General features: G+C 41.4%; 3 protein-coding genes, 1 long non-coding RNA gene and 1 other non-coding gene across 9 annotated transcripts in view; 2 read left to right on the top strand and 3 right to left on the bottom strand.

Annotated features, from left to right (window-relative positions):
* MKRN2OS (MKRN2 opposite strand) overlaps positions 1-447 on the top strand; it is an 8659-nt gene extending 8212 nt beyond the window's left edge. Inside the window, exon 4 of the mRNA XM_004456121.5 lies at positions 58-447. Within this exon, the coding sequence (XP_004456178.1) occupies positions 58-280 (223 nt within the window). The 3' untranslated portion in view covers positions 281-447. The remainder of the gene's footprint in view (positions 1-57) is intronic.
* Positions 448-16171: 15724 nt separating this feature from the next.
* TSEN2 (tRNA splicing endonuclease subunit 2) lies at positions 16172-58938 on the bottom strand. Of its 2 annotated transcripts, none has more exons than XM_004456118.2 (12): positions 58807-58938; positions 55266-55472; positions 53630-53711; positions 43298-43334; positions 40897-41380; positions 39846-39923; positions 34574-34624; positions 31064-31202; positions 23800-23836; positions 22646-22757; positions 21229-21318; positions 16172-20248 (listed from the first exon to the last, which is right to left on the bottom strand). In XM_004456118.2, exons 2-12 carry the CDS (start codon positions 55452-55454, stop codon positions 20189-20191), a joined length of 1359 nt encoding a protein of 452 aa, XP_004456175.1. In that variant the 5' UTR covers positions 55455-55472; positions 58807-58938; the 3' UTR covers positions 16172-20188. The 2 variants fall into 2 exon arrangements, with proteins under 2 accessions (XP_004456175.1, XP_004456176.1); XM_004456119.2 differs by having other exon boundaries at positions 55266-55467.
* On the top strand, positions 30729-32775 carry LOC139437656 (uncharacterized). Its single transcript, XR_011647559.1, has 2 exons — positions 30729-30829; positions 32279-32775. It is a non-coding gene; the product is annotated as an uncharacterized lncRNA (long non-coding RNA).
* Positions 58939-94185: 35247 nt separating the features above from the next.
* Positions 94186-94292, bottom strand: LOC111763601 (U6 spliceosomal RNA). Its single transcript, XR_002796438.1, has one exon. It is a non-coding gene; the product is annotated as a U6 spliceosomal RNA (small nuclear RNA).
* Positions 94293-101019: 6727 nt separating this feature from the next.
* Positions 101020-236582, bottom strand: PPARG (peroxisome proliferator activated receptor gamma). Of its 4 annotated transcripts, none has more exons than XM_071212228.1 (8): positions 236564-236582; positions 213437-213513; positions 150987-151214; positions 149477-149646; positions 140983-141121; positions 129312-129511; positions 119056-119506; positions 101020-101472 (listed from the first exon to the last, which is right to left on the bottom strand). In XM_071212228.1, exons 3-8 carry the CDS (start codon positions 151204-151206, stop codon positions 101225-101227), a joined length of 1428 nt encoding a protein of 475 aa, XP_071068329.1. In that variant the 5' UTR covers positions 151207-151214; positions 213437-213513; positions 236564-236582; the 3' UTR covers positions 101020-101224. The 4 variants fall into 4 exon arrangements, with proteins under 4 accessions (XP_071068329.1, XP_058144740.1, XP_004456174.1 ...); XM_058288757.2 differs by lacking the exon at positions 236564-236582 and adding an exon at positions 236200-236346; XM_004456117.4 differs by lacking the exon at positions 236564-236582 and adding an exon at positions 235303-235468.
* Positions 236583-283806: the final 47224 nt, after the last annotated feature.

Genomic DNA, 283806 nt, shown 5'->3' with positions numbered 1-283806 from the left:
CTGTTCCTGAACAGTTTTCAAAGCCCAACCTTCTCTCTGCCTCTTTTGTCTTGAAAGGTATGAAGAAAATTACCACAACTGCTACAGTTTTACCCTCACGTTTATTAACTGTATCCTGACCACAGAAGGCAAGAAGCAACTAGACAAGGATGAATTCACAGAGAGATACGTGGTCCCGAGAACAAGGAAGGCGTCCAAGTATATCATGCTCTACCGGGCGATAGAAGAGCGCGGCTTCTATGTGGCTGACCCTCCCGATCCACAGGCAGACCCTCCTTAGGGAGGCGGTTTGCTAGGTTTGGGGTTATTGTCTTTGATAGAGATTTCCAAATGCACTAAAGTTCTGGGATTACTGAAAAAAACTCTCACGGTTGTCCTTTAAGCCTATTTCAGCTGACAATGGCATAAGAATTTACAAAATTAATAAAAATTTCCCTGTGTTTTAAATATCGTATGCGTTGCAACTAAATTATTTTCCTAGCAGTTTGGTTTTTAAATGGAGAACCTGTGACAGCACACATTTGCAGCATCTTTTAGTCCCAACTTATTCAGTTGTTTTATAGTGAAACAATTCCTATAAATTAATCTGAGCAGAATAAATTCACGTCACTGGGAATCCAGAAAACGAGGATTTGAAGATAGGAAGGTGAGTGAGGCACTTACAATTTATCAAGTAATGAGTGCCTATGCCACATTGTTTTTATTTAAAAAGTACATGATAACCTTCTTAATGATAAGAAGAAAAAAATGAAAAGACCTCATAATATAGGTTAGGAAATGAGTACTCCTTTTGAAAGGGCTTTTTTGAGTCTATAAGCACAAACTGGGCTGGTTGGTAAAATACCAGTCAGCTTTCTTTTCATTTTTCCTGCCCGATCAAGAAAGAGTTTGGGGCTGTTGGAAAGTGCTTCTTCTGTCCATTTTAAATGCAGAGTTTGGAAAGGAGACAAAGAAAGGGCTGTGTTCTATTTCTAATGCTTTATGGGGAAGAGGAAAACTGATGAGAAACTATAACAAAATTAGGTCATTTTTAACAAGCACGTTAAAATTAGTATACCTAAACATCAAACTTTAAAAGGTCAATGAACAAAATATTTCAAAATTCTTTTTTGGAAACTGCTCTGAGAACTCACTTTGTTTTTTTACCAAATGTGATAGACTATCATGCAATGTATAAAACTGTAATCTTATGCAATAATATAAAGGGGGAGGGGCTGAGATAAATAGGAACAGAAAATTTGCATATACCTAAAAATAGGCTGGTACTGGTTGAACTAAGTTGCTATTAGTTTAAGATGGTCATTGTAATCACAAAGGTAAGCACTAACGAAATAACTTTAAAAATAGAGAAAAGGACAGAAGGGAATCAAAATGATATATTACAAAAAAAAACACAACTAAATACAAAAAAAGGCAGTAATGGACTAATTGAGGAACAAAAAACATACGAGACATACAGAAAAAAATAACTATATGGCAGAAGTAAATTCTTCTCAGTTATTACCTAAATGTCAATTGATTAAACTCCCCTACTAAAAGACAGATTGGGAGACTGGAAGAAAAAGCATGATCCATCTCTATCTGTCTATAGGAGACTCACTTTAAATGCAAAGACACAAAGGGGTTGAAAGTCAAAGGGTAGAAAAGATATTCCATGCAAACAGTAATCAAAAGAGAACCAGGGGAAGCGGACGTGGCTCAACTGATAGAGCATCTATCTAGCATATGGAGGGTTCAGGGTTCGATCCCCAGGGCCTTCTGACCTCTGTGGTAAGCTGGCCCATGCACAGTGCTGCCACGCGCAAGGAGTGCCATGCCACGCAGGGGCACCCCCATGTAGGGGTGCCCCACATACAAGGAGTGTGCCCTGCAAGGAGAGCCACCCTGCATGGAAAAAGCGCAGCCTGTCCAGGAGTGGCGCCGCACACACTGAGAGCGGATGCAGCAAGATGACGCAACAAAAAAGAGACACAGTTTCCCAGTGCTGCCAGATAAAGCAAGCGGACACAGAAGAACACACAGGAAATGGACACAGACAGCAGACAATGGGGAGAAGGGGAGAGAAATAAATAAATCTTTAAAAAAAAAAAGAGAGAGAACCAGAGTGGCTATAATATTGTCAGGCAAAATAGAGTTTTAAGTAAAAAAAGATTATGAGAAATAAAGAAGGTTAATATATATTGAAAAAGCTTCTATATACCAAAAAGATATAATAATTATATAAACACATACACATCTTACAGTAGAGCCCCAAAGTAAATGAAGCAAACACTAACAGAATTGAAGGGAGAAATAAATAGTTCTAAAATAAGAGTTGGAGACTTCAAAATATACCTCTTTAAATAACTGAAAGAACATCTAAACAGAAGATCAATAAGGAAATAGAGGACTCAACGCTATTAACCAATTAAACCTAATGGCCACGTATAGAACTCTCCACCCAGCAACAGCAGAATACACATTCTTCTCAAGTGCACATGGACCATTTTGCAGGAGAGACCATATGTTGGGCCACAAATCAAATCTTAGTAATAATGAAATCATAAAAAGTATCTTCTCAGAACTCAGTAGGATACAGCTAGAAATCAATAACAGAAAGAAAATTGGAAATTTTACAAATTAAACAATACACTATTAAACAAAAATAGTTCAAAGAAGAAATCACAAGAGAAATTAGGAAATGTCTTGAGATAAACAAAAACACAACATACCAAAAACTTATGGGATGCAGTGAACACAGTGCTTAGGGGGAAATTTAGAGCTCTAAATGACCACCCAAAAGAAGGGGATTGAGAAAAAGGAGGAGGAGGAGGAGGAGGATCAAACAGAAAAGCTAACTTCACACCTAAAGAAAGTAGAACAAGAGGTGCAAACTAAACCCAAAGTAACTAGAAGGAAGGAAATAGTAAGGATTAAAGCAGAGGTAAACGAAATAGAGAAGAGAAAAATAAGAGATAATCAACAAAACCAAAAGTTGACTTTTTGAAAAGGTCAATAATTGACAAACTTTTATCCAGACTGACAAAGAATAAGAGAGAGGATACAAATACTAAAATCAGGAATGAAAGTGGGGACATTACTACTGACAGAAATAAAAAGAATTATAAAAGGATACTATGAACAATTAATTATATGTCAACAAATTAAAAAACCTGATGAAATGGACAAATGTCTTCAAACATATAAATTACCTAACCTAACACAAGAATAAAGAGAAAATCTCAACAGACTTATACCAAATAAAGACATTGAATCAATAATCAAATCTTCCCAACAAAGAAAAGTCCAGGACCAGATGGTTTCACTGCTGAATTCTACCAAACATTTAAAGAAGATTTAACACCAATCCTGCTCAAACTCTTCTAAAAAATAGAAGAGGAGGGATTACCTCCTAACTCATCCTATGAGGTCAGCATTATGCTGGTACCAGAGCCAGATAAAGAGAGCACAAGAAAAGAAAATTACAGACCAATATCCCTTATGAATATAGGTGCAAATGTCCTCAATAAAAGACTGGCAAACCAAACCCAATAGTATATTAGAAGGATTATACATCATGACCAAATGATTTTAATAAAGTGGGATTTATTCCAGGAATGCAAGAATGGTTCAATATAAGAAACTCAATCTATATAATATACCACATTAATAGAATGAAAGGGGAAAAACCACATGATCATTTTAATTGATACAGAAAATCTGACAAAATCCAGCACCCCTTCTTGATAAAAACATGAAGAAAACTAGGATTAGTCAGGAGCCTTCCCAACATGGTGAAGGGGATTTATGAAAAATCCACAGCAAATATCACACCAATGGTGAAAGACTGAAAGCTTTCTCCCTAAGATGAGTAACAAGTCAAAGATGCCCAGTGTCATCACTGTTATTCAACACTGTACTGGAAGTTCTAGCCAGAGCAATCAGGCAAGAGAGAGCAATAAAAGACATTCAAATTGGAAAGGAAGTAAGTTGAATTATCCCTATTTGCCGATGACATGATCCTGTCAGAAAAGCTCAAAGAACCCAACAGAAAGTTACTAAACAAATTCAGCAAAATTGCAGGATACAACACAAACACCCAAAGATCAGATGGATTTCTATATACTAATAATGAACAATCTGAAAAGGAAATCAAGAAAATAATTCCATTAACTATGCATCAAAAAGAATAAAACACCTAGAATACATTTAACCAGGGAGGTGAAATACTTGTAACTGAAAAGTATAATTAAAGAAGACCTGAATAAATGGAAAGACAGTCTGTGTTCATGAATTGGAAAACTTTATATTGTTAAGATGCCAATACTGCCTGAAGCACTCTACAAAGTCAATGCAATCCTTATGAAAATTCTAGCAGTTTTTTTTTTTTTTTTCAGAAATGGAAAAGCTGATCCTCAAATTCATACAGAATTGCAAGGGAACCCAAATAGCCAAAACAATCTTGAAAAAGAACAAAGTTGGAGGACTCACACCTCCTGATTTTAAAACTGACTACAAATCTACAGTAATTAAAAGTGAGGTACTGGTGTAAGAATAAGCATACAGACCAATGGAATATAATTGAGAATTCAGATATAAATCCACACATCTATGGCCAGTTGATTTTTGACAAGGGTGCCAAGTCCATTCAACGGGGTAAAGACTAGTCTCTTCATGGGAAGTGGACTTGGCCCAATGGATAGGGCATCCCCCTACCACATGGGAGGTCTGTGGTTCAAACCCTGGGCCTCCTTGACCCGTGTGGAGCTGGCCCATGCACAGAGGGGAGCCCCACACACAAGGAGCGGGCCCAGCGCGAAGGAAAGTGCAGCCTGCCCAGGAATGGCGCCACAAACACGGAGACCTGACACAACAAGATAACGCAACAAAAAGAAACACAGATTCCCGTGCCGCTGATAAGGATAGAAGTGGTCACAGAAGAACACACAGCAAATGGACAGAGAGAGCAGACAACTGGGTGGGAGAAGGAAAGAGAAATAAATAAAAAATAAATCTTTAAAAAAAAAAAAAGAATAGTCTCTTCAACACATGATATTGTGACAACTGGAAATTCACATGCAAAAGAATGAATGTGGACCTCTACCTCTCACCATATATAAAAATCAATTCAAAATGGATCATTGATGTAAATAAAACTCTTACAAGAAAACATAGGGAAATATCTTCAGGACCATGTAGTGGGCAATGGATTTTTAGACTTTAGACCAAAAGCACAAGCAGCAAAAGGAAAAAAAGAAGATAAAAATGGACTTCATCAAAACTAAAAATATCTGTGCATCAAAAGACATTCTTAAGTGAAAAGGCAAACTATACAATGGGAGAAAATATTTGGAAACCATATATCTGATAAAGGTTTAATATCCAGAATAAGGAAGCAGATGTGACTCAAGTGATTGGGGTACCATCTACCATATGGGGGGATCCTGAGTTCAATTCCTGGCGCCTCCTGGTGAAGGCAAGCTGGCCCATGCCATGGTGAGCTGGTCCACACTGCGGTGAGCTGACTCACACCGTGAGCTGATGCAACAAAAATAAGACACAGAAGAAAGACAAACCAGGGAGCTGAGGTGGCTCAAGTGATTGAATGCCTCTTTCCCCTGGTGGGGGTCCCAGGATCAGTTCTTAGTGCCTCCTAAAGAGAACAATGAGAAGACAAGCAGATACAGAAGAACACACAGCAAATGGACACAGAGAGCAGACAGCAAGTGCCAGCGGCAAGGGAGTGGGGGATAAAAAAAAATCCAGAATATATAAAGAACTGCAACTCAGCAACTAAAAACCAAACAACCCAATTTAAAAAGTGCACCAAGGATATACATCTTGGCGGTGGACTTGGCCGAGTGGTTGGGGCGTCCACCTACCACATGGGAGGTCCGCGGTTCAAACCCCGGGCCTCCTTGACCCGTGTGGAGCTGGCCCATGCTCAGTGCTGATGCGCGCAAGGAGTGCCCTGCCATGCAGGGGTGTCCCCCGCGTAGGGGAGCCCCACGCGCAAGGAGTGCGCCCCGTAAGGAGAGCCGCCCAGCGCGAAAGAAAGTGCAGGCTGCCCAGGAATGGCGCCGCCCACACGGAGAGCTGACGCAACAAGGTGACGCAACCAAAAGAAACACAGATTCCCGTGCCGCTGACAACAACAGAAGCAGAGAAAGAAGACGCAGCAAATAGACACAGAACAGACAACCAGGGTGGGGGGAGAAGGGGAGAGAAACAAATAAATAAATAAATCTTAAAAAAAAAAAAAAAAAAAAGGATATACATAGACAATTCCCCAGAGAAGATATTCAGGTGATCTCTAAATATATGAAAAGATGCTCACCATCATTAGCCATTAGAAAAATGCAAGTTTAGCCTACAATGAGATACCACTTCCTACCCACCTGGATAGCTATTATTGAAAAAACTGAAAATAACAAGTGTTGGCGAGGATGCCGAGAAATTGAAACCTTCATACACTACAGATGGGAATGTAAAATCGTGAAGCTGCTATGTAAACACGTTGGCTGTTCCACAGCAAGTTAAATATAGAATTACTCTATGACCTGGCAATTCCACTCTATCCACAAGAATTGGAAAGCAGAGACTTGGACAAATATTTTAACATCAGTGTTCACTGCAGCATTATAAACAAAAGCCACAAGGTGGATGCAACCCAGATGTCCACCAAAAGATGAATGGATAAATAAATGTGGTATATCCATATAATGGACTATTACTCAACCGTAAAAAAGAAAGTGCTGGTACATGGATGAAACTTGAAGACATCATGTTGAGTGAAGTAAGCCAGAAACAAAAGGACAAATATTGTGTGATTTCTCTTATGTGAAATACTTAGAATAAGCAAGTTCAGAGAGACAGAAAGCAGAAAAGTGGCTACCAGGGCTGGTGGGGGATGAAAATGGGGAGTTATTACTAAATGAATCTTTTTGGTCTTAGGGTGACTCAAATAGTCTGGGAAGAGTGATGAAAGTTACACAATATTCTCAAAGTGCTTAGTATCAGCTGTATAACACAGGGAATCCTGTGTGGAAAATGGACTGTGATTAATAGAATATGAAAACATTCTTTCATGAACTATAACAACTATAGAATACTAATACAAGGTGTTAATAATCAGGTAGGTTGGGGGAAAATACACCAAATATATGATATGAACTATAATTAGTAGTAAAAAACATATATTTTAAAGATTTATTTAACCCCCCGCCTTATTGTTTATGCTCGCTGCCTGCTCTGTGTCTGTTTGTTGTGTGCTCTGTGTCTGCTTGTCTTCTTTTTAGGGGACACTGGAAACCAAACCCAAGACTTCCCACGTGGGAACAAGGCGCCCAATTGCTTGAGCCACCTCCACTCCCTGCTTGTTGTGTCTCATTATGTCATCTCATTGTGCCTTGTTCATCTTCTTTATGAGGCACCAGAAACCGAACCTGGGACCATCCGTGTGGTAGGCAGGCACCCAACTGCTTGAGCCATATTCGCTTCCCAGTAGTAACATAATTTTTAAAAGTGGTATTACTTTATTTTCCCCCTTTCCCCTCCTCCTGCCCTGTTTTTGCTGTCTGTGTTGTCTTCTCATTTTCTCTCCTTTAGAATTCACTGGGATTTGATCCTGGAGACCTCTAATGTGGAGAGAGGTTCCCTGTCAATTGCACCACCTCGGTTCCTGGTCCCTGCTTCGTTTCACCTTGACTCTTCCCTCGTCTCTCTTTTGTTGCATCATCATCTTGCTGTGTGTCTCACTTGCACGGGGCATTGGCTCACCACACGGGCACTTGTGTGGTCATTGGCTTGCCACACAGGCACGCTTTCTCTTCTTTTTCACCAGGAGGCCCCAGAGATTGAACCCAGATCCTCCTGATGTGGGCTATGGGTGGGATGCTGTTGTTTCTTTGTAGGTAACCTGTCTGTGTCCTGACTTTGGGTGTGGGACAGTAAGAGGCTGCAGTCCTGCCCTTGGTGACCATGGCAACGACTCCAGTCCCAGGAAACAGTTTAGCAATGCAAACTCTATAAACTTTAAATATTCAGGGAAAATGCAAACCAAATGTGCTAAAAGCTTATCTAGAATGTATAAAGTCCATGCTAAAAGCTTACCTAGGATGTGGAAGATATATGCTAATTCAAGCCTATTGTATAAAAGGAACTCAAAGCTCTTGTTCCGGGCTGGGGTTTGAAACAGGAGACTCCTGAGTCTGGCCGGCCGTCAATAAATCATCTTTCCGTCTCAAAATCATTCCTGAGTCCAGGCCTTTCTATACGCAAATAACTGAACCTCTCCTGACTTCTACAACACTCCCATATGGTAGGTGGAAGCTCTATCACTTGAGCCACATTCGTTTCCCAAGAGTAATATTTTGAAGATGATCTTTCATAGTTTGTAACAGACATTTCACAATGCAAGGTGTGGGTGGTGGCGCGATCTATGGGAGCCCTGGATGATGGTATGCAAGTTTGTTTTATAAGTTCACAACTTTTCCTATACACTTATTGTTTATGCAGGTTCATGTATGAATGATATACTTGAATAAAATTTTATAAAAAACAAATTGTCCATATAAAATGGCTAAAATGATTTTCATGTTATATATATTTTACAATTAAAAATACTTAAAAACTTCAGAAAAAGAAGACATCATTGTTATTACGTGAAATGCTTTTCAGGCTCATTTCTCTCAGTGCTGCACCCCTTGCTTTTCAAACAAAACTTTTCCACAGTCCTCTATTTTAGGGGGTTGCTTTCCAGCCTGCAGGTGACACTGGCATTTATTGCTTCATATTTAGTCTCTTTGCCTTCAGCAGGCTATGAATCTGCCCCCCCACCTTTTTTTCTCTTATAAAGGGGATTTATTTTAGGTATAAGCTCACGTTGAGACACTGAAATGTCCAAACTAAGGCACTATCAGAGATGCTTTCTTACTGTTGATTCTGGAATCCTGGCGATATGGCCACTGATCTCTTGAGGTCCCTGCCTTCCCCCCAAGAATCTGCCATTTCCCGAGCACAGCTGTGAGCAACCAGGCATCGGGCTTGTTGTCTCTCACTGGGCCTCCTCTCTCATTCTTGCCTGCTCCACTTTCTTCCCAAGTGGAGCTTGTGAGCTTACGGCTGGCCTTACCTCTGTAGCCTGGAACTGCTCCATGGGTCCAGCCCCTAGGGCCTCTCTCCGTGCCTCTGGGCTCTCCTAGTTCCAGATTCTGGGACCTCTCAGCCTCTCTGGGCTTGTGTTTTTCTGTAGCCCTCTCCCTCAAATGGCAAGATCATTACAGTGGCTTCCTTTTCTCTGTGTGAATCTCCCTTTCCTGATAAAATCACAGTATTCACCCCATACTAATGGAATTATGTATCAGAATAGCACCCATAGATGGCGATGTTGCTCAGTATTGGAGAATCATGAACTGGGCCTGATTAGGTTTCCTTGGTCATGGGGCTAAATGCCGAACACAGGGGCAAGGTGATTCAGCGCTGGCACCGACGCTGTCACCCACACTGAGGTCTCAGCGGACCCTCCAGCCCCTGCCCACCCCCACCCCGCAATGTACTTTTTTTTTTTTAAAGAACATCAATATTTAACATAAAAAAAGAAATTACATGACATTTGCATTTAAACAGTAGTATGTACCTGTGCTCATTGCAGTTTACATTTGTACACAAACTACTAGATTTGAAAACCTGGTTATTGCTGTACATAACTATTCCAATGAAGTACAAGTCCAGTACTTCAGAATACCTACACTTTTAATTATTTTTAAGAAAAAGTAAGCAATAACATTTGTGTTTATGTTGACAAGAGTGTGGCAGTAACTACTGACGTTGTAATCTGACTGGGAAATAATTATAGCACAAAACGTGACATACTTCACTTAGCAATAATAAGATGGCAGGCACATTATGTGTATACACACACACACACAATTTTTATAGATCAAGTGTGAAACAGCAGTGCAGTAGCCAAAATGGGTAAGAAAAAAAGGGAAAAAAGTTTTCTTGGCAATAATAATAATAGCTAAATTTATGTACCAAGAGGCAGCCACCTCTGCCATTCCCCGGCAATGCACTTCTTTACATTGATTAGCCCTTCCCTGGGTACACATCTAGTACTCAATTAATGCTCATGAAATGACCACTGGGTCCCTTTCCACAGCAAGGTCACAGAGTTTGCCTCAGTGTTACCGATTTGAAAGACTAAAATGATGTACACGAAAGTATTTTTCCACAGTCTCTACAGGGTGCATGGATTATTTTCTAAGCAGGAAAACCCAATCAATGTCATGGCTCTCTGTCAGGCCACAATGCCATGTCTAGCTCCTTTTGCATGGGGAGCGCCTACTCGTCTTCCCCTACCAGCCCTTTCCCCGAGCTGCCTTCACTACTTGACCTCAACCCTATTTTTCTATCGCCTCCTTCTCCTCCACTGCCTTCTCCACTGTGGCGTGAAATGGGCCTCTCATCTCCAGGAGAGAAATAATGATGGCAATGCTTACACATTTGGTTCATCTGAAAGGGAAAACAGAATGCCTCCTACGTACCACTTTCTTTTTCTTTTTTTTTTTTAAAGATTTATTTATTCATTTAATTTCCCCCCCTCCCCTGGTTGTCTGTTCTCTGTGTCTATTTGCTGCGTCTTGTTTCTTTGTCCGCTTCTGTTGTCGTCAGCGGCACGGGAAGTGTGGGCGGCGCCATTCCTGGGCAGGCTGCTCTTTCTTTTCACGCTGGGCGGCTTTCCTCACGGGCGCATTCCTTGCGTGCGGGGCTCCCCCACGCGGGGGACACCCTTGTGTGGCACGGCACTCCTTGCGCGCATCAGCGCTGCGCATGGCCAGCTCCACAGGGGTCAAGGAGGCCCGGGGCTTGAACCGCGGGCCTCCCATGTGGTAGACGGACGCCCTAACCACTGGGCCAAAGTCCGTTTCCCCGTACCACTTTCATAGGCTGTCTTATTTCATCTGGCTGGCAAACTCTGGAGGTGGTGATTATCCCCATTTTACAGCTGAGGAAACAGGCTCAGCGTGAGCAAACACTGTCCTGCAAGTCATCACCCTGTTCTACCACCAGCCTGCAGTTTGGACCCAGGGTTTCTGATTCTACTCTTTCTGCTCTATCACAATGTGCCACTTAAAAGGTAGGAAGAAGAATATCTGCTTTGAAATACTGTTTCTGAAATGCTTCATATCGCTTAAAGGAAATCACAGAGGATTCTTTAGCAATAAAAATTTCACCACCTTAGTCTTACATATCATGTTTTTTCATATCATGAATTCTGAAGTGAGGCATCCCTACATTTCATAAAAGGGTAAACAAACTTAAAAAATTTCCAGTTTATATGTAAAAAATAAGGATTTACGATAAAATGGTGGCTTGAAAGATGCCATTCAATTTTGGAAATGGGCCTTGGTTAAAGTGTTAAGGAAGTTGGCATTCATGGGATGGTTATTCAAGTAAGCAGGTTTTTAAACATTCATTTGAGTCGGTAACATCATAAATGGAAGGTGGGCGGTAGAAAGGAGAGAAACTTTCATTTCTTCTTAAACAAAGTACTTCTCCCCTTGGGGAAAAACAAGTTAAGAACCATGTTTAAAGTAAATAGCAACTTAAAAAAAAAAGAACGATATCAAATATGCTTTAACAATAAAGTTAAAATAATTAAGACAAAATTAATAAAAACTTTACTCAATAAGAAACAATGGAATTTCACCTTTGTGTATTATGCTCAAGGGCGTGCTCCATCCAGCCTGCCGGGCCTGCTGACCCTCCGTAAACTCCTGCCCCATTGCCGTTGCTTGAATCGTTGCCAAGCGTTCCATATGAACAAATTACTTCAGATAAGTGAATCTCTTGAGGGAACTTCAGAGCAGGCAGTGCAAAGAGTTATTTCCCTAATAGTTTGGGGATGTGGTCAGAAAACGTGAGTCTCTAGAATCAACATAATCAACTGTACAAGTCACTGCTCCAGAGAAGGTAAATCATTAGAATACGGGCGTTTCCTCCTTCCCCCAAATGAAGAGTCATAGCTGCAAATTACTGACAGTCTATTATGCACCGGGCACTGTGCTATTAACAAGCAACCGAGGGGACAACCCGCCCAATCCCGGCGCCCTCTGAGGTCGAGAGCACTGACTTCGTTTTAGACTACAGGAACTTGCTCAAGGTCGCACGGCTCCTAAGGGGACAAGGTCTGCACACCTGGGGCTGGCTCCTAACCATCCTGTCTCCCTACCCAGTACCAAAGAGAGACCAAGAACCGCTGAAAACTATCACCCAAATCTGAGAACTCTAAGCTCTACCCACACTATCCAGAGGAAGCGGTGCTTTAGAGGGGAGCAGGTCTGCGGCTCCTAGCCACTTTCCTCCACGCCCCACTGCTCCCAGTGCTGTTCTGGCACGCTGCAAGGGCCACCGCTCTGGTTCCAGCCCTGGGCTCGCTAGAAGGCAGGGTGAAATAAGTCACCTCGCTCCCGCTGCTCCACACGACAGCCCCTCCGGCTAACAGAGAGCCCTCCGCAAATCTTCTCTGCCTCTCTCCACCTTCTTCTGGGCGTTTATCAGACAGGCCTACCTTCCCAAAGGGCGTTTCAGTTCTCCACCCAGATTCAGCTCTGAATCTAGATGAATATGCTGGCCTTGTACTGGGTTGCTTGCAGGTTGGGGGGTTTGAGTCACTCTTTCCTGGAAGGGAGGGGAAATGCCCTGTTAGGTATCAGGTGCTTTTCATTATCCTTCTAGCCACATAACCACGTGGTAAGAAAACTGAGGTTCTATAAAGGCAAGTAAACGGCCCACCAACACCACCGCTGAGTGGCTGAGACCTGAATGGTTTCTTCTTAAAAGTTTCAGTCCACGACCCAGCCTCCAATAGAATTTTCTGTGAGGAAATAAGCCAGACACAAAAGGACAAATATTGTATAATCTCACTAATATGAACTAATTACAATAGGCAAATTCAGGGAGTTAAATCTAGAGTATAGGTTGCTAGGAGATAGAATGAGGATGGTGGGGGGTTGATGCTTGATTTGTGCAGAATATTTAATTAGGTTGTGTTTGAAAATGGACAGAGATGATGGTAAAACATTACTGTGAGTGCAGTTAGCAGTGCTGAATTACGTGTATGACTGAGGTTGAAAGGGAAGTTTAGGGTTATGTCTGTATCTAGAAGGAAAGCTAAAGGATAGACCTGTGACTAACATAGTGAAACCTGTGGGTGATGACTGTGGTTAACAGTACAAATAAAAGGATGTTCTTGTAATAACTAGAACAAATGTATGTCACTAGTAAAAGGTGTTAATAGGATGGCATATGGGAAACAATATACCTAATGCAAACCATGGACTAGAGTTAACAGTAATATTTGAATATTCTTTCATCAATTGTATCAAAGGTACCATATGCTATGTGTCAATAATGGGGGGGTGGGGATAAGAGGTATAGGGTATTTCTTTTTGGAGCAATGAAAATGTTATAAAAATTGACTGTGGTGATGAATACACAATGCTGTGATACTAAAAGCCACTGATTGTACACTTTCGATGGATTGTTTGGTGGGTGAATATATCTCAATAAAACTGCAAAAAAAAAAAAAGGAAAGGACTTGAATGGACATTTCTACAAAGAAGATAATCAAATGGCACATGAAAAGATGCTCAATATCATTAGCTATTAGAGAAGTGAAAATCAAAACTACAATGAGATATCTCACACGCACTAGGGTGGCTGTCACTTTAAAAATGTGAAATAAGTGCTGATGAGGATGTGGAAAATGTATAATGGTAGCAATGTAAAATGATGTAGCCACCGTGGAAATCATTTGGTGGTTCTTCCAAAAGTTAAACATAGAATTACCATATGACCCACCATTTCCACTCCTTGGTATATGTCCAAATGAACTGAAAGCAGGGACTCAAATACCTGTACACCAATGTTCATAGCAGCATTACTCACAATATCCAAAAGGCAGAACAACCAAAGGGTCATCTGCAGATGAATGGCTAACCAAAGTGTGGTCTACCATACAAAGGAACAGCATTCAGCTGTCAAAAGGAACACAGTTCTGATACATGCTACAACATAGACGACTCTTGAAAACATTATGGTAAGTGAAAGAAGCCAGATAAAAAAGGACAAAGATTGTATGATCCCACTAATATGAAATTCCTGAAAGAAGCAAATTCATGGAGATAGAGGTTACCCAGGGGCTGGAAGGGAAGTAGGAGTTACTGCTTAATGGACAGTTTTAGGTGATGAAAAAGCTTTGGTAATGGATGGTGGTGAAGATAGCACAACATTGTAATGAATGACACTCAGAAATTGCTAAAATTGTTCTGTTGGGAAGCAGATGGCTCAACCAATTGGGCTCTGTCTACCATATGGGAGGTCCAGGGTTCGATTCCCAGGGCCTCCTGGTGAAGGCAAGCTGGCCTGCACAGCAAGCTGACTTGAGCAGAAAGCTGGCACAGCAAGGTGGTGCAACAAAAAGTGACACAGGAGGTGGCAGACTTGGCCCAATGGTCAGGGCATCCATCTACCACATGGGAGGTCCTCGGTTCAAACCCCAGGCCTCCTTGACCCATGTGGAGCTGGCCCATGCGCAGTGCTGATGTGCACGAGTGCCGAGCCCCATGCGCAAGGAGTGCGCCCTGTAAGGAGAGCCGCCCAGTGCAAAAGAAAGTGCAGCCTGCCCAGGAATGGTGCCGCGCATAGGGAGAGCTGACACAACAAGATGACGCAACAAAAAGAAACACAGATTCCCGTGCCACTGACAATAACAGAAGCGGACAAAGAAGATACAGCAAATAGACACAGAAAACAGACAACCAGGGTGGGGGGGGAAGAGGAGAGAAATAAATAAATAAATAAATCTTTAAAAAAAAAAGACAGAGAGACAGTAAGAGATGCAGCAGAGCAGAGAGCTGAGGTGGTGCAAGAGATTGAGCACCTCTCTCCCACTCCATAAGGTCCCAGGATTGGTTCCTGGTGCCACCTAAAGAGAAGACAAGCAGACACAAAAGAACACACAATGAATGGATAGAGAGAGCAGACAATGGGGTATGTTGGGGGAGGATAAAGAAATCTATTAAAAAATTTTTTTTTTTAAATTCATGTTAACCACACGAACAAAAATTTATATACCTGAGCATGCTCCTGGGGAGTGGGGCCTGTCTCCTCCCCAGCCTTGAGGTGACGCACCCCTGCCCAGCTCTGCACTGTGCCATCCCACTGAGCGGGTTCTGCCGTGCTGCTGGGTGGCCTTCCTCTTTACAGTTTACAGCACTTGACAAGCCTCTACCAGGGCCGTATTTCTGCCTTCCCACAATTTTCTAGAATAGTGCCATTTTGGTGGTGGTGATTTAGCCATGGCATTGAGGGCAGGACTGAAAGCCCTGGGTTCAAGACCCCCCTTGCCCTTACCTGTGGTGATGTGCAGCAGCTGTTTCTGAGCCTCAAAACCTTCAGCCTTGCGTCCCACCCACCTGAACTCAAAAGGCTGCTGGGATCAACAAAAACGCCCACTGGAGAGTGGATATAGCTCAAGTGGTTTAGCACCTGCTTCCCATGTATAAGGTCCCAGGTTTGACCCCCCGGTACCTACTAAAAAACAAACAGGCAAACAAACGAAAAAACCAACTCAGCGGGGAGTGGATGTAGCCCAGTTGTTGAGCGCCTGCTTCCCATTCATGCAGTCCTGGGTTCAATCTCTGGTACCTCCAAAACAAAAAACAAAAACAAAAACACGCCCATGTATCTGTCCCTGTCTGAACTCTCAATGAGTTTTAATATTTGCTAAAATGATTTGCAACAGATGTTACCCCATATTGGCTATCCAAATCAACTATAACAAATATAAAAGAGCCGGCGGCAAAATCGTTAAAAGTTGTGTCTGGACCAAAGATAGGGCATGCACTGCCGTCTTAGCTGATAATGCAAAGCTTGTGTTGTTTAGATGTAGCTGGTGTTACATCATCATATTCCCTTCTTTATTAAGTGAAAACATCTCCTACAGAAGTGGAAAAACCCATGAAGAAAGTGGGTGAGCTTTAGAGGCCTTGGAAATCCATGTTAAAAAAAGTTGTGTGTGTATTAAGAAAGGTGAACACATAAACGATATCATCCTGGCCATGTGTATGTTCCTTTTTTATGGAGGTGGCCTTTTGCCTTGGGTAACAAAATACATGTAGCAGTACTGCTGGTTCCAGAAAGCTCTGTGGTGTTTATTTTTCCATTGTTGTTGTTTTTGCTTTTACAATGGGGACTTAATAAGAGTTACAGTTTCGAGGCTGAGAAAAATGTCCAAATCATGGCTTCATCAGGAGGCCAGCTGCTGGTGACCCTGGCAGCCTCGCTCACAGGGCACGTGGCGGTGCATGCTGGGGCTCTCTTCCTCTCGCAGCAAGCACATGGCAGCACCCACTGGCCTCTTCCCTCTCCTCTGGGCCTCCCTGCTTTCAGCTTCCGGCTCCGAGGGCCTTCTCTCTCAACCTTGGGGAGGTTTCCGTTTCTCTGCAGTTTCCTGAGTGTGGCATGCTATTTTTAGGAAGCTCCTGAAGTTTGCATGCTACAGAAGCTGCTGTTGGCAGGACACCATGGACCACTGTGCTGAGAAGGCCTCTGAAGAGAGGAAAAGTGCCAATGGAAGGGAGTGGTGATTTGATGAAACACTCCACTTTTAAAGCAAACTTGGATGGTTTGAGAGTTAAAACCACGTGGGCCCGAGGCTTTGAGGCATATGGGCAGAATATGCTCTAAGTGCATATTCCCAGCACACTGAAGGAAGATCCTCATGCAGGTGGTTAATTGCAGAGCAAATTTCTAATCTTGAGGAGCCTGGGCTTTCTTTTGAAAACAAGTGCAGTCTTGTACATTCATTTCAGAAGACGAGAAAAAAGGGCCAGGACATAAAGCTCCCAAAGATTAGCTAATACTACTTTTGGCTAGAAACTGTGAGGGTGATGAGAAGCCAAAACTTGTGCTGGTGTACTGTTCTGGAAACCCAGGGCCCATGGGTAATGCTGAGGTGTGCAACGCCTGTTAACTGGCACTCAAATCATATTTAAGAATGAAAAATTTTTTCATCTTTCAGACAAGGCTTTTTTGACTAAAAATAACGCTTCTGGACATCACTGTAGTTTCTGGTTACAAATAATGTCTGTGGTCTTTCGGCCTTTCAACACTACATCATTGTAGCCTATATACCAAGGAGTCATTGTGACCTTATGGCATGTTAGTAAATGATAAAGTATCTGATGCAGATGATGGTACTCTGATGAAGGATTTGCAGAAGAGTTTTTATCATGAAGGCATCTGATGCATTCATCAGGCTTGGTAAAGTGTCAACAGAAATGATGAAAGAAATAGGCAAGAAGTGGCACCTGCAATTTTTTGCTTACTTTCAAGGTTTAGAGTGATTGATTCAAAGCAAAACATCTTTTACTTTGCTAAGGAGCCCAGATTAAGCAAAGTGGACAGTAAAAAATGCTAAAGGACTATTAGCATCTCTACTGAAGAGCAAGGACTTGGTACTTTGCTCTTAGTAAGATGCATTCATAAGAGCAAAGAAATTTAGAACCGGAGAGTCATAACTGATCTGAGGCAGGAGAGGAAGAGGAGTTCCATTACTTGAACACTGACTTTTCAAGTCTAGATCAAGCAGATACGATGATTTTGTTACAAGGGAGAAGCCTCCTGACATGAATAGAAGCACTCAGTTAAAACCTAAAATTACGAGCAGGGTCTCATGTTGTCAAGAGCTACAAGGTTTCTAGTAATAACATTTTACATGTGTATGGTACATTTGTTACAGCTGATGTAGAAAAACTGAAGCACTGCTACTAACCATGGTCACTGGTTTACTATAATGTAAGCTATAGTCCAAGGTCAGTAGCAATGCTTCAGTATGTGTTCATCATTGTAACAAAGGTACCACCCTAATGAAGGATGTTAATGGGGGGAAATGTGGGAGGAAGAGAGGGTGGAGTATATGGGAATCCCCTATATTTTCCATGTAACATTTATGTAATCTAAAGCTTCCGGGAAACGGACTTTGGCCCAGTGGTTAGGGCGTCCGTCTACCATATGGGAGGTCCGCGGTTCAAACCCCGGGCCTCCTTGACCCGTGTGGAGCTGGCCATGCGCAGCGCTGATGCGTGCAAGGAGTGCCGTGCCACGCAAGGGTGTCCCCTGCGTGGGGGAGCCCCACGCGCAAGGAGTGCGCCCGTGAGGAAAGCCGCCCAGCGTGAAAAGAAAGAGCAGCCTGCCCAGGAATGGTGCCGCCCACACTTCCCATGCTGCTGATGACAACAAAAGCAGACAAAGAAACAAGACGCAGCAAATAGACACCAAGAACAGACAACCAGGGGAGGGGGGGAAATTAAAATAAATAAATCTTTAAAAAAAATAAAAAATAAAAAATAAAGCTTCCTTAAAAAAAGAGCTACAAGGCCACAGGTCTAGGGAATGTCAACAGATGTCCTCTCTCACAGCTTCCACAGATGGCTCATAGCTGTCCACTTCTGAAGTCCTGAGTGCTGAGGATCAGACTATCTTAAATTTGTACACTGGACAAATCTCATTTGTTAGCTCGTGTGTGCTCATCCTCCCCCACCATCAGACAGCAACAATTCTCTCTGTCCACCTCCTTCCTCCTGCCACCAAATGCCCCTCCAGCAACTCTTCATTGGTATGTACCCAATAAAAAAGGCTTTGTATATTTGCATTTTACTGAATGTTGACTGCATTCATTATGTATCATCGAGCATATTATTTCATTGCTTATTTTTATTTTATAAAAACCTCATCGAAAGGTGAGCTGATGCAACAAGATGACACAACAAAAAAGAGACAAAGAGGGAAACGGACTTTGGCCCAGTGGTTAGGGCGTCCGTCTACCATATGGGAGGTCCGCGGTTCAAACCCCAGGCCTCCTTGACCCATGTGGAGCTGGCCATGTGCAGTGCTGATGCGCGCAAGGAGTGCCGTGCCACGCAAGGGTGTCCCCCGCGTGGGGGAGCCCCACGCGCAAGGAGTGCAACCGTGAGGAAAAGCCGCCCAGCGTGAAAAGAAAGAGCAGCCTGCCCAGGAATGGCGCCGCCCACACTTCCCGTGCTGCTGACGACAACAGAAGCGGACAAAGAAACAAGACGCAGCAAATAGACACCAAGAACAGACAACCAGGGGAGGGGGGGAAATTAAATAAATAAATAAATCTTTAAAAAAAAAAAAAAAAAAGAGACAAAGAGGAAAGACAATGAGAGACACAGCAAACCAGGGAGCTGAGGTGGCTCAAGTGACTGAATGCCTCTCCCCCATGCTGAAGGTCCCAGGATCGGTTCCCGGTGCCTCCTAAAGAGAAAGACAAGAAGAGAAGACAAGCAGATACAGAAGAACGCACAGCGAATGGACAGAGAGAGCAGACAGCGAGTGCAGGTGGCAAGAAGGGGGGAGGAAATAAAATCTTTAAAAAAAACAAAAAACCCACAAAACCTCGCTGATACAAGATGTAATTTTCACTTGATACTGTACTGTATACAAACATGCCCACCAATGAGTTCATTCAGAGTTAAACAATTTGGTAATTGATGTCTTCCATGTTTTCGATGATACAGAAATTCTTGGTAGACGTTAAATGGATTTTTAAACGTTTGAGTGCTTGGCTGGCATTTGGGGCAAGCTAAGACATTATTTTTTCCGTTTAAAGCAATGGCATATAGGGTCTTGCAATCCAAAACTCCGCTAGCCCACATGCTTTCAGGACATGTAACAAGAGATGCCTGTTGGAAAGTGCTTTGTAAATTGTAGAGTGCTGCCTAAAACAATTATTGTTTTCAAGTAAGAGAGAGAACAGCAGAATTTCTTTGTTGCTGGACATGTCCTCTTGGGAATCAAGTCCAACATTCTCATCTGATGGATGAGGACACAGACCAAGGCCCAGAAATGTGAAGCTCAGGATCAGGTGGCGAGTCACTGCTTGATTCAAGGACAGGATCTGAGGTCCTGGCACAGGGCTCTTTTTCTCTCGCCTAATGTCAGTTTGATCTTTTAAAACACTAAAAATTGTTTCGTGCTGGGAGCACTTTTACTAGGCCCTTTTAAACTTTTAATTCATGAGCAATTTTAAGAAAAGGACTTTTTACCTAGTCCTGAATTTGGCATATCATAAAAGACTCAAAACATTTACTGGTGAACTGAGAAACGTGCGGTTGAATTGTTAAAGCTCGTCTTGGTCACTCCTCTCTCTTGAAGAAACCCAACGACTTAGAATCACCTCCTGAAACGAGTCAAACCAAAAGGGCAAGTGAATTTCAGACAGAAGTGGAAAGAACACCCCCCGCCTCTGACATCACGGCTACGTCTCGCTGAGAGCTGTCTAGAACGATGATGGCTATTTACATTCCTTGTGACCGAAACATTTGGGGACAACGTGAATGCAGCAACATGAACTGTTAAGTGCAACAGTGCCAGTCCTGGAATCATGCAAAGGTCTGAAAAGCTAAACTTGCCCCAGCTGTGGAAGTCCATGGCACACTTCAGGGAGAGGAGTGTGAGGAAGGAAGCTGGCATTTAATATTAGAACCAAGTCTAGGATGGCACTGGCAGATCTGCACCAGCCCTGAGAAAGGATAAGTGAATTTTGACTGGCATTTTATGAAATGCAAACATGAAATGACAAGCAGGACAAACTGGAAGGGAGAGGCGCTGTGGCCATGGGACAGTGGTAGAGTGAAAAAGGAGGAAAGGGAGGGGTCAAAGACAACATCAAGACTTTAAACACACAGGGGGAGACAAGCAGGACAGAAACAAGAAGGAACACTTGATTATGCGAATCCTGTATTTTATGCCTGGCTGTTTTGTAAACCCGCAACTTCTCTAAACAAACAAACAAAAAGCACTTGATGAGTGGACAATGGATTTGTCAGCCCTGGTACAGAAAAACCAGCCAGGAAGGCAGAGGGAGACTCGGCTCCATACAGAGCCCTGAAAGCCAGGTGAGAATTCTTTGGGGGGAGCGAGTCTTCAGGGTATGAGACACATGAAGGGTTCGGGCCTGACCGGGTCACAGGAGAGTGGTTCCAGCTGAGTGAGGGGACAGAGACCTGACTGCGCTGTGATCGGGGTGGGGGGAACAGGGGGAGGTCAGTGGAGAAAAGGTACAAGAATGACTCTCACTTCTCTTCTTGGGTCATGTTCCAGATAATATCATGTACAGAATCTTTGGGATGACATTAATTTGCCTCCAACTCTACCCACCTGAACTTGAATGTTTTTCATACATTCTGGTGACTCCATTTCTTCATCAGTCATGGTTGAAGGTTTAATCAAATAGCACAGCATAAGTTCCTATTGAGAAACGAGAAGAAAATTCCATATACCAAGTAATAATAGTGCAAATTTGGGTGCATCAACAGGAAGTGCAGGCAGTCTCCATTCCCTCTCACTGTGAGCTCATGGAAGTATCATCAAGTAGAAACCCAAAGAGCACACTGGTTTCCCCCTAGGGAAATTATAACTTAGGTTTGTGTTCTCAATGGAGAAGACAGAGCATGTAAACAAAACAGATATACTGATTATAAATATAGTATTTAAAATATTAAATATATGCTACAATCCCCATAAAATGGGCATACAGATACCAGAAACAGCATAGACGCACTGTTTTGTTTAGGGTAAAGTTATCTTGAACAGGCTGAAGCCTAAGCAACTTACCCTGTGCTCGACACCAGGCACTGCCTGCCCCTGCCAGCCTTTCCGGCTCTACCTGTTTACTCCGCCAGCAGCAATGGGGGGAAAGTTGGAGGGAACCCATCATTTGTTTACAGTTAGCAAAGTGCTGAATAATGGAACACACCAAGCTTCTTTTTGAGGTACCGGGGCCAGGGATTGAACCCAGGACCTCGGATGTGGGAAGCTGGTGCTCAACCACTGAGCCACATCAGCTCCCCTGGGTTGGTTTTTTTGTTTGTTTGCCTGTTGTTTCTTTTTGTTTTTAGGAGGCGCTGGGGAACTGAACCCAGGACCCTCCATGTGGGAAGCAGGCACTCAACTGCTTGAGACACATCTGCTCCCTTGTTCTTACTAGTCCTGGTATTAGAGGAAATTCCCCTCCCCTCCTTGGGGGCAGCAGAGGTGGCAGAACACAAGGCAGGAAGGTAGGTGGGTGTGGGTGGGAATCCCAGCTCTGTACGTGAGCTGCACGACTTGGGTCTGGCACTCAACACCGCTAAAACGTGAGGTATTTAGGAATAAGTGCTCCTTCCCTTCCTTTCTCTTCAAGAGACCTGCAAACTCCGAAAAGAAGTGTGTGAATGTGTGCTGAGTGGATGCTTGAGCATGTGAAGGCTGTGCTTACAAAGTGCAAAAGAAAATAGCACACGCAGCAGCGGCACCCTGGGAAGGCAACACCCACCATGCCAGACCCCCGGGGAAACTTAAAGCCACACAAGTGGAGCTCAGCACCAGCTGGGGGCTGGAAGGTCAGGCTAAAATGCAGCGTGCCAGGAGGCCAACTTCCAGCCCAATTAAAGGAGGGACGCAAAGGATCCCAATTCCCCTGCAACTTCAACGGCAGGAATGCTGTGAAATTTCTACAAATGACTTTTCTGATTCTACTACATTAAAAAAAAAATCATTCAATGACGCCTGAATGCCAAAGCTGATGCTTTGTTACCTTAGAAACATTAGCTGAAACTCTGCTTAAGGCTGCCAGTGACTTCCAACTGAAAGGTCTGCGAAGAGATCCTTCAAAATGGTCGTCAACTAACTCAATAATGACGGAGTAACTGGAAAACACACAAAGGGGCATTTTAAAAATAGAAAGCATGAAATAAGCCTGTTTAGAAAGAATATTTTGTCCTACCCTGAATGAAGATATAGAAAAGAAAATTTAGATCATCTGATCCTAAATTTCCTTAGACTGCCGGTGGGAATACATTAATGAAAAATTCCCACTTTAAAAAGTTGCAAACTTGCAGCTGATTTCAACATTTACTTATAGGAAAGGCACAGAAATGTTTTTCCCAACATGAAAGCTGTAAATTTGTGCAACTAGTCCTCACCAGTATTAAGATGAACAGTTACTATGTAGATTACCTTGACTTTAAAACATACGTTATCATAACCTCTATATTATTTTATACATAGTAGAACAATGTCAGTGTATGAGGCAGAGATATTTAGTATCTATTTCTCCAGGTCAAGAGGAACAAAACTTTGTTTCTATGGCATTGAATATTAAATAGGAGTACTACATATTGAATGACTCCATTTATATAAAATGTAAATATACATCAATTTATAAAGATGAAATTAGATTAGTGGTTATGTAGGGCTGGGGAAGGATGCTAAGGGGTGTGGAGTTTTTCTTTTTGGAGTACTGAAATTGTTCTAAATTTTTATGGTGATGAATGCTCAACATTGTGATTTAAATTAAAAGCCAATGATTACATATTTGGGATAGATCGTATGGTACGTGAATATGTCTCAATAAAACTGTTTACTAAATAAATAAATGTGCAAGAATAGCCACAAATAGCAGCTATGTATGGCAGGGGAAACACAGATATTGAGAGGTGAAGGATCTCCTTTTGTTTGTTTTTTCATTATTATTACTGTAATAATGAAAATGTTCTAATAATAATTGAAGTGATGAATGCACAAATACGTGATTATACTAAATACCACTGATAGTACACTCTGGATGAATTGTGTGCTTTATTATTATATATCAATAAAATTGATTTGTTTTTTTAAAAAATTAAATTGGAGACCCCAAATTTTCTTCCCATCCCTTTAAGCCATTAACACTGAAAAATCACTCCAAACCTTGCATGGTAAAACGGAGGGCCTTTCCGATATAGCACTGCAAAGAGAAAAAAAAAAAGTCTAATCACGCAAAATCAAGAGTTTGCTTTATTTCTTTATTTTTTCCTTCTCCAATGGGACACAAACACCCAATTATCTGTAAGTGGGTAATCTGCAATATGCCCTGTAGTCTATTTTTAAAACCCAAGCTCTTTTTCCCTGATAGTAAAAGAAATCTGTGGCCAAGACCATAACACTCACTCCCCACTTCTACCCCAACAAGTATGGGTGCGTCTTGCCTTGCTTCTTGTCATATACTCTCCAGGTAAGAGGGTGAAATCATTTCAAGTGTTTGACTTTCATATACTATGGATCAACTGTGGAAATCTGCCCACCAATCAGAGCACCTGTTTTGGACTTCCTACATACAAATATGAACTCTTGCTAAGCCTCTGAGATTTGGGAGTTTATATGTAACTACTGCTAGCATTACCTGGCCTAACACACAGTCTAATCTGTAAGCTCTGAACTGTCCCCTATGCTAAGACACGGGCAGGATAGGTCAAGGGAAAGCTTTGTGTCTCTTGAGGAGATGAGAGAACCTTTTCTTTTTGGACCTATCAATGCTGCAGCTAATCACATTTTCCTTTTGGCTCAGGAAGCTCACAGCCCAACTTGTAGCATGACTTAGGACTCAAAGGACCATGAAAAGGCCCACTGCCCTGTCTTGCTTTTCTAGTCTTTGTTTTCCACAGCTATAATTCCTTTTTATAATTATATTTCTTAATTAAATTGCATTTAAAGTATTTGGCAAGGGAGCTCAAACTCACTGTATAAGGGCAAAAATGTAAATAAATATCTAAAATATTGAAAAGAAACGGAAGCATGGGTCTTCATTTCCTGTCCACTCTCTGCTACTCCTCATTGTGAGACTTTATTTTTATTTTTTGAGGTACTGGAGGCCAGGGAATCAACCTGGGACCTCATATGTGGGAAGCTGGCACTCAACCACTGAGCCACATCGGCTTCCCTGGGTTGTTTTTCAGGAGGCACGGGGAAGCAAACCTTGGACCTCCCATGCAGGAGGCAGGTGCTCAACTGCTTGAGCCACATCTGCTCCCTCACTGTGTGACTTTAGGCACATTAGCAATTTTTCTGAGTCCCAGTTTCCAAAATAACAAAACAAAGACATCAGAGGAAATGAACATCTTTTCTAGCCCTAAAATACCATTTAATCCATGATCAAAAACACAACTTTAATCTAGTATGCATCTGGAATATCACACAGCTTGAAAGCAGCTTACACCCACAAGGTTAGGTCATTTCTGATGACTAATTACAATGGTGGAAAAGCTCAGAAGGTAAGAGCTTGTATGTTGGTATCAGATAGACCCAAGTTCAAGCCTAACCAGTGCCAAGACCATGTGATCATTCTGTGCCTCTATTTCCTTGCTATGAAAAATGGGATAATAATGGATGTGGAAGTCTCGGCACAGTGTCTGGCATATGGTAAGTGCCCAAAAAGAGTTACCTATAATGATAGGGTCTTTGATGATGGCTGTGTGCCCTGAGGAAAAAACGGAAAATATCCCCCAAGCAGCAAGATGAAAGCTTCAGAAGTCTGAGAAATAATGGGCATTAAAAAAAACATTAAGTTTGTTGACAACTGCACTTAAAAGTGCTTACAGGGAAGCAGATGTGGCTCAACCACTTAAGCACCTGCCTACCACATGGGAAGTCCTGGGTTTGGGTCCCAGTGCCTCCTAAAGATGAACAGATGCTGCCTCCCATCACAACGAGCTAGACTCCACCCCCACTGCAACAATCAGAGGTCACAAGCCAGCTGACCAAGGATCCTGCAAGGAATAGATGTGGCTGAGTCTGCTGGGCACTCCCTTCTCAAGAAGGAGGTCCCGGGTTCGGTTCCCAGTCTCTACTGGAGAAGGCGAACAAACAATGAACAGACAGAGGAGAGAACAATTTGGCATTGGGGGCGGGGGGCGGTAAAATAAAAAGAAAAGAGAAAAAAAATAAATCTTAAAAGTCCTTACATGGCTGAGTGTCCTTGTACTCAGGAAATGTAGCTGGAAGTGTCAAGTGTTAGAAGCATGATGCCTGCAACCCATGCTCAAATGTTTAGATAATAGAGAGACAGATACAAAGAATGATATAATAAATATTGCAAAATGCCAAAAGTTGGTAAATCTGGGTATCTGGGTGAGGAGGTATGTTGGAGTTCTATGTTCTGTTTTTGTATTATTTTTGCAACTTTCTTGTTAGTTTGCAGTTACTTCAAAATAAAAATAGAGTTTGAAAGAATGGGAGGTCAGGGTAACACTTCCTTTCAGATGAAAGCCAGATAAGAGATGCAGAAAGAATGACAGAATTAGGAAATGACAGTGTAATAATTCAGTCAATAGGTGTCACTGTTGGGGAAGCAGATATTTACACAGTTTGATAGTATCACTGTACAGATTAAATTGTTAATAACAAAAGGAAAAATGTAATTTTACTACTGACATCTGATGAAGACCATTGCCAAATGATCAAATTTAGTATCACCAATTGCGGGACAACTACCATTACGTACCCCCAATGTGGTACAAGTATACAAGTCACCTCTGAGTTTCCACAAAATGCTGAACTTGAATCTAATCATGAGGCAACAGACCTCTCCACAATGTGGGACATCCAATGACACTCTTCAAAAAAAGTCAATGTCATGAAAAACAAACAAAAGGTAGGATGCTGTTTTAGATAAAAGAGACCAAAGAGACATAAATGATGTGATAAATGAACCATGGCTGGAACCTGTATCAAAATAAGTCAAAACACAAAAGAACTACAAAAGACATTTTTGGGATATGATATTTAGGTGATACTACTGATTAATGTTAATTTTGTGGCATTTTCACTATGCAGGAGAATGCTCCTATTTTTAGAAGCTGCGTGTAGTTGTATTTAAGGATTAGGTGTTGCATGTTTGCAGATGTGAAATACGCTTTTTTTTTTTAAGTTTGACTAGAAAAATAAGCCAAGAAGTGGTTTAGGAGAAAAACCAAAGAGGGAGATGGAAAGAAGACCCATCCCATGTATTCTGTGATGAGCCTGGTGCCACACTGATGACCCTCCCTCGCAGTCTGAACTAGCTCTGGGCTGGACATGACAATGGACAATGAATGTTCCTTTCAGCTCTGGAAATTCTGTGGCTCTTCTGATTTGCACAGAGCTGAGAGATCACACAACCAGACTTAGTCAATGGAAATACAACACTGGAGTGGGGTGGGAAGGAGGCTTAGGAGTAACTAGATCTTTGAGCGGAACCAAATCACATCAACCAAATAAGACAAAAATATAAATCTCAGGCTGGTTTTTAGCTTTTGGCTAGCAACATTAGTTAGGTGTAGTGACACAGTGCATGGGCATACCGCACTGTTCTAACCCTCAGTTTCCTCGGTTATCCAATGAGGCTAATACAACCAGCCTGATAGGGTGTGAGGATGAAATGAGACAAGGGAAGACAAGAACCCAGGCGAGGTACCTGGCTTACCACGCGAGCCGGGCAGCTGCAAAGAATCTGAGTGAGGAGTGTAAGGGAAGCCCCGCCCCCAGCTTCTAATCTGACTTTCAACAGCGGCTGATCAAGATCAACCGGCCTGGCATTGCACTTGATTTGAGAGCCACATCGCTTTTTCCAAGCACTGCCCTGCGATGATATGTGACTGACAAGATCTAGTCAAGGGAAGAGTTTTCTTGATAAGATATGAATTTCATAACAGCCCTTTATCATGGTCATTACCGTTGACAGGAAAAGCGATTGTTAGGGAGACTGTCCTGGGTTTAACCTGTGTTGCCAGTTCTGGGGCACAAGGTGATTAGGTCACTGGCCTCCAAAACAGAAATAATATTTTGAAAAATCAGCAGGCACCACACAGTCACGCCCAGAGGAGAGCTAGCCCTGCTTGTGGACCCGGGCCGAAGCAGGAGAGGTGAAGACTCCTTAGTGCTGCAGCCGGGCCAGCCTCACTCCAGGCTTGAGTCGGAGACCTGGGTCTCCTGTGAATTAATTTAACAAGTGGCCAAAAAGGGATGATATGCCCCAGTGGGGCAGATGCTCTAGGCAGCTGTGAAATAGAAGTTTATTTCTTTCTCTGTTCATCTGTCCATCCGTCCATCCATCCATCCATCTATCCTTAATAAAGCAGTTTAAATTAGAAAAGTTCTCTCTGCTTATCATCCAAAAACATGGCTTGACCACTGAAAACAAAATGTTGCAAGGAAAAGGGGTTTTTGTTGAGTGCCTTCTAGGCGTTCATGATCTCATTTATTTCTCACAGCTGTTTTAAAATGAAGGCCCACGTTATATGATGAGCAAACAGAGAGATTAAGGAACTGGTCTAGGTCACACTGGTAGTAAGAGGTAGAGCCGGCCATGAACCTGAAGAGCCCTCTTTCCATCACCCCCTGCCACCTCTTACTGCATCATGATAGTCTTGTCAACTGGAAAACTTTACTCAAATTTCACCCATCGAATGAGAAAGTTGGGGAAGACCTGCCAAGCATTTACAGGAAGCGGCTGTTCTTATAGGAGCATGGAAAGGAGGACAGGGAGGGAAGCCAACGAAGAAAAACGAAGCAGGCACATCATTTATTTAAATCAGATGGCTTGTGGCCAATACAATTATCTGGAAATCTGGCAAACTCATCTCCAGCTAATTCTGATCACTGGTGTGGTAACTCTAGATTATGCTATCTGTACCTAAAGTCCAGGCATGAAAGGAAACAAAAGAAGCCATTTATTCTGGAGGAACTGTGGTCCTGAACACCTTTCTTTTGTATTGCTGAGCCCATCTGGAGCTTTAACGAGAGCTACAGACTCTTGGCCCAGAAGAATGCACAAATGAACAATCATGACATTTTGTATAATATTTTAGGAGGCTCTGAGGCCCCTTAAAAGGCCACCCTTGATTCCAGGTTGACATCACTGTTTTAGAGGACTTAAAGATTTTAAAGACTGAACTGACTCCCCTTTGGTATTTAAAAAGGCTCAAAACACATCGATTATGGGACAAAGCTTAAAAAACCTCAAACGCCACTGCTTCTTAGGAGGCCTTCTCAAATATCTTGAGTTCTTTGCTGGAGCCTCACAAACAATTCTGAAAAACACCCAGGAAGTGCCCTCACTTGACAGACGTGGACTATCAAAGGAATAATCCTAGTGCTGGAAAGGCGCCCGGAGATCTGTGCCCATGCCCATGCTACTCCCCAGGAGGTGCCTAAATGCCACTTACACAAAGACAACTCCCAGAGCTTTGTTACAGGTCAAGGCTCTCCTGTGCTCTAGCACTGTTTGCCTTTCTCAACATCTCCACTTGACTTGCTTACTATGTCCCAAAGATGAAGCCAAATATTTAGGAATTATCCCTGCTTCCTCTCTTACTCTCGAATCCCAAATCCAAACCTGTCAGTCCATCTTCAAAACATCTTCAGAGTGCCGTCACGTCTCACCACCCCACCGCTGCCATTTCCTGCAACGACGGCTCCCCCACCAGCTTCCCAACTGGCCTCTCTGCTTCCGCCTTTGCCCCATTCAGTCTATTAGCAAGACAGCACGCAGGGGCCCGTTAAATTATGCATCTGAAGCCACGCCTCTGCTCACAACTGTCCCAAGACTCCCATCACAAGAACAGAACCCAAAGTTTTTGCCAGGCCCTACGTGGTCTGGTCCAACTCTCAGACCTCACTTCTATCGCTGACTGCTGGGGCCGCTAAGTTCTAGCTAGCCATGCTGGAACTTGTTGAGCTCGCTCCCACGGGGGGCCTTTGTTCTTGCTGATTGTTTGTCCTGTTCTGCTGCAAACTCTCAGGTGACTTGGCCCCTCACTGTCTTCACATCTGAGCTACAATGTCACCCTAGAGTCTTTTCCACATATTTGTTTGCTTGCCAGTACTGCCCCCTGCCACTCCCTTGTCCAGTCAGCTTTTTTGTGCCTTGTTCACCTCTGTATTCTTGGTACCTAAAACATGCCTGGCCCTTGGAAAACCCCAGCCACGGGCTGCTGAATGAATAGCTCATCTGGTCCAGACTCCTCACTCTAAGCTAGGAAGATTCGGGAGGCACGACTGTGTAGATGTTTCTAAGAGCCTGGGCTTGGGGATTCAAAGCCCAGCTCTGCAAGTTACTGGCCCTGGAAACTGTCACAGACTAATGAGCCATTCTATCCAAACTATAATGTACGTATTAGAATGATGCAGATAGTAAGAGTACCCGTCACAGGAAGCAGGTGTAGCTCAGTGGTTGAGTGTCTGCTTTACATGTATGAGGTCCTGGGTTCAATTCCCAGTACCTCTTAAATACAAACAGACAAACAAACACAGTACTCATCCTGTTACCAGGACTGAGATAATGCCTGTATGACACTTAGTACAATGCTTGGCATATAGTAAGTGCTCAATAAATGACAGCTGTGATTATGACAATTATATGATTCTCTCACTGGTCAGAGGAGGCAACTGAGGCCTTAATCACATGGCTAATGGGACAGCAGGGGGGTTATAACAGCAAGAGAGGAAAAGGCTGATTTGTGGCTGCAAGCTTCTACCCACAGGCTGTTCCCCTAGATTGCCTTTTCTCTTTCTAGAGTCCCCGTCCCACTGCAATGTGGGTTGCATTATGTCCTTCAAAAGGATATGCTGAGGTCCTAACCCCCAATCCTCAGAATGCAGCCCTGTCTGGAAGGAGGGTCACTGCAGATGGAATTAGTCAAATAAAGATGAGGCCATACTGGAGCAGGGCAGTCTCCTAGTCTAGCACGAGAGGAGTCCTCTTGAGAAGAAGGAAATGTGGACACAGGCATGGACAGACCCAGTGGAGAGTACCACGTCACACTGGAGGCGGAGACTCAAGTGCTGCAGCTGCAGGCCAAGGACCGCCAAGGGCTTGTGGTCAATACCAGAAGCTAAGAGGCAGCAAGGAAGGGCTCTCCCCTCCAGCTCAGAGGGAGCACGGCCCTGCCAACACCTGGATTTTGAACTTCCAGCCTTCAGAACCGTGAGACGATACATTCCCATTGTCTTAAGCTGCCACATTTGGGGTACTCTGTTACTGAAGTCTCTAGGAAGCCAAGATACCTCCCCTCCCCTCCCCAAATATCCGACACTCTTATCTAAGTCAGAAGGAAGACATCTTGGAAAAGCCTGGCAACAGCAGAGATAACCAGTTCAGTCTTCACCAGGGGATCTAGCGCAAACCCTGGCTGTCACGCCCCCCAAGCCAGTTACTCACATAAATCTGTTCCGTACTTGAGTCCTACTTTGGGCACCCAGCCCTTGCTTCGAAAGTAATGGTACGCCATGTATGTAGTCCTGAATGTGGGCTGAATGGCAGTGAAAGCTTTCCAGAGTTTCACTATCGTTAAAGGCTCCTAAAGTTGTTAAAAAAGAAGAAAAGGTATTATTATATATTTACTCACTCATCAGTCAATCACTGTAAGTGTGGAGCTGCAGAAGTGAAAAAAACAAGCATGGTATCCGGGGTAGAGGAATTTACTAGAATATTTAACCCATATAGTTAAATACTTAAATATTCAGACTATTTCATTAATGTGGCAGCCACCAGCCACACATGGCTAGTCCAAACTGAGACGTGCTGGAGGTGTCAAATATACAATGAACTGCAGGACTCAGTATGGGGAAAAAACATAAAACATCTTAATAATTTAAAATATGTTGGGTTAAATAAAATACGTAACATATTATTAACACTTTTTTCACAATTCTTTTTTTCGTGTGGCTACCAGAAGACTAAAAATTACACATGTGGCTTACATTTGTTATATTTCTATTGGAAGGCACTGTTCCAGAAGATGCAGAAAAGGCTCACCCAAGAAAGAAATATCTGAGAATGAGAAGGGAGTAGCTAAGGGAAAGGAGAGGGGGAGACCATCGGAGAGGGGGTGCTGGCGGCCCGGGAGATCACTCCAGGCAGGCGCCTGGTGCATGCCGGGCTGTTCCGGTCAGAAGTCCACCCTGGAGGGCAGAGTCTTCCAAACACCTCACAGATCTTGAATAGGTTGCTGCTAAATCAGGCCACATTGAGAGAAGCCAAAGTAAATTTGTGAAAGCTAAAAAATAAAACAAAAACAAAAGGTGCTCTAACTGGCCTTTGAAACTAGAGAATTTGTTATCAGGTGGCAGAAATTAATAGTCCAACTGCTTAAAAGAGAATTTTGTTTCTAAAGCAGGCTTGAAGAAATGGGAATGGTTTGGTTCAGAAAACATTCTGACCTCTCAATACAATGCTTTAAGAAAAAACACAAAACCAACTAGGCCAGATTAGAAAGCCTTTCGCTTTATTTCAGAGCTTAAGAAAAGAATTCTTCAGCTCATTAAGGGTTCAGTCACTCAGTGAGATTTGCTAAGTTTGGCTCTGCCTAAGATTTTAACACCATAAACATAAACTGGAGTTGTTTCTTTGTGTTTTCTTTTCGTTTTTTTGCAGTTGCACTCAAAGCAGGTCTTAAGTGTGGAACAGATTTACATAACTCTGGCTTGGTGGATGTGACAATCAGGGTTTGCATTAGATCCCATGGTGAAGTTTGAACTGGTTACCTCTGCTGTTGCCCAAGAAGGAAACTCCATATATGTGCAGCTTTCTTCAAACCTCCACAAGTAAACACTCAATTCCCCCTCTAACAAGAAGGCAGTATTTCCAAACTGGATAATCCACGTTTTTCAGATGTTGGGTTTTCTATGTCGCAGCTAGAAGGCTTCCAGAATATTCTGACAAATTTGAGCCAAGACCCAGGAGAGGCAGGGTGGGACTCTGAAAGGCCACCATCTGGGAAAATGAGTCATCTGTCAGCCAGACACCCATTCTCAACAACTGGAAGACTCGTGAAAAAGATTGTGATTAGATTTTGACAGATGACAGAATTAGAGACTCCTAAGAACAGAAGAAATAAAGTACACTTTCTCTTCTTTTTTTTTTTTCCTTAAGATTTATTTATTTATTTAATTCCTCCCCTCCCCCGGTTGTCTGTTCTGTGTGTGTTTGCTGCGTCTTGTGTCTTTGTCCACTTCTGCTGCCGTCAGCGGCAAGGGAAGTGTGGGTGGCGCCATTGCTGGGCAGGCTGCGCTTTCTTTCGCGCTGGGCGGCTCTCCTTATGGGTGCACTCCTTGCGCATGGGGCTCCCCTACGCGGGGGACACCCCTGCGTGGCAGGGCACTCCTTGCGCGCATCAGCACTGCGCATGGGCCAGCTCCACACGGGTCAAGGAGGCCCGGGGTTTGAACCGCGGACCTCCCATGTGGTAGACGGACGCCCTAACCACTCGGCCAAGTACCTTCCTCATTTCAGTTTTTTACTATTTGAATTATTTTTGAACAGGTATTATATTACAGGTATATTATATTATACAGGTATTATGTTCACAAGGCTTCAAAAAGCACAAAAAGTGAACAGGTAAAAGCCTCCCTCTCACCTGTGTGCCCAGCTTCTCAGTTCGCCTACCTGGAGGTAAACACTGCTGTCAACTTCTTGTGCCATTTTCTTCTACAGGCAGTGGCTACAGGACATAAGCGTGGGCTTTGGCACCCTGGCAGAGATTCAAATATTAATTCTAACCATACTAGCTGTGTGATCTTGGGCAAGTTACTTAATTTCTCTGAGCCTCAGTTACCTTATCTGCAAAAATCTTACCTGGATGAGGCATACTGCATATAAAGCACCTGTCACACAGACTTTCCTCTAATAGGTGCTAAAGACTGATTGCTCTTATCTTTGTTGTTAATGTTCAGTGCTGTTCTGATGCAGATTTCTTGATTGTTACATATAATAAGAGAGTGCTCTTCTCTTAGTCTCTGGGAATGAAATTCAATCTAAAAGGATCAAAGATGGCTTTTTCCTAAAGAGTCTCAATTCTGGACCTAAAGATAAAACTTTTAGAGAAATCATTCCATTTCTGTTTTATTCAGTGGAAGTAGACAGATTTGTATTAAAGCTGTGTAGGGATCAATACAAGATTACTTTGTTTTTTTAAAAAGATTTTACTAATTCCGGCTCCCTGTACCTCATGTTTGCACTCACCGTCTGGTCTGTATCTATTCGTTGTATACTCATCTTCTTTTTTAGGAGGTACAGGGAACAGAATCTGGGACCTCCCACATGGCAGGCAGGAGCCCAATTGCTTGAGCCACATCTGCTTCCCAATATTACCTTTTTTTAAAAAAAGACTTATTTATTTCCCCCTCACCCCCACGTTATTTTTGTGCTCGCTATCTGCTCTCTGTGCCCATTTGCTGTGTGTTCTTCTGTGTCTGCTTGTCTTTTCTTTAGGCAGCACTGGGAACCGATCCTGGGACCTTCCAGAGTGGAAAAGAGGCACTTGATCTCTTGTACCACTCCAGCTCCCTGGTCTGTTGCATCTCTTATTGTCTCTCCTCTGTGTCCCTTTTTGTTGCGTCATCTTGCTGCGCCAGCTTTCTGTGCGGGTCAGCACTCCTGAGTGGGTCAGCACTCCTCTGTGTCTCTTTTTGTTGCGTCATCTTGCTGCGCCAGCTTTCTGTGCGGGTCAGCACTCCTGAGCGGGCCAGCACTCAGTGTGGGCCACCTATCTGCTCAGGTCAACTTGCCACGCAGGCCAGCTTGCCCTCACCAGGGGGCCCCGGGAATCGAACCCTGGACCTCCTATGTGGTAGACAGGAGCCCAATCGTTTGATCCACATCCACTTCCCCAAGATTACCTTTAACATCAGGAGAATGCTAAATGGATTGTGTCTAGATAAAACTGCTTACCTCCTCATAATAAATACTCAGACATCCCAGAGCATAGACCAGGAAGAATGCCTAAAAACAGAGAAAGGAGAAATGCTCATCAGAAACAGTTGCACATTCTTGAGCAATTATTTTACAGACTGATCTCTTTTCACCTGAAATACAGAAATCATCAAAATGGTCACATATTTTTAACATTCAAATCTTAAGGATTTAAAAAAAAATCTCAGAAAAACTAAGTATCACAAACTGCTTTAAATCAGTGAAAAAGACAGCAAACATATATCTGTATGGATTTTTTTCCATAATGTATTTCTCTTTCCTTAAAAAGCCACACAGCTTAACTGAAGAATGCCATAAATAACAGCAACAACAAAAACCTCTGCTCACTGGATTTTCCTGTAATTCAGCTGAGGATTAATTAATTGAGAAAAATATACGTAGAAAGGGATGGGTGAAAAGCAGTGTGGATTTTGCTTGCGTAACAAAATGTGAGTTTCTCAGTTATCCGTAATTTTATAGTCAGCAACTCCTACATTGACGACTTTATACAGTGAAATGTTTTGCTTGTATGGGGAGAGGCAGGAGGAATGGCAAAGAAAGTTGCCCTCGTTGAATAATAGCGTGCTTAAACAGAAGAGCTTTCTTTTTTTTTTTTTTTTAAGATTTATTTATTTATTTAATTTCCCCCCCTCCCCTTGTTGTCTGTTCTTGGTGTCTATTTGCCGCGTCTTGTTTCTTTGTCCGCTTCTGTTGTCGTCAGCGGCACAGGAAGTGTGGGCGGTGCCATTCCTCGGCAGGCTGCACTTTCTTTCACGCTGGGCGGCTCTCCTCACGGGCGCACTGCTTGCGCGTGGGGCTTCCCCACGCCGGGGACACCCTTGCGTGGCACGGCACTCCTTGCGCGTATCAGCACTGCGCATGGCCAGCTCTACACGGGTCAAGGAGGCCCGGGGTTTGAACCGCGGGCCTCCCATGTGGTAGACGGATGCCCTAACCACTGGGCCAAAGTCCGTTTCCCAAACAGAAGAGCTTTCTGACAACGCTCTAACACCAAGCTCAGAGCCACTTATTTGCAACACCTGTATGGGGTTGCTCGGAACCTCTGCACACACCCAAATGTTCGCCACATGCCTGGTCTTGAGGGGGGAGGGACTGAATGGTAGCTGCTAGTGACACCGGGCTACTTTCCTTTTCAAAAGCAGCTATTCTGTTCTTGCTATCACTTCTGCTGCCACCAAGCACAGCGGAGGAGGTATCCTTTGTGCAATGTGGCAACAGAAACGCAGTCCCCTCCCGATGGCGGAGTGCTGACTGACAGAACCTGCTCAGGCTTGCTTCCTCGCCTCACCCTGCCTGCATCGCTGCACAAGGGGGACCCGAGGACGGGAGGATGCACGAGAGCATGAGCTCTACAGGAGCTGGGGACTTCCAGTAGCTACAAGGTCCTGTGAAGGAGACATCTTGGCCATCTCTCAGGAATCACCCAAATCCTCCCCAGGATCGCTCTCTGCCTGGCTAGCTCACGAGGGTTCTCTGGAGAGCAGTTTTCCCAAGTGTGATCCGGGGTCCCCCGGAGCCCCCAAGTCTGCTGCAGGAGGCCTCAAGGTCAAAACTGCCTTTTTCAGGCTCATTCTCTCCAGAGGAAATAGGATGTATGCTGTCACAACAGAATGAATACAGCAGCAGATGGGAGAGGTCAGCTGACTCCTCTAAAGCCAGACTTGACTTTAAAAGAGATTTGCAAAAATGGAAAACAATGCCACTCTCCTCACTGATTTTTTGTTTTGAAAACTATAGTTTCATAAAAACATTTATGTTAATGCATAATGGGACTTAGCATTGTTATTTTTAAACGAGTTAATATTTAAAATTTTCTCAGTTATATTTATAATATAGGAAGTATCAATAGATATAATCCATACAAAAATGCTCTTTGGGGCTCCCAATAATTTTCAAGACAGTAACAGGGTCCTGAGATCAAAATGTTTGACCACCATGACTTTAGTTTTACCTGACTCGCAGTCTAGAGTTTCTGTGAAGATGCAGGCGGTTGGTCAGCCGCCGGCCCCACTGCTCACCGCCTCCACCCCAGGCCAAGCCGCTCGTCCCGCCTGGACTTCTGCAAAGGCCTCGCTGCTCCGCGCCCTCCACAGTGCAGAGCACGAGAGCCATCAGCTTAACATGGTAAGAGCAAGCTGCTCCCTGGCTCAACTCCTCCCAAGTGCTTTCACTGCTTAGAATAAAGTCCAAATTGCCCATAGGCCCCTGTGTGGTCAGACCTTCACTCTGTCATTCTGGCTGCCCTTGTGTACCTTGAACACACTAGGTGGGCTCCTACCTTTGCCCCTGCAACTGCTACCCCCACAATCTGGAAGCTCTGCCCCAGAACCAAAGGTCCGTCCTCAGAGAGCGCTTCCCTGGCCACCCAGCTAAGGAAACCCCCGTCCTAATCATCTTCTTCAGAGCACTTAGCTCTGTCTGAAAATATCATCCTTACTCGTGTCTCTCCAACTACCATGTAAATTCTGTGAGAGCACAAACTTTGTGTCTGCCTGTTCTCTCGGCCTGGAAGGGGGTCGAGCACAGGTGGGCACACAAATCCTGAGATGAAGCAATAGTGGAACCAGCCCCCTGCTCCTGCCCGAGGCTGAGCCACCCTCGGGCGGGTCTGTGCACCTAGTGCTTCCAGTTCATTTCTCCTAGGTTTGGACACCTGTGCCCTACTTCCCCTGTCAGCTAGTGTGGACAGCCCTGCCCGGTGCCCTACCACTTTGTTTTCACCTTTCCTCTTCCTGTCACCTTCTACTTATTAATACAGAATCCCATTGGTTTTTGGATGGACTATAGACAGTACCCAAAAGGGGCAGTGGAAAAGACAAAGTTGTTTCCTTAAGTGGTCAAGCCCTTCTCTGCCTTCTCTTTCTCACATTTGGCACTCCTTTGTTCAGACAGTACAGGACAAAGAAGGAGTGCTGGGATCGACAGTCCTAGGTGCAAATCTTCCTTCTTAGCCAGGGCCTTGGAAGATCACTTAAACTCTCTGTGCCTTGCGTATAAAATGAGGATGATAATGCCTTCTTGGATACTTTGAAGATTTAATGAGATATGTTCTGCAAAGCACCTGGATGCTCTATTTTAAACTTTAGTTTCCCTCCCTTTCTAAGAGTCATTTATATAGATACTGCAGCCTGGAAAAGTTCAACCCTGGCCTAGCAAGAGATTCCTTGCTGATATCTGATAAGATACAAGTTCTTCGGAGAATGACCAACTCCTTTCCATCATCAGCAAATATACATTTTCCTCTAAGAACTAAAGAAACCAATGCCTCATTTTTATTCACTTTCACTATGATGAACTTTATGAATTAAAGCAAACATCCTTTAGGCATTTATCACAGATGGCTAGGATCTTAATTCAATGGAGTTGGTTTTACTTAGAATTAAATAACCAGTAGATTGAGGAGGTCTGTGGAGGTTGGTAATTATGTCCCCTGAGGTTTCATTCATAAATTTTACTTTTATAGTTCTAATAAGATGGAAGAGAAGTTTAATGATTTTTTTTAATGTCAACTCTCTAAATCTAGTTAGGAAACAGAGCATTATAATGGAAAAACAGGGTTCAGTAACAAATCTCCAAGACACAATGGAGCAAATTAGCTCACTGGCACCGTAATCTAATTATCCCCAAGATGAACACTGACAGAGCGTAAACATTAGATTATCATTGAGTCTGATTTACAAAGGGTATGGGTTTGAATGTCACTGACTAAAAGGAGAGGTAATGAAGATGTAGAATGTGGAAGGTGATATCTGGTAAGCCTGAATAAAAGCTCCTGGTGCCCAAGCAGAGGAAAAAAAAAGTACATCTGCATATGTTTGAGCTAGTCACTGGGGATGAACACAAGATTCTACTGTTCAAGTAGAAGATATATTTTATGATCATTATAAACAATTTGGAGAAAGACTGTCCATGTGTTACTAGGGAGTGAATTAAGGTGGAATTGAGCACCTATTATATGTGCCAGGAACTGTGCTGGATGCTGTATGATTACACGTTACTGTTTATATTAAGGCAATTGTAACATCTGATAAAAAAACTGTGGGCTTTCACTGTACCTGGAATAAAGTCCAATTTGCTACAAGCTTCCCATCACCCACTACTTGGTAATACAAAATATAGACCATCGATATTAAATTAAAGCAAAAATGCAGAATTCTTTCCCAAAAGTGGTTTTCTGTGAACATTAGTCCTCTCTTAGCATAATCATACCTTTCTGCAAACTACCCACAAACCAAATTCCATTGAAGGTCATTTTAAAATTACAGGAGATGTGTCCATTTGAAGACATCTGCCATTTTGTTTCAAGGAAGCACGCAGAACCACAGTGGGAAGTAAAGCTATGCTTTGATTCCATTCAGGAAAACAACCACACTTCTAGGTATTTACCCAAAAGAATAGAAAGCAGGAATCGAACAGATATTTGCACACTGAGGTTCACAGAGGCATTATTCACAACTGCCCAAAGATGGAAGCAACCCAAGTGTCCATCAATGGAAGAATGGACCCAAAAAATGCGGTATATGCACACAATAGAATATTATTCAGTTGTAAAAAGAAATGAAGCTATGATACATGCTACAACATATGACATGGATGAAACCTAAGGACATCATGTTGAGTCAAATAAGCCAGACACACAAGGACAAATATTGTAAGAGCTCATTGATACGTGAAATAATTAGAATATGCAAATATATAGAATCAGAAATTAGGATACAGGTCACTAGGGACTGGGGTGGAGAATGGGGAGTTAATGCTTAATGGGTACAGAATTTGTTTGGGATGATGGAAAAGTTTTGATAATGGATAGTGGTGATGGAAGCATAACACTGTGATTGTGATTTAATAGCACTGAATTATATATCTGAAAGTAGTTAAAATAATTTTAGGTTGTATATATGTTACCAGAATATAACTGTACAGCACAAAGAGTGAACCCTAATGTAAACTATGGACTATAGTTAATAAGATTATAATGAAAAAAAAAAACCTTTTAAATAAAGGAGGATAAAAATATATACACAGCTTAGAATTAGTGAAATAAAAACTGAGGAGTGAGATTTAGGCACGTCTACCTTGGAAGCTGCCTAAGGCGACTGTGATATGGTGGGGATCACCCAACAAATGCAAGAGGCGGCAGCTCCATATACGGTGCCACCCCGGCCTTTGGAGAACAGGACAGCGAGGGCCCCGAGATCGAGAGCTGAATGTTCATGTGGCACAAACATACCTCTTCCAGGCTGAGCTGCAAATACTCAAAGATCCTATACGGATTTCTTCTGCAAGTCAGTCTCTTCCTTTCAACCAACTAAAGAGAAGGAAATAAAATCATACATGCTCAGAACACACGGAAATATTATGTCATAAGGCAGAGACAGCATTTTTAAATGTCTTGGGAAGCGGACTTGGCCCAGTGGTTAGGGCGTCTGTCTACCACATGGGAGGTCCGCAGTTCAAACCCCAGGCCTCCTTGACCCGTGTGCAGCTGGCCCATGGGCAGTGCTGACGCGCACAAGGAGTGCTGTGCCACGGTAGGGGAGCCCCACGCACAAGGAGGGCACCTCATAAGGAGAGCCGCCCAGCGCGAAAGAAAGTGCAGCCTGCCCAAGAATGGCGCCGCACACACGGAGAATTGATGCAGCAAGATGATGCAGCAAAAAAAAGAAACAGATTCCCGAGTTGCTGACAAAAACAGAAGTGGACAAAAAGAACACGCAGCAAATGGACAAAGAGAACAGACAACTGGGGCGGGGGGAAGAGGAGAGAAATAAATAAAAATAAAATCTTAAAAAAATAAAATAAAATGAATGTCTGCTTTATAAATTTGAAGATCTGCATGCTGTTGGATGAATATTGTACAAAAAATGAATTTTAAATATCTAGAAAGAAAAGGGAGTTTTGCTTTGCCTTACTCTTAACTACTACTTGGATCCTCCCACACGGGCATACTCAAGATTATGTGTAATTACACTGCATTTCCTTTTCTCCCAAACATGGGAGATAGCATTATTGAACCTGCCTTTCTTAATATCTTTTTCAAAATAAGTCATTCACTGAGGTTTTGGTTGGAAGAGTCTTTGTGACAGATGTGCCTCCAGGCTGCACGGGGCCTAGGGCCTCCAGGCTCCCTGGAGCTTGTGCAGTGCGGTGGTCCCCACGGCTGCCAACACACCCTGGGGGCCGGCTACCGGCCCCTACGAAAGAACATCCCGGCTCACCAACATCTCAGTGGGGCCTGGAAGAGATGGTTTTGGAGGAAATGACTGTTTTCTTGAACTTACTTCCTCCCCTGGTGCCTCTTCTGTCCTGCTCCCGCTGCTAACTTCTTCCTCCACGAGCACACACTCGTGGTCGAGACCTCTCTCTCTGGCAGCAATGAGACCCGCTCGGTGGCTACTGTCCTCCGGCTGGGTCCCATCACGGTGGCCGCACTGGCCGTGGAGTGGAGGGGCGGTGTCCCCTGCCACGTGCTCATCGAAGCCCTCTGTGGCTGGTGGCTCACTCCCGGAGCTCTCCTGTGGGCAGGTCGACTGCTTGCATACGTCCTCCGCATCCTCTGACTTTCCTGGGTCTCCGTTCGGCTTAGAAAGCCTCTCTTCCATTTTGGGATCCATCTCAGAGTTCAGCACGCGGGCCCCTTCATTCCCTTTCAGACAAGGGTGCTCCAGGGGTTTTGTGTAGTCCTCGAGGATTCTGTGCACGGCGCTTTCATCCTGACCCTGTCGGCACATGAGCTTTGCAGCCCATTCTACGCCGCGCTGATATCTGAGGAAGGGAGATACTTTTAGTAACGACACAAGTATTTCAAAATTTCAAAGATAATGGACAGCAAAAACTAAGCATGTGAGAAAGACTGAAGGGAATATGCCAAATAGTCACAATGCCAAGTCTGTGCCACTTTGTTATAGGAAATGAAATTCAATGAAAATCGATGTAAAATTAAAGACAGGAATCTTGCGAAAGCTGGAGGATTGACAAAGTTGATGAAAGTAATCAAATTACATGCAAAGCAACTAAAAAATAAGAACCTGGCAGAGTTAGACTAGCAAAGAATTGAAGAGAAAACCAACTAAGGAGATGGTAATAGAAGGCTCTTCAAAAGTGTTGAGGAAGCAGATGTGGCTCAAGTGGTTGAGCTCCCACCTCCCACATGGGAGGTCCCGGGTTCAGTTCCCGGTGCCTCCTGAGAATGAAAACGAACAACAAGTGAAACAAATGAAAAACCAACTCAGGGAAGTGGTTCAGTGGTTGAGTGCTAGCTTCCCACTTATAAGGTCCTGGGTTCAATCCCCAACCCCCAGTACCTCAAAAAAAAAAAAAGTGTTGAGAAAGGAGGAAGCAAGAATGTTTGGCTGGAAATGGAATTTATTTTACAATGTCTGTTCACTACTGAATATTTCATATTAAAACGTTTGCTTTTCAACATAACCCTGTAATGAATACTCGGATAACAAAGACTGCCAGTATTAGGTTTGATAAATAATGCATAAGAGTATCCATCAAAAACTGTTAAAGTGTAACACCTGAGTGCTTCAGCTAGTTGGACACCTCTCTTATCCAGAGCCTCTCATAGACACACTGGCTTGACGGCAATTTGTCTTCACTCCTGGCTTGATCGGATGCATTTCTGACCAGCGGCTTTTGCTCAGTTTCTGAATCCTAGTTTCTGTTGCAGCAACCTGCCTATCCTGGAATTGGGGCTCTGTCCCCCCCACAGGCTAGAATCCTGGGGCTGCCCCGCTGTGTAGGGTCTAGAGCTGGAGCAGCCCTTGAGCGCTCCCTGGCCGCTGTCCACCAGCTCCTCCTCTGGTGGTAATCGGGCTCTATCTAAGAGGGAGCTGTTGGATTCTGCCAGTAAGCGCCTGCAGCAAGACAAAAAATCACTGTGGACTTGAGTGTTGTAGAAGGCTTCAGGGAAGAGTGGAGACTTGGGCCGCAGCTCAGGGACAAGGGGGATCTGGACGGCTGAACATCGAGTCAACAAAACCTTCCCGAGGGGCCACTCAGTGTTGGGTGCAGAGGTGAGCAAGGCGGGCGCTGGCTCTCAAAAAGGAAGACCAAAGGTGTGGCAGGTGTCAGCGCAGGGGCAGTGGGGGTTGAGGAGCAACAGCACGGAAGGAGGTGGCGAGGGCGAGGACCCTAGAAGAGCTGACGCTAGAGCGGGAATCAGCCAGCGTGTGTGTGAGTTTCAGGAAAAGGGAACAGCATCGAGAAAAGCCGGGAGGAAGGGATCATCACTGCCCCGAGGGGAGGGGGGGTGTGTAGCGAGGATTTCTTTCCCTGGGCCTCTGCGAAAGCCTCTTTCTCTGAACCTGGAGAGCGGGAGAAGGGGGCAGGGCCACTGAGAGACTCAGAGACCAGCACGCCAGTTGTAATTCTAAGTTTAAACATCCCAGGACTTACAAACATACATAGTACAGGACCATTATTCGTATTTTGGAAGGAATTAAGTTGGCAAAGGATTTAGTTCAGGAGTATTTTTTTTAAATATAAGCTCAGTTGCATTTAAAATATGATCTGATCCACATTAAATTCAGATATAATTTTCAAGGACACTTCTATAGTCCAAAAAAAGGAAAAAACAAAACTGCAACTGATGAGGACTGTCCCATGGGAAAACGCCACCTAAAAACAGGTTTGTAAACCAGAATTTTCATCAAAGCTCAAGTTTATCAGACTTACTTCTTTGAAGTGATTATAGGCATGTTTGTCTTCACATCTGTAACAACAAAGAAGTTCTATTAGCTGAGACAAATTTTCCTTAAGGGGTGATAAACACTGAACATCTAGAGAAGGCCAAAGGAATTTCAAGTCACAAAACCATGCATCTAGAAGGCTCATTTTATGGAAGGGCTTGTTTTGGATGCGGGCTGGGAGCTCTGGGTTCTGGTTCTGGCTCTGGGCACCCAGTGGGAAGTCTTTCCACACACAGTGTTGACTGGGTCATCCAAAGGTTAGAGTTTTAGTCCTGATCCTTTCTAACTCTGCCTCTGGGCAGGACATTTCTCCATTCCCAAACTCAGTCTCTCTGATGGTTCAAAATTTTAACAGATGATGTTCCAGCCTTAAAACCCTACAATCTCCTCAGGAACTTATCATGTTTTCCCAGTGTCACGACCTTCTTCCTGTATGTGCCACACAGGCAAAATCCCTGGAGGTACTCATTCATTATAGTTCATTATAGCCTAGCTGGGGAGACAGACCAGAAACAAATGATTCTAACCCACGATGATCTATGACCAACTACAGTATTATAAAGGGATTGGTTAACTCTACCTGGAAAGGTTAGGGAAAAAACACAAAGAAGGGAAATTGAGTTGGGCTTTGAGGAATGAATAGGAGTTCACTGGGTAGACAAGGGGGAAATGGGCAACCTGTGCAGTAGAAATCATGTGCAGAGGCAGAGGGACAACAAATGCATGGCACATTTACAGAATGGCAAGTAGCGCCAGGTGGCTAAAGCAGAGAGGGAGAAGAGAGTGGTTAGAAATGACGGTGGAAGAGTAGCTGAAGCCAGATTTTGAAGAACCTCTAGAAAGGGACACTTGAAATTTAGTTCTTTAAGGCAGCCCACAACCTTGATTTCTGATTCTTTTCCTTCAAATCTTTAGTGACTTTTAAATTGCGTTATGATATAGATCAGGAAAGATTCTCAGTTGTTAAGATTATTACACTATTTGAAAAATTCCTTATTTTTTGGCAAAATATTATTAAAGCTGGGTAATGTGTACAGACAGGTAGGTTCATTACATGATTTGTTCTTCCTCCCCCACCCCCTCGTCTTTTAAAATGTTTTACTATGGAAAATTTCAAACATACATAGAAGTAGAGAGAATGGTATAATAAAACCTCACATACCCATTGCTTGGCTTCAACAATTAAGTTGAATCCTGCTTTACCTCTAATTCCACTCTTTCCCATGGGCCCCAAATTATTTTGAAACAGACCTCTGATATCCTATCATTTCATGTCTAAATATTTTGGTTTGTATGTCTATAAGAACTTTTTAAATTATAAACTGTTCTTATTAGACAAGCTGTTTAGAGAAAAATCATGCAGAGACAGAGTTCCCATATACTGTACCACATCCATTATTAACACTGTGCATTAACATGGCACTTTTGTTACAACTGATGAAAGAATGTTAATTATAATTGTATTATTAACTATAGTTCACAGTTTTCATTAGGAAGCCATTAGGTTCCCCACTCCCCTCCAGATAGTTCCCTCATCTGTTTTGTTCATTTGTTCTCAGTCTACTTATTATTTTTTTGCTCCTTGTCTATCTGTTTTTTCTCTTTTAGGAGGAACCAGGAATGGAACACAGAACCTCCCATGTGGGAGGCAGGAGCTCAACTGCTTGAGCCACACACGCTCCCTCCTTGTTTTTTATTTATGTTCATTGTCTGCTTGTTGCTCGCTCTATTAGTCAGCCAAAGGGGGTGCTGATAAAAAATATCAGAAATTGGTTGGTTTTTATAAAGGGTATTTATTTGGGGTGGGAACTTACAGATACCAGGCCACAGAGCATAAGTTACTTCCCTCACCAAAGTCTATTTGGAGCAAGATGGCTGCCGATGTCTGTGAGGTTTCAGGCTTCCTGGGTTCCTATGTTCCTGGGGCTTGCTTTTCTCTGGGTTCCAGATTCCTTTCTTTCTGAGGCTGGCTTCTCTTTCCTCTGTGAGCTTACTTCCCAGGACTCCAGCTTAAGTCTTCACCATCAAACTCCAACATCAAAAATCCTCAACTCTGTCCTTTGCCATGCCTTTTATCTATGAGTCCCCATCCACCAAGGGAGTGGTGAGTCAATGCCCTAATCATAACTCAATCATATCCACATAGAGATCAGATTATAAACATAATCCAGTATCTATTTTTGGAATTCATAACCATATCAAACTGCTGCACTTGCCCATTGTCTTGCTCATTGTTTTTTTCTCACCTGCTCATTGCCTGCTCATTTGTTTTCTTTAGGAGGCACCAGAAACCAAACCTGGGACCTCCTATGTGGGAGACAGGCGCTCAACTGCTTGAGCCACATCTACTCCCCCCCATGGTTTTATTAAAAAAAGAAAAATAACCACAATACCATTATCATACTTTTTAAAATTAATATTCCTTAGCATCATCCAAAATCTAAGCATTATCTTATTTTTTTTCCCCCTTAAAAAGTTTAACTCATGATCCAAATAAGGCCCATCCACAGCAACTGACTGGTAAGTCTTAAAATTGATTTTATTCTATGGGTCCCCCCCTCATGATTTCTTCCCTGCAATTTATTTTTTGAAGAATGGTCATCTGCTGTATAGGCTGCCTGCCCCTGCCCCACCCCAGGCTGATCTCAGATGATGACATCCCCATTGTGCTCCTTGAAGTGTGGTCACAGTCCAGATGCTGGTCCTCGAACTGCGTGCAGACAGCCCAAGAAGAGAGGAGAGCGCACATCATTTGTCTCACTCGGCACGCTTCTTCTTAGTTCCACTGCCCTTTTTTTCACAGCCAGACTTTGACAGAGATGGAAGCTGTATGTTGATTTCCATTCTGGTGCAGAGTTCTTTTCTCACTGTTTAGTTCCAGTACTTTGAACAGCACTGTGATCCTCTATCTCTGTGTTTCTTATGAACTGGCGGATCTAGAGGCTTGATCAGATTTAGGCTCAGTTTCTGGGAAGACTACTTGGCTGGTAGTGCTTCCATTAGAAGCCGCATGTCTCGTCTCTTATGATGTAAGCGCTGCTGTTGCTGTGAGGTTGCAAACAGCCCTATTATTCCTTTGTTTGTTAGCAGGGTTTGTTCTATAAAGAGAAACTTTCTCTCCTGAACTGTTTGGTTAGCTTGAGGAAAGGTCCAGATAGAAAAAGCAGAATAAATGCTTGATTCTTTGCTTTTCTTTCTCAGTTTTCAAAATGATGAACTGGTTCCTTAATGTTCTCCATAGGTAAACAATGAATTTCTTTTGGAGGGCTTGGGGTGGGGTTCTATTATAAACTAAAGGATTTAAACATTTTAAAAATATCATTATGAGTGAATGGACTTTAAAATAAACTGCAGTTACTATTTTCATCGATGCTTAAATGTTTCCATCTTTGACCAATGAAAGCCTCTTCAATTTGGTGCCTGGATCCTTTCAAAACAAGCCAAGTAGTCCTTGACAGTTTCCTTGCTTTCGGGTACAAGACATTCCATGTCAAAAATCCTGGTCTTCAACTACACATAATTACTCACTTGCTTTATCACACAATATACACATAACAGTCTCAGAATAACAATACCAACACTCCTGCAAATAAAATCATTGTTGAAAACAATTCTTTTTCCCAGCTCTTTCTTTTCTTTAGAGTGTAGGGTAGGCTGATTGCATTGATGGCCTCATTTCTTCATCAGGTTTCCCACTGGGCCCACCATTGACACTGGACCAGGGAATATTAGGAAATGGTATGCAAGGGCAGGTATGCAAGGGCAGGTCTGCAGGGGGCCGGCACACTGGGCTGGCTCTGACTCCTCCACCATAACCATGAGAACATGCCTGGGACGGCCTGCTAGGGCAGGAGCCAAATGGTGCCATTCTGCCCTCCTCTCAGCTGAGGCCACCCTGGAGCAGCCAACTCATCCACGACTGACCACAAAGATCCGCACAGCCCACCTAGCCAAGCTGCGGACTCGTGGGCAACACTGCTGCTATTTAAGGCCACTGAATTTTGGGGTGGTTTATTATGAGCCACTATTGTAGCAAGAGACAACTGACACCAAGTCTATCCCATTAGGGTTGAACACTCAAATTACCATGTTTTAAAGTCAATCAGAATAATTCCTCTCTGTGCAGTTATACCACCAAATGATATATAGTTAAGTTCAGTTGTTTCTTTTTTTTTTTTTAAAGAATTACTTTTTAAATTTAAGTTTTGTTTTTAAATTATGTGATACATTTACAAGGTTCCACCAAAGTCATACCCATGATGTCCCCCCGCCCCACCATATCCAGTTCCTTTCCTCTCTCTATAGGCATTAAAAGAAAAAACATTGGTTTATCTCAATTTTTAAAGTATAGGAGCAAAAATGCATTTGTATCTCCCCCTCCTTTTTATATCAAACCATGGCATGCTATGCACTTTCTTCCACCTTGCTTTCTTCACTTAGCAATATATCCTGGTGATCACTCATTCCTATTTACAGCTCCACAGTACTTCATTCCATCAATGCACTATTGTTTATTCAACCCACTCCTGTTACCAAGGTTTATTAGTCAAGGTTCTCTAGAGAAACAGAATCAACATATTTGTAAATAGCATGAGATTTTATAAAATTCTCTCACATGACCCTGGGGATGCACAAGTCCAGATTCCACAGGCAGGCTGCAACCAAGGGCTCTGACGAAGGTCTGGGGAGCTGGCAATTCTCTCTGAATGCTGAAATCACTTTCCCTTTTAAGGCATTCAACTGATTGGATACAATGTCAATCTCCCTGGTTGATCGTAGATGTAATACAGCCATCGATGCAGTAAACTCACGGATGACTAAAGTCCATAAATGTCCTTGTATCACAATTAGCCCCATGCCTGCTTGACCAAACAACTGGGCACAGTTACCCAGTTACCTGGCAAAGTTGACAGGTTAGCCTGGCCATCACAACCCACTAGTTGTTTAACTTCCACATATTTGTGATTTTTCCAGTTCTCCTTTTATTGATTTCTAGCTTCATTCCACAGTGTTCAGAGAAGATACATGGTATGATTTCAATATTTTTTAATTCATTGAGACTTGTTTTGAGATCTAAGGTCTGTCTTTCCTCAAGATCATTCCATTTGCACTTGAGAAGAACACATGTTCTGTTGATGCTAGGTGAAACGCTCTATATATGTCTGTTAGAAGTAACTGGTTTAGAGTATTATTTATGTTTTCCATTTCCTTATTGATCTTCTGTCTAGATTTTCTATCCATTAATGAAAATGGTTGTGGCAGTTTGAGATTATTTTACGAATCACCAAAAAAAGAATTATGTTGGTAAACTAATCTATTCCTCTGGATGTGATACTCTTTGACTGTATTAAATTCAGAGGAGGGCCTTTGATTAGATTACCTGTTAAGAGTGCTATAGGTCTTCTCCCCCTCCCATCTGTTTGCTCATTATCTGCTCACTGTTTTTTGCTAGTTGTCTGTTTTTCTTCAGGAGGCATGGGGAACCAAACCCGGATATCCCATGAGGGAAAGTAGGTGCAATTTGCTTGAGCCACTTCTGCTCCCTCTAGTTGGTTTTGATCACTTAATTAAGTACAAAGAACCTGCTCGCTTTATTTTTTGTTTTGCTCATCGTCTGCTCATTGTTTGTCTTCTTTAGGAGGCACCAGGAATTGAACCTGGGACCTCCCATGTGGCAGGCAGGCACTAAACTACTTGAGCCACAGCCACTCTCCTGTAGGACTTTTCATTGGACTACGTCAGTGAGGTGGGACTCAACGTCAAGTCCCAAAGAGCTCTGTTATTTTGAGGTCCTGGGAGAGACTACTTATTTACCTAATAGCTTACAGCTGAAACTGGGAAGAGAGAAGAACAGCCTAGACTGAGATAGGTAGTCCAGAAAGAAACCAGCCCTATGCTGAGACAGAGGACTACAGAATCACTTAAGCACGAAGCCTCAAGAGGCTGGGCCCACAGAGCTCAAGAGGAAAGGGTGAGCTCAGAGGGGAAGGCTGAAACCTGGGGAGAGATCTGCAGCCATCTTGCTTCACCAAGTGGCAACACGCCAGGATCAACAGTAGCTGGCTTTGGTGAGAAAGCTTCTCTGATGGTGCCTCAGTTTGGACTTTTCATGGTCTTAGAACTTTAAGCCTTTACCCCAAATAAATCACTTTATAAAAGCCAACAGACTTCTGGTGCTTTGCATTGGTAGCCCTTTGGCAAACAAAAATAATAGTGTATTAAAGTCTCCTACTATTAATGCAGAACCTCTATTTCTTCCTTAAGTCTGCCAATATTTGCTTCACATTTGTAGGGCTCTGCCATTAAGTACATATATATTTATAATTGTTACGTCTTCTTGTTAAACAGACACAAATTCTTGCCTCCTTCTGAATTTAACAGTATATAGTGGCCTTCTTTACCCTCATAACAGTTTTTGACTCAAAGTCTATTTTATCTGATATTAGCAGCGCTCCTCCAGCTCGGTTGGTTACTATTTGCACGATGCAGTGCTTTTCAAGCCTTTCACTTTCAACCTACTTGTGTCTTTGAGTTTCAAGTGAGTCTTATATGTAGCATAGTCATGCTTTTTTATCCATTCTGCCAATTTATGCCTTTTGAGGGGAGAGTTTAATCTATTTCTATTTAAAGTAACTACTGATAATGCAGGACTTTTTTCTGCCATTTTGGTAGTCTGTCTTTGTAAGTCTTATGTCTTTTTTAACCCATAATTCTTCCATTACTATTTTTGTATTTATTTGAATTTTTGTATTGTATCATTTTGAGCCCCTTCTCATTTCTTTTTCATACATTTTCATACATTTCATATTTTTCATACATTTTCTTTGTGGTTAACATGCAGTTAAAATTTAACATCTTAAATCTGTAACAACCATGTTTTATTTGATACCTAATTAACCTCTATAGCATAATATAAACTTTCCCACCCTTTTGTTGTACTTGTTACAGATTATGTATTGTACACTGCATGCCCAGAACAATTGATGTATCATTACGTTTTATGTATATGCATTTTAGAACCTGTAAGAACTAAAAAGTAGGGTTATATTCCAAAAAATACAATAGTACAGGCATTTATAATATCTGTATGGACCTTTACTTCGAAACATTGTCTAGTGTCCTTTCCTTTCAGTTTGAAGAATTCCCTTTAGAACTGTTTGTAGGGCAGGTGTAGTGGTAATGAACTCTCTCAGCCTTTGTCTTCCTGGGAATGTCTTAATCTCTCCCTCATTTGAGATATAAAATTCTTGGTTTCCAATTGTTTTCTTTCAGCACTTTAAATATTTTGTCTAACTGCCTTCTTGCCTGCATGGTTTCCAGTGAGAAAGTGGCACTTAATCTTATTGGGATTCCCTCGTACAATAACTAATTGCTTTTTTCTTACAGCTCCTAGAACTCTCTTCCTGTCCTTGGCATTGAACACTTTGATTACTATGTGCCTAGGTATGGCTCTCTGAGTTCATCCTATTTGGGGTCTATCGGGCTTCTTGAGTGTGTATATTCATATCTCTCATTAAATGTGGGAACTTTTCTGCCGTTTTTCCTTTGAATATTCCTTCTTCCCCTTTTCCTCTTTCTTCTCCTTCTGGGATTCCCAAAATGAGTATATTGGTATGCTTGATGGTGTCCCACAGGTTTCTTAGGCTCTGCTTGTTTTTTTCCTAATTTTTCTTTCTGCTTCTCAGTGTGAATCATTTCAATTGTCTTGTTTTTGAGAAACTGGTTCTTTTTTCTGCCAGCTCCAATATGCTGCTGAAACCCTCTAGGGAATTTTTCATTTCTGTTATTGTGGTCTTCAACTCCAGTAACTGGTTCCTTTTTAAAAATTTCAATTTTTTTTTTTTAAGATTAATTTTTTATTTATTCCCCCCCCCCCCCCCCCCGCACTGTTTGCTCTCTCTGTCCACTCACCATGTGTTCTTTTGCGTCTGCTTGCATTCTTGTCAGCAGCATCAGGAATCTGTGTCTCTTTTTGCTGAATCACCTTGCTGCGTCAGCTCTGTGCGTGTGTGGTGCCACTCCTGGGCAGACTCCGCTTTTTTCGTGTGTGGGGCTTCTTGTGGGATGCACTCCTTATGTGAGGGCGTCCCTTACGCGGGGAACACCTCTGCGTGGCAGGGCACTCCTTGTATGTATCAGCACTGTGCATGGGCCAGCTCACCACATGGGTCAGGAGGCCCTGGGTTTGAACCCTGGACCTCTCATATGGTAGCTGCCTACCATTAGTTGAGCCAAATCCACTTCTCTCAATCTCTTTCTTGATATTCTCATATTTTTCCCTTACTGTTTTCCTGATATCCTTTAGTTCTTTTTCTATATTTTCCTTTATCTCCTTGAGTATACCAAGGATGATTTTTTAAAAAATCTTAGTCTGGTATGTCCAAAGTCTAGTCCCCTTTATTGATGGTTCTGGATTTTTTATCTTGTTCCTTTGGATGGGCCATCATTTCCTGTTTGTCTTGTAATCATTAGTTGCACACTGAAATTTTAGTATTTTAAAGTGTTAACTCAGGGATTTAGTCCTTGAGCTGTCTGATCTTTAAGTTTGTATCCAGCTAGTGATACAACAGAGATTTCCTTGAATACCAGCAGCCAACAAAACACAATATCTCTCATGGTCTTTTCAAATTTGTTCTCTTTTGGTTTATAGTCTTCTTCAGAGCTTAGCCCTCCTATCAAGAAGATCTGCTTGAGGCAAATGCAAAGTACAGGGTCTTCTATGTTTGTACCTGAGCCTGCCTGGAGGCTCTTCTTGCCCTGGGCTTGTATTTACTGGTGGCCTTGGGAATTCAACTATATGGGAATTCAAATGCTGCCTCTACTCCTTTGAAAGAGTTCCACCCCCTCCTGGGTGCTCTGCTGTATGTCTTAATGCAGACAGTCCTTTGTCCCAGGCTGCTTCAACTTAATTATTTCTTTCATAGCTTTAGCTGTCTATAAGCTGTTTCTCTGCCTTTAGGACAAACTCTGAGAGGGTGAGCCTCAGACACATTTCCTAGTTTAATCTTTCATGCTTCTTCCTGACTGACTGGCACTATCCTGATAGAAAGCATCTGAAACTGTGAATATAGGCACCAAAGTGCTAGCAGAGGGTTACTCAGCTTTCTCTGGGACAGGGCCAGGGACCCATAATGGAAGCAGAGGCCAGCGCCACAGTGCTCTGTGGAAGGTGTGGGGAAGGGCTAGCAGGGGCACCAGGAGCTTTGCCTACTGTTTTTCAAGCCACTTTTTCTTGATCTGGCACTTTACAAGTTATGGCAACCCGTTAACTGTTTCCCGGAGTTCTGAGTAAGATTCTGTGAGGGACAGTACTGTGGACCGTCTTACGCTGCCACCTTGGTTAACCGCAGGACCTGTTTCACGTGTTCAATTCATTGGCTTTCAGTACCTTCACAATTCTGTGCTATCATCATTATCGCACTCCAGAACATTTTTATCATCAGCGCAGTTTTAATTTGCATTTTTTTCTTACAATAAAAACCTTAATGTGGGAGGAGTGGGGAGTGTGGGGCGTGGGGTATATGGGAACCTCTTATATTTTTTAATGTAAAATAAATAAATAATTTTTTAGCAAAAAATACAAAATAAAAAGTAAAATAAAATATTTTTTAAAATGTGAAAAAAACGCTTAAAAATGTCTATTGTTTTAGCTGTTGGTATTGGTTCTTAAGTAATTCAGTAAGACTTCTTTAGAGAAATACACTAAGATAAAAGACTTGTAACTTAAAAAAGGAACAGCAAGTGAGAGAACTACACACCTTAGTGTGTTTTAACATATATATTAATGTCATGGTTATTGTTGTAAATTCTATTTCTGGAAATAAAAAGGAAAATTCATTTCGGGGGGAGTAGACATGGCTCAAGCAGTTGAGTATCCACCTCCCACACAGGAGGTACCAGGTTCAGGTTGTGGTGCTTCTTAAAGAAAACAATGAGTAACCTGTCAAGGGAGTAACTCAGGGAAGCCAATGTGGCTCAGTGGTTTATGCACCAGCCTCAAAAAAAAATTTAATTTCACACAGTACTAGAGGTAAGCAGGTATAGTATTCTGCTACACAAAGCTTAATGACAGAAAAGCCTAAGTAATACTTTTGATCATTCCAGAAATTAAAAACGACAACAACAGCACAACATTTTCACTATCTATAAGGACACTTTTGTTGTGATTAGATTTCTTCTACTTCCTATTTTTGTCAGTAACCCTGCCAGTGAGTACAGTACTTCTCCTTTGGAAGTAAACTATATACCCTGAGGGATAAGATAAAAAATGAAAGAAAATGGTAATTTGCCAAAAGAACCAAATGATACACAAAGTTACCTTTCCATTTAGCAACCAGCTTAGGATCTGAAATTGTGAAGTTCGGACGGCTTCTTGACAGAATACCTTTTCCAAAATAACCCTTCCAAGAAGAAAGAAAAAGTAGTTAGCTCATGTTTGTCGATTTTTTTAGCTGATACAGAATAACTTTAACAACAGGTTCACTCCATTTTTCATAGTTTTACATTTTACCTCTGATTATTGAGTGATTTCCAAGAAAGAGCTTAGTATTTTCTCCATCAGAGTGCTTAAAGAGTACAACTAAGCTTCTAGCCCACCTCATTTATCTCACGACTGGTGTTACAGTCTATGCCTGATAGGCTAAAGGCAACAGGGCAGGCAGAGGCAGAATTTCTTCTTTACATGTGGTTAAGGAACACAATTCACCTGAAAACGAGTCACATCTCCATAGGTACAAAAAACTCCTTGAATCCTATTGTGCCCTAGAATTGAACTATTCTCCTCCCTGCAGATTCCAAAAACAATATATATACAGTTTATATGAAAAGGCAAATTTAGAGAGATAGAAAAAGAATCAGGGAATGCCTCAGGCTGGGAGCAGGAACAGTGAGTAAGTGCAAATGGGCAAGAGGGATCTTACTGGGGTGATGGAAATGTCCTAAAACTCGACTGTGGTAATGGCTGCACCCTCAACAAATTTACCCCAATTATTGACTTGTACACTTACAGTGGGGTGAATTGCATACTATGTAAATTACACCTCAATAAAGGTGTTAAAATTTGCCCCAACAATGATTGGGCTCTGGGGGAGAAGGGGAGAGAGGAGGGGGGGAGGAGAGATGGGGGAGGGGGGAAGGGGGGAGAGAGAGAGAGAGAGAGGGAGACAGAGAGACAGAGAGACAGAGAGACACGAAGGAAGGGAGGGAGGGAGGGAGGAACGAGTAGGGAAGCAAGAAAGGAAGGATGCCACCAGTCTCACTCGAAACCTACTGTTGCTGCTGGAAACTAGTAAAGACTAGAACTTGTCCTTACCTAAGAGACCTCCACCTAGGAGTGCAAGCGGACAGGAGCCACAGTGTATTCTGAAGACTCATCTGATTTTTCTGTAAGCCGTGCAATGACCCCTTTCCACCCAGGACGACCTGCCCCAGTCCCAGGTAAGGGAGAGCAGGCACAGCCAGGAACAGCGCTACTGTTTGGACATTCCCTCACCACCAGCATGCCCCAATCCCAATTCTTTATCTTAGGGGGAGGGAGAGGTTGTTCTTCCAGGAGATCAGGGGATTCTTGCTCTGAACCACTGATCTGAAATCAGTTTATGGAAAAAGAAAACTGGAACTGATAAACTCAGTTACTTCTGGGAGTAACTCACTCCGTTTCTGTAAATAGCTTGGATTTCTTCTTTTTTTTTTACACTGAACGTCTATTGCTTTTACAATTAAAAAAGAGGAAAAAAGGTGAGTCCACTGGCTCCACTTCAGTGTTGAACTGTGGGACCATGGGGACAACCCACCTGTCATTTCATTATCCTCATAATGGGTGACTTTGCGTACCAATTCAAATTGTACTATTTCTACACTCTATCAAACCACAAGGGAAAATCTGTTTGGGGGGTGGGTGGGCAAAGGGATGAGGGCGGCCAGGAACTAAGCACACCCAGGTGGCCTGCACTTACCTTCCCATACAGCTGCTTGATGTCTTCTGCGTTCCTCACGATGACGTTGTTGTTCATCATTTCTGCACGGTATATTCTGAATTCTTTCTCAAGAACATGGTCCTGACCAAAAGGGATGGGCAGCGGAGACTCATAATTCTCATACACTCTTCTCTTCCTCTTTGGTGCATGAAAAACCGCTTCTGCCATTTTTCAAGGACAACTGTTCTTTAAAGGGTAGACAAGGAAAAAGAAACAGTCAATCAATGACTATACTGGTCAAAAACATGGAAATGTTTTCATGTGCAGGGCTCAGAAAACATTGCGATCTTTGGGGAAAAAGAGTATTCATAAAGCAGTATATGTATTACTATACAGGATTTATAACAAAACCATGTATACTGTATGTTAATGGACAATTTAAGAGATTTGTTTTCAAGGGTATTTTGTCTAGTCTTTCATCTTACTTGCTAACTTTATCTCTCAATCCAACTACTGCATCTGATACTCAACTGAAGAAACAGCAATTTATTCTAAAACTGAAAATAAACAATCTCGTTAGATTTTTTCAGGTAGTATGTTGGTCTCTATCATGACATCTTCTAGAGATTTCCAGGAACAATCTGGACTTTTATAAGATTTTCACTTTTATGCTTGACTTGTATATATTATATCTGAAATGTCAAAAAAAGGGAAAAAGTTTAATGGCTAACTTTAAGTTCTCTCACACAAGAGAAAATGAAAAGTTTCATTTTACTCTGGTTTGTTTAGGGTTTTCCCTTTGGAATTGCTGTTACACTCTAAACAAAGCAAGATGGAGCTATGAAGCTTGGGTTGGGTACTCCAACCCAAGTTTGTGTGATCAAATCGTATCTGCCATAAAACACTCCCTGTTAACTTCATAATCCAGGGTCACCTCTGCCATGTGACAGTAGGTGCATCAAGAATTGGTTCATAGTAGGCCTTTCATCCATGCAAAACTGCCATTGTTAGTGTGTCATTTTGAACACTCCCTGAGTCATGTCTTCAATTCACATGTAAGAGGACTGGACAGCAATTTTGGCAGTTTCTCAAAATGTTAAAACAGATTAACCCAGCAATTCCACTCTGCGGACTGCAAACATGTTCACACAAAAATCTGTATGCAAATGTTCACAACAGCCCCAAAGTAGAAACAAGCAAAATGTCTGTAGATGGATGAATGGAAAAATGTGGTCTATTCATATAATTAAAGATTATTTGGCCAAAAAAAGGAATGAAATACTGATACGTTACAATATTCATGAACCTTGAAAACATTATGCTAACTGAAAAAAATCCAGACACAAAAGATCCCATATAGTATAACTTAATTTATATGAAACATTCAGAATAGGAAACTCTATAGAGACCAGAAGTAGATTAGTAGTTGCTAGGGGCTGAGGGAAGGAAGGAGACAATGGGGAATGACTGCTAATGGGTAGAGGGTCTCCTTTTGGGATGATAAAAACATTTTTTAAAAATTAGAAGATAGTGGTGATGGTAACACCTCTGTGAACAAAAAGTACTGAAATTTATATTTTAAGAGAGTAAATTGTATGATATGTGAATTATATCTCAATAAAGTTAATAATTTTAAAAAATCAAATAGGACAAACCAGATGATCTGCAGTGTTTAGTTTTGTGGAGTTAAATCTTGTGCTGAGCTCTGAAGACAAAGCAGGGGAGAAAGGATAGCATCTGCCACAGGTATTAAAGAAACGTTTCTTCAGTGCTGTACTAGTCAGCCAAAGGGGTGCTGATGCAAAATAACAGAAATCAGTTGGTTTTTATAGAGGGTATTTATTTGGGGTAGAAGCTTACAGTTACCAGGCCATAAAGCATAAGTTACTTCCCTCACCAAAGTCTTTTGCCACATGTTGGAGTAGGATGGCTGCCAACATCTGCCAGGGCTCAGGCTTCCCGGGTTCCTCTCTTCCCCGGGCTTGACTCTCTCCAGGCTCAGGGTTCCTCTCTCCCCAGGTCTGCTTCTCTTTCCTCACAACCAAGCTCCTCTGTGTGCTTACTTCCCAGGGCTCCAGCTCAAGACTCCAGCATCAAAACTCCAACATCAAAAAACTCCAATTCTGTCCTTTGCCATGTCTTTTATTTGTGAGTCCCCACCCACCAAGAGGCAGGGACTCAACACCCTACTGATGTGGCCCAATCAAAGCCTTAATCATAATTTAATCACATTCAGGTACAGGCCAGTTTAAAAACATAATCCAATATCAATTTTTGGAATTCAGAAACATATCAAAGTGCTACAAGTACCTTGCTAGAACAGCAGGAATTGAATAGGTGGGCTTTGAGTAAAATTAGAAGAGGTTAACAATCATTGTTACAATAAGCCAGACACTGCTACATGTGTGGGGTCTGTTATATTCATTTCACAGACAAGGAAAATAGGCTCAGAGTGGATAAATGATTTGCCCAAAATCCCACTGCTAGGGAAGATACAAGAGGCTGGTAAGGCAAGGAACAAGAACATGGTAAGAAGACTGGCCTAATAGAGGAAATGTGTCCAAAACACACACAGATGTATAGGAAAGACCAAGCCAATTGTCAGACAGTTTGGAATGCAAAGCCTGGTTTAGACTTGGAGCCACACTGCAGGTTCTTAAGCAGGGAATGATAGACTGAAAAGAGCAGAGTGCACATATAGGGGGTTGTTAGTTTTTCTTCCTCAGAACCTGGGCTTGCCTGACTCCAGAGTACCTGTAGAGCTAACTGCATTTATTACTCAAAAGCAGGGTCTGTTCCTTATTCTTCCCTTAAACAAACTAACATTTTTTGGGGGTACTCCACAAACGTTAATTTAAAAAAACAAATAAGGGGAAAGGTGACTCCATTTAATTTTCCAGTCCTCTTGGATCAGGTGCCAAAAAAGCCTGGTTAAAACCCACCAGCAAACCTGACCTTCTCACAACTGAAAAATACGTTTGAGGATCCAACTTGCACTTTGTGAGCTCAGGCAATCCGAGTGAAAGGCATATAAACAAACGAAGGTTTATTGAATGTTGTCGCGAGGCTTAAATGGGATCACTGTGCGAAGGTGCCTTGTCCAGGACCCACCACATGGGAAGAGCTCGCCAGGAGGTGCCTACAACTGAAATAAACGATTGTGCACAAGACAGAATGTGTTCAGGGCCAGGCAAGTTAGTAACTCCCTGTCTTTACTTATCCTTTTGCTTGTTTCCTTGAGTGTCACACCACTAGAGGTTAAAGTTACTGGCGTGCAGAGACGGTGTCGACTGCACCTTGGCGTCCCTGGAGTCCAACAGGAGACAGGGTTTCCAAAATGAACAAAGAGAGAAGTACGACGGACTACGGGTACTAATTCTCAGAACTAGGAATCTTGGCTTCTCCTTCCGGTCCCATTTCTGGGGAACCCCAGGAAAGTCTCTGGACTCTTTCCGCTCTAGCCCTGAAAAGCCTTCAGGGGAGGTGGTGTATACCCCACAGCGAAATCCCCCGTGTCGCCCTGACTTCCCATGTTCCGGTACCCCGGGACGTAACTCGCCACTCTAGGAAGATGCCTTACCTCTTCCAGACCGACGCGTTACCCCGGCAATGCGGGCGGGGAAGCGGACGCGGCTACCGTCAAGCAGCACCGCCGCAAAGCCGGGCGAGTGCGCAGCCGCAGAGCCCGCGGGAGCGCCCGCCGGGTCTTTTCAGAGTGCGCTTGCGCATGACGGGAGGGCGGGGCTTCTATGAGTCCCTCGCGCTCCCCCTAGAGTCTGAGGCGGAGGTTGCACGGCGTCTAACCTTAACCTGCACGGAGTTGTAGGGACAAAACCCCTGCACAGGTGCTGTTCTCGTTTAATCTTCACAAATAGTTCAGCATGATCCATTTTACAGATGAGATGCGAAGTGACTCGCATCTTACTGGGAAGTAGTGGGGGGTAGACTTGAACCCAGGCCTCAAGACCTAGCGTCCTTACTCCTCGAGGGAAGGGTTGTCCGAGGTGGCAGGACTTTATTATTAAGTGGACGCCACCTTGAAGCAGATCAGCTTTCCCAATGTCAGATGGGGGCTAATGAGAGCTTATTAAATCCCCAACTCAAAAATGGGATTTATTGTGAGAGAGGAGCAAAATGAGTGCGATATAAATTGTCAAAGTTTTTCCTGACCCGAGGTCAACAGGTGTTGACCGAGGAGTGATTATTTTAAAGAAGGCCGGGTGTGTGTGTGTGTCCAATATATAGCATGTCACTAAAGGTGGGTTTTTGGGGGACTATTTCTCTCCAGACAGGGTCTCCAGCGCACAGGCCTGGCAGGGGTAAAGCAGGTGACAGGGAAGAGTGACAAATAATGCTAGAGAGGTACACGGGGCTCTCTGTGACTGACTGCTAGGCCTTTTCTGGCTTTCCCTTGCCTCTTCCTGGAACATTCCTCTCCCTTTTCTTTGCAGCAGGAATTGTGGTCATTCTTGAGGTCTCAGCTCAGATGAGAGGTTCGATTATTTGCATATAGAAAGGCCAGACTCAGGAATAATTTTGGGAAGGAAAAATGATTTATTTACTGCCCGTTGGACTCGTGAGCTTTCTGTTTCAAACACGAGTCTTGAACAAGATTTTCAAGTTTCTTTTATACAGGGTGGGGAGTCAAATGGTGCTTTTATGAAAGAAAATGACTTTGTTAGTTGTTTGTTTGAGTACCAGATAGGTTTTAAATTAACTTATCGCCCACATTCCATCTGGATGCAACCTTGAATACATGGTCCTTTCTGAACATTTGAAGTTTAAAGGGTCTATATTACTTAAATGGATTTCTAGGCACACTTGGACACAGAATTAGATAATTTTGAATTCATGCATAGGCTATATTATATTTCCCTATTCAAGGCCAAGACCAAGTCTACTTAAGCTTCGGCATCACCACCATCAAGTGTCCCTGGACTGACTGGTATGTATATAGAGTTTGCACTGCTAAATTGCCTCCCAGGACTGGAGTCATTGCCATGGTCACGAAGGGCAGGGCTGCAGCCTCTCACTGTCCCACACCCACAGCTCAGGACACCTACAGCTTAGGTTATTTACGAAGAGCCCAACAGCCTCCCACCCATAGCCCACATCACTAGGAGACTTCTTGCCCCCTCAGGCCTGCCTGGGTGACTTTGGGCTGTGTTCCTGTCATAGTCTGGGCAATCCTTTCTTATTCCGGCAGCTTCTTGGTATTGATAGAAAGAGCTCAAGGCTAGGCATTCGGTGGATGCTTTGCCTATCTGGGTCTTAACTGCTAGACTAAGGAGATTCTTTAGAATCTGAAGTTTAGATAAGCAAACTGCGAACAGCTTCATATTTAGTGTTGGAAAAAAGGGAGAACTTTGGGAAGAGTCGGGCAATAGTGCTATCAGGATGGATTGGGCAGGGAAGAGACATGCTGGAGGGTAGCTGTCCTAGCACAATAGGTGAATTTTGGAACTATTAGTTTTAGAATTATAGGGTTTTAATAATGAAAGGGAATTCAGGAGTAGTCAAGTTCAACTTCCTTATTTAACTGAGAAGAAAACAGGTCCAGAAAGGCACTGCTATCTGAGTTAACAGCAATTTTGAGGTACGGTTTAGACTAGAGCCCAGATCTCTGGAATCCCAGCCCAATTCTCTGCCCTGAAGGGTTTTGGGATTTGTTGATGGGATCTCAGGTGTTACCAGCTGAGAATTCTGGCCTCACTGGGAGTCCAGGGTGAAAGCTGCTAAATAAGGAACTTTCCCCTCAAGATTTCCCTTCAATGTGCATTTTAAACCTTTTGTTGTGATCATTTCCAAACATAACCAAAAGTAGAGAGAATAGTATAATGAATCACTGCTTCCACATTGTTCGACCTTTGGCATCTTGTTTCTTTACATTTTCCATACACATACTTTTACCTCCATGCTGGAGTGTTTCAAAGTGATCCCAGATAGCATAAAATTTCATCTATAATATTTCAGTAGACATCTTTAATAAATAGGACTAAAATCTTATTAGGATATATCTCCTCGATATCATTAGCCACTTAAAATTAATAATAAATCTTTCCATCACTTATCTGTGAGATGTGACACAGACCCCCATGTAATATTTGGGGTATACTTATACCAAAAAAAGTATTCAGTTATCTGAAATTCAAATCCAACTGCATGCCCTCTATTTTATCTGAAATCGGGTATTTTCTATGCGCTAGCCACTTCGAATCCATGCTCTTTTAGTTCTCGCAACAGCCCCGTGAGACAGGTGTTATTATCTCCATTTCACTTGAGGTTCCCTTACCTGCTCAAGTTCTCATAGCAAGGTAGTAGTGGAGGCTGAGCAAGGATCAGATTTGTGGGGTCAACAGGCATCTATACGTTTTAATCCACCATGTTGGGTTCGTGAGGGGATTTGAGTGACAAAACACAGCATTTGAAACTGAAATGTGAAATGAGTGGCAGCCCCAGGAAGTGTTGGTGGGAGGGCAGGGAAGGCCAGCAGGGCCTGGGAGGCTTCTGGGAAGAGGTGAACCCCTAAGGAGGGATGGCATTGGGAGAGGTGGAGAGAAGAAGGGCAGAGGGCGGTCTGGCTACACAGGGTAGGCCCACGTGAGACTCAGGAATGGGCTTTTAGGTTCCAGAGCCTGGGAGGAGCTGGGTCTGGCGAGGCAGGAGGTCTGAGCTGGGCGAAGCCAGCGATAAGGTCTGATAGGTAGGGAGGGGCGCGATTGTGAAGGCGCTTGAATTCCAGGCTTGGCTTTTGGACTTTACCCTGTAGACAATGGGGAGCCGCCGGCGTTTCTGAGCAGGGCAGGGCAGCCCCAGCTGTCGCCCCATTGTTTTTCTGAGACCGGGCCCAAACCCTGCAGGACTTCTGGAGGTCCACTAGATGGAGATATTTCAGCAAATTTAAACCACGCCGTTTCTCTAGGACGCTGCCCTTCTTGTGATTGAAACGAGAACAAGTACAAGGACCCCACTGAGCCTCCACATGGTTATTCCCAGCGTTCTCAACATAAAATGCATGGACCGTGAAACAAAAATCAAATCCGGAGCAGGGCCCTGCTTAACTCCACTGGTGGGACGAAACCTCAGATGGTTTCACAGCTTTTAAGGAGAAAGGATCCAGGGGGAGCAGGGGAAAAGGGCAAATCATTTTTAACTAGTGCTCTGCGTACATTATCGAGCTTTTAAGCCTAACAACAGCCTTTTGAGGTAGGTATTATTATCCCATTTTACAGGGGAGGAAACTGAGGCTAGGCTGTGGGGTGAAGAGTAGACCTTTCCATTCTAAGGAGGGAGAAACTGGTGTAGGGCATTGGGGAGGGTGGGTTCTGAGCTGAGTGGCAGTGGGCCCCTTTGCAGATGCTGAGAACCTATGACTGGCTGCCACTTGAGGCCCTGATGGATAAATCATGGAAAAGAAAAGTCATTCCATACTACCATGGGTGGTTGGTGCGGTAGAAGCAATCTTTACAATTGGAGAGCAAAATAACAAAGGAGCTGCAGTCATTCCTTTCTGGTACAAAGCCGGGCGTGAATACAGAGAGAGGACCTAGGATAAGGAGGTTGGGAACCACAGAAGAAGCTCTGTAACTTCTTTGGTCCTTGAAATGAGTTTGGCCTAGAGACAGTACAGGACTGAAGAGACTGATCAGTGATGGGCAAGCCCCTGAAGCAATTGTTTTGCTGTTTGGGACCCCAATCATTGTGCAAATGGTTGGTTATTGTCTGTAGCTCTTCCTTTGGTTGCCAGATACAGGAGAAGAGCTGATCAAGATACCTGTCATCTGCATAATTCCAAGTGCTTTTTAGAGATAGCCTCACTTAATTCTGACAGCAACCCTAGTAGGTTAGGAATTAGCACATCCATTTTATAGGTAAGAAGGCAAATTCAGAGAGTTGAGGTGACGTGCTCAAGGTCACAAAGGGCATGAGTGCCAGAGAGGGGACTGGGCCCCAGGTTCACCCCACCCTGTCATGCTGCCTTCCAATGAACTTGCAAACATATTCTATTTCTGGGAAAATTTCTTAGAGATCCTCAGATATATATGACTAAGGAGACATGTGCAAAGATTTTTATCAAAGCATGGTGGTTTTTAAATTAAAAAGAAAAAAAAGGAAATAACCTAAATGTCCAGCCCTAGAGGAAAGAGTACATAAAATGTGATATATGTTCATACAGTAGAATACTATGCAGCAGTTAAAAGGAATAAACCAGATCTTAAATACCTATCAATATGGATAGATTTCAAAAACAATATTTGGTGAAAAAGGTAAGAGGCAGAACAATATGAGTGTTGTAATACATTTATGTAAATGAAAACACACAGAATATCAAATAGTAATGCATATATAGGTTGAATGCATATGTTTTTAAATGCCAAACTATTAAAAATTAGTAGGAAGGATATGCACCAAATTCATTATCTTGACTCTGTGGGAGTCGGGCAGTCGATCAAGAGGGAGGTAGCTTATCTCTAATGTTTTATTTCTTAATTTAAAAACACACACACGAAAGGAAACATGGTTGGTGGGTAACATAGGTGCTTGCTAAATTATTTGTGTTTATATATTTCAATTTCTGCACAAAAAATGCTCCAGGCAAATGGATGAATACAAAATGAGAAAACTACGGAACGAAAATCCTTTCCCTGTTTAGGATTAGCTCTTTGGAAATGGAGGCTGCGGGGACTCCAGGCCAGCGGGAAAGGAACGCAGGACAAGGGGGTTAGAGGACGTGGAAGGCAGCTTCTGGCCTTGCAAGTGCAGGCCTGGGATTTGCTATTACAGCAGCAGGGGGTGATAAGGGCTGAATTCAAGAGCATTGCCCAGGAAGGGCCTGGCATCCCACGAATGCGAAGGCTCTCTCTGCCAGGGAGAAGCAAGCTCCAGGGAAGTCCCTGGGACGCCTTGGAGGAGGAGACAGAGGTCCCGGGATGTGGGAAGAAGTGGTTCCAGTGTGGGAGGGAAGAGGCTGGCAGTGGCCACACATACCCTCTGGCCTTGTTTCCTTTCTCCTTTTCCTTGGATCACTTTTTCTGAGTCAGGCCAGATAGACCACTTCTTAATGTGCATCCTTAAGGGAACCATGCTGGCTTTCAAACACTAGGTGCTTCAACCGGAAAATAAGGGCAATTCTCAACTCTGCCTTCTGCCAAGGCTGCAGTGGCCAGCATGTGAAATCACAAATGCGGATGTTCTTTATGAACTTAATATTAAGCACACGAGAAATAAAGGATTATCTCTTGTCCCCTTTTTTCCTCTTAATATCTTTTTTCTTCCCCTTTACATTTGCCATACTATACAAAATAATATGATATATATTGAGCCTAACACTTTACTTGCAAGTGACCCATTTTTTCACTTGTTTAGTTCTCACAATAGTTCTGTTAGTAGCTAATTTCATTATCCTCCTTTTAAAGATGAAGAAGGTGAGAGTCAGAGAAGTTATTTGCCCAAGGTAACCCTGCTAATGAGTGGCAGAGGTAGGATTCGAACCCAGGTTCACCTAACTATAGGGCACGTTTGCTTAACACCTAAGCTATATTGCTACAGTATGTTCTGTGGTCTCATATCTTATCCTGAAGAGGTGGGGCAAAGAACCTCTCTCTCCTCCTATGCCCCCCCCCCAAAAAAAACCACATAAAATTCTTCTTTGTTGCAAGTTACTTTTGTCTTGTGTTAGATCCCCTGCAGGTCCTCTGAGCTCAACATCGTCATGTCTTGAGTGAACTCTGGCCTGCATATAGGGGAGAGAAGGCCCGCCATGGCTAAAACCTGCCTTTCCTGCTCGCCTGGGCACATCTGCCTCCGATGTTAAAAGGCCTGGATTCCAAGCAAACCAGGAATAATGCCCCAGTCATCAAATTCGAAACCAAAATTCAGCAAAGACATGTATTTGCTGCCAGAAACTAAATAGCTTTTTCTTTTCTTTCTCATTTTTTTTTCTTTCGCCCAAACAAAACATCCTCTTATGAAATATGTCCAATTTGCAATATTTACTTTCCCTTTATTTAATAACAGGAAAGGCTTTGCTGGACTTTTGTTGATTTTTGCATTTCTTATTAAAATTCTTAAGGGGGTTTTGGGGGAACTTAATCAGCAAAAAGGAGGAGGAAAAAAATCTCATCTACATTCCACAGGCCTTATTAATGGAGGAAACTTGCTGTTTGTTTAAGACTGTTTTCTGATGGGAGAAGGCAAATCGTCACATGCTCCAGAGCCTTCCTCTGCCTCTTTTTCTTTATTGTGCTTCCTTCTTGGCTGCCTCTAGAGCGGCCCTGAGTCCCTGTTCTAAGCTTTTTGTTCAAGAAGATGAAGTTGGAATTTATGTCGCATCACCAGGTTGGGAAGGAACATCATATTCACTGAGAACCCCAGCATATTTCTCTGTACCCATGATCTCAATTCACCTCAAACCAGCCCTCCAGGATGGCTCCTTTGCATGCATTTGGCAATTGAGGAAACTGAGGCAATCAGGGGTAAGTCCCTTGTCCAAACTCCTCTCCTTGTAGCTTATATTCCTTGGGATTAAAAGGAAAATATTCCTAGTATTCAGAGGCCTTCATCCATCTGAGTCCTCACAGCAACTCTCTGAGACAACTAGATTATCTCTAGTTTCCAAGGTTCAGAGAGGTAAAGTGACTTGCCAAAGGTCACACAGCAGGAGGTTGACAGCTAGGATCTGAGCTGGGCTCTGCCTGATTCTCACATCCATGTTTCACTTCACCTCACCTTGTTGCTAGGGCCAAGAGCAGCAGAACATTTCTCGTCATGATATACCATCTCCCCCAACCCCCCAAAGTTTAAAACTCTTTCCTTCTATGAGGTCTTGGTCCTGCCTTCCTTGGTTCTGGAACAAGATGGTGTATGTTTCAAGGACTTCATTTTTATATTTCCATTCTGCCAGGAATATTTATATACATCATATTTATTATGATGATTATAAGCATGCATATTTCTAATATAGTACCTGATACCAAGCAAGTGCTTGATAAATAGCATCCCGATGCTTTCCTTTTATGGATGAGGAAACTGAAGTCTGGAGAGAACAAGGAATTTTCCCAATGTCCCAGGGGACCAGAACTAGAGGGCAGCTTCCTACTTCTTTCCCCGGGCTGCTTCCCTCTCGACCGTCTGTCACGGCCCCGCTCTTGTTCCTTCAGTTCCTGCCACCGCTGGCACAGCGCGGGAGGTCAGGGACACCCCGATAAACCAAGGACAAGGTCTGCTGCCGAGGTGCTTACCGCCTAGCAGTGGAGGAGGCCCTGGGAAAGAGAAGCTCCCGTGCAGCGTGGCAGGCGTAATGAGAGAGGGGTTCCGGGGAGGGAGAGGCCCGGGGGAGACTTCCCGGAGAAGTGGGCATTTGAGCTGGGTCTTAGAGAGCGAGGAGGAACTGGCCAAGCCTGGGAGGGAAGGACTGCCTGAGCAAGGGCACAGAGGTGGGAAAATGCATTCAGGGGTCCTTAGGAAGCTTGATGAGAAAGAGAATCCAGCCCAGCAGGGAAGGCTGGAGGCCTGGAATGCCAGCCTCGGGAGCTGAGGTTCTATCCCAAGGGTGGGAGAGGCACGGGGAAGGTTGAAGTGACGTAGACTGGTTTTGGGAGATCACTCTAGGAGCCTGGGACAGATGAAGATAAAGAGGGGCTCCTCCACTGGGGAGGAGGCTGATGTGTATTCCAGGCAAGAGATAGCCCTGTCTCAGCCCATCTAAGATCCTCTTTCTCCTCCCCATCCTTGAATGAAATCTTTCCTGTCCTTCAAGGCTCTGCCTCCTCCTCCAGGAAGCCTCCCAGACCACTCACCTACCTGGACCCCCTCTTTATGATTGCTCTCATCCTTACTCTTATTCTCACCATTTGCGCCTTCCTCTCCATTCTCAAAGTCCTCTTTAGTAATGGATCATAACCTTCTGGAGATCACAGACGCCCTGAGAGTCCAAAGAAAGCACTAGATCCTCACCCCAGAAAAATGCACAATTACATTAATGCTCCAAATGTGGAAAACAATCTCCTGAGTTCTGCAGACCCCATGATGCTGCTTTCACTTGGGGAAGGTGATGGTTCGGAGAAAATGAGGCAGGCAGACATCCCACCTGGTGTCGGCTGCACGTTGTAAGGCCCTGAGAAATGGGTAGGCAGTTAAGGGGGCCCAAGGAATTAGGAATTGAGATTTCGCTCTGGGAGTTCAAACATAAAATCAAGAAGGGATCCTAGGCCAGAGAGAGCCCTAAGTAACAGAATAATGTTTCTAAAGAAAGAACGTGCCCAACCGAAGAAGGCATTTTAGGGAGACAGGAAAGCAAAAGGGCAGTGATGCTGCAGGCTGAGGATTTGGGGGGATCCCAGCGGTGGGTCTGTCTTGCCCTGATGTCGTTAAACACTTGAATCCTATCACCAAGCCCTCCCTTTTCTCATTCTGTGCTCACCAAGCAATGTTCTGATTAGAAATTGGCTTTCCATGGAACGTGCCTACAGGGAGCTGATGTCTTGGCTGCAGGACACGTGTATCCGGTCCCTTTGGCAGTTATAGTTCTCGCTGTAAATTAGTAAATTGGGAACAGACAATTCACAGAAGAAGCAATGCAGATGACTAATAAGCATATGAAAAAAATGTTCATCCTCACCAGTATTCAAAGAAATGTAAATTCAAACCAAAACTGAAATTGTTTTCTATTAAATTAGGAAGGTTGTTGTTTTTTTTTAAGTTAATGCACATTGTTGGCAAAGGTGTGGTGAAAGGGGCACCCCATCACCCTTTGTGTGCTATTGATGGGAGTGCGACGCGTTGTTTGGATGGCCATCTCTTGGTCTTGTTGTGTTCTCTTAAGTTCCTGCAGAAGAGATGGATGCAATCTCATCTGCCAGGAAGGAATGGCTGGTATGCTCTCTTCATTCATTTGCCCAGCAAATGTTTACTGAGCATCTGTTATGTGCCAAGGCAATACAAGGCACCCCCGGGGTAGGGGACCATACGGAAATCCTAATCCCAAATGCCACATAGTCTCAGACCAAGGTAGTCCCTGGGTGGGCTGGAAAGGGGAGAACAGACAGAAGGGCAGATAAGAAAAGATCTCTATTTCCTGCTGCTATGTTCCCTTTCGTTCCAGGGCTTCTCAGACTCAACCCACCAGGGTCATGTGCTCTGGATGGAAAGCCACCAGCCCGTGCCACAGCCGAGGTCTTCAGCCCGGGTCTCACGCCGGGAGTCAGATTTAATTGGTCTGTTCAACGGGCCTACGCGTAGGTACTTTTGAAAAGCACCCCAGGTGTTTCAAGTGCGTCGAACCACTCGAGAAAATGGAAAATAGGAAAATCAGCACCAGGGAGCGGTTAAGATCACCATGTTAGGGGCTCGCAGACCCACATCAAGGGCTGGTCCACCACTTACTAACCGAGTCACCCCAAACAGGACACGTCCCCTCCTGGAGCCGCTTTGGTTTGTCTTCTCTGTAAAACAAGAACCAAATGCTGTCCCATATTGTCGCGGTGAGGATTAAATGAGGCAGTGCTTGCAGAATGCCCAGTGACATTCTAATTACCATTATCACTGGCCAGCCAGATAGCATCGTCCACTAAGTCCTGACAGGAACAGAGGGCCCCGGGCTCCGAAGGTTCCTGGAAACTGCCTGGGAGAAAAACTTTACATCGAAACAGCCCTTGCATTTTTTCTGTGAATTGGTAGAATATCCCATGGTTTTACTTGAGCTCCAGAAAGCAGAATTTCTGTGCGGATGGAGAAACAACTCGTGATTCTATCCCAAGCACCCTAATGTAGGAAGCGATGGATGGGACGGAATCAGACCTGAGCTGCGTTTTCAAGGTGCGGCTTTCCTGGCCCTGTGTCTGTAAAGACAGTGGTTGGAAGTCCAGGCTCTGGAGTCCCTCGGACCTAATTCTATTGGATTCCACCCGTTAGTACCCATGTGACCTGGGGTGAGTGACTGCATCTCTCTGAGCCTCAGCTGCCTCATCTCTAAAATGGGAATGATACTGGTTCCAACCTCAAACGGCACTGGGCAGGACTCGGGGGTGACGGCTGCTGAATTCTTAGCACAGGATCTGGAGGATGTTAAAGTCGCAATGAATGGCTGCCATATGGGCCTCTCCCCAGACAGGAAGGGCCCTTCCCACAGCCCTGTTGGATTCCCTAGTGGCACCTACCCCCCACACACGGGCTTTGGGGGTGTAATTGCTTATGCGTGTGTCTAATCCAGGGCCTGGATCGGATTCACCAGTTTCCTTACAGCACTCGGTTTAGGGTGTTGCCACTGCTCAGTGAGCACTCGCGGAACTGAGCTGATCCCCCTCCTTTCACAGATAAGAGAACTAAGCTCCCAGCCGGAAATGATGGCCTGAGCCCAGGTCCCACTCAGAGCTGCTATTAGAACCTTGGCCTCCTGGCTCCGGGGCTAGGCAGGTTTCTCCAGCCCAGGGGCAGGGTCTGGGACTCGTGGTGCTGGGAAGGCATCCCAGAAGGGGCTCCCAGCCGGGGCTCACGGGGCCATACCTTCAACTGCCTTCTTGGGGGGGACTTCTCTTGGGCAGTTGGCAGGGTTGGCGAGGAGGAAAAGAAGACTGTGGTGACCCCTGGGGCCTCGCGCCACGCATTGGGGGAGGCTCGCAGGTGGCTGGAGGACCAGGGTGAGCGAGGGGAGGAGGAGGGCTCAGAGCAAGTGAGAGTCAACATGTTACCGGTAAGGTGACTCATCTGTGCCAACAGGCTGGTGAGACATAGAGAAACTCTGGGTACAGAAAGATCTAATGGGATAACGTTTCTGAAAGTTCTTTGAAAACGTTAAATCAACCTAAGAGCAGAGGGGCTCTGGCTTCAGGCAGACCTGGGTTCAAGTCCTGCTTCCGGAACTTACCGCGGTGGGACCTTGTGCAAAAGTCTAACCACGTGGTGCTTCCATCCGCCCATCTGAGAAATGGCGCAGCGGCAATAGCAGCTCGGGGGCTGCTCTGAGGATGACATGATGGAAATCTTGTGGACAGCCCAGAGCCTGGGCATCCTCCTTCCCTGCAACAATGACAAAGGAACTGGGTGTCGACTCGGCGTGCCCCTCCTCGCTGTGACTTCACAAATGCTTCCTACCCACCCTTCCAAAGCCACCCCCTGGAAAGCCTTCCTCGGCTCCCTGGGATGGGCATGTCCTCTCCGTTCTCCATGCTCTTTATCTGTACCTTCCCGGGGCTCTTATTACTCCAGGTCTGGCTTTACTGGTTAGTAAGGAGCGTCCCTTATCGCTCTGGTGGCCTGGGGCTCTGCAGGGCAGAGCGGGGTCTTTTTCATCTCTGTTCCTTTGCCATCGGTGATGAGCATCTGCCAAATGGCCAGAAAACATGAACCACAGCTGGGTGGTAGCTTTCTTGGTCTTGGTACCAGCAAAGAACATGTCATATGCCCTCACGAAGAGGGAAAGAAATTTGTAAATACATTTTTAAAAATTCTACAGCATTCTTCTGATGGACGTGATTTAATTCATATATATATATATATATATATATATATATATATATATAAATGAATGTGGTTTCCTTCCTTGTTTGTTTTGTTTTTAGACTGTGATAAGGACTAAAAAAAAACCAAAAAACCAGTCCTAGGAACGAGAACTTCGCATACAACCCACAGGATGATAAGTTCACCTGGAATGTTTGTTAAAGAGCTAGGCAGGGAAAGTCGAGCCACTCAGAGAGAGCCCCGTGGCCAGCCATCAGCGAAGGCCCGAAGGGAGAAGAAGAAAAAACAGCCCCTCTGAAAATTGGAGAATTTGAGAGCTTGCCACTTACGTGATAGCCTCCCAAGTGACAGGCCACTCATCTCTTAAGTAGGAGACTAGGAGGGGCAGAGCCTCCCTTGCAAGGACACCGAGGTATTTAACCATCTTGTGGGGAGGTCCTAGCGAGCGGGCGCAGGTGCTCAGTCCCCGTAGCTGCTGTTGTCGTTCCCGCTTGGCAAGAACGAGGGCTTCGTGTTTGGACTCGGTACGTGCAGTTTAAGATGAGTTACACCTAAGAAAACGACCTGTCTCCAAGAGTGAGCCCCAACACAAGCTCTCTGAAATGGCTAACGCCTTTGAAATCAAGATTTTGAACCCAAATGGCTATTATAACATGGGCGGCCGAGAGGAGTCAAAGGATTAGAGGGGCTGCAGTCTCAGGCCCATGCGCAGTGCTGATGTGCGCAAGGAGTGCCGTGCCACGCAGGGGTGTCCCCATGTAGGGGAACCCCACGCGCAGGGAGTGCGCCCCATAAGGAGAGCCGCCCAGCACAAAAGAAAGTGCAGCCTGCCCAGGAATGGCGCCACCCACATGGAGAACTGACACAACAAGATGACGCAACAAAAAGAAACACAGATTCCCATGCCGCTGACAACGACAGAAGTGGACAAAGAAGAACACACAGCAAATAGACACAGAGAACAGACAACTGGGGTGATGGGGGGAAGGGGAAATAAATAAATAAATAAAAATAAATAAAAAAGAAAGTTCAGGGAACTGCTTTAAGGAGGATGTCGAACCTAGGTTTTGCCCATTATTGATACCCTGGAAAAATAAGCAGACAATGAAGAAATAAAACCCCACATTTTCTAAATTTCCTTTGATCTGCAAAGAGTTATTCCTTCCCTCCCTCCCTCATTCCTCTCCTCCCTCCCGTTCTCTTGCCCCTCTCCCCTTCCAATCAGTGTAAATTGCTCTTTGGAAGACCCCTTTCTGCCTGGTACTTCTTTAAATCTAATTTTTTCCTGGCGCATTGACGGCGGCGCCCGTGGCCTTTGGGGGCCCGTCGCGCCTGCGGGAGGCCCCGCGTTTTGCGGCTCCATGTGTGGTTTGCAGGTTAAACACACTGCGCCTCTGTGCTCCTTATCTGGACACAGCGGGGCTGAAAGAGCACCGGTTGGCAAGTCCCGGGACTGGATACTCTGGTTCTGGCTGGGCTGCCCGGCCCGCGGGCAAGCTCTGTTTTGTCGCGGCCCTCGCCTCCTCCTGGATCGCTAGAAGCAGAGGACACCTCAGGCGCCCTGGGACCGCTGGCGCTTCCAATCCCGGCCGCACCCTGGACCAGCTCCGTGGGCCTTGGGCAAGGCACACGCCTCTCTGTGCAGTTCCCTCCTCATCAGGGTGGGGCTCATCCTTGACCCTCCCGTGGAGGGCTGTGACAGTGTACAGATTGAGGGCTGACCCTGCTGCAAGTTTCCTGTGATTGCGATTATGCACAACAGCGTGCAACGGGCACTTCAGACTCTGAACACGGCCTACCCCCAGGCCCATCTCTGCGGACGCAGAGACGAGCCAGGCCCGTACGCAGGGACTGTGCCATGTCATCACTTGACATCCTTGAGAGCGCCAGGGCCAGCGGCTTCTAGAAGGAGCTCAGGGCGGCTCAGCTTGGTTCTTCCCACCCTGCGCTTCTGGGCGAACGTCTCCGCCTGAGCACAGGGTGGACAAGCCCAGCCGGCCGTGTAAATGAGTCAATTCCAGGGGCTGTAGGGCCGTGTGGGAGAGGGCAAGAGGAGCGGTGAGTACCTACTCAGCCGAACGGCAAGGAGATCGGGTAACTCTGAAAACGCTGCCAGCTGGTCAAAATACTGCCTTCCAATTCAGCCAGAGATTGCTAAACAAGGGGCTTCTCCAGCTGCCTGAGTCGAGCCGGGCTTGAGTAAAGATCCTTGCCACCAACACTTATTTTATTTATTTAATTTGTAAAAAGCTTTATTGAGATATGATTCCATGGCCTCGAATTTGCTCTTTTTAAAGTGTACATTTCAGTGGTTTTTTTAGTTCATTCACAGAGATGTGCAACCATCACCACAACTGCTTTTAGAACATTTGAATCACCCCAGAGAGAAACCCAGTACCCACTAAGCAGTCACTCTCCCTTCTTCCCTCCCTCCAGCCTCTGACAACCACAAATCTATTTTCTGTCTTTATAGATTTGTCTATTCTGGGCATTTCATATAAATGGAATTGCACAGTACATGGCCTTTTGTGTCTGGCTTTGTTGACATAGCAAAACGTTTTCAGGGTTCTCCCATGTTTTAGCATGTCTTGGAATTTCATTCCTTTTTATGGTGAGTAATATTCCATTGCATGGATACACCACGTTTTATTTCTCTAGTCACCGGCCGATGGACAATTGGGTTGTTTCCACTTTGGGGCCACCTGAAGATGACTGTCAGGAACTCTCGTGGACCAGTCTTTGTGCGCACGTATGTTTTCATTTCACTTGTGAAAGTACCTAGGAGTGGATGGCTGAGTCATATGGGAAAGTGTGTGTTTAACTTTTTATTTTATTTCTCTTTTGTCAAGTTTGAGAGTTTAACTTTATAACAAAGTGTCTAAGTGGTTTCCAAGGTGGCTGCTCCCATTTTGCATTCCCATTAGCAGTGCCTGAGCGTTCTAGTGCCTCCACGTCCTCACCAGCGCTTGCTATGATCAGCCTTCTTGGTTTTAGCTGTTCTGATAGAGATACAGGGCTGTCTAGTAGCTTTGGTTTGCATTTAGCTGCTGTATTTACCTGTCCACACTCTGAACCCCACCCTCTGCTACTGGAGCCTGCACTGGACACGGGATGAGGAAGAGACAGCGGCAGCCCCCGAGGGTCTCACGGTTGGCATCTGGGGGCCCTCAGTTATTGTATTAGCCTCGGTTTGAATGACGCTTTCCCTGAGCCCACAGGTTAAACCGAGAAGAGTAGTGGGAAATCAGGCTGAAAAAGCAAGTGTTCTGGGTAGGGGCTGAGAAGCTGAGCAGGGACAAAGCAGAGCGCTTACTTAGCGATTTGCACGTTGATTGCCTTTGTGTTTTAGCGCACTGGAATCTCCTGGCTGCTAGTTCTTCACTTCCTCTAATTAGCCCTTCCCCACTTATGGCGACCTGTCAAGATTTCTCGGAAGTGCCCCAGACGACTCTGTCTGAAATATATGCATCGCATGAAATTCATTTGTTAGGGCTCAACTGCAGCCTGTTTCCTATCAGTGGACCTGACTTAGGGGATGGCAAAACAATTTTACTCCCGGAGCTTTGACTTTTCGTTCCCGGATATACATCCACCACCAAATAAGTATATTATTTACAAAATATCTCTATCACCTAGAAATTATCTCCCTGAGAAGAATGAAACAGTTACACATTAAAACCTTTTAAAAATGCAGGCATGGATCATTTGGCACTAAGGCCCTGGCAGCTTCGACCTGTTGAGGGTCTTTTTGTTACAAAAACAAGTTACTGACACTTAAAGGCAAAGTTTGCTCCCTTGATTGTAAATCCAGGCACCGTCAGAGATTCCTTAAGCAGTAACTCACAGAGTGCCATTTTGAGGAAGGAAATTTCCTAAAGTTCCAAACAAATGACTTCGCAATCGATCAGCTACAAAGATCAGAGATGGGGACAGCACGTTTGCCAGCGTTCACAGGTTAACAGGGTCTCTCGCCACCCATGGCCTCCTCGAGAGTCAGTTATATTTCCACTTTTACAGAGGAGGAAGCCGAGCCTGGGAGAGGTGCAAGGACCTGCCCACGGCAGCACAGACATCGAGAGAGATGCCGAAATGTGGGCTTCCCACTCCCCATCTGGGCCTCTTTCCCTTGCCTGGGTTTTGAAAGAAATTCTGGCCACAAAATAATTTTTGTTACTAAGGAAGACTTGAATGGAAAAAACTGGACAAACTCCACCATTGCCACAGAGCTTAGTTAATGCTAGGTGAAGAAACACTCTCCAAAGCTGTCCTAGAATTAATTACCCAGTTAATTAAGCTAATGTACATTCACTTTCTGGTCCTGGGCTGGGCACTGGGAATCTTATGATACATCAGACACAATTCCTAAACTATGAGGCTTATGGTCTAGGATAGGAGACAGATATATAAAGAAGTAAGTTATAAGATGGCATGATAAGTGCTGTGACAGAGAGATGGACCAGGGACTAAGGAGGCACAGCAGAAAAAGCAACTGTTTGGAGGATGGTTTAGGGCTGTTTTCGCAGAAAGGGGGACATTTGAGCTGGGCTTCGAAGGATGAATAGAAGTTCCTTGGAAGCCAATAGAAGAAATGACCCCACCTGTCAGAAGAGCACATATAAGGCACCAACACATGAATCCTTGGCCAGATCAGGAAGCTGCATGTCCTTGAGTGAGTCTGGAGCATAGGGTGGTGGGAGAAATTGTGAAGGGAAAGGTGGCAAGCTCAGCTGAGAACTTGCCCTCAAAGGGCCAGGTGAAAAAGTGTGGCCCTAACCACTGAAGGGTTTCAAGTGGGCGAGGGACCTGTCAGAGTATGTTCTTGAGGGAGCACACTGGCCGCCGCCTGGGGAAATGGATGGAGCAGGCAAGGCTGGGAGTGATTTCTGGGATGGCATGGAGTCAGCGCCAGGCACTGCCCAGGGACCTGTGATGTCACAGCACCATGCCAGCGACCTGGGACGGTAAGCCTGTGGCAGCATGGCCAGGGGGAGCAGGGGTGCTCCAGGGAGAGATGCTCCAGGCACCACCGAGGAGGCCTTCCCTGCACTCCCACAGCTCAATCCCAGTGACCGGGGACACCGACCCTCTTCCCCTTTCAGGGCAGATCCCCGGACACCGCACACTACTCTAACTCCAGGATGGGAGAATGGAGGTGCTCAGGCAGGACTGAGCCACCCCATTCCCTAATGCTTCCCGCACCATCTCCTTTACACAGGAATCTTCACAGCGGGGGTCCTAAGCCTGAGTCCTGGTTTACACCCCAGCGCCCTCAGAGCCACACAAGCTCTGGGAGGCAGGCAGGGAGGGCTGGTCAGCCTGGGTTCTTTTCCAGAAAAGGAAACTGAAATTCAGAGAGGCCCCAGGATTAATCAAGAGTAGAGTCAAAACTCAGATGAATGCCTTTGGATGTGAAATCACTTTTCGAGGCTGCTTCTCAAAATGGATCAGGAGGGAGCAGATGTGGCTCAAGCTATTCAGCACCTGCTGCCCACATGAGAGGTCCCAGGTTCAATGCCCCTACCTCAAAAAAAAAAAAAAAAAAAAGGTCAGGAAAATGAACACTCCGCCCTGTGCTATATATACACTTTCTTCCTTTAATTCTCTTGACTATCTCATTCGGCAGATGAGGAAACTGAGGCTCTGAATAAGTGAATTCTGTGTGGTAAGAGGCACATCCATCTGCTGCCTAGCAGATACTCCAAGCTGCCTCCCAAACCCGAAAACAGACGGGGAAGCAAAATCTCTTTTCTGCATTGGCAATAGTCAAGCCTGCTTTGCTGAGCAAGGGCTGATGGAGACACAGGCCTCTGGAGACGGTCATATTTTCTGCGTAGACGTGGCAGATGACTTGCAAAACACCATGGTACAGAGAGGGGTTTTTGCAACAGTGTTGTTGTGACAAGGCAACGAGACCACAATTTTCTGATGCTTCGGGATTTATTTATTTTTTAAACTTTTTTTTTTTTCCCCTTTTGGCTTTCTGATAAGTAATTCAGATCCCCTGGCCAGTGTCAGCCAAGGGAAGTTACCCGCTCCCAACACGCCCCATTCTCCCTCCCCCAGCCCCACCCCAGCGGCACCCACTTCCTCCCGGGCTCAGGCGCAGAGCAGGGACCTGGCTTGCTATCTCCCCGGCCGCGCTGCTCCCTGGGCCGGCCCCAGGTACCTCGCAGTTTGTTTTACGGATGGGTCTGTCATGAGTCAATATGATAATATTTCCTGTGAGAACTTTATTTCCCTGCATTGTTTGCACAGTCTGCGTGTGTCTGAGCACGTACACCCAATCGCCGTGGAGTGTACTGTGCCCCCGTGTCCAGGACACTGCTGGGGACGTGGGGCAGGGGCGCAGTGAGCCCAGTCAGGGGTTGTCCCTGTGCTCTCTGGTGGCAGGGAGAGAACGGGGTGACTCAGCTGCAGCGGGACTGGCTCTCCCCACTCCCAGGTATCTCTCTGAGCACACCTTAGATCAATCCTGCTCAGCCGGGGAGGGCTCCCCTCGCCTCTCCCACCGACTGCACCCACCCAAGCTTCTATTCAGTCTACTTAGAGCTGGAAAGGTTCCTCACCCTTAGTGATTTGATTTGCACCTGAGGAACCCAGAAAGTTTCCACAGCTAGCCAGGTGGGAGGCAGCACGGTAAGGCAGAAAAGCAGGGTCTTTGGAGCTAGCTGGGACTGGGTTCAAATCCTGCCTTTGCCACTTGACCCTGGGCAAGTCTCAGTCGCTGCACCTGCTAAGTGGTTCATAATACGCACCTCAGAGAAACCTGCTGTGACTTCCAACACTTGCCACAGAAGGCGTTTGGTGAGCGTGAGTTCTTTCCCCCATTTTCTCTTTTCCCCCAACTCTAGTTGGAGCTGGAACGTCTAGGCAAGGGCTGCACAACAAATGCCTCTGGTTTTGGCCCATAGGGACTGCAGCTCCGTAAACACCCTGTAAACACCCTTCTCGCAGCAAAACCTCCTCAGGGACCATTTAATCAAAGCCACGGGGCTCAAAGTTTCCAGAACAGAGAGGAAATGGCCCTGGTGCTAAGAGATGGCTATCAGTATTAGTCATTAGCTTAGCCAAGAGTTTTAAAAGAAGAAGAAAGGAAAAAAAAAAAAAAAAAAAGAAGAAACTATAAGTTACCCCAGTTCTCCTTAGCGTCTCACCCACAGGGCTCACTTCCTTCTCTGACACCCCCGCCTCCATGGCACTCAGGGATAGCTCACATCGTGGTTCCGAGCTTACCTGCCATGAACATCTGCTCGTTCGTTCAACTCTCATTTACATCTTTTGCTGTTATGGAACTTTCCAGTGGGTACTGGACAGCGGTTATTTTTACCAGCCCGGCATTTGTCTCCCCTTCGTCTAGAAACAGCACCCAATTTCGGTTTTGAGACCCCTCTCCTTATTCAATGCAATCTTTAGAAAACTGTCAGTGGGAGCACCTGACTAATTTTGGCCAAGGGAGAGCATCTGAGCTAAGGTAAACCAATTATATGCCCTTAGCCTGGGAATCTGAATCTCCAGGGAAATACATGACCAAAAAAGGCTAGAGACAATTATCCTCACTGAGGCTTCTTAAAGAGATGAGCCATTACTTCCTGCTGCCTAGACCCTGGGAGCTACTTTTGACCCATCCTTTGCATGACATGAGCTGGGGGCCCTCTCCCCTGTGTCTTTTCAGCGGACTTTGTTTGCCCTAATGTTACGGTTGGTTTCTGCTGCTTGCAACGAAGGCATCCTAATGAATACACAGTGTGTGTATATATACATGTAGACATCTTGCTTCTTCAACTTGTCTCAAGGGCAGGGACTGAGCCATTTGTTCATTTACTCATTTATTTATTCAACAAACTGTTACCCAGTACCTACCATCAAGTAAAGGTAGTACCTGAAAACACAGTGCCTGCCTCCAAGCAGCCCAAGGTCAGGTATACATTTGTAAAAGTGCCCCCGTCATTCTTTCAGCATTCATTCACTCATTCGACAAACGCTGAGTGGGCACCTACTGTAAGCCAGATGCTTAGCTGGTGCTGGACTCACAGTTTTCCAGTGTGAAGACAGATTCCTTGTCCATATATAATCCGAAGCAATTTACACAAAGTAGGTACTAAAACTATGCTCAGAATTCCAGAAAGTCACAGTCTGAAGGTCATCCAGAATTCTTCCAGCCCACTGACTCTGTGGAGTCCTAAGCACTGAATAGTGGTGTTATACGAAACATTTTTTTTACAGTTTTATTGAAGTATAACTTACATACTATAAAATTCACCCATTGTAAGTGTACAATTCAATTATTTTTAGTAAATTTATGGAGTTGTGCAACATGACCAGCCAGTTTTAGAATATTTCCGTCACCCAACAAAGTTCCCTCGTGACCACTGGCAGCTGATTTCCGCTTCAAGCATTCTATTTTTCTTTAGAATGTTTAAATGTATTTTTTTTATTGAGGTGAAATTCACATAACATAAAACTAACCATTGTAAAGCGAACTATTCAGAACATTCACAGTGTTGTGCAACCAGCATCTCCAGCGAATTCCAAAACATTTTCAACAACCCCCAAAGAGAACCCCATACCCGTCAAGTAGTTACTCCCCATTCCCCTTTCCCCACTGCTCCTGGAAACCACTAACTTGCTTTCTATCTCCAAAGCACTCTAATTTTTCTTAAAAGCTGAAACAAAGTTTGAGAACCAGTGATCTATTCCAACCCACTGACTCTACAGGTGGGGAAACCGAGGCCCAGAGAGAAGAAAGGACCTGCTTCTGAGACGTAGGGAGCCAGTGGCATTTCAACTCCAAAGCTGCCCGATTCCAAAGCCTGGGTGTTTCTCACCCACGGGAGGCAGAACTGAACATGGTTAAGAGTGTAGGTGCTGGACTCCCACAGTGCGAGTTCAAATCCTGGCTCCGCCACCCATACGCTGATTAACTGTGGGCAAACTGCATGATCTCCTTGTGCCTCAGTTTCTTCATCCAGTCCATGTGAAGAAGAAGAATACCTACCGCAGAGGGCCGTTGTGTGGCTTCGACGAGATCACCTCCATAAGGCACTTAGCCCAATGCATGGCACAAAAGCAAGTTCACCGGGAAAGTTGGCTAATAAATGATCGTTTCGCCATATCCCTCTCCCCCAGTTTGCCCTCAGAAATTGGAAGTGAAAAAGACAGTGATTAAATGACACCAGCCCAGGCCCTGGAAGGGAATGCATGTATAGAAGCAGCTTTCTAAGAAAGTGGTGCAACATACCGCCCTGGGCTCTCATCTCCCGTGTGCAGGATGGAGCAACTGTGGGGCTTGCTCCCGCACGGGGTTTGCTCAAGTTGCCTTGGACACGGCTGTCCTTCCTCCCCAGTCCCAGCATTTCCCAACAGGCCCACAAGAGACACATTTCATCAGCGTCCAGGGGAGCCTGGCTCCCTGCCCACCCCCCACCCACGGGGTCGGATGGCATGAGGCTGGCTTTGGGTTTCTGGAGAGCAATCAGCCGGGGTAGACCAGGCCCTGCCCTCCTGCCTTTGCCCAGCCAGCATTTCTCAGGTCTTCTGAGACCCGGGCTCCCCGGAGAGGGCAGGGCACCCAGGAAGGAAGAGGTGATGACTTATCACAATGCCACATGCCGTCTAGGTGTTATCTCTTTCAGCCTCACAAAGGGAGGTGTTACTATCAGGTCTTTCTGACAGTACAGGAAGCCAAATTTCAGGGAAAGGAAGCAATTTGCCCTGGTCGGGAGGCTCCAGAAAACATGCTGGTCTCAAGAGGGGAGGGATGGGAACAGGTCTGGGTGGTGCCATTTCTACGAAGCAGAGTGGGGTCTTTTTTTTTTTTTAATATAAGCACACGCACATTAGACACACGTAAGGTACCCCGGAAAGAGTTCTGCCTTTGAAATGAAACAGACATGAACTTGGGTAAGTTACTTAACCTGAGACAGTGTGGAGGAAGGAATGCAGTTTGCTGGGTTGTCACAGTGACAAGAGATGCTGCAGGCAAACAGCACCTAGCTCCCTGACTGGACATTTACTGAGCTCCTACTGAGTGCAGGGCATTGAGGATACAGCTGTTTTTTTTAAACAAAAATCTCCCCAAACCCCAAAACACCCCTAACCCCAAGATGTTCGCAGTCTATGGAAATGGACAGACAAAAATTCTACGGTAATTTTAAGTTTAAATTTGGTGATGAGTAGAATACGAGTGCTTCAGGAGAACTCAGGAGCGGGGAGCTAGGAGAGATTCTGGGTTGGGCGTGAAAAACGAACTGATTGTTGACAGCTGGAAAAGGTTTTGGGGCACTGTAGCCAGAACACAAGGCGTGTGAAGAGTTGCTTCTGCTCAGCCACCAGCGAAGGCCAGGCTGCGGGCAAGGTGGAAGAGGCCAGCTGGAGTCAGACTGTGAGGTTCTTGAATGATGGGAAATTTCAGTTTCATCATGTAGGCCCTGGGGAGCCACTGAAGGTAGTTGAGAAAGGGAATGTCACAACCAGAGGGGCCTTTTGAGAAAGATCGTTCTGATGACAGTTACACGTGATTCAACAGGGGAGATGGGAGAGATTCGTTTAAGTGTCCCCAAACTCCCTGATGGCATGAAAAAGCAAACTCTAACTGGGTACCTGGTATGTCTCAGGCACTCGTTGAATTTAGAAACGATTTAAGTCGACTTGCCACTGCAAGGTTGATTGCCCGTGTAGTGGGTAGAACTGTATCCCACAAAAAGACATGTGCAGGTCCTGACCCTCTGGCCCATGGATTTGGAAAGCGGGTCTGAAGGAGGTGATTTGTTGAGACGAGGCCATACTGAATTAGGGTAGGGCCCTAATGGAATAGGACTGGAGGCCTTATATGAAAAGAGAAACTGGAACACGCAGACACCGGGGAGAGTGGACGGCAGAGGAAGAGACTGGAGTGATGCATCCACAAACCAAGGGACACCGAGAATTGCCCGCTGTGAAGGCTGCAAGGTGGCATTCTCCCCGAGAGCCGTCAGAGAGAGCGCTTTGGTTTGGGCTTCCGGCCTCCAGAATAGTGAGACGACACATTTCTGTTGTGTTAAGTTGCCCCGTACGTGGTGCTTTGTTCCCGCAGCACCAAGGCCACCCAAGGCCCGCTCAGGCAGCAGTGGCGGAGCTACTCCTCTCCAGGGCCTTGGAGATCCACCATCCTGCGCTCCCAGAGGGCGAGGCCCCAGGGCTGGGCGCGCCATGGGAGGGAACCGAGGAGGAAGAGGAGAGCTTCAGCAGGACAGAAAATATTGAGAGGGAATGGGAAAAAAATAAAGGTTACGAAACAGGGTGGCCCCATCTTTGTTTCATGAAGGTGTGATTTGGGCGGGATACTTCGGGTTGGCATATACATTTCTGACTTGTTCTTGCTGGTGTGAAGATCCTCAGAAGGTGCAAAACCCTCTCCCACCCCACATCGCTTTCTCCCAGAGAATTTACCAGTTTTTTGCTTCCGAAAGTCTGTGCTCCCGGAGTTGGATGGTTCTGGATGAGGAGGGGGGCCAAGGGCGAGAGGGAACAGAAACGGCCCAGTCTGGGAAAGAAAGGGTAGTGTTCACTCCCGGGGCCGTGGGAGGTGGCCCGGGAGGAAGCCAAGCTGCTGGTGTGCACGCAGGTACGGAGGCCGGGGGACCTCGAGAGGGACCTCAGCTCGGAGGGACGGAGCCCCCGTCTTTGCTGGGCCAGCGAGGACCGCAGAAGCAGCCGTGCGAGGCAGGAGGCCAGGGGCAGGCCTTTCCTCCGCTTGCTGGATTGCCCCTTCCCTGAAAGCATCTGTATCTGCTTTAGAAAGAAAACACATTTATTTTTATGCTCAACTGTTGCAAAATAATTTCGTACCCTGTTCGACATGCCTAGAAAACTCCGCTATGGAAGGAAAGCCCCGCCGAGTATCAGCCGCGGTGGTTCTGCTGGTTTCTGTCCTTGTGTTGTCCATGGTTTTCACTTTTTCTAGAATGGACGTGAATTAGTTTTGTCACGAAAAATGTTTTTAAAGATGACAAAGCAGGTGTCCAAACAGCCTTTTGGTAAAAATGGCTGTAAATGTAGTTCCTCCCTTAGACGGAATGTGTGGAAGACGGAAATGACAGTTACCAGGGAGCCGCTGCTTATTTCTCACTTTCAGTTGTCTCTACTGACTCATTTTTTTCCCCCTACAATGAACATGGATTGTATAATAAAGAAACAAAAATGAGCTATTTAGAAAAGGTGAGGTAAGGAACGAGTAGCTCACGCCCCACCCTGAGCTGCTCCTGGGTAAATGGCAGGAGGAAGGCCTTTCGGGTGGGGGTGCTGGAAGGCACGTCCTGGAGGTGATCACGAGCCAGGGGTGAGCTGCGGGCGTCCCCGTGGGAGCCTGTAAGGAGCAATAAGCCTGGCTGGGCAGGGAGGGCGGGACCTGGTTCCAAAGGCTGCCCGTCAAATCCTCCGCCATCCCAGCATCAGCGCTGGCATCAGAGTCGTGTGCAAGCGCCCTTATCTGCCTCTGCAAGTTATCTAGCCCCAAGGCGGAGCGGGCCTCTCAGGCACCCCTCAGTGAAAGGGCGGCCTGATTATGAGTATTCATTCAACAGGCATTTATCGGGCCCCTGGTATACAAATGGCCGCAGCGATGAACGGGATGGGTTTGGTGGAAGGAGCCTGAGCTGCTTCAGACAGACCCGAGGCCAGAGTCTGGTTCTGCATCTTCCTGGTTGTGCAGCCTTCGGCGAGTTACTTCACCTCTGAGAGCACCGAGCACGTCTTCACATGACTGAGGACGGTGTGACCTTCCCGGAAGGGTGCTGTCCCCAGGGCTAAATGGGGTAATGGCGCTCGTGAGGACCCCAGCAAGGAGGCCGCACAACAGAGGCACCAACCGGGGGTCACGTTCCTGGGTCCTTCTCTTGGGTGCAGATTTCCCAGGCTCAGAGCCAGAGAGTCAGACGTGAAAAAGAATATTGACCCGACAACTGTAATAAAGATTGGAAGAATTAGAACGATGCTACCACTTACTAAGCATCTATTTCCTGTCCGTCCTGGTGCCAAGAGCTTTAGCAGCATTTCATTCTCATAACCGCCCTGTGAGGAAGGGATTATCATTCTTATTTTACAGATAAGGAAGGATTTTGAGGTTCAAAGAGGTCAAGCAGTTTGTCCAAGACCACACAGCTAGCAAGTGGCAGAGGAGGGCCTCAATTCCAGATCTTTCTGTGTCATAAAATGATATTCTTCTCCAATATGATAAAAGCCCAAACACTGTCTTGTCCGGGGTGTTGAGGAAACACAGAAGCGGAAACAACCAGCTCTGCTTTGGTGGTGGCGGGGAGCAGAATCAAAGGCGGCTTCCCGGAGACGTGACATTTGAGCTGGGCCTTGAACCACGTGTTGGCGTATGCCAGGCTCTGCCTTAGGCAGATGCAACGATTAAGAAGACTCGGACTTTACCAGTAAAGGGTTCCCAGGCTCATGTGGAACTCAAGTTCCCAGTAACAGAGCCCTTGATCCCCCACCCATCTTTCGGAATGGAGGCATAAATCAGTTAAAAAATGTCCGTCTGGTCAACGAGAGTTTACTGAGTGCTTCTGATGTGCCAAGACATCCAGGGTCAGCAACTCCTTGAATTCTCATTGCAACTCTGCAACTTTAGTCCCTATGCTAGGTATGAGGAAACTGAGACTTGCAAAGGCCAAGTGACTTGCCGGAACCCTTAGAACTAGCAAGTGGCAGAGCAGGGGTTGAATTCAGGTCTGTCAAGCACCTAACACCGCAGGTTTAACCCCTGGGCTACAGTAGCGCAACTCTGCAGGTGACTGAAAGGGGATCCTGCTAGAAACCAAGGAAATGGTCTCCTGCCCCAACCAAGCATCCTGGGCCCAGAGCCCCACCCTTAGAACAGAGGGCAGGTCTGCGGTGAAGAGCCCCAGAGCCATGGAGGTCTGGGTTCGAATTCCGACGCTGGCACTTAATAGCTCTGTGACCTTGGGTGTGTCCTTTCCTCTCCCTGGGCCTCAGTTTCCTCATCTGTAAAAGGGGTTATTGACCTCCTCCATTTCAGGGCTGTTGTGAAGATACAAAATAATGCATATCTGATGTCCTGTCCTGTAGACTCAGAGGGCACCCAACAAAAGCTTGTTGTCTTTGTATCTAAGGAGCCCGGCATTGTTTATTAAGGCCTCTGACTGGCAAACCCTTGCCCCAAACCATTGCACAACGTTGGTCCCGATCGCGTGGGCCTTTGCCCCAGAGCTCAGTCCCTGGAGTCCTCCCTCATGGCCTTATCTTAAGATCCTCAGCCCCACGCATGTGGCAATAATTGCCTCACATGGCGGCAGCTTGTCTTGCAATGGGAGTATGGAGGCAGCCAAGAGCTTGGTGGTGTCACCATCTTGTGCTCTGTCCCAGACGGGCTTGCTCTGCTCGGGGATTGCTAAATGTAGCCTTGTGTCCCTGGCACCAGGCAGGGAGCTTACGCCAGGGCTGGAGAGGACCAGAAATTCACGGTCTCCTTCAGAAGGGGCTCTGACATGTGGCCTGACTGTCTCTTCCGTGTGTCCACCTTCTGTGCTGTCACAGCAAGGGCTGTGCAGGTCAGAGATCTGGGTTCGAATCTAGGCTCCCCTACTACGAGCCCCAGGACAGCTCACTTCTTTGAGCCTTAGGCTCCTCATCTGTGAAATGGGTTTTGTCATTCCTATGGCTCAGGGGACTATAAGGGATTAGAGGACATGATGAGTTTGAAAGTTCCAGCACAAACCTGGCCCAGAGTGGGGACTGCATACACACGAATTTCCTGGGTGACCTTAGATAATCCCCTTTTCTCACTGGACTTGAGTTTCTTCACATGAAACATGAGGCCTCATGGCCTCCAGGGGCCTTTCCAGCTCTCAGTGTCTCCAGGCTTGTCCCAAACTAGAGCAGCAAGCTTGGGTGGTACCAGGAAATGAGGGGGCAGATCCAGTTCACTGTCACTTGGCCACTCAGCTAGAGTCTCAGGGCAAGCCACAGAGGGGTCTAGGCTTCCTGCCCCTGACTTCAACCACTAAGAACTTCCCCTGGCAGGGTCAGAGAAGAGGCCTATTTAATGTATCGTTCCCTTGTGTACTAGCTTGTACACATCTCTCCAGAGTCCATCTATATCTTAACTCTCCCCGCTCCCCCACCCCCAAATATAAGATCTTAGGAGAAGGGGCTGTGGCTTGGGCCTTGTACAGTACCAGGGCACAGTTAACCCTATCCAGTTTTTTTTTTAAGATTTATTTATTTCTCTCTCCCCCCCGCAATTGTCTGCGCTCTGTGTCCATTTGCTGTATGTTCTTCTGTGTCTGCTTGTATTCTCATTAGGCGGCTCTGGGAACCGATCCTGGGACCTTCCGGAGTGGGAGAGAGGCACTCATTCTCATGTGCCACCTCAGGTCCCTGATTTGCGGCATCTCTTATTAGCTCTCCTCTGTGTCTCTTTTTGTTGCATCATCTTGCTGTGCCAGCTCTCCATGTGGGCTAGCACTCCTGTGCGGGGCAGTACTCTGCGCAAGCCAGCCCTCCGCATGGGCCAGCTCGCCACATGGGACAGCTTACCTTCACCAGGAGGCCCTGGGCATTGAACCCAGGACCTCCTATATGGTAGACAGGAGCCCAATTGTTTGCGTCACATTTGCTACCCAACCCTGCCCATTTTCAAATACTAAGTGAGTTCCTTTACCTGCGAGTCTCTGTGCTAATAATGGGTATAGCTATCAGCCTCCAAGAGGGCCCCCAATGATTCTTGCCTCCTGAGATTCAGGTCTTTGTGCAGGCTCTGCCCAGTGACTTTGGCTGTCCTATGTGAACAACAGGATATGGGGGGAAATGACAACACGTAACTCCCATGGCTAGGTCATAAAAGACATTAGGGATTCTGCCTTGTTGTCTTATGGATGACTCACTCTGGGGGAAGCCAGCCACCGTGGTGTGAGGACACTCAAGCAGGGAGGTCTATGTGATCAGGAACCGAGGCCTCCTGCCGAGAGCCACATGAGAGAGCTATCTTAGATCCTGCAGCCACAGTTGAGCCGACGGATGACTGCGGCTGCAGCCAAGAGGTTGATGTGACCTCATGAGACACCCTGAGCCAAAACCTCCCAACTAAGCCATCTCTAAATTACTGAGCCACACAATATGAGATAATAAGAGATTATCATTGTTTTAGGCCACCAGATGTTGGGGGTAATTTGCTGTGCAGCAGTACACAACTGACACAGTGGGGGTTCAAAATAAAAGTATATTTGACGTAGGACAGTGGGATGAAGCACTCGATCCATCTTCTGAGGGACTATGACTCACTCACAGTCCTTGGTGCCTGAAACACGACGTTTTATCCTGCATGGAAGATGTTTGCCTAAAATGTAGACCATTGGGCTCCCCACTTCTCTTGAGTGAGGACCCTGGGGGGTTCAGTCACAAATGTCGTGGCTCCTGTTGGGCTGTCAGAACTACCCTGGGCAAGTGCGTCATATCTTCTCACATTCTGCCTCAGAACTTTCTCTAGGACACCCTGTGGGAATTCTTGACAATGGGGATGTTTTTTGTTTTATTTTTCAAAATCTTGATTGAATTTATTGTAGAGAAAGATAAGAGAAAATGGGTTGGGGAAAGAAAAAAAAAGAGTTGGAGACACGAACTGGATGAGGATTTTCATACTGGACCTCCTATCCAGAGGCCTCAGCAACCCTGCCACGGATCCGCCAGATTCTTTCGCATCAAGAAGTTGATCTTGCAAGTCATTTCCATGTTGCAGACTCGCTGACAGGTTTAATAGCTTTCCCGCTGTCGCCGGTGGCATGGCTTCTCATAGTACCACCGTCTCTGAATATCCTCAGTGAGCCTGTCCATGGTAAGGATTCTACTTAGGGTCTTATATGCACCTTCCACGTTCACGTTCCCTTCCTGAACCATCACAGTCCTAGCAATGAACTTCAGGTGTCTTGCCAGGACCTTGTATTTAGAATTCTTCACTCGCACGCCCTCAAGCCCCTGTCCAGCGGAAACAGGCTCACAACCGGAAGCGGAAACTACGGAATCATCTGCGCCCGCATGGAGAAGCCGAAGCGTGTTTCTACTGAGAGAGCAGCAACCTCAGAGACATATTCTCACATTGACTTTTCCTCTTTCCTTATCTCATTCTCCTCCCTCTGTCACTACTGCTTCCTGAAATCACCTTCCCAAAACACTGCTTGCCTCCAAGTCCCTGCCTCAGGGTCTGCTTTCAGCTGAGCCCATTCAAAGACACACTGGCTCAGAAACTGTAATGCTGGCCACAGCAAACCAGGTTTGCCAGAGTTCCCTCAACCTCTAGAGCACTGCTTTCAGTAGGGTTTCCCAGCTGTGGACTAGGAACCTGCTGCCAGGGATGGCTGAAGCATCTTCAGTTGGCTATCTTCCACTTTTCCTCTCCAGCTCCATTGCCCCCATTCTTGAAGGCTCTGCACCCTGTGAGGCTTTCTGGTTTACACTCAGTGGGCATCCGTGCCCTCTGGGTTCCGGCTGGCTTCCGTCAGTGGGACACACACATGGGGAAAGGGAGGATCTGATCCTCATTTCCTCTGGTTCCTGCCCTGTGGGGTCCGCATGGGCTGCTACCACAGATTCTGCCAGACTCCCACAGCTGGCCCTCTCTTTCTAGATTCTGATGACTACTTCCTCTCCTTGCCAGTTACTCGCGCTGGGCACTGAGCTATCCGTTGTGGCTTCCCTATACCATGCCTTCCCCTTTGTAAAAAAAAAAAAAAAAAAAAAATCCTTTCTTGAACTCACTTCCAATTACCCAGTTTGAGCTTGCTATCTGTTTCCTGTTGGCACCTTGACTGAGAGACAGAGTCATACACAATTCTATATATGCCACGCCCAGTTAAAGATTGAGTAAATCACGTGATTATAGTGGACACAGGCCATTTGCTTCTCGTTTCCTTTTCCTTTGGCAAAAGCCCCTGAGTTTTGTTTGGGGAAGTTCTCCCCTCCCTGCTGGGATCTAGGTGGAGCTCCACCCCCTGCACATATCACATGACACAGAATGCGCCCTGTTTTTTTTTGCATCCCCCAGTGATTGGTTTAGCCATGTATCATATGACCTTGGCTGGTCCAATCATTGAAGCTCAGGATGTTTGCTAGCGCTACCTAAAAAGACCAGCGGTTTCTTTTGACTTGACCATGCCTCCATCTTGCTAGACCTTGTACTTGCTTTGCTGGGGGCTTTCAGTGATTGCTCTGGGCTTCTTGGGTTGTCAAAGCTTCATGTTGGGCTGAGGTGCAATGTGGGCAAATGACTCACTCCCTTCTCAGTCAACTTAAAACCTGTGTACCTTTGGGGAATTACTTAGCAATTTTGTGCCTCAACATTACCTAGGAAGGGAATTCATAATAACAAGCACCTCAATGGATTCTTCTAAGGTTGAATGAGATACTTCATGATGAGGCCTTGAACAAAGATTTTCCCCAGGTGGCTCCCTTGTCTGTTTGCTCTTTGTTTTTGCTCTTTGTCTACTTATCTGTTTGTTTTTTCTTTAGGAGGCACTGGGAACTGAACCTGGGACCGTCTGTGTGGGAGGCAGGTGCTCAACTGCTTAAGCCACATCTGTTCCCTGCTTATTTGTTTTTGCTTGTTGTCTGCTCATTGGTCTTTTTTCTCGTTCACTCGTTATTTTTGCTTGATGTCTGCTTGTTGTCTGCTGATTATCTTTAGAAAGGCACCAGAAACTGGACCTGGGACTTCCCATGTGGGAGGCGGGCACATAACTGCTTGAGCCACACCCACTCCTGGAACAGATATTTTATTAAAATGGCTCTTTTAGGCTGTACCTAGAGGGCTCTTCTTTCCTAGAATCAGATGTAAGCCAATGGAGCTGGACCTGGAAGAGATTTAAACCACCATGCACTCTTAGAACGGCACCTCCCACCAATAAAGGCTTTTTATGGAATCAAGCTCCTCACACCCAGTTCCCTCTTCACTCTTTCAGAGGCTCATGGGGACTGGCTTTTGGTGGCTCCATCCCACTGGCTCACCAGTAGTGGTGGGTCATGCCTGCATCACCCCTTCCCCATTCACACAAATTATAACCAAAACCTGATTTTTATCAAATTTCAAATTGGGGTTTGTGAGCTTTCAGACAGCCCTGAGAGCTCTCCGGGATCCCTAAAAAGGAACGGGAGTGCAGTCCTTGGAAGGGTCACCCCAGGGAGGCGCAGCCTTCTGCCTCGTGGAGACAGGGAGGCTGAAGGTGCCCGGCATGGTGGCCTCTAGTCTAACTCTTTCTTCCAAAGTCTTGTGAGTCATTGCTGCAGAGATGGCTCCCAGGATCCTTTGCAAACAACCATGTATTTAGTCATAGGCAGGCCTGGACAGTCAATGAAATGGCGCATGAAAAAGTGAAGGACTCTCAATCTGAAATGTACTCCCATTAGGGCTCCATTGTTTAAGGATGAGCATTGCTCTGTTCAGATTTTCCCTTAAAAAATGCAAATACTGGCCTTATTTCCCATTGTTCTTTCAGATGACCCCAGAGACCATCCCCAGTGGACAGCTTAGTGTTTCTAGTACAGGGCCGTGCTTGGACTACCTCTGTGCCTTTGCATATAGCATTCCTTCTACCTGGAACACCCTTCGTCATGTTCTCCACTTGACTAACTCCTACTGGACTTTTTTTTTTAAAGGAAGTACTGGAGATTGAACTCAGGGCCTTGTACATGGGAGGCAGGCCCTCAACCACTGAGATACATCTGCTCCTCCAATACTCTTGGACTTAAAAAAAAAAAGATTTATTTATTTATTTATTTCCCCTTCACCCGCCCCCCCACCCTGGTTGTCTGTTCTCTGTGTCTATTTGCTGCGTCTTCTTTGTCCGCTTTTATTCTTGTCAGCGGCACGGGAATCTGTGTTTCTTTTTGTTGCGTCATCTTGTTGTGTTAGCTCTCCGTGTGTGCGGCACCATTCCTGGGCAGGCTGCACTTTCTTTCGCACTGGGCGGCTCTCCTTACGGGGTGCACTTTTTGCGCATGGGGCTCCCCTATGCAGGGGACACCCCTGCGTGGCAGGGCACTCCTTGCACGCATCAGCACTGCACATGGGCCAGCTCCACACAGGTCAAGGAGGCCCGGGACTTGAACCGCGGACCCCCCATGTGGTAGACGGACGCCCTATCCACTGGGCCAAGTCTGCCGCCCTCTTGGGCTTTTAAGACTCAGCTTGCTTGTTGCCTCCTCCATCGACCAGGTTGAGTAGGGGCCTCTCCTCTGTGAGGCAGCCTGCACTCGGTTCTGTCATCTGACTTCTAAGTCTTGGTTTACTTGTCTCCTTCTCTCCCTAGATGGGACATTTCCTGAAGGCAGGGACGGTGACTGACTCACCCCGGTGTCCCCAGCATCCAGGGTCTGGTACCAGCAGGTCCCCAGGGTGTTCCCACTGCCCGTCAGGATGCCTGAGTGAAAGCCACTGCCCTCACCCTGTCCCCCGGTACTGCCAACCTGGTATCTCAGTTTGGGCTCCTTGCAGCAGACCCTGGGTGAGGCAGTGAAGTGTAAGCGGTTTATTGGGAAGGTGAAGGGTCCATCTGTGGGACAGTGAGGAAGTGAGACCCAGGGGAAGGCAGCCCCCAAGGCGTGCTTCCCAGCAGGTCAGGGCTGAGGATGCCCCGTTCCTAATGGCCTTGTGGAAAAACTGGGAGTGGGCCCAGAACTGTCACCCTCCTGTAGGAGTGAGGCAGGGGGTAGGAAGATCCCAACGTCCACCCGTCCTTGATGGCGCCACTCCTGGGGAGAACTGAGACCCTGGCACACTGCCGCCTGGGAGGGCAGAGCGGACTGTGGCTGGACAAGGCCTTCGGGCCAAGGCCAGCAGGTGGAAGGAGGCCCGCGGCGCGCACCTGCGCAGGGCAAGCCAGGTGTGTTCCTGCAACAGCCCCGGCCCTGCTCTGGCTCCTCAGTCTCCCCATGGCCTTGGCTGTACAGGCCTCGAGCGCCCGGACTGTCCTGCTGACCTTGAGGGAGAAGATGCCTGCTGAATCCTGAAGGGATGCATGAATGATTGGACAGAGTGGCCTTCAGGATAGCAAATGTCTTCCTCCCGGACAGGAGCAATTGGGGGTCTGGAGACCCTGGGAGCGGGAACCCCGGGAGGGCGCGCACGGTGGGGGGCGGCGCGCAGGTGGCAGTGCCCACGAAGGAGGCGGGCGGCGGCCTTGGCGGCGGCGGGTGGGGGGCCAGGCGCCCTTGCCCTCGGGCACGGGGCACGCCTCGCGGTGGCGGGACCCGCTTCCGCCCGGGCCTGTGCGGATTGCGTGACTGCGGGAGCGCCGGGCCCAGGGCGTGGAGGCGAGCAAACGCCATTAGCCCTATCAGCGATCTGCCGGCGCAGATATGGAAGTTTGAGGAGGCCCAGCCGGCTCTGCCCGACTGTAAAGGGCCGTGATTGAGGCGGGTCACGGGGAGGTGGTGGTGATTAGGAGGGGGAGTGCTGCTCACTTCCTGCCCGGCAGGTAGTGGTGGCCCGGCCGTGCGGGGATGGGGCATTAGTCACAGCAGAAGCCCTGCACAGAGCTCGGAGAGCCCGGCCCAAGGGTTTGCTCGGGAGCCCCCAGCTGCTCCCGGGGGAAACTGATTCCCTAGGGGTGGAACTGCTGCCCCCCAGCCTCCCTTCCTAGCCTAGGACCCTGGCCCGGCGCCTGGGGGGGTGGGCAGGGATAGTGGCAACAGCTCTAAGAGGACGAGTGACACCTCAGTGACTCCAGGGCTTCTGGTTTCTAGTGTTTGCAAAGACACGTTCATCTCCTGTGATTCTCAGAACATCCTTCCTGCGTCTGATATCCGGCCGTCACCTCCATTTCACCGATGAGGAAACCCAAGTGCCTCGTCTGAAAAAGTGGGATGCAAAGGAAGGATACTTGGGAAATAGATCTTAGGACTGAATTTCAGCTACAGCAAGCAGAGCTGGGTCTCGGGTTTCGACCCAGGGACGTGGTGGGGTGAGGCAAGGGGCTGGACGTGCAGACAGGAGCCCGCCAGAGCAGGGATCTTAGAAGTGAAGGACTCTGCCCTCTGGCCCCACCGTCTGCCTGAGTCACTGCTTCCTGATAATAAAACTCTCTCTGAAAGGAGAGAGAGGCGCTCGGGGGAGTTTTCTCTAGGGTGACGGGAGAGAATAAAGTCCTAGAGGAGCCAGTGCAAGGCTCTTCAGTGGTGTGTGTGTCTGTGTGTAGACTGGATTGAACAACCATGGGAAGACCCTTTCATGGAGGCCTCAAACACCCAACTCCTGGAGAACTTTTGTTCTGCCAATTTGAGGACATCAAAGTATAGGATAGTCACGTATTTGAATTCAGAAGGTGTGAGTTTGCTTACTAGCCTCAGTTTACCCACCTAAGAAATGGAGTCACACTGTTTATCTCAGATGGTTATTGTGTAGGAGAAATGAGATGACGTATGTCCGTGTCTCTGAAAGGCTCTTATGGACTGGTAGTTGAATTGGAATCCTATTTCTCCAAGGCCCCTAAGCACTAGAAAACACTCAATAAATATTTAGGGAATCAGTGAAGAAAAAGAAACTGAGAAACTGAGAAAGCCAAACCTCCTGTTGACCTCAGTGGGAAAATGGGGCTTAGAGAGTCAAAATGATTCACCCAGGGTCCTAGAGGGGTTCCGGCAGGAATACTTGTTGGTCTTTCACTCACTGTCACTGCTCCCGGGGCTGCTGTCACCCTCTTCGTGGCTCCACATTTGCTCCCCAGCCCAGCCTGCACCTCTAAGCTCCAGACACCCATTTGTTGTCTAACAGCCAGCTGGACCCCTCCACCTGGGTGTCCGAGAGGTACCTCACCCTCAATATTGCTAAAATAGAACTTAGCATCTTGCCCTCCACCAGCACTCTACCTCAACGCAGAGAATGCCCCTAACCTGCAATTCTTTGGCACCCAGGTCAAAACCCGGTGTCACCCTTGAATGCTTCCTCTCACTCACCCCACATCCAGGAGACTCTGGACTGTCCCCCAGTCTGCCTGCTCCTTCCGACCTTGTTGCCAATGTCCTCCCCTTCTCATGCCCGTTTCTCTCTCTTTTTTTTAATTTGTGGTAACATGTACACAACCTAAAGTGTCCCCTTTTAATCACATTCCAATATGCCGTTCAGTGGGGTTAATTACATTGACAAGGTGCTACCATCACCTCCACCCAGTACCAAAACTTTTCCTGCACCCCAAAGAGAAATGCCGCGCCTGTTAAGCATCCCCTTTCTCTCCCCTGCCCCCGCATTGTCTCTTGTCTGCTTGACTGTGACAGCCTTGCAGAGGTCTTCCCACCTTTCCATCAAATCCCCTCTCCTCACTGGCAGGCGGGGATTGCTAGAGTGCATGTCTGGTTTGTCACTTCCCTGCTTGAAATCACCCATGGCTCTCCCATCTCCCTAGGATAAAGCCCAGACACCTTGGTCCATTAGTCCAGGCCGGGCCTGATTTTGATTCTTTTGTTTGTTTATTTACTTGTATTAGAAAGTTGTGCATTTACAGAGCAAGCATGCGAAAATAGGGAGCGATTCACGAGTTTTCGTGTCATCCTAGCTCAGGAGCCATGCTAGACTTCTCTGTGTCGTTCCAAATTTAGTGATGTGTTGCCACAGCGAGCAGCCTAATTAGATTCTAACCTGCTGTATCAGCCGTCTGTCTGTCCTCCCCTCAACCCTCGACAACACCAAAATACTCATCCCCGTCAACATGCCCCATGGTTGGTGCATGCCGAGCTCTTTGCCTGGCATTTCTTTGCTGTCTATTTGGACCACTCTTATACATCCTTCTAGTCTCGTTTCAAATGTCACCTCCTTTGTGGAGCCTTCTCTTACTTCCCCATGCAGAGCGAAGGCTCTTCTGCACTGCCATAACAACGGAAACCAGAGAACTCTGATTACCTGGGAAATTGAAAATACTCTCTTCCAATGTTGGGTCACAAGTGGAATTGTTGGTTGGAAAAATGTGACTTTCTTACTTAGTCATGGCTTATATGCCACCCTCTCTCCTAGCACTTTTACGGCAATGAGATGGCAACTAAGTACCACCAGCTGAGCTGAAGCCCTGACTTTTTGTGGAAGGTGTGAGTGTGCCCAGTGATGATAGGTTAACAGCCAAGGATGGCAGAGTTGGGGAGGTGGACCCATCTGCCTGCCTCTGAAGCCTTCTTCAGGTTTGTCATGTGTTGTTATCACCAAGAGATACGCCCCTCTCCCCTGGGAGCATTCCTTGATGAACTGGACGATTCTGGGCTGATTTGGGTATCCCTAGAGCAAGGGGAGAGCTGGGGACAGTGCATGCCAGTGAACATTTACTGCCATTCAACTCCAGTCTTTCCTTCTCACCCTTCTCAGGCTGACCACTGGTGACCTTTTTCTCTTTTGAGCCTCTCCCTTGGGCTCTATTCTGGCCAGATCTTCTCTGTCTCCACCATGCAGGGAGCAAGGTCATGGGACTCAAAGTTTAATTAGAAGCTGGGCAAGTAACTTCTTTCCCTAAGGAATAATAGTTCCTCTGCTTCTCGAAGGGTCGGGGGGGGGCAGGCAATACACAGCCCCACCTATGTTAGGGATGCTTGAAGCCATAGAAAAATGTCACACTCCTTCATGGAGAGTCATTTGTCCTTGAAGTTTTGGAGAGAGAGAAATTAAGTACTTGAACTTCTAAGTGATAGTTTAAACATTCATTTGAAATACAAAAAAAAAAAAAAAAAAGGTTTTTCAGTCAACTTTTGTAGAAGTACATGAAAGTTTAGGATAAAACATGCCTGCGCTGCTGTGGGGCACACTCCTCACGTTTGCAGGGAATAGAAAGGAACCCTGCAGGAAGCATCCAAGAAGACTGGCCCTGGTTTCCAGCCACCAGGGCCCAGCCTGGCTGGGGACGGGAGGAGATGATGAACGCATCGACCCCCTGCTTCTCGTCTTGTCCCCTGGGGCTTCTCCTACAGCTGGCCCGCCATGGAGAGGGCCGTGGCCTTAGAGCCACAGTGACCTGGGTTTGAATCCCAGAATGGACAGTGCTGTGACCTCAGACTTAGGTTTCTCGAAGTTTCCTCTTTGGTATCCCCGGCTTTAACAGTACTATCCAGCAGTACTGAATATTCTCTGTTTGCCCCTTTCTGATGTGCCGCCGCCCTTCTCTGTCCTGCTCTGGGCCCCAGAGGCTTCACTGTATCAACTGGTTCCACCTTTGGAGCGTGCACTGGTTTCCTGCTGAGATGTCCAGCCACCAACAACCTCACTGGGTTTCTGGAAGGCCCAGACATGCGGAACAGTTTATAAACCGAGCTTGCCCTTAGGGGACTGCGTGGGGAAAGAGGAATGGGTGAAAGTCAGCCCTGGCTCAGAGTCGTACCAGTAGGAGGCAGCTCCTAGAAATGTCCTCCTTCACCCGGGACCGCCCCCCTGCCCCCGCCAGCCAGCCTGGCCCGGGAGAGGCTTATTCGGGTCCCGTTTCCCGCTGCGGCAGCCGCGGCAGCATCACTGATAATCTGCCTGCTCCTCCGAGGCCTTCCTGGCTCTGTCCCATCTGGCAGCCCCAGGCGGCCGGGGAGCCCCAGGCCGGCAGCGGCCAACGCGCTGAGTCAGCGCAACGCCCCTCTCTCAGCAGCTCGGCCCTGGGTGGGAACCCGCCGGCCATCCGGTGTCCCCTCCCCTTGGAGGCGGCCAGCCCCAGCCCTTGAAGGAGGCCTGGTCCAGGCTGAGGTGGCTCGGAGGCGAGGTCGCCAGCCCCGGCGGCAGAGGACACAGGCCTCTGATGTCCCGCCAGAGGGATTTCTGACTTCCTTCCAGCCTCCCCTGGGCAGCCTCCCCACCCCGCCCCTCGAGGTCTTGGGATGTCAGGGCTGGAAGGGTACAACAGCCCTGTGTGGATGGGGAAACTGAGGCTTGGAGAAAGCAAATTTCCTGAGGGCCACTGCCAATCACTGTGAGAATCCAGGCCACCACGGACCACTCCTGGCAGGGTGGAGGCTCATTGTTTTCCCCATTTGAGGAGGCTGGTCACAAAAGTCCCCTGGTCAGGACCAGCTCCTGGTGGCATGTGCCCAGCGGGAGGTGTGTGCCTGTAGAAGATTCTAATCATTTATGGGGCTCTAGGCATGTTGCCTCTATATGATCTATAAACCGCACAGCAATCCTGTAATCAGAAATTGGGATCTTCAGGCACTAGAAGAAGAACCCAGCCCAGAGAGAGGCAGTAACTTGCCTGAGGTCACACAGCTATAAGGGGCAGAACCAACATTCAAACTTAGGTCTAAAGCCCTAGAGGTTGTGCTCTGCCAATAAGGTAATACTGCCATTCTTCCTGAGAGCATACCGTGGTAGGAGAGCCCTACCCAGGAAGCCTGAGTTCCAGCCTCCAACTACCTCTGCCTTTCTCTTGTCTAACCTTGGGCTGGCTAGTTCCTTGGCTCTCGCCGGGGAACTTTCTTCTCTGTGACTAGTGGAGATTGGGCCCGCGCAGCTTCCTTCATGTGACATCCCACAAGACATGCAGTTAGCACTGGCATTCCCATTTTATGGCTGGGGGTGCCTAGACCCATTCTTTATTCAGACCTCTAATTTGCGAGGGACCTATAGGCCAGGCGCTGCCATGTCTCCTGAAAGAAAGGTAACTTGCCCAAGGTCACAGTGGCTAAGCCCTGAGCTGATGACGGATTAATGGCAGACGCCACACGACCCGAGGACCACCGTGCTCAAGCTCCTGCACCAAGGCCCTTGGAGTCTCCCCGCGCCCAGCCCGTTTTTGGCACACAGTAGATCCCAGGAATGACCTTCTCTGGGGAGCTTTTGGCCTGGAACATATTTATAAAACTCTGGAGGGGGTGGGACTATCCCAGCCCACTCCCTACAGATCCAAAGGAGCAATTTTTAAATTCTTTTAACCCCTCTGGAAATACAAAATATGTAATATTAGCCTAAAATTAGGAGCGTAAGTCACAAGAGAGAAGTCCCACCACTTTTGGAGAAGATGTTTTCCTAGCTTCAGCTTAAGCATTCGTTCCAAGTCGGAACACAGCAGTTGTCTTTCAAAATTTATTTTTTCCTGATACATATGGATCGGGGGCAAAAGGCTTTTGAGAGGACGTATTTGTACGGGGCTGCCAAATGCTAACATTCAAGCCTTTTACCTGGCTTTGAATCCACAGGATAGTCAGGAAAGTTGCTGAACACTTGAACAGGAAGAGCCTGTTCCAGGGCCTGGGCTGCCTCCCTAGGCGAAGGGCACCTCAGCAGTAAGAGCGGCAGTAGGCTGCAAAGCAGTATCGACTGCTTCAGATGTGCCAAGAGCCTGGCCAAGTCCTTAACAACCGTGATTCTACTTAATCCTCACCATAACCCTATACGATGGGAGTTATTACTCTGTTTTACATATCAGGGCAGTAACGGCCTTAAGAGGTTAAGAGATTTGCCAAAAGCCCTATGTTTGCCCAATTAGTTAAGTTGTGGAGTTAGAATTTTAAACCACATCAGTCTAACTCTTAAAACGTGTATGCCAGGATATTGCTTGTGATAACAGGTGCTGTTTATTGAGCATATACTATGTGCCAGACACACCTAAGTGTTTAATGTAATGATCTCCCATCTTCACAATGATCCCTTCCAGAGCTTTGTTCCCAATGCAGTACCCCATCTGCCATACTGTCTTCAGGCTGGTTGACTCTAAAGTTGGGCCAAGAACTGGGACAGGGTGAGGAAAGAGAAAACTCTGGAGGTGGCGACCCAGGGAAGAATGGGTGTCTTAGGCCTTGAATCTCCACCCCCACCACTGCTCCAGGAAGAGTGTGGAAAATGAGGAGGAAAGGAAGAACAGCGGGGATGGTCATGGTGGAGGGGAACTTTGGTTCTTTTTCTTAAGATTTAGAACTGAAATAGGCTTTTTAGGAACCCCCACCCCAATTCTCCAGAAGACCCATTTCCAACTCCTCTCATCCCTAGTCTGTTTTCTCAGTACCACACAGTTGAGCAGTGGATGCCATACAGGGCCTGCCCGCAGAAAAGGATTCGCTCTTGGTAGCCTCAGGGGGAGCCAAGGAAAGCTTATTGGAATCCAATAGCAACTAACTAAGCTTCCCATAGCAGCCCAATCTCTCCCCATCCAATAGCAACTAGCTAAGCCTATCTCGGTAGCCTAATTTCCCCCTGGACCCCATTTTTTTTTCATCTGGGGAGGTGACTGTCCCTCTGGCTCCTGCCCCTTCGTCCATAAATGAGAAGTTGTGATGGGTCGCCAGGGAGAGGAGCTTCCTGCTTCTACTGAAGAGCCCCAGTCTCCTTGCTCCTCACCCACATTTTGAATAGAAGCCAGAAACTCAGTTCAGCTCAATTTTTGATTGTGGTTAGAGAAGCAGGCTGCACAGACATGGCTTCTTCCATGAGTACCCCGTTGTTCCTGGGCCCCATAAACAGCAGAAAGAGAAAAGGGAGCCAGGCCATATTCAAAGAAGGGCTCTTGTGGGAACCTGGAAACCCTTTTTGACTCCTGACCAAAGTTCCTTTTCTTCCTATTTTTATTAACACAAATCCCTAAGTGTGTTTGCTTCCAGAGAAAGTGCTATGAATAACTGATGGTACATTTGTTGATTAACTCATGAACCATCCTGGGGGAGAAGGAGATGGGGGTGGGGGGGAAGGAGCAGGAGCTCTGGGGGCTGTATATAATGTGTTGTAAAATATTTAGCAAATGATCATCCAAACCACAGGGAAAAAGCCAGAGCAATGGGAATTTGAAAGCTGCCAGGATTTAAAAGCTATTTAATGCTAACCATCAGTGCCAAAGAACTGGGAGCGTCTCCCTTCCTCCCTCCGTTGGCAACGACAGCTCCGATAATGTGGAAAGGGCTTGGACGGGCTACAGGGTGCTGGTCGGAGCCGAGCTCAGGGCAGTGAGCTGAAAGACTTTTTGTTTGAGAAGTCCGTAAACAAGTGGTCTCCTCTGAGGTGGAGTGCTTACCTTGTCCACTGTTCAACGTCTTGATGTTTGACATCAAGGAAGAAAAAAGAACCCATATGACTGACTGAATTAGACCTTTCCTCCCAAGTGTTTTGAAGTCACTTAGGCATCAGCTTTGGTCCCTGGTTCCCAAAGGACTTGTTTCTATCTGTCATCCTGAAAAATTGAGCTCAAAGTGGTTGATCCTGAAGGGCTAGGGATGTTAGGATTTTAGGGTTGGGGTCTGGCTCACTTTTTTGCCCTGACTCTTGGAGTTCTGTTTATTCTTAGGTAAAGAAGAGGTCTTTCCTGATATTTTGGCTTTAATGTCTTAAAATTAAAGTTACATCCTCCATCCTCCTAAGGATAAATACTATAAGGGAAGATAATATAAGGGAGAAATCGGAGGGAAAGAATCACCCTGGAGAGCAGAGACTTCGAGAGAGTTTGGTTATAAGGCATTCTTCAAAGACACAGTGGGAAGAGTTCATGGGTAGCCCATTCTAGTGACTTTGGTGGCTTCCAATCAACTATTAATCGTGCAAGAAGTCGCTGCCTTTGGGGAACTTAAAATCTATTTGCGGGGGAGGCATACATTACACAAATATTATGGACAATTTGCCTTTGAGTTCAGAAAAGTACAAGATCTTTGGGTAAGGTGGAAAGCAAGGAGGAAAATTACTCTGCATAACTAGAAACCAGAAAGTGGCTTTCCTGCCCTCATTTGGTTTTTTTGTTCCTGCTTTTTAACTTTCTAGAGGGTCTTCTCTCTTACTCTCTACCTATCCCAAATCCAACACAACCTTTGAGACCCACTTCAAGTCCATCTCTCTACAGGTTTGTGCTTGACTATTCCTTTGAACTCTGACAGCACTTAGAGTCTGAGCCATTCCTTTGGCACATGATCACTACTGTGTATTAAACTTTTTTTCTCCTCAATTCGTTTTTTTTTTTTTTCCTAGTAGTGCTCAGTGGGAATCAGGGTATGCATTTGTATCCCGCTAATAGCCAGTTTATTTTATAGGCTGCTGTGGGTGAGTGAAAACCTTGGTTGGGGTTATGGAAGAAGACTGAATTCTTGGTAAATCTAGAGATATAAGCCAACCAGCATTTCTGGGTTAAGAAGCACATTTGGAGAACTTTTTGGTCTTGCACTTCCCCTTCCCTTCTCAGCAGTGATTGCTAAAGCAGATGTGGGGTTCGGAAAAGTTGTAAATTGAACAAAAATTAACTTACTGAAAGTAAAGATTCATTGGCAGTATCATTCACATTTTTTAAAATGTGTAAGAAAGAAGAGGGAGGGAGAGCAAGGAAGGAGGAAGGACAAAGGAAAGAAAAGTAGACTGAGAAGGAAATAAAATGGTGGGGTGGGGGGAGGAGACGTACCGGACTCAGTCTTCAAATACAACCGGCCGTTTCATGATACAGTAATTTTTAATATTAAAAGTAAATTGTAAATGTATCTTTATAAACAATACGCATAAAATAGATCTATTATTCTAAAACCTTTTCTTTTTAAAATGCTTTTTCACAGTAAATTTCTTAGGTGTTGGATTTTCCCTCAAAATAATAGTGCAACTGGGAGGAGGAAAATTGTGTCAGTGACTCAGGACTTCTTTGCTAATACAAGTCCTTGTATATTTCTTGAAGGAGTGGGTGAAGACTCATGTCTGTCTCTGTTTTCTTTATGACTTGCAATAGCTGCACGTGCTCTGTCACAATCTGCCTGAGGTCTGTCATTTTCTGGAGCAGCTTGGCGAACAGCTGGGAGGACTCGGGGTGGTTGAGCTTGAGCTGGAGCTCCAGGGCCTGCAGCAAGTTGTCCTGGATGTCCTCAATGGGCTTCACATTCAGCAAACCTGGGCGGTCTGGGGAACAGAAATGAAAAACGTGACAGGATGTGCAGGCAAAAACCGTTCTGGGTCCCACAGGTTGAGGCACAATCGGCTCTAGTAGACGGTGCCAAACGACTCATCCGTTTGTTTGTTTGGCTTTGGTTTTAAAACAGAGTGGGAAATTATATCTTTGATGTGGAGACAGTGACCACAGGAGTTGCTGAAGGCCGGGAGAGGGAAAAATAGGTGTGATATTGGGAGTTGGGAGTTGTCCTCAATGATATTGCAGGGACAGTTGCAGAACATTATATATCCTGCCATAACCCACTGAATGGACTGGGAGAGAATATGTGCTCCAACATAAACTATAAACATGCCATATATCAGTGATCCAAAATGTATTCATCAAATGCAATGAATGTTCCACACTAATGAAAGAAGTTGTAGATGTGGGAGGAGTAGGGCGTGTGGGGAGTGGGGTATATGAGAACCTCTTATATATATATATTTTTTTAATCTCCCCACCCCCACCCCATTGTCTGTTCTCTGTGTCCATTTGCTGTGTGTTGTTCTTCTGTGTCCGCTTGCATTCTTGTCAGCAGCACTGGGAATCTGAATCTCTTTTTGCTGCATCAGCTCTCTGTGTGTGTGGTGCCACTTATGGGCAGGCTGTGTTTTTTTTGCACGGGGCGGCTCTCCTTGCGGGGCACACTCCTTGCACGTGGGGCTCCCCTAGGCGGGGGACATCCCTGTGTGGCACAGCACTCCTTGCGCGCATCAGCACTGTGAGTGGGCCAGCTCACCACAAGGGTCAGGAGGCCGTGGATTTGAACCTGGACCTCCTATATGGTAGGCAGATGCTCTTACCATTTGAGCCAAATCTGCTTCTCTTATATTTTTTAATGTAACATTTTGTGTGATCTACGTATCTTTAAAGAAAAAAGACAATAAAAATATTTAAAAAAAAAATAAGAGTTGGGAGGAAGGGTTAGCAGATAGTGGGCAAGAAGTGCATACAGGGAAGCAGACTTGGCCCAGTGGTTAGGGCGTCCATCTACCACGTGGGAGGTCCGCAGTTCAAACCCCGGGCCTCCGTGACCCATGTGGCGCTGGCCCATGCGCAGCGCTGATGCGCGCAAGGAGTGCCCTGCCATGCAGGGGTACCCCCGCGTAGGGGAACCCCACGCACAAGGAGTGTGCCCCATAAGGAGAGCCGCCCAGCGCGAAAGAAAGTGCAGCCTGCCCAGAAATGGCGCCGCATACACGGAGAGCTGATGCAGCAAGATGACGCAACTAAAAGAAACACAGATTCCCGTGCCGCTGACGACAACAGAAGCAGACAAAGAACATGCAGCAAAGGACACAGAGAACAGACAACTGGGGAGGGGAGGAAGGGGAGAGAAATTTTAAAAAAAGAAGAAAAAAAAAAGAAGTGCATCCAAGAAGGATGGAATTAAACCAAAAGTATGAAAGTGTTCTCCAGGGGCTTTCTTTTCCTGGCCAGGACTAAAATCTGTTGTGGTCAGTCAACATAATACGGCACCAAGGCAATTTTGTCCTCAAATTGAGGCTTCTTTCACCAACATGTTCCTACTCACTCAGAAATCTCATTTTTAACTTCTGCTCCTTCCTGATGAATGTGTTTTAGAACCTCTATTTACTTTCTTACAACAGCTTTAAAGATGCTTTGGTGAAAAAGCTTTGTCTTCTTTTTGCTTAATATGTCATGTACCTTTTCAAAGGGACAGAAAATAGTTTTTAAATACCATTCAAGTTTGGAAGGATAGCTCTCAAAATTTTAATAGAAATTTTGAATGGTGAGACTTCAGGTAATTTTCACTTCCTCCTTTATACTTTTCTTACTTGAATTTTAAAATAGGAGCTTAAATTACTTTAAACTTTTTATACTTTTACTCATGAAGATCTTGTTAGATTTATCCTCAAATACTTTGTAGTTTCTATTGTGAATAGGCTCTTCTTTTTCATTAAATTTCTAATATATATCTGCTCAGGTTTAGAACTGTTGATTTTAGTTTATTAAATCCCATTTTCTCAATTCTTGTCAATTCCAACAGTTTTAGTATAGACTTAACATTTTTTAAAGATAGATATTCCATCTACAAATAATGTTACCTATTTCTTCTGTTCCAGTGTTTACACTTCTCATTTCTTTTTCTTGTTATACTTCATTGGCTAACATCGCTAAAACTCTATTAAATAACAGTAGTGACAGGCACATTCTTGGTTTATTCCTTACTTTAAATGAAATGCTTCTAATGGTTTACTACCAAATATGATGCTTGCTGTAGATTATGGTATTATCTGTTTTACTCCTAGATTTCTGAAAGTTTAAAATTTTAAGTTTGTTTCAGTCAGAAAATTTGCATTTTGTCAAATACTTTTAAACACATATCTAAATAGATGACTGTATGTTTTTCTCTTAATCTAGTATAATCAGTTAAATTAATAAATTCCCTTATACCCTTGTCTCATTTGCTAATATTTTATTTACCGTTTTTGTATCTGTAAGCAATATTGGTCTAGGGTTTTGTTGTTTTTTGGTGCCATCCTTTTCCTGATTTGGTAATTGATTGCTGTTTTAGGTAGAACCGTGTTCCCCAAACGGTATGTTAAAAGTCCTAGCCCTCACTGCTGTGAATGTGACCTTATTTGGAAAAAAGGTCTTTGCAGAGGTAATCGGGTTAAGATGAGGTTATTATAGATTTGAGTGGGCCCTAAATCCAATGGCTGGTGTCTTCATACAACAAAGGAGAGGGAGATTTGGACACACAGACCCAAAGGAAAAGGCCAAGTGAAGATGGAGGCAGAGATTGAGTGAAGCTGCCACAAGCCAAGAACACGTGGGACCACCAGCAGTCTCAGGAGGCAAGGATGTGATGCTCCCCTAGAAGCTTTGGAGTGGCCACAGCCCTGTGGACAATGTGGCTTCAGGCTTTAGCCTTCAGAACTGTGAGACAATGCATTTCTGTTCTTTTAAACCACGAAGTTTTTGATAATTGTCAAAGCAGCCCTAGGAAATTGATACAAGGGTTAATTAACTAGCCTGATAGAATGAGTCGAGACTTTTCCTTCTGTTTTTATGTTGAAATGATCTGTTCTTTGATGGTTTCTTGGAATTCATTTGCAGAACCATCTGAGCTTAGTGTTATATCTTTGATTACCTCTAATTTTTCTCCCATGTCTTTAATCTAGTCAGGCTTTCTACTATCCATAAAGTAAAATTTTAGTGATTTATATTTTCATTGAAAATCTTTCCTTTCACATTTTCAAATTTATGAAATAAAATTGTACATAATTTTTCAGAATCTGTTACTTTCATTATTTTATTTATGACCCCTTAAGTTGATGTTCTTTATTTGTGTATTCTCTCATTAAAATATCTCATTTGCCAAAGCTATGCTTATTTTTGGCTTTAAAAACCACCAGCTTTTGGTTTTACTCATCAACTCTTTTTATTAAAATTGCATTTGTTTTCAATGGAACTAATTCCTTCTTTCCACTTTCTTTAGTTTTTTTTTTCCCTCTTTTTATAGTTTGAGTTGAATGCTTACATCATTTGATTTTTGTATTTTTGTTTACTAATAAATGCATTTTATTTTTTAAATAGACTTTATTTTTTTTAAGATTTCTCTCTACCCCTTCCTCCCCCAGTTGTCTGTTCTCTGTGTCCATTTGCTGTGTGTTCTTCTGTGACTGCTTCTATCCTTATCAGCGGGACTGGGAATCTGTATTTCTTTTTGTTGTGTCATCTTGCTGCGTCAGCTCTCCGCGTGTGCGGTGCCATTCCTGGGCAGGCTGCACTTTCGCACTGGGCGGCTCTCCTTACGGGGCGCACACCTTGCGCGTGGGGCTCCCCTATGCGGGGGACACCCCTGCGTGGCAGGGCACTCCTTGCGCGCATCAGCACTGTGCATGGACCAGCTCCACACGGATCAAGGAGGCCTGGGGTTTGAACTGCGGACCTCCCATGTGGTAGACGGACGCCCTATCCATTGCGCCAAGTCCGCTTCCCTCTAATAAATGCATTTAAGGCTCTAATTTTTTCTCTCCATGTCACTTCAGTTTCATCCCAATAGCTTGGATAAACAGTTCTCTCATTTTCAAAATCTCAAGACAGACTTGAGATTTTGATTTTCTTTTTAACCCAAGAGTTATATATATAAGTGTATTTAAAAATTTCCAAGGACAAAGTTTTTGTTTTGTTTTTTCCCTTTCTAATAAATACCTAAGTTTGTGGCATTGTGGTTAGACTATAAGGTCTTCTCATTAAGGCACACTAGAGGAAAAAACAGGGTTTTTGGATAACATTCAGGACTCTCACTTGATCAGTTTTATCAATTTAAAATTTTAGTTCTTGAAGGCTATTCACCCTCTTTATCTAATACTATCTTCTCCTCACCACAAGCTAAATTGCACCATATGAGTTTCTGCTTACCTTTTAATATCCTTCATGATCTTCTCCTGGTCATCCTCTAGCCTTGTCTCTGTAATTATCACTTTGCTCCATTTAGATTAAACCACTTCACACCAAATCTCTCCAACATGTTATGTTCTCTCATGACTACGCTAACGCAGATTTCTTTTCTTCCTACCTGGCACATTCTTACTTTGTCATCATCCCTCTCACTGACTTAAATCTATTCGTCAAAATGTAGCCCATGCCACGATGTCCTGGAACTTTCCTTGACACTACCCCGTTCTCTCCCCTGTTCTTCCCAATCCCTTTCTCTGGGCCCCCGTGGTTCCCTCACCTCAATCACTAATATATTAGTGCTTATTATTTTCCAAACATTGTCCTAAGGGCTTTAAATACAATATATCACTGAATCATTCCAATAATCCAATGAATTCAGCGTTTTATGGAAGAGAAAATAAAGAGTTAGAGAAAGAAGTTAAATCTTGCCAGGAAGTAGTAGAGCTGAAATTCCAACATTAAGTCTGATTCCAAACTCTATACTCTTAACCTTTATTACCTTGTGTTATAACTACTGATTTTCTTGTTTCTCTTCCTTATTAGACCATGAGGTATTAGAGGGCAGAGACTAATCTTGATCATCTCTGGATCTCCAGGGGAGACACAGGAAGCTCTTGGTTTGCTGTGATAATGAGTGAGAAAGTTGTTCTGGCTAAGAGTACTGGGTTGAAAAATACAATTCTCCTGGTTGATGAACAAGCCTAAGGGCAGAATCACCACACAATGAAGTAGTCTGTCAACAGTATTTTCCTGTATTTAATAAACTCCAGTACCTTTTATAGGCTGCGGTAGAGCTCAGGAGAGAAATGGCAGAACCTCGAGTGTTCTCTGTGGGATTTTCAGAACTCTGAACATTCTCCTAAATTGAGTTTCTATTTCTTCTTTCATTACAGAAGGAAGCTTGCCTTCAGTGTTTTTTTTTCCTCCCCCTTTAGCTTCTCCAACATATCCCATTGATGGGAATAAATATCTATTTTATTAATTTCAGCATTTAATTTTGGAACCATCAGCAAAAATCTCAGATGCTGAGAATGAAACAAATGAGGATAGGAGGACAGAGATGAATGCTTCTGGCAAAGCTGTGCCTTTCTCACGGTTGCTGTATAATAGTGAAAAGCATCCATACAGTAAGGAAAAGTAGGGCCTAGATCGGTGCCTTTGGTTTAATTATTGCCGACCCTCCTCCCCTAACGAATGTTCAAGGTTTGAAAGGCCAGTGGCAGTGCAAAGGCTTGTGAGCCCTCGGGGGCAGCCGTCTATGTAAAGACAGGTGTTGAACATGGCTGCTCCTCGGGCTGTGGTCCCCCTGCCTCCTGTAGGACCATCTGGTCATGGGTTCAGTAGAAACAAGGGTATTTTTTCCTTTGTCTTTCCTCTTGAGCAGCATGAGAAGCTCAGTGAGGTCAAAACTTCTGCTGAAGACATTACATTACTGTAGTAGGTTTCACATATCAGCACAGTCCAAACAACCAACCCCCAATATGCAACTCATCAGGCTTGCTGGAAACCCTGGCGTTCATGCAATGGGATGGAACTGGCCTCTCCAGGAGTGGAGAAGGATCTGGTTTGGATTTTCAAACTCCTCTTTGGCAAGTAATTCTTTACGATGTGTCAGATGAAGCCTGGCTGAAGGCCTTAAGTTTTGTGGCCACTGATTAAGTATATTTTCTCTGATGGCAAGTTCGATCATTTACAGATCTCTCTCCTTGTTCCCCCCTAGTGAGCCTCAGTCAAGTGAAAGCAATGCAGTAGAGCGGAAAAGTACGATATTCTACTTCTGGGTCTCTCACTAGCCAGCTATGGGCAAAGTGACTGAGTTCACTGGGCCTTGATTTTCTCCTCTGTAAAGGACTGGACTAGATAGACAATCTCTAAGACTCTTAATTCAAAAGTTCAAAGATTTATTCTCATTGGCAATTCCCTTTACGTGATTTACATAATAAAACTGGAGGAATAAATTAAAAAATGTAATTGGCAAAGTATATTAACACTCTTATAAATTAAACACTTAGAACATCTGGCTTATTAAAAAATAATAAAGTTTTCAAAAGCTTCCTCTGGCCTTAAGCAATCCCTAGGATCAAGGGGCAACAGAGATTTGTCAAGGTTGCTCGCCACCCTCCCCCCCCAATCAGTGAGGCCTCCCCAGCCGCCTCTCCTGTCTTCCTCCCTCCAGTTTCCAGTCCTCTCACACTCAGATACTTCCGGAGCGGAGCACCGCCAAGGAAGGCGCTATGGAGACCTGTCTCAACACTCCAAGCACATCCTACACCTGGATCTGGCCTGGTCACTTCTCTTCACCCTCCCCTCCGTGTCAGACCAGCCTCTGCGGAGACACTGCTCCTAGAAGGACCACTTGAGATTCAGCCCCTGCACCCTGCTAAGGGCTGGAGATGAGACCTAGAAAAGGATCAGCGTCTGGCCCTCCTGACAGGTCTAGGCTGCCTAGACATTTTGGGGGACAAGCCTGTTGTCTCCCAGACTCCAGGACATCACACTTGAGGAAGCTGGAGTCAATTACTGGGGTTCCTACTCCCCAGACCGCAAAGGATTGGGAAAAAAAACCTTTCTGGTCTCTATTCACACAGCTCTGGAACTGATTAGACAGCACAGTTGATACTGGGCAAATCTACAAAGTGCCTCTCTTGTCCAGATCAGGTTAAGCAGAGAGCTTATCTGAAGCAGATTCAAATTCCCTGACCTGGGGAGCAGATGTGGCTCAAGCAGTTGGGTGCCCACCTACCACATGGGAGGTCCTGGGTTCGGTTCCCAGTGCCTCCTAAAGATGAGCAAGACAGCGGGCTGGTGCGGCGAGCTGATGCAATGAAGGGACACAGTGAGAAAACACAATGAGAGACACAACAAGCAGGGAGATGTGGCTCAAGCCATTGAGTGCCTCCCTCCCACATGGGAGATTCTGGGTTTGGTTGCCAGTGCCTTCTAAAAGAAGATGAACAGAAAGCAGACAGTGGGCAGAAACAATGGGGAGTGGGGGGAAATAAATCTTAAAAAAAAAAAAGTCCCCCGATCTTCTTGGCCTCTGCCCACCTGGGCCACACATTCCCCTAGCACAGATTTTTTTCTTAGGAGGTGCCTCTTTAAGGGACCAGATGGCCTAGTCTCCTCAAGGAGAGGCAAAAACAACCAAACTGGACAGTTTTGTCTATTCTAGAAAAGCTGCTCTTGTGGCTTTTCACGTCTTCTCCTTTTGAGCCTTCTGAAAGATATTAATCTGAAATGGACTGTACCTATATAGCACTTAGAAAAAAGAAGCCCAATAGCAGAGCGGCTGTAAATGGACCCAAGGATAACAAAAGACCTTAGTTCAGGTGTGGGATGAAAACTGAAGGGGAGGCAGGATTATCTAAGGAATTCAGTCCTTTGCAAAAATTAACTTCCCTTTAGACTTCTTCTCTAATTTCCTTAATATCATTTGCTTACTAAATTCACACGTTATAAAGAGCAATGGATTTGGAACCTCTAGACTTGATTTGCATCCTCTCTTCCACTTAGCTTCTATGAGACTTTGGTAAAGTCACCTAATCTTTCTGAGTTTCAGCTTAATTTTTAAGATGGCAATATTTCTTTCATAAGGTCATGGTGAGAATGAAATAGGTAAAGAAACTTTTATATACAAGATACTATTATTCTTGGTGTCTATTCAAATCAGGGCAATTTCCACAGGTCAGCAGTTTGAGTAGGATAGACTGGCATATAAACAGTTGGGAAATGAAAGTCTTTTAGCTGTTCTTGGCAAGAAAAGAAATTCGGGAGAGCAAGAAAATAATTCCAGGGAAACAGACTTTGGCCCAGTGGTTAGGGCGTCCGTCTACCATATGGGAGGTCCGCGGTTCAAACCCCGGGTCTCCTTGACCCGTGTGGAGCTGGCCATGTGCAGCGCTGATGCGCGCAAGGAGTGCCGTGCCACGCAAGGGTGTCCCCCGCGTGGGGGAGCCCCACGCGCAAGGAGTGCGCCCGTGAGGAAAGCCGCCCAGCGTGAAAAGAAAGAGCAGCCTGCCCAGGAATGGCGCCGCCCACACTTCCCGTGCCGCTGACGACAACAGAAGCGGACAAAGAAACAAGACGCAGCAAATAGACACCAAGAACAGACAACCAGGGGAGGGGGGGAAATTAAATAAATAAATAAATCTTTAAAAAAATAAAAAAATAAAAGAAAATAATTCCTGATGCAGACATGTTTGGGGGTTCTGGCAAGTTCTTGTTCTTATAGTTGAATATACAAATGCAAGATAGTTTAAGAACAATGACAAAACAAAAAAGCATGGTACCCAAAATCACTAATTCTTTGAAGATATAATGCTAGTGATTCCGAGGCACTTTTCTGATCTAATCATCAGAATCATAGAGGGCATTAGGCAAAACTGTGAATTCAGCGAAGTTTCTTTAGGAAACCTTCCCACCACTCTACCTTTAGGAAACATTAGTGGAAGAAGGTTTCACATGTGGTCTTCTTTTTGGATTTAAATTCGAATTAAAGCTTGCTCTAGTGCAGTGATTTTCAACCCTGGCTATACACTGAAACCATGTGGGGAGATTCAAAATCAACTAAAGCCTGGATCCCATCCTTGGGATTCAGATTTACTTGGCCTGGGGTGTGACCTGGGCTTCAGGCTCCTTAAAAGCTCTCAGGTGAAGAAGCAGATGAAGCTCAAGTGGTTGAGCACCTGCTTCCCATATATGAAGTCCTGGGTTCGATCCCTTACACCTCCTAAAAACACAACAAAACCAGCTCATTGGGGAGCAGATCTAGCTCGGTGGTTGAGTGCCTGCTTTCCATGTATGAGGTCCTGGGTTCAATCTCCAGTACCTCCTTTAAAAAACAAACAAACAAACAAAAATTCCCAGTTGATTCCAATGTGCAGCCAAAGGCAAGCACTACTGGTTTACTGAGAAGCAACTGGAACCCTAATTTGCAATTTACTTGCTGGGCAACCTTGCAAGTTACTTAACCTCTCTGTACCTTAGTTTCCTCATTTGGAAAAATGGAGCTTTAAAGGCAATCTACCTCAGAGTGTTTCTTGAGAGGAGTAAATAAATCACCTTACTGGAGAATGCTTAGAGCAGTGTTTGACACAGAGTAAGGGCTTAGTAAGTTAGCTCTTACTGAGTGCTTTAAAGTAGCCTCTTCCTTCTCCCTAACCTTTCTTCTCCTCTCTTACCTCTGATTTTCCTGGGTCCTTTCTATAACTTTCCCTTTCTCCCTCTCCTAATTACTCCCTTCTTCCCACCATTTTCTTTTTCCTTCCAGATTTCTCTTTCCACTCCCGGGACTGCAGCTGCACCCTGCTGGGGACTTGGTATCAGGAATCTTAGCATCAGCGTCACTCAACCAGAAGTCTGAGCAATGGGTTATTTTAGGAGAAATGTAGTGGGCTGTTGCCTTCAGGGAAAGAAGACAACATAAATCTGAGATCTTGTAAATGCTTTGGCGACCAACAGATGAAGCTCATCTGTAATAAGCACCCTGGGCAGTCGGGGCGCATGCTGCTTGCGTCCTCCACTCTCAAGTGGGTTAACATTTGAACACTTCCCCGTTAAACAATTATTTAATAAAGGCTTTCTCTGCCTAAGTCTGACTGACAGTGCTCTTCATAACAATAATATCTAGAAGTTGCCTGGAATGGCGGGGCGGGATAACCACAACAAAGAAACCCAACCTACCAATATTTTATCGGCCACTGAAGCAATTACATTTCCATTTGCCTCATCGCAAACACTCAACTCCCACCTCCCCAAAGCCAGCCAGCTCCCCGGGCACAAATCGGACCACACAGAAAACCGACCAACAAGCTGGGTACCGCTTTCGCCTTCTCTGAGTTTCACTTAGCTCCGCCCCCAGAGAACTCCGCCTGCGCCCGGCTTCGCTTCCGGCTTCCGGACCGGAAGTGGGGCTGGAGGGGCCTGTCCCGCCCGGGGCAGGCCTCGCCTCTCCATCTCCGTCCGCCCTGGGGTTAGGGCCCCTTGCTCTCGTCATTGGGGCCACTCGGTTTCAGCCATCCCCACGGGTGGCGCCCCTCCTTTGTCAGGTGGCCGTCGTCCCTCAGGCCCGGGGACGCGGGGCCGTCTCCGCCGCGTCTGGCCCGCGCTGGGCTCTGACCAGGCCTAGAAACGGGGCTGGACAGGGCGGGAGGGGCGCGGGGGCTCAGGGGGTGAGTTCTCTGCTCAGGGCGAACCCGACATGCTCACGCCCCTAATCCGCTTGGGGAGGGGTCCTGGGAAGGAGAGAGTATAAAGAAGAGAGGAGAGAGGAGGAAAGGAGCTCTTCCTTACTTCCTCCACCTCCAGAAATGCCGAAAGCCACCGAGAGCTAGTCGGCACGAGAGAGTGGCGAGCGGTAGTCCTCCGCGCCCCCTCTCCATTTCTTTCCAGCGTCTCCGAGAAATTTCGAGAAGAACCTGTGATGTCAAACACAGGTCTGATCTCTAAATAAGACTTCAACACACAGAATGGCCGCAAAGAGGTGATCAGAACTCGGGGAGCGTGGACATTTGCCACCCTCCGGCATTTCCATCTCCTGCAGGGGTAGCAGGGCTTCGAGTGGCCCGCCTTCCCCCCATCCCCAGTATCTCTTTCCCTTTGGGTTTAGTTCTCAATCTACAACTAATCCCCTTAAAGTGATAGCTGATAAAGGGATTAGCTGATACCTCCCTGGGGTGTTTATATTGTAATAAGGGAGTATAAGAGTCACTGCTGGTGGAATTTCAAGCAATTTGACTGGCAGGATTGAATGGAGCTCCTTCAAATTATATCACGCAGGGGGAAAGGGGAAAAGAGCATTTATTGTGTGCTTAACATGGTCCAGGCACTGCGCCAGGGGCTTCACATGATGTTATTTCACTTACTTAGGGCCCAGCGAGGACTTTAAGGCCCAGGAAGGTTAATAATTGCCTGAGTGGTGGCCCCGGGGCTTCTGAGCTCCTGTCCATGCAAGGCCAAAGAATTCAACTATTCTGTTTCACCTCTTCTGGCCTACCTATTTCGTTGGAAAGCTGCGATAAGGAAGGTTTCCCTAGGACTCAGTGCTTCCTTAACTACCTGCACTTGGCCTCTCCGGTTTGAGGGACCTCTGGCAGTCCAGGTTTCATTCTTCCTCACTCCCAGATGATGTGTCTGAATGTCTTGGTGAACTGTGCCAGTCTGGAAACCTGCCTGGGGTCACCCAGAGTTTAAACACACATTGTGAGAACCCAAAATGATAAAGTACTCCCAAAAGCGGCCCACTGACTGACAGGCTGAACCTTTTCCAAGGCTGTCAGTGCGGTGACAGGAATGACTCAGCAGTTTGGCTTTCAATCCCCTGCCTGTCTCTGAGGTCAAGTACAATCGTTTGCTCGCTCATTCAAATGATCCCAACCTACCACGCCAGGGTTAAGAAGGGAATTTTATTTCTGAGGCAGCCACAGATAATGATGCTTTCTATAGTCTACAAAATCAAAAGCCTGTATGCATTCCTTAAAATTTCTCAGATGATTCTAGCCTGTTCCATCTTCTCCCTGTCACCCCATCGCCCACCTCCAGCTCTCTGGTTTTCCAAATTTGGGCACCAGTTGAGAACTCATAAATATAACACCCCTGTGTCTAAACCCAGCCCACGAGGTTATGAAAATAGCAAATGAATGGGACATTTCTAGATAACTCAAATTGAATCATGATTCAGAGCCAACCTGCCAGCTGGACAGGGTTTCCCACTAGTTGAGTTGTGGCAGCATGGTGGGAAGAGGAGCTCTTTCAGAGAAGACTGCCACAGACTACACAGGGCACGGAGCAGTGCCCACTGAATATTTTTTCAATTAAATAAATATGATTGAGTGTGACTGAGTGTGACACAATCACAGCCCAGATGGGGACATGACCATACAATAACACTCTGTCGGCTCTCCTGCTCAAGGCTTAGTCATGTGACAATTCAAATGATGTCCTTGTTGCTTCTCTTCAAGAGAAAAGCCAGAAAAACTACTGTCATCACTTAGGCACAAGCCTGAGGCTTGTCCAAAAAAAAAAACCAAAAAAACTATGGACAAGGTAAATATTTAGCTGGTGTATGGGAGGTAGAGGAAGGCTGGACTGCTCTTGTTTGTAACATTTTGTGTTTGTGTTAACATATATATAACAAACTTTGCCATTTTAATCATTTTTAAGTGCACAATTCAGTGGCATCAGTTACTTTTATAATGTTCTGACCATCTCCCATCACTAAAATTTTTTTATCATCCCCCACAAAAACTCTTTACCCTTTAAGAACAACTCCCCCTAGTTTTAATGTTAACATTTTTAAGTAATTCGGGTTTTGCCTCCTCCCCAGTTAACCTGTTAACCTGTATGGAAGATGCTACTGGACAAAAAGGACGTGAGGGGCCCTCGGCTGTCTCCCTAAGTTGGGGTTTCCTCCAGGAAAACTTAGGCCTTTCAGGCTTGCTCTGGAGAAGAGTTATTATCCACATAACATGCAGAAAGAATAATTCTGAAGTAAAATTGAAAGATTATACGAGCTAGAAATACTTTCAAGATTCTGAAGAACAATTTGGGGACAAGAGAGATGGAACCCTCACAAATCCAGTGGCCCTCAAACTCTGTCCATGGAACACCTGGGTTCTTTAAGCTGGAATGAAGTATTCCACTAATCTGAACTGAATGAGTGCTTTTTGTTGGTCTGTTCCCCACCGGCAGGAAGAAATTCAGTTATGGATGCTATTTTAACAAAATTTCTCTCCCCAAATTGTCTGCTACCACTTGTCTATATTAGAACCTAGTATGAAATGACATCCAAGTACAAAGGTGTTTATTTAATAAAGTTTAGAGTCCTGCAAACAGCACCATTATTTCCAGGTGTCCCACTATTTGAACAGTCTTTGGTCTTATCACTGGGGTGGCCTTATTCCTTCCCCACTTTTAGGATGTAGTTTTGTTTCATAGTTAGGTTAAGATGGTGTCTTAAGAATAGCTGTGGGGAGCAGGTGCAGCTCAGTGGTTAAGCACCTGCTTCGCATGTACGAGGTCCTGGGTTCAATCCCAGGGACCTCCTTAAAAAAAAAAAAAGAGTAGCTTGGGATATTAATAAGTAATATCTTAATTAGAAGCTCTGGAGGCAATATGGAATAGGTAATTTTTGCTAACTACCAAAGAGCTCCAAGACCAAGGTAATTAGTCGAGGTGCTTCCACCGCTCAGTACACAAGAGGCAGTAGAGCCTAATGGTTACATGCACCGGCATTAATTATAATCAGAGACCTGAGCTTGAGCCCTGGTCTCACCAGAGAGCAGCTCTGTAACCTTAGGCAAGTTGCTTGATCTCACTAAACTTCGGTTTTCTCTACTTGTAAAATGATAACAGTGTGATAACAGACATTGTAGAGCCAGAATAAAGATTAAACGAATATTTCCATGGGTGTAAAGAGCTTAGCATATAGTCTGGCACACAGTAGGTATTCAGTAATTGACATTTATTATTATTTCAGATTATTATCCACTCAATGAGCATTTACTGAGTACCTACTCTGAGCCAGGCACTGTTCTTTGGTTCTGTTTTAGTTGCAATAAGTTTGTACATATTCGTGACCCATGGGTAAGCCACAGGGCCCCATGCTCTTGACCTGTTAGGTCAATTCAATTGTCATAGAATACCAACTTTTCCTTTATCTGCAAATGTACAGCTATGAGAACAACGGCCCTTTCTTGTATCCTATTCTCCCTGCCCACTCAACAGCAGAAATGTAATGAACGCTCCAAGAACAGCTGTTCAAAGCTGCCGACCAGGGAACGCTGCTGGGACAGCTGGAAAAGGAAGGCGCTGCTTCCTAGGTGGCTTGCATAACCAAGCCGGACTCAGGGGGGCGAAGGAGGAGGTTGGATTACTTGCCATCTGTGGCCGTTGCAGCAAAGTTTTTAGTTTCTCTGTCATTAGGACAGTGATGGCAATTTGCCTTGAAAATATATTGTAAAAACCCAGCGAATTTCCTCCCCCATATCTTGGAAGTTGAGGAAGAGCCTGTAATGGATTCCAAACTGTTTTAAATTAACAGAAAGCTTTTTCCTGTTGCGGAGTTCCAGCTGGAAGCCCCCTATGTTTTTCTTCACCAAACAGCAAACACTCTACCACTCAAGGGGGCAAAGCGTCGAGTAGAGTGTCGTGGGGCGTGTCAGTCTTACTGAGCGTTATGCTTGGCTTTGGTTGCCGGGTAGGGTTTGGGAGTTTGCTAGGGTGGCTGGCATGGGGCTGCGGCGCCAGCTACAACCATGCCCCGGCTGGAGGAAGTTTCATTGCCGCCGACGCCGCCCGTCCTGTCTGTGAGGCTCCAGGGTGCACGGGAAGCACCATGGCCACCAAGGCCTGGCCACTCTGGGTTCTAGGCCCTCCCACTAGGGGCCAGGAGAGGGGAGTGCAGGTTGCAGGCAGGGACACCATAAGTGGCGGGAGCTGACCCTGACCCTCCGGCCCCAGAAGCGGGTGGGGAGGGGGGCAGGGGTGCACACAGGTGGCAATTAAGAGACCAGGGTTAAGTCTAGCCCTGGTGCTCGCTAGTTGTAAGAGCTTCGTCTTTGACCTTCACTTTTCTTTCCATGAAATGAGAATTAAAATACACGACATCTGTCAGGCTCTAATGACATAATGTATATGAAAGGTACAGACTGTAGTTCTTTTTATTAGTTAAATTATTGCCCCAAGCTCAGGAGAGAAAAAGAGGAGAGCATCTTGAGAAGAACTAGGTCACCTTTCTCAGCAGGCTTGGTTTGAGAGCTGAGTGAACAGTAGAGATGCTAAGTACCAGGCAAATCTACGACCCACATCTATTGGTATCAGCAGTTTTTAGGGTTGAAGTCGAAAGACAGTGATCTTAGACTACCCACTCCGGTTTCCCAGCAAATACTTGGTTAGGTCAAATCAGTTACTTCCACCAAAAGTCCCCCTCTTTGGGTCCTCTAGGGGCATCCCCTTTATCTCCCCAGTTCCTTACCACCTCACTGTTAGATGGTGGCCATCTCCCTCATTCTTCCCTCCAGGGCCATGCATGCCTTCACCAGAAAGAAGCCCTCTTGTGATTCTAAGACTAGCTCAGAATGAGGTCAACTGGATCCCTGCCAAAAACTCTTCTCTCTAAAATCACTAAAGCAATCTATAGACTTCAGAATAAACTGCAGAGGATCTGAAATTTGTTTAATGGATTAAAGCCTCTTGCTGACATAGATGTTTTCCCTTTCTGGGAAATCCAGAATAGAAAAAAAACAAACAAAAGAATTAACTGAGATATTAAATGTTTTACTCTGATAAATTACAGCAACCTGGGCTATTGATCTATAGATGATTAGAATGCTGCTCCTAGCTGGAATCCAGTCTCTGGACTGGGGATGACTCTTGAGCATCCCCAGTACCTAATCAGCCTCTCTGAATAAAGAAGAGAATCAATTTCATGTGGCTGAACAAACCATGGTCCAGCTTATTTCCTCTTTGCTTAATCTTATTTTATTCTGAGAACCAAGGCCTTTATTTTTCACATACACCTTTCTGTACTTTTTAAAATTTTCAAATGATTAAGTATTACTTGCATTATAAAAGCTAACTGATGAAAAATATTAGCAAAGGATATACAATGATATGGAATAATGATTATGAGAAAAGAGAGAAGCAAAAAGATTATAGAGTATGGTATTAGAGAGGAATATATCAAATGTTAACAGTTATATTTCTTTTTTATTAAAAAGTATGCCTTAAAATATTAGCTAGTAAAAATATTCACTTATTTTTCAAAATTTAATATTTTTCCCCAATAAACTTCAAATAAATCAGAATCTCATTCATTTTTGCTGAATTAATCAAAGATCTCAGAGGGCTAAGAATTAATTCATTTTCTAAACTGCTGTTTTGAAATATTCTGAAGAGGATGAACTTGTTTGAAATAGATGTCGTCAAAATGATAATACATTTGGATAGTATATTATTATGTAAACACAACACTGAAAAGCATTTTTCAATGAGTGCAGCCCCAGCCATATCATTATCCATCTGTACCTTAGTCAGTGAAGTGCTTCGAACACTGCCTGGCACATAGTAAGTACTTAAGAAGTGTTGGCTATTATGATTATTATCACTACTAGTACTACTTACACTATGCAGATGATTTCCAAAGCATTCTGCTCTTAAGTAATTGGACAACCAAGGACTACAGAGTGGATCCTGCTCTTTATCAAATACTGTATAATTATATACAATTTACATCTAGAGGACCTCTATCCTCCCACATACCAGTTTTCATGGACAAAGGATATTCTATAGAGTACCCATTAAAAGCTCACCTTAAGTCCATTTCCATAATGGAAACTCAACATTTAAAAACAATTTCTACAGAGAAAGAGGCAAGTAAAACTTTCTTCTACTCAAGTTGGAAATATGTAAGAAGTTAATGGAAGTAGCATTTGGTATAAAACTGGCTTTCAGAATTGGTTAGTTAGATCACGTACTTTCAAGGCCCAACATAGTCAGTTGCTAAGTAACTCTATTCTTAATCATAGTCAACCACCTCCCAAAGGTCCTTTAGGGAAAGCTATCAGAGGCAATGTCATGAGAGAGGGTAGAGGTCAGGATATATATAATACATTCATTGATTCCTCATATTGGGAAAGTAATGCAAAGTAATATCTTGTTCATGGTAGGACACATGCATAATTTTACCAAAAGCAGAGAGTAGTCCTTCTATAAGCCAAGTAAGCACATCTTAAGCAAATTTATATCTTTACTAAATGAAATGACGATTGGGTTGACCTTCTAGAAAGGAAAGGAAAAGGCAAGGAAAAATGAAAAGAAAAGAGAGAAGAGGGCATTTGTCTTTTACGTATGAATTTGAGTGGAAAAATAATGTGAGGGGTAAAAGAAGAGCCCAGGTCACCCTCAGTCTTCCTACAGCAAACCTCTGATATTTTTTATTTTGGTATTCTGCATGTGCAGTAAGACTGTCAGGACCTTATGCCATTGGCTTTTTCCATTTGAAATCTGCAATATCTATAGAATGATGGGGGAATAAATACCAAGACTAAGGAAAGTCAAAATTCTTTTGGTCATCCCACCACCATCCCACCCTCTTTCATGAAAGAGCACAAGATGAATCTTACCTCCACTGAGAATAATGACGGCTATAAATATTGCCAAGTCGCTGTCATCTAATTCCAGTGCATTGAACTTCACAGCAAACTCAAACTTGGGCTCCATAAAGTCACCAAAGGGCTTTCTCAGGCTCTTTAGAAACTCCCTTGTCATGAATCCTTGGCCTTCCGATATGAGAACTCCATCTTTATTCATCAAGGAGGCCAGCATTGTGTATATGATTTCATGGACACCATATTTTAGGAGAGTTACTTGGTCATTCAAGTCAAGGTTTACAAAACCAGGGATGCTTTTGGCATACTCGGTGATCTCTTGTACAGCTTCCACTGAGCGAAACTGACAACCCTGGAAGATGCGGATGGCGACCTCTTTGCTCTGCTCCTGCAGGGGGGTGATGTGTTTGAACTTGATTTTATCTTCTCCCATCATTAAGGAATTCATGTCATAAATAACAAAGGGCTGCAAATGAAAAGGGAGGAAAGAGGCTGAGCAGGAGGTTTCTAAGTAGAAGTCTGTGCTTTACAGCAAATGCCAACCCGGTTTGGAAATCTATTTCTGGGGAGCAGGTGTAGCTCAAGCGGTTGAGCGCCTGCTTCCCAAGGTCCGGGGTTTGATCCCCAGTACCTTCTGAAAACAAAACAAACAAAAAAAACCAACTTGGGGGAGCTGGAGTAGCTCAGTGGTTGAGTGCCAGCTTTCCACAAACAAGGTCCTGGGTTCAATCCCTGGCCCTGGTACCTCAAAAAAAAAAAAAATCTATTTCTTTATGTACATTTTCTTTGCTACTAAGGGACTTAATAATGAGGAAATACTCTTGGTACTATCCATCTTACTTATCTGCTGGCACCAAACATATTTCACCAATTTTGGCCTTCTTTCCCTTCAATTTGTACTGCCATACTTTATCTATGACTGGCTAATAGTTCCAATTTCTAGTTGTTTGCAGCATATTTGTTGTTGATTTTGAAAATGAAACAAAGTCCACTGTTTATCTTGGCTTTCAATGTAATGCTTTTTTTTTTTTTTTTTTTTTTTTTGCGGTACTGGGGGCTGGGGATTTAACCTGGGACCTTGTATGTGGGAAGCCGGTGTTCAACCACTGAGCCACACTGGCTTCCCTGAGTTGTTTTCATTTTTTTGCTTGTTGTTTGTTTGTTGGTTTGTCTTTGTTTTTTCAGGAGTTGCCAGGAACCAAACCCAGGACCTCCCAAGTGGGAGGCAGGAGCTCAACTGCATGAGCCACACCCACTCCCTGTAGTTCTGACCTTTCAATAAAAAATCATATCATCAACTCAAGGTTGAAAATACCCACTTGAACATAAAATAATCTTTCATTTTAAGATTAAATCTATGCTGATCCCAAATGCAACGAAGTTTGCATATGTCATATACTTAACTGTAATAAATCAGTCTGAAAGCAGATTAGTAATACTGGGCCAAAAAAATGTCTATTTCTTTTTTTAATGCTCTGGAAGTGATTGGTTTCAGAAAGAACAGATGTAAGGACTGTGGGTAAGTGCTGCAAAAAGTGGTGAAATAAAAGGGTTTTTGTACTTATTTTTTTTACTATCTATCCTTAAGGCTCCAATAATCAATAAAATACATGTGTCATTTACTCAGGTTTGCTGTATATTATGTTCAAAAGCAAGTTGTGTTAGTCATAAATTTATCTGTCTCTTTCATTTCCTTTCACAGAACCAAAGATCTGTGGTCACTGAAATTCTCAAGGGTACTCTGAGAAGAAACACTTTATATATATATATAAATATACCATATAGTCTGAATATATAAGGAGTTAACCCCCAAATCCTATTCAAATAAGCCTATACCTAAAAGCACTGGAATAAGAGTTGAGAATATCTGGATTCTAGCTTTTGGGGGTGTTTGGGTGTTTGTGTGTGTCCAAGTGGACTGAACACGAAGTCTTTGATGTACTAAAAGTAAAGTTTGAGGAGGGGTGCTGAATTGCAAGGGGGATGGTGGTGGTGCAGTGAGTGGCAGCTGTTGCCAGCTTCAAGATCCGTGAGTTTGGAGATTCTAGACTACTGATCTCTACACAAGTCCATGGTTTAAGTCTGCTCTGCTCTACAGGAAATACCATTAATATTAAGGATTATTAGATGTTGGATAGATTTCCAAACTTGTATATTATTCTGATACCATTTGCCAGCATGATTCTACAAATTCTCACTTTTGTTACCAAAAAATTAACTTCTACTGAATTGTCTAGCAAACCCCAAAAAGTAAAGATGTGAAGACACAAGAGTAAGTTTGAATGACTGTTCTAATTCTTCAAGAATCCAGGAGCACAGAGACACAATGTTTTCTTTAACCAACAGTACTTATGGTATATATTAGAAATTTGTGTGTTTTTTTTTTTCCCCCTTCAAAACGTATTATTAATGGAAGAGAAAGAGGGCTGAGGGCATAGTCAATCCCGTCAATTAAATTACCAAGTTTCCACAGGATGTTAGGCTTAATTTGGATAATGATGCTTTTACAGAACCTGGGGAAGAAGTGGTTTTTGTCCTCAAGGAATTTTTACAGTATGTTGTAACTGATGTTAATGAAATATCGGCTCTCTTTGCTGCCATAAGAATGGGGGCATGGGTACCCAAAAACCCCACCTGTATGTGCCCAAGTTCAAATAACATGAATGTAAAGTTGTCTACTCACATGTGGAAAGACTACACACAAAACTGCCCACTTGAAATTTTGGATGAGCTTGTGCTCAACCATTTGGCCTCTTGGCACACAATGTTCACATCAAATTCTTTCACCTCCACGTAAGCATTTTATCTGGAACTGTGCCCTGATAAATCACCCTCGTGACTCTTCCCCTTTACTTCCCCTGTCCTCTCATATAAAGCCCCTGGTTCCTGTTTTTGAAACTCTGTGATAGCTGAACACAGGGCACAAAATCCTGCTAATTTTCTATCCCAATTTAACAACAATGTGACTTTAACCCCTTGGCAATCAATGTTGGTCAGGATTTCCTGGCAGTAAACACTCAAGGACAGAGAGAGCAATCAGCACCCCCACCATCATGCCAAACCACTGCAGTGGTGGTAGTGGTTTGTTTTTTAAATCCCCTAGCATTCTGAAGAAGTGGCAACTGGCAGAGAATTCTGGGTATTGACATGCAAAGGAATACCTGGAATTCTTTGATTTTCCTACTCATATCTGACTATGCTGTTTTCACTGCAGTTGCAGTTTGACACCTGCAGAGATTCTTTCAGCCTCCATGTGGACCTGTCAAACTGCAGGAGTGATCACGGGGCATGATCTGCTTTGAGACCAGCTCTTTGCCACCAGTTCACCGATTCTTGGACGGCCTGCAGTGAACGTGCACTTGATGTCCACGTTTCATACTGGTCCTCATCCTCAAACCTAGTGAGAAGACAGCGGCCCACCTGCTGGTCTGAGAGCTGACCTAAAACCCTAGGTGGAATTTGGCCTGCGGACCTGATCTTGGTTGCACTTTTGGTAAAACGTTCCACATAAAATGCACATCACTTCTGTGTATATGTTTGTACTTCTTACAAAGCAAAGTAAAGCTCTTGCACTTTCAGTTTATATTGATGAAACTGCTTCCGTCGGTATCCTCGGTTGGTCTGCCATTACAGGAGGAACCAAAACGCCTTCACACTTTGTCTGAATGGCTTTACACTTATAGTTTGGGGCGCACAATGCATTTATTGTCAGACTCCACATCGAATGGCTTAAATAGACATCCTTTCTCAGCAGGAAAGAAAGCCCAATAACATCCAGGCTATTATCAGGAGTGGATCCAGGTCTTGTGGAGCCTGCAATGCACACAATCGTGGGCACTTTCTTTAAGAAAAAGCCTACAAATTATAAGCACGAAATTGGTTGGCCCTTCCCAGAGCCTTGGGAGGGGCTCTGTGCTCTTGCAGTTCAAGGTTTGTTAGCATCATGATAAATCTACCTTTAGATTCTTGTACTTTTCATGTATTGCATAGACTAGAAAAAGGTTTTCACCAAAAAAACGTAACTTGAACCCAACCTTTTTCCAGGAAGGGAAATAGTTTCTGTAAGGGGAAATCAGTTTTCTTTGGAGAGAGACATCAAATGCAATTTATTTTGACATATTTAAAAAAAAAAAAACGGTGCCACCTATCAAAGCCAGAATAGGATTAAGAATACTGTTTTATGGGGAAATGGATGTGGCTTAACCAACTGGGCTCCCATCTACCATGTAGAAGGCCCAGGGTTAAATAAAAATAAATTAAAAAAATAATAAATCTTAAAATACTGTTTTATGTAGATAATTACATTTGGTTAGAGATCTACTGCATGCCCCTCTGTATAATGCAAAGATGATGGGGAGACCGGTTTAAAGATGGAAACAAAGGAGAGGATTAAATGCTTGCTATTTTGAATTTACAGCTCCTTTTGAGTAATAAAATGGCAGGCTAAAGATGATCAATGAGAAAATCAACTAATAAAGGATAGGAAAATCTGGATGATTTCTCCAATTTGGGAAACTGAAATTAATAGACAAGTATACCCTCTCACGAATAACCACTTGTGATCCTGTCAGAGTTGAAATGCTGACCAGGGAAAACGTGGGCCTAATTTAGGAAAGCTATCCTGGTATTATAACTATTCTCTGACAGATTAGAGGGAAGATCCCAGCAAGAAAATTAGGATTTTTCAGGCCTATCTTCTTCACTTTTTTCCTTCTTCCTTTTTATGCTTTTGACTGATTTTCATCCTTTTAGACCTGGGTAGTTCTAGGTTAGCACAATGGGTGAATGTCAATCCAAAAATGCGTTGGTTTGGTTTCCTCAACCTCTTTCTGATTTCTACTCCTGTTCTTGTTTTCCTTTTGCTGAGAAACAGGGATTTATAGAGCTAAAGGGGTCTTTAGAAATAATCTCAACATCATTCTTTGCCTAAGAGAGGTAAAATGACTTTCCAAAGTAAAATAAGTATTTATGGCAAACCTTGACCTAGAAACAGATTTCCTAACTACTTGCTGAGTTTTTCTCTTCCTATTGTTTTTCTACATAACTTCCCCACTTCTATATTTTTCTTCTTTCATATCTCTCTTTTATTCTTTCTCTCTTTCTCCTCTTCCTTCCTTCTCTCTTTCCTTTTTATCTTTCTAACAAAATGACTATTATGAGGGGAACTGGAACAATTAAACTGTTGTTTCTGTATCCTGGAACTGTTGGAAGCAGTAGCTTTTGAACTATTATTTCCTAGAGGTGCCAGTTAAACGTTTTATGTGATAAAAGTTTGAAAGTCTTATATGTAGTTCTGTTTTCCTGGATGGCTTAGCAATTTAAGACAAACAAATAAAAACTTAGTAAGAATTATTCATGCTCTAATGATGTAGCATATAAGCACAGCTCTTAAAAATGATCTTTTTCCAGCCAAAAAGTTACTCAGCTGGCAAACAAGGGTATTGGCCAACTGAGTCCAATCATTAAAAATATAAAACCAAAACCAAAGCGAAACGAAACAAAAAAACTCAAGTACTTTTCTTCTTAACTATATACAATATTATCTTTTTATTTATTCTCTGAAAAAAGACTATTATTTTAGATCTGTTATATCTTTAGCTATTCCTGACAGTCCTGGCAAAGAAAGAATTCATTTTATACATTATATTGTTAATCATAATATGTGATTGTATTATTAATCACAATTTCAGGAGCCTAGTTTCTTCAGTGACCATCCTACATAACTACCCTGCTCTTTTATTTCTACTGGGGTTCTAAGGCTGCTTTTTTTCTCTGAGGGCTTGCCTGGTAGCCTTCTCCTCAGGGAAGCATATCCAGCTCAGTTAGGCTTTTCCATAGTCAGAGGAAGAAGAGACCACACTTTGTTCAGCTGTAGGTGCAGGATTTCAAAGGACAGATATCTCTCCAATAGTTTCAATCACTAGATTTGATTAACCATTGGAAATTTCAAAATGCAAAAATTTAAGTGGGTACAGAAATTGTTTTCATGAATGTTTACATTTCTATATTAGCTTTATTATTCAGTAGCTTCATATTTCACACACTAGAGTAATTTTTTTTCCTTTCTGACAGCATCAGTTTGCTCTTGTAATTATAAAAACAGTGACGCCACATGTACCCGTTGTAGACAAGGTGATGTTTTGGGACCCAAAGTCCAATAGAGTATAAATAAAAAGTTTTATTTCTTATTTGTAGACAGAGCAGCCAGAGCCTCTCCATTTCTTAGATACGGTGTGAAAAGTTGGCAGGCACACTAAGGGCTTTTCTATTTATCATTTTATGGCAAACCATGGCACTGGAAATGGTTTTTGAGAACCACTCTCTGTTTATTTTAGTCTACAAACATGGGATCATGCGACAGTGATACACCCTGCGTGATCATCCCGCCAGGGTAATAGTCAAACATCGCCAGCTTCCAAAGTCCACTTGGCTACCGAACTGCCTCATGAAACAGAGCGCCCTAGCTCCAGCAATTCCACCGTTTCCAGAGTTCACTAGGGTCACCTAAAGAAAGGGTTCTGGCTGGAACAAGCCCCTGAAAGGCAAACGGGTGGGGGGGGGGGGGACTCAGTTCTTTTTCTAGCTGAGAGCGACTGAAAGGCCTACTGCTCCTAAAATTTCTTTTTCAGGGATTTTCCATTCCACATCCCATCTCTTCATAACCCTGAGCCTAAAATTCCCCCAGCATTATTCTTTTAGGGAGGACAAACATATTCCCAAAGATACAGTTAAGAAGCTAGGAAGGGAGCAGGAGCGTCAGTTCATCTGTTTGGAAAGAAACAGGTGGCCCCAGGAATAAAATATAGGAGAAGGAAATTTCTGTCAGGGAGGGAGAAGCCCTGGTGAGCTTAGAGGCAAACTTGGTGCCAGGCCTGAGAGAGAAGATTAGCAGGCATTCTATGACAGGGCAGACCAGGCAATGGTTAAATCACACGGTAAAGTAAATGGAGAGGATGGCTAATAGAGTAATTTCCTTTTCTAATGGTTCTAGATAACTGGTCATCCACTGTGCTGAGCAGCCTCCCCCAGACTTGGCCGAACTACCAAAAAGTGACTTCAGAAACTCAAATTACTCTAATGCACCAGCCATAACCACTTTTTTAATATCCTCACCCTCTCAAGAGTCCATTACTTCTGCAAAACTTTTTCTACCAATGCAGAAATCTTAACTTTCATAAACGTTGGCCAAGATATAATGTAACATCCCCCAAGAGAGATGCTATCAAATGAATAATGGGACCATGAAGATAAAGGACAGCGCTCCAGTCTCATTGGAAATCACATTTTGGATTTCCCTGCCCCTATTCCTCTCTCTGAACTACTTCCTTCCAAGAGTGCTTGATTTGATTTTGCACGATAAGGAGAAAGGAGAGTGCCGAACAACAAATTCTATTTCAGTTTTGTGTAATCAGGGAATGGATGATTTTAATTTGACCCAATGTGTATTTCCTTTTCCTATTTCTGCTCCTATCCAGACCATGAATGATATCCAGTTTGGTGAGCAAATACTGGGCCAGCTGGAGGCCCTGTGTTGAAAGTCCAGCGTTTCAAAGGGCATGGGTGAGTTTTTAATTCAATTAAGCAAATACAGTCTGAGTAACTACTATGGGCATATCAGTTCTAGTTACTACAGGAAAAAAAAAATGAAGACAAACACTTGGCCTGTGGAGGCCTATAATCAGGTATTTTGCAGCCTTTTCCTTTAAAATAGTTCATTAGTGCCTACTTATCCCATAAAAAATCTCCAGTGATTTATTTTTCACTGAAAGATTGAAAGGCAAGGAGTCAATTGGAATGAGTTGTGTTTTTTTTTTTTCTCCAGGAGGCACCAAGGATTGAATGTAAGACCTCTTACATGGGAAGCAGGCGCTCAGCCACTGAGCTATATCCACTCCCCTAGAATGAAGTCTGGTGTTCTCTTTTCTTTTTTAGTTGCTTACCATTTCTTTGTATTTTTATTGAACATTTCCAATATTTTGTTTTCTTAAATTTCTGCTCAGCTACAACAACTAAAAGGGAAACCACAATTATGATTCACAAACTGTGGCATGAAAAATAACATGGAATGAAATTTTAAAGTGATTTATGGCAGGCTGGGCTCTGTGCCCTTCAGAAATATAGATAAGAGCATGCTGGCCCATCGGTAGGGTAAATTTAAATTCTTGACCACTGGGGAAATTTTTAAAAAATGCCTTCCTCCTATCTTCTAGGTACTATTAGATTGATAGGTTTTCCAGCATGGATTGCAGGTCTGGATTGGGAGATAAAGAGAAGGATAGGATGTAGTTCCTGGAAACTAAATTGGGAAAACTGCTTCAGGGCTCTCTTCCTTTGCTCACTCCTGCCTCGAGTCCCTGCTCCCAGTCCTGACTCTCAGTTGGCCACTAAAATGTGCCTTAAAGCGTTAACCCTCTTTAGCCATGTCGCCTACTTTTTCCTTTATCACTCCACCTTTCGGTGAACACAGTTTACTTTCCTTAGTTTAATCGCTTGCTCTTGATTGGCCATGCCTCCAGTTTTATAAAACTTAATGAATGCAGAGACCCAGCCTTGCTCTCACCTACAGTATGCAGTCCTGCATGTGCACAGCTCTGTAATTCAAGAACAGAACAGTGCTAGAAAAGTTTCCTGACCGTGAAGATAGTGGGAGAGCAGAATGAGGTGAAAAATTCCTGCTGTTCTAAAAACAGATGAAACTCAGTCATGCTCACAGGGTTTTCTGAAGGTGAAACTTTCCAGTAGTCTGGCTCTCCTGGGCTCATTGCTAGCCAATGGGAAAGGCAAGTGAATGATGCTAGCTTCGAAAAGCATTGCGGCACTGAGGGATTAGTGTTCTAAGACTGCACTGGACGAGAAGTCAGAAGACCCGCCTTATAGTCCTGGACCTTGCACAGGCTGGCAAATTGTTTAGCCTCTCTGGATGGTTCCTCATCTTTAAAAAGAGGGTAACGATAGCAGTCATAGGATAGTTGTGTGGCACAGACTTCTTAAATGGGCAAGACTGAAATTGTCAAAAACTGGATAGAGATATACTATTATTAAGATATCAGCAACCTCTCCTGCAGTCCAAAAACTCATTGCCCATTGGAGTTTTCTTTTCTCTTGGCTGTTTTTAATCTCATGGTTTAGCTAAAAAAAAAAGAAGAAAAAAACTTCTTGAGAGAATAATCAAAATACATTAAAGGGTAAGGAAATTTCCCCCAAAATACATGTGAGCCGGGGAGAAAGTTACACATATCTATCAAGTAACCTCATTCCTCTCCTGCAGGTGTTCTTTTAAAGATAAATGATTGCATAAAAGGGCTTTCAGGGATGGGTTCTCCTGAATGTGCTCTGTGGCTCCTACTGCCCTAGGAGCATTCTGCAGATATTATACTCCAAGCCAGTCTCAGCCTGTAAAACCTGAGGTCCAGCTATGCGAGCCAGGTCACACTGCATCCTGATGGCAGAACTGGGACTCAAATCCAGGTATTGTTTTGTTTTAATATAATTCCATGTGGCTTTTTCAGCTTCCACCAGGGAAGAGCTCTGCTTCTTGGAAAACTCGATTCAATACAAATATTTTCTCTTTATTAAGGCATCCCATTCTGAGTTTTCTAAAGAGTGGTAATCAATGGGTGTGCAGACATTTGAGAATCCACTGGAGCAGCCAGGCAGCTAAGAGCCTGGCAGAAGATAAAATTCATATACATAATACATAATTAAGAGTTTTCCAGTTGCCCAGGAATAATCACTAGAGTGCTACAATGAAAAAACAGAAGGTAACAATATCTGGAAAGTATTTTTTATGCTCCATGTTGAACTTCATCAGAGGTAACTAGTAGTTCTCCTGAAAAGTAAAATTGGTGGGACTGACAATGAATACTTTTCCCAAATTACTAGATCGGGCCCTTTCCAGAGAAAAGGAGTGTTGCTTGAATGACTGTGTTGCAGGTGATTATTTTGACACCAAGGAAAAAGATGGCTCCTGAAAGTGGACTGTACGCTATAGGCACTTGAATTAATTTTGTTACCATGTAGATGACATCTTCATTCTTGTACTATCCTCAACAATTTTATTAGAAGAACTCAGAGGGCTTTTCCCCTTTTTGAAATATGGTTTACTTACCCATCTGGAAACATTTCCTTTGTTTCAGACTCCGCCTGCAGCACATAAGAGCTAGCAGCTGAACAGTATTCTGTATTTGTGGGGTGTACATAACAGGGGGAATCATTTACTCAAAGGGGGGGAACCCAACCACCCCAAATGAAGACAACAGAAGAGAACTAACTGATTTGTCCGTTGTCTTTCCTGTCAAGATCGCTCTCGCCTTGGCTTTGGTCAGTGGGAAGGACTTTATGTATGAGTCATACAAATGCTTTGCCAGGGCCCGGAGATCAGCAGATTCTGGGTTCAGCTGGTCGATATCACTGGAGATCTCCGCCAACAGCTTCTCCTTCTCGGCCTGTGGCATCCGCCCAAACCTGATCGCTAGAGAGGAAGAGGAGTGAGAGAATGAATCACGGAATGACCGGGGCTTGGAACGCACATTGTTCGCTCCCCACCCCTAGTTTCCACAAGCAGGAGTCCCTCCTCCCCTCCACTAACCTCAAGTTCTGTTTTCTATCTACAACTTTGCTCATGTTTTTATTTCACAGGAATAGCACATGCTATCAATAAAAATTAAAGCTCTTTTTTTAACTAAGAAAAAAAAAAAGCAATGCTTAATCCTGCCAGGAAGGAGAAAAAATTGAAGAGGTTAGCAGAGAAAGAAAAGTATATTTACTTAAACATGAAAAAACTGAGAGTCAGCTCCTACTCATCCCTCAAAACCCAATTCAGGGAGCAGGTATAGCTCAGTAGTTGAGCACCTGCTTCCCCTGTATGAGTTGCTGGGTTCAATCTCTGGTAACTACCCCCCCCCCCAAAAAAAAAATCCAAGAAAAACCCAATTCAAATGTCATCTTTGTGAGGCTTTTCTTGATTTCTTCAAGAAGAGTTAATTGTTCCCCTGTACTCCCACAACCCTTAGTACATACTTCATTTATAGAAATTTTCACATTGTACTGTAGTTTATTTTACAGGCCTGTTTATCCCACTACAGGACACATGTCTTTAAGGCTGGGGACAATGTCTTCTTCATCTTTGATCCCCCCCAGGAGGGTCACATATGTGATGCATTAAAATAAGGAATTATGCAGAATTCTAAGTTGTATGAGCTATAGGCTTTGTTCTGAGGGAGCTTTGTGGGATCGTTTTGTCCGTGTTGTGAGGAAATGTGGAAGGTACTCTGTTCCATGTTATAAGGTCAGAGGGTATATTTACATTTAGTAGAGAGAAGCTATAATTATCCCCAGGGACTCCTCAGGAGTACCACGAAGGATGTCTGTCAAAAAAGACAATTTCCTTCACAGTCGAATTCTTTCAGGGTGAGGGAGTGTGAAAGAAGAAGAAAACTAAAGAAAGAAAGCCAAAGAACCAAGAGGTTAGATAAGACTAAAAATTAATTTATTTGTAACTCTTTCAACTCATGTTTTCCTTCTTCCCTATGAATACTATGTGCAAAACATTATTCTGAATAATGCTTCTTTGGGGGCACATTTTGGACTAGCTGCCTTTTCCCTTCTCTAGAACCACCCTGTGCACAGCCCTATTATTATACTTATCACATGGAATCACAGCAATGTGTTTTTATGATCGTCTCCTGCACCAGATTAAGTTCCTTAAAGGCAGAGATTGTATCACATTCACTGATATCACTTGTATCTCTAGAACCTAGTGGTGCTCAGTAAATGATTACTGAATACAGGAGTGAACAGATAGATAGCTCCTTGTTAGATGTAAACATGCTGCCATATGACATAAAAGTACATGAAGACGTTTCCATCCAAATATTTCATGAAAGATCTACCTGCACTTTTGAGTCTCTAATCCATCATTTCTCCTCAGTTGACCCTAAATAAGCTTTATCACCAACCAATAAAACTACTGTGTTGTAGAGGCCTCCTGAGGGGCCTGTGAACTTAAAAAAAGAGGAAAGCTAAAGGGGAAGGAAATCTGACTTCTCAGGATTCATTTAAATTAAATTAGCTGTTATTTAGACCCATTTGGTGGACACGTCCTCTGCACCCAACCCCTTCAAATAGAAATCTTTGAACAGTTGCAATTTTGATGTCAAACCTCTTACATTCCTACTCACTCTGCCCCATTCTCTTGCTTTTCAGTTCTACAGGAATGGAAAATGGTCACTCACCTTCTCTACGGATGAGGTCTTACTCCTTCCTGCCATCCCCTGGCCCTGAGGTGTGTTTAGGTCCCTTATTGTATTTTCTGTCACAAGCACTGATCAGAGTAATTATATGTAATTTTTTTTTCTTTTCTCCCTTCTATATAATCTCCATGAAGGCAAGAATCTTGTTCATTAGTATATCCTCAGCACTTAGCATAACTTCTAGCAACTTCTGGCACATAGTCCTTGTGTACTATATATTTGAAATCAAATCAAAATAAAACAAAACCATTCCAAACCAAGTTGCAGAATTCTTCAAAATCTTTCTCCGTGGAGCCTTTGCTGACCACTGTGTTCAGACAGAAGCAATAATTTCCTTCCCTGTACTACATTTACTTCTTGTTACCAGTAGTTCTCAGTTGGGGAGCGGAGGTTATAATAGAGGCAGAGTATAGTAGGATGACTTGGTAACTTTTAAAATACATGTATCCTTCATGGGAGATTTTGATACGCTAGCTCCATACCCAATTAGGGGTGTATCGGAAACTGGGGGTTTGGGAAAATTTACAAAATGCTCCCTATGTGATAAGCTCTCTTGTATGTACCCATTAATTCACATATCAAGCTCTTACCATATTACTTTACTGGTTTATATTGGTTATTTTCTAGACTCCAAACTATATGAGGTGGCTACCCTTTTCTAATCTGAACTCCTGTGTGCAACAAAATATACATAGTAGGTACACAATAAACAGCTGATGAATTAAATTTCAAAATACCAAGTTTAAAAACAGAAAATGAGACTTTATATTGGGAAGTTTGGGAAAGTAATGATGACAGAAAGTTCAGAGTAAGAATTACGGCATATGAAATTTTGTTGGTAAACCTTGGAAAGTATCAGAGTTATCATATAAAAAATGAGAAGTGGCTAGAACCACCAACTATCTGCTGCTTCTGGACTTGAGTTATTAACAGACCGTACAATATGGTCTCATCACCCAATAAACAATTACTCAGTGTCTATCCTGTGCCAGAAATCGTTCTAGGCTCTGGATACATGTTTACAGGGAAGAAACTATAAAAAGATACAAGAGTTTACATGCCTAGAAAAGCATTTTTTCCCCCTAATGGGTGAGCAAAGAAGTAAATTTAAAATAAATAAATAAAGCTAGCAGCTTGTTATATGACATTCACTGACTCTGCTTCTCCATAACCTAACATAAACAGCCACAAAGTAAGTTAAAAAATCATTTCAGTGTCCAGAGATATTAAAGTGAAAGCCTTCTCCTAGAATCTACATAAAATGTGAAATTTTATAAGTTGAAGCTCGCCTGAAAGGCAAAATAATAAATTTTCGGCATTGTTAAATGGCCATGGTAAAACTGGGTTCAATGACCTATCAGGACAACAAAATACATAGGAGATTTTAACATTTTTATACACAGAAGCTCGAAAAAGGGAAGAAAAATACATCCCTTTTGGTGGGACTAACTTTGCATAAAACAGAATTCTGAAGTTGTAGGGGAAATAGACATTTTTATTTGTATGCATTTTTAATTTTTTTAATTAATTTTTTTAAAAAGAAGCTTTAGATTACATAAATATTACATAAAGAAATATAAGGGATTCCCATATGCCACACTCCTTACCCCTCCCACACTTCCCCACATTAACAACATCCTTCATTAGTGTGGTACATTTGTATGCCTTTTTTAAAGGGGGAAGAGTGAATTTTTATTTTGTTGCTTTTGAGTCCCATGTAAAAATACCCATCTGCTTCCTTGTGATTAAATGAGAGGAGAGACGGGACGTCTTTAGCACAGTTCTTGGCACACAGTAGGGCTGCATGAACAGCTTTTACTACGTGGGGCCATGGCAGTCCAGGACAAGCACGGCTGTACTAGCTGTGGGTCAGAGACCAAGACTGCAAAGCAGCAACGGCACAGAGTGAACCCTGAAAGCCTCATCTGTCTGTCTCTATCTCTCTATCTTTAAGTTGTTGAGGAAATGGCATTTTTTAAAATTATGTAATTCTTCAACCAAGTTTCCACCCATTTGGGTGGAGAGTCTAGACCCAAGAGGAGGGAGGTGTTCTCCCTCTGAAGGTTGTGGAGGCTGAATCGTTTCCTATAAGACCGAAAGTCAGAGCTTTGAAAGAGAAGAATGTTCTGGATTGGGGATCAGAAACATAAAGGCTACCAGTGTGCCTACTTACAAGTATAATTTCCTAAAACTTCTGCCACTGCTGATTAATCTAAAATGTCAGAAGAAAAATGATCCATGTATTTGCTGAGTCATTGAGTGAAAATTTTTTACTTCTCTGGAAGGCAGAGGAAAGAACAATGCACTTGAAAGTAGCCAGGAAGTCTAGTTTCTAGTTTCAGCTCAGTGACAGATTAGCTATGTGGCTTTAAGAAAATTACTTAATTTCTCTGGTCCTCAGCTGCTTTACCTAAGAAGGGACTTGAAAAAGAAGATCTCTAAAGGTTTCTTCCATTAGCTCTGAATTCAGCTCTAAAATGCTACATATAGTACTGGGGTTCATGTTATGATTTTTTTTCCCCCAAAAAAAAAAAGCAGTATTTGTCTAGTTTTGAGGCCCTCAAAAAGACACACTGTCTGTTCTACAGCTCTTCCACCTGTGTCACAGAGCAAATGCCAGAACACTGGTATTGGAATAATGTCATATTTGGGATAATTAATCAACTACAGAGAATTCATGTATCTTGGTTAAAAAAAGAGTAAGTATGCATCCTTCAGGAAGAATAGGTTTGATAGAGAATCATTAATTTCGGGTAAAAGTATATTAGCATACTTTTATACCAGACACTTTTACTGAACAGAATCCAGCTCACTTCTAGCATGTGACAGATTCAGCACGGTTTATTTAGTACTGATATTACTGAACACACAAAATCTGAGAACATGAAATATTTAGCTGTGTTGCATTTGGGTGTGGGTATATAGCACAGCACTAAGAAACCATGAATTGACATGTTTAAAAACATCTTCACAACTGTAGGGTTATTAAGGATAAATACGGCTTAATTACAGAGATTCATTAAAGCAGATGTGAAAAATAATAAATCACTAGCAAATAGAATGAAAAAAAAGTTGAGTCTTCCAAAAAAAAATTTTTGTCTTTCATCATCTAAGGTCTGCATTCACAAACATATCAGACTTCTGACAATTAGTTACACTATGTCTCCTGTTCAGTTTTTCCATTTTACATGTTTATTTTGCTATAGCTTTATCATGTAAACTAGACGTGGACAAAACTGTCACTTTTCATAAAACTGTTGCCCCCAAATTATGTTTTCCCACTTCTCTTTCTTGAGAAAGCAAATTGTACATTTTGAGGTATTGCAGGATTTGGCAACCTGATAACTATCATCTTTTATGTCCTCTAAAGTAAAACAAGGAACACTCTTAGCACCAACATTAAATTAGTTTTATGTGGGGGTAACATTTTTCAAAGTATTCCCAAAGATGATTGAACAAATGCTGGGTTTCTTCTCAAGAGTCGAGGGAGCAGACGCAGTACTGCCTCAGCTTCTGACTCGATTTGATTCCTGAAGCCATCCCTGACATCAGTAAATTAATTCCTTGAGCAGCCTGGGATGGGGGATACGAGGGTGAAAGGGACACGCAGGAGAGAGCAGACACACACACACCACGCCCTCTCCCAGGTGCGTCTCTCACCGGCGCCTTCGCTTCCACGAGCCGAGGCCAGGGCTCCAGCGCTCAGGTCGCCGCCCTGCCCTCCTTCAGGTTTTCCTTCCTCCACCACAGAACTTCCTGAAAGGGCAGCCTTCACTCTCTGTCTGTGCTTATCACTTCCTATTCACACCCAACCCACTGCAATCTAGCTTTTGCCTCATTTAAATTTACCAAAACTTTGCTCTTGAAAGTCCCTAAGCCTTTTCCTCACACCCGCGCAGGGGCCTCTTCTTCGTTCTCAATCCACAGGAGCTCTCCAGCATTACATCCTGCTCACCACCCTCGCCCTCTCCTTAGTTAACGTTTTCATCCCCGCTCCGTATCTTCCTGTTTTCCACATCTCTTCCTCAGCTTATGTTCTTTCGTTCCGAGATGCATCTTTCCTCGAACACCACAATGTATGCAGGTGACTCCTGCTCTCTCTTTTCTGAGCTTTGGATCTGTATTTTTCACTTCTTTCTACCTTTCACTAGACAAGGATGTTGGATTTTCCATGTGCTCCTCAACCGATCTCCTATTTCTCCTCCAAACTGGATCCACTTCCTGTTTTCCTTTTTGGTGAATTCTTCCAATTACCCAAACCAGATTCTCTGAACAACTCTCCCTGCTCAGAAGATCTCAATGTCATTTCTTCTCTCCCTACTGCACGATCTTCTAATTCAGGGGTTCTTCACCTTCTTTGTTCCGTAGACCTCTTTGCCCGTCTGGTAAAAACCACGGACCTCTTGCTAAGTCCACACTATACTATGTATTATTTAATAAATATATTACACTTGCACCAACATGTCCCCACAAGAATAATGTTTTTTTGACTTTTGATTCAAACTCACGGACCCCTTCTTAAGAACCCCTGGTCTAATTGCTTTCCCTGGCTCTTGTCTTTTCCTCTCTAATTTATCCTTTTTTTTTTTTTTGAGGTACCGGGGCCGGGGATTGAACCTGGGTGCCTTGTCTGGGGAAGCCAGTGCTCAATTGCTTGAGCCACATAAGCTCCCCTCTAATTTATCCTCTTTAACTGCTTCAGGCAACATGTTTGACTCCTTTTTTTTTTTTAAAGGCAAAATGAGCTGTTACAGGAAAGGTATAAATCACACAGAAGGGGAAGAGCAGGAAGTCAGAAAGGTCTTCTGGCAAGGCAGGAAAGGAACTGGCCCTTGAACGTTTGGTAGAATTTCGACAGGGACTAGAAAGACAGAATAAACAGAGGTCTGGAGGTAGTCAAGCATAGGGCATTTTCCAGGTTTGCCCGTAGTGGAAGAGGGAAAAGGGAACAAGGGAAAAAGGACCTAGGGCTGGGACTGTGGACAATCATGCATGACAGGGGCTCTGAGTGGCCCTGCGCTCATGTGCACTAGAAATCTGAAAGTTAACATTTGGTTAATTTTCCTCTATATCGCGAAGATGACTACTAAGACAATAAGAAGGAACATGTCAAAATTTAAATTTCTTCGACATCAGGTTTTTTTCACCCCAGTTATTTGCTAGAGCTTCTGTTTGCAAGGCAAGGAGGAACTGGCATTAAGAAAATGCTGAGTGCCACAAAAAATTGGTGGAATCATTTTTCTGGATTTTTATGAGCCTATGAGAAATTATTTTTAGAGTTGTCAGCTTTTTTTTTAAATAAAAGAGAACATATCATTTATATAATAAGACATCCTAATCAACAAAGCTAAGGCTACACTAATTATAATACTAATGAAAAATATAACTTTTATTCAAATCCCAGTGCTGGAGGGAAAACCTAAGTGAATTACCCATAAGTAACATAACTCAATCTTCTCTAGTTCAGATTACTTTTTTAAATGCATTTAGGCTAAACTTATTTTTTTGTTTAATTCATACATGAAAAGCATTTCTGAATTTGAAATACTGATCAGTTAAAATCTGAATGATTAAATTATTAGAAATAAAGGGGGGTGAATTCTAAAAATATGATTAATCTCAAGGACCTTGACAGCAGGACTTTCAAAGAATTACAACTTTTCAGAACTATGAAAAAATGAGTGCCCATTTTGACTGAAGCATCATTAATCCATGACAGTAATTTTATCAAAGTTCTGTAGAAACCAGCTTCACTAATTCAAAATGAAAAACAAAAGTAGACGGTATAATGACCCCTTAGTAAGTTACCTGCATCTCTGGGTAGTGTAGATAGTTGGCCCTTAATTCCTGCTTTACTTTCATTTTGAGCTTTCCCCTAAAGGTGGTGTCTAGACTTCTGAGCAATCAGCAAGATGGACTCATGGTCTAGAATTTACGTATGGTTAAGTGACCAAAATAATTGGAATATATGTTTATCTTGATTACTACAGGAAAAAAATTTTTTTTTGCTTCAAACACACATAGCTAGGTGCATTTTCTACTTGATGTGGAAACATGGATTTTGGGAAATAACTATGTTTCCAACAAGAAGAAATCTGAAATTAGGTTCTCCTATGATATTTAGGCTATGTGCCACGAACAAAATGGAAGTACTAGCTGAAGAGAAAAAACACATGTATCTTATCATACCATTTATACTTTCTTTAGCCCGGACTGCTTTGGATTTGGACTCTGAGGCTACATGATGAACTGACTTTATTTTTTATTTCTCTCCCCCGCATCTCCTCCCGCCAGTTGTCTGCTTTCTGTGTCCATTTGCTATGTGTTCTTCTGTGTCTGCTTGTATTCTTGTCGGCAGCATGCGGAATCTGTCTCTCTTTTCATTGCGTCATCTTGCTGCGTAAGCTCTCCATGTGTGCAGCACCACTCCTGGGCAGGATGCATTTTTTCCACACTGGGCGGCTCTCCTCACAGGGCACACTCCTTGCACGTGGGGCTTCCCCATGCGGGGACACCCCTGCGTGGCAGGGCACTCCTTGCGCGCATCAGCACTGCGCATGGGCCAGCTCATCACACGGGTCAGGGGCCCCTGGGTTTGAACCCTGGACCTCCCATGTAGCAGGTGGACACTCTATCCCTTGAGCCAAATCCACTTCCCCTAACTGGCTTTAAACTGCTGAACAATTGATCAGAATATACAGAAAATCAGATTCAGGCATCTAAATTATATTTGTATAGTTACATATAACCAAAACATATAGATTAACAATTTTTAACTCAGCCTAGATTGCTGGGAATTCGTGAAGACTGTGACATTGTCTACAAGATATGGAATAGCTGGTTGAAAAATGAAAAAATTCAGTGAGATTGTTTGATTTATATAGATTTACATAGAATCACAGAAGATCAATAATGTTTGAAGATCAGAATTCCCCACGACCTGAGGGTTCCTTGAAGGCTCTCAAGAGCCTCCTTCAAAGCTGTGTATACAGCTGGCCAAAGAGGAAGGTAAACGCTTGAATGGATTAAATAGAGACCAAAGCGGAGAATGAAAGTCAGAGAGAGGAGCAATTTGGGGGGATTTTGATTTCTTCCTGTGACATCTGGAAGCAGCTGGGCACTGATTTTGGTATACCACCAGAAGCTTCCTTTGATAATTTGATGGGTTACTGCATTGAGATCTACTCACATCAAAAGCTGTTCTATCTGAATGGAAGCTTCACATTGGTCAAAGCTATGAATTTTAAATGATTACTAAAACCTCCGCAAAACTCCTTATTTTGGAAAAGCTCCCTTCATCAGGATAAGAGGCAAAAATAACCAAAACCCAGTTGCTGAGCTTTATTTCTCATGTAGAGATCACAGGGATGTTTCCTATTCTGTGCAGCAAACATCCTCCTACAGAAACCTCTGAGAAGGGATTGTCTTAGTCATGTTTGCAGTCCTTTAAGGGCTCAACTGTATAGGTCTTTAATATTATGACATTTAATTTCTATTTTTTCTTGCCTTTGCAAGAAGAACTGACTGAAACTCCCTATCAAGTTTGCTCATCTCTCTGTATATAGTAAGTTAACTGTCACATGAAGCCAAAAGACTATTATGAAGTTTATGAGTGTTCTTTGACTTTTCTGGGAAGAGAAAATTATACCATCCATACTACATAGGTAGGGCTTTAAATAACCTTTGCCTACAAACGATAGGAGGTATATTTTACATGAATGTGTGCAGTGCCTCTAAGCAACAGGAAATATATTTTATGTGAATGTGTAAAGTGACACTTTTTAACAGGAAAATAAAAGCATTAAAAGCAGAACTGGCAAGCTTTCATAGGCCGTTTCAGTGATGCAGACTTCAAAGTCAGTTCTTCAGAGGTGAAATAAACTTATTACAGCTTGATTGCATCACCTGGAATAGAACTCTTGACTTGAAAAAATGGCTGTACGTTTTATGAGGTCTGAAATACAAAGGAAATTGATGGCCTTAAACCAGCAAACGATTTCGCCATCAGTGCCTGCTGTTTGTATACTGCTGCACAGCAGATCAACAGTCAGTTGTCGGGGAAAGCTGGACCAAGCTTCTGTGCTGCCCAGTATTGTTGATAGCTCTGTTCCGAAACACATTCTTGCCTTTAGAAGGAATTGGCCCCGTATTAATGATAAAAATATAATTGTCAACTATGTTTGAAGGGGTAGGGTCTCAACCAATTCATGATCCTTACTGTCTTAGATGGTTTTTCCATTGCGAAAACCAAACACCTGCATGATGGAACAAAAATTTAATTTTCACAGATGTTTTAAAGTCCTTATAGATGAAGAATGACTTCAAAGATTATCTTCTTATCAGAACAGTTTTGAGAGAGGGTGCATACCAAAGACAGCAAAAACAAGATATCAAATGAAATGAGACTTTGGCATTTTAAAAATATTTGCTGGAACCCGTGAGGATTTCTGAAAGAACTGACTATGTTCTTGAAATGTGCTTTGTGAGCCAGTCAAAAGTTAGAAACAAATGGTGATCTAGATTTTTTTTTCTTCCAACAGGCCTATCTTGTATGATTTTACAAGTTAGTTCTACAGTTCATAAAAACACACGGATCTTTGCAGGTCCTTTCTCTTAAGTCGACTCCTAAAGTCATAAACTTGAGTTTAGACGAAGCTTTAAAAAGTAGGAAGGGCGGCGGACTTGGCCCAGTGGTTAGGGCGTCCGTCTACCACATGGGAGGTCTGCGGTTCAAACCCCGGGCCTCCTTGACCCGTGTGGAGCTGGCCCACGTGCAGCGCTGATGTGCGCAAGGAGTGCCCTGCCACGCAGGGGTGTCTCCCGCATAGGGGAGCGCCACGCGCAAGGAGTGCACCCCGTAAGGAGAGCTGCCCAGCGCCCAAAAAAGTGCAGCCTGCCTAAGAATGGCACTGCCCACACGGAAAGCTGACACAACAAGATGACACAACAAACAGAAACACAGATTCCTGTGCTGCTGACAACAACAGAAGTGGACAAAGAAGATGTAGCAAACAGACACAGAAAACAGACAACTGTGGTGGGGTGGGGGAAGGGGAGAGAAATAAATAAATAAATCTTTAAAAAAAATAAAAATAAAGAGTAGGAAGTTTAATTCTCTTATGTTTCTATAGACACTGAAGCTGTGGTTTTGTGGAACTTTTAAATGTTTGCTTTATCCATCCAAGAGTTTATATGCTGGACTGTGCTGTATGCATCTTTGCAAAGTAAAGAGAAGGAAAAAAAAAAAAGAGGAGAAAGATCGATCTAAATTCTGCCATGCCACCTGAAGTTCCACTGCAAGATTTCCTTATATTTAAAGTAGAAAGAAACTACTGATATACGTAAGAAAATTACAATTCTGTTTTTCATGCTATTCAAGCAACATAAGAAATAAATCACAATGATCACTGTATTTGTTTTAAAATACTACAGCTGTTTCCTTAATCCCCTAGATCTTTAATCTTTTTTTCTCTTCCTCCCTCCCCCCCCATCATGGCAGGCACCCAACCACAGAAAGGAATGGAAAGTTTAAAAATACTCCCCTAAATGAGAAATGTCTTGTCAACACGCAATATTTGGAAATCTGGCATTTGGTGGATAAATTGTTCACATTTCCAACAATGACCCTAGTGTCCACCGACCTGGCAGCTAGAATGAGAATAATAAAGTATCTGGTGATATGTTCACTTACCATTATGAGACATCCCCACAGCCAGGCATTTCTGAAACCGACAGTACTGACATTTATTTCTACTTTTTTTGTGGATCCGACAGTTAAGATCACACCTATCATAAATAAGCTTCAACCTGATTGTCCTCCGGAAGAAACCCTGCAGAGGGATAGGAAAGAAGCAAATTTTACGTCCCTGTGATACGAGGAAGCAGCCACATGGGGCCTAAAGGAGCTTTGGCCTGGGACAGGGCAGAGTCTTGACCAGTTCTGACATGGGAGACTTGAGACAAGTCACTTAATCTCTCTGGAACTCAATTTTCTTTGCTATACAAAAGAAAGGTTCTTCAGGGTCCTTCCTTAGCTCTCAGACACTGACCACATTCAACTGATGTCATTCAGTGTATTCTGGCTCTGTATTTTTTTTGGTATGTTCTAAGAATTGCTCTGGATTTAATGTAAGGCAAATAAAATACCATGTAATCAGTTCAGTCTCTCTGAAAACCATTCCAATGGCATGCCCTGAGCCTTTTCAATTGTGCTAAGCAGTTTGGCAAAGTTATAATCATTTCATTCTAAACCACAAGCAGGGCCAATAAAAATCCATATGTGGATAATTTTTTTTTTTTAGATTTCTCTATGTTGCATAATTTCCTGAAGCATTCATTTTATTTATTTATGCAGTTGAAAGAGAGCCCCATAATCACTATAACCTACAGACAAAATGAGATCATAGAAAATAACATGAGAAGTAATAAATTATTTCTCAGGAAATCTACTGCTATCTCAAAATGGCAAATAGGTCGATTTGAGGCTATAAATGAATTCTGCTATCTGGTATCTTTTAGAAGGAACTGGAAAAAACCTCATGAAAAATGTGTTCTAACTCCATTTTTTCCCCTGTTTATAATATTTCTATTCATTTCTCTTGTGTTTTTCTTCATGAAACTCCATTCACAATTCTTTTGAATTTACCTGGCCCTGGTTGGTATAAAAAGTCCCTCAACTACTAATGGGTCTATGACAAACATACTTTTTGACTTTCTCCAGCTTTCTGTCCTGAACTGTAAACTTGTTGTCCCACTGGTTACCTGACATCTCCGCTTAGAAACCTAATAACCATTTCAAACCCAGCGTGTCCAAAAGCAAACTCTTGAGTATCCCCTACAAACTTCCTTCACTCGCGGCTTTCTCCATCTCAGTTGCTACAGCTCCATCCTTCTAGCTTCTCAGGATGAAATGCTCAGCGTCATCCTTGACGTCTTTCTTTCCCTTACTTGGGAAGCGCTTTCTCTAAATACACACTTGCCTATTTCCTAGATGGCCTTCAAGTTTGGCTCACACTCACCTAGTCAATGAGCCTCTTCCGACCTATTACTACAGTGGCCTGTCCCTGCCCCACCCCGACTGGGAAAACCCTTGACCCTCCTTACTCAGCGCTAGTTGTTTTTTTTCCAGTAGCACTTATCACTTTCTAATATGTCAGATAATTTATTTATCCTATCTGCTTATTTTCCACCCCTTTCCCACAAGCCAATTAACACTGAGCTCCATGCGGGCAGGGGATGTCTCTTTTGCCCCTGGATGTTAACTCAAATGCCTACAACAGTGCACAATTAGAACTGCTTGGATAAACATGTGGGAATCGCTTAACTTCCTTTCTGGGCCTCACTTTTGCCACATGTAAAATGGGGAAGCACTCTTTCTGATATTTTGATTCTGAACTGTCACTGAACATTTAAAAGACCTTGGCATACTCTTTTTCTTTTATATTTCACTGTTATCTTTTCAAATGTAATATTAGTTACCAACAGAAAATACATGCAACTATAAAGCATAATAAGAAAATAATCAAATGCGAACCCATTTTCCAACCCAAGATCTAAAACCATGACGAGCAACTTGCATTTACTTATATACTCTTCCCTTATCCAGTTCCTTCCCCCAGGAGGCCCCACTCTTAACAAAGTAATCCTTGTTCTCAAGTTTGGGTTTATTTTCTTGCCTTTTAAGAAAATATAGTTTTATCATGTAAGGATGTATAACTAAATAATATACTGTTTCATTTTGCTTATTAAACAGTATATTACTTTTGCTTCATTAAATGGTATCATACTATATGTAGTTTTTTGGTGGCTCTCATTTTTAAAATTTTGGTTTTAGGTCTCTGAAATTCATCCACTTTCCTGTCAGAAGCTATGCTTTGTTCATTTTCACCACTAGATAATATTCCATTATATTATTCTACCACAATTTATTGATCTATTCTCATGTTGATGGACGCTTGAACTGTTCCAGGTTTTTTGCTACTATGACTATTAATTCTAAAAATATTCTTGTAAATGTTTTATGATGCACATGTTACAAGAGTTACCTAGGAGTAGAGTTTCTGGATTGTGTGATATGTGAATGCTAAATTCTATGAGATATTACCAAATTTTTGTTTTCCAAAATGGTTTTAACAATTTAGACTCCCTCTAGTAGTTTATGAAAATTACTATTAATTCACATTCTCCCTACTTGGTATTGTCAGACTTCCTAATTTTTGACAATCTAGCATGTGTAAAATAGAATCTATGTATGATCTTAATTTGCATTTTCCTGATTTTTCAGTTCCATTTTTATAATGGATTGTCTTTTCCTTAAAATTGAGTTTTATATATTCTTTATATATTCTATTGTTCATTACAGGTGTTGTAAATATCTTCTCCCCTTTTTGGCTTAATACCCTTGGAATTAAATATACATACACCCAGACTGTTAGCTTTACAAAGTCTAAAGTTAAAATTATCTTTCCTCCTCCCCCAAGGACCTTAGAACATTTTAACACAAATTATTATTTTTTTAAACCTGTACATATCTTCATGTCACCCACATTCTTGGAAGTTAGCTTCACAAGGTACTTAGTTATTTTTCTTAACACTTTGAGTTCCACTAGCTTTAAATTTCTTTTGTTACTGTGAAAAAGCTGCTGTCAGTCAACTCTGAAGGTGATCTTTCTTTTTTCTTTGGTTGCTTTTAGATATTCTTTTTGTCTTTAGTATTCTGCAGTTTTATTATAATGTGTTTTGGTACAGATTTCTTTTAACTTATCTTCTTGGACTTTGATTAGGTATGTGTTAGACTTTCTAATTTTAGCCTTCATGTTTCTGAACTTTTCTTTTATATTTTCCATCTTCTTGTCACTAAATACTCACTACTATTGATTGTAACAGTAAAAATCAATTCGAACCGCAGTCAAGCAAGATCACAAATCATCCGTAGTTACAATGACAAAAGTAAAAAAAGAAATGTTTTTCAACAAAGTTGACCAGTAAGAACAGTCCTGTACATTACTCTTCTTTTGATCAGTAAAGAAGACATGTATTTTTAATATTCAAAGATCCTCCCAACACTTAAAGAATTAAAACCTTCAAATTCTAGCAGATCCTGGATAAGCTTTATTCTTTGAGACATCAGTGGTCTCATTTTGGGTAATTTCCTTGCATATCTTCCAGTTCAATAATCCTTTCTTCTGCTGTATGCAGTGTTCTGCTTAGTCCTTCCCATCAACTTTTTATTTCAATAATTATATTTTTCACATTTATAAATTTCACTGTTTTGTCTGTTTTTTCAAATCTACCTGGTCTTTCCTGTGTGTTAAAGACTTTTGCCACTTGCTCACTGTTGTGATCCTGCCTTCTTTCTTTTAATAGTTCATACACAGTTTTTCAGTAGTCTGCAACAGGTAATTCCAACATATGCTTTCTTAGGGTAAGGGTGGAGGGGGAATTTAATTCCATTGTTTTTTTTTTGTTTCTGATGAATGCCATTCAATGCACTTTGTTTTTTTATGTGCTTGTTTTTTTATTTGAGCTCACTGTCTAATCTTAAATTGTGGAAATCCTATAGGATCTAAATTGGGAATTCTCTCCTCCAAAGATAATTAGCTGGAAGCCAGGGTTACCAGTGACTTATGAGTATTTCAAACCCCCTTGAGAATCCTAACTAAATTCTGGTTCAACTCCTCTTCACTTATGGCTGAAGACTACTGCTCACTTTCATTTAGTACTTTTATGGTGTCCACCACGTGGGAAATCCTGCTCCTCTAAATCTGCCTGCAGCTCACAGCGAAAGACCTAGGACTTTTTTGTTTTATCTTGATTTTGATGGTGTGTTTTTGAAAGTTTATTTCTTGTGAGATAAAAAATGTCTCAATGAAATTGTCGTATGTAAGATCTGCTGGAAGCTGAAGCTTTTTTTTTTCCAGGCCTTTATTGTACTTTTTAAGAAATATATTTTTTTATTATTTTTTAAAAAGATATTTAGATTACATAAATGTTACATAAAAAATATAGGGGATTTCCATAAGACCTGCTCCTTACACCTCCCACATTTTCCCTCATTAACATCTTTCATTAGTGTGGTATATTGGGTAAAATTGAGGAACACATTTTGGAGCACTGCTACTAAGCACAGATTATAGTTTACACTGTAGTTTACACTCTCTTTAGTTCTCAAAGGGTATTAAAAAGTTATGTTTTCTTCACTTATTAATCAAATGCCAATGTACAAAATTATTCTGATAAATGCTGGTGAGAAATTTTGTTTGATTTCTGCCATTATGTCCATATATATCTTGTGATATTCCTTGGATGATTTTCTGATATTTACTTTTAAAAACTATTACTAGTGGTTGACAATGCTGCTTGGCTAAGGTGACAATGGGGTAGACCACAGAGTACTCAGTTATTTGACATGGTTGAGAGGAAAGTTTTCTGTTAATAAAATTATGCTCTTTAAGTTTAATCCTTTCAGAGTAATTTTTTAGACTTATGATAAATCTTTCAAAAGTGGAGTACATTCTTTTTGTGATGATTCAGAGTCTGTCAATATTAAAGAATAATCATTATGAATATAATTTATGTACTGCATCTATACATAAAATCTTGAATTGAATATATACAGACCCCAGCACACACACCCTGGACCTTGCTTTTTTTTTTTTTTTTTTTTAACACTAAGTTCATAATAGCCAATATTTTTTCTTATCACTTGACACTTTCTAAAGATGATGATGTAAATATAGTATTACTGAGTGATTTTCTGCAAAATTATTTAGTGATTTGAAGAATGAAGCAGACTTCTTCAAAGTTTCTTTATATTACTCATAAATAAACACTTTAACAATACTCTTCTGTATTCTTTCAGAGAACAAAAAAACAATGTGCAATTTCGACAACTTATTCTTCTGCTAATCATGAAGTCTGAGGCCGGTGTGACAAAGATGCATCAGTCACCATTACAAAAAATGGTTTTATATATGTTATTGTGAAGTCTTAACATTTTTTTTCTGTGAAAGATAGTGTCTCTTTTTAAAATTGTATTTTCTCCAACCTTTCCTTGAACGCTCCACTTTTAACAAAATTTCAGGTACAATGAAATCTAAGAATGGTATTGCTAATTTTACAGTGAGCTGAAAAGTCCTCTGCTGGGCCTGCAGTCAGCTTTCCCATGAAATGCTATGGTCAAAAGAGGCCAAATCATTGAGGGTATCACTGGCATGTGGGAATATACTACAAACTCTTCCTGAGGTAGGATCTTACATAGAAATACAAAAGTAGATACCATTGTTTTGCATGGAAGACTGCATTTACTTATATCTCTAGATAAGTCTCTGGGTCTAAAATGATCTTTCACTAAAGAAACAAAACATGATGAAATCTACTGAAGAAAAATGTGTCCAAATTGCAAGCAATACAGCTTTGCAAGCTCTAAAGTATTCATTTCTTTTGGTGTCTAAGGTTTTCTTTTACATAAGTCTGCAATATTAACACACTTGAGAATCTGTCACTATTTCACTTAAATCAAAACCAATTTTTTTCATTCCCATCTGTTTAATCGGCCTTTTGACAAGTATCATTAATATAAACCTGTTCCACTGGCACTGTAAAATTGTTGAAGATCTAGCGATAGCTATTTTAAGCAATTTAATTATTCTTTTCAATCCATAAGTTAATGTGCAGTTTTGTGGTCAACTGTATTTTAATTTATGGGTATAGCTCATCTACTGAAAAGGCAAATGTTTAACTGCCAAAGGACCTTTCAGAAAACATATATGGATGAATCCATTTGCCCATTTCATTTTCCTGGCTTTTCAATGAGGGTTGATGATAAACTAAGGAGATGTCTTTGATTATTAAGAGTCACTAATCTAATTTAGCTGTATTCAGAGGGTGGCAGCAATTTTATTTAGTTCCAAAGCAGCAATGAATGAGTAATTGTACAGCTTCATTCTCAGTGCCTGGTAAGAGTGGTTCTCAAACATTTTGGTCTCAGGATTCCTTTACTTTCTTAAAAATTACTGAGGCCTCCAAAGAGCTTTTGATTATGTGGGTTATATCTACTGATATTGATTAGATTAGAAATTATAAGAATACATAGTCAAAAAAAAAAAAAGAATACACAGTCATTCTACTCCATCAGAGTTCTGTCATCATCACATGTCATATCAAGAACACTCCACTTATACTCTTGAGAGAATGAGAGTGAAAAAGGTAAATAACAATTTAGGATTATTATGAAAATACTTTCAGTCTCATATGCTCTAAAGGGGTCTTAGGGATCCCTTGGGGTCCCTGGACCACACTTTGAGAACTGCTGATTTATAACTTGGAGAAACCAAATTATATGGTTTTACTAACATTTTTCTTATCCTTGTCTTTTAATGTGTAGATGTCTATTTCTCCTTCTAAGGCTAGCATTAACTTCTTAACTTCTTAACATTTTAGTCTAGAAACTCTATGATCCATATGTTGGATGGTTTGCAAGTTACTGCAGATTAGTAGAGAGTACTTTTAGTTTTTTTTTTTTTAATTCAATCTAAGTTAAGGACTCCACTGTATTCTTCAGGTTTTATTCATGTTTATTTTCCATCTCTGCCTTCCAATCTTTCAGCTTCAAACCTGAAGGCATTCAGATTTTCTCCTCCTCTTTTTTCTTTTGTTGTTGCTGCTTTTATCATTATAGCCAATCACTGACAACGTTGCCTTCTTTAAATTTTCAGTTGCTTTCAGTAGTGTTACCTCTCCACAAATCTGTGCCTAATAGAATCATGGTGGAACTATTTGCTTAAATTTTTAGTTTTTCTAAGTATTTTACTAGACCATTAAAAAACAGAAGTTTATTGTGGAAATATCACAAACCACATATTTTTATGAAGGTATTTATCAAGATAGCCAAAAGAGAATGATTTCTTCAGATAAACATTGCTCAGATTTTAGTAGCCATGTATTCACATGAAAATTGTATAAATTTAACTCAGTAAAATGACATGCTGGTATTGCTCAATGAGATTTGAGATTATGGTTTCATATAATATCATAGACATTTTAATTTGTTTTAATCACAGAGTGAGTGGGATTTTGTGTTTTACATGAAAGCATCTCTTGTCAGAAATATTTCAAGGAGTCATTTTGAAATTATAATCTTTGAGATGAATAAGAATGGGGAGCTCTAATCTAGCCAAATCATTTTACACATGAGGAACCTTAGAGAGCATCTCATTTGACTCTATCATTTGCTTGGTGAGGAAACAGGCTGAAGGAGCACAGAGTAAATCACTCATAAATATTTACCTTATAAAAGAAATACTGTTTTTATAGAATAAGATCTGATTCAATCCTCATTTGGGCTTTTTATTCAGAATAAAAACACAGAACAGCAATTAGGTAGGAGTTAAGATTCTTATGTGGGTTCCTGGTCTCAGCTTTCTCACTGACTGGATCAATTTCAGACCAAAAAAAAGGAAACTAGTATTTACTGAACTCCTACCATGCACCTGCTCTTGCCGAGGTGGTTTTGCACACATCATTGTTTAACTCCTTCAGCCTAAGTTTACATTTCTGAACTTTCTAAAGACTCTTTTCCAAAGAAAGGAGGAAAAACAGTATCTACTTTCCAAAATAGTTGTATTATCTATTTGTCCATAACACAATTTCAAAAAGATGCTAGACTAAGAAAACACAGAGTCCAGGTTTGGGAGGCACAATAAACATGGTCTAGTCCTGTCTAATGGATATGGGCAATTTCCTCTAATCCATACTTTCTACAGCTGTAAAGTGACCATAAATAAGCTGCACCTTACAGGAGTGCTTTAAGTAAGACTCAAATGAAGATACACACACCCATGCACACACAGATAATCTGGGTTCTGGTGCCAGCCTGTTACTGTCTTGCTGTGGCATCTTGGACAAGTCACTTTTTTTTTAATCTCCAAGATGCCAAGGGTTGAATTAAATTAGTGCCTCAAAGGGCCAATTTGGGGAAAAGGAAGTGTGACAAAGCTGTCATGATACTTTTATTAGTTTTCTGAGGTTTCCAAATATTATATTGTTTGAAGAATGGGTTCTGCCACACACACAAAAAGTTTGACAATTTTATCTTAATTCCTTGTAATGTGTTTGCAACAGGAAATGAAATAACAGGTATATTTTCAGCAAATCCTTTGAAGAACGAATTTAGCTGTTTTTTTTACCTTGCATCCCTCACAAGCATGCACTCCGTAGTGGAACCCGGAGGCTTTATCGCCACACACCCGGCACTCGATTGCCATGAGGGAGCTGGAACAGTCTTCATGGGGCTTATTGTAGAGCTGGGTCTTTTCAGAATAATAAGGAGGGGATGCAGGCTCCACTTTGATTGCACCTGTAGTTAGAAAAATGGGAAACAACAGTTATCGAATGAAAAACAATGCTAAAAAGACAATAGGGCGAGTACCATAATCCCCCACACTGACATATTATTATTACTTAAATGCTGGGGCACCATGAGACAGTGAAACAACACTGGAGTTTAAGTCAGGAAAAAGTAGGCTTGGTAATCACAGGCTAATCAAAACATCTCTGAGCCTCACCTGCAAAAATGAAAGGGGTAAGGGATTTCAGTCTATGGCTCCATAGCCCTTCAATACCCTGCAACAGTGAAGTCCTAACAGAGAATACGTGGTGTTTGGCCAGTTCTGCAATGCAATGCTCTGTATTCGCCATTCCTCACCAGAGTAAAATGTATATTTTATTTAAATGGTGCCTTTTAGAAAGTGTCTCTAAATCATTCTTGCAAAAGAAACGCAGAAGGAACCAGGCTGTGATGAGGTAAGAGAATGCCCGGCTGGAAGGTACATGAAAAAGAAGAGACCAAGCTACCATCCAAGCTGAATCAGAAGAGGTAGTATGTAAAATGATCTTTGAACCTATGGAAAATAAGCACTGTATTTTTACTGGTTTGGATCAGGTCTATTAAATTTCCATATTAGGCTATAACTGAAAACCACACAGATAAATATAACCAAGCATATTATTTATCTTTTTAAAAAACTAGAAATACAGGAAGTTCTTATTTATTGTCAAGTAATGGCTGCCAATTACATAGTGGTGGCTTTGGAAAACTAGTATATCAGCACACAAAAAGATAAAAATCAAGGAAACAGCATCACAGAAACATTTTATCTTGAAAAGTGCAGGTTTAGTTTTTCTTCGGTCTGATGTTTTGATGTGAATTTGATGGAATGAAGATTTATCAATAGCCAACTGTCAAAATTTAAATTTGTGCTGAAAAATAGGTTTCAATAAAAGCTTTTCAATTTGCAGGATTAGAAAAAAAAAGGGTACAGCAATAGTAATTTTGTTATGATCTGTTATAAGGTAACTTGGAACTGTTACTCATTAACTTATGAGTGGTCAAAAGATTTCAAAGTTTGGATGATGGACTCAGTCTGGGGTACAACTGGCAATGCAAACATGCTAGAAAATGCACTTAAGAAGGAAGGAAGGAAGAAGGAAGGGAAGGAAAAAATGAGCTGAAGCATTTATACATCACATTCCTTTTCGGCATATAGTAAGTACCTAACATTCCATGGATAAATAGATGAATAAAGGAATGGTAAAATGCCTTCTCTATAGAGGTGTCTGGAGTAGCGATTCCAAAGTTACTGAGAGATTAGTGCGATTCCATTTTAGTAATCTGAAAACTGAACATAAACATCATACTTTGGTACTCTTGGAGCTTCAGGTCATACTTATAATCAGCAACCATTGGGTCCGCTCTTGTGAATGGAATGTCTTCATAGTGTGGAGTAGAAAGAGTGGAGAAGTCAACTGTGGTGAAGGGCTTGATGTCAAAGGAGTGGGCGTGCTCATCCATTACAGAAAGGTCCACGGAGCTGATTCCAAAGTTGGTGGGCCAAAACGGCATCTCTGTGTCAACCATGGTAATTCCTGAAATGGAAAAAAGAAGAGCCACCATGTTAATCCTAGAGACACATAGAGAGGGAAGTGAAAATGTCTCTGGGGGAGCCTCGTCCCGCTCAAAATGGCAGGGTGAGACACTTAGGGGCTTCGCCCCTCCTGGAAGCTTTGCGCGGCCAGCAGGAACTGGCTTTCTCAATGCTTTAGAGAGCAGCTAAAGTTCTGCACCAACAGGGCGGGTGCCGAAGGAAGAAAGAGGCCACTTAAAAGGGGAAGGACTCCGCGGCACCCCGGCTGGCCCCTCTGTCACCCTCTCACCGCAAGCACTCCCAGTGTGGGTCCCTGAATTCTCCTCCTGGCAGGGGCAGAGTCACCCTGGTACACAAGCTGGGAGCATGGACACCTGGCCCAATCGCTGGTGGCGGGCTGAGGGACTCGCTGTCCCAGAACCCGGCCTGTGTGTAAAAGGCAGGTCACTGAGCTCTCCTAAAGGACGCTGTGGGTAAGCCGTCAAGAGACTGCCTGGGCCAAGGGATTGTTGGCATAAGAAATACAGTACAGTGCCCAGGTCTGTGAAGAAACATCTTCCTAAGGAAGGAGGGACATTAGACTTTGTAAACGGGGAATTCCCAGGTCCACATGCGCATGGCAAAGACAAGTCACAGGTGCAGAAAGGATCAGGAGGGTCCTTTAACTTTGGCCTCGAGCTAGTCTCTAAGCTCAATGGAGGATAAGCCCTGAAGCAAAGCACTCCCACAGGTTCCCACAAGTTCGATACCATTAGACCAGCGCTAGAGAGATGGCTAAACAGAGTTCTTCAGATTGGAAGGAAAGGCCACTAGACAACAGATCATAGCCTCATGCAGACATAAAAATCTCCAATGAGAATATTTATATGGGTAAGTATAAATGCCAGTGCCATTGTGCTTTTGGTTTGTAACTCCATTTTTTACTTCCTACAGGATTTACAATGCGGATGCATAAAATGTAATGATTAATTAGTGGTTTTGGAATCATGATGTATAATAATAATAATTTGTGACAAGGACTTCATAAATATGTGGGCTACAGGAACACAGTCTATATAAAGATCTATTTTTATTTATTTCTCTCCCCTTTCCCCCTCGTTGTCTGCTCTCTGTGACCCTTTGCTGTGTGTTCTTCTGTGTCTGCTTGCATTCTTGTCAGCAGCACCGGGAATCTGCGTCTCTTTTTGTTGCATCATCTTGCTGCGTCAGCTCTCTGTGTGTGTGGCACCACTCCTGGGCAGTCTGAGCTTTTTTTGCATGGGGTGGCTCTCTTTGCGGTGGTGCACTCCTTGTGCATGGGGCTCCCCTACGTGGGGGACACCCCTGCGTGGCATGGCACTCCTTGCATGCATCAGCACTGTGCATGGGCCAGCTCACCACATAGGTCAGGAGGCCCTGGGTTTGAACCCTGGGCCTCCCATATGGTAGGCAGATGCTCTGTTGAGCCAAATCTGCTTCCCTGTATATACTTTTGAAGTTAAGTTGGTATCAAAGCAAAGGAGATTGTTACAGAATTAGGATGTTACATTTAAGCCCCATGGTAACCACAAAGAAAATACTAGAGAATATCCAAATTTACAAAGACAGAAATTAAGAGTACAAGTTGTAGAGACGGGGATGGGGACTTAATGCATAAGAGTGTAGGGTTTGTATTTGGGGAGATAGGAAAGTTTAGGAATAGAAGGTGATGAGGGTACCACAACATAGTGAATGTGTTTAATCCCACTGAATATGTTTAGGAGTGGTTGAGATGGAAAAGTTTATGTTGTATATCTGTTTCTAAAATTTAAAAAAAAAAGAAAGAAAGAAGACAGAGCAACTAAAGAGACAATGATAATTAAATGCAATATATGATCCTGGATGTGACACAGCAAGGGAAGAGAAAAGGCACAAAGGGATATTATTGGGACATATGAAAAAACTGGAATATAGACTGTTAAGTGTTATATCTATGTTAAATCATTTGAACTTGATAACTGGGCTGAAGGTGGTTAGAGAAGAGAAAACCTTTGTTCTTAGGAAATGTACATGCCCAGTTCTAAGTGTTCAAGGAGCATGATGTATTCAACCTATATTCAAGTGTTCAGAAAGTGGATTCATAATGGATAGACTGATGGGTAGGTAGATAGAATGATACGGCAAATGTGGCAAAATGTTAAAATTGGTGGATCTGGGTATTTGGGGGTAGGGGTATGTTGAAGTTCTCTCTATTGAGCTTGTTTTATTTCTCTAACTGTCCTGTAAGTTTGAAAGTATTTTAAAATAAAATGTTGTAAAGAAAAGTCTTTGGTAAAGTGATTAATCTCATCTAGATTATCACAATGAGGGAAGAGAACATAATCATCTTCTCAAGACCATCTGGAGCATTTTAAACAGGGAAGAAGTTACACCTTATTCGGTTATCACAGCAGAGAATTTTGTGTTAGAACAAACATATGTAGTGTTGCCATCAAATGTCCTGAAAACATTTTTACTTTCATTATGTTCTATAGAAAAGATCATTAACTGGGTCTAATAATGACTGTTTTTAAAGCACAGGGTTCTAGGATAATTTCGTTTTCTTGAAATTGGAGAATCTAAATATTTTTCTCTTTTGGCTGGAACTTTTGCTACTCTATTAGTTTATAATGCTTTTTTGTAACAGAAAAATTGTATGTTTATTAAATTTAGGTAAATTAACTTATTCTTTAACTGCATAATAAAATTATTTTGTTCTTTAAGTAATACTAAAATGGATATATATTTTTTAAAGTGAAAATTCCTTCTGTATATGAGAAATTAGTCAAATTGTTTTTTCTGTGAATACAACTTTTCTTAAAAAGAGAAGGAAGTTTTGGAAATATTTGCTAGCAGTGTGATTAGAGATACATGGATACATATTAGCTGTAATTAAGAGAATGTCACAATTAGAATCTAGTCCAGTAAAAAGACTTGAATAGACATTTCTCCAAAGATGATATACAAATGGGCCAAAAAACAAAGGAAAAGATGCTCAACATCATTAGGCCAGAAGGGAAATACAAATGAAAACCACAATGAGATACCATTTCACACCAACTGGTATGGCTATTTTTGAAAAAACAGAAAATGACTAGTGTTGGAGAGGATGTGGAGAAATAGGAACACTCATTCTTTGGTGGTGGCAATGTAAAATGGTACAGCTGCTGTGGAAGACAGTTTGGCGGTTCCTCAGAAAGTGAGGCATAGAATTACCATATTACCCAGCAGTCCCACTTCCAGGTATATAGCCAAAAGGATTGAGAGCATAACTATGCTGTGGTACCCTCACCACCTTCCATTGCTAAACGCTGACAGATATTTGCATACTAATGTTCATAGCGGCATTATTCACAAGTGCCAAAAGATGGAAGCAACCCAAATTCATCAACTGATGAATGGATAAATAAAATGTGATATATACACAAAATAGCATATTATTCAGCTGTAAAAAAGAATGACGTCTTGATGACTGCAACAACATGGATGAGCCTTGAAGACATTACGTTGAGTGAAATAAGCCAGATAAAAAAAGGACAAATATTGTGTGATTTCACTGATATGCAATAATTAGAATAAGCAAATTCACAGAGTCAGAAACTAGAGTATAGGTTTCCAAGGTATGGGTAGGGAATGGGGAATTAATGCTTAAATTGTACAGAGTTTCTACTAGGTGATGGAAGTTTTAGTAATGGATGATGGTGATGACAGCACAGGACTGTGAACGTACTTAACAGCATTGAAGTATATATCTGAACGTGGTTAAAAGGGAAAATTTTAGCTAGTATAAATGTTACTAGAACAAAAAATTTAAAAAAAATCATAGGACTGGACAACACAGTGAACTCTAATGTAAACCATGGACTAAATAGTAAAATTATAAAAATGTTCTTTCATGAATTGTAACAAATGTACTACACAGATGCAAGGTGTTAATAAGAGTGTTAAATGGGAACATCTGTATTTTATGCATGATTTTTCTATAAATCCACAATTTCTCTAATTCAAAAAAAATCTAGTCCATCATTACTTCCCGCCCCCCCAACAGGAACAAAAAATCCAATCATCAAATTTATCTGGAAGGGTAAAGGGCAACAAACAGACAAAGCCATCTTGAAAATAAAGAAAAAAGTTGGAGGACTCATACTTCCTGGTCTTTAACCCTCTATAGTGGTTAAAACAGCATGGTACTGGCACCAGGATAGACATATAGACGATGAAATTGAATTGAGAGTTCATAAACTGATCCTTACATATATGGCCAATTGATTTTTTTAACAAATCAATTTTATTGATACATAGTAATAAAGCACACAATTCATCCAGTGTCCAATCGATGGTATTTGGTATAATAATATAGTTGTGTATTCATCACCTCAATCATCATTACAGCATTTTCATTATTTCAATAAAAATAATAATAATAAGCAAAAAAAAACAAGTAAACAAACATAACAAGAAAATTTTTCACCCCTTGATCTCTCTATGCTTCCCCTGCTGTACGTAGCTGTTATTTCTGGCTATTCCTGCACAATTACTTATTTATTTATTGAGCAGCTTTATAGAGGTATATTCATATACCATATGATCTTTCCAAAGCATATAATCAATGGCTTTTAGTATAATCACAGTGTTTTCCATTCATCACCACAAAAAATTTTTAGAACAATTTCATTACTCTAAGAAGAAAAACTCCACACCCAGTATTACTATTAAACTGCCCCTGAAACATAAACAAAACAAAACAAAAATGGAAACAAGAAAACATAAAAAAAGACGAAGGGGAAAAAACCTCATTAAGTATATTCTCAGGCCACAGCATCATGAGTTTCATGAATTGCCTGTTCAAGATGGAAAATGTCACATGCATTTTTCTAAATATAATCTGTGGCCACAATATGTAAAATAAAGCCCTGAGAGGTTTGGGGTTGAAGTCTCTAATCTGGACTTGTGACCCACTGGAGTGTGAAGCCCTTAAACCTTTCAGTAAAGAGACGCTGTCCGACTTGGTTTACCTAAAACCGGTTCACTGTTCAAACGGGTGCCATAAGAGCAGTTGCTAAATCTGTAAAATGTCAACTCTGTGGCCAAACAGCACTAGTGGAGAGCTGTGTGCATTCAGGATTGCTGGTGCTGGAGACAAGTGAATTGCTCGCAGGGCCCTGGGCCCTGGAATCACAGGCTTAGCTATCTTTCAGAGCAGTCATATCCCTGCCACCTAACAAAGGACTTGGCTCACAGAAGGCACTCATTCTACATTTACGCATTAAACAGTAAATGAATTGCTGACTGAATATGATGGCTGTGAAATTTTAGCAAAAGGGGCCAGGGAAGGAAGTGAACTGGTATTGCTTGAGTACCTCTCATGTACCACACACATGCTACCTTTTTTTTTTCATGCGTAGTGTTTTATTCCATAAAACAAGCCACACTACTACCTTTCAGTAAAGAGAGGTGAGGAGACTTGCCCAAGATCCAAGAGCTAGTCAGCGGGGGATTTGAACTCAAGGTTGACCCAGAAACCCTATTCTATATAAATTCTTTTAGTGTTGAAAAGGATCCGTCACAGAGGAAGTGTGACTCCCCTGGAGGTGTCTGGGAAGGGGCCTCTTGCTCTTTCCCTGCAAGAGAGCGCTAAGGAACTTGCTACTGAAGTCCAGCTCTTGAATGAGATAAAAGATTTCAGCTGTGGGCTTCATAAGAAGAACAAAGTGCCTAGAAAGCACAAATAAGCAGAACAGTGTAGTGGCTGTGCTCCTGTGGGTCCAATGGGACTCACTAGGCACCCATTTGGGCTCACAAGTCTGAATAGCTACATAAATAAGTACCCAAACAGTCTTGAGCTATCTGTGTTATAGTGTAAACACTACACACCACAACGAGGAATGTGTCCTGATGATAGCTGAAAGGTCAGAGTGGGTCTCAATGACTTTTGAAAGTTTGTCTTATCTTAATGATAAGGGCACCCATCCAACATGCCTTTTGCTTCAAAAATTCACCTGCACCTCTTAATATGGGTCGTGTATGTCTCTTGGCCCATCTCTTCAGCATGCTTTTCTCTTACCGATTTTCCATAGCATAAATTAGCTTCATACCAAAATAGACCTCTTTGGTCCAGATGGTAGTATCCATAAAGGTAGGTTTATCAAATATTTCTCATTATGCCTACTGCAATGTTCTTCTGTGTACAAACTGAAGCCTGACTACCTGAGTTAAAGGTAGTGCATACTCCTCTGTGAGAACACTGGGAAATGAAAATAAGGATGCCAAAAATACCTAGGTTACAGGGAAAGTTGGTTGCTCATCATTTTGCTGGTTTGATTTTTTCGTTGTTTTTAAAGCTTTGTTTCATTTTTAACATACAACTTCAATGACGTGCTGTCAACAAAAGTCATGCTTCTTAATGCAGGAATCTTATCTCTAGGGGGCATCTATTATATTTAAATGTTTTGAAAAAAGGTTGTCAAAATAACCATTTATGAGTTAAGGAATAGAATGAAAAAGTCATGTGATTTTTAAGATATGAGGAAGCTCCCCTAAAATTCTATGCTTGTGGTACATTTCGTGGCCAAAAGAATGGTATATTTTGACTGTCCTCTACTAATTATGGGCATTTTGGTGAAAAAGCCAGAGAAGCACTGAATTACATATAATAAATGAAAATATCTCAGCTTGTCATTCAGGGCCCTGCAAGACACAGCCCTATCTTACTGTTTCAGTCTTATTTTCCACTACTTACCTCAGACCTCACTCCCATCCCAAGCATATCCTACTGTTTGCCCAGGTTAAACATGCTCTGCTTTTTCTAGTCTGCCAGTCTTGTTCATGGTATTTCCCGAGGCTGAACTATCCCCTTTCTGCCCTCATTTCTACATGTTTTTCAAAGCCCAGTTCAACCATGGAGGTTCTCTATGAAGCCTCCCACAAATTCTCCAACTTTAAAAATGTTCTCCCTTCTCTGTGCTCCTACAGCATTCTGTACCTCTTTTTTTTAATTTTAATTTAATTTTTATAATTTGGATAAATATCTCCACTATTAGGTTTCACATTCTGAAGCAAAGGGATGGTGTCTTGGTATTCGATTTTTCTTAGGTCCTTATGCACCGTAGTTGCTCACTAAATATTTGCCAACTGAATAGAGATTGAGTTTTCATTTTACTGTGAAAAATGGAAAAATAAGAAGGCTTTCTCAGTGGTTTAGTTTTGCTAAGATGTAAGCCTCTAGAGAAGAGATGTTAATCTTCAATCTTATATGTAAAATGCAATCACAACATAACCCATCCCCCAACAGTACATACACAGTTTTTCTCTTTTGAGGATTATAGGGGGAACATCAGGGTCCTATAAATATTTTCCTTTTCTTAGTAGAAAGGACAAAGTGAAAAACATATTGACCAAATACACACTTTCCCATTGCCCTTTCCTCTTATTTCTGGGACATCTTGACCTAAACAATATTTCTCCACGGATCGTGGTTACTGGAGGCACAAAGATTTCCTAGAAATTTTATTTTATTTTGACTTTGAGATAGGCCCAGGGAGGCTGCTTCTAATTTGTCTCTAGAAAACACAAGCTACTGTTCCTGCCAAAACTGTAAGTCGAGGAGGTGCTTTTTGTTACTCCGTTCAATTATCCATGAAAGAACAAATGAACAAAAATATCTGCGTGAACAATCTCTTGCAGGAATAAGTTTAACTTTCCATCTGGGTGACACTGAGTTGATGCATCCATCAATTTCACAACCCCTTAATGTGTTTCAAGGAGGCAAGAGTCATTTTTAGGCAGACCTTGTAAGGAAAGGAAAGGATTTGTGCCATTCATCTCAGATCTTCTAACTTGGCTTTAAGCTCTATGATAGTCAACAAGCAGAATTTTTACAATACTCCAAGATACAATCTAGAGCAAACAAAAATACAACCCATTTCATGCAAAAATAAAATAACTTCTCTAATCTGATAGGCATCATTATTTGGGGATATGGAAGCCGGACAGAAAGGCCACTGGATTTTAAAAATCGAGTACCAGAACTATTCAGTTTACCTTTGAGGTATTGTGCTTTCCCTTACAAAAAGAAAAGAAAACCTTCTATTGCAGTAACTGGGGGAAGGCTGCATCTCTTCAACAATTAGCTAGCATTGATAGAACCTTACATTTTTGCTAGATATTTGGCCAAATACTGTACTTGGATCATCTCCTTCAGTCCTCCGAACAGCCAACAGGGCAGCCGCACTCACGATTCTCCTTAAAGGACAGGAAACGACGGCACAAACGATGGAAGAAAGCGACTTGCCTACGAAGGCCTAGTTACTGAATGGTAGAGCAGAATCCAGGTGATCTAACTCCTAAGCCTGCACACGTAACCTTCTAGACTGAATGCTGGTGAGAAAAAGAAATCTCTTCCCGATCGTCCAGTTCCATATAAACAACTATTAATTTCAACAAACATTCCGTTCAACACTTACGACGTGCTGGGTACAGGGGGCTATGACGAGTCATTCCCAAATAAAACTTTATTAGAGAAATGTCTTAAGAAACATCAGGAATATGAGCCAGGAAGAGCCTTTCAGAGATTCTCTAAAACACAGTAGACTTGCTGGAAGTGCCCTTGCAGGGGCAATAACCGACTTTTCAGTCTCTTCTAACTTGTTTCATTTAGTGCCGAGGTCCTCATAAATACGCTTCCAATTTCTTTCTCCTGTTCCTCCTTTTCAATTCACACAAATCATTTTGCCGTGCAATTTGACCTGGGGCTTTTCTAGTTTGGCTCCCTCCACGATGGCTGACATGCAGAAATAAAAATCATTCTGAAATAGTGAGGTGGAAAAGGCCTTTCTGAGGTCATCTAAGTTCCTCATACGCCAGATGAAGAAAACGAAGTGAAGCGATTTGCCCCCGATGGCACAGTTAGAGGCTGACGAAGGAGAACCCGGGGTTTCTGTCTTGTGGCTAGCCTTCTCTGCACTGCATTATGAAGTTGTTCCTATATATGGAGATGGTGGGAAAGGGTCTTTGAACTTGTGTCACCTTTCATAGAGCCAGATTTTTTGGTCTTAATTAAATAATACAGAAGAATGACATCAAATTTAAGAAGGAAAAAAAGTCTCACGCAAATAACTTTTTGGCAAATTAGAAGAAAATACAGAAGCAATAAATCAATGACAGAATTTGTTTCTACCAAAAATAATAACCTCTGAATTCATCAAAAGGTTTAGGAAATGGGGGTTTTGATTAATTGAATGGTCTAACAAGGTAAGCACTGTGAGTGTAAATTTTCACAGAATAAATACAGGGGCACATATTTTATTTATTTGTTTGGTAGCTTTTGCAGGTTGCTTTTCTGAGCATCAAACAGTGAAGAAGGATGAGAGCTGGGATGGGGTCAGGTGGCCTGGGTGTGAATCCTGCCCTGCTGCCTGCCAGTTCCACGATCTCTTTATCCTCACTATCTCCATCTGTAAAATATTCACCTTTGCCTACCACTTGGAGTAGTTGTGAGGATTAAAATAGATAATATACAGAAAGCTCTCAGCACAGGGCCTGGCGCTTAATAGGTTCTCAATAAATATAGTTACTATGAGTAGTACTTGTTTTTTTATTAGAGAAATTGTGAGTTGACGAAACAATCATGCATGCCATACGTGATTCCCATACATCACCCCCCCACCACCACCTTGCATTGTTGGGGAACATTTGTTCCAAATGATGAGACAACACCGTCGAAATATTACCGCCAGCTATAATGGTTTTTGTACTCATTAGTCAGCTGAGCACTAAAGTCATAGAAAAGGTGGGCTCAAACCTCCAATGCTACCGCTAGAGGACAGGAAGAGGAAGAAACGGCAGCAGAGTCTATTGTTCAAACTGGACCACGCCTGAAACAGATGTCCTGTCTTAGAGTCCCCTGGAAGAGCAGAGTCCACAGCCTCTCTTGGTTACTCCTTCCAAAGCTCTTAATAGCTCCTTTGGAGCCAGGAAAGGCTACGTCTTATGTGGCACTTCCCCAACTGTGTTGCACATATGCTAATCACGTGCCTTTAAAAAGAATTACCATGGAAAAGTTTTGTGGCCAAATAAATTTGGGAAATGCTAGGTTAAGCAGGGTTGAATAAGTTTACTACAAGAACTTCTTAGATTAATATGCTAGTGGTTGATCAGAATATGCAGAAGAGGGGAGAGCACAGCATTTAAAGAGTTTCACATTTGACAGAATATGACTGATGAAAGGATGATCTTACCTGTGTCAGAATTTGTGACTATCTTTTTATCCGTTTCTATCCCCATTACCAATGGAAAACAAAGTTTTCATCCTCCACATACTTGCCCTTTCCCATATAAACCTGAGAGGTAGTATTAATTCATTCCTAAGCTTTTCCTTAATGTTAAAATGACCAAGGCCAAGGGTTCATGTTGGTTAATGAGCAACGAAACCCAAGAATTACAGGATTTTTTACTTAAACCATATAGAGAAGAGTCACTCTAAAGATCAATGTCCTTTCTATAGAGATTAATATAAGTATTTCCAGATAGAGGAAGAAATGTCCCATGTAAATGATTAAGAATCAGATAATGCTGAACTTCTCAAAAACAACACTGGAAGCTAGAAAAGCATTAGAGCAATGTCTTCAAAATTCAGAGAAAAAACGAATTTTTCACTCAGCCAAAACATCAGTCAAGTATGAGAGTAGACATAGGTATTAAAAATTTTACCTCTCAAGTACTCATACGCAGAGTTCTCACAAGGACAAAGTCAGAGGAAAACCTGGGATATGAGAAAAAAAGATAAATCGCAAGAGAGAGAGAAGAAGGAAGCCCCAAGAAATAGCCCCAGAGGAGCTCAGGGGAGCAGGAGGTAAAAAAACTCCATGTGGGCTTAGCCAAGAAATTAGATTACCTGGTGTGGCAGTTTGATATTATTTATGAATTCCAAAAAGAGATATTATGTTTGTAAACTGGTCTGTTCCTCTGGGTGTGATATATTGATTGTATTAAACTCAGAGGTTTCACTTTTCCTTTATTAAATCAAGATTAGGGCTCTGATTTGACCACATCAGTAGGGCGGGCAAAGTTGAGTCCCCGCCCCCTAGGTGGGCTATTTAATCAGACGCTCAATCAAGAACATGGAAGCAGATACACGGAGAAGACCACAGGGGAAGAGAGATGAGCCTGATGGTCTACAGCTGACCTTGTGAAGAGCCCAGAGCAGCTGAGTCTGGAAAGAAACGAGCCCTCCAGCTACAGCTGAGATCAGAAGAAGCTGGGCCCACGAAGCCGGAAGAGGAAGAGGAAGGCTAAACCCTCATAGACATTGCCCCCATCTTGCTTCCACATGTGGCAACAGTTTGGTGAGGAAGGAACTTTGAGTTGGACTCTTTAGGGTCTTGGAACTGTAAGCTTTTACCCCACATAAATATCCTTTATAAAAGCCAACAGATCTCTGTACAGATTTCAGCACCCCTTTTGGCTAATTAACCTGGCATGTTTGACCACTTGGAGGGGAGTTTTATTTTGCTGTAAGGTAGCTTAAGAATGAACCATTTGTGGCCACAAGAAAAAGAACACCAAACATGAGCAACAACTAAAGGGGGAAAAAAAGAATTACTAACTCCAGAAAAACAAAAAACTATACAGGACAGGAAACAGTAACATTATACTGCCTGGCTCAGTTGTAAACAACACTTTCATAGTTATTACAAAGCAAACATGGAAAACGGATTAAATCCAAAATAACAAATAACTATATTGTGAAGATGGGAAAGGAAAAGCCAGTGGTTTGGGGGAAGGGATGGTAAGAGAGTCAAATTCTTGTTTTCAGCAGCAGGTCAATGGATAACAAATACAATAAAAAAAAGAAAAGAAAAGAACAGAAATAACAGTATAAGTGTGGTTTTTTGTTTTTTGTTTTTAAATAGAAATTTTATTTCTTTCTCTTCCCCGACCCCCCCTCCAGCTGTCTGCTCTCTGTGTCCATTCACTGTGTGTTCTTCTGTGTCTGCTTGCATTCTTTTTTTTTTCTTTCAGTTTTTGTCTGTTTATTTTTTTTAATTATTTATTTTTAAAAATTACATTAAAAAAATATGAAGTCCCATTCAACCCCACCACCCCCACCCCCCACTCCCCCCACAGCAACACTCTCTCCCATCATCGTGACACATCCATTGCACCTGGTAAGTACATCTCTGAGTATCACTGCACCCCTAGTCAATGGTCCACATCATAGCCCACACTCTCCCACGTTCCATCCAGTGGGCCCTGGGGGGATCTACATGTCCCGTAATTGTCCATTATCAGCGGCACTGGGAAACTACGTCTCTTTCTGTTGTTGTTGCGTCATCTTGCTGCATCAGCTCTCTGTGTGTGTGGCATCACTCCTGGGCAGGCTGCACTTTTTTCATGTGGGGCAGCTCTCCTCATGGGGCGCACTCCTTGAATGTGGGGGCCCCAACGTCGGGGACAGCCCTGTGTGGCGCAGCACTCCTTGCGCGCATCAGCACTGCACGTGAGTCAGCTCCACATGGGTCAGGAGGCCCTGGGTTTGAACCCTGGACCTCCCATATGGTAGGTGGATGCTCTATCAGGTGAGCCAAATCTACTTCCCCAGTGTAAGTGTGTTTTTTAAACATATGGAGATTAAATACCAGAAGAAATGTTTAAAAGAGTTAAAATTATTGTCTCTGAAGAGTGGGAATTGAGTGTGGGAAGGAGGGGGCAAAAGATTGTTGTTCTTCATTAAAAGCTTTATACTATTTGACTTTTTAGACTATGTGAAGCTATTACTTTGATAAAAATTAAGTTAAATATCTTTTAATAGTATAATTTTCTCACAATTTCAGCTAACAGAGGGAGTACTTATATTCCTTGCATGTTTCTCAGTCCTCTTACAAGGAATTACTATGTGATAGTCCTGAACATTATGGCAAATTTTAATGTAGTTTCAAGCCAAAAAAGGGAAAATCAGAAAATAATAATTTTGGTGACTCATCAATAGACAGCTGTCCCTTTGACTCATGCAGTTAAAAAATAAATTCTACCAATTCATTTCTTTTCCATCACTGGTATCATGGATCTTATTTAGGAAAGGAGGGAAAAAACTGTATTCTGGTAGAAGTAATAACAGTCAACCATTTTCAAGCACTTATTATATGAGAAGCACTGTACTTTAAACCTATCACATACATAATTTAATTTTCCTAACAGTCCTATGAATTATAATCAACTATTACCACCACCTAATAGATAAAAAAAGAAACATAAAGGGGTTAAGTAATTTTCCCAATGTCATGCAGCTAATAGCATTGGAGCTGCGGTTTGAAGTCAGGTCTGGTTTCTTTGAATACAGAACTTATATTGCCCCTTATTTTGGACACTGGTTCACATTGTGAATTAATAAAATAATTGAAAAGGAATTCTTTGGAGTATCATTTGTTCCTTCAATATAAAAAAAATGTTTTTATTCCGTTGTCTACTTAGATTATATTAAAAGCCAAATTCATGCTTCTGTGGTTTGATTTCCAATCGGTTCTCAGAAACCTGGGCTTGGTGGAGGTTGAGACATTCCAATATATATTGCAAATGCACGCTTCCTTGTAACAAGCTAAAAGGTCTCTGGCAAAGTTTCAAATTCAGATCAACAAAGAGTATCATCAGCTTTAAAGAAGGCCATGTTCGTTTTTTATGCTTCTTAAAGGTTCATATCCTTCTTGTACGGCTGACCTTGTTTAGACAGCTTGCTTAATCCAGACTTGGAGTTTCAGGATGCAGGGAAGATTATAGGATAATGCCCTCATATATACTCGCTTTCCCATTATGGTCAAACTAACCTGAAGCTTGCGTCTTCTGCTAAAACTCAAGCACTAAATATATAAAATGACCTTGCCCAGGATCAAGTGAAGAATGATGCTTGAGGTCAGAAAAACAGACCCAAAATTCCCCTACCCCCACCCGCCCGCTAGCTCCATCTCCACATTTTGGTTTTGGCTTTGCAGTGACAGGGGAATGAAAATGGGGGAGAGGAGAGTTATCGGGAAGAAAAAGAATGAAAGGAATGCTTCAGAAAGTTCCTAACTATTCAGAAATGAGAGACCCACCAAATTGTCTAAGTACACCTTGCTTTTCCCACCTCTGAAACACTATAACAGACCTCCCTCAAACAGAAGACGATAGCACCTCAAATAGCCTGGGCTTATGATGGAGAATCCCACTGTTTTATTCAAAAGGTTGTTTAGTCTGGCAAACTGATGTGATACACTATACTTCTGTTAACTTTTTTGCTTTCAATTTACTGTGTCAGGAACTCTTAATGAGAAAACAATAGTCTTAAGCTAAACAAACACTGAGACCAAAAGTATTAAAACAGATACGGTCAGATCACTAGGGCTGATTTGTAGGTTTTCATTAGCTATACTACATGTTAAATTAATATACATTATTACATAATATTAAAATATCCATTGTAAACATTTGTACACATTTTAAAACTTCCTCAAGCTATGATAGTATCATCAAAAATATTCTACATGAATGCATCTAATACAATTCAACACTAATTCATGATTTTAAAAAAACTCTTAACAAGGAAAAAAGGGAATTTCATTAATTTGATAAAGAACATCTACCAAAAAAAGCTAACAAAAAAACTAGACTAGCCATCATTCTTAGTGAGGAAACATTTAAAGCTTTTCTCCTGAGATCAGGAATGAGATAAGAATGAGAGCTATTATCACTTCTATTCAACAATATACTGGAGATCTTATATAATGGAACAGGACACAAGGATTGGAAAAGAAGAAATAAAGCTGGGAAGTGGATGTGGCTCAAGTGATAGAGCTTCTGCCTACCATATGGGAGGACCTGGGTTTGACCTCCTAGTCCTCCTGGTGAAAAAGAAGAAGAGAAAGCATGCCCACGTGGCAAGCCAGTGCCTGTGCAAGTGCCCAGATGGTGAGCCAGTGCCCCACACAAGTGAGTCATGCAGCAAGATGGTGATGCATCAAAAGTGAGCTAAGGGGAGAGTCAAGGTGAAGTGCAGCAGAAACCAGGATCTGAGGTGGCACAATTGAACCTCTCTCCCCATCAGAAGTCTCTAGGATCAAATCCTGGTGAATCCTAGAGGAGAGAAAATGAGAAGGGAAGACAACACAGACAGCAAAAACAGCAGGGTGGGAGGAGGGGAAGGTGGGGAAATTAAAAAAAAAAGAAAAAGAAAAAGAAATATAGCTAACATTACACATAGATGACATTACTGTATAAATAACCTCCAAAAACTGTTAGAATTGAAAAGTTAGCAAAGTTGCTGAGTGTAATGTTAAAATCAATTGTATCTCTGTAAGTCAGCAACAAATAAAAAATGAAGTTATTTTTACAATAACACCAAAACTATCAAATACGTAGGGAAAAAAATGTAACAAAATATGTTCAATTACAACTGAAAATGGGAGGATTGCATCCAGCATCCAGGTGGAATCTGAGCCTCCTCTTGACATAAAGGTGCAATGGACACAACCAATCCAGTGTCCACATAGAAGAGGTGGCATTGGATTGGGAAAAGTGGACATAATGGACAAAGGGTATGGGGAAAGGCAGGAAGAGATGAGAGGTGGAGGCGTCTTCGGGACATGGAGCTGCCCTGGATGGTGCTTCAGAGGTAATCACCGGACATTGTAAATCCTCACAGGGCCTACATGATGGAATAGAGGAGAGTATGGGCCATGATGTGAACCAATGTATATGAGGTGCAGAGGTGCCCAAAGATGTACTTACCAAATCCAATGGATGTGTCATGATGATGGGAACGAGTGTTGTTGGGGGGGGGAGAGAGGGGGTGGGGGGGTGGGGTTGAATGGGACCTCACATATATATTTTTAATGTAATATTATTACAAAGTCAATAAAAAATAAAAAAAATTAATAAAAAAAAAAAAAAAAAGCAAAAAAAAAAAAAATATGTTCAAGACTTCTGCATCAAAAACTGAAAAAATTGTATTGGAAAAAACTTAAAAGAATTCCTAAGTAAATGGAGGGATATACCATGTTCATGGATTGAAGGAATCAATATGGTAAATATGTCAATTCTCTCCAAATCAAAAGATTCAACATAATTCTAATAAAAATCTTGAAATATTTTTCAGTGGAAATTGACATGCTGAGTCTCAAATTTATTTGGAAATTCAAAGGGCCAAGAAAAGCTAAGGCAGTCTTGAAGAGGAAAAACAAAGCTGAAGGATTTTTACTACCAGATATCAAGACCTTTTATAAAGCCACAGTAATTAATACAGTAATTGGTGCAAAGACAGAAAAATAAACCAAAGCAACAGAAGAGCAAGTCCAGCACCAATCCCAGGCATATATACCTGGTTTATGAGTAAAATGTCACTGCAGTGTAGTGGAGAAAGGTCAAGTCCCATAAATGTGGTATGTCAATTGGATATCTATACGGAAAACAAAAGAACTGACCAGTATCTTATATCATACACAAAAATCAATTCCAAGTGGACTATAAATCTAGATGTAAAATTTTAAACCAAAAAAGCTTTTAAAATAAAAATTAGGAGAATATTTTATCAACCTTGGAGTTGGCAAAGATTTCTTCAACAGGACTAACCACAAAAGAAAATGTCAAGGAATTGGACTATATTAAGATTTAAAATGTGTCTTCTAAGGGATGAAAAAGCAACCTACCCAGCAGGAAAAGATATATGCAATACATGCATCTCACAACGTATGCTTTAGAACTCATATCCAAAATATATATGGTACTTGATAGAAAAACGAGCAGAAGATTGGAACAGCCACTTCACACCAAATGATTGCCAAACAGACAACAAATATTTTAAAAGGTGATTAACTTGTTAGTCATCAGGGAAAAGGAAAATAAAATTATAATGTATCACTACATACCCACCAGAATGGCTAAAATTAAAACAGAGAATGCCAAGTGTTGATAAAGATGTAGGGCAAATGGAACATTCAATGCACTGCTGGTAGAAGTGTAAGTTGGTACAATCATGTTAAAAAGTGTTCACAGTCTCTACTAAAGCTGAACATAATCTATGGTCCAAGTATATTTCCAACAGAAACACGTACACTTGCTCACCAAAATGCTTTTTCAAGAATGTTCATAGCAGCACTATTTGCAAGACTGGAAACTTCCCAAATGCTCATCAACAGTAGAACAGATAAATATATTGTGGTATATTCACACAATGAAATACTTATACAATGATAAGAATGAATGAACTAAATGATACTCAACAAAATGATTACTCTCCCATACAAATGCTGAGCAAAAGAAGCCCAGACACAAAAGAGCAAACTATGTATTAGTCTATTTATCTAAAATGCAAAAACAGGCAAAATTAAATCTATGGGTTAGAAATCAGAACAGTCAGGGTCTTCCAGAGTACTGGTATTATTCTCTTTATTTTGCTGGTTGTGAATTACCTGAGTTTGTTCATTTGTGACAATTTTTCAAGCTATACACTTATGACTTGAGCACTTTTATCTACGTACGTTATACTTCAAAATTTTAAAAAAAATGATTAAAGAGGAGAAAATGTTCCATAGGAATCAGGGGCTAGGAGAGGGGGGTGTTGATAGAAAGAAGTATGGAGACTAACGAAATAAGGAAACAAAAAACCCTTCAATTGGTGTTAAATGGATTCTTGTGTAATTTTTAGGGCATTATTTTGAGTATTGTCCAAATCACGTTACAAAATAACATTAAAATTCATCTTAATAAACTACCTGTTTTCTCTAACTGGCTTCCTTGCACTATAATGGCTAAATATATATCCAGTGAAGATCCATAAATTGGTGCAAAGTGGACAAGTAAAAATTCAAAGGGTGCACATTTTATTCTAAGGAGTAAATTATTAAAAGTTTTGTTTTTGCTTTAGAACTGATAGGTCTGCCTTATATGTAAGGCCTATTCTATTTTAAAAGACATTTTAATTTTTCTCAATGCAGGAGATTTTATTCAAAATATTAATACCTACATCAGGAATTTTGTGTTTGGAAAACAAATATGCTTGGATCAGTTGTCTTTTGAGACATTCTATTTAAATGAAATAAAGTCAATGGTTTAGGTCCATTCAAGTTACAAGCTACCAATTTTATGCCAATTATTTACCTCTTCTGTGTATTAGGAGTCTATTTTATAAATCTAGCTTCTAAGAAGAGCTTTCATTATGCTTTACTATTGTGTTTCTCTTCCTAAACCCTTTCTCATTTTACTTTTCTTTGGCATTTTTCCTTCTCAATACCTTAAGCTGAGCACATGTTCCAAAATCAGGCCCCACAGGAAATTCAATATAATATAGATCATAACCTTGAAAAGCTTACAAAGATGAAAGGTAAGTTAGTAACATAGGGAAGTTTAACTAGATAAGTGCTCTAGAAATGTAGAAAGAGACCAATGCATTCCAAAACAATCAGGGATAGCTTTATGGTAGAGGGAGGTTTTGAATCATGTGGACCAAGTAAAGTGAGTAGGATTTGGATTGCTGTTGTTAGATACTCTAAGGAAAAAGTACATACATATTCCTATCATCCAGTATGCCCCTTATATTATCTGATTGCTTATGAAATAGTAATTACATGTTTCACAACAAAGATGATTAGATTTTGCACAGGACATATATTTAAAAATTGGATTGGTTTCTCCTGAGTCAATTGTTTGTGTCTTGAGTAATTGTGAATAGAGATGTGGTTGTATCAATGGAAAATGAGTTTTTGCCCAAGAAAATCTGGCTATACCTAGGTGAAATTCATACTTTTGGTTCTTATTGTATTACACTTCCATCAACTAAGCAAACTTGCCCAGACAATCTATATAATAGGTCTGTAACTCTAATGACTAAAGAAAAGGCTGAGTTTGGGATAAAGCATAAGACCATAGTCCACTTATCTTACATTAAAAGTATTGAATTGCTAAGGCAAAGTTTACACAAGAATAATAATGAATATTTTACTTTTTCCCCAAGAAGAAACTTAGTTAAAAGTAATGGATGCCATGGTGTTCACATATCTGGAACGTGCAAAGGACATTAGGACTCCTATTTTGTTACTTAATTTTGCCATTGGTTCTTTGCCAAAACAAATAATTGTATCTCGGTTGCTCTCTTCTGCAACTATGATTAGTAATATGTACCTATCAGATAATATCTAAATATTCTGAAAACATGCTAAGGGAAAGATTGTATGAGAGTAAACAGTCCAACTCAATTAACCATGGTAATAGAAAACTTCTGATGGCACATGGCCAATGAAAAATTGTATTATCTCAAAGTGGTAACTTCCATCTTAAGGTGAGAAGAAGAGAACTAACCTTTATTAGGTATCTATTATATTGCAAGGCACTGTATAAGGGCTAAATTGTTGGATATTAGCAATTTACTTGAATATGTTACTTTTCTTTTCTTAGCACTGCTAGCAAATAAGTGTCCTGAATGTTCAAATAAATACCAGAAGCATCAAAAGGTGGGTGGGCTTACAGGAGAAGCCAGGGACTTAAGATAATTCACAAAGTGAGGATTCAAATTAACGGACCTACTGGTGCAAGTAACTCTGGCTAATAGGTAATTCCAAATATTTGTTACCCAGTTTGTACCACGTATAGAATTGTTGATTTGTTTATATCAGCAATGATTTTACAATAATATTTAGCATACACTTAACTTTTGTTTTTACTTACTGCAAATACACCAGTTCCTGACCTCAGGATCTTGCTGATGTACAGGAGGAGAAAATCAGCTTGGTATTAATAAGTCAACAAACTTACTGGAAATCTAGTATGTGCTAGACATTTGTGGGATAAAGAAGAATAAAACAGGACTACTGTTCTCAGTGACTACATAATTTGGCTTAGGAAACAAAGAAAAGAAAATAATTCCAGGCAATCTCTAATTAAGAGCTAAATTGCATGATCTAGACAATAAGCATCATAGGATTTAATTCTTTCATTTAACAAGTATCAGTGAGCCCCATGATTCACTGCTGTTCTAGGCATTAGGGCTGTATCAGTGAGGGTGCAAAAGAGAAAAAGATCTCTGTCTCTGAGGGGTTAATATTCTAGTAGGATGAGGCAGGCAACAGACAGTAAATATAATGAATAAGTAAATTAGATGGTATGTTAGAAGATGAGCAATGCTTGAGAAATAAGAAAATGTTGAGCAGGGGAGGAACGGGAGGAGGAAGAGTAGACTGCTGCATTCAGTGGGGTGACAGGGGTCCTCATTAGAAGGTAAGATTTGGGCAAAGATTAGATAGGCGTTCTTAACCAGGGATCCACGGACCCCAAGAGATCCATGGAAAGATTTCAGGGGATCTGTGAGCTTGAACTGAAAATTCAAAAAAAAAACCCCATTATTCTTGTGGGGACGTGTTGGTGTGGGTGTGATATATTTATTAAATGATACACAGTGCCATGTGGACTTAGGAAGGGGTCCGTGGTTTCATCTCACTGGCAAAGGGGTCCGTGTAACGAAAAGGGTGAAGAATCTCTGGATCAGAAGGAGCTGAAGGAGTTAACCCAGAGGATCCAGAAGAGCGATCCAGGCAGAACCAAGAGTGACGGGCAAAGACGTGAAGGAGCAAGTCTGGCCAAGGAACAGCAAGGTGACCAGTGTGCCTGGAGCACAGTGAGTGAAGGAAAACTGAAAGAGAAGGGGATTTGAGAGTTGACTCGGTGGGGAGGGCAGAGTTGTGATTTTGTGATCAAGGAAATGGGAAGTCTCTGCAGGGTTTTGAGCAGAGCGGCAGATCTGACTCGCGTTTTAATGCAAGCCCTCCAGATGACGGGTTGAGACTAGGCTGTGGGGAGGCCGGGGCAGAAGCAGGGAGAGCTGTCAGGAGATGTCTAGAGTGATCCAGGCAAGGGAAGGGGACTTGGGTCAGGGCGGCGGCAGTGGAGGAAGGAGGAGTGATGTGTCCTGGACACAGTTTAGGTTTAGAAGGGATGGAAAGCTGTGAACAGGGCTGGAGTAAGCTTCACGGAATAGAGGTACAAGAATCAGGAGAGGTATTCCAGGATATGGAAGGCTTGGAGGCAAGAATGAGTTGGATTTATTTTGGGGAAAATGAGATTAATCTGAATAAAGCAGAGTAGACCACTGTGGGGAGTGGTGGGAAATAAGGTAAAATAAGAGAGCCCAATTGTAGAGCTTTGTAAGCCAGGAAAGTGTTTAGACACCACAAGGTTTACTATGGAGCCTGTGTATAATAGCAGGCGCTCAGTAAATATTAGAAGACTGATAATAAAGGCAGACTTAGGAACATTTATCTGACAATCTGGATCGGATGGCAGAGGGTTTCTAATGTAGAAGTAGCTAAAAGATCGTACAGAAATCCTGGCAAGCGGTAAGGAGGGATACCTTACATGCAGGCAATTGACAAATTGATTGTTTTAAATCTACTTTATAATGTAAACCACAAGTGCCATTCACCACTTGTGGGGACTTGTGGGAACCTCAATCTTGTGTTGGCAATCCCTGGCTCAAATAAAAATTACACAGGTCTGAAAAACAGTGTCCTCAGACATGTGATCTTAACTCTGAGGTTACAAAAGCTGGATTGCAGTTGCTGTCAGCTACATGTGCAATTTCTGTGTCTCTAAATTAGTTACAGGTGCAAAACTTCATCCACAAGATGTCCGGTGAAGACATATATAAAAGTGATTCCATTCAAACCAGTCTGATTCTTTCTCACACATGTTCTTGCTTTAATAGGTGGACATGAGGCAATTTACTGGATGATCTCTAGAATGCCAAACTTAAAGAGTGTCCAAAGGAAGCTAAAATAATACTTTGTATCACTTCTGTTAATCTAACACAGTGAAGATATTTACATTACTCAATTTCCTCTGTCCCAAAGGATACCTACTTTATGAAGAACTAGGGTGATTTCAGAATTTCCCCAGGGTTATCTTTTTTTAAGATTTATTTTTTTATTTATTTCTCTCCCCAGGATTATCTTAACTAAAATTATAAGTGTGAATGCTGATTAAAAACACTGATCCATAGCAACTGCTATCAGAGGTATAAAAACTGTTTTTATTTTGATGTGGGATATGGGTGGGAGGCTCTTTGTTTCTTCACAGATAACCTAACCTACGCTGTCTGTCCTGACTTGTGGGTGTGGGATGGTAGGAGGCTGCAGTCCTGCCCTTGGTAACTATGGCAGCGACTCCAGTCCCAGGAAACAGCTTATCAATGCAAATTCTATAAACTTTAAATATTCTGGGGAAATGCAAACCAAAGGTGCTAACAGCTTATCTAGAATGTATGAAGTCCATGCTAAAAGCTTACCTCCGATGGAAGATATATGCTAATTCAAGCCTATTGAGAACTGAAACAAAAGAATCATTTGGCCTTTCCTTTCTGTATAAAAGGGACTCAAAAATCGTGTTCGGGGCTCAGGTTTGCAACAGAAAGCTCCCAGGTCTGGCTGGCCGTCAATAAACCATTTTTCCTTCTCAAAATCATTCCTGAGTCCTGGCCTTTCTATATGCAAATAATTGAACCTCTCTCAAATTCTACAACAATTTAATGGCCCCATGTTTTAGACTGCAATTCGTGTAGTTTAGGTAAGTCAGGTAGTTGTCAAGGTAAGTTGCATTCCTTACTGGGGTTAGGGGAAAAATAAGATAAAAATAATAATAAACACGGTCTTTTCTCATAAGCATCTAATATAAATGACATTTGTTTTTTTGTGTTTCCTGTAATTCATAGTTCGAGGGAAAGTACTACTAAATTCTGGTGGTCAGGAATGAATTTTAACAGTTTAATTTGAAATAAATGAAAAACCCAGAGCCAAACTAAGGAAAAAATTAACGTGGACAATAGTAACATTCTAGAAAAAGACCCTGCATTGTTAGTAGGTGTGAGATTACAAAATTCAGAGCAGTGTCACTAGCCTAAATTTTTTCTGCACTTGTATTGCACCATACAGAGAGCATTATAATCTGACAGTTTTTCAATCTCTCTATGAAGAAAACATGTAATCATCACTTTCATTAGGCCCAAAGAATAATTTCAATCTTTTGAAATTCAATCCCTTCTTAGACAAATGATCATAAATGTTGGAGGTAATTTCCCCATTTAAAAAAACATCATACATAAAATGCTCTCTGTAAGCTGGATCGTAGCCTTATCGAATGGGAGCTCACGCAGAAGCCCCATCTCACACAAATAATTCCCACCGTATTTTGTAAAGAACGCTGTAGGCCTCGCCCCATCATTTACCAACCGTGTGCCCTTGTTTCACCTCTGAGCCTTGTTTTCTTCCCCGGTAATGGGAATATAACACATACTCTGCCTATCTCACAGGGATGTTGTGAGGATGTAATTGGGGTATGCGAAAGTTCTTTCAAAATCAAAATACTACACAACCCTGAGGATTTACTATTAATGTACTTGTTCCGAGGTTATTAATAAAATCTTAAGCATTAAAAACTACAGAGGAATGCTGCGGTTTTTGCTTGTCCAAATTCCTTAAAATGCTTCAAATTTAGGATATTAGAGCCTTCTCTTCTATCCCCCAATGATTAATACTATGAGGCCAAAAGAAATTCTATAGAGGAATTTAGGAGTGTTCACGTAGATGATCTCATTGAATCCTCATAACTCTGTATCTTCTGTTAACAGACATGGAAACTGAGTGCCTGAGAGGATAGGTTTCTTGTTCCAATTCACATTGCAAGTATGTGGCCAAGACAGGATTGGTACATATACTCCCTGATGCGCCAAGGGTCCCTTTTCATCTCAAACTTCTGGAAAGGTGAAAGCTTTGGCCAATGAGCTAAATGCTCCAAAGAACTTTCTTTGTTGCCTGCAGTCATGGAGACACAGCTTAAATATTCCTCAATAAAAATGGCATGCCATCAATCCCTCACTGCAGTCTCAGGAGAGGGTCTTGTTTCGAAGAACCTCCTCTTGCAGCAACTGCTTGTCTCTAAGGCATATCCCCATTGCTCAATCAGTGCTAAGCTCAAGTGTGTCATCATCTCTCCATGTTCTGGCGCAACAAACTAAAAATGATAAAATCCACACAGGACTAAGTCTGGCACGAAAAGCAGGAGGCACGCTCAGCTTGAGTTGGTGGACGCTTCCTTTCCATCGTGCCAATTTTCACTAGTTGAAATGGTTGCAGAGCCAGCATGGGGTTAGGGAGGGTTGCCTGAGACGCTCATGAAGGAAACAGAGAGGGGAGTGAGACGAAGGGGGCGCAGGAAAAAGCATGGTAAGTCCTCTTTGGGCATCGTGGCTAAGTAGAGGGGAGAGTTTTACCTCATGAATATGATCAGTACAGCTAACCATCAGGACAATTCACTCTAGATGAGCCACTTTTTCCTCAGTAGCAGCACCCAGCTACTGGCAACAGCCTCTGATTCCACTTTGTCCACGACAAGGAAGGAGGAGCACCTAAATGAACCCCTGTGCCTAGCCAGCTACCTCACCATCTCTGCAGAGCTCTGGATGGAAGTGCCACCTTTGCTGGCCCCAGGCGGCTAAGGAGGCTCACAGTCCCCATTTGTTTTCAGGTTTGTCTGTTTGCTTTGACAGGGGGTGGAGTTGAAATTGTCAGTCGACCACTAAGTATTCACTGGTGACCTACAAAATATAATAAGAGAACTCACAACCACGGGCTTCTGGCTCTTTAGGAACACTTACTTTTAACAGAAAAAACAACACTTTATGAATAATTTGGTAATTAGAGACCAGATGAGATGGTAAGAGACCACGGGCTAAGCTACTGACACAAAATAGAAGTGTTAATTGCAAATAACTCTATACTGTACCATGTTAGTTAAGGAGAAAAGTACTGAGTTAATTCTTTCGGAGGGGATTTGAGACTGAAAACAAATTAAACACAGGGCAAATTCAAAGCAGACAAATAAAAGATGAGCACTGAATGAAAACTAACTTGAATCACATAACCTTTCCTTGCCATAAACAGTATTTGCCCCCGGCATATCGTAAAAGATACAGCTGCACTGCATCCTAGACATACTCTTTTCAAACAGATAACACTATGAAATTTTGACTCAAGAATTATTTCACAGTATAGGCAGCACGTTCTTCCCTAACACAAGCTAAATTAGTAACTGCAGAAAGACAGCAACAATTTTGATGGCTTGCCAAAAAAAGATAGAATAAAAGCATTTTAGATAACATAATGAAAATAAATTCCTCCTTAAGAGGCTCACACAGAAGTATACAATGAGTTAATGATTGTAATAAAACTAAACAGTATTTCAGGAAACAGTTTTTATTAATTTTTAAAAAGCTGGAGGTTTTAAAAAATTGTGGTCCCTATGTTAAAATTACAAGGTTAAAATGTCAAGCTACCCATTTTAAAAAACTGTGATGATTTTAATGCTTTTAGCATTTATATTATAGAACATGAGCCACACTAGTCACCAGTAGTTTACATGGGATCTATGAGAAGAGAAAAAATAAAACAAATATAAATACAAAATAAATACAAGAAGATACAAAACCAAAAAAGTGGTGCTAAGAAACTCCAGTAGAAGGAGCGATAGAAATAAAGAACTTACATTCTGTAATGGTCAAGAAAGAAATGCTGGAAAATGAGGTATCCATTTGAATCTTACATATCCTAGCAGAAGTAATAGTTAATCATTTATTTTAGCATGCAATAGGCATTTAACCTTTTAGATACCTCACTTTCTTCATGCGTAAAGTGAGATGCTTAGAATAGATATTCTTCAAAGTCTCCACACTATATTCTCCTATAGTGCACCAGGCAGTATGCTAGGTAACGTAAGAATTATAAATAAAGAATATGACTTGGTCCCTGCACTTGGGGAGCTTACAATTCTTTGGGGAAATAAAATGTACACAAATATCTAGATTTCAGAGTAAGTGCCCTGAGTACTTTAAGAGGGATGAAAACTGCAATGAAAGATGTCTAACACAAAAGAAGGTGAAAAAGTGACACTTAAGTACTTTTGAGAAATGTAAACAAACTTAGGAAATAAAAATGAATAGGATTGTTTTTAGATATAAATATACCTTTAATGCTTAAAAATCAGGAAGTGGGACCCAGGCAGAGATAAAATATATATTAGTTTAGGTTTCTTAAGATTCTGAATATGCTTCATAAAGGAACACTAGAGACTCAAGCTAAGCATGAAGTACCTGAGCACTCCCATGATTGCTTAGAACAAATACAATTTGGAAAACACGTTTTCTGTAGTTTATAGCTAGAAAATTTATATAATGCCCCAAATATCCCAAAAAGCCCTTTCTGGGATAGACTTTACCTTGTGAAGTGCTTGTATCAGTGAAGGGATCTCTTTCTGGGTCAAGGAGAGCGTCTCCCAGAGTTTCACCCATAACTGGCATGGAATAGGGATTTGCTGAAATTCATACTAATATTTTGTCTATTTCTTGCAAAGTACCAATCCATTAAAAAAAAAAAAGACTGGAAGTGACAGAATATGAGAATACACCAATGAGTCAAGATCTCAATTTCCAAATATTTGAGAAAGGCAGGAAAAAACACAGAAAGGACCAGGTCTGAATTGGCGGGCATGAACTGTTAAAAGAGCCATGGTGACAAAATGTTGTGTCATAATGTTGTTCACTGCTTTGGCAAGACTTGGTATATTACAAGGAAACATTGCCACACTGTCTCGCCGGTGACCCACATGTTAAGCATCTTGTGAGGGGCGTGAACTGTAGAAAGAACATTGGGAATTATCAGAGCAAAGAGGTGGTTCGATATTCATTTGCTTCTTCGATGGACAACTTTAAATCTCTGTGTTATGAAATGCCAGGCAAATTTATTTGAACAAAATATTTTCTAGCTTGTCCATCTTCTAACCCCATGATCTGAGGAAAACTTTGAAATTCAAACATGTATTCATCTTTTAAATTATCAGGATGCTACTGAAATGTAATATTGTAAGATATTTGCTACTTTTTTTTTTTTTTTTTTTTTTTTTTTTTTTTTTTTTAAGATTTATTTATTTTATTTAATTTCCCCCCCTCCCCTGGTTGTCTGTTCTTGGTGTCTGTTTGCTGCGTCTTGTTTCTTTGTCCGCTTCTGTTGTCGTCAGCGGCTCCGGAAGTGTGGGCGGCGCCATTCCTGGGCAGGCTGCTCTTTCTTTTCACGCTGGGCGGCTTTCCTCACGGGCGCACTCCTTGCACGTGGGGCTCCCCCACGCGGGGGACACCCTTGCGTGGCACGGCACTCCTTGCGCGCATCAGCACTGCACATGGCCAGCTCCACACGGGTCAAGGAGGCCCGGGGTTTGAACCGCGGACCTCCCATATGGTAGACGGACGCCCTAACCACTGGGCCAAAGTCCGTTTCCCTATTTGCTACTTTTCATAGCCCAAAATGACACTGCTTGCTACCCAAATTCTATAAAATTAAATAGTTGAGAAAATGAAGCCCAGGACTGATAATGGCTTAGATTTTACTTATTGGGGTTTATGTTTTTAAAGCGATCAGGTTTATACAACAATAACGAATGCAGCAAGGTTGCATCAGCTGGTGTCTGAATACCAGTTGATGTTTAAATGGTAAATGCCAGGTCATAATAAAAAAAAATGGGGACGGGGGTCTTTCTGTGAAGAATAATGAATTACCAGAAAAAATGTAGACTGATGCGGATAGGCTGGCGAGGAATTGTGGTCAGTTTTGTAATCAGGAAAATGCTGGCTTCTTGCTCAAGGCCTTCGCCCTTTTTGGCAAGGAGAAATGCTAGCTATGCCAAACACCTAATGTGGGAGCAGGTCTCCTCTTGTCACATAAGTGGCCCTAATAGAACTGCACTGATTCTGTGGACTTAAAAAGATACCACCACAGAAGGCGGTATATCAGATGGCAATGACTATTATCCTTAGCCCAATATTCCACAGGTGGAAGCTATACAACTCTATCTCACTAATCTACACTAAGTACCTAATTCATCTGTCAAGGGGACTAGTTGAAGTTTCTCTGGCAATCCTGGAAGCTTGGTGGGAAAATGCTTACTGGGTCCAAACAACACCGCATAGAATGGGGAGGTGGGCAATTTCATTGCTATTTTAAGTCAAAAGCCCTTTTAAAAAACAAGTAACAAACAAGCCTTTATTAGGGTAATTCAAATTAAAGCAACTTTCTGGACAGCCCAAATAACTGAGGTAATTATAGTTGTAAAGAACTAGTTCTACCTATATATATTCAATTTGAATTCTCAATAAACAAGTTGTAGGAAGCAGATGTGGCTCAAGCAATTGGGCTTCCGCCTACTACATGGGAGATCCCGGGTTCAGTTCCCAGTGCCTCCTGGAGAAGGGGAGCTGGGCAGCACGCAGGCATGGTCAGCTGATGCAACATGATAACGCAACAAAAGAGACACAACAAACCAGGGAGCTGAGGAGGCTCAGGTAAATGAGCGCCTCTCTTCCACATGGGAGGTCCCAGGTTTGGTTCCTGGTGCCTCCTAAAGAGAAGACAAGCGCACAGCAAATGGACACAGAGAGCAGACAGCAACTGCAAAAACGGGGGGGGGGGGGGCGGCGGGGAAGGAGTAAATAAAAAAAATGAATCTTAAAAAAAATAAAAATAAGCAAGTTGCTCTTTCCCTCTCAAGGCTGGGAAATTTACTTATGCTAAAAAGTAATCAGACACAGTGACATAATATTTAAGGGCAAGGTTAAAATCAAGATTCTTGATTGAATTTAAGGTAGATCAAAATAAATTATTAAAGTCAAGGATACTTTCCTTCTTTTTAGTAAAACAGTACATGAATTCAAACCCCCTTCTGCCTACAAATACTCCTACTCAAAGTCCCAAGATGTGTTTGTGTCCAGAAGGCAAACTTCAGTCTTATTTCCTACTAAATGGCAGTACACAAAGCAAGCAATATAGAAAGCATCCCAAGCTACTAACAAAATGACTATATAATGTGGACTCTAATTATATTTTATGTTAACCTTCATTATAATATTTTGTTTTAACCACACTATAGTGTGAGGTCACTTAAGACACAACTTGCTCACATGGACAGAAAAATGGACCAAAATAAATGAAGTCAAATAACTGAGCCAATCCCACTTCTACCTAATCACATGCCTGTTTGGTCCTTAGATACTGGAAAGATTTATTTTACATCTATCCATCCATTCCCCTAGCATTTGGCAAATGCCTACTAAGTTTCAGGTATTATTCTAGGCATAGGAAATAAAAACATTAATAAACCATCTTCATCTTCGATGAGTTCATATTTTGGAAAATTAAACTTATTCAAATAAACCTACAAGAGTAATTTTTAAATTTACTTAACTTTGAATGCCAGTTATTATATGTATATATCAGAAACAGAACATTTGCTTAAACAAATTCTTTATTATTGGTGGACAGTGTGTGGTCACCAGAAAATTCTTGAGTTTTGACATGCATGTGAATATGTTTATGGTTAAGGATTTCAGGTTCCCCAGTGTCCTACTTGCTATAATAGCAAAATCTGAGGAATATTACAACAAGATGCATAAAAGAGCATGCTTGTAGTTTCACTGGAACATAAAGTCTTGGCGCTCTGGACCCTGCCTAGGGCACCTCTGTACAGCAGTCTGTTGCTGTCCTGTGGAGAAGTCCCTAGAAGAACAGTCCTTGGTAATTTTGTAGATGCGGAGCTGTAAAAGATCCACCTTCCTTGTGCGCTATGCACTAAAGCTAACTCAATTATATGAAGGGATGAAGATTTGTGTGATAAAGAGGTTGAGAAGGTTATCTCTTCTTGAACTTCTAGAGGTCTGAAGGGTATGGAAATGGTTACGCATATCATCCATGTGTGCAGGAGGAGAAAGATTGGGGATAATTAGGAATGACTATTCATAAGGAGGATGAAAAGTTCATTTAACTCTACTCTGGTTCGTGACTGTGAAAAAACCTTGATGGTTTGATATATGAGATGGCTGGTCTTCAATATTTAGTCTTCAGTATTACTTTATGGAAGTTGCCTTTGACCAAAAATCACCCCATATTTTAGTAAACTTAGGAGAAGGCATCTAGACTAATAAATGTGAATGATTCTATAATAAAAAAAGTCAGAGGAAAGCCTTAAAAATACAAGTATAGTATTGTATTTGAATAAAGTTTTTTTTCTTAATTTAGCATTATTCAGTGTTTGGAATGATTTACATCAAATATTCCCATGAAATAGGATATTAAATATTTTTTATAATCTTGAAAGCTAATTAAAATTTTGTTTTTTGGCTATCAATTAAATCCTCTACATTGGATTTTTTTTTTTTTAGTTTATTTATTTTGCCCCCTTCACCACTTACACTTGCTATCTGCTCTCTGTGTCCATTCACTGCACATTCTTCCATGCCTGCTTGTCTTCTCTTCTCATCTTCTCTTAGGAGGCACTGGGAACCAATCCTGGGATCTTCCAACGGGGGAGAGGCACTCAATTACTTGAACCACCTCAGATCCTGGTTTGGTTTTGTCTCTCATTGTCTTTCTTTTGTGTCTCTCTTTTGTTGCATCATCTTGTTGCATCAGCTCTCCACGGGGGCCAGTGACCAGCTCGCCTTCATCAGGAGGCTCCGGGAACCAAACCCAGAACCTCCCACATGGGAGATGGGAGCCCAATCGCTTGAGCCGTATGCTCTTGCCTACACTGCATTTTTAAAAATGTTTTTATTGCTTTCTGTTTCTTTCACGTAAACTTTGTTAGTATCGGTATAATATGTATGGTATTATTTTCTTGTGCTATAATCCCATTTTTAAAAGTTGCTCCATTAATGAGTGTGACTAACACTTATGCTCCTCCTGAAAGATAGGAGCTCCTTGAAAGAACAGTATCTTATTCCTCTATGTCTCTGGAGTCTAGTGCCAGTGTCCCCACTTGGCATAAAAATACACATTGATTGTTTTTGTTGATGATGCCAATGATGAAAGAACAATTGCTTGCCACATTCACCTCACATGGATCATTCAAGGAGGAGATGAGAGACCTCATGGCCAGGAATGTCATCGATTTTTCCCTTGTTGGGACAAAACTTAGATTTCCGTACGGTGCTCCAGAGGAAGTCCGATAATTGCTGGCGACCAGAATGACTACCTCTGCACACCTCTCCCCCTCATCCAAAAGAACTACTGCCTTTTTTTTTTTTAGTGCAATTACAGATTGGCTTGGAGCCTTGTCTTCTGATGGCAGTTGCATCAGCTCAGGGTTTCTTCACAGTCAAAGGGCAGACAACATGGGAACAATGATGTGCCAATGGGACATGTGCCTTTTAGAAGAACAAATAATCTGTCTCTTACATGTAAATTCTACCACCAGCATCACAAGGAGCCTATTCCCACAGAAAGAGACAGAGGAAGGCTAGTCCCAGTTTTTATGTTGGCATAATCCATTCTTTAGTGACAAACCAATTATGTTTCAGATGCTCAAAAAATAAACATATTTGCAATACAAAATTACTATTTTAAACCACTAGGCCATTTTGATTTTAAATGCTAACCAAATGAAATGCTGTTACCTTGAAGCCAATGGCTTCAGTAGACATGTATTTGATATTCAAAACCCTGATCCTAATCCTGAAGCAGTGTAGTATAAGGAAAAGAACACTGATAGTGGAGCCAGAAAGCCTTGGTTTGAGATTTTTATCTGGGCTCAGCCACAAGCTCTTTGGGTCCATACTTCTCATCTATAAAATGAAGAGAGAGACCTTTCTGCAAACCTGAATGATCCTTAAAGTCCTTTTGGGTTCTAATGCTGAGATGCCTACAATTATTTTATTTAAAGTTTAATGGAAATTCTATATATTATATTCTTCTTTGTGTATGAACTCAGAGTTTTCCTTTTCATATCTGACTGCTAATTAGGGAACAGTACGAAAGCTACCTTGGTCTGAAAAAATAATGCCCAACTGTAAATTAAATGTCTCAAAAAGAAAAACCAACTGAAAACTACCCCCCGCCCCGCCCCCCCACCAGCCAACAAAAGTTAACTTGCCTGTAATATACCTGAAAAAGAGCCTAACCTGTCTGACCACTTTCTAGGGATCAACTAAAGATTTTTCAAATTGCTGTAACTTTGAACCAAATCCTACCTCAACTATGTTAACTTGCCTTTGCATGTAATATCTGAAATCCTCTAGCAATTGGGTTTCCATGGGCTCAATTATCAAATGGCCCATATTTACATCATGGGAAAATGCTAAACCTCTAAAAACATGTATCTTCTCTAGCTTTCAGATTTCATCTATTACTTTTTTTTTTTTTTTATTTAATTCCCCTCCCCTCCCCCGGTTGTCTGTTTTCTGTGTCTTTTTGCTGCGTCTTGTTTCTTTGTCCGCTTCTGTTGTCGTCAGCGGCACGGGAAGTGTGGGCGGCGCCATTCCTCGGCAGGCTGCTCCCTCCTTCGCGCTGGGCGGCTCTCCTTACGGGTGCACTCCTTGCTCGTGGGGGTCCCCTACGCGGGGGACACCCCTGCGTGGCAGGGCACTCCTTGCGCGCATCAGCACTGCGCATGGGCCAGCTCCACACAGGTCAAGGAGGCCCGGGGCTTGAACCGCGGACCTCCCATGTGGTAGACAGACGCCCTAACCACTGGGCCAAAGTCCGTTTCCCATCAATTACTTTTTTAAGATCAATCTTTGGTGAGCCACATCAGAGAGGTTAGTACTCCACAGAGATCCTAAAACAAGGATGGTGGGGTTTATATAAATTGAGCGATTTCCCTGTTCTTTGATTATACTAAAGGAAATATACAGACTACTGAAATCACAGACTCACAAAACTTAATGCCAGGAAGACTGACACTTTCAAGCTCTTAATTTTTCTTATAGGGAAATGAAATAATTTGCCCAAAGTATTCCCCAGGTAGACAGTAGCAGAGTTTCAGTTAGAAATCAAGTTTCTTGATTTCCAGTCCAAATCTCTAAACTATGCTCTGTTTTATGAAAATAATACAATAAAATGTTCTAATAAATTGTTCAGAGTAATTATCGTTAATTGCTGATGAACATGTTAGAAGTCTATCAGCATAAAAGCATTTGTATTAAATGATTCGCTTAATGTGGATGAATTACCCATGAAAATGCTACCATGAAGTTCAAGTACAAGAGTATTTAATAATGACTAGGTGAATTAGAATTTGGTAATATTTGAACATCAATTCAGAAATTCATTCTGCTAATAAATGTCCTTTGCTTCATTCATAGATTCATGAGTCAGCCTAGTACCCTGGGTTTCTTCTGGCACCAAGAGTTTTCTATTGACATAATTCCTTAGTCTTATGAAAATAATAAAATTTCTATGTGAAAATTTCCACTTTGAGGTAATAATACTCTAATTTAGAAATACCTTAGATGGGGGGATGGCTTTCTAATTTCTGCATGATTTTTTCTGTAATCTACAACTTCTCTAGTAAAAAATAAATTAAACAAAACAAAAATACCTCAGAGCTGTTTGGTGTTTTATTTAATTTGAAAATCACAAACACACTGGGAGGTTATTCAAAGCAAAATAAGAAAATAATAGCAGCTATAGAATATGGCTGCAATACGGAACGTGGCTGGTTTTGGGCTGTAAAGCTTTGCCTGCTTGTCTTTAGTCACTATGGTAAGCAGATCTGGGTTTGAATTCACAATCTGTCACCTACAAGTATTTTCAGTTTGGCCTTTTACTTTGGATTTTCTCATCTAAAAGGGTAGTTGTGAGAATTAGAGATGATTTTAAAAGATCAGTGCCTGCAACAGAGTAAGCTCTCAAAATTATAATATGAATTCTTATAAACAAAATTTAAATTGGGGGATTGGACTAATCAAAAATTAATCTAATCATACTCGATTAATAAAACAACAACAAAAAAACAGTCATCAAGAAACCCTCCTATTGTTTTTGTGTTCAAATGAGTTATGTAAATAAATTTCAGGAAGAAATGGTATAAAAGTAGAGTAGGGAATTTTCAAAAACAAGTATGAATTTTAAAAGTTTACTTAGAAGAAGACACATTTAATTCACAATACAATTAGAGATATAATCTAGATTAAAATATAACTGTGAAATCCATACATAAAAAACAGAATTTTAATGAAAACTAAACAATAGGTGGTATCAAAAATAGTTTTATGTCTATTTTCTAATAAGGGTCATTAATCTGTTAATAGTAAACTGGGCCAATCTAAAGGTTTGCTGCTTTAATTGTCTTTATCAGGCACAGCATTATAAAATCTGTTCCTGTCTAGTAGTCTATATTCTGATTTAGAAATTTTATCTTAAAACAATGAAATTTATGGGACTGAAAAAATATCAACTGGCTTTAAGATTCAGATTCCACATTTATTCAGGTATTGTCCTAAGTGTTTTAAAATAGAAAATCTTATTTAGACCTTACAAAAACTCTGAGTTTTGCTGAAAGGAAACATGCTTGGAAAAGGGTATGGTCAATGTCAGGATTAGATAATGGCCTATTAGAGACCAAAAAATAGATGTTAAGTATCACAAAACTAGGGTTATAAAGATCAGTAAGACTCAGTCTCAGTTTTCAAGCCAATTTCTTTTTAGTAAAGAGGACTAAGACAAGTAGAAATCACTCTATTATAAGACAAAGTAGGTGACTTGAGACAAGTACAAATAATACCTGTTACTGAAGTGCCTTTTCTTTGGGTCAAGACTCATGTAATATTAATAGCCACAAATTTTAATCCCTTCTCTCTCATCCTCACAACAACCTTGTGCAGTAGTTGATTATCATCACCTTACAGATGAAGAAACTGAGGCTCAGAGAACTGAAGTTCCTCATTCAAGGTCACGTCGCTAAAAAGTGACAGAGAAGGGGTTTAAACCAGATGCAAATGAGTCCAGACAAGGTTCTGAGGGGGAACGGACCCTGCTACTTGGGCATGGGGCTGAAGGAATCTGAAAGGGCCTCAGGGAAGAGAAGAAATTTGAGATAAGCCTTGAAAGACAGAAAAACTTTGGATTGGTAGCAAGGAGATGGAAGAGAGGATGGGAAAGGCCAGATGGAGCAGAGCAAAGAGTGAGAATGAGGAGTCGTGAGGTAGGGGAACTGTGGAAAGTGCTGGAAGAGAAGACGCCACAGGAGACCCAACAGTGAATTTAGATCAACAACAACAAAACCAGTGTAGCATTACAGCTTAATCATGTGTGCAGGATTAAACAATTATATACATGTGTGCAATAGGATAAAAGAAATCTCTCTACCAAAGATAGTGAGAGTTTCAGCTTAAGTATACTATACTTTATACATATTAAATCTTTATAGTTGGATGCTTGGTGTTTTTTCAAAATAAAATTTTTTAGAGAAGTTGTAGATTAACAGATCATGCATAAAATACAGGGTTCTCATATAACCACCCTATTACTAACACCTTGCACGGTTGTGGAACATGCCTTACAACTAATGAAAGCATATTTTTATAAATGGGCTATTAACTGTCATCCATGCTTTAACTTAGGGTTCACAGTTTGTGCTGTGCATTTCCTGGATTTTTAAAAAATGTTTTATTCCAGTACCATATACACAAACTAACATTTGCCCTTTTAACCACAGATGCTTAGTGTTCTGAAAGGTGTTTTCTAGTCTTTGCTGCTGCTTTCCTCAAAGGAAACATTATTTTCCTTAAAGGACAGAATACACATTGCTTTTCTATATGAAAAGGTGGGTTTAAAAAAAAAATAACTTTTTATCATTACAGAAGCAATCTATGTTCATTGTTGAAAATTTGAAAATATGGATCAGTAAAAATAAAATTACTACATTTCCCCTACCCAGAGAGTATCAGTGTTAAACCCTTTGTGCTTCTCTTTCTGGATCTTTCTCTGTAAATATGCAACATCATCAGTATATACATACACATAAGTGAATACATATATACTTATGCTTACAGTATTTGTATTTTTAATCAAAATGAGTTATGGTTCTTACTGGTGATCACTTGCTTTTTTCAATAATAATCTCCACCTTTCCATTTTAGTGAATTTGTATTTCAAACAATACTCAGACCATACTCAGATTTTCCCATTTGTTCTTTATCTGTATAGCTGTTTGTTCCAAATCTGAATCTTATCCAGGATGAAGCAGGGCATTTGCTCATGATGTCCCTGAAGTCTTTTTTATGCTGTCCCATTCCCCCACTCCCCCAACAATCCCCTTATTTTTAAGGTCACTGACTTATTGATGAGAGCAGGCAGTTACCTTTCAGATGTCCCACCTTCTGGATGTGTTTGGTTATTTTCTTGTAGCATCATTTAGCCTGCATCTCTATCCTCTGTGTTTCCTATACCCTGGATTTTTTTTTTAAGATTTATTTTATTTTTTAAAATTTCTCTTCCTTTCCCCGCACCCCCCCCCCCCCAGTTGTCTGTTCTCTGTGTTCTTCTGTGACCACTTCTATCCTTATCAGTGGCACCGGGAATCTGTGTTTCTTTGTCGCATCATCCTGTTGTGTCAGCTCTCCGTGTATGTGGCACCATTCCTGGGCAGGCTGCACTTTCTTTTGCGCTGGGCGGCTCTCCTTACAGGGCGCACTCCTTGTGCATGGGGCAACCCTACGTGGGGGACACCCCTGCATGGCACAGCACTCCTTGCACACATCAGCACTGAGCATGGGCCAGCTCCACATGGGTCCAGGAGGCCCAGGGTTTGAACCACGGACCTCCCATGTGGTAGGCGGACACCCTATCCATTGGGCCAAGTCCGCTTCCCTACCCTGGATATTTATCTAAGGAGTGAAAGGTTCAAGTCAAACGTTTTTCACTTGAATATTTTCTAAGTGACGTTATATGCTCCCTATTCCACACATCAGAAGACCCTCAGTATCTGACATTTAGTGATGGTAAGATCAATACTAACTTAGAATGATGATAGCCTGATCTCTCCCTTGTATGGTTACATTTTTCTCCTGGTAACCAGAAAGTAATCTGTATGGCATTACATTGTATTATTAGGATGCTGTGTTTCATCAATCATTCACCTAAAAGTTTTAACACACTTGATCATCTTTTCCCAAATCAGCAGTTTGAGTTTATGAAGTTTTTCTAATTCCATCACTCTTTGCTTTATTAGTTGGCATTTTTGTATAAGGTAGAGCTTTCCCTTAGGAACTAAAGCTATGTAGTTACCCTGAAATATAGTCCCTACTAGAAAGGAGGAAGGTTTAATTGGCTCTTTTTTACTAGAAAGGTAGATATCTTAAATACCAAACTTACTTGATAAGACATCTGCTTCCTCTGAATAGTCATATCATAAAATACTGTACTTACATATCTAAGTTACTCTTTCTCCAGTTATCTTTAGGGAATTTTTTCAACTTCACTTTTCTCTGGTTCTCCTGAGTTCTACGACAACCAGGATTCTATCCCTTGGCTTTTTAGGAATCTAATGCTTTTTTTAATGCTAAATATACAAAAACATTCACCAACTCCCCAATAGTATAAGTAATACTTCAGTTTTACCTAGCAATTTATATTAACAGAGATTTCAGTTTTCACCCAGTGGTTATTCCTAAATGATAGCAGATAAGTAGACTACAAACTTAACTGGTTCTTCCAAAGTTATGCTGTGTGCCTGCACAGTTTTACTAAGAGTCTAAGATTCCTGACAGGTTTGTGGACTAATTGAACCACATTCCAACCACCCAATTTGTTTTTTATCTTCCGCAGGTGTTTTTCTTCATATTTACTGAGCTCTAGGAATATTTGTTTTTATATGCATAAGCCTAAGCTCCATTTTAATAAACTTTTAATTTGAATCATGCAGAAGCATCTTACTGAGACCCAAAGGGGAAAAGAGGAAGACTAAAATGTTAAGACAGACAAGAAACAACTCTTGCAATTCTAAATTAAGCACACACCCCCAAATTAAAAATAAAGTTGAGTCTTAAATCAGGCGTCTTCCTAATTATGTTTTGATTTGTTATCTATTGCACACAGTCAGATGAAGAGCTCAAAATGCCTAAAGTCACCTGGGCAAGTAGACAAGTAACCTACACACTGAAATGAGAAGAGGAAATGAGACCAGATTGCTTCATTGTTACTTGGAAATTCAAGAAGGCGGACAAATCAACATCTTTATGGGGATCCAAAGAGTACAATCCCCTCCTTAGGCGGCCGGAACTGGGCCAGCTTCTTATTCTGTGTTATTTTATGGGATGATTCCACTGTATAGTCTATTGTTTCTTTCATGTACTGCCTTGAGGGGAAGTGTATTGTTATCTATGGGAGATAGATAACTTTCCACAAGAAAGTTACACAGGATGAGAACAGCCCCTGGCAGATAATGAATGATGGAACATTCAGTCTAGGGTGGAACATTCAGGTAAACATTTTGGGAACTGTGTACCTCAAAGACCTTTGCATTAAGGTTGCTTTGGTGACCAAGAATTGATGAGATAAGCAATATACCTGGCTGATTAAAGGGACTTTGAAAAGAGTATGGGGGCTGTGAATGAGAATTGGGAGAGGGCATGGCATTTAGAGATCAGAAATGAGACTATGAGATGGTCATATCTGCAAGAAGTCATAGAGAACATTTAATCTAACTCTCTTCATTTATAGATGGGGGAAACCAAGGCACAGAGAGGTTAAGTAACTTGCCCAAGATAAAACAGAGTTAGTGATAAAGTCAAAACTAGAATCCATGCTATCCCAATTATTGGACCCATTCTCTCATTCCACTAAAATAGTATTTTTTGAAACTGAGGTCTCCTCACTAGTGGAGTGAGGGGAGTATCTACAGATACATATTCTTAGGAGGTCCTAGAGCTCTTTATACATTTTTTAAATAACTTCTTTTACAGATTGTAAAATACACTCATTTCATGTGATGCCAAATTCTTCAGTTACACCTCTTAGTACATTAGGTATTCAATACTTGATTGATAAATTCCAAACCAGAAAAAAAGTATTTTCAAAGGCCTTCAAGAAAGTACCCTACCCAAATGTAAATGCCCAGAAGAAGCTCAGTGCCTTTGTTTTACTTTGAGAAGAGATTCTAGGAAAGATGGCATCGTTCTTTGAATCATGTCCTTGTACAAAACTAAAGGCTGTTATTAAAAGACAATATCCCTCTTTCTTACCTTCTTTTCTCAACTAAATGATCAGTTTTTCATAATGGGCTCTTTAGACCTGATTCAGTTCTGGGTATTTGAAAGTTCTAGTGTAATTAATTCCTTGAGTTGTACATAGGAGCACAACCCTTGGTCTATGAAGGAGCCCAGCGTTAACTCAGTCTCTTCCACTTCCTGATGGGTTGTTTTGGGGCAAGTCACTGTGCATTTCTGGGCTTCACTTTCCCCATATGTAGAATGGAAAGCAATATCGGCCCATCTTACAAAGATACTATTAGGATTAAAAAGGTTACTATTTGAAATAAATTTACACATTTTAAAGGGCTATGCAAACGAGAGACATTATTTTCTTGTTACCACAACACGAAAAAATATTTTTCTTAAAGTGGTAACTTAGGCGTATCATTGAATAAACATTTATATACGTGTGTGTCTAAAAAGATTGAGAGGCAATATGCCAAACTGCTAACATTAGTTATTTCTGGGTGGTGGGATTATGATTATTTTGTTTTAAAATTTTCTGCATTTTCTGCAATAGTACCATGTGCTCGTATAATTTGAAAAGTTATTTTAAATAAAATAAAGGCTCTTTGCAACAACTGTTTGCTAAAATATAGCTACTGAATTTGGAGGACTCTTTGAAGGCAATATGTCAAAAGCAAGACATCCATAGTTGGTAAAACTAAAATTCTCCCTAGATTATGAAGGTAGAAGTGTTTAACTACACTTTTCCAAAGAGCGGTAAAGTGAGTGAGAATAATGGGTTTCCATTTTTCTAAAGAATTCTCTTCCATCTTTCTTTTTTCTTTTTCTTTTTGCCCCTGAAGTGTTTCTATTAGAGATCAGTATCACTAGTCCTCTGAGTACAAAGAGGTGAGACAAGGTGGACAACCTCAGACGAGAAGTTTAATGTTAGTATGGCATCAAGGCGACCACAAACTCCTGACCTGGTTATTATCTGCCCCGCTCCTCTTTCCCCAAGAGCAACCAGCATTAACATGGTGTATCTTGAGATGTTCAGAAGGTGTTCATAAACCTATTTCCAGCTCAATTTATTTATTGAGAATCCTGATCAACAGCCTTCTTTTGCCAGCTGTGTCTCAACCTGAATATCATTTTTCCTGTAATAATTTCTCATTATTCCCTTTCATTATCCCTCCTGATTGGTGTTTCAGAGATGAAGGGATTAAAAAAAGTGACCATATACTTTAAGAGAGAGAGTATTATTGAAAACTACGCTAGGACAAGAGGCATGAACTGGGACTGTCCTAGGCAGATAGACACATGCAATCACTTTAAGATTAGTGAGGTGAGGAGATTTAGAGAGGAGGGTACCTTTGGCTCTGGCCCCTAGAAACTAGGTCAGTGCTGCCACAGATAGTTTCTTGTCTTTCTCCTCTAATGCTTCCAATTAGAAGCATTCTATCAGAAGATTCCAGTTAGTTCATTAATCCAGGAATCTTTTAATGCTATTTTATTGGAAATGCATAATGAGATTGTGGTGGAGTGAATTTTCTGTTTGGTTTTCCTTTCTTCTTTTTTAAATGTTAAATGTTCACACGGGACAGTTCTTTTGCAAAGGAGGGAGGGAATTGCAATGTTTTTGCCCCAGGCTCTCTTGCACCCAGAACTGTGGCATCTGGCCACTTTTCAAGCAACCAGGTGTGAGGCAAGTAATGACCATTTGGCTTACAAGCCTCATTTTAATATCTTTCAACATCAGTAACAATAACAGCCAATAATAGAAGAGATGTCACAAGATGGTGCCTGGTTAATTACCAAATCAATGGGAAAATGACTGCATTTCGGTGGGGGGGGTGGTGAGTGGGAGGAGATTCTGAGCCTTTCACAATGGGATGGCCAGAAAAGGCATCATGGAAGAAATGGGATTTCAGCTGGAGACTGCAGAGAAAGCAAGAAGGATATAGATACTCCAAGAGTACTCCTAAGAGCCAGCCACCATGTATCCTTGGCACTTCCACAGAGCTCAAAAGAGCCTCAGAAACTATTTATTGTGTGGATAAAAATTATAGCCTGACTGACCAATGAACCGAATGGCTAGTGAATGAATGAGCACAGGGATAGGAAGTATGGAGCACTCTGGGCAAGGGCAAGGAGCAAAAGCATGTTTGGGGGATGGAGAGTGAGTGCAAACAAGTCATTGTGCTTTAAGGTAGTCCAGTGAGTGGTTTATCCAAGGTTACATAGAGGACATTGTGGGAGCTAGAATACAGGCCTCCTGACTTTCAGGGAGGTAGACAAGTGTAAATGGAAAGAATGTTAGCTTTAAAATGAGATAAACCTAAGCTGAAGTCCAACATCACTATATACCAGGTATGTAACTCTGGACAAGTTGTTTAACTTCCTGAAGTTTTCATTTCCCCATTTGTAAAACAGGATCACTGTGAAGTTAAAAGGAAAAATGTATGTAAAGAACTTGCAAGTGCTTGGCACATAGAAAGTTTTCAATAAAGATGAGTTCCCTTCTCTGCAGACCACATTTCAAATGTGCATTTTACTTTATTAAAAGATGCACTTTGGGGAAGTGGATGTGGCTTAAGCGATTGGGCTCCCAACTACCATACAGGAGGTCCAGGGTTTGATTCCCAGGGCCTCCTGGTGAAGGCGAGCTGGCCTGCGTGGAGAGCTGGCCCAGAGGTTATGCTTTTGCACGTCTCAGCAGAATCCCATGACTGCCACAGTAAACAGTGCCTCAAATAGCAGGGCTCCTGAGGGCTCTAGAGACATCCAGACACTATAAGGACAGACAGTTCAGGAATTCAGCACCCTGTCAGTGGGCCTTTGGAGTTTATGTTCCCCAGTGTAACAGTCAGACTCATTTGTAGTTTCCCTACACATGGCTCTTCTGTGACTTTCATTTGAACATATAATTAGCAATATACTTGATAAGTACATGTCCCGGACTTAAATCTTTGGTCTGTCCATGTGCCAGTTGAGCCCTGAATCTCAGCAGAGTTGCAACACCTACTCTCCAATTCATTGGACTCACCCAGGACAACTAACAAGGAGATGATGATGGACAACACTCATCCCAAGGAGCAGAGAGTGTCTGTAACTACAAGCAAGATAGTTCCATCTATCTGCCCCATGGGATCTAACTCCCCTCTTGATTAGAAGCAGAATGGGCATCACCATTCCAAAATCCTCTAGACTGGGTAATGAACAATGGTCTAAAATAGGCTTATTATTATTCCACTATAGACTTATTATTATCCTAGTAATGCAAGAAATTTTATCATTGCTATAAAAGCAGTGGCCACCAGAAGTTCTGCAGGGAGGGAGAGGGAAGAATAGGTATAATATGGGGGCATTCTTTGGGACACTGAAATTGTCCTGCATGACACTGCAATGACAGATACATGCCATTATATATTTTGTCTTAACTTACAAAATCGTGTGGGACAGAGGTAAACTATAATGTATATTATAATCCACGGTCAGTAGCAATGTTTCAATATGTATTCATCAATTGTAACAAATGTACCAAACTAATGAAGGATGTTGTTAATGTGGGGAAAACACCCTATTATTTTTTATGTAACACTTATGTAATCCTAAACTTCTTTAAAAATAAAAAAAAAATTTTTAAGTATAACAATATTTAAAATTCTTAATGAACTGAAAGTTTCTCACACACACCTTTAGAAGAAATGGACAAATGCTAAGAGTGAAAAAAAAAAGCAGTTAAAAAGTGATTTATTTTGAAAAGCAGCTTCCAGAGCATTTCCTGAGATAATCTTCAACATTTTCTTTATCTGCACTGAAATGTTATTTTCTATTCAGAATGAAACTAAGACACGATAAGTTCCTGACTCATCAATTCAGGATGATTTAAATTCAATTTAAATTTTATTACCATACTCTACTCACCAAGGCAGAAAAATGGCTTACTATGCTTAAGAAAGATTTTACACAACCAGAAATCAAAACGGCTTTCTGGCTCACTGAGTTAACCAGAAATTCAATATAACCTAAAACAATGTACACATTGTACATTCCAGTTCACCAACATTTCACATGACTAGATTGTGGCAAATTGAGAGAAATGTTTAATTTGACAATCACAAGCATAACACCATCTCAGGCAGACACTGAGTGGAGTCAACCACGTAAAATTATCTTTTTTACTACATGGGAAAATAGTATAATGAATTAAAAAGTAAAAGAAGATGGGCAGTTTATTTACACATCTAAAACTGCTAATGTATTCATGATCTAACAGAGATTAAAATATACAACACTGTTTTCAGAGGAAAAACCTGTTCTATACCCAAGGATCTCAAGAACTAGCAGTAATAAGTGTACGATGAATTGTCTCATCTATCTGCTTGTTCTGGAATTACTGAAGTCCCCATAACTGGTTTACACCTATCAAGCAGTTCCATACTCCAATTCTATGGCTCTAGTTAATTACTATTTATCTTTACTCCTGAATGGTAAAGGGTGTGAGGATAACTGAAAAAACAAGGTGATTTACAACTCAAAATATTCCTTTTTACCCCCTTCTGGCAGAGAAGGGCATGGAGCATTAAATCATTGTCAGAATCCAGGAGAGAAAATTTAGTTTGACACAGACGGCTTCTCAGAGCAGAGTTTAATACTACTTATCCCAATTTCACTTACTGTGTACGATTTGCAAAGGGTGGACAGAGCTTTGCCAGTGCCATTTAGGCACTGAAGAATCATTATTTACTCAGTTGATTTCCTTGGTTTCTTTACTTGTTGATAACAAAGGATATTCATAAATTCCAATTTGAAAAGTACTTCTGATAGAAGCAAGTAAAAAACTGTGGAATTTTAACACCTCTTTTATGACAATGAATTTCAAAGTTCAAAGGAATTTCCCAAATCTAACCCAGGTGTTAGAATGACAACTGTCATTCTTACCCCCTGGTGTTGGAGGAGGGATTACTCTACAGGCTTTGGGTCTGGTGTCTTTCTCAACAGTGTCGAAAAGCACTCCTGCCAGGTGTCATCTTGAATTACCTCCTGCTGTCTTCACCGCATTTTGGCTGGGCTCCTCACTCCCTTAAAAAAATCTTGCCAAGTAAGTAGAGAATGAGACAGTATCTTTACTTTCTTTCAGGCTGCTTGGCATCAAACTCCTCATGGAGAAAAGAAACATATCTATCTACTAATAATACGTGCTCTTATTCTTCAGGCTCCTCTTTACTAGAACAAACGCCCAGTGGTCATGAGCTCAAAAAAAAAATTATTCAAATATATAGTAAATTCTTATTTCCTGACTAAGGCCTTATCTATGAAGATTCCACTCAGACTGCTGACTGTGTAGTGGTTTTTGTTTGTTTCTTTTTTTTTAAAACATAAGTGGTGACTCTACTCACTGTCAGGCAAATAAAACTACTAAAATAAAATTACTGGGAAGCAGATTTGGCCGAATGGATAGAGCGTCTGCCTACCACATAGGAGGTCCAAGGTTCAAACCTCATGACCTGTGTGATGAGCTGGCCCATGAGCAGTGCTGATGCGCGCAAGGAGTGCCGTGCCACGCAGGGGTGTCCCCCATGTAGGGGAGCCCCACGCGCAAGGAGTGCGCCCTGTAAGGAGAGCCACCCAGTGCAAAAAAAGTGCAGCCTGCCCAGGAATGGCGCTACACACACAGAGAGCTGACACAAGATGACGCAACAAAAAGAGACACAGATTCCCGCAGAAGAACACACAGCAAATAGACACGGAGAACAGACAACTGGGGGTGGGAAGGGGAGAGAAATAAATAAATAAATAAATCTTTTAAAAAATTTAAAAATTTAAAAAATTAAAAAATAAAATTAGCAGCAATCCAAAGAGGAAGAAGCAGACTGGGTATAACATCCAGTTTCCTTCTCTTTTTACCACTTGACTTTTCATTCTACCTCTCATATATTGAGGTACATGAGAGTCCCTTTTCAATAGAACTTCCATATACATATATAATAGCAAATTTATTGTTCTGGTTAAATAACAATATCAGAGTGCATATTTGGGGGGAAGCAGACTTGGCCCAGTGGATAGGGCATCCGTCTACCACATGGGAGGTCCGCGGTTCAAACCCCGGACCTCCTTGACCCGTGTGGAGCTGGCCCATGTGCAGCTGGCCCATGTGCAGTGCTGATGTGTGCAAGGAGTGCCGTGCCATGCAGGGGTGTCCCCCGCGTAGGGGAGCCCCACGCGCAAGGAGCGCGCCCCGTAAGGAGAGCCGCCCAGCGCGAAAGAAAATGCAGCCTGCCCAAGAATGGTGCCACACACACAGAGAGCTGACACAGCAAGATGTCGCAATAACAACAAAAGAAAAACAGATCACCGTGCTGCTGACAACAATAGAAGTGGACAAAAGAAGAACACCCAGCAAATGGGAAGAAGGGGAGAAAAATAAATAAAATGAATCTTTAAAAAAAAAAAGAGAGAGAGTGCATATTTTGGAAAAATACATACATAAAATTGATCAACTTTGATGGGAGAAAAAATCATTAACAGTTTTCAAGCTCATATTTTCACAGGATCTCTGATTCTAGAAGCTATACTATCTTGACTCAAAATCCAGGATAACTTAGAGTTCCAACCACTGGACATCCAATATTTTGGATAATTGGTTGTCCTCGCCAATATTTTAGTTTCTGCACAAGAATCAAACAGCCATTTATTAACATTCCCATTGTTATGCATCCCATGTAAACAATTACTCAATCTCTATACCTCAGGGGAAGGGAAAACCCATGCTAAATGTGTAAGCCTACAGCTTGGTAATGGGAAATGATATAAAGACAAATTCAAATCACCAGATCACAGATGATAAAATCTGTTAATAGTGAAATATACAATCAGAAGAGAAGGATCAGTGACCTCAAAAATAGCACTGAGTAAAATTGATAATATTCTGGAAAGTATTTTACATTATAGAAACATGTATTTGGACAAATATTATTGCAGTTAATTTTCTCATTTAAGAACAGTACGCAGACATGTCTCTGTTGATTTTTTTTTTACACCTGTAATTTTTCCTCCCTTTGAAGCATTAAGGTTACAAACTGGCTTGCTAGTGAGTGGTCTGTAGAAAGTTTATTTTGTATCACTGGCCTGCAGTAAATTTAAACCTGTTTCCTCTAGTTCACGGCTCGTTTGGCAAAATACTTCTAACTAAAGGGCAATAAACTATACTGTCATACTTTAGGGTTTTTACAACATGATCTGCCATAATTGGGGAACGGGGAGTTAGCAAGAACCCATAAGGAAGTAAAAGGTGGATAGTGACATTATGTAATCTTTAGCTAGTCTGAGGACAACAAAATCATGTGTTTAAAATGGGAAGAAATACTAAATTTGAGATGACTTTTGGTGGCTTTCTTTTTTTCCAGCACCAGCACCACTAAATTTGTTCAGAAACAGATTTCTGTTTTTTTAAAAAAATCATTTTTCTTCCATAACATAAAACACAATTTCTTTTTATAAAGGAAATATTCTGGGTAAATTTTAAAATGCAAAGACAAAAAACTAGAGTGCTATTTAATTTTAAGTTACTTCAAACAGTATTTTTGAAAATCTGAAGATTTCCATTAAATGTCAATTTCCAAGTTTAAATTCCGTTTTTGAAAACATCAACATAGCAACCAAATGGGAAAAAAAACCTAATAAAATGATACAAAACTGTAAGTACATGAAAAATTATTATCTTAAAATCAATATATCACTGAATTGTCACGGACAGCCCTGAAAAGAGGGATCAGAGAGAAGAAAAAGAGTGGAAAATGTCATTGGTGACATTTATTTTGTTAATCCAACTCCCATTTACTTAAATATTTATTGAGCAGTTACTACGTGGCCAGCACTGTGCTAAATGCTGGGACACAGGGGAGAATAGGACAGAGTCCTTGCCTTCAAAAGAGTTCGCAGTCAGGAGCATCTTTAGACGTTTTGAGAGGTAATTTTTAACGGGGGGTAGGGGAAGGGCTACATGCAGAAATTTTGACTGTGGACTCGAGTTCTAAAAATTTCCTTTGTACGTCTTATGGCATTAGTTCTAATTTTAGTTATTCCTACCAGTTCCTTTGATATATAAATCTCTCTGCTTGCCATATCTGTTAACAGACCAAAGCGGTCCCATCCCATGATGCTTAGAAAGTTAATATTGGAAGGGTCCTTAAAGACGAATTACCTAACCTAAATTTACATGTGGGAAAACTGAAGCCTGAGGAGAGAAAGCGACTTAAGATCGTGTGGCTGCCATGTTGTCGTTACTTTATTTTAAATAATGAGATTTCTTCCAAATAAAATATAGCTTTGGGGGTATAACTCGTGCTTATATCAGTCTCTGCTTCTCTGATGCCGTCTTTCTCGTTTCTTCTTCCTCTTATCTCTGCTGACCAAGTCGCCACACTAACCTCGTTTTTCTTTCTTCTGAACTTAGTGGAAGAAGTCTCTTCTCACAAGGTCTGCCTCTTCTGAATGCTCATTCTGAGAGACCTCAGCCCTAGACTCTTTCCTCCTCCACTGATTTGCACTCTGCTGCCCTTTACTTGACTCACTGGCTTCAGGAGAGCTGTGCCATTCACTGCCCCAAAATGCCAGTGGTCTAGAACGACTCCCTCCATTCATTTACCATCTAACTGACCTCCGAACGCCCTGAAACCTCCATCTGTACCCCTATACTTAAGCTATAATTTTAAACAATGATTTACGTCTCGCATACAGTGATGACCTTGTTCATTCTGTCATTCTTTTCCTTTCACTGTTACTTCACAATACTTTAGTAAAACATATGTGGGCTTGGGAGTCAGACAGATCTCCATTTATATCCAGATTTCACCTTGAACTTGTAGGGTGACCGAAGGTAGGTTGTTTACCTGTTCTCAATGTCATTTTATTCATCTGCAAAATAAGGAACATCACAATTCCTACTTCAAAGAGTTAGTGAGGGAAGCGGATTTGGCTCAACTGATAGAGTGTCCGCCTACCATATGGGAGGTCCAGGGTTCAAACCCAGGGCCTCCTGACCCATGTGGTGAGCTGGTGCACGCGCAGTGCTGATATGTGCAAGGAATGCCAAGCCACACAGGGGTGCCCCCTGTGTTGGGGAGCCCCATGCGCAAGGAGTGTGCCCTGTAAGGAGAGAGGCCCCACACGCAACAAGTGCAGCCTGCCCAGGAGTGGCAATGCACACTCGGAGAGCCGACGCAGCAAGATGATGCAACAAAGAGGCACAGATTCCCAGTGCTGCTGACAAGAATATAAGCAGACACAGAAGAACACACAGCGAATGGACACAGAGAGCTGACAACGGGGGGTGGGGGTGGAAGGGTAGAGAAATAAATAAAAAATTAAAAAAAAAATAGAGTTATTGGGAGGACTAAATAAGATTATATAAAGTCATGAACACAACGCCGGGAATGCAAAAGACACTCTTTGGATGTTGTTTTCCTTTCCTCTTCTCAAAATTCTCCTTTGTTGCCAACGATACAACTCTTTCCATTCCCTCATCTCCCTCTACCTCTGATGGTTCTTAAGTCTTTGGTTTTCAACACATTCTCCAGTCTATACCCATGGCACCCAAACCAACATCTCTAGTTCTGACCTCTGATGACCCTGTGCCCTTCAGTCACGTCTTCACATCACTCTAGAGGATTTGTTCTTAGCTCTTCCACCTTCACTTCAAATACAACAAATTCAAAAGCAAGCTCACCTTTCTCCCCCCAAAATAGGGTCCTCCTCTTCCAGATTTCTTTTAACACTGCAATTACTAATTTAGATACCATCCCCAAGTTCATTTTGACTCTTCTTTTCCTTTGGACCCCTGTATTTTTAATCCAGTTACCAAATTTTACACATTTTTGGAAATTCCTCTTTCATTTGTTCCTTTGTTGTTGTTGTTAATCTTTACTCTCATAATTGCCCTCACACCCAGACAATGAAATGCACCTTTCTACCTCCAGCCTCATCCTCTTCCAGTTTAGAGCCCACCTGGGATCAATCTTCCTGAAACACAGCCTTTGTCATACTGTTCCCCATCCCCAAATTGTAAAGACCCCAAGGCCTCCTAGAGAAAGTCCAAGCTTCTCACTCTCTCCTTTGTGTCCTGCCAAATTTAGGCCTTTCTTCTTCTCACATGAACTATCCACTGACTTCAGAAAACAACTTACCCGAGGCTATTTTGAATTTTTTTGCCCGTATTGCATCTCGTGTTTAAAATTTAGAACTTACTCCTTCCCATGCAACCATAGCCTTCCTTTAAGGGCTCAGCTCTGTGCAACCATTTGATGAAACAACTACTGACTAGTCCACAGGTGTGCCTTCTCCTGTGAAGTTTTACTACATGTTTTCCTTCAAGTACGCATTGCCCAGTTCTGTCATTTAATTATTTCATGGGGTATGTGTAGGTATTGTCTTTGAGATGAGACTGCGGGCAAGAACTATGACATAATTCTCTTTTGTCTAAAGCAGTGCTGAACACAGTCATTCAATAAATACTTGTTTGATAAATAATATATGCAAGTAGTTATGTAAAAACATAACTATTCTAGTCCTTTACATGACATAGGGGCCCTCCTTCAAATGCTACAGGGGGCTAAAGACCACAGCCAGTTTGTGAGCTGAATATTCCTCATCACTGAGCCAGAGAGGTGAAAAGCGGCTGATAAGGTACCTCAGTATTTTTGCGGGTGCATTTCCAATAGCCGCACAAAAAGAAGCGTGCAAAGATTAAACGACGAAATTGGAAACACAGATATGGAAACTCTTTTCTTAAAAGAACTCAATACTGTAGCATGCTTCGCACCTCGAGTTGGTAAATTTTCAAATCATATTTACATAGTTGAGACTGCAAAGAATGCAACGTTTAATTAGGGGAAATAAAATATGTCAACAATTTCATTTTTATAGTTAATTACTTGCTTAATATTTGCTAGGACTTGTATTAAGCAGTAGAGACATCCAGAAGACAGTCCCCATCCTCAAGAAGCTCACTATATTCAACTAACTACAAAATCAACCAACAATGTCACAGGATATGATCATTGGTACATTACAGTCATAAAACCAATGCTGTGGGAAGGACACTGAACGGTCTGGTGTGTCTGAACCATAAAGATCTGTGGGAGCAAGTGAAGTCGGTAAGACCGCACTGTGTCTGATGCTCCTTGAAAAGAGGATGATGTGAACACGGTGGAAGATGAAATGGAAATGTTCAACTGTTCAGGCCAGGAGACAATGTGCAATAACTTAGGTGAGGTATATAGAAAACAGGATTAAAACATTATCAATGGAAATAACAGACTAGAAAAACAAATAAATGGGAGCAGCCATCAGCAGATTCATATACAGAAAGAACTTTTTTCCCCTAGCAGCACGTGGCACTGAGGAGCAGAAGTAAACAAAAATGTATTCTTCCTAGATTTGCATTTGCTGTTGCGACTGCTTTTATTCCCAAGTCTGGTGCATAAAATATTTATTCTACATACTGAGGATACAAAGTTGGCAAAAAATTTTTGTCATTTTCCATGTATCGTTCAGGGTGAAAGTTGAGTCACTCTTCCCCATTCTAGCCACTGCCCCTACCAGGTTGGCTATTCTTTAAAAGGATGTTGAACTTCAAGGAAGTTATTTCACTTTGTCAGAAACGGAGGTGCTGCATTTTTAAAAAGGATGATTCTTTCTAGAAAGCACATAGCCAACTTCTTCTGGTGTATGTGTGGTTGGGTACAGATGTGTGCCTCTGACATCTCACCCTTTTCCTGTTGGTGCTTAACACAAAATAAAAAAGCCAAACAGGAATTTAACACACAAAAAAGGAGCTTAATGCTTTTACTGAATAAAGATATTAGAGATATAGTGAAGAGCTGCAGAGATTCTTGGAACTCACATCAGACAGATAAACATTTAAGCATATTATATTTATTTCTTATTGTGTGGTAATATGTTATGTGGAGTTTGAACAGAAATAATTACTTGAAGAAATTTCTATTAAAATTTTTCAACAGTGGAGTGGGTGTAGCTCAGTGGTTTGCAAGTATGAGGTCCTGGGTTCAATCCTCAGTACCTCCTGGAAAAAAAAAAATCTGTTGACTGATAAAAATTTTCAACAAATGACTTGCTACAGATCAGGTCCCAGCAGGTAGGGTACTCGGGTATGTTCCTAAAATTTTTGTCTCACTTCATTTCATTTTTTTATTCAAACTTTATTTCAAATTCAAAAAGTAAAATAACAAAGAGAAACAAGTTATGGAAGTTCCTTAACAAGTTATGGAAGTATACTCCAAAAAAGGTCGGTCCAGGCACTTTTATCTCATCTAATCCTAAAAACAACCTCAATTTTTCCTCAAGTGTTCAAAAAGATCTCACATGTATGGTCAAGTGATTTTTGACAAGGCTGTCAAACCCACTTAGCTGGGGCAGAACAGGTGCTAGGAGAACTGGAGAGCCACGTCTAAAAGAAAAAAAAGAGGACCCTTATCTCACATGTTATACAAGAATGAACTCACAATGGATGAAGGACCTAAATATAAAAACTAGAACCATAAAATACCTAGAAGAAAATGTAGGGAAACATCTTTAAGATCTTGTAGTAGGCAGTAGTTTCTTGGACCTTACACCCAAAACACAAGCAACGAGAGAAAAAAATAGATAAATGGGACTGCCTCAAAAATAAACACTTTTGTATTTCAAATGATTTTGCTAAGAAGGTGAAAAGGCAGCCGACTCAATGGGAAAAAATGTTCAGAAACCACTTATCTGACAAAGGTTTGGTTTCCATGTTATATAAAGAGATCACACAATGATAAAACAATAAACAACCTAATTAAAAAATGGGCAAAAGACTTGAATAGACATTTTTCTGAAGAGGAAATACAAATGGTCAAAAGGCACATGAAAAGATGCTCAACATCATTAGCTATTATGGAAATGAAGATCAGACAACAATGAGATATTATAGAATGGCCATTATTTAAAAAACAGAAAACTACAAGTGCTAGAGAGGATGTGGAGAAATAGAAGGCTCCTTCACTGTTGGTGGGAGTGTAAAATGGTGCAGCCTCCGTGGAAGACAGTTTGGAAGTTCTTCAGGAAGCTAAATACAGAACTGCCGTGTGCTCCAGTGTATTCCTAGCAATCCCACACGAGGAATATACACAGAAGAACTGAAAGCAAGGACAAAACCAGATATTTGCACATCAATGTTAATAGCAACATTCTTCACAATTGCTAATAGACGGAATCAACCTAAGTGTCCCTCAACAGATGAATGGATAAACAAAGTGTGTTAAATTCATACGATGGGAGACTATTCACCTGAAAGAAGAGATCCGTGGGCGAAGCACATGACCGCATGGAAGAATCTGAGGACATTATGTTGAGTGAAATAAGTCAGATACAAAAGGACAAATATTGTATGGTCTCACTGATAAGAACTAAATGCAATGAGTACACTTACGGAGGGACTACGGAATGTAGGTTGAGAAGGCAGAGGTGATGCTGAAGTATGTAGAATGTTTAATAAGATCAATTGTAAATAGGTGGTAATGGACAGAGTTGATGATAGCACATTATAATGAGTGTACCAAACACTGTTAATTTATGGAAGTGTTTGGGGCTAAAATGAGTAGCCCAGGGAGACTGATGTTGAGCTGGAGTACAGCTGGAGGATAATACAGGGAATGTAGAACAATGATTTTGGTATAAATGAGAACTGTGGTTAATAATATAAATACAGGAATGTTCTACTACAAGGTATTAAGAATATGGTGATACATGGGAAAAACATAACTTATAGACTATAGTTAACAATAATACTGTAATATTTTGTAGCAAAAGCCAATAAGGTACTATATTAATGCTAAAGGTAAAAAAGAATATGAGGTTTAGTTTTATGAGATATGAATATGATTAAGCATTTTTTCCTCTCTGTCATTTTCTTCACTAACAAAGAGACCCTGATTATGTCATTTAACCAAACTGTGTTTATCTGAGTATTTCCTAAAATTTTTTAGTTACTAAAAACATATGATCACCATTAAGGAAATAAATATCAGTAGGTCAAAAGACAAAAACCTCATTATGCTTGGCTTAATGTGTAATAAAAAATAGAGACTCAGGAATGAAGATGCACATTTCTCTGAAGCAAAGAAACTAAATATCCATGGTGCATTTCCAATAACATAACTAAATATCCATGGTGCATTTCCAATAACATAACCTCAAAAAAGGTTACTATGTATGAGGAAATATTCATTCCTGACTGTAAAATGAACTCTCTCCGAATTTAACGGAACAGGGCTGCTTCCATTAAAATCACAGCCTTTTAAAAAATGACTAAGATTTAGCCAGGGATTGCAGCATCATCGATTAGGGTGTCCTGTCACTTGGATGGGATGAGATAAACCCAAACCATTTATTCCTCTCTCTTTGGATTTCTTCATTTGGAAAAGATAAAAACGTAAAGGCAATGATTATAATAAGAACTTAAAGAGGGAAACGGACTTTGGCCCAGTGGTTAGGGCGTCCGTCTACCATATGGGAGGTCCGCGGTTCAAACCCCGGGCCTCCTTGACCCGTGTGGAGCTGGCCATGCGCAGTGCTGATGCGCGCAAGGAGTGCCGTGCCACGCAAGGGTGTCCCCCGCGTGGGGGAGCCCCACGCGCAAGGAGTGCGCCCGTGAGGAAAGCCGCCCAGCGTGAAAAGAAAGAGCAGCCTGCCCAGGAATGGCGCCGCCCACACTTCCCGTGCCGCTGACGACAACAGAAGCGGACAAAGAAACAAGCCGCAGCAAATAGACACCAAGAACAGACAACCAGGGGAGGGGGGGAAATTAAATAAAAATAAATAAATCTTTAAAAAAAAAAAAAAAAGAACTTAAAGATATATAATGCTGTAAATAAACTTCTAAGCCCTTCACAGAGTTTATGAGTACCTGAGGTCTAGAGTTTTTAAGAGACTGCCAATTAACGGAAGAGAAGAGACCAGAATCCAGGGATCCTGTCTCCCGAAGCAGTGAATTTCTCTTAGAGTTCATCCAAAGTATAACTGGAGAGCAGTGTGGGGAAAAGGAGAACACTAAACATCTTTATAGTAATAGGAAAGATCATTTTCATTATTTGTATGTGATTACTATAATATTTTCTGAATAATGTATCTTGTATTTTCAGTGTAAGTAACAAAAAAAAAAGGTTTTGTGGTTTACTAGTCGTGCTAGATTGCTCTGGATGCTCATAATAGAATGTTAAAAAAAAAAAAAAAGAGGTCTTCTCAGTTGTATCTATACTCCAGAGGTTACTTCTGAATACAAATGTGCTCTCAATTTTATGACACTCTCTGGAAAAAGTTCAATAGCACATTGTTAATAGTCTACTCATACAAAATGATTTTAAAGCTCCATGGGAATTTAGATTTGCACAAGTCATTAGGATGTGACCTTTCCCTTAGATTTCTTATTTTAGGATCGACTTAACGTGGTATTTCCCAGTGGGAGTTGCTGTACTTCCTTTACAGATAAGAAAAATAGCAATCACAAATTATAATGAGTAAACTTAGGGAAGCATATATTACTGTGATGCAGACGACACTCCAGTCTTAAAAGATCACACTACATATTCCTTGAGTTTGAGAGGAAAGCCATGTGGCTTGCTAACAAAAGAAAAGAAAAGTCAGGCCATTACAGTATTTCCCTGAAATTTAGAACTAATTGTTTCTTGTCTCAAGCTACCAAGTCTTATGACTGTTAATTATTATTAACGATGTTTACGTCACTAAGTTTCCTATGTCCTGTCCACTGGGAATATAAAAGGTTGAAAATATTATACTTTTAATAGTTTAAATTATTTCAGATCACAAGGGCTGGACTGAAGAACAGGGAGTTCATACACTTAAAAAACAACAACCAATTAGAAAAACATGAGAGATGAAAGTTGCTTCATTTTATGTTCTGTGAAATAAAAGCAGCTTCTAATTATTGAGCTATATGTTGCTTTGGTAGAATTTTATACACATAGTCTGTAACATCTACTTATTGGAAGTATGCAGTGAATTAAGTAAGCTATACCTGAAGCTCATTATTGGAATTTTTTTTAAGAAGGCAAACCAAATTGGGGGAAAGGAGATGAAAAAGATATGTACCTTTTTCCCTAACTAGTTTACTTTTATTTTCCTCCCTCCTCCTCCCTACACCCTGCTGTTTTTGCAGTGTCCATCCTTTGTATGATCTTCTGTATCTGTTTCTCCTTTTTTGTCTTCTTCTCTCATTTTTTTCTCCTCTAGGATTCCCAGGGATTCAATTCTGAGGACCTCTGACGTGGAGAGAGGTTCCACTAGTTTACTTTTATATAAGGTCATCTCAGTTAAACTGAAGCGAACAATCAGAGAAACTAATAGGTATGAGACAGAGATCTTGTTCCAGTAGGCTGATGTTTTCCTAAGAAAAGAATAAAGGGAGAAATTTGCCCTGGTGTGTTTTCTTCATGTCTAACCTAGTGCCTCCTGTAGCTCTCTGTAAAAACAGATCCCCAACCCCCGTTTCTTTTTTAAGGTACCTGGGCCAGAGATCGAACCCGGGACCTCGTACGTGGGAAGGTGGCACTCAACCACTGAGCCGCATCGGCTTCCCTGAGTTGGATTTTTCGTTTTTTGTTTTTTTTTTTCAGGAGGTCCCAGGAACTGAACCTGGACCTCCCGTGTGGCACTCAATCACACCCACTCCCTAAAGATCCCTAATTAATAATTTTATATTGTGCTAGTTAATGAAGACATTAAAATTAAGAAAGCATAAAAAGTGATTTTTCTTGTTTTTTGTGTGAATCAAAGTGTGGGATATTAATTAAAAATAAGAGGTGGCAAGAAGCAATTTTTCATATCTCCTCTTGTCACAGTTATTTCGTACAGGTTTTTATTAACATTACTAGTTAGGAACACTGCATTTACATTATTACTCAAGAATCTCAAATAGCCTCTCTCCCATCAGGAATTCTACAGTTTAAAAAACTATTTATTCATGGTCTCCATACTACACAAGTTCAGTACTCTTTCAGATATAGCTTTTAGGAAGTAACCCTCTACATTTTAAAGTTGTGACACTAGATTTTAGTAAAAACAGTAGCCACTGTGATTGGTTTATAATTTTCTCCAGAAAATATTATATAGTTTCTACAATTAGGTTTTTACAACATCATTTTTGAGTGGGAAGAAAACTAGGAAATCATTTATCATCTTACCTTAATGTTATAGACAAGTACATTGAAGGCCCGAGACAACAACACACTTACTTTCTCGAATACTATATAGACATAGAAAATACGTGTGACTGTGTATTAAGAATTAGAAGACATCATGTAGAAATTAAAATAGTTTGAGTAAGGTTTTAAGATTCTAAGTAATATTTTTCTTTAAACGAGTTTATTGTTGTTACTACATTGTCTTAATATACTGCACTGCAGTCAAAGCTATAATCTCCATTTCATATCATTATCTATAACTTTTTTGTGTTTTTTTTCATGAGGTACCAGGGATTGAACCAGGGACCTTGTACATGGGAAGCAGGTGCTCAACCACTGAGCTAAACCCACTCCCCTATCTATAACTTCTTTCAGAAGGAAAGAAAAATACCCATAATCTTTTTTCTACTTTTTTTGTTTTAAAGATTTATTTTATTTATTTCTCTCCCCTTCCCCTGGTGTCTGTTCTCTATGTCCATTCACTGTGTGTTTTCTGCATCTGCTTGCATTATCCTGCAGCACTGGGAAACTGCGTCTCTTTTTTGTTGCATCATCTTGTTGCGTCAGCTCTTCGTGTGTGAGGTGCCACTCCTGGGCAGGCTGTGCTTCTTTCATTCAGGGGGCTCTCCTTGCAGGGTGCACTCCTTGCATGTGGGGCACCCCTATGTGGGGGTGCCCCTGCGTGGCAGGGCACTCCTTGAGTGCAGCAGCACTGCGTATGGGCCAGCTCACCACACGAGTCAGGAAGCCCTGGGGATCGAACCCTGGACCCTCCATATGGTAGGCGGATGCTCTATCAGTTGAGTCATGTCTGCTTCTACCTACTTATTTTATTTTTAAAGATTTTTCTTTCCCCTCCTCCCCTCCCCCTGTTGTTTGCTCTCTGTGTCCATTCGCTGTGTGTTCTTCTGTGACTGCTTCTATTCTTATCAGTGGCACCGGGAATCCGTGTTTCTTTTTATTGCATCATCTTGTTGTGTCAGCTCTCCGTGTGTGTGGCACCATTCCTGGGCAGGCTGCACTTTCTTTCATGCTGGGCGGCTCTCCTTATGGGGCGCACTCCTTGCGCGTGGGGCTCCCCTACACGGGGGACACTCCTGCATGGCAGGGCACTCCTTGAACACATCAGCACTGTGCATGGGCCAGCTCCACACGGGTCAAGGAGGCCCGGGGTTTGAACCGCGGACCTCCCATACACCCTAATCATTGGGCCAAGTCCGCTTCCCTCCCTATTTATTTTAATACATTTTGTATCTTAAATTTTCTTACCATTGTCCGTGATTACACCCATATTCTAAAATCATTATTCCTCCTCAAATACTTGAAGCACAATTTTGAAATTTTGATTGAAATAAATATTTTTAAAATTTGATTTGTATCCATCTACTAGAAACCCTACTTTGTTATACCTGCATTTTCAAAAGTAGGCATTCTTCTCTAACAACCAGCAATATGCAACTTAAAGACGATTAGGGGCCTGGTAGCACAGTTGAATATTTTATTCAAAGTTGGCACAGCCTCAGGAAACAATCCGCAACTTCTTTGCTCTTAGGTAGCGTTGGGAGGTTTTCTTGTATATAAAAAAACAGGGTCCACATGGAAAGGATTCATGAGGCTCCTCACGCTCCACCCTCCTACCCCCCACTATCATACACACAAAGTCACAACTAAATGGTAATTAAATGAACAGAAATCATATAAAAACATCTCCAAACCATTTGATGTTTTTGGTATACTTTGTATACTTGCTACAATACATCCTCAGAGCAGTTTTACATTCATAAAAACTAATAATGCAAGAACGATAAGGTTGCTCAAAATCTTTCACATAGGAAGTCCTCTACTGGCAATTTATCTGGAGAAAATAATTTCTTAAAAGAGTGAAATAAGTGCATGAAGATATTCACTTGTATGTAAAACAGTCTTACATGAGAACAGTAATTGTATAATAATAAAAAACTGGGAGCCACCTAAAAACTGGTTTAGTAATTTACTAAGGTGAACTATTCTGTTGCCATTTATGACAAATACGGATGCCAGGTAGAAACAAAGAAAAACATGGATGATCTAACAGCGGAAGAAGCAAAGTACAAAAATGCTGCAAGTACTGTAACTGTAAGTGAAAAAAAACCATAAAGCTTAACAGGAACTAGAAGAAATAGGCAGAAGAAAACTAAGAATAGTAGTTTTTATATTATAAAGAGGATTAAGTATGCTATTTTTAATCTGGAAAATATTTCCACAGCTTTTCGGTAATAAAAAATGTTTTAAAATGAATTGACACAAGATAAAACAAATCCAATGGCCAAAATCTCAAGGGTAAAAGCAATTTATTCTAGTTCCTTATCTTATTTCTAAATGTACTGCTGACCTGCCTTTAAGGTTTTAAAAATAAACATAGCTTATGCTCCAATTCTGAAGCCTTGAATTTATACACAGCCGTATAGCTGGGCACTGGGAGTTTATTTACAGAGGGCAGGACTGAACTTTGCATGTGAACACATACAGAAGATGATAACAATCTTTGTGTCCTATTAGTAATTTACAGAATTGTGATTTACTCCACCCAGCACACCTATAATTGAATTCCTCACTCATAAAATCATGGGGACCAAACAAGTTCAGATATCTTTTATCTAAAAACCCTTTTTCTCCCTTACCATCAGTTAACATATTTCTTATGGGGTTTTTCTTCTTTTTATGGATTCATTTGTCTTGGTTATAAATTAACTCAAGAACTCTCTCTCTGCTACCCCAGCTTTACTGTTTCCTGTGTACCAGGGTTTTTGTGTATTTTTTTGCACAAGTTATAATACAGGGGGCATTTAAGCTGCCAGTTTATAAATGATGTCCCAGGAATCATCTCTAGATTAAAAAAAAAAACCCTAAGGATAAACGCACCCAAGCAGAGATTCTGGGCACTCTGGCAGAGGTGGAACATACCTGACAAAGACTTCTGTTAATTCTTGTTTCAACAAAAGTATGTGTACTAGTACAGTTTATTAAATTGGTTGAACATATAAGACACTTGCCAACAACAAAAAAAAACCTTCAGGGTCAAATTCCAAATACTTAACCTTTCATTTTCCATGCCAAGACACTTGAATTCAGACCAAACCCATTTTCAGATGCTGAAGTACATACTTGCCCCTTACTTTGTCTTTCTAGAGTCCAATCTTTCTATTTTAAATGGTTTTAGTTTTTCTAAAACTAAACTGATTTCCTAGGCAAACTGAAAGGAAACTTAATACATTTCCCTTAAGAATTAAAGTTCCGTTGGCCCTTCTAGTAGTCACTGAATTCCTGGACATTTGTATCACAAAACTAAGATGGTCTTCTCTCATCTCACTTTTCAGACATTAAGATTGTTAATTCTAAGTTCTTGTTCAAATGTTGTCTTGGGTAATGAAGACTGATGGACCATGAGATTGTTAATGAGATTGAAGGACTTTCACAGGTCTGATTTGAATATTTAAGTCAGACCCGACTGTCACCAACTAAAAATTTTGCTAGGAGAGGTTCCAGAGGAGGCAGAAGTCCTTCAAGGTTTTCCCATTCATAGGTCGTCGAGGGGGCTGGAAGGGGCAGAAGTATCAAGTAGTGACCAAACTTGTGGAAGGAGAGATGGGAGTAGGAGGAGTAAAAAACACAGCTCAAGAAACAAGCCCGATTCAAAGAATGCCCCTGCCTCTTTCTGTTCTTCTCAGATGTGTAAACAAACAGGAACAGTTTATTCACTAACTGTTCAAATCAGTGAAAATCTAATGAGAATAATTATTTAATGGCCCCCAAATGTCTTTTAAAAAAGGATTTATGGTGAAGTAACTTCAAGCTTAAGGAAGAATTACAATGATAGGAGAGAGAGCTCCAATGTACTCTTCCCCCAGCCTCCCTTACTGCCACCACCCCACGATCACAGTATGGAACACTGGTACACGACTTTGTCGACATTGCACCAGTTTTTCCACTAATGTCCTGATTTCCCAAGTTCCAGGAGCCAGTCTAGGATCCGGCATTGCATTTAGTTCGCACGTCACCCTGGTTGTCTCAGTTTCCTCCAAAGCCTCAGTCTTTACTTGTCTTTCATGCCCCTGACACTTTCGAAGAGTGCTGGTCAGGTATTTGTAACTCGTCTCTCTATTTAGGTTGTCTGACATTTTCGTATGACTAGACTGAGGTGGTAGATTTTGGGGAAGAAAAACACAGACATGATGAGGCCTTTATAGACTATCAGATCAGGAAATACATGAGGCCAATATCCTAGCTTCCTTGGTTAACACGGTGTCTGCCATGATTCTCCACTGTAAAATTACCATTTTCCCTTTGGAATTAATAAGTATTTGGGGTGTTTATAAATACCCTGTTTCTCACACTTTTTGCCCTCCAATTTTTTTTCAGGTACTGGGGCTGGGGAAAGAACCCGGAAACTCGTACGTGGGAAGCTAGCACTCAACCACTGAGCTATACTAGTTCCCCTGAGTTGATTTTTTTCATTTGTTTGTTGTTTGTTTTTGTTTTTTAGGAGGCACCAGGGCTTGAACCTGGGACCTCATACATGGGAAGCAGGCACTCAACCACTTGAGCTACGTTTGCTCCCCTTGCCCTCCAATTTTAATACATTCACTGGTGGATCTTACCTGCAGCAATTAGTGCTGTGCGGTTTTAATGGTGATTTTTTATTTCCCCCATTCCTTTTATGTTCATTAATTGAAAATCTTCTGTAAGGAAAGTTCTCCCTCTCCCCCACTTTATTTATTTATGTCATTACAGATTCATAGATACTTATTTTATTTATTCGGTTATAATCCAATGCTCTAGTTATTTATTTTATTGCTCAGATTGTTCCAGCTTTGGCTACTAGAAGCTCCTTGAGGTTGACTCTTGAGCCTTTTCAACATGCCCCAATCTTTCTTTCAAGTTCATCCTTACTTTCTGGCACCACAACATGCTCCAGACACATCTTATACTTTCTCTGCCCCCGCCTTGCAATCCATCACTTCTCCAAGGAGCTCCAGTTCATTTAAATGGAAAAAGGTGTTGGAAACCATGATCTGGTTTGCTACTGGGGTATCACTGCTTAGTCTAGGTCCTCTCAGCAGACGGAGTTAAGAACATATTTGTATGTGTACTAACCCATTCACATATTAATTTCTGTATCTACCTACCTGACCATTGCTTTTTTCAATGCTACAGAGTCCATTTATCTGCAAATTTCAGGAAAATGAGCCATCCTATGACTTCCAAGAATTAATGAAATTAGGTTTTATGTAATTTTAGGACTACTAAGAATGACTTAATAACATTCCCTCCCCCACACTCCCGCACCCCACCAACACACACACATTTGAAGACCCAGAACTGCCTGAGAATCTTAGGATCGGGCCCCAGAGGAATAAATCACAAATAGTGGACTATCCAGAACTTTGCCTGACCCTGAAATCTCTTCACAATCTTGTCTTCTACCAATAAGCACAATCTCATGAAGGAAGTAATCCCAATATAGAGCACTAGCTAAACCCAGCTGTTCTCCCTCCCAGATTGGGGCATATCTGGCATCTGAGACTACTTTTCCCTTTGTCACCAGACATCACAGCTGCATGGCCTATAGGGAGCCAAGCAAGATATCTTAATTTTTATCTCAGTTTAATTACAAATATCAGAGACTTAGTAAAATGTACTTAAAATTGCTACCTGGGTAGAAAAATAAGAGGAAAGAAGGCTTACAGATTTAAAGATTTGAGTTTTTCTCAATGTCTAGGTCATTTTCCTATCTCTGTTTTGTCTTAGACAAATATGTTGCTGATTACTCCTTCAACTGGCTGGTAAATAATATGGCAGAAAATATTCCCGGAAGTCAAAATAAAAACTCTCACAATGAAATACTATAAAGAATTCACATGTTCTTTTCAAAGGATATTTTAAAACACAAATCCAGTATAATAAAATAATTCTGAGTTTACCTACCGTTAAAGGGCAATCCTTGTTTGAGAAAATGGTCGTCTCAATGTAAATCTGTGGTTTTGAGTGGGCTTCTTTCAAATCTGAACAATTAAAAAAAAAACAAGATATTTAAAACTCACGGACAACCTATGCTACGAAAACAATACAGAGATAAATGTATTTTTCTTTCTTGAATTTCATTCTGTTTTCCATTAGCCTATAATGATTTGTATTCTCTAGAAGTAACCAACAGACCACCAAATAACTCATCATAAACCACACACAAAACAGGCAAGTATCAGATCACTTTACCTACTTTCCTAGTTCTGCCACTGATTATGAGTCAACGTCCTTCATCTCATCCAGCTTTTATGACAAATTAATGACACCTGCATTACTACGTAGACTTAAGAAAAACTAGACCTCAAAGGGATTCATATTCTTGAAAGCCACACATTTGATTAAAATTAGACAGCAATGGTAATCACTCAAACAGAACCTCATTCTAGATGGCACATTTCAGCTCAGCCTAAGGTGAAAGTACATTTAGGGAAGGCAGGTGCAATGCATCCCATGCAGTGCAAAATTTGAAAAGACCAAGAGAGCAGACTGTCTATCTACATGTGCCTGGAATCTTAGAACTCACATCCTTGGCTTTTATGAAGGACACAGGGATCCTAGAATAGCTGGACATTCCATAGACAAAATAGCATCTAGTGCCAAAAGCCTTATCATCAGGGGCTCAATAATTCCAACATCCAGGCAAAGAACATTCTGCACAGTACAACCTACAAAAAACCCTGAATATTTTTTTTTTTCTGTTTAATTCTGCACCTTTCAATTTGGATTTTTTAAACAGGGATCTGTTACTTGAAGCATGGTATAAAAGTAGTGGATTGTGAAGATAAAATCTTTTTCCATTTGCTATGTCTAATAATGAGGGATTATAAACTCAAGTCAATGTATTTTGTTTCTCTAGCATCGTTTAGTACTTCTGTTTGGAAACTGAAAACTTCATGTGCACTCAATAGTAATAATAATGTATCAATAATATCAACATAATCTTGTTTTCAGAGTGGGATAAATTCTTCTATTACAAAAACAGCTAATTTGTTGGTGCTTTCTGCCTACATTTTGTGTTTCCTGCCTGTGACTGCTGACAGGCATCACAGCAATTTACGTATAATTATGATTTGTTAGTCAAAAATGAAAGGAGCAGCCACACCAAAATTCAATAAATATAACGTGTAATGATACAGAAGAAAACTATTCACAGTAGATTACCATTTTGACTTTTTTTACATTTAACTCAACTACAAAAACGGCTGAACTATGTGAAAATGAAGGGAAGAATATTAATAAAGAAAATTTTGAATAAAGTCTCTGGCTGCAAAGTCAATGATGTCGATTCCGGGTTAAGTGTTAGGTCGCACTAGCTTTCCTTGGCACTTCTCCCAATTTCCATTTGAAATACACATGGATTCATAAAGAAGGAGACAGGATGAAAGTAGAGGCTTCTGGAAACTTCTCTCTGTTCTGGACCAACTTCTACTACTTGCAGAGACAGACTTCTACAAGCTCAACCCTCTCCTACTAACATGCGTCAGTGCTGTCCTCTCTGCGTCCATTCAGAACGACACGGTGTCGTAGGGGAAGTGATCTCCAGTCATAAGATACAGTAGGGCAGAGACCAGACCCGCTATGGGGGCAGTATGGATCAAGGATTATAGTTCTTTCATGCTGCCACCTGAACAAGAAACTAGAGATGGCTTTATACACATTGCATTATAACCTCCCCCACCTATGTCTGACAAGGCTGTGCAGGCAGGAAACAATCCCACACTGGACAAGAGCTGTTCCTGCATTCATCCAATCATTTTACTTCCAAGGTAGGATTCTTACCAGAATCCAAGCAGTTGCTAAGGCAGGGCAGTTGACTCAGACTACTTTGTCCAAAATGGTATACATGATCAAAGTTAACTACAGAACTAGAAAAACAATTACCAATGGAAAGAACTGAAAACTTACTAAAGAATTACTTCCCCAGAAGGCTCTCTGAGCCTAGATAACTTTATAGGTGAATTTCCTCAAACTTCCAAGAGATAATTTTCTTGCTATATAAGCTGTTTAGGAGTAGTGGAAAAAAAGCAGTGGGCAAATTAATTTTTCAAAAATAGTACAGTATTGATATTAAAACCCGACAAAATCAGTCCCACTTATTAATTTTGATTGAAAATTATAATTAAGTGTAAATTTGAACATTTCAACAGTATACTAAAAGAATAAATCACTACAATCAAATTGGATTTATCTGAAAAGGGCAAAGATTTAATGTTGGGGAATCTATTAAAATAATGTTTTTCAGCACAAGGCCAAATTTCAAAGGAGCCAGATGATTATCTCAAAAAATGCCAGAAAAATATTCAATAAAATTCAACATCCACTCTTGATAATATTTCCTTTAAAAAACTAAGAAATAAAGATTCTTCTTTGATAACAAGAATAATTTTCTGAAACTTACAATCAGTATCATCTTTAATATTATAGCAACATTTCCCAAAATGTATTCTACAGACAACTGGTTCCTTAAGATTCCCCATCAGAAAAGGTTGCACCATAAAATAAGTTTGCATATGTTGTTCAGTTAATAAAGTACATTAGCAATATAAAGATTATGAGCCCTACAATAAAAAAAAATAAAACTACCACTGTCAACAATAACAACCTACTTTAACTCTGCTTAACCCAAGAGCTCTTAAACTTATTTGGTTACTTGTTTACTTCCCAGTGTTTTCATTCTTCAGCCCACTTCACTGTGGTTTTCATCAACCACCTTTTTGTTGAACGCAAGCAAAACTTACAAATAGTCGCCTTCTAGCTAAAATTCACTAGCCTCTTCTTGATTTTCACTCTATTTATTCAACTGTGTACTGGTAACTGTTTAACAACTTCCTCTCATGGAGGAAGGTGGGAGAAGCGTTCGCCAATTTCTGCAGTGTAAAAACTACTGTGACTGATTTCAAGCTTCCCACATGATGTACTGAGCAGAGAGGTGGGAAGAGATGGCTCAGTAGCGCACAGTCTACAGTCATTTGACCATATGCAGATGGTAGACAGAACCTTAAAAGTGTAAAATAAGTAGGAAGTGGGACAGTTTGTTTATTTATTACCTTTGTTTTTAATAGAATTTATTTAATTATGACATTAAATTTTATATTAATGACTGTGCTTTACAATCAGCTCACAAAAATCCTGAAAATTCAACAATGGACTCACAAGTTGGTAGGAGCTGGCTTCAGTACACGGCATCATCTCGACCTCTGCAGCATTTGGTATTTTGTCCATCCTCTATCAATGAAACTTCCTTAGCCTTGCAGAGACCAGTTTCTCCTCATTCCTGTCCTACTATGTGACTGCTATGTCAATCCCTTTTCCTGTGGGACCTCTTCAATCTGTGCTTTTCGATTTTGTGTGCTCTTCAAATTCCTTTTCTTTATCTACTTGCTTAGCTCCCAAATTTTTTTTTTTAAGATTTATTTTATTTATTCCTCTTCCTTCCCCCCTGTTGTCTGCCATGTGCATTTGCTGTGTGTTCTTCTGCATCCACTTGCATTATCCTGCGGCATTGGAAAACTGTGTCTCTTTTTTGTTGCATCATCTTGCTGTGTCAGCTCTCCACGTGTGTGGTGCCACTACTGGGCTAGCTGCACTTTTTTCACACACAGTGGCTCTCCTTGCGGGGCACACTCCTTGTGTGTGCCACACGGGGACGCCCCTGTGTGGCATGGCACTCCTTGTGTTCGGTAGCAGTACTCCGCGTGGCCCAGCTTACCACACCGGTCAGGAGGCCCTGGGGATCGAACCCTGGACCCTCTATACAGTAGACAGACGCTCTATCAGTTGAGCCAGGTCCACTTCCAGCTCCCAAATCTTTATCTCTAACAACAATCACTCCAACTTTCTTTTGAATGCCACACCCTCCAAAGTTTCTCCTTTACCAAAACTTTACCATATTCTCCATTTCTAGCCCACATCAATTCATAATCTCCCCCTTTCCACTCCTTCCTAGTAATTTTTAAATGTATATCAACTTAACTCTCCTCCAGCTTTTCACTTCCAGTCCCTTTCTACTGTATTCTCCAATGCTTCACCATGAAAATCTAGGAACTGACCTTGCAAGGTCAACTTTTCTGAGGGTAGGGGAAGGGTGTATGAACAGTCAAATTAAAATTCTCTTTGGTGGGATGGGAGAAGGTAGAAGTGTATGAATGCCTGCCAAGGAATAACTTTTTATACTTCAAACTGAAATACATGGGTCTGCCCCCCACACACAGCTGAATCATTCCATTAGATGCCAGATTCAAGATGGGCCAACAGATTCCTTCCCCAGATTTTTACAGTGTTATACACAAAACTTGCTATTCAATTGATCTCTAGATCCCATGATGACAAAATAAAATGACTTTTTTTAGATTAAGAAGAATTTAAGATAGCCAAAAAGAAATAATTTCCTAACAGTGGTTAGTTTCAGGTGATGGTGAAGTTTCTTAATATAAATGAAAGATGTGGTGATCTAATCTATCTTGTCACGAGCAACAAGGTACTCTCAACTTGCTTACTACTTATAAGACACACCGACTTGCGGTGAACTAGAACAACTAAAAGTTTAGATCTGATCCATGGTTGCACCTGAAAATGGTTATACTTGTGTAGATCTAACGGTTAAATGGTAGTGGTGGTGGTAATAAGGTGTAGTTGTCTTGTTCTCTGGGAAGTTAAATATCAGAAAATTAGGTTCTTGTTAAAGATTGCAAGATGAGGTGGCTGGATTCAGACTGTGTGGGTTCAAATCCTAGTTTTATAACCTGGCAGGTTAACATTACCTGTCTGTGCCTGTTTCTTCATCTGCAAAATAGAGGTAATCGTGTATACCTTAAACAGTTGTTAGGAGAATAAAATGAGATCATGCATGTAATGTGCTTAAAATAGAGCCTGATACAGGATAAGTGCTCAATAAATATTAACAATTACTATCAATAGCTAAATAACTTTGGTTTGGTGCTAGAGATAATTAAAAGACCTGTCCTCTGGAAGGATGGTTAAATGCCATTTTGGCACTTCTAAGGCTTTAAATTGTGAAGTAGACAATATATATATATATATGAATTGTAAACTAAGATCCCAATAGAGTAATATTACTCTGAGAAGTCAAGTCGTGATAGCTACTTAGAATTAGGAAGTAGGGGGAAACTGTAGATTTGAAACATTACAGCAACAATTATTTGTTGACCATCTGCTATTTACTAGCAGTGTTCTAGGAACTGGGGATACAAAGGAACAAAACAGACAAAAATTCCAGCTCTCGTGTACCTGCATCTAGGAATATGTAATAAAGAATGAGATGCTGAAGGATCATATAGCTGTTGTTAAGAAGAAAAAAGAGGACAGTAATTAAGGCAGCTAAAGACAATTAGGAGCTACCTTAACATAGTAGTTACTGTGCTTTGCTATGATTTGTGAGCCAAGGTCTATTGGTCTTCCTGCCCCAATCTGAGAATCAATGACTCAACAGCTTTTTAAAAAATCAATCAAAACCCATTTATAAGTGTTAACCAATGTATTAGTCAGCCAAAGGGGTGCTGATGCAAAGGACCAGAAATTTGTTGGCTTTTATAAAGGGTATTTATTGGGAGTAAAACCTTACAGTCACAAGGCCCTGAAGAGTCCAACTCAAGGTTTCTTCCTTACCAAACTATATTGCCCATGTTGAAACAAGATGGCAGGCCATGTCTGCAAGAGTTCAGCCCTCCTCTTCCCTTTTATGTCTCCATGGGTCCAGCTTCTTCCTATCTCAGCTCTAGGTTAGCATAGCTCATCTCTCTTCCCCAGTTTCGTTTCTTTCTGGGCTCAGCTGCTCTTTTCTCTTCACAAGACCAGACGTGAACTATCAGGTGAATGGCTCATTTCTCTTCCCAGAGCCTCCGCTATGTCTATGGAGCTGTCTCTCTGTCTCTGTATCTACTTCTGTGGGTCTTCTTGGCTGAGTGTCGGTTTATATAGCCCACCAACGGAGTGGGGACTCAACCCTGTAGGCCCTAAAGACCAATCAAAGCCCTAATCTTGATTTAATCAAGTAAATGTAAATTTAAATCAAAGGATATCTTGCCCAGAGGAACAAACCAGTTTACAAACATAATCGGTATCTCTTTTTGGAATTCTTAAGTAATAGCAAACTGCACAACCAATTTTTTCTCAGAAAGAACAACATAAACATTTTGTTCGTGTTAAATTCAGAACAAAAGTTCCCCTTTTGTTCATTTGATTGGTAAATAAAAATACACTTCATTTCCATAGTATAGTTAGGAACCCAAAGAGAAAGATGTTAGGAATTAGGAAACAGCAAGGGAAAAGAAGAGAGGTATCAGAGAGAGAGAGAGCCAGGATAGAAAGAGACAACAGCCAGGAAACAAGAGTGGGGAGGAGGCAGATTAAGAACTAGAAGTGGGTAAGAATTGAGGGAAGGAGGGGGAAGGCTGCAGCAAGAACGGAAGGAAAGGGGATAGAAAGGAAGACAACAGAGGGTCAGAAATCCTGATTAGTCAGAGGTAATAAATTTCTCACATTCACGCTCAGCGACTCACGTTGGATATCAACACCAGAAAGAGTCATCACTGGTATTTTAAATATAGTGTAGAAATAAAGGGAATATCAAAAGTACTTAGTCAAAAAACTTTCACATTGGTTAATTATACATAAACGCTATCTTAAGTAAACTGCCTTTGCTTTTCTCTAAATTCACATTTTCCCTGCTTCTGGACCCATGCTCAGACATTTCAGTTTGAAATTCTTTGCCGCGCATCACCCCACATTCATTTGACAACATTCAATAAACACTATCTAGTATATAGCAGGCACTTTTCGAAGTATGTGTCACAAATTTATACATATTTTAGTGAGAAGTATACACTGTTTTAACAATACACAATGAAATGAGCTATTTTAACAAAATACTCTACTAGACTTGAACTGGAACAATCAGAAGCCACCTAATAAGACAAATACTCTAAAAAGGGTCTGGCCTAAGAGGTTTGATACAGTATTCTGAATAAACACAGCAGTTAACCTTTCTCTTCTGTAGTTAACCTTTCCCTTTCCCTGATACCACAGACATTAAAATAATCCTCCTAAAAAATAATGTCCCATATTTGAGTTCAAAACATTCTAGAAGCTTCCTGAAAATTTAGTGAGGATAACACTCCTATAGGAGTCTTAAGTTCTTCAGATCTTCAAAGCGCAATTAATTACCGCTAAATGTTGACAATAGCATGCTGATGTTTTTAAATAACTATGTCAAATAGCCATGAATAATAACATACTTGAACTTTCACTCACATCAAATTGGCACCCAAAGACATCCCCGAAATGGGTAGTCATGCCAGGTTCAACCACAGCATTACATCACAGGAGATGAACGGATGATTTAAGGATCAGCAGCTCAACTGTGACTTACGTAAAGGATTTCTGCAGAAATTTGCATGCCTTGTGAAAAATATCACGTGAAAGAGGAACTTATTACAAATATTAAAACTGGAAATAAATGGTGACTCAGAAGGCATAAGACAATAGCACTTTCTTTAAAAGATAAGTGTGGGGGCAGCGGAGTCGGCCCAGTGGTTAGGGCGTCCATCTACCACATGGGAGGTCCGCGGTTCAAACCCCGGGCCTCCTTGACCCGTGTGGAGCTGGCCCATGGGCAGTGCTGATGCGCGCAAGGAGTGCCCTGCCATGCAGGGGTGTCCCCGCGTAGGGAGCCCCACGTGCAAGGAGTGCACCCCGTAAGGAGAGCCGCCCAGCGCGAAAGCAAGTGCAGCCTGCCCAGGAATGGCGCCGCACACACGGAGAGCTGACGCAACAAGATGACGCAACAAAAAGAAACACAGATTCCCGTGCCACTGACAATAACAGAAGAGGACAAAGAAGACATAGCAAATAGACACAGAGAACAAACAACCGGGGTGGGGGGGAAAGGGGAGAGAAATAAATAAATCTAAAAAAAAAAAAGAGGAACTGGGAATCCAACTGCACAGATATGTTTAAAATCCAATTGGCATTCAAATTGAGGCAAATGTAATTATGAATATTGATGAAAATGGCCAGAAACCTAGGCTATATTGGGCTTCTAATACAGTCATTTATGAAAGAAAGGCGTTCTACTAAATGAATATTACAGAATAGGGAATCATAGCACCTTAGAGTCGGAAGGGACCTTTTAAGGCACCTAGTTCGTTTTTCCCAACAAAATCAGAATTCGCATGGGACAGCCATTGAGTCTCTGCATGAATAGGTCTAATGACAAAGCACTCGCTTTCATCCAAGGCTGCCTTTCATTGTTGGGCAGCTGTAGTTATTAGGAGCTGAACTATGCCTCCCTTGAACTAGTAATGAGGAGGAGGACTCTCGTAGATAGATCAGCTCTATAAGGGAGCTTATCTGCCTGCCTTCTTTACTGCTACAGTCCCAGTATTAGTCAAGGTGAGGCACGTAGGAGAGCTCCAGAAAAAGGAATCGGTGACGGGATGGCTGCCCCACTAACTCCAGCCAATTCGTTCTGGAGCGCAGGGGTTCTCTTAACTCTACTTGCCTTGTGCCAAACCAGTAGCTCACAGTGCGGCCACCAGCATCAAGCCCCACTAAACACTCTGCATTCTCACGCACTGACTTACAGCCTCTCTCACACCTGCCCTTCCCCTTCGCTCCATGTACAAGCCTTCCCCACGTGAAGTCCAGGTTTTGCAACAGCCTCCTAACTGCTTTCCTTGCCCACAAAGGCCAAATTGAACGTCTGATCAAATCATTTCACTCTTCTTCTTAGGACCTGGAATTTCCTGCATTCCAGGCCCCTTTTCAAATCCGACCTAAAATAGGCATTTCCAACCACATTTCTCACTGATCTCACCCCTCTCTGAGTTTTTACGGCACTTGTTTTCTGCCTTATTTTAGTCCTTGATTGTACACTGTTTCGAATTGTTGGTTAAGTCTTCCAACTTTCTTTTTTAAATGTATTTATTTATTTATTTAGGAGGCACCAGGAAGTGAACCTGGGACCTTGTACATGCAAAACAGGTGCTCAACCACTGAGCTACACCTGCACCCCTCTTCCAACTTTCTCCCTTTTTGAATCAGATGGATTAGAAACACTGAGTCATAGGACCCTCGGAGCCTCGGAAACCTTACTGCCTAGAACCTACAAGAACACGTGTTCAATTCATTCCCTCAACAAATATGCATCGAGAGCCTACTTCATGTCAGGCAATGCACGAATAAATACAGGGCAGAAACTGATGTTGGGATAATCACTGAGGGAGAGCTGCAAGCTGTCTCAGTTCTTATCTTTCCTTCTATCACATGCTACCTTTTCTCACTATTTTACTTCTTCCTGTTGCTGTTTGGGCCTAGTAGGGCAATTCTTTGCCCGAGGAGGAGGTGAACAGCTGTGAGAGTAGGAGGATAGTGGCAGGAGGCCCAAGAGCAGAGAGGGTGCAAGTTCTCTGAATTGATCTTTTGCTAACACACTCCTATGTTTGGCTATATCCACAGATGAAGGCCTACCAAGAAGAGTGGGTGTATAAAGATGTCACAAGGCCATATTTAAAAAAAAAAAAATCCATTGGCTGTGATTTTATATGTAAATCAGTTTCTTTGTCTGGTATTTTGATTTAAAGTTGCTCATGAAGACATATCTATTTTGCAACAGATTAACAAACAAGGATGATGATAATTCTTGTGATCATACATAAAGTAGCTAAACAATCTAATTATTTTATACATTACAATTCATAGGCTAAAACTTGACAATGTATCTAACACTTAATAAAAATGTTAAGTTTGAAAGGAAACCAGTTTTTATTCATGAGTAATAAATCTGTATAATATTTTGTATTGTACATCATAATAAAGGTCTCTCCAGCGGTAGTACTGAACAGAATTGGTTACGGTTGCTATTGAAACCCTCCAAACAAGAATGTAAAGCAGAACTCTGGCCCTTAGGCCCTTAAAAACCTGTTCTTCTGACCAGAACAACTAAAAGATCCAGCATAGAAAGCCAAAGTCTATAATTAACATTTTTGTTCCTTTCATATTCCATTTTACCAGCTTTGGAATAATGAAATGGAAATCCCTTTTGGCATTAGTTTCATATCATTATGCATCACTAAAAATGTTCTATAAAAGATTTAAATTAACATTTTAAAGAGTGATTTAGGGAATTCCCTAAGAAAGTGGAGAACAGTAGCACAGAATCCCATACAAGTGATACTGAAAAAGCACAAATTTGTCCTCAAAATCAAATCAAGTTTAAAAGTACACAGAAAGTACTTCCACCACACCCAGCTCCTTGTGCTATATATAGGCAGTGGCTTGGGAAGGTCTGCAGGACATAAATGTAAGAATAAGAATTGCAATACACAATGCTTATTCTCTAGGAATGGATGATTTTTCTTGGTACACAGAACTTACACATAGAAATTATAAGGCATGACAGCAATCAATCAGATGCTAAATGTGTATAATAGAATATGGAATGCATTCGTTTACATTTCAGAGGAGATTTGCCTTCCAATGATGTTTTACTTAGGCTAAGATGAAAATTAGCTTGCATTTTTCTCAATTCAAAAGCTGGTGACAGGGGAGCAGGTATACCTCAGTTGCTGAGCACCTGCTTCCCACGTACAAGGTCCCAGGATCAATCCCTGGTACCCCCTAAAAAACAAACAAACAAACAAACAAAAAGGCCAGTGGCCAGACTGTAAGAAAGTTAATTTCTGTTGTTTAAAAAAAAAAAAGTTGGTGGCCAGGGTAAATATTTCATACATGTTATATGACAGAGAAAATCAAGCAATCACGTAGACATTTAAAAAATTCATGTGCATTGAAAGAAGAAAAATTAACTGCATGTACATGTTGTGCTTTGTCAGGATCAAAGATCCAGCAGGCATAGACAAAATATGAATTGTACATATGGCCAAAAGACACAACCAGGGGGGAAGTGGACGTGGCTCAACTGGTAGAGCGTCTGCCTACCACATGGGAGGGCCCAGGGTTCGAGACCCAGGGCCTCCTGACCTGTGTGGTAAACTGGCCCATGTGCAGGACTGCCACGTGCAAGGAGTGCTGTGCCACACAGGGGCGCCTGCATGGGGGTGCCCCACGCGCAAGGAGTGTGCCCTGCAAGAGAGCCACCCTGTGTGAAAAAAAATGCAGCCTGCCCAGGAATAGTGCCGCACACACAGGGAGCAACAAAAAAAGAGATGCAGTTTCCCCGTGCCACAGAGGGTGCAAGCGGACACAGAACACACTGCAAAAGGACACAGAGAGCAGACAACGGGGGTGGGGGTGGGGGTGGGGGTGGGGGGTGGGGGTGGGGGGAGGGGCGGCGGGAATAAAAAAACCAATCTTTAAAAACAAGACACAAACATGACAAAATGCTATATGTCCAGTCATTTATTTAGTTTTTCAACTAACTTTAATTGAGCTGTGAGATTATTTGCCTGTCCTAGATGCTGGTCAAGCAATATGTCTCAGGACTTAAGGCAAAAGGTCCACCATCTACAAGACCAGGATTTTAGGTTTTGTTTCCTTTAGATGTAGTGCTGATAAGTGATACTCATCCAATAGATGTTTGTGGAGTTTACAGAGTTAACTAAATGAACTGTGATGAAATTTGTAGAATTTGAAAGGTTTGGTTATAATCGCACGGAGCTGTACTCTAAAAATACATGCCATCCTTTATATGAAACAATAATTCTATTTCTCTTCATTTAAACTCCGTCAAAATGTATTTTTCCCATCATTCTCCCCTCACAAATTTTACATTATTCACCTTTATTTCTAAGAACTCACTAAGATATTTTCTGTCATTTTAATATCAAAATCAAAATGGCAATTTGATTGTGAATACAGAAATTGGAAGCAGCTATAAAAATAATTTGAGCAAAGGAAGGTATTTCAAATAGTATTTGGGTCTCCTTGTATTAAAAATTATATTCTAAAAAAATTATATTCTAAATGTTTAAAAGTGCTAATAAGCCTTCAAAATTTTTATTGAGGTAACATAACTACAACATAAAATTTGCTATTTTAATCATCATAAAGTATACAATTCAGTGATATTAACCACATTAATGAAGTTGTGCTACTATCACCTCCAAACTAATAGGCTCTTTTAAAGAGAAAATAACTTTATTTCCCAGGAAAACTAAGTTTCAAAAAAATTTTAATTGGGAGATTACCAGTGAATTTTGTTTCACATTTTGCTAGGTGAAAATAATGTTTCGCAAACAAAGTGAGGAAATAAAAAGTAAACCATTTAACTATATCCAATGTGAGAACATTTGTCAAATAAACAATCCCTCCTCAAAGTGAGTAATCACTGCTTATCATTTGGATTTTCCAGACTAGTAACACCTTCTTAGCAAAGGGTGCGTTCCTACATTCTTTGTTGACAATTCTGTTACCAGAATATAAATAATCTAATAAACACATTATGCATAACATACATTATCTATATAATAGAGTCTAAAATGAGATAGTAAGAAATCTACAAATACTCAAAGACAGTCCTGTTCTTCCCATTTCATACCTCACAGACAGCATTTCGAAGAGGCCAAGTCAATGCCACTACCTCCTTTTGTTTTTTTAAAAGATTTATTTATTTCTCTCCCCTTCCCTCTCCCTCGCCCCAGCTGTCTGTTCTCTGCGTCTATTTTGCTGTGTGTTCTTCTTTGTCCGCTTCTGTTGTTATCAGCAGCACGAGAATCTGTGTTTCTTTTTGTTGTGGCATCTTGTTGTGTCAGCTCTCCTTGTGCGCGGCACCATTCCTGGGCAGGCTGCACTTTCTTTCGCGCTGCGCGGCTCTCCTTACAGGGTACACTCCTTGCGCGTGGGGCTCCCCTACGCAGGGACACCCCTGCGTGGCATGGCACTCCTTGCGCGCATCAGCACTGCGCATGGCCAGCTCCACACGGGTCAAGGAGGCCCGGGGTTTGAACCGCGGACCTCCCATGTGGTAGACGGACGCCCTAACCACTGGGCCAAGTCCGCTTCCCACTACCTCCTCTTAATCACCATCTCTCCCACTGAAAAATTTTCTTGTTAAATCTAGATAATGACAATCATCAGCTCCAGGAGGGAAGGAATTTGTCTCTCACGTTCATTGCTTTATCCCCATTATCTATTACAGTACTTGCCACAAAAGTAGAAGCTCAATAGATCACTGTTAAATTTGTTCTTAGATTTGTTCTTTGAGGGATCATTCTATCAAATTTGCTTTAACTGAAGAATGCCCACAAACCAATTCTAAGATCCAAAAAGTGAATTTTGGTAGCTGAAGTCTGCTTTGGCCTCTATTAAGGATTAAATCACTCAGAAACTGAGGAGGCAGAAAGAAGAGAGGAACGTTTAGTACCACTGATAGAAAACTTCTAAAACACTTTAAAACTTTTTTTCATTTAAGATAAAAGTTATTCTAAGACATTGGGCTAATAAACAAGTCTTCTGAAAGAAAGTCCCAAAGAAAATGCCATGAAAAATATAACCTATAATCTGGGTCAAAGGCAAAATCACTTAATTTTCCCCTCTGGGATTTCTATAACAATGCAACAGAAAAGAAGAAAAATCAATTCCAAGGCTATTTCTGTGTGTGTCTGTATTTGTGTAGATAAATAGATCTTTTACAATATTCACACAGAAGATTTTTGGAAACTGCTAATCACTTGCTATTTTAAACCTCTTGTTATTTTAAAAAGTACTAGCACAAGTTATATCCAGGTCTCATAATGGCCACTTGTAATAGATGTTTACCTTTATAGGCTTCTGCATCAGCTGTTACTTATAAATACAAATTCAGCATTTTGTCAAGAGTTAGAATACCAAATAATAACTCTATCATGAAATTAGATTTTAGAAAAAAAAATAATAAAATATACATTTTTTAGATAAAAATTGAAAGAAGGTGGCTTTAAAAGTAAATAACTCTGGCTTATTTACTGTTTATTAAAGCTCTGTTTGCCAGTCTATGTCATAGAGCAAAGAGGTCACAGGTCCAAGGGAATCAGCCAAATCAAACCTTGCATGTTTGAGAATATTCAGAGGCTACAGTCAAAAGAGGAGGTTTTGTAGGTTTTTAAATTTTTTTTAATTTCTCCTAAATAGAGATAAATGAAGCAAAGAGGACAGGAGAGTCCAATGTATGAAACAGAGCTAAGTATAAAATAAAATTTAGATACAACAAAATAGAATTAACAGACTACTTCACTGTTTTCCATGACATTAAAAGAAATAAATTAGCTAGAACAGTCTCAATGTTTAAATTACTCTTTGCTTTTACTGATTACGGTCACAGACCCACCAAAAAGTAAAAACACCATAAATCTATGCTTTCAATCATCAAAGTAATATTATATTACTGGCTAATCTATGGAAAAGAAGGAAAAATATAAAAACAAACAAAAGCCTTCCATAATCTCACTCCTTTAATATAACTATTATCATTTTTGTATATTCTCTTCCAGACATTTCATATACATGTTTTTATATGGTGGCAATCAATAGTGCACATGCATTTTCATATTTTACCTTTTTTACTTGATATTGTTCAGTTGTTAGTAGTTTTCTAAAGTGCCATTGATAAAGACTGTATAATATTCCACTAGGGATTACACTGCCATTTACTGACTATTCCCCTGTTGTTGGATATTTAACTTACTTCCAAACATGGGTTTTTCTAACAATGCTTTTATGCAAGTTTTTGGTATATGGCTTTTCCTACACCCTCCCCACCCTCACTGCTGCTTTGGAAAAAAGTTCCAAAGTGGGATGATAGATAGCATCAGAGTTGTGCAATATATTGTCTGATTTCTTTCTACACAAGAATTACAGAAGAGGACAATTTTTTTCAAACCCTGAATCAGAGAATCTCAAATAAAAAGGGACTCTCACCAACAATCACTAGAAAGGGCATGTTCTCCATTATCATTAAACTGGAATTGAAGTTTACAAAACCATATCGTCTAAGTTTCTTTAACATGAACCAGTTCTCTAGAACCAGATCATCCTCTGTGATCTCATAAAATTCAGTCTTTGGAGTTGTCGTATTTGAACTTGGAGACTTAGGATTCCTATCCACCTAAGATCAGAGGAACCTGCTGGGCTTGGAGTGAACAGGGGGCCAACCCGCTCTCTTGCAAGCTTACCGACACCACCACTGAGCGGCTCTAAGTGATAAAACACCAAGCAATGGGGATAATTTTAGAGGATGATCCCAAGAGATACTATAAACGGGCAAAATAGGGCAAAGACCTTAAATATAGACAAGGGTAAGGGCCACTAAAAATAATCCAAACTAAGTGCATTGGCAGATGAGCTCCAGCTACAGGAAGGCGCTGAGAAATCATCTTGGACCAGAGGTGCTTCAACAATGCACATCAGAATCACCCAGAGAGCTTGCTGAAACACAGAGAGCTGGGCCCTGCTCCCAGAATTTGATTCAGAAATCAGAGTGGGGCCTGAGAATTTGCATTTCCAACCAAGTGCAGCTCAGAGGATCGCACTTTAAGAACCACTGCCTTAGACTAGTTCTCTATTCATTTTTTTAGACATTCACTGAATGCCTTCTAAGCACTGTGCTATATGTTAGAGATACAAAGATGAATAAAACCTAGTCAGTACCAGCCTTCAAAAAACAGATCATCTGAATCTGTGTAGCTATTGTACTACTCTCATAGTAAAAGTCAACACACTTGAACTTTGTTAAAAACAAAGTTTAAAACTGTGTCATCTTGCCTTTAAATAAAACCAGGGTGATTTTAATTAGTTCCAAATGCTTTAGGAAAACATATCGTAATCTTGTACTGACAACTACCTGGGTATTTTCTTCACTCTTCTGTACTATATTGACTTATGCAAAGAATTTATTGACTAGTACCTACGTCATTTATATACACACCATTCATGTCTTTTTTTTTTCCTCTTTCACACACCTATCCACTCTATAAAACGAGAGAGAGGCTTTATATATGTACTTTTCCATGTACAATCAAAAACGTGTTTACACAGGTAATTGTTAACTGACAGAAAAGAACAACTTTTAGTAAGCTAAGACTGTGGGAGTCTCTGCTTCAAATTCATAGGTGTTAGCCAGGTTGTGTAAAACAGTGACTGTCAAGTAAGCAGTGCGCTTAGTTATAAAGTACGGGGTGGACTGTACCCAACTGTTAACCACCACCTATTAGCTGATCGACAGACTTAATGAATTAGCTTTTGACGAGGCTAGCAAGCTTCTACTTCTAAGAGAGGCACTGGTTTGCCACAACTACTTTCGGAAGAAGAAAAAAAAGTTTTCTTAAAAAGCATGTATGAAATCTCATAACTGTGGGTCTGACAAAAAAATTAAGCATTTTGTGTATACCCCTTGGGCCTAATTTTTCTGATGTGACTAGATGGTCCTTTTGATTTCAATTAGGTAGCTACTTTAAAAGTCTGGCAGGGCTAACTTATGGAGATACTATATGACTTGTCTAACATAAATAAGACACATCACAAAGCGCCAACATACAGCTATTTGACGACATTAACCAACTATTAGCTCATAACCCTAACTCTGATAACACTTCCCAGGTAATTTTCTCCACGGGCAAAGATGGTTCAAGGAAGAAGTACAACTTGTGTTGATTTTTAAGAGAGGAAATAAAGGTATGTTTGGGGGGAGGATATATCCTTTCTTATCACCACTTTCCCAAATGGTTGTTTTCGTATTTGTTTCGTGGGATGGTTTATGGGGAAATACATCACCTTAATTTTATTCTTCACTTTCTTGAGCCCCTCTGTCGATCTTCATGGATGTTTTCTATTCCTTAAAGGCCTTGTACTCAGGTAGAAAGGAAACTAGGAATCACCCTCTCAAATTTTTGTTGATAGTGATTTAATAAATTAACCCTGCTAGGAATATTGTAATTTTAAAGGTGAACTCCACTGCTTCCAATGACCAAAGACATCTGCTGGGTCGGGGTCAAGGTTAGGTTATGGAGTTCTTTTAACACCTCCTTATTGCACGGAGGCAGCCCTTCCGTAGTATTTCCCCATTGCCCTCACTACAAAGGAGAATTTATTTCTTAAGCATAAAGGACAACAGAGTATCCTCTTTCCATTCACTGTCCCAGATTCTTTCCAGAAGTGCCTTCTAGAGCCAGAGGGAACAGCAATGCGAGGCGGCAACTTTTGAATGTAAAGCTCTTCTAAAACTCCCTGATGCCATTGGGGATCAGGGTAAATTCTTCGAGACCAGCATTATTATTTTAGGGCCATGCATCCTAACTATGCAAGCTGCCGATCGTGGGAGTTGAGCATACATAGATCTGTTGTCCTCCTACTTGGGGTATTTCCTCATTTACCAGTCATCTCCTTATCTGTGCTAAACTGTGAAGGACTTCTTGCCCCAGGTTTATGCTAGTCTGAACTCTCCCCAGAAGGCCAGACATCATCATCCTCCAAGATGAGTCTAAAAATTAAAGTGTATTTTTTTTTAAAAAAAAAGAGTGAATAATTTAAAACTAGAAATGACTTTATTATTTCCTGAAGTCAAGAAGCGGTATAAAAATATTTTCTAAACAGATACTGAATCAAATCGAGCCCAACCTTTATATGATATATTTTCGAGCCTGGCTGCTAAAGGTTTAATTGAGTCACGTTACATGCATTGATGACTTTGTGTCTGTCTTTTATACCTGAGAAATTACAGCAGGAAAAAGAAACTCCATTGCGCTGTGTCCAACAAGATTTCCAGGATGAAAATGTCCTGGTTCCTGTGACTAGATGAAGGCACAGCAGTGGCTCAGAGGCAGTCCAAACTGTGTTATAGAGAGCGGGAGGTAATGCCCTGCCTCTCCCCGTCCCCAAAAGGAAATCCGCAGGCACAAGGGACACTCACTTCACAAGCCTTTCTCTGCCTTCCAGGTCCCCGTCTTCTTGGTTATGTCCCCACACGGGCTTTGGAGCTTCACACCCCGTGAACAGAGAGGTTTACCAATGCACTGTATAATTTGGGCCTGAACCGGGGAGAAGAACCCCAATTTTAACATTTACAGAGAAGCCCTTCTCATCCTGTGCCACTAGATCTCAAAGTGCTAGGCCTCTGGTACGACACACTCGGTCCAAGTCCCTTACGTTCTTGCACAGTAGACGTGTCACAATAAAATTGTTGAACAAGTCATAAGGAGCATGTAAAATTTATTATTGCGATGATCCATGCTTAACTATAGACTTTTCCAGTTACTCCCTACTAGTAAATTGGTGCGTTACCAGGAGGCTTATTAACTTTCCAAGGCACTGAAAGACTATTTGGTGATGGCTTGTTAGTAAGACCCAATTTTAATGACAAGTCACTGTTTTGTCTTTTGGGCTGCAATACTAAACTGTCTTCTGATTTAAAGGAAAAACAGGCCCCATTATAAAGTGAACTTGCTGCCGGGTAGGATACATTAAATATTCACCAGGTACCCCATAAAAATCTGAAAAGAATAAAATTTTATCAAACAAAAACACCTTCCAGACGCATTGGGACTCACAATATTGACACAAGACGCTCTACGTTGTGTCTACAAAGGACGCATGAGAACGGAATAAAAAGAGTTATCAAGCTGATTTTTGTCCAAAGTCATCAGGGAACAGAGAACATAATTTTTAATAGAATAATAATGAAATATCCCCAGAAACATTTTGTAAGTTGATCACCACACGGCAAGTAGTATCTTTGGTTCATTCTTAACAATAATCTGAAAATTATTACTAGAGTGAACTATTAACATTTGTAAAATAGCTAGATATGACATAGATATCCATGAAGGTTCTCTTTAAAATAGCAGCTCAATTAAATGCAGGGCCAAGGTTGTCATATCATTTAAGATATGCAGGTTTCCTGATAAAGTCTTAAAATCATACAAAGGAAGCACGAAATAATGACTGCAATAATTTTCCCATTTCACATCTGAGAAAATAGAGCATTAGAGAGAATAAGTGACTTATTCCAGCTAGCTATTAGGAAAGCTAAAATAATTAAAACAGTTAAAAAAGGTAAACATTCGTACACTGAGCTAAATGTTCAGTATAATACTGGCATGAGTTTATTGTTGAAGAAAAATATTAAGAATCCTTAAACCTGTTTTTTAAAATAAAATAATTTAGATGTGTACTGTTATCAGCAATAGCTGTCTTAACATCTACAAAAGTTTCCCCCCAAAACGGCTAATCATATTTGATCTGATTTCCTTCCAAGAACCCTTCTTAAGCAATTTTGGAAAATAAAAATTAAAATGTGGCATTTTTATTAAATTACAACTTTAAAACACATACTATATACGTCCCCCAAATCCACCTCTGTATTGTAAGAAAATACAAATATAAATAAGAAACTTCTAGGAAGATTTCAAATACTCTTCAATAGAAAATTTGGATTTGGTATGCTATTAAACTAAGTATTATATTCTTACAAGACGGCTAGTTCACAGATCTTATTGTACTTTTGTGCCGTCAAGTTAGAACTGTTTCAAAGGACCTTTGTAAGCAATTAAGATCACTACCCTTTGCTTTAGGCCTTAAGATAGAGTAAGGAACCCCTCAAGAAGTAAACTACTCTAATGTGGAGAGCTGCTAGGGAAAGTAAAGAAAGAAAGATAGAAATTCAAATTAGTTGCTTTTAAAAGGTTGGGGGGGGGAGGCTTATAGACTAGAGGCTGAAATTAAGTTTTCTTGATGAGTGATTTTTTAAAAACTCATCTACAACTAATATTTACTGAGTGACATCCTATGAAGCGAAAAACATCTTCTAGAACATCTGCCACACTTTATGACAAATTATATTTCCAAGTTCAAGTGACATGAATTCAGCAGAAAGACACCCACTAATTACAACGATCAAAACTTTCTATCCTATCCATTGGGCATATACAGATCCTGTGAGAGAAGTGAAAGTATGGGCCAAGATGTATAAAATGTTTAGAAAGTACGATTTTAACATTTTCCCGTACTCCATTAATGTCTCCTGTTATTAAATATCATTTCATAATTTGAAAACTAAATGAAATGCTAGTATTACTAACACTTTATATATTTTCACAATAGCACTTTCACACAGCTTTGACAGGGATAATTTTGATAATTAAAGTTAGTGACAAATATCCTTATTTTCAGAGAACTAGAGAAGAAAATAAGTATTTGCTTTTATTCATATAATTTACTGATAAAAAGCAATCAGTCATCATCAAGGATGCACTTCTAATAATATTCCTAAAGTCGCACCTTTTCTCCTGTATAAATTTTAAATGTCCTTCGGGTTTTTAAAGTATTATTGTGTTGGGTTTTTTTTATAGTAAAATATTTTTTTTAAAAGTAGTTCTGAAACACACAAAGCAATGAACAAGGCAATTAGTTCCTCCAAAGAAAATGGTGTATTACATTATTACAAATAGTATTATTTCAAAGTAACCTGTTTAATAAAGAAGAGGAGGGTGAAGGACATTCCCGTTTTAATTTTTTAAAAATTATATTCCTTCAAATTTAAAAGGAGAAAACTGAGCCCGCAAAATCTTCAAGCCTGGAAATCTCCAAAACTTCATACTTTACCAATGTCAACAGCAGTTATAACTATCATGGCTTTTTATAGTAGTTATTGTAAAAGCTAGAAAAGAAAATTTAAATTGGAAAATTTTTAATTTAAAAATAAAAGCATCACCAGTGTTCTCCCCCACTTCCAAAGGGTTGCAAAAGATTGAGATGGTCACCAGTTGATTCTAAGACCTTTTCACTTAAGATACAATTGTCAGTAATTTAAAATCAAATATCATATCATTTAAATAAAGGAGAAAAATTATGTCTTACACAGTAAGACAAAAATGGATTGTTTTGTAACAAACCACTATTTGGCTAACACAATATTCGTTTTAAAATTTCACGTATTAAAATGAATATTGCGGGGATACGGAGCCCATATTCAACTCCACACTGAATCTGTGTGAAAATATACAACACAAAGCCTATTTTAAAACCTGAGCAGACTCTTTTGAAATCCCACCCCAAATGCTAACTGGTGGCATGATGAGTGCTTCTGTAAAATCTTTGTAAGAGTGAAAGGTCTTTCTTTTAAGGGAGAAGCTGCCTTCTCCTTTAATGTCTAGAAACATGCCTAATGACAACAGAAGGGATTTCTAAATCATCTGGCACCATCAATCAGACATGCTTTCAAACAGCGATTGATAACTTAAAGACAGGAAGATTGCTCTAGGACACCTGAGGTCAGCCAAGGAATAAGTTCAGTTAAAAATTTATTTCACGAATGGAAGACAGTCGAGGTTAAAATATACTTAAATATATATATATACACACACACACACACACACACACACTTCAAATCAAGAGTTTCTCCTGCAGTGGGCTTCAGACAACTCAGTTCCATCATCGCCTCTGGTTTTGTTTTCAAACAGTAATTTATACAACTTAATTTTACATTTTGTCCCTATTCTTGAAAGGAAAAGAAGAGAATCTTCATAACAGACTACTATCTCTAAACTTTATTTCTCCTACCGTAACTGTTGACACTATTTTTCAACAGAGGGCCTCAGTTAGATTCTTTCTATAAAACCAGAGCCCTGCATAAGAGTAAAAAATAATGATGACAATACACACCAATCCTGTACATTTTGGACGAATCCCCCAACACGTTTCAAAAAAAAAAAAATCCAATTACAGCGAGTGGACTCACCTAAGTAATGGAAGTGGACAAGTCAAGGTGGAAACGCACGGATGGCCAGCAGAGGCAAAGGACCCTTCTCGCCCTAACAACTGACCTTATATAAAAGCAGCGGACAGGTTGACTCCCAGTTTCTGCCTCCTTACTCTTGGCTCCTCCCAAAATACCGAGGCAGCGAGGACCGCGACCACACGCCCCCCTCCCACGCCCGACGCGGCGGGACCCGCGAGCTGTGCCCGCGCCGCCACCTCCGCCCGCTTCGCGTGGACGACAGGAGCCGCCCTCGCGCGCGGCGCGCTCGGAGCCCCGCGGCTACCGGGGCGGCGTCTCCTGAACGCCCGCGGGCGGGGGCAGGGGCGCGCCTTGCCCGGCTCCGCAGCCCCGGGGAGGCCAGCCCACGCGCCCGCCCTCCCCTCGGCCCGGGCGAGCATCCCGCTCCCGCGCGCAGGGCTCAGGTGACCCTCGCGCGCTCCTCCCTTGACCGTCACCGCGGCCCCGGGGAAGAGCGCCGCCGGACCTGCGGCGCCCCAGCCTGTCCAGCGGGATCTGGGGCAGGAGGAACTCGGGGCCGCCCGGCCGGACCCCCGCGGGGCTGCGCGCGTCTCGGTACCCGGGGACTCCCTGCGCCCAAGCTGCCGTCGAGCGGCTCCCCGGCGCGCCGCACCTTCTCCGGGGCCCCGGAGCCCCGCGCGCGCGCGCGTGGCCGCACCCGGGCGCTCCCGGGAAGGGGCCTGCTCCCGCCAGCCCGGCGCGCACGGCCGCGTCTGCCCGAGCCGGAGCGCGGGCCCCCGGTTTCCGTCTCCGTTCCTCTCGCCGCCCGTGCGCCCCGGGCTCTGGACCCGGACGTGGGCTCAGGGCGCGCCCCTCGGCCCGGGTTCCCCCCCACCCCCCGCCCCGGGACCTGTCGGCACCGGACGCCCCGTCCGTCGCGGTCCCCTCGGCGCGCGCTTCGCCCCGCCGCCCGCGGCTCCCGCCCCAGCGCCCCGACTCTGACCTGCCGCGGCGGCGTCGGCGCCCGGAGTCCCCGCGGCCGCCCCGAGCGCCCCGGGCGGCGGCTCCGGCTCGGGTCGGGCTCGGGCTCGCGCTGGGGAGTGCGGCCGCGCCCCGCCTGCCCGTGGCAGCCCCGGGCCGGGGGCGGGCGCGGGGCGGGGGCTGCGGCCACGCGGGGCGGGGGCGGGAGCCTCGCGCCGCCCGCACCCAGCTCGCGCCCCCAGCCCGGCCCCGCCCCGGCCCGGCTGCCGGCCCCGAGAGCCCGGCCCGGGCGGCTGAGGTGGCCCCTGCGGCGGGGAGGCGGGGGCCCGGGCCCTGCGCGTCCGCGCCCAGCTCGCCGCCGGGGCGCCCTTCCCCGCGCGGGCTACCTGGCCTCTCCCGTCCTCACGGGCGCCGCTGGGAGGCGGCCCAGAGATGTGCCCATTTCACAGAGCAGGGCCGCGCAGCCCAGAAAGATGCCCAAGGTTCCCTCCAGGTGTGCGGGCCCGCGCAGCCGCTCCTCCGTCGAGGCCGCTGATTCTTGCCCTTGGCAAGATTAAACAACGATTTAAAAAAAGTTCTCTTCCATGAGAGTCTTTACAAAATGATAAATAATTACAGCGTATTAACCCAGGGGCACTGCCTGCCCTCCGTGCCTCTCCCGCCTCCCGCTTTGGCGTTTGTAATCGACGTTGATGCTTCTCAGCCACTTAAAGTGGCAGAGTTGTACTTGTAATCATTAAAAGCACTTCTTAAACTCATTAACAGGATTTCTTAAATTCTTTAACGGCGTTTGCTGCAGTGAGGGACCCAGACACCTGCGCGTTGGGGAAGGGGGCATGGGAATCTCAAGTTTCCAAGTTCGGGGCGTGCTGCCTCATAAATTTGGTGGGTGGACTGTGGGCAAGGGGCAGCCTTCCCTGCCGCGACCGGTCCAAAAGCAGCTGACAATATCCAACCAGGAAGTCTCTGGCCGCCTGGCTTCGAGGCCTTACTTTCTTTTCCTCCTTCCAATCTCATTTACGAGCATCCTCTTGTAGGCCTGCCGCCTGCAAGGGAAGGCAGTGATTTGAAGCGAAGGCCCTGTCTTCAAGAAGCTTATAGCTACTGGCCCAGAAGGTCCTCAAACTTTTAGCATCTTAATTTGTCGGGGATGCCTTGTTCTTTTCCCTTCAGTGCATGAGGTTCTCGTTTGTGGTTGAATTAAATGTTTGTGACATTGAGTATCACTAGGGAGAAGGTTCAGAGATCAAATCAACAGATTCATGTCCTTCCCATCTCCCAAAATAAGAAAGTAAGAGCCACAACTCCACAGGGACTTCAAGGAAGATCATTTTGTTATTAGTGACCTCTGAAAGACTCCATTTCTTTGCCTGCCATTTAGGCAGTCAGTTGGACGTGGCTCAACATTCTACTCTCATGCACAGAAGGGCTGCAGGCATCCTACTACTTGTTGGTTCCAGGGTCCAGATCGGCTGGTAAAGCTATGTAACGATTTCACTGAGATTAAAGTTACATATTGTAAATTTCAAATGTAAAATTCATTGATGTTTAGTTTATTCTTAATTTAGTTTATCGGTTTCGCAACCATCACCATAATCGAAGTTTAGAACATTTTCATCACCCCATAAACCTAGTGTTAATTAGCAGCCACTCTTCCCAGCCTTAAGCAACCACAAATCTACTAACGCCGTAGATTTGTGCATTCTGAGCATTTTATATAAATGGAATCATACAATCTGTGGTTTTTGTGGCTGGCTTCTTTCAGTTCATGCGATGTTTTGAGGCTCAGCCCCATGCTGTAGCATGTATCATTACCTCATTCCTTTTTAGGGTCAAATAATATTTCATCATATGGATATACCACATATTGTCTAGTCATCCATCAGTTGATGGATATTTGGGTTGTTTCTACTTTTTTGGCTCTCATGAATAATGCTCTATGAACATTCATGAACAGTCTTTCATGTGGGCACAAGTGTCATTTCTCTTGGCTAAATACCTGGGAGCAGAATTGGTAGGTCACATGGTGATTCTGAGGAACTATCAGAGAGTGTTTTTCAAAACTTCTGCACCATTCTACATTCCCACACTGCAAAGTATGGACATCCTTAGCAACACCTGTCTTTTTCATTTCTTAATATACCCTTTTTATCTTTTATTTTTATTGTTTTTTCCCCCTGGGTTTGTTTTTTAAGGCTGTACCAGAAATTGAACCCAGGACTTCAAACCTGCCAAGCAGGAGCTCAACCGTTGAGCTACACCCACTCCCTTGTTTATCTTTTTTATTTTGGTCAACCTAGTAGGAATGATGTAGTATTCCATGGTGGTTATGATTTGCATTTTCCTAATGGCTACTGATGGTGAGCCTCTGTCATGTATTTATTGGCTATATTTGTCTCTCTTCTTTGGAGCAATGTCTATTTAAGTCTTTTGCTCACTTTTTAATTGGGTTGTCTTTTTATTGTTGAGTTGTAAGAATTCTTTATATATTCTGAATATGAGTTCCTTATCAATTATATGATTTTCAAATATTTTCTCCCATTCTGTGGGTTGTCTTTTCACTTCTTTAATGATGTCATTTGGAGCACAAGAGCTTTCAATTTTATTGAAGTCTGAACTTATCCATTTTTTCTCTTGATACCATGTCATCGCCTAACCCAAGAAAATTTACTCCTGTATTTTCTTCTGAGAGTTTTATAGTTTTAGCTCTTACATGTATTTCTGTAATACAGCTTGAATTATTTTTTGTGTATGGTGTGAGTTAGGGGGCCAACCTGCTTTTGGTGCAGAAAGTCTCAGAATTCAAAGGGAATCCTATCACATTGAGTTCATAACTGGTACGTTTTAAAGTTGGGCTGAATCTTCTGAACATTCCTTGTGGATCAAAAATTTGGTGACTTTTTGAAGTGAGGTATGAATAGGAAAGCCTATTAAATATAAGAGGTTAAACAATATAAACAGAAATAATATAAACCTGTTTTTCAAACACTGATCATGACAGGTTAGGCAGTTATGAAATCAAGGTAGTGGTTCATAACCAATATTTTAAATAAAATGGAACAGGAAAGAACAGAAACCATAAGAATGTACCTCCTGTATTAAAGAAATAGTTGCTTCATAAAATTTTGTGTAAAAAATGTGTCACTGTGTGTGTGTGTGTGTGTACCAGGACTCAGTAAGAAATGTGTTTCTTCCTGTGGGCCCCAGTTTTAAAAGGTGGAAAAACATACCATATAAACTACAGTTGCAGAATTCTTCCATTCCATAAACATTTATTGAGTGCTTATTGTGTGCCAGGCCCTCTGCTAAGAGCTGGGGATAAAATGATAAACCTCCTATGGTCTCCACCCTGCAACAATGCACAGAATACAGAATACAGAATGATCCATATAACATTTCTAGAGACAAAAGCTTCTGCTCTAGTTCAATATCCTCTACCTGTGAAGACTCCTTCCAAATATTGGCATTTGGTCCTGTGACACTTATTCTTTTTTTTTTTGCAATTAATGCTCAGTTTATCTTATTTGAGATGTGCAGTCATATTTGCTTTTCTTCCAACTAGGAGAACTTTGTTCCCAAGCTCATAACTACATACGATTATTATACTGGGAAGAAAGTACAGATCTAGCAATGGGAGTTGACCATGACTGAATTGATTTCCATTTTACACCAACTATATTTAAACTGGTTCTACTGGACAGACCTCAGACATTTAAAAACTACTGTTGTGTTACTTTTCTTTTTTTTTTTAAAGTTTTTTAAAATTTATTTCTCTCCCCTCCCCCCCCCCCCCCCCCCCAGTTGTCTTCTCTCTGTGTGTTCTCTCTGTGACCACTTCTATCCTTATCAGCGGCACCGGGAATCTGTGTCTCTTTTTGTTGTGCCATCTTGCTGTGTCAGGTCTCCGTTGTGTGCGGTGCCATTCTTAGGCAGGCTGCACTTTCTTTCGCACTGGGCGGCTCTCCTTACGGGGCACACTCCATGCGCGGGGCTCCCCTCTGCAGGGGACACCCCTGCGTGGCACGGCACTCCTTGCACGCATCAGCACTGCGCATGGGCCAGCTCCACACGGGTCAAGGAGGCCCGGGGTTTGAACCGCGGACCTCCCATGTGGTAGACGGACGCCCTAACCACTGGGCCAAGTCCGCTTCCCTGTTGTGTTACCTTTCAAGGGAAAAATTAAGAATCGTGGCAAAGATGTTCTTTAAGTTATTTCCCAAAGGATCAGAAAAACAGGATGTTAGCATTGACAATGTCATCTAACTATTTTGCACAGATTGATCTCAGGTGAATTACTGTGCCCATTTCCAGCCATCCCATCAGTCACTCACTGAGAGCAGCTGTGTCCAGGCCTAACTCTGCCATTGTACCTCCTTTTTACCTGAGATATTTTATCAATCTCTAGATATTACAAGTTCCCAGGAGCTATAAAGATCTTAATTTAAAATTAACATTTATAACCAGTTCAACATGCTGGACAGGTTAAAAAGTATACATGCAAACAATTCCACAAATTCATTTGCTCCTCAAATAATTATACATGATTTTTAAATAGTTATGCCATTTTGCCTGTAGCCTCCCTGAATTTTATAAAAGTAATTTTCTTCTGCTCCTCCTATTCTGCTTCCTCTTTTCCCACCTCCTGCCAATTGATTTGGAAATTTAAGTTCTTAAGGAGCAAAGCCAGGTTTGTAATCCACTACTTCGGACTTCAAATTTCTTGATCTTTCCACCTCTCTGCTTAACTCCGCATTCTATTTCTGTTTGAGTGGTTGCCTATAAAGAAAACAAACATTTCTGAAGCATTCTAATAAAACTATTCATCTTGGTTATATATTAATCATTAATTAGAATATAAAACAGTTATATATTGATTCAAAAAACCATAGAAAATGTAGCCTGGTTAATATTTTATTCTTTTCTTAATACCCCAACTTGGAGCTTTCCTTTTGTTAATCCGGAAGAACGTAAAGAAATATGATTTTAAGACTTTTTTTTCCAATAATACTCTTCTTTAATATTGAAGGAAATAGCATCCAACTTTTAATTCATGTTTTAAAAAATCTATCACATTTTTCACAATTTCTAAACATGTATAAAGTTAATAATGATATTCACTTCCAAGGAAATTCCATTTGGTAATTTCAATACTTTTGGGTTAGACTGCTTAAATGTTAAGATTTAATAAGGTTTGAAAGCATTTTTTTCAAAGATTCAAAAATACTTTTGATATTCAGGGAATAAGAGAGGCATTTGCTTGCTTTATCTTTTTTTTTTCACTTCATGTCCCTAAAACTTGATCTACTTTGCTTATCAGATTGTTCTCTAAGTATCTAGAGGTTGGAAGTGGATTAAAAGGTTCGCGTGAAGAAGACTCATGATTACCTTGGAGTGGCACTATTTTCAGAAGGGGTAAATTGGACTACTTTCCATTTCTCTTTTCCTTTTAAGAGCTTTGCTTCAATTAATACTGGTCTGATTGAAAGAACCCTGAGCATTATTTCTGCTCATTGTGATCTTGAGCAAGCAGCTCAACCTCATTCAGGCTTAATTTCTTCCTCTATAAAGTGGAAAGATAATATATTTTCATAATCTCATCAAGGAGATAACATGAGAAAAAGCCAAGTTAGGCTCCAGTAGGAACCAAGTAACCATTTATCAACTGGACTATAGCAGAGAATGGTGTTCTGATAGTAACTCATTGATACATTCAAACACTAACAATGAGACTGCTAAATTTAAAAGTTTTTTCCCCCATATATAGATCATATCTAGTCATCGATCTACAATTTACTATCTCTTTCTTACATGTAAAAAAAAAAATTACTCGCCTAGATCTGGTCTAAGGAAGGAGGAATGAAAACAGTTTATCACAGAGCAGGGAAGAAACTCAAGCACAGATGTTGCAGGACCAAGGAATGTCGCAGAAGCAGTACAGGATTTGGAGGTAGCTCGGAGTCTGTTCCGGATGGTGCCTTGGGCAAATCGTTTAATTGGAGGCTCAACTTCCTTTTCAAAAAGTAGGAGTAAAAACTACCCTCACTAGGCCACTGTGACGATTAAAATGAATAAAACGTTTTAAATTTGTTTAAATAAATGTCCAAAGCACCAAAAAAACTACTTGTCTAATGAAAAGATTTTTTAAAATTTTATTGTTATAACACATATACAATATACATTTCCCATTTTAACTACTTTTAAGCAGACAATTCAGTGCCATTAGTCACATTCATATTGTTGTGCTTCCTTCACCACCATTCATTACCAAAACTTTTTCATCACCCAAACAGAAGCTCTGTACCCATTCAGCAATAACTCCCTTTCTTCCCTCCGCCAGGCCTGGTAACCTCTAATCTACTTTCAGTCTCCATAAATTTGCTTGTTTTATTCATATAAGTGGAATCATACAATATTTGTCCTTTTGTGTCTGGCATATATCATGCAACATGATATCTTCAAGGTTCATTCATGTTGTAGCATGGATAAGAACTTTATTCCTTTTTATGGCTAAATAATATTCCACTGTATATATTTACCACATTTTGTTTCTCCATTCGCCTGTCGATGGATACTTGGTTTGTTTCCACCTTTCGGCTATTGTGAATAATGATGTTATAAATGTTAGTGACAAACATCTGCTTACATTCCTGCTTTCATCTAATGAATAAATTTTGAAATAGTTATTAGCCTCAGATTTCTGCGTGAGAATGGCTTTCTGAGAACATCTGTTGAATTTATAAGTCCTGTGCTTTATCCTATAAAAACTAAAAAACAAAAACAAAAGTTTTTATTATGGAAAATGTGAAACATATCTAAAACAGATAGAATCATATAATGGACCCTTGAACTCACCACCCAGTTTCAACTCATGGCCAGTCTTATTTCATCTGTACCCCCCTTCCCCTTCCTACTGTATAATTTTAAAGCAAATTCCAGACAACACATTTCATCATAAAACTTAAAAGCTGTCTTTAAAATGTTGTTCATAAGCCTTTTGTCTACAGGTTGGTTATAAATAAATGATTTGCTCTGGCAGAGGTCCTGAATTTATCAGAAAAGTTTCTTAACTGAAATTTTACAGCTCTTAACTTCCATCTCTGGCAAGTTGTCAAATATGTTCCTTGAGGAGAGGACCTTTATGAGCACAATACAGTGTTTCCAGAGAACCCAAGGACTGAAACATGCTCAGGCTGAGAAATGGGCAGGGATCCTGTACCTGGGAAGGGTAGTTACGGTAGTTTCAGTCACTGACCAAAAAACACTCCTCACGCACTAGTGCCAAGAACAGATTACAGCAGTCAGTGACCCCCTAAACTTTGGGGTGGCTGCGTGGGGCTGGTTGGCAGAGTCCTGGGGGTTCAGCTTCAGCCCCCACGTTGTGCTGAACAAATAGGATTGTGTGCTAAGATGCGACACAGGTTGGGAAGCACTGTCTGACCCCACCTGCCTCCCACTCTACTGTGTTTCTCTCTCTTCAGAATCCCTTCTGTCAGGTCTCTCTGGGAAACAATCTTGCTCCTCTGGGTTTCTGCTTGTTCCTCCATTGTGCTGAGCATGGCCTTCTGGCATGACACCTGTGATATTTCATTATGGGATGTTGTGCAAGTGTCTCTCTTCCCTTTTTAAGATGTAAGCAGCTGGACAGCAGGAGCCATGCTATTTGTTCATCTTTTTAGGTGCAGGTCCTACTGGCCTACAGTTACTGAACCCAAAGAAGCAGACAATAAATGTGTGGTGAGAGATTACTGAATTTAACAGGCCACCCCAAGCCTATTCTTAAAGAGCTCATTCAAATTTCTCACCAGGAAGTCTTCCAGCACCGTCATTCTATTCTCTTAACTGGTTTTATTTTCCTTCATCCCATGTTTCACTACGTGAAATTACATTTTAAAAATTGTATCGTCTCTCTCCAGACCAAAACCTGCGCTCCACGAAGGCAGGAGTGTTGCTTTCTTAACTATCCCTAACACCCAGCCCCTAGCAAATGGGAGGGCTTGGGCACATTTTTATTATTCAAACACTAGTGATGTCAAAAGTTCAATCACTTGTAGAAGTTGTATTTTCATCTTTAAATCTACAAAAGTGATTAAAAGTCATCCACGTAAATTCCCAGGCTCAGCTCCTGAAAGGTTCTTTCTGTTTTTATGAACATGATTTTATTTTGAACATTTGAATCCATGTGCCAGCTCTGTTCTTGCTACATTCAATAGCTACTCTTCATATATCATTTCTCCTTTTAGCAGAGTCTGAGGATTGGGAAGTTTCGGCCAAAAGCTCAAATGCAGGGTTTCCTACAACAGTGATTCCAGACATGCTGTTGCCACTGTGATTTTTTCAGTAATATAACTTCCCTACCCCCTTTACAGAGAGGTTTTCAGGCCCAGGGTGCCTATTTCTGAAACGCCTGAAGATGAAGGATATGCGCTAAGCTTCCAACAGACCTCTTGCAACCATGAGCTTCGGCATGAGGTAGAATTTTCCTCTCTGTTTTCCATTTCTACTGCATTTTAAATGCTAGGGTAATTGGTTAGGTTTGATCATGCATTGCATTTCTGTGTTTAGAAACTTTTGTCCAATCATGGGAGGAGCTGTGGGGGGAAGCAGGGAGCTTTGTATGCTTTACTGAAGACATTCTGTCTTCCAGCATGCCTTCCCACCACCATAACGTGGATATTTTATCCTCCCTAAAGTGTTTTTGTGATTTAAATCTATTACCATCTATTTATTCTCTCAGGAGCATTTCAGTTCCCTCTAGGTCACTTCCTGTACCCCTTCACTTAGTGTTCAGAATAAAAATTATTTTATTTCTGCAGGAGAATGAAATTGACTCTTGATTACCGGGCTTTGAAAAGATAGATGTTGACCTATGTAACTGTTCTTCTGTCAAATGGAATTGCAGTAGCCTAGATGATTGGCATATCCTATTAATGACAGACAATGAGAGAAATTATATTATTAGCATTTAGGGCATTGTTTAATCTAGTTCCATAAGACCTAATTCCCACTAAGATTTTTCAGTAATATAATCATAGAGTATCTCCAGGCAGTTCCAAAAATGTTTTAATTTATATATCATAAAACATGTTTAAAATCAATCAAAAATGTTAACACATGGGCAAATAAAGTCAATACAACCAAACAGTAAAAGAATGTTTGTACTTAAGGAGAAAAAAAGAAAAAGAAAAAGACCAAAAAAACAAACAAACAAACAAACAAACAAAAAACACAACACAGCCTTAGCCTTTATACAGATAACTTTTCCTTTTCTTTTTAATTACTTTAAAATTACAGAAATAATACAAGTTTCTTGTAAAATTTAAACTATGCAGATATACATAGAGAAAAAGGAGCAGTTCCTTTTTCATTTCCTCCTCAGAGGTAATCATGGTTAACACTTTAGTGATACAATATATGCATATATGTGAACTTTGGGGTTTAAGGATTTAAAAAAATTATTTAGAAGAGACCATACAATAAATATCATGCTGCAACTTTTACTTTAATTAACAATATCTTGAGTTTTTCATGTCAGCATAAGTCACTTTCTTAATGGCCACAATTCTGGGAGAAATATGTTAATGTCTCTCAACTCTAATTGGGGTTTTTCATTTTTTTCTCCTTGTTTTTCTAGCAGTTTTTGTTTTCTAAATTTCAGTGCTATGCTGTTCAGTGCATAATGGCTCATGATTTTACACTATATAATGATGGATCTTACCTTTCATAAGTTTAAAATATTCCTTATTGTCCCTGATTAACAATTTTTATTTTTTATTTTATTTTTTAAAAAAGATTTATTTATTTATTTATTTCTCTCCCCTTCCCCCCCACCCCGGTTGTCTGTTCTCTGTGTCTATTTGCTGCGTCTTCTTTGTCCACTTCTGTTGTTGTCAGCGGCACGGGAATCTGTGTTTCTTTTTGTTGTGTCATCTTGTGTCAGCTCTCCGTGTGGGCAATGCCATTCCTGGGCAGGCTGCACTTTCTTTCACGCTGGGCAGCTCTCCTTACAGAGCGCACTCCTTGTGCATGGGGCTCCCCTACACGGGGGACACCCCTGCATGGCACAGCACTCCTTGCATGCATCAGCACTGCGCATGGGCCAGCTCCACATGGGTCAAGGAGGGCCGGGGTTTGAACTGTGGACCTCTCATGTGGTAGATAGACACCATAATCACTGGGCCAAGTCCGCCACCCTGATTAACAATTTTTAACGTTAAATTTTATTTTACTCAATATTATCACTTCTCTAATTTAACTTTGCATCTTTATGTTCACCCATTTTTTGTTATTTTTTAAATTGTATATTTTAATTGTATATTTAATTGTATATTTTTTTAATTGTATAAAAGTTTATCCAGACTTTGTCTCCTACATTTAATAATCTATATCTTTTAATGGATTAATTTAATCCATTCAGATTTATTGTGGTTATTTATATGCTGAACTTTATTCTTATCTTCATGTATTATATGTTTAATTATTGTACTTTCTTGTCATTCCCTCCTCACTTTCTGTCTTTTGCTGGGTTTATTGAGTTTTATTTCTTTCTTTTCCCCACTCTATTTATTGATGGTTATGTATCCTATTTCTTCTCTTCCAGCAGTTATCCTTAAATTTAAAAAATGCTTTTATAAAATTATTATTCATAGTTATACAATGTAATACATAACTAAAATTTCACTGTAAAAATTTTAAATAATATGCAATTATATAAAGATGAAGCTTTCTTTTCTTCCTCAACTCCTTTCCCTAGAGGTAACAACTATTAACAGTTTGGTCGGTATCCTGCTAACATTTTTGTATATTTATATGCACCATTATACCCATAACACACACATATAACAATATGTATAGGATTATATGTGTAGAACTCTATGTATACTATGATCCTTATGTATGTATTACACATAAGATCATTCCATGCATATTGTTATAGTACATTATATGTAGTAGTTTGATATGCATACTATATGTAGGTATCATAATATTGTATGGTATGATTGTATGTATAATCATATGTATAGAATCACACTACACATTGTTCTACAACTTTTTCTGTCATATAACAATATTTTTGGAAGCTCATTCCATATCAGTATATTTATATCTGCATATTCTTTTTATTTGCTGCATATTATCTATAATACAGCTATAAAATAATATAACTAACCATACTATTCTTACTGAATATTCAGATTGTTTCTAGTGTTTTGTTATTACAGTATGCTGCATTGAATATCCTGGAACACTGTACACATTGCCATGTTGCCAAGTATTTCTCTAGAATCAATACTTCATAGAACTTCTGGGCCAAAGATGGTGTGGATTTACAATTTTGACAATATTGACAAAATAAACCCTATTAAAACAAGTGTATTTGCTCACAGACTCACTAACACTGAATATTACCAGTCATCTGAATTTTTTACACTCCTGAGTGAGAAGTGACATTTCACTATGAGATGAATTTGTATTTCCCTCCTTATTAAAGGGGCTGAACATCTTTTCATATATTTATTGGATATTAGTTTTTCTTCTTCCTTTACTTGCTTATATAAATCCTTTGTCCATTTTTCTATTAGTTTCTCTTTTCCTTATTGATTTCTAGCAGGAAAAAAAAAGTATTTAAAGGTAGGTTTTTAAAAGTTAATGTTAAAATAATAGCCAAAAGTAGAAACAAGCCAAATGACAATCAACCGATGAATGGATAAACAAAACTTGACATAGCCATCAATGGAATATTATTCAACCATAAAAAGGAATGAAGTTCTGATACACGAATGAACCTTGAAAATAATATGCTAAGTGAAAAAAGTTAAACACAAAAGACCATATGTTGCATAATTCCATTTATACAAAATGTCCAGAATAGGCAATTCCATAGTAACAGAAATTTGATAGCAAGAAGCTGGGAGCTAGGTGTGGGGTGGGGGAGGAACTAGGATGTGATTGCTAATAGGTAAGGACTTCTTTTTGTGGTGATGAAAATGTTATGCACAATTCTGTGATTATACCATATGCCATTGAATGTACACTTTAGATAAATTGAATGGTTTAGGAACAAAAAATAATAGGATGGGTTGAGGGGAAAATATACCAATGTAAGATATGAACTATAGTTAGTACTAATAGTTTGACAATGCTCTTTCATAATTTGTTACACATGTTTCACAACAATGCAAGTTATTTGTATACTTATTGTTTATGTATATGTTCATGTATGAGTGATATAGTTCAATAAATTTTTTAATGAAAAAGTGAAAAATTGTGGCTTTTTATATTTTAGTATATACAACTTTGTTATATATACTAAAAACTACTGACTTATACACTTTATTTTTTATTTTTTAAATCCCCCCTCCCCCAGTTGTCTGCTCCCTGTGTCCATTCGCTGCGTGTTCTTCTGTGACCACTTCTATCCTTATCAGCGGCACCGGGAATCTGGCTTCTTTTTGCTGCGTCATCTTGTTGTGTCAGCTCTCCGTGTGTGCAGCGCCATTCCTGGGCAGGCTGCACTTTCTTTCGCGCTGGGCGGCTCTCCTTGCGGGGCGCACTCCTTGCACGTGGGGCTTCCCTAAGTGGGTGACACCCCTGCGTGGCACAGCACTCCTTGTGCGCATCAGTACTGCACATGGGCCAGCTCCACATGGGTCAAGGAGACCTGGCGTTTGAACTGCGGACCTCGCATGTGGTAGGCGGACGCCCTAACCACTGGGCCAAGTCTGCTCCCCTGAATTATACACTTTGAAAGGTGAGTTTTATGGTTTGTGAATTATATTTCAATAAAAAATCTTTACAAATTAATGTTGAGGACAATAATTAGGTCTATTTATGTATACAGTAATTGTGTATAACTGCTGACCAAGGCACATAACTGGTATTTTGCTTTTCCCTTCTCTATTCACCTATCTTGTTCTGTCATTCTGTATTCCAGGGTTGTAGCATATTGTTGTGCAGGCTGTAATGCTGCCCCAAAGCAACTGGACCTAGGGACAACTAGGGACTGAAATCCAAACCCTATCAGAGCCTCATTCTGCCTCAAGGAGGGAGTGCCTTTTCCTACTTTACACAGAGGTGCTGTATGGACTAGCAGTGGCCTTAGTCTTTTTAATGGGCTTGGCGTGAAGAAGGGACTGGTAAATACATGTATTTAATCTATTATCTTGAAATAGAAGCCAAGCACTTCCTTTTACTCTAATACTATAATGAATTATTTTCTAGAATGGAATACCCTTTGGCCCTCTCTTAGCAACCTGAGTTGAAAATTACTGGATTAACCTTAGAAGGCAAAATTCTGGTTTAAAAATATGGTAGATTGTTTCTGTAATATTGCCTTTTTTATTTAAAAGCACCGACTGTATTATTCAACCTTGTATTATGATTGTCTAATACTTTTTTAATAATTGATATTTCTAAAGTACCACCATTACCAAGGGAATTTCCTGGTGCAGTCCTTATTTGGTTCTTTGTTTTTCTCTAATAATGTAACTTTTCTGACAGTATTTTTGTATAGGTTTCCAAATAGCTCAAATGATAGTATTTTCCACATTAAATTTAATCAGTGAGTCAACACATATTTATTGAATTACTATTATGTCCAAGATGACACTCTTCCAAACTCCTGACACATTACATACAAAATACTTGTGTGCTTGGTACATAATAGGTACTCAATAAATATTTGTAAATGAATCAATGAACGAAGAGCAAATTTTTGTGACAACTAAAGAGCAGACACTGGCTAGTAATCATAGAATTTCATAGGTCTTTAATCATACCTATAGGGGAAGGGAAAACTATCTGTTGTAAAATATGTGATATTATTAGTGACGATGTTTACGATAAAGTCAAGAGTTAAGGAACACTAATACCTGTTTGTACTAATGTTAAGCATTTGTGTTTCAAACTAATAACTTTTCTTAACAATTATTTTGCTACCTTGGCTATTCATTCATTTATTTACCTATAAAAGAAGTATTTACTCTTGAACCATTAACTTTCAGGATCACTAAAAGTGTTTCCATATAAAAATCAATAATCAGGAAGTAGTTGTAGCTCAAGTGGTTGAGCGCCTGCCTCCCATGTATGAGGTCCTGGGTTCACTCCCTGGTACCTCCTAAAAAAAAAAAACAACCAATAATCAGTGGTCCCCAAATCTGTGTGCACATCATTTAGTGGACTCTTTTTCTTTTTGTTGGTTTGTTTTTAATCCCAGAGAGGTAGAATCCAGGATTCCCCTTTTCATTCCCAATCTTGGTTCCTTCTTTCCTTCCCTGACAAGTGTTTCTTCTGCACATTAAAATTTGAGGACAGGTAAGAGCAGAAAAGTGAAAAATTTTGTTGGAGCTCAAACTACAGATCCAGATTTTTTATTTTATTTCCTATTGTGTGAATTATCACCAAAGTCCCAGTCAAGGCAGAAAAGAATTGGCTTTTTAAATATTTGAGAGTCATCATTTAAGAGGATAGTTCACCAAAAGAATCTCTCCTCACAAAAAAAGTTTAATTTTGATTACTCTCAGCAAGAAGTGCAAGCAATGGAAACAGTAAGCATATCCAATATGTGGGGAAAACAGTTGGCGTTCAGTAAACAATCAAGTGATTTATGAACTTGGCGAAGCTCCCTTGAACTCTAGTACACAGCTAACTCTTAAATATCTATGAACAGATTTCGTATTTTGTCAATTCTTTGTTGTGTTACTGAGTCTTCTTTCCATTATTTGCTATATTCTAGGCTATCAGTAGTATAACTGAGACAGCAGTGGAATTAATCAAGCTGAATGGTGGGCTGAGAGTAGTTTCTCTTTCAAATATTTTATTAAGCACATCCTTTTTCTTTGATCTGTGCAGTGTTAGGATGAACAGTAAAAGCCTTGCTTTAGGGAGCTCACAGTCTAGTAAAGGAAGAAGGGTAAAAAAAAAAAAAGTATAATATAATGTGATAAATGGCGTGAAATTGGCGCTGTATGATACCATGGAGGTACACGGAGGGGAGAGGTCTCACTAGGGGTGGGGAGGGAGTGGTTAATGGGAAGACTTCCCACAGAAGTACCTACCACCTGTCCTGAACCTTGAGGGTGTCTAGAAGATAGCCACACAAAAAGAGTGAGCAGGCAGGATCCAAGGCCTTTATTTTTGGAACCATTTACCCGGGAGAGCCTAAGATGATGCTCAGGTTTCTGTCTTGAACAACTGATGGAGCTTGGTTTAGGATGAGCGGAGTTTTAGGCATTGGGGGGTTAGCCAAGAGAAGCTGTCCAGAGACAACTGGATGTGTAGTACTATAACTTTGGAAAAGGTTGGAAATAGAAAGTGGGAGCGGCAATCAAAGCCACGGAAATGAATAAGAGTAAGAAGAGAAGGAGGCTGAGGAGAAATCTCTGGAGGACGTTAGCTTCTAAGGGATAAGTGGAGACTGAGAAGGAACAGCTGAAAAGGCAAAAGAAAGGCAATGAGGAGGACCTGGTATAATGCTATGCTCTAAGATTACAACCCAGCTCTACCTGGTTCCTGAGGCCAGTCTCCACCACTGTGGTTACAAGGTGGTAAGAAAGTGGAGATGAGGAGTGTGGGCTGAAGGAACGACGGTAGATTTTCGATAAGGAATGCTGAGTACTAACAATGAGGAATGTTTAAAGATGAGTGAAGCTTGCAAATAATTATGAGTTAAAGAGAAAGAGCTGGTGAAAAGAGAGAGCGGGCTTAAAAAAGAAGGGATTAAGGTATATTTAGTCATAATTCGATATCTATGGCTGGAGCAGAATAGGTCTGGGAAAAATTGTCAGTTTGAATAATTGAGTCACAGGATAGGCTCCATTTATACTTTTCCTTCCTATAGTCAGGGTATAAAATCTGATACCTTGTTTCCTTTCACTGGTTGCTGTGCTCCAGTGCAGAACCCAGTGTAATTTTTTTTTTTTGCAACAGAAAAAAAATTGGTGCTCGCTGCATAGCTCTTAGCTGAACCTTCTATGGCACTAGAAATTATTAGTTTCAGTTCTCCAAGATCTCCTTTAAAAGAAATGCATGCCAAGTGTGGTTAAACTGTATAGAAATAGAGCTTCTAGTCATTAGATTAGAAAGGACAATAAAATCCAACGTGTTTATTTGGCTGTTGTTGTTGATTAAAAGAACTTATAATGACTCCATACCCAAGAGCTCTGTGTAGATTCATCTCCAAAGGATAAATATCTCCTACTCTGGAGTAGCAGTGTCTTCTAAATCACACCCTAAGTCATTATTTTCTACAATCCAGAAATACATGCTTAGGACCAACTGTGCCAAGACACCAATGCTAGAGCTGTGGGAGAAATGCAAAGTACAGGGCAGGTATCTTCTCTGGGAGCTTTTAACTTGCTTACAAGAGATCAGATGGTTGCAGAAATGACTAGAATTCATAGTAGTACAGTATCAATAGAAATGGCTCGAGTCATGTTCATTTCTTCCGTTTAAAAATAATTACGTCAGTAATGCATGAATATATTCTTGTTGAAAGGAATATAGAAAAATCTAGAATAAATGGTCAAAGTTCTCCTTCATGCCCTCCCCATTTCTACTCCCCTTTTCAGGTTGAAGTATTTCTCACTAATCTCTTTTCTATGCATTTTCTCATGTATAGAAGCACATTTGCACTTTAATAATTTTTTTAAGATAAATTATTCCAAATGTATTGTTCTGTGAATTTTGCACTTACTAAGTACTTTTCAGGTGACAGCATATAGACCTATTCTTTTAAAAGTCAGGGTAATATTACTACAAATTAAATTTACCACTACAAAACAAGTGTATCCTACAAAGGAGAGTGAAACCAAAAAACAACTGTTTTCAAACTTGATTGGCAAACACTGGGGATTACATTACAATTTCCAGGTTTATCTACTTGTTTGTGAAGACTAAGCCTCATAGAGACTCCCCTCACCTTTTTAATCTTTTAAAAATATAGATTGAAGGCATTGTTTTGATATATGAAAGACCTTGTATAAATGCTTTGCTTAAAAGCAAGTATTCTTAAAAGGACTACTTAAGGAGGGACTAGTAACTGAAATAGTACCTGTTAAGTATATATAAATATATACATAGGTATATATAAAATATATATAAATAAAATCTGAATGCTGTGGATCATACATGGAAGAATTAGAATGGAATAAAGGAGAAACATGCTTAACTATCTAAGGGTAATGGGAATTCTCTTTTTAAAAATTTCTGTTTTTCCCCCATCATTGTTAAACTGATAACTAAAACCTTTTTTAAAACAAAATTCTATCTGCATCTTTTGTAAAATATATTTGTACATATGCATAGGAAAATGCTGGAAAAAATAAGTGTATGCTTTAACACTGTTATCTTTGGGTGGCAGAATGTATTGAGGTGATTTTTATTCTTTACCTTTTCCTCAACTTTCCAGTGTTAAAGATAACGAATATATATGAATCTTCTTCATTAGAAATCAATAAAGTAATAAAATGAACTAATAATAAATGTGCTAAATGACTATGTCTCTAGACATGAAAATAGGAACAATGCCTTCATTATTTTCTTATCATCAGGAAGATGTCAATGAAAATTTTTAAGATTTATAGGAACAAAAAATAGTACTGGACTATTAAGTGTAATGTACAAAATTACATCCTTGTGTCAAATAAATGTAAAAATAGAGTTGTTCTGTATAAACAAACACCACGTCCAAAGTAGTTTATTCTAGTACAGTCAGATTAGTACATGAAATACATTTTAATTTGTTAGTAAGTTAAATCTCTTTTGTCAAATACATTTTTTTTAGTTTACAATTTAGCAAAATTTAGTTTTTTAAAAAAAAGCTTATTCTCGTCGTTTCCAAAAAAAGAGAGGGGAAAGGAGAGAGGAAGCTGTGCTTAGTGGGAAAGTTGCAACATTCAGTTCGTAAGTAGTTTTGCTTTAGTTTTTTTTTTTCAACGACTTCTCTTACATAAGAGTCCTGTAATATCTCCATAGGGAGAAATAACCCAGGGCCACATTATGTCTTTTTAATTTTTCCTCCAGATAGTGTTTACAAATCAACATGCAGGAGTGACTCCATATTCAAAGGGATTAGCCAACTTTGGTATCCATTTGCCATTAAAGACAATTGGTAGTTTTAACAATCAATGAGGGTTTATTTTAGGAGAAAACTTACTGAAATTTGCAGGAAATAACCTTTTTGTTCTAAAACAGCTGTCATTGAAAACCATTATATCTACAACAATTAAAATGATCTTTGGTGACTTTTAACATTTGGCATTGCTCCATTATTGTTCAGTTAAATATTTTTCAAGTTTGCTAGGACTTTTGCCGCTGTGTGGTTACAGCTCTTTATTGTCAGTATGAATCTTGGAAGTCACCTTTGTGACATTACGTTTTGAATTATGGGAGAGTGTGATTTCTGAAGTAACTTGCCTAAGAAACTAAGGAATATTTATTAGGAAATTGCAATACCTATGTGTGAATTACTTACAAAATAGTATTACAGTTTATTTCATTATATTCGGCAACAAATATTCTCTTCTCTTTTATTTCAGATCCCTGCAAAAAATTCCCAGTGTGAAAAATTAGAGAATGTGGAATGGGCAAAAAGAGCAGTGGGAAACATACTGTAATTCTGATACGTTTCCTTGAAAATTGTGAAGAAAAGTTCTGAATTGAAGTCACTCACACCATCAGTGCAAAAACATTCAAAAACGTTTTATTGTGTATATCTTTGGAGGCCAAAACATTTCAGTTCTATCCCCATCCCCAGTGGGTTCTATTTCTCAGAAAAAATAAAATAAAACTGGAGATACTATAATACCTCAACCCAATTTAAATAGTAAATAAGACATCATGTTTGCCTAAATTTCAGAGGAAGTAAACGTTTGTCTTCTGGAATGATGAATTAAGCACTGAAATATAATAGCTCAGGAATCCTAAATGCATCATATGTATCATACATAAAAGAGCAACGCTTTTATAATACCTGAGGCCTGGATCACTATTACTTTGCTACTGTATTTTAAGGGAAAGAATTTATCTGCCGTGAATTTATTCAGACCAAAAAGGTGTTTGGAAAATATTTAATAATTATTTCTCATTATTTAAACTAGGAATTCTGACACCAATGTACATTTCTTAAACTTTTCTGAACACTTAGAAGCCAATAATTAATCTTTCAGTCAAAAAAATATGAGAACTAGTGTCGTGGGGTAGTTCAAAGCAATTTGCAGAAGTTCAAAGCAATTTGAACTGCGTGTTAAGTATTGGAAGGTTTGTCTATTTGCACAAATTGTCTTTAGGCCACCTCACTTTGATGGTCTTCTCCTCTTAGGTCACAACAGATCTTTTATTCCTGGACTCCCCTGCCGCATTTCATGTGTAAAAAAGTAGATAATCAAATCCTGCATCATTTTATAGGAGAATAGTAGCTAATAGTAGTTGAAAATGTAGAGCATGTAAACTATTATTTTAAAACAACATTATTTTAATATTATTAAAATATTATTTAAAAAACTAACTTACATAAAAATTAAAATGGACTAAACACTGAAAGAGAGTTACACCAAATTGTTAAAAGGTCTTATCCCTGGGTTATGAGATACTGGTGATTTTTCATTTTTTGTTATTTTCTGGATTTTTCAGAAGTTCATGTTATTCTTTTTATGGATAGAAAAATAGTAAAACAAGGGAAGAGTATCCCATGAATCATGAAAAGCTGAATAAAATATTCCAAAGACTGAATTTCTTCAGAGAATTAAAGAACAAGTTTTGTAAAATAATACAGGACGGCGAGAGCTCTTCCTCTCATTTGTGGAACATAAAATATATTTTGTATCAAAACATGGAACATTCCAGACAATGTGAAATCTAGAAAGGAACTGCACCTGTATCCCGATGCAGCGCCAAAAACTATAGCTACTGAATAAATATTCATCCTAAATTAGGAAAAGGAATTAAAGTCCACTTTTCCACAAAAGTGAAAGTCTTAGTCTTGGCATGAATAAGATGGAACTCATGGGATAGTAATTACTATTAGTAAGGATTTTTAAAAAGAGTTTTATGAAACTGAGAAGTTTTAAGTGGAAGAGTAGGCATTGGTGAATAAAACTCAGTGCCATAATTGAATACTTGCTGATTTAGAATTAAGCAATAACTATTTACTTAGTAAGTTTTGAAAATGATTTGACTATTTTCCTGAAAACTGTTAGTTGTACTGAACAGAGAACATTGTGTATTTGAGGAGTTGTTTACCTAAACCGGTGCTCTCGGTTAGGATGAAGTTAGCATCAGCAGAATTTTCTTTAAGAAGACTGACAGTTCCATAATGGCAAGTCTAAAAAGGCAGTCTTTTTTTTAGGAAATGTGAAGCAATGTATGTGGGAAACTGCATATTTTGGAATTGCAAGCAGATTAAGGAAGGGACATTTGTTATAAGAAAAAAAATTAAATCATGGCTTAGAAAAAGATTTTTCTGGCAAAAGTAATTAATATATGGAACAAACTATTCATAGAACTTTAAGAAAAATAACCAGAAGTTGTATAAAAATGTTGACAGAGGAGATGAAGAGGCATGAGATAGAAAGGGAAGTTGAGAAAGAAGAATGAGTATGGGTCCAGACATGTGACTTTGTCATTATTTTTATTGTCTTTGCAGAAAACCTCACACTAACAAGAAGAGAGGATTAAAGGCAAGATAAACTAAGATTTAGCTCTGAGAACCGGATCTTTTGCTTCTATTTTATAATTTATCCCCCTCCCCGCACTGTGTTAGTTTTTCTGGGTATATTTTGTGGTGGAAAAAATCCCGCCCCAAAATCCTATAGTTTACAACAAAAACCAAAAAGCAAATTAAGTCTGTGACACTTGTCTCAGACCTAGACAGAAAAAGACCAAAAATAAATCTTCACCTTTACCATTTAAATTTTTTTTTTAAAGATTTGTTTATTTTTTAAATTTATTTCTCTCCCCTTTCCCTCTCCCCCTCAGTTGTCTGTTCTCTGGGTCCATTTTGCTGCGTGTTCTTTTTTGTCTGCTTCTGTTGTTGTCAGAGGCACGGGAATCTGTGTTTCTTTTTGTTGAAAACAAGTACGTCAGCTCTCCGTGTGTGCAGTGCCATTCCTGGGCAGGCTGCACTTTCTTTCACGCTGGGCGGCTCTCCTTTCGGGGCGCACTTCTTGCGCGTGGGGCTCCCCTACGCGGGGGACACCCCTGCATGGCAGGGCACTCCTTGCGCGCATCAGCACTGGCAATGGGCCAGCTCCACACGGGTCAAGGAGGCCCGGGGTTTGAACCGTGGACCTCCCATGTGGTAGGCGGACGCCCTAACCACTGGGCCAAGTCCGCTTCCCTTACCATTTAAATTTGAATAGGAGCATCATAGGTTTCTTCCAAGTCTGATGCTTCAGCCGTACTCATTTCTTCAGTCCTTTTAGCAGTAATTTTAGGAAATGTTTAAGGAACCAAATTGTTGACACCAATTCCAGTTTAGTAAAAGTATCTGTTTCTTTCTTTTTTGAACCTTCTTATTAATCTCCCCCCATTTATCAGAATTTAAAACTGCTCTTGACTTTTCTCTCTATTTAAATGTTTGATATTATAATCCAGCCTTTTATTCAATCACTAAATATCTATTTTTTGAAAAAATATATGCCGGGCACTAGAGTTACATCATCAAACAATTTAGAAGAGATTCCCGTTCTCAGGGTACACCACGTTCTTTCCCAAAAAGTTTGTAAAGATTCTAACATTCTCTACAGTGGTATCAAAAATAATCTCTCCTTTCTAATTTGGAAAACAGGAACATTAGCCATAATTTGTTTCTTAGTAATTTTCCACATGCCAGTTATCCTCTCTTGGAACTCCTCCTCAATCTCAGACCAAACCTCTCTTGGTGTATGATTTTTCCCATGTGACCTTCTAAATAAATTCTAAGATTTTCCCATAATTAATTAATCTCAGAAATCAAAATCAAACATGTCACCAGAGTCTTATTTAAAGCCAAGAAATTTGTTGGCTATTATCCAGTCTTCTTTCTAAATTAAACTACTCCAAACACTCTTCTTACCATTCTTATTTCTTGATACAAGGCATTTTACTTTCAGAAGAACAAGGGCAAGTGTAAGTAAGAATTTTGATATGTCCCCACCTTAGCCAGGGCTAAAATTATATTTTATATCTACAATATTAACGGGATTATTCTCTACCATTTCCATGTCCATGTGCTTTTAAGGAGATAGTCACCATGGAAATTATTCCCTCATCCTCAGTAGTAAAATACTATGACGCCATTTTTCATTTTTTGAAGGATCCAAAATGTAGCAGCTCAACATTTTTTCTCAAAGTCCCACTCTTTACGCCTGGTAACAATTTAATGTACACCTGAACCTTTATGGTTTATAGATGGAGTACTTGAATTAGACTTTATCTTTGGTGTCTCAGCTCTTTCTCACCTTGGCCATTCAGCCAGGGTCAACAAAGCTGAAAAGGAAGCTGAACTGGATAGTGTCCAACATGCAAAGTCGAATCATAACGTGTGCACGCGCGCGTGAGTGTGTTTTAGCTCCTAAGCCAAATTCGAGATTATCCCTTAAAAAAATTCCCTCTTTTGTGGAGGTAGAAAAATAATTACACGTGACTAAAGAGAAACTGGCCGCGTTTTCTCCCTCCCGCCCTTGTTTCCTTCCTTCTCCCCCTTCTTCCTCCCTTTCTCCCCCTTCACTCCTTCCTTTCCTTCCTTCCTTCATTTCCAAATGATCTCATCTTAGCCTAAAGCAAGGGATTCTTCTGTAGCAGGGTCGATGGGGATGCCTTCACATCCAACCCAGTCCTTAGGGAGATATGGATCTGGCTATCACAACCAGCGCATCCTGGCCACTCCTGACCCCCCTCTGGGGCTATCATTAAAGTGTACCCTCTGAAGCTTTAAACATGAGAGCAGAACGCGCCTTGTGAGAAGGGGGAAATTATTCTGATGCTTACTTTTTGTCCAGACTGATCTCTCAGACTTCCATGCCTGACTTCCTCTGTTTCCTTCCCCCTCACCCCCTTCGGCCCCCTCCTCTGTAATGCACCTTTGTCTATTTCTCTCACCTTCCTTCATTGCTACATCTACTGTTCCCACTGTTTCTTTTCCATTCAGTAATATTTTCTCCTCTTTCCTCACCTAAACGTCTAAATTATTATTTACTTAAAACATTTTCTTTCTTGAATTTAAATTTAAAAGCTGGTGTTTTGACAGATTTATATTTCTTCAAAGATATATCTGCTATAGTTTCTAGATATAATGTTAATATATCGTATTCTATCAGTAACCTTTGATATATTTTCCCCCTTGGACAGATACATTACTCCATCTAAAATGGAGGCAGTTTAAGCAGAAAAACTAACTCCATACTAAATTTCCTATTCTCTTCCTGTGAAAGAGGCATTTACTTACTTAATGAACATTGCAAAAGGCAGCACCTCGGACCCTCTTAAAAAACAGATAACCTTATATTTGTGCTAGGTTGATTTTTTTCTTAATCAAAATTTTCCATGATTATCGTGGTCATATTTATTTGTATAATGTCTCTAGAAGATTGTTATTGATAATACTTGGTACTGATAAAGAATTCTTGCCTAGTTTTGAAATTTTTAATGCGATTACATATGTAACATAAAATGTGCCATTTTAACCACTTCTAAGTGCACACCTCAGTGGCATCAATTACAGTCACAATGTTGCGCTACCATCAGCACTCTCCTTTACCAAGACTTTTCCATCACCTCAAAAAGAAACTCTGTTCCCGTAAAGTAACTGCCCAGCCCCACCTCCCCTGGGTGTTTGGTTATTTTTTTGAATCAATAAAGTGGACATGTTTCTACAGCTTTTCAGATGCAATTTGATTGCTGAGCAATAACATAAATGAAGGTTTTTCTGTGTGTGTACATGCTCACGTGTGCATATGCGTGTGGGTTAATTTGGATAAAAGAGGACAAGTGGATTTCTTCACCTCAAACTGAAATGTCTGATTGTGTCGTCTTTTTTTCTCAAGAGAGAATTTAAGTGCTATAAGAACATTGCCCTTGCTTGCCTTGTTTGGGGCTGTATGCCCACCACCAAGAGCAGTGCTACTTCCCAGTAAGTGCTCAATTATAAATACATAACTGTTGAATAATAGAAAACAATGGATTTTCTGTGGGAAATACGACATAGCTATTTCTAATTCAAGTATGGTCTGGTGAAACCTCATTGACAATAATTTTCATTCATAATCCCTTTATACTGAAATTTTACTAGTTTTCAATGTTAAATGTTTACATGCTTGCTGTAACATATTAAACCCTCTAAGTGGTACAAAGTGAAGAGTGAAAGTTCTCTGCCTCTAGCTCCCCATTTCCCAGAGCAATTACTTTAAAAACTTTTCATTAGTGTTTCTCTAAAAACTTTCTGTGCCTATTTAGCCAGATATAAAGATAAGTGTTCTTTAAAAATCAAAACAATCCCATTTTATTTAAATAAATGTTGGTGTAATTAATTTTTTATTACCCAGGGAATTGCTGATAAATCATCTAGATATGCTAAGAGACCAGCTGCCTGTGACCTGAAGGTATCCTTCCCGTTGAAAAATAGTGTTGCACAATTGGTCTTCCAGCTCTCCCTCATTTTAAACTAAAATACTGAAAGTAAGGTTAACTATAGTAATATTAACAGCAAGCATTTATTGAGCACTGACCATGCAACAGGCACTGTTCAAACATATAACAACTTAAATCATTTAAGCTCCCCTCAAATCAGTGGGGTAGGTACTATTATTATTCCCACTTTAGTGATGAGGAAACTGAGGCACAGGAAAGTTTGGGACCATGCAGTCTCCCCTATAATTGACATCTTACCTTAGTATGGTTCATTTTTCACAATGAATGAACCAACTCTGATGCATTATTACTAACTAATGCCCATACTTTATTCAGATCCCCTCAGTTTTACCCTAATTCCCTTCTCTTGTTCCAGGACATTGCATACATTGAGTTGTCATGTCTCCTTAGGCTCCTCTTGGCTGCATCAGTTTCTCTGACTTGCCCAGTTTTTAATGATTTTTGAGGAGAAGGGGTCAGGTGTTTTGTCCCTCAGCTGGTTCTGTCTGCTTGTTTGCTCCCATTTCTACTGGGGTTTGCTCCCATTTCTATAGGTTTGTGGAAGGAAGACCACGGAGGTAAAGTGCCGTTTCATCACACCACACCAAGGGTACTTACTGTCACACTCCATCCCCTGCCTGAGCTTGTGTCTGGGAGGCTTCTCCTCTGTAAAGTTACTCTTTCTTCCCCCTTTCCACCTTCGACTTTAAAACATTTTCATTGTCCCCAAAAGAAAGCCCACACCCCTGTTCCCCCCTTACTTCACCCCACCCCAGCCAACCACCACTCTACTTTCTCCCTATTCTGGATAGTTCATTAAGTGGAATCACATGAAATGCCGTCCTTTGTGGCTGTCTCTTTTCATTCAGCATAATGTCTTCAAGGTTCATCCATGTCTCAGCGTGAAGTACTGAATGAAACACATATTGGTACTTCATGCCATTTTATGGCTGAGTAATACTCCATTGTATGGATACATCACCTTTCATTTATCCATTATGCGCTGATGGATATTTGGGTTGTTTCTACTTTGGGGCTATTAGGAATAATGCAGATAGAAACATTCATGAAAAGTTTGAAACATTATTTCAACTTCAAAAAATAAAAGAACAGACAAAAACGCAGTTGAACAAGTTGTGGAATGTTACTTTAAAAATCTTGTTAGTATTTAATCCTAAAAACAAACTCAACTTTTTTCTCCAGTGGTCCAAAAGATGAATAAATAAGCACAGATTGGTTAAATGACATGACCAAGGTCTCTTTGTGAAAGAAGAAATATTCACATCTCATCAAACTAAATCCCATATTCTTTTTTTTTACCTTTAGCATTGATATAGTATCTTCTTCGCCTTTGCTACAAAAATAATACAATATTACTGTTACTATAAGTTACAGTTTTTCCCTTGTATCACCATAATCTTAACACCCTGTAATAGAGGAAAATTCTTATATGTGTAGTATTAACCACAATCCTGTGCAATTTTTTAAAAAGATTTATTTTTTTAAAAATTTCTTTCCCCATCCCCTCCCTCCCCGAGTTGTCTGCTCTCTATGTCCATTCGCTGTGTGTTCTTCTGTGACCGCTTCTATCCTTATCAGCGGCACCAGGAATCTGTGCCTCTTTTTGTTGCATCATCTTATTGTGTCACCTCTCCGTGTGGGCGGCGCCACTCCTGGGCAGGCTGCACTTCTTTCGCGCTGGGCAGCTCTCCTTACGGGGCGCACTCCTTGCGCGTGGGGCTCCCCTACGCGGGGGACACCCGGCATGGCATGGCACTCCTTGTGCACATCAGCACTGTGCATGGGCCAGCTTCACATGGGTCAAAGAGGCCCAGTGTTTGAACCATGCACCTCCCATGTGGTAGGCGGAAGCCCTATCCATTGGGCCAAGTCCACTTCCCCTGTACAATTTTTAAAAGAAGAAAAACATGACTGACTGGGCCATGGGCTGTCCACCTTGGGTAGGTAACCTAACCTATTGCTCTACAGACCAGTAAGACCAGGTCCCACCTCTAATCTGTTGGCAGGTTCCCAAACTACAAGCATTTTGACTAGATGGGGAGAATAGCTCCATTAAAGCCTACCGACACAGCCCATTCCATAAACAGAGGGAAAATAGTATCATTTTTACACACTGAAAAAAATACAGATTCTGTAAGTCACCAGTTTCTGTTAAAAAATTATGATCATAAAGCTGTGCCTGTCCTACATCTAGATGGTCTTCATATTGCATAAAGAGAAAGTCATGTGCCTAAGGCTGATACTATTACAACTACTAGGATTAAATATTATTGATAAAGAAAACAAGAATAAAAGAAGGAGTGGTAGCTACTACTTTCTAATGCCATCTCAAGGAAGCATTAGAGAAGGAAACAATAAATGATTGTACAGTTTTGAGCACTAACATTTCTACCCTGGAGAAGAGGACCACAGACCAAGAGGGAAAACAGCAACAAACAAACAAGCAACAACAAACGAGTCCAAAGTCTAGAATACCACCCCTTTCTATTAATCACTCATGACAGTTCAGTTAATTAGCAAATTTTTTAAAGTAAAACATTATTTGATCATTTGGCTATCCTTGGTGGAAAGAAATGAAACTCAATTGGTTTGTAAAAGAGATCATTTAAGTTGTTCCCTTTAAACTTGTTTTTTTATGAATAATAAAACCCTCCAAAATAGTGATAAACATTCATTGGTCATATCTTGTTTCTACTGTTCCTTGTCCCCACTCAAAATATCGGCTCCAGGATCCCACCCACAGTTGGAGTCAATAAGTGTTGCCTGATTTCTACTGATTTACTTCTGCATCTACTTCTAGAATTTTGCTGACTCCTGACAGAAAAGACCTCTGGTAAGCAAAATGTAAAAATGCAAGTCATAGTCTGGTTACTGCGGGCAAGGTATGCGTTAATGTGTGTGACAAAAGAGAATGTCACAGGGAATTGCTCTTCAAAGAATGCAATCGTGGTTGTACACATAAAATAAGGTCCTACAAAAGATAGAGATGGCCCAGACTAGGGTATGGTTGGAAAATAGGAATCCCTGGCTGCTGTTCGGGCGGCAAAATATGAGGAGATAGCCTAAAGGAAAATTTACATTAGGAAGAGGGCTAGAATCTGTTTAGAATCTGTTTTCCTGGGGATATTTACAAACATACTAGGTTTGCCTCTGGGATGATTAAGATCAGAACTGGTGTGCAGAGAATGTGTCTAAGGCATGCTAAGATAACGATCATTTCAGCCCGAAGGGGAGCTGGGTGGGACCTGGTCCCAAGGGACCCGAGGCTGATCATTTTGGCCACAAATAGCCTCTAGGGTGTACCCCCACATGCCATGCAACCATCATATCCATGTGCTCCATCATGCGAAAAAAGTTGAGAAGCTCATCTTTAGATGAAGCTTGACAAAGGGTCACTTACATGATTATTCAGTAAGGATTAAAGAGGATAAAGTTTAGAATATTCCTTCTCATGAAGACAAATGATGGTGCAATAATTGAAATTTTACTTTTACTTTTACAATTTCTCTTTTACTTTAGAACTTAGGGGATGGGAATTGAAGTTTTAGCCCAGCGTTAGAGGACCCAGCATCACGTAGCTCTAGCTACTAATTTAACTTGTTTCTTGGTATCTCGAGGCTGATACCTGGGTTTCTGCTTTATTCCCTGCTGCCTGAGCTCCTGTCTCGGGGTTTTACCTAACACCCCAGATCCCATGGAACTTAAGCTCTGTCTTGTTCTTACAAGTTTTTCCTTCAAAGGAATGAACTTCTTTGCTCCTGAAATCAAGCTCAGGGCATTCCAAGAAGAAAAAATAACATCTGTTAAGATACCGAAACAAGAATAAACATGGAGATTTCAAGAGGTTCAACATGACTAAATTGAAGTGTAAAGATCTGAGAAGGGTACGATATAAAATTAAAAAGGTAAGCAGGGAACACATCATGGTATATTAAGGCCTTATATGTCACAAAGACATTCTGGGGATATACAGATATGTGTATTAAAGCGCATATTTTAAAACATATTTTATTATAAAATAGTACATGCTCATTATAGAAAATTTGAAAAATATAAGAAATTCAAAGAAAAAGATAAATATCATATATTGTCCCATCACCAATATATTCTCACTGATGATATGTTGGTGTTTCTCTTTTAAGATGTATTTGATACACAAGATATATCCTGTCTTAATGTAAATATAGTGTTGTGCTTCTTTCGATTAACATTATATCTTGCACTTTTCTCATAACATTAAAATTCTTCCAAAACATAATTTTAATGGCTGTATAGTATTTAATCTTAAATAGTGTAATTTATTTAGTCATTCCCCAAGTGCTTGACATTAGATTGTTTTCAAGTTTTTTAAAATTATTGTAAATAATGTTGCAACAAATGTTGTACATAAATACTTGTATTCTTCTCTGATTATTTCCTTGGGTTATTTCCCAGCAGTAGAATGTTTAAGTCAAAGAACTAAAGCCTTAAAATTTTTCTTTCTTACGATTTTTAAGTTATATCGCATTAAGTTTGTACCAATCAGGAATGTCTTGTCACACTCTCCTCAACACTTAGAATTAAATTGTTTGTTATCTTTGCTAATTTGAAAAGTAAATATGGTATCTTCATTTAAATGTATATAAGCAATGAGATGAACATTATTTTGAATGACTTTCGGTATTTTTTCCCTTAAATGGTTTGTTAATGTCATTTTCTGATTTTCCTATTGAAATTTTAGTATTAGGCTATTAAGATAAATTCCCAAATGACCATTTTCATGTTTTGTCATAAGTTGGGTATATATAAATAGAAGACTGACTATATTGTGCTGTTAAAAAGCTGAGAAAGAATCACTCTGTGAAAATCTAATTTAATAATATCTTGGAAGTTATGACATTTCTTCACCTTTCTTCATACTCAATTCACTAATATCAAAGCTGAACAAAAAAGGACTGAAAATTGTTAAGATAATGCTACTCACAAGCCCAAATGGAACTGTCTGTTCTTTCTAAGTGGGCTGTTATTGTAGTTACCCCTTTTCTTGAGGTAAAAATAAAGACTTTTTGGAGAAAAACTCTCATTTTCCATTAGTAGATTGGAGATGACCATGGGGTGGGGTGGGGAGAAGGGATGGGGAGTTAATGCTCAATGAATACAGAGTTTCTGTTTGGGATAATGGAAAAGTTTTGGTAATGGATGGTGGTGACGATAGCACAACATTGTGAATATAATTAATGCCCCTGAATTATACACTTAAGTATGATTAAAATGATAAATTTTAGGTTTTATATATATTACCCCAATAAAGTTTTTATTTTTTTTTATTATTATTTTTTTAAAGATTTATTTTTTATTTATTTAATTCCCCTCCCCTCCCCCGGTTGTCTGTTTTCTGTGTCTTTTTTTTGCTGCGTCTTGTTTCTTTGTCCGCTTCTGTTGTCGTCAGCGGCACAGAAGTGTGGGTGGCGCCATTCCTCGGCAGGCTGCTCCCTCCTTTGCGCTGGGCGGCTCTCCTTATGGGTGCACTCCTTGCGCGTGGGGCTCCCCTACGCGGGGGACACCCCTGTGTAGCAGGGCACTCCTTGCGCGCATCAGCACTGCACTTGGGCCAGCTCCACACGGGTCAAGGAGGCCCGGGGCTTGAACCTTGGACCTCCCATATGGTAGACGGACGCCCTAACCACTGGGCCAAAGTCCGTTTCCCCTCAATAAAGTTTTTAAAAAGTTCCCATCTTTCATCTTATGCTGGGCTGTAGGTTTCTTATGGACTAAGTATGTAGAAATAGCAATGATGACCACAAAAGTTTTCTCCAAGAAGACTAGTCGAAACCACTCCAGGATTTGAAGACAAGATTTATCACAGAAACCTTCATTGCAAATAATCTTCTAAATTCAACCTAACCACACTCACAACAGATAGGATATATACACTATAAACTTGGAAAGACATTTAGATGGCAGCTAAAATGTGAGATTGCACAAGAACTTTCCTTCTTCCTATTGAGCCAAATGAACAAAATGAAGTGAAAAGAGCAAAAAAATATGATATCGATGCTGAAACCAAGTCAAGGTCTCAATCTCATTCCTCAATCTTCAAGAACTAGCATCAGGTATAAAACAAATTTTGTCGAATTAAAAGGAGATGCAGGGAATAGACCCTTGGCTTCAACTCCCAGAGAGAAATGCAGTGGGGCAACAGTTAAGCAGAGAAAATTAGGGAAAACCTCACTAGGTTTGGTGGGATGAGGGCTTGGGATACAGATGACTCAAACCAAAGAGAGAGAGAGCTTCTAAGTTGAAGTCTTTCTCACCTACCTCAGATAAAAAGTTAATAAGCCTAATTTAGAAAAACTTACAGAATTTACCTCTTTTTTTCCCCTTTGTCCACCAGGTAGAAAGTGAGAGAGAACCTTTAAAATAAAAATGAAAAAAAAAATTAGTAGAAAATAAAGTTTCTGAATGGTAGGGAGGAGGGAGGAACATTAGGCCACAAACCGAAACAAAAGTTCAAATACTAAATATACTAACTTGATTGTTTACTCTAAAACAAAAACAAATTGAGGCTGTAAAGAACCTCATTGCCCCAACTATTTGTCTACAGGGACAGACTGGACAGACTTTCCTATCTCCCCCACCCCCAATGCAACAGAATGACCTCTCTGTACAGGACTCATTACAGAGAGAGTGATGGCCAAGCTCCACGACTTCATCTGCTCCAGGTCCCAATCCTACCATCATTCCCCCTTCTGCTCCCCACAGGCAGGTAAAGGATAGAGCAAAACCATAACCCATGAGCACCAGCCCTGAAGCTCATGTGTACCTAGATAAGCAAGGACCAGAGTCAAAAAGAAGTTGCTTACATTATTTTGGGGCAAATAGGCCAGAACTGGATTGCTTTGTCAAAGGCAGTATCTTGAGTAGGCAAAACAAGCTGAACATGTGACCTGTGTTAAAAATTTGTTACCCTCCACCCCTCCCACCCACCAAAGACCTACAAAAGGAAAGAAAACAGAAAGATAGAAATAATAGGGTATGCACAAGACTGGTGAAGAATTCAAACTGGAGGAAAACTTACCTTGGAGAGAGAAGAAATGTTTAGATTCCATTTCCTTCATACTCTTGAGGAAACTTGAGTCCATGAAATGATGAAATGACAGAAGAAGTTCTAAAAGAAGCTGGATGTGCTAAGCAAAGGAACTGAGGAGAAAACAATACAATCCCAGAACAGATAAATGTGTTAGAAGTAAAAAGCTACAGAATGAACACGTGGAAAACCAAGTTAAAAATATATTCAGTGATAAAAGGAAATGTTTCTGAAATTATTATTTCAATTTGCATCTCAAAGGGCTTCAGGAAAAAGCAATAAGAAATAATCAACTCCAAGAAAAACAGTGGTGAAGCTGCTGAACTTTAAACATGAAGAAAAATTCCCACAAGCATCCTGGAAGAGGGAATCAAACCACCTACACAGGCAAACAGAACTAAACTGGCTTGAGATTTCTTCACAGGAACATTCACTTGAAAACAGTGAAGCAGCATCTAAATGTTTCGAATGAAAAGGGAAGTGACTGAAAAATTCTATACCCAGAACATGTTTCACTCATTTGTACTAGTAAGAGAGAGTCTCAAATATGCAAGGGTTCTGGAGCTATACCATTTCTGAAAAGTCACCTTGATGATAAAATTCAACCAATTAAGAATTGAAATAAAATGGAAACTTGAATGTCCAGATATCTACCTTACTAGTTACTGCTAAAATGTACTTCAAAGCTGTAGGCTTAATTTACACTGTATCAAGTTTGCCCTGGTATCAAGTGGTTGTATCAAGTTTCCACTTTCCCACTTATTTGCCAACACTTATTATAATAAGACTTCAAAATTGTTTTCATATGATGGGCATGTAATGGCATTTCATTGCTGTTTTAATTTGCATTTTTCTAATGTGATTCATTAAATTGCTCCCCAGAGTGGTTGTACCAATTTTCACTTCCATTAGCAGAATATTGAATATCAGCGTGCATTTGGCTCCACATCTTTGTACACACTTAATGTTTGGGGAACAGAGGTGGTCCTCAGTTGGTCTAACATGTAGCCAGCAGATTTGATGCTCTTATCCATTTGTGTAAGTTTATATATACTAGTAAAAATTTCTGGACCTCCTCCATAGATATATGGACATTTCCCCCATTTTAAACACAGAGCAGAGATATATACTACATATCATAACCTTCTGTCTTCAATCAACAATACATTGTGGAGGGTTCTACACTCACTCCTCTTTTCCTCCATTCCTCACCACCAACAAAGTCTCTGAAGGAGACTTTCTTACTTTATTACATAATTGAACTAAAACTCAGTAACGCTTTACTGGAGTATCAAAATGAAAATACTGAACAATATATGGATTCTGTCAAAAACACATTTTTTCCTGCTGAGGATAGAAATGATGACCTAGCAAGAAAACCCAGAGAATAATAAGCATCTGGTGTGGTTTCTGGCACTTAAGAGGTGTTTTGTTTTGTTTTTTAAAGATTTTTTATTATTTATTTATTTATTTCTCTCCCCTTCCCGCCCCCTCCCCTTCCCCCTCCCCCCCCCAGTTGTCTGCTCTTTGTGTCCATTCGCTGTGTGTTCTTCTGTGTCTGCTTGTACTCTTGTCTGTGCCACCTGGAATCTGTGTCTCATTTTGTTGCATCATCTTGCTGTGTCAGCTCTCCGTGTGTGTGGCGCCACTCCTGGGCAGGCTGCACTTTTTTTGCGCTGGGTGGTTCTCCTTATGGAGCACATTCCTAGGGCGTGGGGCTCCCCTACGCAGGGGACACCCCTGCGTGGCAGGGCACTCCTTGCGTGCATCAGCACTGCATGTGGACCAGCTCACATGGGTCAGGAGGCCCTGGGTTTGAACCACGGACCTCCCATGTGGTAGGCGGATGCCCTATCCATTGGGCCAAATCCGCTTCCCAAGAGGTGTTGAACATTAGTTGTTAAACACATGAAATAAATTTTGTTCTGTGGTACTTGGAGACTGAATGTACCTCCAGATAATCACGTTCTTGAAACTAATCCATTCCTGTGGGTGCGAACCTATTGAGGAGATTACTTCAGTAAGGCATGACCCAGGAAGGGTCTCAATCCTCTCACTGGAGTCCTTTATAAATGGTATGAATAATGACAGAGGGGTTGACAGAGACACACGGGAGATGAGAGATGAATCCACAGACACTGAGAGAGAAAGCCATGGATGGAGCAGGCAGAAGATGAAAGCAACAGAACCCGGAGGAGAAGGCAGAGATCAGGAGACGCCACTATGTGCCTTCCCATGTGACAGAGGAGTACAGGATTGCCTGCAGCTGGTCTTTGGGGAGGGAGAGTCACCTGATGCCTTCATTTGGACACTTTTCTCAACCTCGGAACTCTAAGCTTTTAAGCTAATAACTCCCCATAGCAAGAGCCAACCCATTTCAGGCATATTGCCTTGGCAGCCTTTAACAAACTAAAATGTGTTCTCTGATTGATCACAGGTTGAATTTCCTGTTAAATGTGTACCTCACACTGTATTTAAATGAATCGTCAATGGATGCTAAAATCAAGGGGGCCATTTAGATGAGGAGGAGATCTTCCCACAGACTACTTATTGCAAGGAAGAAATAATAATTAAACAGTGGAGAAATTGAACAGTACCTTGACCAGGTCTAATAAAAATTAACATCATCAAGGACCTCATGTGCCTCCCCATGGGCTGCCCTGAGAAAGACTGAACATCACTTATGATGTATTCTGAACAGAAATGCAGAGCTTGAGTCTACCATGAGGACATATCAGGCAAACCAAAACGAGGAGCATTCTATTTAAAAGAAAAGGGAGGAGGACTGTACTCTTTAAGAGATGACAGTCATAAAAGACTGTTAGGCTTTGAGAAAGTTCCAGATTAAAGGATGCAAGGGACATGGCAACTAAATGCAATACCTGGGAAGCAGACTTGGCCCAATGGATTGAGCGTCTGCCTACCACATGGGAGGTCCACGGTTCAAACCCCGGGCCTCCTCGACCCGTGTGGAGCTGGCCCATGCGCAGTGCTGATGCGTGAATGGAGTGCCCTGCTATGCAGGGGTGTCCCCCACGTAGGGGAGCCCCACGCGCAAGGAGTGCACCCTGCAAGGAGAGCCGCCCAGCGCAAAAGAAAGTGCAGCCTGCCCAGGTATGGCACCACACACATAGAGAGCTAACACAACAAAAAGAAACACAGATTCCCATGCCACTGACAACAATAGAAGTGGACAAAGAAGAAGACGCAGCAAATAGACACAGAGAACAGACAACCGGGGCAGGGGGGCAGGGGAAGGGGAGAGAAAGGAAAGAAAGAAAGGAAAGAAAGAAAGGAAAGAAAGAAAGGAAAGAAAGAAAGAAAGAAAGAAAGAGAAAGAAAGAAAGAAAGAAAGAAAGAAAGAAAGAAAGAAAGAAAGAAAGAAAGAAAGAAAGAAAGAAAGAAAGAAAGAAAGAAAGAAAGAAAGAAAGAAAAAGAATGGCGCCACACACATGGAGAGCTGACACAACAAGATGATACAACAAAAAGAAACATGGATTCCCTGTGCTGCTGATAAGGATAGAAGCGGTCACAGAAGAACACACAGCAAATGGACACAGAGAACAGACAACCGGGAAGGGGGGAGGGGAAAAATGCAATACCTGATGCTAGACTGGAGGAAAAAGAAATGATATAAAAGATATTATCAGATCAAAATTGGAATATGGATGATAGATGTTAAATTTACCAAAATTAGTAACAAAACCGTGGTTATGCAAAATAATATGTATTCTTATGAAATATTGTATTTTGGGATAAGGACCATAATAGGCAGAACTTGGTTTTAAATCATTTGGAAAAAATATTTTAAATTTATATAAACACTCTCTTGTATATATGTATGGTGTGTGTGTGCAAATGGTAGTGCAAAGGGAACAAAATGTTGAGAGTAAGAGGATCTGAATAAAGGGTATATGAGTGTTCCATGTAATAGTCTTATTCTTACAATTTTTCCAGTTCATATAATATATAGTGTAAAGTATAGTTTGAAGCTATTCCCAATAAAAAGGTAAAAAGAAAACACACTTGTCTCCCATCTATCTACCTTTTTTTAGGAAGTTTCGAAAGAATGTGCTCCATCAAAAGAATGGAATAGGCCAATTACACTGAAGACAAAAATCCAGGAAGCAGGGGAGCCAGGCCCTGGAGAGAGGGAGGGCATTCCCAGGCTGAGGGGGAAGGCAGGAGTAGCTGTGCAGGTGGCCAGCGAGCCCACCCCTGCCTGGAGCGTGAGATAGACGGTTCCCAAGAGGCACGTCTTGCCAGCCTCTTCACATGATACCGATTGATAACCTGAGGAGCTTGTGTTAAAAGGAAGTTTACAGTTCTTTTGGAGAGTTTGGGAAGAAGTTGTGGTAGCAAACAAGGAGGCAGTTAACTCTAGGCAAAAACTAACTCGTACAAGAAAAGGAATGTAATCATACTATAGTAGTTGGCTCACTTGTGAACAATATTTACATGACAGTGATAGCGTAAGCATGGAATATTCATTTACCCTAACATGGTGATGAAACTATATTGGGGAGATGGAAGAAGGGCACTATGTATTAAGAGTGGATGGGGTGTAAGAGTGCTAAATTCACAGCTTCCATCGCGGCAAGTTGGATAATGCCTAAATTGACTAATATAGAAAAAACAACATAAGCATATCATTTAGAAACATGGAGGGAAAGATGAGAAGAAACAGAAGAAACACAGAAGAAAGAGGTGAAAGTGACTCTGCGAAGCAGAAATGAAGAAGTGAATGTGGGTTTTGTGTTTTTTTTGTAGTAAGCTTTGTAATATTTAATTATATACATCTATTGCTTGGATAAACATGAACATCTTAAAACTCCAAAGTTGTTTTCTAACTGCATTTATTTATTTCCTTCTTTGACTGGATGTAATAAAGCAAAGGGGTTAACAATTAGAAGGCTTGATCATTATATTCAGGAAATAGTAGTCATTGTATTATATTCAGGATAAAATTTAGCTCTTGTGTTAATTCTTTAAAGTTGTGAGTGAGTAGGCATTGAGGGGAGGGCAGAGTTTGAGAGGGAGAGAAAAGGAAGGGCTTGGGTTTCAAATAATTCAGGTATTTGCAGAACTAAAGAAGAAAACTGTCTTGTCACATAATTTGTAATATGCTTATGGTCAAGAAAAGTAATTCTAACCCAAGCGGAGTGCGATACCTAAAAGTAAGGAGGGGAAATACGAAGAAAGATGTTCTCATAATGTAGAAGGTTGTTTTCTGTAATTTTGGAAAAAGGACAGGGTGCAAAGGTGAAAACACAGAAGAAATGTTTACTTGATTTTTACAAATTAAGTACGAGACTTAATGTGGTACAGCTGGGGATTATTTCACCTGCAGGACAGGTGTAACAAACTAAAGAAGAGGAGTTTATACATGTTATTTGGGCTTCAAGCTGAGATTTCCCTGGGGAAGTGGGGAAGCAAAGATCAGTGGGTGGTACAAAGTCACTCAGTCTGGTTGGAGGAAATTTCAAGGCTAAGCAAAAATACGCTGGATTTTCTTTGGCAAAAAAAAGATGTAAGAATACCAGTGATTTCTTAATCCAATTTTGCAAGTACAAACAATGTGTATTATAAAAAGGGCTATTCAGAATTCGATTTCTTAATAGTTCCAATAAGGCAAAGATCAAATTTTAATATAAAAAAAAAGGACAGACAGATACTAAGTGAGAATGTTCTAAAAACTTTAAAGGCATTTTAATGGCTGTTGGTTTATAGCATTTCAAAGTATAATTCTCATAAATGGCAAGTTAACATGGAAAACAATTAAAATGTTATAGTTATGAAGGTGTTTACAGTCATGTCAATCTAAAATAAAATGTACATTGGTCTTTTTTGAAGCTCTGTGATGTTAATTTATTGATTGAAAATGCTTCATGGTTATGATGCCAAATATCCTGTCAGAACAAAATTTTAAAAGTCCATCATCTGGTTGTTTCCAAACATCCAGATACTTAGTGTCGTGTAGACAAAAACAGCCAAATGACATGACTTCAAACACAGAGACTTTTACAGAATCTTGCATGTTGTGTTCAAATAGTTGGGATGGTATTGCTAGATGTTCACTGCACTTATCTCATGCCTCAGGAAATGGGCTATGCAAAATGCATGCTTTGTTTAAATCTGCCTTAAGCTAGCTTCACTTTTTGCTGAAATGGGTTATAATTGCTACTCTTTACCTTAACTACCCTATGCACAAGTTTGAAAGTGCAGTGAGGCATATCAGGAAAAAAAAGGAAAAGATTGTATCCTGGGGTTTCCAAGCCAGGATCAGGAATTGGTTAAATTTATTTTCCTGGTCAACTTAGTCTCTAGTGGACAACCTGGTGGCTGCATTTTTAAACACAACAGAAAACAGCCAATGTGACACAGACATCTTTCTTCCTTCCCTTCTTTTTTTTTTTTTTTTTTTAACGGAGGGCAGTCCAAGAATGAGTATCTTGATAACCACAGCATTCCAATGGAGAGATTCAAGAAATGGGTGTGTGTGTGTGTGTATGTGTGTTTGTGTGCTGATTCATTATCCATTTGATACAAAAGGAACATATGCCTAAACTCAACCATTCTCCCAAATTTGGAAGTAAGGAAGTGGGAGAAGGTAGCCAAATAAGTAAAGAAAGAAATGCTTCCATCAGCAATAATTCCCAATGTTATTAATATCTATGCTTACTTATATATATATGGACCTAGTACAAACAACAACAACAAAAATTTTGACTGTCATGAGTCTAACACACAAACTAAAATAGAACAAAACCAAATCTTCCTCCTATGTGGTAAAACGTAACTGAGCCTGAAACAAAGGCAAATACTTCTTGATTTTCTGAATTTCTGAGGCCTTTAGTGAAGGGATAAAGAATTCTTGACTTGTGACTACTTTTCAGCGTGACCCCGTGAAAAGCTGGCACATTCTTCCACACTGACATTGGCTTTCTTTTTCCAATGCTACCAATGGAATAGCAACATGTGAGAGCGGGAAAGGACACATGGGAGGCAATTCAGTTTAACCCTCTTCTTTTCTGCCTGAAGAAATGAGGTCCAGAGATATTAAGTAACTGATGGTGGATCCCAGAGCCCAAGAGAGGCAGAGGCAGGCATCCTGTCTTCCTGCGCACCCAGCTTCTCTTCTGGAGAAGGGACCAAGTGTTAAAATGCAGTTCCTCCCTCTTTTTCACTCACTTCTTAAGCTTTCCTTTCCCCAGACATGTTCTTCTTGTCTTGCCTTTCTCTAGTCATTTCCTTGTTCTCCTCCAAAACGAATCACTGTAATTCCTGACCTTAAATGTTTGGAATCTTTGCTGAGATAGTATCTACACACAACTTATTAATGTGCTTTAGAAAACACTGAGGCAAAATAGTGCAATGGAAAGAATTTTAAATTTGAATTTAGAAAGTTTGTTTTTAATTTGCTATAACTTTGGGCAAGGCTTTGCCTTTCCACTCTGCTAGTCTCCTGATCTATAAAATGAGAGGATTGGTCTGAGCGATCCCTGGGGACTCTCGTGATCCTGCTGCTCCTATAGCCGATGGATGAGTTTGTGTATTAACAAACTTAACTGTGAAAATGAACAAGCAGAAACCCCAAACCTGCTTTTCTTAATCTTCATAATTCCTTACCCACTGGAACAATCTATACTCTTCACATTGTGCCTCTGTCTTAGCTTCCCATTTCCACTCATCAAAATGGGAATTGTCCCTGCGTAGTTCTCTTTGTACAGTGCTTACCACAGCACCACACGGAACTGATGGCTTAATAAGTAATTTCCAACGTGATGACGACAACAATTTATTTTATAGAGTGCAAACACAGATATTCTAATGCCTGATATTTTTAAATCTTTATAGAAACTTCTCCATTATTTGTTTTACTCTTCTTTCAAAGACCAAGAATAAAATATTGGTTTTGATAGAAGCAAATTAGTTAAATCTCTTTAGGGTGAGTCCCTAGCCAATTCTTAGTTAAAGTAAGTTTAGAGAGATCCTAGCAAGGGCATCTTTCTCTCCTGGCCCCTAACAGACAGGCTTTGCTTAGTCCATTAGAAAAACATTGACATTCAAGGGGTACAATAAAAAATGGTTGAAATAGAGGCTAAATAAGATTTTACTCTTTGAGACGACTGAGGAATTTCTTTCTTTATTAAGTGTATTTAAAAGACAAAACCTTTTTAGGAGATGGAAGAGGAGGTCATTGTTTATAAATAAGACTTGCTTAGGTTTATAGTCTCTAGGATTTGCCATAACATGCATACTAGAAAAAGAATTCCATACTATTTGAAAGGGTGCAGCATGCCTTAAGTGTAAAATGAAAGTTGAGTAGCCAAAGGTAACTGCCCAATAGCAACTATGAGTCATCACTCCACATGATAACCAAAGGACAAAACGAAAATGACTGAGGAAAGAAGACAGAATTACTGGAACTTTTATTGGATTGCCCAGGAATGTTAGCTCCATTTTTCTTACTATAGAATTGGATTTGCCTTTTGAAGAAATTCTAGCCATCCATCATCATAATAGCCAGTGTGGCTCTGTAGCTTCATTGGTTCATTGTGTCTGTTGGTTTGATTGCAATCTGGGTGAGAGGGTTGGTTTATTTGTACTGATCTTCCTTAGAAAACAAGTACTTATTCTGAGCTTTCTTCTGCCTTATACTAGTAGGACAAGAAGAGGTGGTTTTCAATATGCTGTGGGAGAGATTCTTGCTTTCTTTGGCCTGACACTTCAAGGAAAGAGCAATAAAAGGAAAGCCAGAGGGTGGGAGATCCCTTCCACCAAGTGCAGTAGGTGCAATTAACTTTATCTGATCTTTTATTCTCACAGCTCAAGGTGAGAGAGAACAGAAGGTCCATTCATAAGGACAAAGACTGACACTCAGATATTTGGGTGTCTCACTTGAGAATATAAAATGAGCTATCATTAAAAAATGAGCATAGGAAGATGTACATAATTATATCACAGCTTTCAGAAGGACTACTGAACTTATCAACCATAATACCCAGCTATGGCTTCACTCCAGCGCTATTGAGCTTTTTCTTGCTGATTTAGAAGGATATTTGTGCCATTCACTGTTTTTTTTTAAAGATTTATTTTTTATTTATTTCTCTCCCCTTCCCCGCTCCCCCCCCCCGCCCCGCCCAGTTGTCTGCTCTCTGTGTCCATTCACTGTGTGTTCTTCTGTGTCTGCTTGCATTCTTGTCAGTGGCACCACGAATCTGTGTCTCTTTTTGTTGCATCATCTTGCTGCATCAGCTCTCCGTGTGTACAGCGCCACTCCTGGGCAGGCTGCACTTTTTTTTGCATGGGGCGGATCTCCTTAAGGGGCACACTCATTGTGCATGGGGCTCCCCTATGCAGGGGACACCCCTGTGTGGCATGGCACTTCTTGAGCGCATCAGTACTGAGTGTGGGCCAGCTCATCACATGGGTCAGGAGGCCCATGTGGTAGGCGGACGCTCTATCCATTAAGCCAAATCTGCTTCCCTGTGCCATTCATTGTAACACTTTTCAGTGAAGGATATAATTGCAAGTGTTCACCTCTACAATCCATGTTTACCCAGTCATATTAGAAACACACGGTTAAAAAAAATCACTTTGCCATGTTGGCCTTCTGTAAAATAAGGAGCTAATGACTCTGTATTACTCACACCCTCTATTTCTCTTCCACCTTCCCTGGAAATTTTTGACCATTTCATTGCCACTAGTTTCTCCAACAAAATATAGAGGAAATTTTAAAAGATGGAGCTCAAACAAGAATTTTATCCTATGCAAAAGCAGCAGGTTCAGGAGAAGTTTCCCTGAGGAAGAGGGTGAACCATTACTCGTAATTTAAGAATTCCATTTCAGCTGGCCATTCTTTTGATACCTCCCAACAAGAATTTTTCAAAGCTGTGCACCTGATTAAACAGCAATATTATACCAGGCAAGTCAGCAAATATGGATTATATATGACCCAAAAGTAGAGACTTTGTTATTTTACTCTCTGACTATGGAGCCAAGCATCCAAACATTTCATGCGTGCTCAGAATCTTTCCCTCCGAGTTGGTACTATCACAGAAAGGGGGCAGATGTCTAAGGAGTGGGATAATTGATGCCCAGGTCATCTATACACATCCCACCCAGGTAACAGGAAAGATAGTAGAGACAGAGCTAAATGTTCTTTAGGGATGTGTCTCAAGGGCCTCACCACCCTCAAATCACTTTCCCAAGGACCTGTCACTGACAGCTAACATTTCACCGTTAAAGAGCCATTTCAATTGTCACCTAGTAAAATGCAAATATTCCCTGGGAGATGAACACAAATTAATAAGATGCAATCTTTCCATGCTGCCACAGTATGATTTCCATAGTCTGACTGTATTTCCAGCATGACGGTTGCCTGAGAGCAAATCTGAAGGGTGTGTAGGGGCGATGGAGGCCCCGGTGTGGGCTCGAGGGATGTGGAGAGGGGAGGCAGGGAAGGGCATAGAGCATGCACCAAGCAGGGAAATTGTGCCCTCCACTGACCTAGGGGGACAGAACATCTCTGGGTTGAACACAACCACGAGTGTCTTATCCGCCAGGGAGTCACATGAGGACTCTGGGCAGCTACAGTGAGGGGAAGGATTGTAAGAGGCTCCTGCGATACATTTCATCTTCACAGTTTTGTTTCATTCTGGCCTTGGCCACTGACAGCAGAAGTGATGACGAGGGTTTTGACTCTGGTGACAGGTCAGCCCTGGGGAGGAAGGGACTGCAGAATAGCAGAAGGGTTTTGGCTTCCACGGTGTGTGTGTACATGTGAGTAGAAGTTGGGACCAGGCATTTGACCACAGAGCAGGGACCTCTGAACAGCAGAGTGGTTTTGGCAAGCACATGGATAAGGAGGGTAAGTGGACCCAATAAAAAGAACAGAAAGCTGGATTTGGGGGATGAGGGCGGGGAGCTGCTGCAAGGCTGGGGAAAACTGTATTGACCTTTTTTTTTTTTTTTTTAAGATTTATTTATTTATTTAATTCCCCCCCCTCCCCTGGTTGTCTGTTCTCTGTGTCTATTTGCTGCGTCTTGTTTCTTTGTCCACTTCTGTTGTCGTCAGCGGCTCGGGAAGTGTGGGCGGCGCCATTCCTGGGCAGGCTGCACTTTCTTTCACGCTGGGCGGCTTTCCTCACGGCGCACTCCTTGCGCGTGGGGCTCCCCCACGCGGGGGACACCCTTGCGTGGCACGGCACTCCTTGCGCGCATCAGCACTGCGCATGGCCTGCTCCACACGGGTCAAGGAGGCCCGGGGTTTGAACCGCGGACCTCCCATGTGGTAGACGGACGCCCTAACCACTGGGCCAAAGTCCGTTTTCCCTGTATTGACCTTTGTGCTCACTCTTTCTCTGGCATTGTGCCTTTTTGTCTTTTTTTCCCTCATTTTCTATTTTCTCTCTTCCCCCACATTTTCCCTTTCCAGCTGGACCTTTCCCTTGTTCTTAATCGTACATAGCATGGAGCTGAGGAATATTTTAAATTATTTGTATACTAAATAAAAGGAGGAAGTATAGTATACAGAAATCAGGTTGCCTGAGTTTTGGTTTTAGCTTGGTTCCCGGCTAACTGGATGATCTTAGACAAGTTAATTAACCTCTCCGAGCCTATGTTAGTACATCTGTACAAAGAAGGAATTGTTCTGGAGGAATACCTTTCCAAGGTTTATGATTTTTGGTTCTCTCTTCTTATGTTTAAAGCAAGAGGATTAAACTGTTATCTCAAATCAAATAGATTGTTCCTCATTCATATGAGGATATTTTGGAATCTTTTCCCTTTCAGTAAGTGATACTGTAGGAGAAAAGCCCTATACTTCTAAGCTAAGCCTTTTATGAATCTGTTTGTATTTTTGACATGTAGTGCCTTTTATAGGTAGTGAGTTTCATAAGTTTTCTATGGATAAACTTTAAGATATTCTTGTTAAAAACTAAGCCTCTGATGGTGTATTAGTCAGCCAAGGAGGTGCTGATGCAAAATACCAGAAACTGGTTGGTTTTATAAAGGGTCTCTATTTGGGATAGGAGTTTACAGATACCAGGTCATAGGCATAAGCTACTTCCCTCACCAAAGTGTATTTCCGTGTGTTGAGAGAGATGTCTGCCAATGCCTGCCAGGGTTCAGGCTTCCTGGGTTCCTCTGGGCTCAGCTCCTGTTTCCTCCACAAGGTCAACTGTAGACTATGAGGCTCTCTAGGCTTTGCCTCTTTCCACAAGGTCAGCTGTAGACTATCAGACAAACAGCTCTGTCTCTCTGCCTGGGGCTCCAGCTTCAGCATTAAACTCCAACATCAAAACTCCAACATTAAAAGCCTCAACTCTGTCCTTTGCCATGCCTTTTATCTGTGAGTTGCCACCCACCAAGGAGTGGGGACTCAACACCCTAATGACATGGCCCAATCAAAGCCCCAGTCATAACTCAATCATGCCCAAGTACAGACCAGATTACAAACATAATCTAATATCTATTTTTGGAATTCATAACCATATCAAACTGCTACAGATGGTAACACAACATTGTAAATTGTAATTAATGCCTTGTAAATTTAATTAAAGCCACTCAATTTAACACTTAAAATGGTTAAAATGGCAATTTTATGAAATATATGTTACCATAATAAAATTTTAAAAACTTAGTCTCAATCAAATGTTTTTAATGCACAGATATTTATGGAGCTCTTTTATGTGTCCAGAGTTATATTGTTTTACCATGGAGAACTTTTGAAAAAGAGCCTTATAAGGCAATGGTGCTGCTCTTGAAAAGTCCAAAACAAAATTTAATGTGTTCCAGGTTTGGGGGGAATTATTGGCTTTTAAATTTTCCTTTCAATTCATCCATATTAATATTTGGATTTTATTTTCTTTATTATTTCTGAAATTGATCAATCCTGTGGTTTTCTTTGTTTTTCCTTCTCCATTTAGAACCTTATTTGTGTGTGTGTGTGATAGACACTTTCTCATTTTGAGTCTCTCATAAGCAAAAGCCCTGGCATGAATGGTGTTTTAATTTCCCAGCTGCTAAAACAAATACCATAGAAGGGGTATGCGTAACAAAGGGAATTTATTGGCTCACAGTTTTGAGGCCAGGAAAAGTCCAAGATCCAAGCATCAGCAAGATGAAGCCTTCTCTCCAAAGACTATGGCATTCTGGGGCTGGCTGCTGGTGATGGTTGGCCCTTGGTTTTTCTGTCACACGGCAATGCACATGGCAGCATCTCTTCTGGGTTCTGTTGACCTCCAGCTTCTGGCTGCCCCTGTGGTTTCCCCTCTCCATGTCCAATTTCCTTTGCTCATAAGGACATCAGCTGTATTGGATTAAGGTCCACCGTCATTCAGTTTGGGCACACCTTAACTAAGAACATTTTCAAAAGTCCTATTTACAAATGGGTTTACACCCACAGGACCAGGGGTTGGGACCTGAGCATGCCTTTTGTAGGGGACATGACTTGACCCCCAACAAATGGCATGGTAGAGAACATTCTGTATTTCACTCATACCTTCATCAGAAAGGCATATCATGGAGAAGAATTAGAAAGAGAAAATTAAAATTATTCAAGAAACACCGGTCTGTACATGGCAGTCTTAAAAGATTCAGAGTTCTAGTCTGGAAAGATGAAGGATTATGAGTAACATGTTCAAGGTCTAATATATAGATAAATGTTAATGAAGGGACTCTGGAACCAGGGAGAACCAAATAGAATTTGAAGATGAAAGACTCTGAGTTAAATACACCAATCTTTACACTTAAGAAACTCACTGCTCCAAAGAAATAGTACATTTCTTGAACTCACCATGTCCCTGGGAGAGGCACAAGCTATAAGCATAGTTTTAAATAAGAGCCTGGTAGATGACTAGAACAGGGCTTAAAGGGGAAACATACGGAACAGTAAGCCTCTTGCAATGGCTGGTATGGCTAATAAGTAGGAGAGTTGAACTGACTATTTAAGCATCATGCTGTAAAACCTCTAGAAACAAATGTTGTTATGAACACCTTGATTTTTAAAACTTATTTATGTGTTTATTTATTTAATAAACACATATATAGAGCTTATTATGTGCCAGGCATACTTCTGAGCACTTTATAAACATAATTTAATCCTCATACTAACTCTCCAAGAAAGAGAATGCTAGTGTCCCATTTGACAGAAGGGGTAACTGAAGCAAAAAGAGATTAAGTAACTTGCCCAAAGTTTCCTACTTAGTAAGTAAGGGAGCCAGGATTTGAGCCTGAGTAGTCTGACTCCAGAGTCCATGTATGTAAACTCTACTCTACACCATCTCTCTCATCTTGTGTCGTGGGATTTAACCAGGGGTTCTAATATGCAGGATATAATGTGTCTCCACTGAGTTTTTTGGGTTTTTTTTGGCTTTTATTTTATTTTTTTTATTTATTTAAATTAATTAATTTTTAATGTTAACATTTAAAAATTACGAGGTCCCCATATACCCCCACCCCCCTTTTAAAAAAACTCTAATACCACACTGTACCTCACTGCCAGGTAGATAAAAATCACATTTCATAATGTTTCTCTAGATTTCTAAGCCTCCCATCAGGGAAAGCATTCCAAGATTACTAACAATATTTGCTGGTCATTCATCAGAGGCAGAATTCTGGACTCTCCTGACTTTGGATGAACAATTCTAATTTCTTACCCAGCAACATTCCACAGAAGTATGAGAGGAGTGAGATTGTCTTTTCTGTTAACTTGCAGATAACTTCTAGTTATGCAGAACCTGAAGAATTGTATTAACTGCTGTATACTGAGTTCCACAAGACCACACATATTCCAAGTTCTTCTCTGTCCATGCATTATAGCTGTCTATTGACAGTCAACCAACATGTGTGCAGATGCTTGATTTCAATGTGAAAAAAAAAAAGGTCTAGAAAATCAACCAGAGAAGCCATCTTTAATTAATAAGCATTCTGGAATATGAGGAGCAACTAGGGAAAGACGGGATTTGTTACCTGTGGCCCAGAAAAGGCAAGGGTTTTGAAGCTTGGGATTTTCTCCATGGAGCACCAGTAGCCCAACAGTAATGAGTGCAGCAGAGAGAATTAATTCCTTTCTAATTATTAAATGGAAAGAAAGTACCCAAGTCCGACCTGCTGAACATGCTACTTTGCCCTTGCTCACACTGTGCTGCAAATCTTCCACACCCTGCCCTTCAGAGTTTCAGGTTTTAAAGGCTTTGTTTGCAGTTGTTTATTGCTCAGAATCACGTGTACAGGAGCCAGAAACACACCTCTTTCTTTTTTCCGATTCCAGCTGACTCACCCCTAGCTTTTATGAAGTGACCATGAGAGGCCAAGGCAGGGCATGGAAGGCACATATGGCGCCAGTGAAAGTTTGGACTTTAATGAATCAGCATACTTAGGGACTGAAAAGTTAGAGCTGAGGAAAGGGCTTCTTCATCTAAGACATGCTGCAGCCTTTCCACTTCCCTTAAGAGTTGGTGCTGACCCCAAGTTCTACAGAAAGCATCTGGATGGAAGGAGAGTGACAGATCCTTTTCCAAACATGACTGGGAAATAAAGTCAGAGTACCCTCGATGTGAAGGGTACAGTGACCTGAAACCTAGCTAAAAACCATATTCTCTCACTCTCAGTCAAAATCTTGACTTTTAAAAAGGGATCTATGGAGTTCTCTGTCTTGTTCTAATAGGAAGCACTGGCACTTTTTCTCCCCAAGTTAAGCCTGATATTTCTAAATAGGCCCCAGTCCCAACATAACCATTGCAGAGAAATCCTAAGCAAAGTTGTTGGCTGATCTCTCCTGTTGTTCTGGGAGCCAGCTCTGCCCCAGGTGTTCTAATGTTGACATGTGCTGCAGGGAGCCGACTTAGAACATCTGAGAACAAAAGGAGAAAAACATTATGAAACGTGATTTCTCCCTGGGATATGCCACATAGGAAGGAAACACCTTTGTAAGGA

This window comes from Dasypus novemcinctus, chromosome 26 (genome assembly GCF_030445035.2).
Source record: "Dasypus novemcinctus isolate mDasNov1 chromosome 26, mDasNov1.1.hap2, whole genome shotgun sequence".
Classification (NCBI taxonomy): Eukaryota; Metazoa; Chordata; class Mammalia; order Cingulata; family Dasypodidae; genus Dasypus; species Dasypus novemcinctus.
This window is presented reverse-complemented; position numbering and strand designations above follow the sequence as displayed.

What these genes read in the sequence shown, in the direction of transcription:
- PPARG (XM_071212228.1), bottom strand. Translation starts at nt 151,206, where the DNA reads ATGGTTGACACAGAGATGCCGTTTTGGCCCACCAACTTTGGAATCAGC. An exon ending in GAAGCTCCAAGAGTACCAAA is followed by an intron (nt 149,647 to 150,986) that starts GTATGATGTTTA and finishes TTCTAACTACAG; the next exon opens with GTGCAATCAAAGTGGAGCCT. An exon ending in GAAAGACAACGGACAAATCA is followed by an intron (nt 119,507 to 129,311) that starts GTTAGTTCTCTT and finishes TTTCATTTGCAG; the next exon opens with CCCTTTGTTATTTATGACAT.
- TSEN2 (XM_004456118.2), bottom strand. Translation starts at nt 55,454, where the DNA reads ATGGCAGAAGCGGTTTTTCATGCACCAAAGAGGAAGAGAAGAGTGTAT. An exon ending in AAGAGGCACCAGGGGAGGAA is followed by an intron (nt 39,924 to 40,896) that starts GTAAGTTCAAGA and finishes CCTTCTCTTTAG; the next exon opens with TTGGTTGAAAGGAAGAGACT. An exon ending in CAAGTACGGAACAGATTTAT is followed by an intron (nt 23,837 to 31,063) that starts GTGAGTAACTGG and finishes TTCTCTTTGCAG; the next exon opens with TGCTATATCGGAAAGGCCCT.